Genomic DNA, 251,587 nt, shown 5'->3' with positions numbered 1-251,587 from the left:
TATATAAACACATCTTGCAAAATATAATTTGTGTCAAAGTTTGGCTGGTTAGGACGACCCTGTTAGCCCCTTCTGAATAAAAAGGCCTGTTTCTCCATTTACAGCCATTCAAAAATAACTGTTTTTTTTTTCCTTAGTAAGTGTTTTACCAGTAACAGCTACATTTTGCATGGCTCTTCAAAGAGTGAAATGTGTGGTTTTTTTTTTTTTTTTTCACATCTGCTCTCTTTGACATTACTTGGGATAGTTGCAAGTAAAAGCTCTTAGTTTTTGCAAAGTGTTATTTTAGTATTACTTATAGACTAATTGTACTAATAGTCTTTATACTTCTGTAAAATCAATGGACTTCAATTGGCGTGAAACACTCAAAAAACACTCAAGATGTGCAATTATTATGTTAGTATCACTGCAGATTACTCTTAATTTTCTCTAGATTTAACACGTTTTTCTTTCTATTTGTCTGTGAATTCAAATCTGCTATGTTAAACACTCTGGATAGAATCCTACACTGTCAGTCATTGGTGATATTCAAAGATTGGAAAGTGGTTTACAGTGACGGTGTTGAAACCTGATCTTGTGGGTGCCATCCAGGGGTGTTTTATAGTCTTTTATTTGCCTCTGGCATGATGCTTTAACATGCCGTTGAACTCAAATCATCAACACCCCCCTCCTGTTCCTCGCTCTTTTCTACATCTCCACTGGGTCCATTGTCCTCTGACAGCACAATTGCTACGCTGCCACCGGCTGTGTGTTCAAATGGAAATAGACTGAATTAATATTGTTTCTTATGAGTGCTGAAGAATTCCACACCTTTACTGCCTCACAATGACAAACAGGAATATACTTAGTGCAAAAAATGTGCTGTAGCATTGCAGGTTAGAATATGCTCATATGTTTGACTATGGCTCTTGAAATGTCCAGAAACAATTCTCTACGCAACTATGTTAATGCAAATTTTGATCCTTGATCAGTATAAAATCAGTAGGGTTAGTACAGTTAGTAGGGCATGATAGAGATACTTTTACTGGATTGGAAAAGTTGTAAATAGGGGTGTAATGAATCAAAGTTAGTTTTTACCATTTTAGAGTGAAAGTTTATCATTTGCACATTTTCAGGTCTTGTCATTTTACATTAAAGCATAAGAAGAGGTACATCATTATATAGATGTACATCATTGTATTGGATATATTGCTGACCGTCCACTTGCCTTTTTCTTTTACATACAGTACTGTTCAGAAGTTTGGGGAAAATAATTTATTTATTATCAAGGCTGCAATTATTTAGCAAAGTAAAATAATAATACAGTAATACAGTAAATTACAGTAAAATCAGTAATATTGTAAAACAATATTTTAAATATATTTATTTCTAATTTAAAGAAATAAAACAAATAATTGTATAGAATTATAATTTTAAATAATAATAGTAAAGTTTTTTTTTCATATATTTTAAAATGTATAATTAATTATTTTAAGGGCTTAAGGGCTTAATTTTCAGCAGTTATTATTCCAGTCTTCAGTGTTGATTTGCTGCTCAAGATTAGCTTTTTTTTTCCTCATTTATTGTCAGTATTGAAATCAGATGTGCTGCTTATTATTTTTCCGGATCTTGTAATATATATATTTTTTTCAGATTATTTGAAAGTTCAAAATCTTTTCACTCCATACTTATATTATAGTTACAAACAAAAAACTCTTCAGCCAACTATTGAATAGGCCATCTTTACAATGCAGAAGAAAACCATATCTAAAAAGGGGCACATTTCTAAAGCGTCATTTACACCGGAATCACATGTGCAAAACAAAGTAGCATGTGCTTGAAATAAAATAAGCATTGATCGGCAAAATTAATAGTAAAATATATCTGACTGAACAGCAAAGTTTGTTTATGACTTGTCAGAAATCCCAAAAGAAACAACAGTTACTGAATTCAAATTGTAGAAGAAAGGGCTAGATTTTAATGCACAACTTCCATGCGTGACGTCACTTCTCTTGGGTGAGGGAACCTCAGAGATTTGCAGTACACTGGTGGTTCTGACAGATTTTCGAACATAGCAATGTGTGAAATCAAGCTTGCGTAGCTAGAAGCGTTCACACTCTCTTACTTACACAGGGTAGGCTTGGAGCCTAAGGAACTGAGGAGCCATTGTCCCATGTTGATCTATTTTTTGTACGTGCTCACTCTGTCTTTCTGGGTTTAGCTGTGGCTCAGAGACTGCTTGATGGAAGGTGTGCAGCGGTGGTTTGTGGCGACAGTGAGAAGTCGGCACTGGTTATTTATGTTGGCCGGTGCAGGCATTTCAAGAGGCGTCCCCAAGGCCAGAGACAGACAGAGCGAGCCGACTCCAGCCCCTCTCCGTATGGAAGAGCAGCTGTATTATTCAGCTCCCACAAAGTGAAGTGCAGCCCCTCCTTTCTGACTGCTCACTGGCAGAGTTTGTTTTTAATCACTGCAATCTGCGGCCACTTCTTCCCTGGCTCCCCTGATGGGTAATAGAATGTAATGGTGGGCTGATTCTAGGCTTGGCGTGGCTAGCAACATTTTTTGAGATTTAGCTCGCTCAGCCATGTTGGCTTCCACATTTATAGCCTGTTTCTTTTGTGATTTCACTCCTTCACTTTCTTATTTTCTGTGGCAAAGATCTGCTTAAACCAGCATGAGTTTCCAGGCTGGTGTAGTTTGCTGGTTAGTCCTGCAGAACTAGCACAGTGCAGCTGGTTATGGTGTCCAACACATTTTAGCGACGTTTTGCTTCTGTAATCAAAGATATTTCCAACAAATCAGGATATTCAGTGATTTGACACTGTATCCATAAGGAATTGATTCATTAGTTTTTGAGGAATTTATTCATAAGGCAGTGATTTATCCATACGGTATTTTTTGATTGTAAATGGTGTGCATTACATGTCAGAATATGGCAGGGCTTTTCATGTGTTGTGTGTTATTTAAAATTGAATTTAGAATTTTTGTATTGTTCTAAATTTAGATTGATTTTGAATTGAATTTGATGCATTATTTTATATATACATACTCAATTAAGGAAGGCTGCCTCGTAGACATTGTTTTTTTTTTTTTTTTTAGTTTTTTCAAGTTTGGACTGATAGCTGATTGTTTTTATCACTAATATTTATGGCACGAAAATGTTTCGTTCATAGTTTAAATAAAATAACTTCAGTGTATAACCAGTGTTATTTTAGTATTATTTTAAACATTTTTTTTAGCTTTTTAGCTTTTTTTCATTTTAATTTTAGTTTAAGTTTGTAATTTTAGTATGTTTTTGTTATATTAATATATTGTATATAATTTTTAAATATATCTATTTAACTTTTTATGTTTTTTTTCATTTTCAATTTAGTAATTTGTCTTTTTTTTTTTCTTTAGGCTGTTTCTTTTTTATTGATTTAGCAAACAATGAGGAATTTCTATTTGAAATTGTATTTACCGGTAAGGATTTAGAAATTCATATAATTTCAGTCATTGTGATTTTAAGACAAACTTTGCATGAGGACTTTAAATAGTTTTTACGTTCTTAAAAGTTTTTACATAATTTTTAAAAGCATTTAATTTTCAAAATGGCCTATAGAAATGTGCCCTTTATTTATATGTATTTCTTTATGTTTAGTCATTTCTAAACCACAGTGGAAGAACAATTTATTTCCCACCTTAATTTTTATGAACTGTAATTTGGTAAATTCAACTTTCTTTCATTCCAAGTCAACTTGTGGTGCTGCCAATTAAATTTAAAACCAACATTAAATATGAAAGTTGCATTTTTATATACAGTGGTATGCAACAGTTTGGGAATCTGTGAAAATGTGAATAATAAAAAAAAGAGAGGTCATACTAAATGCATGTTATTTGTTTTATTTAGTACTGTCCTTAGTAAGATATTTTACATAAAATATATTTTCATATAGTCCACAACACAGAAAAAAAAATTAGTGAAATTATTAAAATAACCCCATTCAAAAGTTTTGGAACACTTGGTTCTTAATACTGTGTGCTGTTGGAAGATCCATGACTGGATTTCTGTTTTGTGATGGTTGTACATGAGTCCCTTGTCTGTTCTGAACAGTTAAACTGAGAACTGTTCTTCTGCAGATTCTTCAGTTTTCCAGCGTCTTTGCATATTTAAACCCTTTCCAGCAGTGACTGTATGATTTTGAGATGCATCTTTTCACACTGAGGACAACTGAGGGACTCAAACACAACTATTAAAAATGGTTCAAGCATTCACTGATGCTCCAGAAGGAAATAAGATGCATTATGAGCTGGGGGTGAAAACTTTTGAAATTTGAAGATCAAGGTAAATTGTACTTAATTTGTGTTCCGGCAAACATACAAGTATCTTCTGTTGCTTACAAAGGGCAGAACTAAAAAAAAGATATTTCACAAAATAAGAAAAAATTGGACATCTTCATTGTGTTCAAAAGTTTTCACCCCCCAACTCTTAATGCATCTTGTTTCCTTCTGGAGCATCAGTGAATGTTTGAACCTTTTTTTAATAGTTGTGTGAGAGAACTTTTGAATGGGGTTATTTTATAATTTTAGCTTTGTGTGTGTGTGTGTGTGTGTGTGTGTGTGTGTGTTTGTTGTGGACTAAATGTAGACATCTTTTATGTACAATATCTTACTCAGGACAGTACTAAATAAAAAATAACATGCATTTAGTATGATCTCTCTTATTTCGTTAAAAATATTAACATTTTCACAGATTCTGCAAGGGGTGCCCAAACTTTCGCATCATGCCACTGTAAAACATGGCAGACCTGACTAGCGAGCTTCCTACGAACGAAACATATTTAAAAAAAATTTGGCTTAAAGTGAATGTGATCATCTGACACCATGTTTTTAAACATGGAGCCAAAAATTGCTGTAGGAAATTGTTTTACAGGTCTGTTGTGCACCACTGCTGCTTTTTTTATTATCAGGTTAACATAAAGTATGCAAAGAGCTCACGACCTCCTGTACTCCAGCCCTAATAGCACGTGTATCTTTTCTTCCTCTAATTAAAATCATATTCTGCAGGATGGGCTCTTTCCATCAGCGTAGACCTCAAGGTCGGTATGGCAGGGGTCAAAACGGCCCCTGGAGGAGCCACATTTCCTGCGATTGGCTGAAAGCATGCGTCCTTCCATTGTTTTCCCTGCCCAGGTTTTCTCCTGAATGCTAGATTTTAGAGGCCTTTGTGTCACTTCACAGTATCTGAAACAATGCTCTCTGCAAGAGGAAGATTATGACAGATGACTGTTCAGAACTCACGGCTCACCGCAGAGATAGGAGCCACTTAGATCACAGATTCACGCAGAAGCTTCCGTGCTGCAACCTGAGGGACTTCTCCAAAAACAAATGGCGTTTCTCTCACGACAAATTTACTTACAATCACCGCAGACTTCTCGCAATGATTTCTCGCCAGAGAGCGGCGTTGAGTGAGAAATGGATGTGGACTGTGAATGCGATGGGTGTGTGCTCTCTTTGTTGTCTTTAGAGTGTCTAGGGACATTACTTCCAGTTTCTGCTGCTGAGGCCTGGGGCTGAAAGAGGGATTACAGGATATACCCAGAGCTAGCTGATTTTGTGTTTCGTTACCACAGTCTTTTTACATCCCTTTTGTCTTCCTTTGTTCTGTTGATACATTTGTTTCTACGCACACGCAGTTAAGGAGGGCTTCCAATTGGATAGTGTGCTCGTGTCAAGTTTGGATTGATAGCGGATTATATTTCCACGTATATAATAGTTTACGTGCTTCCCTCGCGCACCACACCGTGACAGTTATGTGCACTACATTATTAATCTGTTCTGTTGTCTTTATTATTTAATGAATGTTTGCATAAATCTGCAACGAAAATGTTTTTATTGCAAGCATTGTATATGTTGATATATTTCAGCAACAAATTGGAGTAGAAATATACGGAATATAAAAAAATTATACACATTACATGCTTATATACAACTTTTATTTAAATACTGATTATCAAAGAATATTTTTATTTCAGTTTTAGTAATTTTTGTACTAATCTATTTCAATTTATTACGTTTCAACATGTTCAAGGCAATATTTCTAGTTTGAAGTTTTTCATCTAATTTGATTTTAATTGTTTTAGTCTATTTTAGAGTAGTTTAGTTTTAGCAAAAAAGTTGCTTTAGGAGTTTTGAATGGCCTAAGGCTGAAGCTGAAGAAATTTAATTCCATTAAATTTCATTATGTTCCAAAAAAAAAAAAAAAAAAAAAGTTTTTTTATGTTACACATGTCAGTGAATTCTAATTATACATTCAACAAGCAATGAATTTGTGTATCCCATAAGTCAGAGTAAGATGAGGCTCACTTGTGTCACACCTGTTACTTTAATAAGAGGTGACACAATGTGCCATCCTGCAGCTCTGTGAAATGTAGATCAAACCGCAGCGCCTGTGATTTGTGAGGCGGCTGGTGGTAAACGGCAGCTCCCCGCGGTCAGATGTGATAGAGGGAAGTGCTGCGGTGCTGGTGCATTAAAGAGGCGTGACCAGGAATGGTCAAGGCGCCTCACCGGGACGATTCCACAAAATCATCAACAAGATTTACTGTGGTGTTTGCTTAATGTTTGTAGAATATAAACTGACAGGCTATCATGTCTTTTAGTGAATTCCTTAATCAAACAGAAATCGTGTTGGTAAAGTAAGTTATTAAAATAGCTGCTCAAATATTACTCTACCGTGTGGGAAGAATGGGTGTCTAAACAGAGCAGGAGCTAGTTTTGCACTATTAATGCCTTTTGTTGTTGTACCAGGTAGACTTAGGGAGGAATTTGCTAAGAATGAATGCCATGCACCCGCTGATTGTGTCATTTACTCAGGCCCATGCCATTCCAACCCAGTTATGTTTTCTTTTCTTCAATGAAAAACAAAATGATTAAGCAAAATCTCCAAACTAGTGATGCACTGAAATTTCATCAAACAAAAATCATTGTCATTTTAGCATTTATATGTCATTTTGATTTTGTCATTTTTGTTAGCTTTTGTCTTTTTAAATATATATACAAAAAAAAAAAAAAAAAAAATATATATATATATATATATATATATATATATATATTATTTTTTTTAATTTTTTTTTAAAGGGGGGGTGAAATGCTATTTCATGCATACTGAGTTTTTTACACTGTTAGAGAGTTTCAGCGTTTTAGTGATAAAATCAATTTCAGTGCATCTGTCCCACACAAGAAAAGTAAAATCATGTTTTTACCACCTCAGTAAAGCAGCGCTATAAAATTAGTTCATACAACGTGTGCTGAAGTCTTCTGAAGCCATATGATAGCTTAGCGATCAGTGGACTGAAATATGTCAGAACTACTGTACATATGGTAAATAAATGATGACTGCTCATCAAATCCCAACCCTGGATAAGTCTTCAGCTTATTGTACATTTGCAAACTTAAGGTTCATTATGGATATAGGCACTGACAGCTCATCGTTATATGTCAGAATAGCTCTCCATTACGGCAGGGTGGTTTCATGACTTCTGACATCTCATACACGACTGTGGCGCTGCATGCATGTACACATGATTTGCATGCTTGTATTGTGAGTATTTCTCTATGCATTCATTCGCTCCATTTGCTTCAATCAGACTACAGCTGACCTCAGGTTCTCATGAATACATGATTGATGGCTTCTCACATCACCCATGCATTGTATGCAAAAGTGATGCGCTTGATAGACCTCTGGAGAACCTGCCACAGAATTCAGTTTATACAGCAGTTTTTTTTTTTTTTTTTTTTTCTTACCTGAACATTGTGAAACCAGTTATGGTATGGTCTGACTAGTTTAGTAAGGTCTACTAGTTTTTCTGTACTTATTAGTAATTTAGAGGCCAGATTTCTTTTATAGATTATCTAATGACAGTGTTATGCTTGGTTTCAGGTTGCTTTGGCAATTTTTTCAAAAGTGGTAAAGACCTAATTTTACTTTCCCTTTGTGGAACATTATGCACGGAAATTGATTTTTATTACTGAAACTGTGAAACTGAAAAAACGTTTTAATTTAGTCGAATTCCCAAAACAAAACAATAAAGTTAATTTAATAATAAATGATGTTAACAAATGTGTTTAATAATCAGCAATTTAAGTAAAAACAGAGTTTTATATTTTATTATGTTTCTTTTCCAGTTTATTGTTGAAATTTAAACTTATATACAGTGGCTGTGATAAAATAAATATTTATTTATATTAATAAAGTTAATATAATACAAATGAATAATATAGTGCGTATAGCTGAAATTAAATAAAATAATTAGATAAAAATTTACATTTTATCTTGACAATTTACTGGTTTCAGGTTGCTTTGGCTTAAAAGTGTCTGTTAATAAATAATAAATGTAAATGTAAATTTTAAAAACCCAGGGTGCAAACTGGAAAAAATGACATGCCGTCATTGATATAATCTCAAATTGTAATTATTATTTTTCTTAAATAATTTGTTACAGTAAAATATTACAACTGTAATTTTGCTTGATATTATTGTTAGTTATTTTATTTAATATAATAACAACAATGTTTTTATTATTAATAACAATTATTTTATTGCACAGTTTTTACACTGAAATATAACAACTGTAATTATTTTTATATATTTTTATATATACAGGCACACTTTAAAAATAAATGTTCTAAAAATAAATCAGACATTTTTACATTTTACATTGGAATCACAATACAAAGAAGCTTGAAGAACAAGCTGTTCTTTTTAGGTTTACTATAAGTTTACAGAAATAAACAGAAGCTAAATGGATGAAAAAAAAATAGCATTTTATTGAGGATGTAACCATAAAAGCAATATACTGTTTGAGTGTTTTTATTCCCTGTAGAAATACTACTTTCACAAAACGTTAGTACATTCATTATGTAAGATGTCTATACATTCTTTAAGAAACATACTTGAAAGAAAACGTGTAGTTTTAGAGGTAGCCTACTCTTCACCTATATAATGTTGATGTAATTGGGTTTGTGGAAATGTAATGATAAGAAATCAATCAGTTTCATTTAACTCCCAATCATAACGTGAGATAAAGTCGACTGGGACATCGTGCGTTCACAGATTATTGATTTCCCATCTTTTTGTAAGATCATCTTCTCTGCCGCATTCTGACAGCTGAGCGAATGCTTCACTAAAAGGTTTCTTACGGTGAGCTGCGGATCACTTTATCGACATCCGTGAGGGATGACCCGGTCTGCTTGCACAATACCCGCGCGTTGTGATTCATTTAAACAAAATTTCAACTTGGGACATGATCCTTTATGGACCATTGAGAATGTGACGCATGTCAGCTGAATTAATTTCCCTTTGAAAAGCGGCTGTCATTACCGCCCCATTGGCCAGGTCCTGCTCCCATCGTGCCCAGGGCGCCCTGTCAGCTTGTTCAAGCTGGGAGAAGAGGTTAAACAGGCATTTCCGATGAGCTGACTACTCGATCGGTCCTCCCGTTAATGGGCATTCACAGGACACGAGTCAATGTCACTCAACATTAGCACACTCAGATGCGTTCAGATATGGCACTCAGGGGCTAATTGATTATCATCCAGCAAGCTATTAAAAAGATATTTTCCCTGCTGTGACGCTGTGGCTTTAAGCAAATGGAGCGCAGTGTGTTTAAAGCAGTGTTTGATTGTTTTATTGTGGTGCAGTCAGCCCACAGGCCACTGTTGGTGAGTATCAAAGTAAAAGCAACCACACGTCTATGACTTAACTGCAATTTCCAGTGCCTTGGATATGTTTAGTGTGGCAGTTTTGTAACAAGCTACTTTGTCCAGCAATTAGAGGTGTAGCATGACTAATCATCAATTATCAAATGTGATAAACTGATACATTTCTCTCTCATTTGTAGGTTGGGTGCCATTCAGGCTGGAATTTGAATTTGGGGAATTGAATTTGAGTTAATGTTGCCCACAGAATACAGAATAGAATTTTGTTTAAATTTAATTTCAGGAAGTCAGATTTGAATTTTGCTTTGAAATCTAAGAGCATACGAATATTACATAATGCATCTATGAATATCAAGCAACTTAGAGGTGCTAATTAAATTGTAAAGAGTGGTTCATTTTGGTTGATTGGTGTGTTTGAATAAATTAATTCATGTAAACATTTAAAATAAAACCGTTTAAAAGTAAAGATTCACCAGTTAATCAGTTGTTTTATATCTATCTATCTATCTATCTATCTATCTATCTATCTATCTATATATATATATATATATATATATATATATAGACACACACGCACACACACCCACACACACACACACACACACACACACATATAATAAACACATTTTACCATCTTTTAAAATATTTTACACACACACATTATTTGTTTTTATTGTTACAAATATTGTTATATATAATATTTTATATATGTTTTATTATAATGCTAATTTTATAATATTCATATTGGACTAATCTTGAAAAAAGTAAATCCAACTTTTAAAACGTATACTTAAAGAAGGGGGGGGGGTGAAATGCTCATTTTCACTCAATCTCCTGTTAATCTTGAGTACCTATAGAGTAGTACTGCATCCTTCATATCTCCAAAAAGTCTTTAGTTTTATTATTTTATAAGAGAAAAATAGCCTGTGCCGATTTTTTTCAGAAAAACACGAGACGCTGGAGGCGTGACGTGTGGGCGGAGCTAAAGAATCACGAGCGCGAGTAGGCTTTTGCGTTGAGAGCGTTTGGAAGTTGTGACATTACCTTGAGGAAAAAAACATCATCCAAAACAAACCATGGCTAACAGTCAGATTCAGCCGTTTATTTATGATCCAGAATCAGATCCAGAGGCTGATATTTAACAAGAGCAGCAGCAGCAACGACTACAGCAGGACGTCTCTATGTGGTATGTATTGAAACTGTATATATTTGCTTAGCGGTTTTGGAAAATGACTAAGTTCCACTTTATGTCGTCTTTTTTTTTTCTTTAAAGGTGTACAAGGTTTACTTGATGTGCTTACGCGCCGATAGCTAAGTTAACAACACAGAGATATTTGAAGCAGTTTTACTCACCGCCTGCGGTTCCAACACACAATCGTGACCCTTTTTCGTTGGGACTGCATTATCCTTAAGAAATAAACGATGTGCAAATCCGGCGTCAAACTGGGCCTTGTTTGTAAAACAAGCATCTTCGAAATGCAGAGAACAAACACTTGCACAACTCCATCGATGCTCTATAAAAATAAACTCCGTCCACTGGTCCCTTAATGTTTTTTTTTTTTTTGGTAATCTGCAGGGTTGTCTTGCCCTCGCAACCAAAAACACACTTGTGATATTTTGCTCTCTCGCTCTGATCAGTGAATGTCTCTGCTCTGCTCTATGGGAGCGTGCGCTCTTCCGGCAGAAGTGCCCTTAGGACCCATATAAGGAAATTCCGCTCCATCTAACGTCACACAGACCCATACTCGAAAAAAACTTACCGAAACTTGTGACAAACTCCTTCAAACGTACAACTTAATTTTGAAACTTTGTCCATGTTTATCATGGGAATCCAGCTCTTTAACAGTGTAAAAAACTCAGTATGCATGAAATAGCATTTCACCGCCCCCCCCCCCCCCCCATTTAATTTATTAAAATAGCACAAACATTTAAATAAATTAAAGAGTATACATAGTATTTCACACATACACACACAATATTAGTTAAAAGTGTGCATGTTATTTAGAGATGAGCTTACATATTCATTCACGGAAAGAGCTGTCGACACAGCACACACCTGCAACCTTTAAATCAAGAGTGCATGCCCAGGGGCAACGTCGAGATTCAGATTTCAGCGTGGAGTGACAGAGAGATAAAAAGCTTTTGGAAACAGTCTTTTGAAAGGGGACTGCACGGCACCATCAGCAGAAAAAAACAGCAACAGGAGGGCATGGAAATGATGGCTGTGTCCCTCTCCCACGCACATGATTGAGCCGCTGGACCTAAATGCACTCTAAAAATACACTCAGCACTAAATGACTTCTCAGATTGCACTTGAGGAGGATTCCTGCACCTTTTGGTGGACTGGATCTCTGTTTTTAGGGAGGGTGGTGTGAGGATATTGCATGTGTAGTTGTTTAATGGCTCAAAGATCTGATCTGAAACCAGCTTTAATCATTTACAAACTGAATAGGAAAAACAATGGAACTGGTTTCAGATCCGCAGTAAAAATGGCTTTAATCAACACCTGCTGTTCCAGCATGCTGTCTCTGAGCTTTTGGGTGAGTGTGGTTAAGACCTGCAATCTAGTAATGTGAATATTCCTGCATGTCTCAGTGCCTCCATTAGTCATAATGAGGTTCAGCCACTGCTGCTAATGACAGCCTGTTTCAAAGTGCAGTACAGCACACTGGCGTTTGAGAGGCTTCTGTGCTTTCTAATTGATAGATTTTTCTGAGTTTACAAATTTATTTGCCTCTAATTTTGTGTATGTGGGTGGGTGGATGGGTTAAAGCATGTCTGTGTCATTTACCTTATCATTAATTCGGCCTCAAATATTCAGCAGTTAATCACATTGATAATGTTCCTCAGATTTTATGCAATGGATTTTCAAAAATGTCTATCTATCGTACTATCTATCGTACTATCTATCTATTTATCTATCGTACTATCCTACTATCGTTCTATCTATCTATCATACTATCTATCTATCGTACTATCTATCGTACTATCTAACGTACTATCTATCGTACTATCTATCGTACTATCTATCATACTATCTATCGTACTATCTATCGTACTGTCTATCGTACTGTCTATCGTACTATCTATCGTACTATCTATCGTACTATCTATCGTACTATCTATCGTACTGTCTATCGTACTATCTATCGTACTATCTATCGTACTATCTATCGTACTATCTATCGTACTGTCTATCGTACTATCTATCGTACTATCTATCGTACTATCTATCGTACTATCTATCATACTATCTATCGTACTATCTATCGTACTATCTATCATACTATCTATCGTACTATCTATCGTACTATCTATCATACTATCTATCGTACTATCTATCGTACTATCTATCGTAATGTCTATCGTACTATCTATCATACTATCTATTGTACTATCTATCGTACTATCTATCGTACTATCTATCATACTATCGCACTATCTATCTATCTATCGTACTATCTATCGTACTATCTATCTTTCCATCTATCTATCTATCTATCTATCTATCTGTTGTACTATCTATCTATCGTACTATCGTACTATCTATCGTACTATCGTACTATCTGTCCTATTATCACTAATCTATATAATGTATCTTTGTATAGTACTTTTTATCGCAGTTAGTATCATACTATCTGTCATTCTATCTATCGATCATTGATTCTGTCTATTTATCGTTCCCTTATTCTCACGCTTGTTCTGTCTATCTATCATTCTAGCTGTCTATCAGTTTCTGCTATTCTGTATTGTCCTGTCTGTCTTTCTATCCTTCTGTCAGTCTATCATATCTATCTATCTACATTTCTGTCTCTCTATTTGTCTATTTATAATTCTGTCTATCATTCTATCCATCCTTCTATCTGTCACTCTACCAGTCAACCTATCTAACGTTCTATCTGTCTAGTGCTCTATCTGTTGTTCTATCTATTTCTATCATTCTGTCTTTCTATCTAACGTTCTATCTGTCTAGTGCTCTATCTGTTCTGTTTCTATCATTGTCTTTCTATCTAAAGTTCTATCTGTCTAATGCTCTATCTGTTGTTCTATCTGTTTCTATCATTCTGTCTTTCTATCTAACGTTCTATCTGTCTAGTGCTTTATCTGTTGTTCTATCTGTTTCTATCATTCTGTCTTTCTATCTAACGTTCTATCTGTTGTTCTATCTGTTTCTATCATTCTGTCTTTCTATCTAACGTTCTATCTGTTGTTCTATCTGTTTCTATCATTCTGTCTTTCTATCTAACGTTCTATCTGTCTAGTGCTCTATCTGTTGTTCTATCTTTGTGTCTACCTATAGTTGTTACTATTTATCTATCAAATGAAACCTAGTTTATCCTCATCTTGACACTCCATTGACACATCTTGATTGTGTGTAATCTTCATAAAGCAGTCCGGTCCATGAATGCTGTAGCAGAACCTTTACTGACTGACACATTTCTGCAGATTCAATTCGATTCAATTCAAGTTTATTTGTAAAGCGCTTTTTACAATACAAATCGTTACAAAGTAACTTTACAGAAAATTATGTTTCTACAATAATTAGTAGTAGCTTATGGTGGTGACTGTCAGTTTGTGCACGTATGACAGGATTTGTAGAAAAAGTCGTAGTCAGCCAGATGATGAACATTATTAATATTATTAATAATTAATAATGATTATATGATGCAGTCACACTTGTAGCAATATTTGTTAGTTCTGTTTGTTGATTCAGGGTTAGCATCATCTGAGGTCCTCTGAGGGTCAGCATCATCTCTTCTCAGGTGTTCTGGATCCAGACTGGAGCTTGTGGGATGTAAATCCCGTGGCAAAAACATAGAAACAAATAGAGACATCATTAGCATAGCTGCTGATCCAACAAAGTCAAATTAATTAGTTTAACCCAAGCTAAAGAATAAGAATGCACATTTGATCAGGTACAACTATACTTACAATTTAAGATACATTATTCATATGCTTAGCGTAAGAGCTGTGTTTTGCATGCATATACCATCATGTCGCATAGCTCTAGCTAACATTAGAGGACTTCATTGAAATACAGTGCAGCAGTGTATCGCCCCATTGTGCCAGATGTATTATAATTCCCTACACTGATGTCAGAGAACAGCCCAAACGTGCTGTCCTCCTACCATGCAAATTGTAGGCTATATTTACAGGTTATGTGATCCACCCTTCTTTTCTCTCCTCCATCTCTTTGTCTCCCTTTCTCTTCCTCTGGCGTGCTGTAATAATGATGTAAGACTCTGTCTCTCTCTCTCTCTCAAGCTCAGTTCTTCCCAGCTGTTCCAAATGACTGCATTACAAGCAATACATTTCTCTGTTCCTCACACACATCACATCAGGCACAGTAATTACGAACGAGAAACGAGACTGGAACGAATGTTTCAGAAACGTTCCCAGTATTCGATTGTTTTGAACAAAACCCCCTCAGCAGCGGCCGCTGATAACAAACAAGTAGCAGCTCGAATGGATGGAGATGTTTCCTTTACAGTCAATGCATTATTCATTACAGAGACTATTTTTCATTCATAAAATTTCAGTGCGAGGAAACCCTACTGCCTTTCTCTGCTCACTACTTGACATGCAGAGCTTTTCCACTGCCACAGCATCTTTTTTACATATGTTTACACTGTGGCTGTTCAACAGCATGACAGCATTTACATGCTGATTCCAGAACGTCCTGAGCCAGACGAATAACAAAAAAAATGTTCTTATACGTTTTATAGAACAAGAATATCTATCTATCAGATCTATCTTGTTTGTATTATTTAGTATTATTATTTCTGATGGTGAGAATATCTTATTTGCACTAATAAAGCCAGGTTTTACTACAGTATTGGTTTATCTCGGTTGGCTTGTTGTGACTTTAGAGTCGATGATAAGCTTGTTTCTCTGTCAGGGGTTTGTATGATGTCAGGGTCTTTAGCGGGTTCTTTATGTGCTTGCGGTCCTGTGGGCCGCGTCTGCTAGCTGCGTAGGTAATGAAAATTGAAGCGGACCTGTGAAGAGGTGGATTATTGCTGGGATTTTCTCTGCGATTCTCGCAGGAGGAGACACAGATGCTCTCTGACTGCTGAGATAGCAGCTGACCTCAGCTCCGCACGCTCGCGGATGACGTGTCGGACAAAATCCTCTCCCAGCAAGTCAGTGTAGTTCATCTTCCATGTTTTACGATTTTATTTCAACCTGAAAATATTTATGCTGAAACCAGTTAGACTTTTATTTTATTTTTTTGGGGGGGGGGTTAAACTACCATCCCCTAGCAATATAGAATTTCAGGTTTCGTTCTAAGTAAGTAAGTGACGTGACATTCAGCCAAGTATGGTGACCCATACTCACAGTTTGCGCTCTGCATTTAACCCATCCAAAGTGAACACACACACACACACACTGTGAACACACACACACACACACCCAGAACAGTGGGCAGCCATTTATGCTGCGGCGCCCGGGGAGCAGTTGGGGTTTCGGTGCTGTGCTCAAGGGAACTTAAGTCACGGTATTGCCGGCCCAAGACTCGAACCCACAACCCTAGGATTAGGAGTCAAACTCTCTAACCACTAGGCCATGACTTCCCCTGTAGAGTATGTATGTTTTATGTAAGTAGAGTATGTTTTAGAAGAACGCTTTTCAGAATTTCTAATGTAACATTCACTTTATAATTCAGTTTTGCTTATTTGTAATTGTTTGTGGAATTTACTAGCAGTTTCTGAGTGAAAATTGTTTATACAGCACATCTTTGGGAAAAATAAGTTACAGTAATGTATGATATTTTTAAAAGCCATGAAACATTTATGAGCATTTTTCCCTAGACTGGATTATTATAGTCAATTAAAACTGAAATTAAAATGAAAACAAATAAAAATGGCATTACTTGAAATTAAATAAATTTTACATTTAAATTTAAATTCAATTTTAAATTAAAAACGTAACTTAAAAATTTGGTCACGCTTTATTGTAGGGTCCAATTCTCACTATTAACTAACCATTAACTATGAATTTTGCCTCAATTAACTCCTTATTGTCACAGTGTCTGGGTTGTTGTTCCCCGGGGTTCCACTAGATGTCCTCCTTCTCACGGTGCCTGTCCCAGATCACTTCCTGTTCCCTTATATGGTCACCTTCCTCCTTGTTACCTGATTGATTGTTCACCCCACCTGTCTCCTGTTTCCCAATTATCCTTCTGTGTATAAATACCCAGTCTGTCTTAGTCTATGTCACGGAGTCCTTGTCTGATGTCTTTGTGTTTCAGGTCCATCAGTCTTGCTTTGTCTTACCCTATGTGTCTCATTCTCTCGTTCCACCAGACTTCCTCTACCTTTCCGTTCTTCCGAGTTCCCCGTTTCATCCGGTTCCCTTTTTGTTTGATTTGTCTCTCATGACTGTTTATTTTGTATTTACCCCTCTGTTTAAATAAAACCCTTACCTGCATTTGGATCTACCCTCTCTTTGTGTTTTTCCCCAATACCTATCGTGACAGAAGGACTCCGTCATGCCTAGATCCAGCGGTGTGGGATTTCGAATCGGTTCCCCAGCCACCATGGAGGAACGGAGGGGGAGATACCAGAACTTAATCACCCTTCATCAAGAGGGAAGTGAGGTGGGTGGCCTGGCGCAATTGTTTTGGACTATGGCAGTCGGGCTAGGTTACAATGATGCAGCACTAAAGGATTTATTTAATAATTGCCTGGATGATCCTTTACCTTCATGGGAGATGAAGGGGTTAGAGATACTGGACTTTTGGGGGTTTACCAATTACCTGCACCATCGTGCCCAGTGGGATGCAACAACCACACCAGAGTGTCCAGACAAGGCTGCCAGCTCAGCTCCACAGCACAAGATGGCCGCCAACCCAGCCCCACAACCCAAGATGGCCACCAGCCCAGCCCCACAGCCCAAGATGGCCGCCATCCTAGCGTCACAGCCCAAGATGGCCACCAGCCCAGCACCACAGCACAAGATGGCCGACTCAACGCCACCGACTCCCCATCGTAGAGGGCGGAGGAGGAGACAGGCAGCTGCTGTTCCCGAGGCGGAGCCCGAGGCAGTTCCCGAGGCGGTGCCCGAGGCTGTTCCCGAGGCGGTGCCCGATGCAGTTCCCGAGGCGGAGCCCGATGCAGTTCCCGAGGCGGAGCCCGATGCTGTTCCCGAGGCGGTGCCCGATGCTGTTTCCGAGGCGGTGCCCGATGCAGTTCCCGAGGCGGAGCCCGATGCAGTTCCCGAGGCGGTGCCCGATGCTGTTTCCGAGGCGGTGCCCGATGCAGTTCCCGAGGCGGAGCCCGATGCAGTTCCCGAGGCGGTGCCCGATGCAGTTCCCGAGGCGAAGCCCGATGCAGTTCCCGATGCAGTTCCCGAGGCGGTGCCCGATGCTGTTTCCGAGGCGGTGCCCTATGCAGTTCCCGAGGCGGAGCCCGATGCAGTTCCCGAGGCGGTGCTCGATGCAGTTCCCGAGGCGGTGCTCGATGCAGTTCCCGAGGCGGTGCCCGATGCAGTTTCCGAGGCGGTGCCCGATACAGTTCCCGAGGCGGTGCCCGATGCTGTTCCCGAGGCGGAGCCCGATGCTGTTCCCGAGGCGGAGCCCGATGCAGTTCCCGAGGCGGTGCCCGATGCTGTTCCCGAGGCCGAGGCCGAGGCAGTTCCCGAGGCGGAGCCCGATGCAGTTCCCGAGGCGGAGCCCGATGCAGTTCCCGAGGCGAAGCCCGATGCAGTTCCCGATGCTGTTTCCGAGGCGGTGCCCGATGCAGTTCCCGAGGCGGAGCCCGATGCAGTTCCCGAGGCGGTGCCCGATGCAGTTCCCGAGGCGGTGCCCGATACTGTTTCCGAGGCGGTGCCCGATGCAGTTCCCGAGGCGGTGCCCGATGCAGTTCCCGAGGCGAAGCCTGATGCAGTTCCCGATGCAGTTCCCGAGGCGGAGCCCGATGCTGTTCCCGAGGCGGAGCCCGATGCAGTTCCCGAGGCGGAGCCCGATGCAGTTCCCGAGGCGGTGCCCGATGCAGTTCCCGAGGCGGTGCCCGATACTGTTTCCGAGGCGGTGCCCGATGCAGTTCCCGAGGCGGTGCCCGATGCAGTTCCCGAGGCGAAGCCCGATGCAGTTCCCGATGCAGTTCCCGAGGCGGTGCCCGATGCTGTTTCCGAGGCGGTGCCCTATGCAGTTCCCGAGGCGGAGCCCGATGCAGTTCCCGAGGCGGTGCTCGATGCAGTTCCCGAGGCGGTGCTCGATGCAGTTCCCGAGGCGGTGCCCGATGCAGTTCCCGAGGCGGTGCCCGATGCAGTTCCCGAGGCGGTGCCCGAGGCGGAGCCCGATGCTGTTCCCGAGGCGGAGCCCGATGCAGTTCCCGAGGCGGTGCCCGATGCAGTTCCCGAGGCGGTGCCCGAGGCGGAGCCCGATGCAGTTCCCGAGGCGGTGCCCGATGCAGTTCCCGAGGCGGTGCCCGAGGCGGAGCCCGATGCTGTTCCCGAGGCGGAGCCCGATGCTGTTCCCGAGGCGGTGCCCGATGCTGTTCCCGAGGCGGTGCCCGATGCTGTTTCCGAGGCGGTGCCCGATGCAGTTCCCGAGGCGGAGCCCGATGCAGTTCCCGAGGCGGAGCCCGATGCAGTTCCCGAGGCGGTGCCCGATGCAGTTCCCGAGGCGGTGCCCGATGCAGTTCCCGAGGCGGAGCCCGATGCAGTTCCCGAGGCGGTGCCCGATGCTGTTCCCGAGGCCGAGGCCGAGGCAGTTCCCGAGGCGGAGCCCGATGCAGTTCCCGAGGCGAAGCCCGATGCAGTTCCCGAGGCGAAGCCCGATGCAGTTCCCGATGCTGTTTCCGAGGCGGTGCCCGATGCAGTTCCCGAGGCGGAGCCCGATGCAGTTCCCGAGGCGGTGCCCGATGCAGTTCCCGAGGCGGTGCCCGATACTGTTTCCGAGGCGGTGCCCGATGCAGTTCCCGAGGCGGTGCCCGATGCAGTTCCCGAGGCGAAGCCCGATGCAGTTCCCGATGCAGTTCCCGAGGCGGTGCCCGATGCTGTTTCCGAGGCGGTGCCCGATGCAGTTCCCGAGGCGGTGCTCGATGCAGTTCCCGAGGCGGTGCTCGATGCAGTTCCCGAGGCGGTGCTCGATGCAGTTCCCGAGGCGGTGCCCGATGCAGTTCCCGAGGCGGTGCCCGATGCAGTTCCCGAGGCGGTGCCCGAGGCGGAGCCCGGTGCTGTTCCCGAGGCGGAGCCCGATGCAGTTCCCGAGGCGGTGCCCGATGCAGTTCCCGAGGCGGTGCCCGAGGCGGAGCCCGATGCAGTTCCCGAGGCGGTGCCCGATGCAGTTCCCGAGGCGGTGCCCGATGCAGTTCCCGAGGCGGAGCCCGATGCAGTTCCCGAGGCGGTGCCCGATGCAGTTCCCGAGGCGGTGCCCGATGCAGTTCCCGAGGCGGTGCCCGATGCAGTTCCCGAGGCGGAGCCCGATGCTGTTTCCGAGGCGGAGCCCGATGCAGTTCCCGAGGCGGAGCCCGATGCAGTTCCCGAGGCGGAGCCCGATGCAGTTCCCGAGGCGGAGCCCGATGCAGTTCCCGAGGCGGAGCCCGATGCAGTTCCCGAGGCGGAGCCCGATGCAGTTCCCGAGGCGGTGCCCGATGCTGTTTCCGAGGCGGTGCCCGATGCAGTTCCCGAGGCGGTGCCCGATGCAGTTCCCGAGGCGAAGCCCGATGCAGTTCCCGATGCAGTTCCCGAGGCGGTGCCCGATGCTGTTTCCGAGGCGGAGCCCGATGCAGTTCCCGAGGCGGTGCTCGATGCATTTCCCGAGGCGGTGCCCGATGCAGTTCCCGAGGCGGTGCCCGATGCAGTTCCCGAGGCGGAGCCCGATGCTGTTCCCGAGGCGGAGCCCGATGCAGTTCCCGAGGCCAAGGTCGTTCCCGAGGCGGTGCCCGATGCAGTTCCCGAGGCGGAGCCCGATGCAGTTCCCGAGGCGGTGCCCGATGCTGTTCCCGAGGCGGTGCCCGAGGTTGTTCCCGAGGCGGTGTCCGTTACAGTTCCCGAGGCGGTGACCACAAGGCCGTGGTGGTCTTCGGCTCCGCCCTGGGAGACTCTGGCGGTGACCACGAGGACGTGGTGGTCATCCGCTCCGCCCTGGGGGACTCTGGCGGTGACCACGAGGACGTGGTGGTCGTCCGCTCCACCCTGGGGGACTCTGGTGATGACCATGAGGACGTGGTGGTCTTCTGCTCCGACCTGGTGGACTCCGGCCTCGACCACAGAGACGTGGTGGTCTTCCGCTCCGCCCTGGAGGGCTCTGGCCTTGACCACACGGCTGTGGTGGTCATCTGCTCCATCCTAGTGGACGCCTCAACATGTCCTTCATGGACTTATGTGTTGTGTTTTTTGAGTTCTGTTTCTGTCTGTTCTCTTTAGTTTAGTCTGGCCCTCCGTCCCTCCCCCTGTACCTCCTCCGGTCCTCCTCCCTCCTGATCTCCCGGTTTTATGTATCATTTCTGGTGTTTGTCCCCCATGTGTTCCTTTTCTGGCCCTCCGTCCCTCCCCCTGAGCCTCCACCTGTCCGCCTCCCTCCTGGTCTCTGTGTCATGTTTTGTCTTTAAGCGTCTGGTAGCCGCTCCGTAGAGGGGGGGTACTGTCACAGTGTCTGGGTTGTTGTTCCCCGGGGTTCCACTAGATGTCCTCCTTCTCACGGTGCCTGTCCCAGATCACTTCCTGTTCCCTTATATGGTCACCTTCCTCCTTGTTACCTGATTGATTGTTCACCCCACCTGTCTCCTGTTTCCCAATTATCCTTCTGTGTATAAATACCCAGTCTGTCTTAGTCTATGTCACGGAGTCCTTGTCTGATGTCTTTGTGTTTCAGGTCCATCAGTCTTGCTTTGTCTTACCCTATGTGTCTCATTCTCTCGTTCCACCAGACTTCCTCTACCTTTCCGTTCTTCCGAGTTCCCCGTTTCATCCGGTTCCCTTTTTGTTTGATTTGTCTCTCATGACTGTTTATTTTGTATTTACCCCTCTGTTTAAATAAAACCCTTACCTGCATTTGGATCTACCCTCTCTTTGTGTTTTTCCCCAATACCTATCGTGACACTTATTTGCTGCTTATTATAGTTTATAAGGTAGTTGTTAAGTTTAGGGTATTGGGTAGAATTATGGATGTCATGCATTATATGTACTTTATAAGCACTAATAAACAGCCAATATATTAATAATAGACATGCTAATAAGCAACTACTTATTAGTGTGAAATGGTCCCTATACTAAAATGTTAATAAAAAAAAAAAAAAAAAAAAAAAAATTATATTAAGGAAATATTTCATTTAGTTGCCAATTTTTTATTACATTTAAATTGATGTACTAAAATAACTAAAACCGAAATAAAAATGAATTGTCTAATTATGTCAAGAATGCACAACATAAGACTAAAATTTTAAAAGAAACATGGAAAAATAAGTATAGATTTTGTTGTGTAAAATGAAACTAGATATATATTAAGAAAGATTTTATTTTTTTGAAGACCACCATCCATTTGAATTACTCCAGAGGCAGTCTGTGACCCGGTTTAAATGAATGGCAGCATCTGGAGACTGATCAGCAGCTCTTATCTTTAGATGGCAGTGACCCTGTGCTGCTTCTGTGTGATGGTCCTCATCCTTAACACTCTGTGTTAGCATGCAGCCAGGAACAAACACTCAACACCGCTGCCTGCCTTTACAACAGACTGGACACTTCCAGTAACTCTCCACTTAGTTATGACAGCCTGTCATGTGATTTCAGATTGCACTATGTCTTTCTCGTCTCTTGCTGTCTGTCCCTGCCTTCATCGACCCATCTCTCATTCTGTCTCTCTTTCTCTCTCACTTTCATCTGGTTCGTTTTGACCTGATTACGCTGATTAAGTGCAGTGAGTGTCTGGAGGTTCGCTGTTAGAATAGGAATTTAACGATTCCGATTTCACTTAATTTATTTACTCTATTTTAGTACTTGGAAGACATTCTTCTCAATAATTGGACCTAACTAACAGGGATATACCAATATCAATATAAAATGAATATTTTCATGTTATGGCTAATGGAGATTACATAGCTCCTAAAGGGACATGAAAAAAAAGAGATCAAAGGATAAATAATACTTAAATTCTTTTTGAATGTGTTCCCTCCTGCATATGTTTTGTGTTCCCCTGGGAAACTATTACTTTGTAAAACTTTTGACTACTTTGTCAGCAAAAGCAAAGTTTTTCAGCAGAATGCACAAAGAATGCAAAAGCATTGCAATCAAATTTTTCATCACTGTGTGGGCTATCTATCTATCTATCTATCTATCTATCTATCTATCTATCTATCTACTGATCACAAAATTTTGACAACCAAATCATTGACTTTAGTATGAAAAAAAAAAAACATACGCATACAAACAAGTGGAGTGTGGGTGAATGATGGCAGAATTTGTATTTTTTGCACGAACTGTCCCTTTAATACAACTCTGATGAATTGAGTCATAAGACTTCATTAGAGAAACCAGTGACTCATGAGTCTTTTTGTACATTTCATTATAAAGAACCGAGTCATTTTTCACAATCAAACATGCTGTTCATACTGCATTTAACAAGATGGCAAGTGATCTAATTATTATCTTTAAGCTCACAAAAATCATTAGAACATAAAAATAGTTGACTTCCACTGACACACTGGCTCTGATTGATGTCTTTGGCTCTCCTGGTTTTGTTCCATTACAGTTTCTGCTCTTCACGCTCAACACTTTGGAGACTGATTGGACATCCTCCATGCTTAATGGATGTCCATTCATACAAGGTGTTTCCATGAACGGCCTTTCGGAAGAATCCCATCAGGAAAATCCAAAACAAGGCACATTGTGTGGCGGCCCCTTGTGGCTGGTGTAATTTGAACGGACAGCGTAGTGAATGAGGTCCATTCTGCCATAGCCGCTTTCATTTGACCGTGATGAATGGTGCTCTGTGCCACAGGAGAGCGGTCACTCACACTGAGGATCACGGCTGGCCGGCAGAGGGATTTTCGTGCCGTTACAGGTTATTAATCGGCGGGTCGCTTCCCTCTGGTGCTTCTTGCCAGAGATGGAGGACTTGACATGGCCAGAGGTGCCATGCTGGAGGAGGGTATCACAGTCTGGGAGCTGGGCCTTCACATTCAGCCCAGAACAAAAGGCTTTGTTGTGATAGATTGGCAGAGCTTTTCTCTACGCCTCTGCCTCCACAGGCCTCTTCTGCCCTTTTCTTTAGTAATGCTCTTGTTAGTGCACTAGAGTTTCCTGACCGCTGGTTTCATTTCTGGTTGTGGAAAAAAGCTGTCACTGTTAGGCAGGAGCACGGCGCTACTTAAGAGTGATGCATTTCATGTCTTCTTGTGCTTTTTCGAGGTGATATATGTGGTTTTTTATGTGTTTTTTTTTTTTTAAGCTCTAATCTGACTTGTGACTGGCTTTATGCTTCTTAGTTACACTACACTGTAAAAAATAATTCAGTGGCTTAGTAAATTTCACAAAAATAAAGAGCTATATTTACTTAATAAAATCTTTTGAAATCATTTAAGTGATATTTTAAGTGGGTCAGGTTAAAAATAATAATTAAAAATCCAACAAATAATTTCTCTAAAATTTACATATATTATTTAAGTTTATGTAATGAAAATAAATAAGTATTTAACTAACTAATTATATTTTTAATATACCCTCAATATTTCTGGTCAATTCTAATAGAAATATTTGATAATTATTTACTTGTACTGATCTGTTTTAGAAACTAAAATTATTAAGTATTTCCTACCAATTTTCCTAAATAAAGTTCCAGCTTAATAAATGACGGTTTAAATAAATTGAGTAAATTTCGCGGCTAAAGTGATCACGTGTGCAGCTCCGCAGGAAAAAAAAATCTGCTTTCCTCAGCAGAGACGTCGACTAGCCATACTCCTCACAACTCCTGGTAAGTAACGTTAGTCAGCTAATTCTACTTACGTTTGTAACACTTTATTATAAAGTTAATAATTATTAAGCATTTCCTAACAATTGTCTTTGTATTTTACGTCATCTTCAACAAGTTTCGTAGCTTAATCGAAGTCACCTGAAGGACGGCTTTCCTGAGTTTCCTCAGCAATGGCAAGACCCGCACTCCTCTCATATCGTGGTACGTTTTGTAATTTAGCCAGCTAAAACTAAATATGTTTGTGATGTTTAATTCAGAAGTTAATTATTAAGGATTTCCTAACAATTGTGTTTGTATTTTGCGTCATCTTAAGAAGTTTAACGAGTTTCGCGGCTCAAGCAAGAGGCACCTGTCACTGAAGGACTGCTTTTCTCAGCAACGACGTGAACAGCATTACTCGAATTTCCTGTAAGTAGTCATTTTATAACGATGTATATTTGCAATACTTTATTCAAAAGTTGATTAAACATTGACCGTGTGTACGTGTACATAACAGTGTAGTTTTCTAAGTTAGTTAGTGGGGCAGCGATATGTATGTTAGGTTTTTTTTTTTTGTTTGTTTTTTGGAGTGGATTAACTTTCGTACTAACGTTATTTGGATCACCGTTTATTTCAACCGCGTGAGTGTACCGTGGTCCAGCAACTATAACTATACATGCCCAATGGAAAACGATTTTGTACAGGTTCCCCTTTGGGGTCAGTGGCTTGTCAAAAGGGAACACATCATTTATGAACTTTCAAATGACATTCTGTCTTGTAAAAAGCTGTCACGTTGTTGTAAAACCTCATAATTACTACATGAACTCAAGTATGAGCTCATAAATAACCACTACAAATACGCCATGCAAAAGTATTTAAAATGGCGTGGACATAACATAGACTGGTGCGTTTTAATCAGCTCCCACTATAGGGAGTCAGCCAGTTTAAGGCCTGCTCCGTTGTAAAATCATTCTAGTGCACTGAAACCTAGATCACATACAATATCGGTCAAAAGTTTGAAAACAGTAAGCTTTTTAATGTTTATAAAATAAGTTTCTTAAGCTCATTAAGCTTGCATTTATTTAAAAAAAAAAAAAAAAATGCAGAAAAAACAACCGTCTATTATCCCCCCCTACCCTCTATCGCTATTTGGCTGGAAATTTTTTTTAGGGTTACTCGCCAGACTGATATAACATTTATACACCACACACACACACACACACACACACACACACACATATATATAATATATATATATATATATACACACACATACATACATACATACATACATTAAAGCCGAATTTTCATTCCATTACTCCAGTCACCGCAGCTGTTTCAAAACAAATCCAGACCTAGTGGGTATTGAAGGACAGCGGAGGCTGGGGGAGGGGTACATTGTTTTAATTTTAATTAAAGTAATATTTTTGTTCCCTGAAACAGATCAGTTTAATTTTGCATCCTTAAATAGTTTGATAGAAATTTCACAAATATATTATGTGTATTATAAATAAACAATTTGTTAGTCAAATACTAAATTGTTTTAGTGGAAAAAAAAGATAAAATATAACTGTACATTTTAGATAAAATTAACTGTTGTATTTTTAGTCAATTATTATATGTTTACATTTATGCATTTGGCAGAAGCTTTTATCCAAAGCAACTACATTGCATTTCAAGGTACACATTTACAATCGTATAATATTCAGAGATTTTATTAAGTTCATAAAGTTAAATATTATTGTAATATTTACTAAGCCACAGAATTATTTAGAGGGTTAAGGGTTAATGCAATGCATTTTTTTTTTTTTCAAGTAGTGCAATTAAACAAGCTTTTTTGTTTCAAAACCATTAGTCATTTTACTTAAATATTAAACATGTTTATAAAGAAATTGGTTGAAATAATGCGGACCTCAATAAAAGCCTATAGCATTGATTTAAAGCATAGAAGCTCGCAGTTGGTCTCTTTTCATTTTTCTTTTAGGTTTATTGTTAAAAATAAATGTCCCTATGTAGAAAATTAACCTGTCCTCTTGTTAAGAAGAATGCTGTTAATTTTTGCAACTCCTCCCCCTAGTAAACTTTGTTTGAGATTTTACCTATCATACGGTCCAACAGAATGTTTGCTTCTTCAGGTGCTATTTGTTTTGTGTATTTGTCGCTTTCTTGTAACATTCAGGTTTGAATGTTAGCTCTAACCAGTTATCTTTAAAATTTGCCTGTAGGGTTCAGCTGATCTACCCGTCTTCGTACACGCAGAGTTGGCAGAGGAGGTCATAAAAATCTACATCCTTCGGGACAATGATGGGGCAGTCAGCGACGTAGGAGTTGTGATTGAGGGCATCACTGTCCTCCGCAGTCTTGGGAATCTCAGCAGAGCCTGCTGCTATCTTTTGGGAGTCACGATGCATTGGATTTGAGATATCCCAAGACCCACAAATACATGTCCTTCTCAAAAAATTAGCTTATTGTGATAAAGTTCATTATTTTCCATAATGTAATGATAAAAATTAAACTTTCATATATTTTAGATTCATTGCAAACCAACTGAAATATTTCAGGTCTTTTATTGTTTTAATACTGATGATTTTGGCATACAGCTCATGAAAACCCCAAATTCTCAAAACATTAGCATATTTCATCCGACCAATAAAATAAAAGTGTTTTTAATACAAAAAAAAAGTCAACCTTTAAATAATTATGTTCAGTTATGCACTCAATACTTTGGGAATCCGTTTGCAGAAATGACTGCTTCAATGCGGCGTGGCATGGAGGCAATCAGCCTGTGGCACTGCTGAGGTGTTATGGAGGCCCAGGATGCTTCGATAGCAGCCTTAAGCTCATCCAGAGTGTTGGGTCTTGCGTCTCTCAACTTTCTCTTCACAATATCCCACAGATTCTCTATGGGGTTCAGGTCAGGAGAGTTGGCAGGCCAATTGAGCACAGTAATACCATGGTCAGTAAACCATTTACCAGTGGTTTTGGCACTGTGAGCAGGTGCCAGGTCGCTGAAAAACGAAATCTTCATCTACATAAAGCTTTTCAGCAGATTGAAGCATGAAGTGCTCCAAAATCTCCTGATAGCTAGCTGCATTGACCCTGTCCTTGATAAAACACAGTGGACCAACACCAGCAGCTGACATGGCACCCCAGACCATCACTGACTGTGGGTACTTGACACTGGACTTCAGGCATTTTGGCATTTCCTTCTCCCCAGTCTTCCTCCAGACTCTGGCACCTTGATTTCCGAATGACATCCAAAATTTGCTTTCATCCGAAAAAAGTACTTTGGACCACTGAGCAACAGTCCAGTGCTGCTTCTCTGTAGCCCATTTCCTGCACACGCCTGTGCACGGTGGCTCTGGATGTTTCTACTCCAGACTCAGTCCACTGCTTCCGCAGGTCCCCCAAGGTCTGGAATCGGTCCTTCTCCACAATCTTCCTCTTCCGTCCAGTCACCTCTTCTTGTTGTGCAGCGTTTTTTGCCACACTTTTTCCTTCCCACAGACTTCCCACTGAGGTGCCTTGATACAGCACTCTGGGAACAGCCTATTCGTTCAGAAATTTCTTTCTGTGTCTTACCCTCTCGCTTGACGGTGTCAATGATGGCCTTCTCAGGTTGGCAGTCTTACCCATGATTGCGGTTTTGAGTAATGAACCAGGCTGGGAGTTTTTAAAAGCCTCAGGAATCTTTTGCAGGTGTTTAGAGTTAATTAGTTGATTCAGATGATTAGGTTAATAGCTCGTTTAGAGAACCTTTTCATGATATACTCATTTTTTGAGATAGGAATTTTGGGTTTTAATGAGCTGTATGCCAAAATCAACACTATTAAAACAATAAAAGACCTGAAATATTTCAGTTGTTGTGCAATGAATCAAAAATATCTGAAAGTTTAATTTTTATCAATACATTATGGAAAATAATGAACTTTTATCATAATATACAAATTTTTTGAGAAAGACCTGTACTCACTTGAGTTGTTCCAAATACTGTTTCTTGAGCTGGATCCTCCAAAACTCTCTGTTAATGTTCAGAGGTTAAAAAATTATCTTCTTGCACAGTAGTGGTTCATGATCATCCCACAGAATGGGTATTCCTGATGGAAGTGTTTCTGTTATTGGATTAATTCTGTTGAAGGGATAGTTCACTCAAAAAGATGATGTTGTCATAATTTACTCTCCCTCAATTTGTCCCAAACCTGTACGAGTTTCTTTCTTCTGTTGAACACAAAAGATATTTTAAGTGAAGTGACGTGACATTCAGCCAAGTATTAAAGAGTGTTGGTTAACGCATTTAAAGGTTGCCATTGACTTTGCATAGTAGCCTTTTTTTTTTTTTTTTTTTCCTACCATGGAAGTCAATGGCAACTTTCAACTGTCTGTTAAACAACATTCATTAAAATATCTTTTGTGTTCAACAGAAGAAAGAAACTCGTACAGGTTTGGGACAACTTGAGGGCGAGTACATTATGACAACATCATCTTTTTGGGTGAACTGTCCCTTTAATATTGATGTAAGTGTTGTTGTTTTTTTATGGTTTAATGAATGGTAATGAGTGTGACTGCAAATGGCTGGTATGCACCAGGAACAAAGTAAGATGTCATTTCTCTTACGGCTATCATATTTTACATGTAATCTACTTGAATACTAAGATGGATGAAATGTTTCATAAGGTTTTATCATTTCCCTTATGGCTGCTTTACAGTTTTTAATTTTTGCAATCTACTGGAATATTAAAATGGATAAAATGTTTCAAAGGTTGATTTTAGACTTTGTCTGATGTTTAATTGATAAATAAATGTTTAATAAAAAATGTGTTTCTTTCTTTATTTGGTTTTATTATATTAATTGTAAAGGGTAAATGGTGTAAAAAAAAAAAAGTGAATGCAACATTTTGATCATTTATAGTCCAATATTAAGTTAAATTCACTTTTACATGTAGTAAACATAGCACATTTGTTTGGTTAAATTTCATCCAATATATCAATTATATCTACTCAATATTTTTTGTTTATTTTACATAGAATTACAGTTGTGGTGTTTTATAATTTTGATTATATCTAATTAATTTTATTTCTCATATAAAGTTATTCAGTTATTCAGATTTACTTAAATTTTTTTACTTACAATTACTCAATTTAAACCGTATATTTCATTGATTTCACAGCTTTAAAATTTACTCAATTTTTTTGAGTGTAAAAATGTTTCACCAAAAAAATTGAGTAAATAATAGTTAAACTTTTTACAGTGTACTGTTATTTTATTTATTAATTTGTTAAGAAATTCCTTGCCAATTTGAAGAAAATTTAATTTTGCAACGACACATTAAACTGATTAAAAGGGACTGTAAAGACTCGAAATTTTTAATATATTAAATAAATATATTCATATTTAAATATATTATAATAATTATTTTTGGATGTAAAAATCACAATATGACTGTTTTTAGTTTTGACTTTGTATTTATGATCAAATAAAGGAATTTAATAATAGTTTCATAAATATTTATCTGATGTTTTCTACTCTGTTACTGAACACAGGGAATGGAAGCATTTTCATTTAAACATTTTTTTAACTCCCAATATATTTTACCAAATCTTTTGATATCAGACTTTATTTGATCAGTATCAGTCAATATTGTATATTTAATTGTTTATGCCCTTTTTTACATTTATATTAGGTTTATTGTACATCATTTTGTTTAAAATTAAACATTCCCTTTTAGCAATTAAAATTATTGGTTTTTAATGTTTAAATTATTTAGTCAATTTAAGAACGTCGAAAGGGATAGTTCACCCAAAAATGAAAGATCTGTCATTAATTACTCACCCTAATGTCATTCAAAACCCGTAAAACCTTCGTTCATCTTAAGAACACAAATGTTCAGTAATGTTTTTTTATTAAATCTGTGATGTCTCTGAACCTTCATAGACAGCAGGGGTTCAACTGTGAGTTTACAAAGAAGCAAAAATAATTTTTGCGCTTAAAGAAAACAAAGATAACAATTTATTCAACAATTCTTCTCCCCGAGTTACCGTCTTCCGCTATTTTGTAGCGTACCCTATAATCAGCGAAATCAGTGTTGTTTACGTTCAGCATGTGCATGCTTTCTGCTGAACGTTAACAACGCTGATTACGTTCTGGAGTACTCTCCAAAATGGTGGAAGATGGTAGAAGAAGATTACGGTCTTATGGGTTTGGAACGACATGAGCGTGAGTAATTAATTTTTGGGTGAACTATCACTTTAATAAGTCAGAACTATGAATATTTAACACTATCTCACGACCAATTCGTACGTATTTTACGTGGTAGCTAATTGGTACGAAATCCTTTGACCTCACTCATACAATTTTGTAAGATTTGTTTAGTGATGGGTAAGTTTAGGGGCGGGGTTAGGTGTAGGTCATTCTACAAATTCATACAATTTGTGCAACTCGTAAAATATGTGTGATTCAGCAAAAATCGTATGCATTTGTACGAGTGAGGTCGTACGAATTCGTCACATTATAGCCACCTCGTAAAATATGTACGAATTGCCGTGAGATCTGTCTGGGATATTAATGCATCACTTATTTTATTTTTAAGACCAGTAGTAGTGTCATAAAATTTTAAATGTATTTTCAGGAAACCTGTCTGAAAACATTATTTTTGCAAAGGCATTTTTTGAAGCAGAATTTGCAGATTTAATATTAAGTAGGCAACCTTTATTATGTAGCAGAATATTTGACAGCAGTCATCTTTTTAATTTAAACATGATTTATTTTCTCCCTCACTTGGTTTGCTGAGCAGCTTTCTGAGTGTTTTCGCTCGTGGATCTAAGGCCTGCAGTGGCTGTGAGCGTGGAGCCGAGCGGAGAGGTTTGAGACTGAAGAATGTGGGTCATGTTTAAGTCGACTCGTGCGCTGAACCCCATCTTCCCATGAAGTCTTTATGCAATCCATCTGTGGCTGTCAGAACAAACCCGAGTGTTTTGTTTGTCTCCGTGCTGCCACAAATTACTCTCCGTGCTCCCTCGGGGAGCCTCCATTAAACCTGGCTCTGAGATTTTACACAAAGCCAATTTGTCTCAGTGTTTTAAAGTCCTGAATATCACCGTCGCACAGCACCTCCGCTTTGTGTGAGAAACTAATCTGAGTTGAGTGGATCTTATCGGCCTCCTTTCTTCTTGCTTCCTCTCTCTCTCTCTCTGGTTGATATGAGAGTGATCCTCTGGAGTGCAGTTGTGCCGTGTAAGCAGAGAGCTGTGTGTTCTGTGTGTGGTGTTTCACTGTGCAGCACTGTGGGGTATTGCACTTCATGCACAATCAGTTTTTTTTTTTTTTTGCACATTTATTCAACTCTGTATGGTATACAGCATTGCTATATGGCAAAGTATTATTTTCCTCACTTTCTCCCCATAACACACTATAACTTTACAAACTGCTCCTTAATGTCCAAGAATACATTAATATAACCAATAATTTGCTGTGGCTAAGTGACCTTTGTTTTTTTGTTTTTTTTTTTTTGTTTTTGTTTTTTTATAGATGAAATGTTGGTAACACTTTAGAATAAGGTTCCATTAGTTAATGTTAGTTAACTACTTTCGTTAACATGAACTAAGCAAGAACAATCCTTCTACAGCATTTATAAGTCTTAGTTCATGTTAATTTCAACATTTACTAATGCATTATTTAAATCAAAGGTTGTGCTTGTTAACATTAGTTAATGCACTGTGAATTACCATGAACTAGCAATGAATAACTGTATTTTCATTAACTAACATTAACGAAGATGAATAAATACAGTAATAAATGTATTATTCATTGTTTGTTCATGTTAATTAATACATTAACTAACATTAACTAATGGAACCTTATTCTAAAGTGTTACCGAAATGTTTTGTTAAACAACATTGCTATGTTTATTCAGCATCGTGATTTTTTTTTTTATCTTTTAAGTTGATTAGATGTTGTTGTTACAAAACAGTTTTTAACAGCTTTTCAGAAAATTGAGAAAGATGAATTATGGAAGAATTGTGAATTTTGCCATATGACAATGCTGTACCACAATGGAAAACCTGCTGTGCTGCCATATGGATGTTATGCATACAATGGATTATTTTCAGACAAAATGAACGTGTGTGTGTGTGTGTGCGTGTGCGCGTGCGCGCGCGTGTCTGTGTGTTTTAATAATTTAGAAAATCTATTTTTCATTTTATAGTGGTGGTTTGACATAATTGTGTCCTCAGATTTTTTTTTTTTTTTTTTTTTAGTTGAGAAGTCAACTAAAAACTATGTTTTGACTGCAGGACAATTTCCTGACATTTTTAAATATATCAAAATATATAATATTCATATTCATATTTTAGGCCGTTTTAAATATATTTTCTATTAGAATGCAGTTATATGCCGCTAAAATTATGAGGGCAAAAAAAAAATATCTCACAAAAATGAGAGTTTGCCTATTTTCAACCAGCCTTGTTTTGTAACAATGTAGTAGTAGTAGTAGTAGTAGTATACATACATGAACAATGTGAATTAACTGTTTCCCTGCCCCAGGAAATTTCTGAAAACTACAAGTTTTCTGCCAAAGTTTTTGTATTTTTTTGGCCACAGCTCTTTTTCTCTGTTTTTGTCTGGAAAAAAAGTCAGAATTGCTTGATTTAAAATAAACTCAGAATTGTAGGATAAAAAAAATACCCCACACTGACGCTTTTATTCAGTGGGGAAATGGGCTTCCATAGTTTTCTCTAGTCGATTCTGTAATACTGTAATTAAAAACATTTCTACTGCTTAAACAGACAATTTTATTAAAACCTCATCGTGCCAGTGATGAATTACCCCTTTAATTTATCCACCTGTGTCTGATCCTGTGGTAGTGATCTGAAGAGACTGTGGACAGCAGGGGGTAGAGTTCACTGCTTCCCTCTGGAGCTCCATGTTAATGGAGGCTGCCTGGAATAGATGCCAAGGAATGAATGTCGAATGCAATGGGTTTTCAGACCCTGGCCAGTATCCCAGAGTTTAGACAGTTGTGCTCCACTTGTCCAGTCTCAACCTCAGACGGCATGGCCATGTTCGATGTGAATTGCCCTTAAAATGGCAAGAGCTTCCTCAAAATGTCCAATCTGATCAGCTAGATTTATGCAGTTTCTGGGAGTCAATACACAGGTTTTTATCAGTCCTTTGGGAAACCGTCATGTTTACAAGTTCCCAGGCAGTGAACGCTTCCAGGGAAGAACAACTAGAATTTGCCAGAGTCTATGGCATCAAACCTCTTGACTCAAAGATTAGTTTGAGACACTTAGTAGAATGTAAATAAGGGTCTTGAGTGCAGCTTTGGCAGTGTTTGGATGGAATATTGGCCATTTACTGAATACTGCACAGTAGATACTGTTTACTGCCATCAGTTATTAAAAATAAAAGTGAAAGGAGTTTTTTCTTGGTAAATTCTTGCAATACAATATGCTACATTATTGTCACGTGATCTTTTCACATTGCCTGCACATGGCAATCCAGATGGAAGATTTAATGGTTTGTGTTATTTGTTATATTAAACATAAATGCATTAATATATTAATATATACTAGCAATCAAAAGTTTGGAGAGATAAATAAAACTTGTATTTATTTATTTAAATGTCCTGGATTTGACACTAGTCAAATAATAAGTCAAAAAAAAAAAAAAGAGGTGAGGTCACGGCTGGAAGTGGAAGGCCAAACGTCGCATTGTGGGATGCATTGTGCAAAGTGTGTTTTGTTGTATAAAATTTTCATTTTCTTTGCACAATTGTTCATGCTAGTAGTGTATCAAGACTATGAAAATTTAACAAATTTCTTCTCTCTATTGTCTGATTCTTTATTGGCCTTAGAGGCCTTGTAAAACAAAGTGAAACTATGGTTGATTATTAACTCTTTTGTGGACGTTCCTGACCAGAATCCTGTGCAGTGTGGATCTGTCTTTATGCGTTGCCAGTCTCAAGCTGAGGCTGTGGATTTGCACTCTAATTTATTTAGTCTCCCTCCATTCCATTTCTCCTTCTTGCAAAGCAAAGGCCCTTCCCTAACAAGACTGTGCTATGGGAAAGTGGTCGGTCAGCAGCTGGAGGCCGAGATGTCACGGCGGCTGAGCCCAGCTGGAACATCTGTCCCCTGCATTGGAGCTTCTCTGTCAGGGGACGGTTCTGCCTCTGTGTCACATTCAACCCCCTTCAGGGAGGAGAAAAGACCCTCTGTCCCACGGGGGGAAAGAGATGCAGCTCAGTCTTAAGTGTGAGGCGTCTTTATTCTCACGTTCTCTCTCCACCGCTCTCTCTCTCTCTCTCTCTCTCTTTGCCGCAGTTCTCAGCTGGATTTAATTTGGGAGCAGATAGCAGTTTTGTCACGTATAGCGCTCTGTGGTCATCTGTAGTGTTGCTGTGGTTTCCACAGGGCTGAAGCCCATTGAGATGATCTTTGTGCTGCTGTGGGGTGTGCAAAAGAATAGCATTGCTCCATCTGTCGTCACGGTGTTGAATTGTGTGCAGATTCCACAGCGTCGCTTGAGAGATTTGCTGTCGGTTAATGGACTTCTTTTGCTTAAGGAAACACTGTCAGGGTATTTGTGTACCCTTCAGGGGCCTTTTACTTTTATTGCTGCTTTAAAGTTATGTTTCAGCTCAACTTCCTCTAAACATTTGTCTTTTTTATTGTATTTTGGGGCCTTTTGCTTCTTCTTTACTGTAAAGCAGCAGAGAAAAGACGAGAAATTATGGGATAGAATGAGAGAGGGGGAATAGGATGAGGACAGGACTGTCATTATTCTTGAGTTAACCCCTTCAGGCCTTACCAGTGTCATTAGTTTTGTTTTGCAGTAATGACCGGCTAGCTATAGATTATTTCTTACATAAATCAAATGCCAGTGATCCTCAGTATGCCTCAGTTCAGTACTATAATTAAACTGGTTTTGTCTTTTTCAAATTTTCAATGGTTATTCATATTGCTGTTGTAGTCATTTATATAAAATATTAATGAAATATTAAAATATATATATTTTAACATTTATAAGTAATATTTTAATGTAATGATGTAGTGGGTATATAAATACATAATTTATTATGTATTATTACATTTATATATTAACCCTTTTTTCATGTCGCAGTGATGAGAATGACATTCTTTTTAAAATTATTGATGATTAGGGCTAAAACAAGTTTAGCCTAATAATCCTGAAAATGTTAAGGTTATTGCTAGAATTTAAATGTATTTTATTTGATTTAAATGGAAATTTTAATTTTAATTTTAATTAATCCCTTTTTCATGTCACAGTAATGAGAATTGGGGGTTAAAATGTGTCCCGAGTGTAATGTTGTACTGCTTATTTATTACTACATATTAATTAATTAATCAATCAATCAATCATTAATTAATAATTAATTCAGTAGCACTTTATTTTACAGTCCTGTTCCTCATGTACATACTATGTACTTATAATAGTAACTACAATAACTATGTAATAACTAGGTACTTACCCTGAACCTACCCCTAAACCTAACCCTACCCCATGTAGTTACCTTGTGTTACCAGAACTTTCTTAGATAAATACACTGTAAGTACACTATAAGTACATGTTAGTACACGTACTGTAAAATAAAGTGCAACTATTAATTCATTTATTCATTCAGTCCATTTTAACTAATGATTCTAGAAAGAAGTGAAATAAAGGTCCCATGACATGGATCATTTCCTTATCTTTAAATGCTTTTTAATGTTCTCTTAGGTGTACTTATATTGTTAGTATGGTTTTTAAATGTAAATTTTAGAAATAAAAAGCATTTTTAGATCCTGATATTAGCCCTCTGGCTTGAATGCTCAGTTTGAAGGGGCGTGTCTGCTGTGAGACGCTGAGTAAACCACAACTGTTGTGATTGGCTGACATCGTTGCATTTTTTTTTTTTACTATTACAGCTGTCGAGATTAACGAATCGTGGAAGTGTGGATTATATAAAAAAAAATTCTATCTTTTCCACATGAAAGGCTGCAGTGATGAGCATTGAGTAGACACAGCCTGTTTATCGCGTCTCGTCATTATTGCAACACGTTTTCTCTCACAAAATGCTTTCACCACAGCTAACAGCAAACACATGAATACAGTAAGAGCTCCGTTGTGCAGCATAACAGCATCATTCATTGTAACGGCAGTTTGGGCAAGTGTGCAGATATACTCGTGATGTGTAACAGCTCTGGAAAAAAGCGAGCGTTCTTTGATCGCTCTCTGTAGTTAAATCACAATTTAAATAACAGATTTGTTTCATGCTACTAAGAGAAGTGAAGTTGATCGTTTAGTCACTGGCTTGATTCACTGATGCATAAACAGTATTAAACGATTTAGAAAGAAAGACTGTGTGAACTTGAATGATTAGCTACACATCAGAAATCACTGATCACAGATTAGGCATTAATGAACACTGTTACTCACTGTTTGTGCCGGTGCTGTCGAATTAATATCATAAAAGTCTGTTTGTAACACCTGTGCTGACATTGCGACTGAATTATATGTAAATATTTGGGCGGGCAAAGCAGAGAAAGGGGAGGTAACAATTCTCGTTGCAACGTCACAACGAGGAGATTCAAGATCAGCACGTTTGAGTTTCCATTTTCTCAAAGGCAGAGAAAGATAGAAAAATCTCGATTTACACCGATTCAAATTTCTAGAAACTTGCGGACCATATACAGGCTAGGGGAACTCATATTAATGTTAAAAAACCTCAGAAAGTGAAATTTTCATGTCATAGGACCTTTAATGTAAATACAGGTGCTGGTCATATAATTAGAATATCATCAAAAAGTTGATTTATTTCACTAATTCCATTAAAAAAGTGAAACTTGTATATTATATTCATTAATTACACACAGATTTATATATTTCAAATGTTTATTTATTTTAATTTTGATGATTATAACTGACAACTAAGGAAAATCCTAAATTCAGTATCTCAGAAAATTAAAATATTACTTTAGACCAATACAAAGAAAGGATTTTTAGAAATTTTGGGCAACTGAAAAGTATGAAGTCAAGACAAGTCACCTTTATTTATATAGCGTTTTAAACTAAATACATTGCGTCAAAGCAAGTGAATAACATTAATTAGGAAAACAGTGTGTCAATAATGTAAAATGACAGTTAAATGCAGTTCATCATTGAATCCAGTGATGTCATCATCTCAGTTCAGGTAAATAGTGTCTGTGCATTTATTTGCAATCAAGTCAACGATATCGCTTTAAATGAAGTGACCCCAACTAAGCAAGCCAGAGGCGACAGCGGCAAGGAACCGAAACTCCATCGGTGACAGAATGGAGAAAAAACCTTGGGAGAAACCAGGCTCAGTTGGGGGGCCAGCTCTCCTCAGACCAGACTAATCCATCAGTTCAATTCCAGGCTGCAGCAAAGTCAGTCCCGGGTTTCGCCAAAATCTCCCACTCTTTTGGGGGAAGTCGTGGCCTAGTGGTTAGAGAGTTTGACTCCTATCCCTAGGGCTGTGGGTTTGAATCTCAGGCCGGCAATACCACGCCTTAGGTGCTCTTGAGCAAGGCACTGAACCGTCACTTTCACTTTTCACTTTCAGATTGTGCAGAAGAATCATCTGTTTCCTGTGTTTTTTTCCCGGTGGTTGCCTGAGACAAGGTCTTTACAGGAGATCTGTATCTGGGGCTCTAGTTGTCCTTGTCTCCGCTGTCTTTCAGGGATATAGAGGTCCTTTCTGGGTGCTTATCCACCATCTGGTCTGGATACGTACTGGATCCGGGTGACTGCAGTGACCCTCTGATCTGGATACAGACTGGATCTGGTGGCTACAGTGACCTCGGAATAAGAGAGAAACAGACTAATATTAGCGTAGATGCCATTCTTCTAATGATGTAGCAAGTACATCGGGTGTTATGGGAAGTGTTCCTGGTTCCGGTTTACATAATTAATGCAGCCTAAAAATCCTTTAATGGATTTGGATATTAGAAGCACATTAGTGTGTTATTTGTAAGCCAGGTTAAAGAGAAGGGTCTTTAATCTAGATTTAAACTGCAAGAGTGTGTCTGCCTCCCGAACAATGTTAGGTAGGTTATTCTAGAGTTTGCCAAATCCTGTTGGAAAATGAAATCTGCATCTATATAAATTTTATCAGCAGCAGGGAGCATGTAGTGCTCTAAAACTTCCTGGCATACGGTTGCATTGACCTTGGACCTCAGAAAACACAGTGGCCAACACCAACATGACATGGCTGCAAAACCATCACTGACTGGGGAAACTTTACACTGGACCTCAAGCAACGTGGATTGTGTGCCTCTTTTCCTCCAGACTATGGGACCCTGATTTCCAAAGGAAATGCAAAATTTACTTTCATCAGAGAACATAACTTTGGACAACTCAGCAGCAGTCCAGTCCTTTTTGAAGCAAGACTCTTCTGACACTGTCTGTTGTTCAAGAGTGGCTTGACACAAGGAATGTGTGTAGTGGTTCCTGACTCCAGCTGCAGTCCACTCTTTATGAATCTCCCCCACATTTTTGAATGGGTTTTGTTTTACAATCATCTCCAGGGTGTGGTTATCCCTATTGCTTGTACACTTTTTTTTTACAGTTTTAGATCTGGAAAGTGTGACTCTTTATTATCCATTTCAAATGCCTCTGAGGACTCTCCAGGGACGTAGATGCTGAATCCTGCCATGTTTCACAAGCGCTTGTGTCCTTGAGGGCTCATCATTTCAGAAAAGTTTAAAGAAGCTCGTCTGCAGAAAAAATTATCTAGAAAATATTTAATTTGTATTAAGTTGACAGCATATTATTAGATATGAGTAGAGTTGTGTATAATAAAAGAGAAAGAGCCCTAAAAGGAATAGTTCTCCCAAAAGTAAAAATATTTGCTGAATATTGACTTGACTATGTTTTTTCATCAGAACAGATTTGGAGAAATTCACCATCATATCACTTGCTCACCAATGGATCCTCTGCAGTGAATGGGTGCCATCAGAATGAGAGTCCAAACAGCTGATAAAAACATCATAATAATCCACAAGACTCCAGTCTATCAACTGATGTTGTATGAAGTGAAAAGCTGCATGTTTGTAAGAACCAAACCTCTTTGTTCTATGACCAGAGAGAAAGAAAAAATCTTGAATATTTGGTTGCCTTGCCAGTGCTAGCATGCTCAATTTTATTCTTCTTCTTGTATATTTATTGTTCATTTGACGACAGCCATTTAAAATTCATTAGATAAATCCCATGCTTATGGGTCCACTGCTTGAATGGCCTCTCTTGAAGATGAGCCTCTAATAAGAGGCCTTCTTTAATCCCTCACACCCAACGTTCAGCTTCTTGAGGCCATGAGAGCTTTAAACTAATGTTACACATCACAGAGGTTGATAGATTGGTCTGCAAGGCTCCCGCTCAAATCAAATATGACCCTGACTCATTTAGACTGACTCCAATTATGAATGGAGTGAATTAATTCACTGATACTTTGCCTAATGAAATGTGATTCATATGGCTGTTTTAAGGCAGCGATGGGACATAAATCAATGGCTCATCCACCCGATTGACTGTTTGTAAATCGGGCTGTGACCTCCCACTCGTGTTTGGAATTTGCTGGAGCTTTCCGCCATATTCCGTCATAAAATATGGATGTTCTTCCACACTCCAGTATGTGATTTACAGAGCTCTTCTCTGCATGAACACACACCTTTGCAGTCAAACAGAGCTTAAGGTAAAGTAGGACATCTTTCCAAGCCTCTATAACAGTTAGATTTTGAAAATGGATGCAGTTTGGAAGTTGAGCGTGCTTTGAAAGTGCTGTTCTTGAAAAAGCTCATAGCTGTGTGTGTGTGTGTGTTTACTGTAACAGATGTTTGAGCTTTAATACAGCATCATTAGTGTCATTACAAAAAGCATGCCATATAAAGATGCTTAAGTTTTTAATGCAACATAATTTCCATAGATTTGTACAACTTCTGGATAGGGGCCTTGGGAAATAAGTATACGCTTCTGCTTCTCAGCAAGGACCATGTGTGTGTATTTGAGACAAACCAGCCCACTGAAAGAAGTGCACCCCAAGGAAGCCAGTGCTGATTGCATGATTGTATTCAGAATCCTTCCTTGCTGCAACTGAGTCCCTCCCTTAAGCTCCTCTCTTTCCCTCCACCAGATGATCCAAATTAAATGTTGACTCTCCATCTCTCCTTGAAGACAGTGCAGTGGAAACACATCTCTGCACTGTTAAATGTGAAGGCAGCTGGTTATTTTGGAACACAGATGTCACAATGGCGGCAAAATGTGTCCTTGATTTCTATTTTTCATTTAGGTCAATTAGTCAGTTTATTATGGCATTTATTATGTTTTTACTGTATTTCTGATCAAATAAATACAGCCTTTGTGCGCATGAAATATTTCTTTCACAAATCTTACCAACTCCAAACTTTCAAACCACCTTTTCTTCACTTGAATTGTGAATGAAGATTTATATGGCACCTCATCAGTGGAAAAACTAAAATAAAAAAGGTACACCTGCATTTGCCAAAATGCAAAAGTAATTAAATGATTTCATTATGAGTGTCTTGCATCTAATAATCCCAAAACCATAATCTGAGCTATTTTATCCAAATTAATTTTACATCTCTACTGTATGCCAACAACCATCTCTTGTTTCTATTTTTATTCCTCCTAAGGAGCAGACAGGCAGCAGCACACTCCCTGTGTTTTTCTCTGGGGGTTTTCAAGGCTGTAAGTGAGAAGAACACTCTAATGAAGATAGCCAAAACAAGACCAAGCACAGCCCTCTTGGGTCTGAAGTCTTATCACATTTACACTGACGTCTTACAGAATGCAAGTAACCAAAATCTCAGCTTTATTCATTGTTTATAGCCAACAAGATCTTATCTTACCAACGTTTCTGAGGTTTCTTCTCTCTCAAGCCAGTTTTCGATCTGGAAAGTGTGACTCTTTATTATCCGTCTCAAATGTCTCCGAGGACTCTCCCGGGACGTAGACGCTGAATCCTGCCATGTTTCACAAGCGCTCGTGTCCTTGAGGGCTCTTCATTTCAGTAAAGTTTAATGAAGTCTTTACAGTCACAGGGAATAAGCTGTCGCTCGTTTGCTCTCAAGTTCAGCAGAAAATATTATCTGGAAAATATTTAATTTGTATTAAATTGACAGCATATTTTTTCTACCTATGAGTAGAGTAATATATAAACCTGAAGAGAAAGAGCCCTAAAAGGATTAGTTCTCCCAAAAGTAAAAAAAAAAAATTGCTGAAAAATGTCTCACCCTCAGGCCATTCAAGATGTAAGTGATTTAGTTTTTTTCATCAGAACAGATTTGGAGAAATGTTCCTTCATATCCCTTGCTCACCAGTGGATCCTCTGCAGTGAATGGACAAGGTGACTTTTTCACTGGAGAAAGCAGTATTTTGAATAGAGTATTTGTGTTTTAACTAGAAGCAATGGTTTGAAGTTAAAAACGTCCTAATGATGGATTTCTTAAACACAGATTTTGGATTGCTTACAGTACTGGATTATTATGATGTTTTATATCAGCTTTTTGGATTCTCAGTTTGAGAGCATCCATTCACTGCAGAGGATTCATTGGTGAACTAATGATGTAATGATACATTTCTCCAAATCTGTTCCAATGAAAAAACCTAAATCACATCTTGAATGGTCAGAGGGTGAAGAAATGTTTAGCAAATGTTAATTTTGGCGTGAACTGTTCCTTTCATACAGTTCAAACAGGTGGTGAGGGGAAACTCCTTAAAACGATACAACAAATACTTGAATGTGTTCTTTTTTTCCCCCCACGTATATTAAAGACCAAGTCTGTCAAAAAAAAAAAAAAACATACCTGTTTCCTTCCAGTCTTAAAAAGGCATGATAATATATGAAAAAAAAATTGACTTTGTTTACTTTACACGTTTTATTCTCTGTTGCGCTTCTACATTTTAGCATTTAAAGCTATACATTAGATTCAAGGATTCAAAGATTCAAGTCTTACATTTCATGCATTCCCTGTTAATCAAACCCATGACCTTGTATCTATCATCATGTTGTAGCAAGAATGGCTCTACAGAATTTCAATGGCATTTTTCTGCTTTACGCTCATCTGAATGACCGTAAACTCAAAACAAACTGGTTAGTCACTTGACATGTTATTCAACTGCTTTACTTAGGCAGTTTTTTTCTGCTTTCAGGCATGAATGCGTCGGCTAGCTGAAATCAGTTAGCCTATATCTGTTTAAACATAGATGCTAAGTACGTTTGTCCTCAGTCCCAAAACATGAACATGATCTCAATGATCTGTTTCAATTTCTGCATTGTTTCTTCGTGGTCGTTACCTTATCTCTTTCCAGTCCTCCTTTGCTGAAATCTGCCATTATTGATCATGAGTGCTTCCATAATGAGCAATTGGTAAAATTGGTAAAAAACAGGGCTATATTCAGCTTCCTATTTTGCAAATTCAATGCTTTACACATATACCAAAGTGATGTTAAGTCTTCAAATTATCGTCATTATGTGATGAATTAATCTATAAATGATTTTTTTATTGATTTGAATTGAATTTGGTTTGTATATTGTGATGAGTTTTGTTCATCAAACAAAAAAAAGTTCTGGATTTGTATAGTGCATTTTTTAGTGCAGAATGCAGATCTTCTGCTCTCTGTGTCCTCTGTACTGTCTGTTCTTTTCCAAACAAGTGAAAAGGCCCCTTGAAGGCTCATGCAATCTTGCATTTCCCTTTTCATTTTTCTGAGAGAGCGCCGTAACCACAGTCTTGTCTAGTGAATGAATTGACATGAAATAAATATGGAAGCTTTTAAACTGCAATCTCTCTGAAAGGCTGTAGACTTTAAGATCACATTACAGCTTGTGAAAAAGAGCCATGCTCTTTGCAAAGCTCACACATAATAGTGGATTCATTATGGTGATTCCAGCGCTGGGGGAGATAATGAAGAACATGACACAGGTTTATCACTTGACAAGATGATAAAAGCTGGTGCGTAATAAGAGCCAGGATGAAAACTGCCTCGCTCAATCAACTGAGTACAAGTGCTTTTTTATTCAACTATGGCCATTTGGATTTTTGAATGAAACTCGCTTAAAGGCATAGTTCACCTAAAAAATATAATTTCCTCACTCTTATTTCTTGTGACAGAAAAAAAAAAGCTAAATATTTCAGTTGTTTTGCCCTGTAACAAAGTCCAGTATAGAAATAAATCCATGCAAAACATTGCTCATAAACAATCATAATACTTAATTCTAATTTTGTGGTGGAAATGGCGATTTTGAAACAAAATGACAAACTCCTTTGTATTGATGAGGCTGATTTTATCGCTAGCATTTATTTATCCTAAATATATACATTTACATAATATTTTCACTATTTTTTCTCCGGAATTTCACAAAACTGTAAACATATAAATGCCATTTATTTATAACTTTATACCAATATATATATATATATATATATATATATATATATATATATATATATATTTAATTTCTTATCTATCACTGTTGTTTCCTGGTAAACAGGTACACAGCTTTTGAAAAACCTTTATTGATTGCAAAACTGTTGTGGAAACATAATGTAATTATAATATAATAACATTATATAATATAATTTATGTAAAATACTAAAAAGGTTTACCTTTATTTCCATTTTTGTTTACATCTTCGCTTTAAAAATGTCTATATTTAAGACTTTCTGTATGATTTTGACAAGAGTAAGTTCTAAATAGTATCAAAACTCAAGACAATGTGGAAGAAAAAAAGGAAAAACAATAATAAAGGCATTTTAAGACAAGTTGTACATAAAAGCACCAATAAAAAGAGTGGGAGTCACCAAACAGACCTTTAGACAATACAGCATGAGTGTAATGCAGCATCGTTACTGCTAAAAGACCTTCATGAAATGTAATCACCTACTCTTGTGTAATTTACCAGGTGTTTCAATTATGCATCCCTGCCTTTCTGATGGAGTCTGGCAGATCCAGCGCGAGTCTCTTTTAAGGAAAGGAGCTGCTGTGACCCAAAGATGCTATAAAAAGTGAAGTGCTTTCATGGAGGAAAATAGAGATGTCAGCATCATGCGGTGAAATGAACAATGTGCTTGATACGTTTTTTTTTTTTTAGACAAGTAGACCTCATTCATTTCACCAATTATTTCTTTTGTTCATTTCACATGCTGTTGTTGTGATGGGGAGTCAGCCATTAACCGGGCTCGTCGAGGTGTGAGTGTCTGACTGCATCCATTTGGTGTTGGAGGAAGACGGTAAGCCTGAAGATATCTTCTGTCAGCTCTTGCTTTGGAGCAGAGAGAGATTTCCCACAGCGACTGGTCGCATGAAATATTAATAAAGAGGAAGTGGACTGGATCGCAGACACTAAAGTGAGAATTAATTCTGGAGGGCTGAAAAACTAGATCTCGCTGAGATGTCTGTCTGTTCTGAAAATCAGATGAGAGATCTGGTCACCATGGCCTCCAAAGCATCAGATCAAACTGGGTTTCTTTAAAAATAAACAATTGCCAAATTAGCACGGATATTGATTTCAAATGAATGAATGAGATCAGCTTTACTGTCCCCGAAGGGAAACCGTCTTGTATTCATGCCACACACAATTACTTTTTTGTTCAGTCATTGTGTGTCAGTAAGTGAACAATAATACCACATAAATCATCTCACAGTAGACCTATAATAAAAAATATAACTATAAAATAACATGTTCCTCTTTTTTTTGCTCAAAGTGTAGTGATCTGCTTACATAGACATCATTACTTACTATTATAGTTGCTTTCCAGAAAGGAGGGACAATTAAAATTCTTGGCCACAGCTTTGCATATGTGCTTTGTGAAGAAAGAAACTTCCTTAATACACCGTGACAATACCTGTAAAAAAAAAAAAAACTATTAAAAAAGAATTGGTGGACAAAACAGGAAGTGGCAACTCGAAATCTACTTCATTCAGTACTTAAAAATAAAAGTGCTTCAAAATGTACTTCAAGCGATGCCATAGAAAAACCACAAAGAACCATTAGGTCGAAGGTTCTTTAAAGAACCATCTCTTTCTTACTTTTTAATAATCTGAGGAATCTTCTTTTGCCACAAGGAACCTTTTGAGAAACAGAAAGGTTCTTCAGATGTTAAAGGTTCTTTATGGAACCATTTAGACAAAAAGGTTCTTCTATGGCATCGTGAAGCACCTTTATTTTTGAGAGTGTACTTGAAAGAATTAATCAGATGTTTTAGTGTTGTTTCAAAAATTGACTGTAGAGTAAAATGGCATTACCTTAGCAACATACTATGACCAAACTCTTGAAAAAAAAAAAGTAACTGTGGAGTTGCTCTGCAGAATTCAGTCATTTTGATAGGAATCTAGGCAAACTGGAATTTCGCGTAAGGGCAAAACATTTCATCAAGCAGATTTTGCATTGTTTTTTTTTTTATGCAAATATGCTGTGATAACCAACAGAATGCTATTTTTGTCTTGAATGTGACTTCTTGTGTGAGAGGCATGCTATTTACAGTGGAAAATGTCTTTTTTTAATCTAGTATGAGATTATGATGTTGCTAATAGAAAGTAGTTGTCTATGGCTGCTCACTAGTTTATAAACCAGAACCAGAGGCATATGATATCGGTCTCCTTTGCAAAACATCTTTATTTCCAACAATTTGCCACTAATGTGTGGTTAATTTGCGGCAGCAATGTTTGCCAAATGTTTTCTGAAGGGATTTGGCACAACTCTCTAGTTTTGCAAGGGAAGTCATTTGTAAAGAGTTATTTATTAGTGTAATTTAATCGATTTAAATATTAGATAAAAATAATAATAATAATAATACTAAATAAAGGCCTGAATCTTTAACTGAAACACATAAAATGTTACTCTGTAGAATTTGATATTACTGTAGCACCAAGGTCATGGGTTCAATTTACACGGACATGCAGACTAATACATTGAATATCCTCATATAAGTACAACATCTGCCAAATTAATGTAATTTAGTGGGGTTTTTTTGTTGATGTTGTTGTTTGTTTGTTTGTTTGTTTGTTTGTTTGTTTTAGATATTATGATTTGTCCTCATATTACAGTGTGGTTAAGTTGCTCAGCAAAATTGCCAGATGCGCTTTAAATGTATGATGCTCAGAAATATTGTTTCATATCGGTATGATATTTCATTTTAGTTATGATGTTGCCACAGAAGGCAGTTGCCTATGAGTGTTCACTAGCTTTTAAACCACAGACAGAGAGACTTAAGATATTGCTTTTATTTGCAAAACCTCAAAAACATATTATTTGCAACAATTTGCCATGTGTGGTTAATTTGCGGCAGCAAACGTTTTCTGAATGGATTTGGCGAAACATTATTTTTATGTGTGTTTTTGAATATTTTTGTATAAAAAATGAAAGGCCTGAATTAATCACTGAAGCACATGAAGACATTATTCAATAGCTTAACTGTACAGCCTTTCATTGGACTCTAAAGGTCATGATATCGATTCCCAGGGACACGCTGATACTGATAAACTGTAAATCATAATGTGTATAAAGCATCTAAAATGAATTAATGTTATTTAATGAGTTTGTTTTCTATTTTCCAGTGATACTGTCTCCCGCTCTGTCTGCTTCAGAATAAATATTTTATAAGATGGGAAAATATTCTTCTGCATGTGAAATCCCTTTGAAAGCCTCAACGGCACCAAAGTAATGTGCTTTTACACCCAGTAATGTATTTGGCTTGAGAAACAATGAGTGCATTATACGGCGTGCCCCTGGAAAGGGGAAAGTGTGCTGGCTGTTGCGTGTGTCCGGTGTCCGGTGTGGCACACAGGCACAGTCCTAGCCTGCAGCAGACCAGCATGCCGAGTAAAGCTGCTTTCACACTCAATCCTTCATGTCCGAATTGGAACATACAATTCATATAGTATAAGTTACTGTAGTGTCCAAAAGTCTGTCTTTTTCTATCTGAAGTTATATCATAAAATATATTCTCTCTGTTTGTATGTCTATCTGTCTGTCTATCGTTCTCATACACATATATAAAAGACATATTTAAAATTCTGCACCTTATCTACAAAACATATGATTCTGCAAGGAAAATGATCTTGAGAGATGTGTTCTGTGGTTTTCAATAGTGGATAATTCATCCAACTGTTCATTGTTCCTGTGCAACAGCATAATTGATAAACTATTCAGCTGAAAGGTGTGCTAAATTCCCCTGTTTCTGGCGTGAACATGGTGTGCAAAACATGTGCCAGGAGCTTTTCATCGACACCCTTCTCACTTTCTCTGTCTCTCCTACACACACACACACACACACACACAGTGACTCTGGGTCCTCTCTGGTACCTCTGGCATTCAGAATGTGTCCTGCCCTCCTGTGGCGCTCAGAGCGGAGAACTTTTTTCCATCCTCTCTGTTTACTATTAACCTCTTTTTCATCAAATTTTGATTTGTTCTAGACATGAATCTCCATTTTGAGACTCCATAAATGCATTTTTTTAAATAAAAAATACAGTAAAAACAACACATTTGTGAAAATATTATGACAGTTTAAAATAAATGTTTTCTGTTTGATTGTATTTTGAAATTTAAGTTATTCCTGTGATTGCAAAGCTGAATTTTCAGCATCCATTACTCTAGTTTTCTTTGCCATATGATCTTTCAGAAATCATTCTAATATGCTGATTTGATGTACAGTAAGCATTCTTCAGTGCTTAAAATGAACTGTAATCTTCTGTAACATTCTAAATATCTTTGCTTTATCTTTGATCAATTTATTGCATCCTTGAAATAAAGTATGAAGTACAAAAAAAAAAAAAAAAAAAAAATATATATATATATATATATATATATAATATATATATATATATATATATTTATTATGTAATGGTCTAATTCATCTTGATACTTGTTGGTTTGTCTCTCAGAATATATTTTTTTAAAAAGGTGCAATATGAGATAACATTAGCATGATATCACTGAAAGCTAATGTCCCAACCTCCCTGCAATCGCCGTGCAAAGCCACGCCCCCTGAACGCATTTATGCTCACAGACCAGAATACCATGGATGAGACTTTCACCAGTATAACAAAAAATGTCTCTGAAGACAATCACCTATTGCACCTTTAAATTCACACTGGTGAAAATGAATGGGGAAAAAATACTTTCGGATCCAAAGCTGCTAAAAACAATTCCCCTTGTATAACAATAAAACGTCAAACCCGCTTGTAATTATGTTGTCTACTTGCTTTAATATTTTTCTTATTCGATTTTTTTATGAGACACAATTGGTGTGCAAAGAGCAATTTCTCCAGGCTGTTTAAAGCTCATCTCATTTATTTCAGGCCAGGTGGCTGTCACTGTGCACATTCTGCTTTGAATGCATTATGACAGCCTACAGCGAGCTGTTTAATACTCGATACCTAGTTTAAAGCTTACCTCAGGTTACACAGATCACACTACCCCGGGGCAATGCACTTCACTTAAAGATACATTACAATGTGCTGTCGCTTGACAATGAGCATTAAGCTGGAAGTGTCTGTCTTTGTCCTTGTCTCAACGCTGGCAGAATCAGGATTCTGTTTACTGGCCTGTTTTTAGCATGGATTAAGCAAGCAAGTCATATCATATTTATCATAATTATGCTTGTAAACTATCTATCTATCATTTTATCATTTGTTCTATCTGTCAGTCTATCTATCTATTGTTATATCTTTCTACTGTTTGTTCTATTTATCCATATAGCTGGTTGAAGTGGGTATTTTTGGCAGAAAAACACATAGCAATACCACATAGCAAGGCTTAAATTTCTTTCAAACGTAATATCTCCTTAAACTATTACATTTTTTAAGGCTTATAACCTTCAAATGTCAAACTAATCTCGAAACTTCTAGGCTAGGTTTTGTCATCCCAGTATTCTAAGTCTGTTTTGACAGACCTTTCTAGTTTTTAATACAAATAACATCCTGTCAGTGCTGTTATGATGGCGGATAGCTCGAATGAATAATTTGAAATCAAATGTGAAGTGTATCTAATGCATCTCAAATTATTCTAGTGTAAGTTAATATCTCACAGTTAATTTTTTTTTTTTTTTGGCATCCATATCTCCCTCTCTCAGCACAATTATCAGATATGGAAGTGAGTGAAACCTGATCAGTGTAATTAGGAGCGTATGCTCCAGAGAGAACCTGCACTGTGTATGATTATTCCAAGCTCACTACATGCGCTGCAACAATTAGTTCCTGCCCTGAACATTAGCCGACAACATACTGTTTGCGTTTAGCAGCTGTAGTGAGAGCTGATGTTTGAAAGAGATGTCATCCTGCATTACAGCCTCAGGCTTGTTTCCTCATAAGGGGCTGGATGATAGAGATGCACAAAAATGCACAATGTGCACGGTGTGTGCATGTCAGTGGTTCCGGGTGTTGCACATTTGTATGAAAAATGTTCAGTTCTGACAAACAGCTGCAAACAAGCTTTGTTGAAAAAAAATCATTAAATGAATATTTCATCCAAAAATGAATAGTCAGCTGGTCATTGTCACAAAATACACCCTGATAGCTGATCAATACATAACTCTTTAATTGTCCTTTTTAATACAGTAGTTATAGGTCCTCAAATATATTGAGATTTTTCAGAGAATCTTCATGCAAGTTGAACACACACACACACTTTCTATCCTATTTTAATAAAGGCAAAATGGCAAAAAAAAAAAAAAATTATCAAACAAGCTGCTGTCCTTACTAAGGATTCATCGAGGTATTTGCTCAATCGATTTTATTTTAAAAGATTGATTCATTTAGGGGATGAAAAATGTAATCATTTTTAAAAACAAGTCACTGAATCATTCACTCAACCTATTTGTTCAACCACTGATTCATTCAGGAACATACTGCATTAATAACAATGTACTGCATTCATAAGTTCATACGACTTTACGCTGTAGAAATACAAATAGAAGACAATGAACGCAGCTCTGAAAAGGGGCGGATAAAAGTATAATCAATCATGAAGGAAAATAAAAGCATTAGTTGGAACTAAATGAAAGTAAATACTATTTTTAGAGTGAACTATATGTTTAGCAGGATTTTTTAATCATTATTTTGTCTTTTTTTGTGGAGAACACTGATTGGCTGTTGTTTCTTTAGCTCAGATTTCCTGGATTGTGGTGGTCCTTCATACTGAATTGAATTTCCAAGTTTACATCTTCAGGATATCGAGTGCATAATTTTTAAATCCATGTATATCAAAGCCTTATTTTGCAGTAACATGGTTAAATCAAAATTATATGCTTTCCAAGAACTTCAGATTACACCAAAGTTCCGTTGTTTATGACAGGCGTTCCAAGCAGTTTCAGTGAGAAAACAGTGTTTTTTAAAAGCTCCTCAGCCTTTATGTCAGCTCATCAGACAGAATCATCTATCAGCCTGTGTCGTCATAAGTGGATTAAACATTCTGTTCTGAGCCATTAACGCTATTATTCAAAACTAATGAAATCTATAGCCAGATTACTGTAATGCTTCTGAATTTACTGACATGAAATAAACCTCCTGTCACATCCGCTCAGAGCCGGGAAGCTAACGCGGCAGCCCTGTCTGTCATCTTAATTATGCTGATGGATAGTAATGCACTTTGAAGGTGGTTGGTGTGTCGGTTAAGACTAAGATTGCTCCCTCCAATTAATCTGTGGTTATTTATGGAGATGATATTGATGAGGATGCTTATAGCGAGTACACGACAAAGCTAAAATTACCTCTGTCACGGATAATTACAAGCCGGACACTTTAACAGTTTGTGAAGTTCCACTTGGTGCAAGCTGAAAATCCAAGTGATTTCATTTTAACCTTTAAAATATGATGCTGGATAACTATCACTTTTTTATTGTCAACAGAAGTACCAATTTCATCACAGCTAAGCTCCACCACATTTAGTGTTGCTAACACTCAATGTTCAATGGTTCAAACAGTTTCGCTTTACTTTGTGTGTGAAAATGTCAAAAAAAAATGGTTCACTCTCTTCTTATTCTATTTGTTGATTTATTTTCACGCACACAAGCATATGTTTTGGTGCTGGAGGGACCTCGGGTGACCCTTCATAAACAGACCTGCATTCTTCAACACCCTGCTCTTTCTCATGTGTCAGGGTTTGGAATGACGGGACCCCCATCGACCTGCTCCTGATGGTTCGCGATGACCTCTGAGTCATGGATACAGACTGAATTCTTTCCGCTCAAACCTGTTGCTCAGCATTGCACAATCATGGACAAAAACCAGTAACGTTCATCAGGCCTTCAGAAAGGCACTCAAGGGGCCTGTTAATTGCCAGAGGCTGGAGATCAGGGCCTTTCACTGATGAAGACCGAGCGTAGTTCATGGTCAAACGACACTAACATGCGCTTTTCCTTCTATTTGACGAGATTAAAGAAATAGTTCATCCAACACTGAAAATTTGCTGAATTTTATGCACCCTCGAGCCATTGAAGATGTAAAGGTTGTTTCTTCAGCGGAACAGATTTTGGATTACATCACTTGCTCACCAATGGATCCTCTGCAGTGAATGGGTGCCGTCAGAATGAGAGTCCAAACAGCTGAAAAAACACAATTATCCAGTCTCCAGTGACATCAATTAATGTGAAGTGAAAAGCTGCTTGATCATAAGAAACAAATCCCTCATTAAGGTACTTAACGCTCACCAGAGCCGTCACTTCTGGCTAAAATATAATCCATATTCAGTAATCCATCATAACGCTTCCTCCAGTAAAAAAGTCCGTCCCTAGTTGTCCTCCCACATCAAAATTCACCAGCATATTTGTTAGATATGTTTTCGCTCTTGTAAGCTGGAAGCAATGGTTTAAATTTAAAACGTTTTTCTTGCAAACACGCAGCTTTTCTTTCCGAAGGACATTAATTGGTGGACTCTCATTCTGACGGCACCCATTCACTGCAGAGGATCCACTGCTGAGGTGTACTGTTAATGCTAAATTTCTTCAAATCTATTCAGATGAAACTCATCTACATCTTAGATGAGAATATTTTCAGAGAATATTTTCAGCACAGTTTAATTTTTTTGGTGAACTCTCCATTTAAAGGTGTTTTTTTTTTTTTTTTTTTTTTTTTTTTTTAATGACAGAAGCCTTTGTGCTAGTCAGGCCAGTAACTGTTATAAAAAAAAATCCAGTGAAAATGAGTTTGGAACAAAATGAGGGTCAGGAAACAATGAAAGAATTTTCATTTTGGGATAAACTATTCTCTTAACTATTGTAAAATGATGCAAAACGTGTCTCATAACATTGAATTTACTACATTTCTCTGTCTTTGAATCTCCCTGAGCGTACATTCTGTATTTGGCAGCAACATAATGGGCCATTTTAATTATTTATGATGAATTTAACATTGTGTTCAGTGTCATAAGCAATATAGGTTTCAGCCGAGTGTGTGTTGTTGGATTAAAGCAGCACTATCATCTTTTGACAGGCAGGGCTGTGCTGCCTGAACAGACATGAATAGGCATTTATATCTGTATGAAAAAGCTAACTGCATCTGAACACATAATGCAGATAAGAGAAGTCTCATGGGCTTAACCGCAAAGACGATACTCCCTCCAGAAAAACCTTTGCAGGATGACACCACAAATTGTGTTAAATCATGTTTAATGAAAAGGTACCTCCGCAAGGCAGTCAAGTTAGATTACATAATTACAGGAAACTAGGGCATCAGCCCGGCAGCCGCGACACACACGGCATACACCAGGAGACAAACACCTCAGGGGATGAAAGGCCCACAAAACAAACAATCATTTATCATCCTTTCTCAATATTGCCTTACTCCTCTCGCCTTTGCAGTTTTCATTAATAATCAACATGAAGTCAAAACTGACACTATATACTGTATTAATAGTGTCTTATGGTGCATAATTTGTCGGTTTTAAAAAAGCAGTTAGAATCTTTCATCGAAATGCAGTTGCCTCAGGCTCCGCAACAACTTTTCTTTGGTGGATAACACCAAGAAGACTTGCACTTTACAGCCCTGGCTGTATTAATGTCCACATCAATTCCCACCTTACAATTTTTCTAGTTATTTCTGTTTCAGACAGAAATAAACTTAAGAAGTCCTCTTGTCTGAATCAGGGGAGAAATATGCACAGATCAAGTGAAAACATTCCTAAAACTTACAACCTTTTTTTTTTTTACTGGTAGGAAACGGTTTATGCAGTCGTATTTTAGCCAGATGTAATTGTTTAACATTTAAACACTTTAATAATAGCTTTCTTTCTTACAAATACACAACTTTTCACCTTACAAGAGGTTAACTGATGGACTGGAGGTAAGTGGATAGCTTGTGGATTACTGAGATGTTTTTATCAGCTGTTAGGACTATCATTCTGACGGCACCCATTCACTTCAGAGGTTCCACTGGTGAGTGATGTAATGCTAAATTTCTCCAAATCTCTTCTAGTGAAGAAACAAACTCATCTACATCTTTGATGAACTTGTTTCTTGATATTGTGCTGGACCTGCTAGTTAGAATGGGATAAATTGAGCTCTTATTGCTCAATGCTCCCATCAGGTTTTCCTCAGCTTGATAATATATTCTTTTCGTGGGTGCTCTTTGAGAGTTGTGAATGTTTCTACTGCCTCTAGGTCTTTGAATGAACAGTTTTCACAAAAGTGAAAATCATAAACTGAATTCATACAACCCAAGCCATGAGACGCGCTGGGTAAACAGATGTTCAATAAACCAGGTAGCATTTTATTGTCATGTACTGCAGATATCATGTGAAAAATGTTTCCTGAATTTAATTAAAATGTCTGCTAAATGTTGGTCTGTTCCTCCCAAAGTTTCACCTCCTACTGCGTCACTTTATCACATCCCATGTTCGTTTAGAAAGAAGAGAAGCGCTGCGGTTGCCCACAGAGTAGGTAGAGGTAGACTTCTAAATAAGCATTGCTATTCAGTTCAGATAGCAGCTGCATCCCCTCTGGTCCAATTGGCCACTATTCAATTTATAAAACACAAGGTTGCAGGGGTTACAAAAATTGTCAGATCTCCCGCTTCTCAAACACAGTCTTGTCAGATGTAAATGACAGACCAGCATTAGATGTCTGCCTCCCAGCGCTATGCATCCAGCAGCACCCCTTTCAGACACTGTGATGTTTAATGGAGTGTAGAACATCTCAACAGGTCAGTAAAAAAAAAAAAAAAAAAAAAACAACACTGTGAACTAAATCTTGGACTGTGTCTACTCTCACATAGAGAAATATAGATATGGTTTATTGACTAAATGACAAGTTGTCTGCTTATTTTTGTGGATATTATGGTCTGCTAGTGGATGCTTACACTGTTAAAAAAAGTCCTGTAAAAAATTGGTAAATGACTTGCAGCTACGGCTGCCAAATTAAACTGTAAAATGAAAGTAAAATATCATAATTAATACAAGGAAAAATATGTAAAATGTATAATGTGTGTATATATATATATATATATATATATATATATATATATATGTATAATTAAAATGTCTGTAAAATTATTGTTTTTGCTATTTATTTAAATAAAGTTATTTTACTTTAATTTAACGGTTTTTGTTTGTCAGCCATAGCTGGAAGTTGTTGTTTTTTGTTTGTTTGTTTGTTTTGTTTTTTGTTGTTTTTTTACAGTGTATATTGGCTGTAACCGCAACGTTTTTTTTTACGTGCATTTCATGGAATGAGAGGGGGCATGAGCCAAAAAAGTTTATTTGTGTAGCACATTAAATTAGTTTAGGCTTAATGTTTATAATATATGTTGTTAATAATGAATGACATAATTTATGGTTGTTTTATATTTATAATTTCATTTCTGTTCTGTTTTGAATACTGTTAAATTTAAGGATGTATTTTGGAGTAAAGAGAATTAAAATGCATGTTTATAGTAAATAGAACGTTTGTCTTATTTACTGGTATTTTACAGTATTTCTGAATGAAAACATTAAATTTGATTAATACACTGATGTGACCTACACAGTCTTATTCTAATTTGTAACTTTTTTTTTTAATTTTGGTGAATAGGGGGCTTTGGAGTAAAAAATAAATAAATAAATAAAAATTGCTTACATTTCATTTTGTGTGTGTTTGTGTGAAAAGTTTATACACATTAGTGAAACGTTACTTTTGAATGTTCTCTGAATCTTCTGAAACAAGTAGTAATATTTGTAAAAATGTTAAGATAAATGATTTGGGGGAAAACGTTCCATGAACAATGTGTAAGGTTTTTGTAATAATCTTTGAGAACGTTAAAGACCACATAACTCAACCAACATTCTATTAGCGTTACTGTAAAGAACTTTAAGAACATTGCCAGAATATTTGCCAAAGTTCTGAAAACGTTAACTAGCTGGGAGATTCACATGAATTTGTACAATCTCATTTAGTACAATCTGGTTGCGCCCTATGGTTATGTTCAGCAGTGGACTTTACTTTTCTTCTAAACATTTTAAGTGTTCGTACAAAACATATCTTACGAATTCATACGAAACTGCAAACCTCATAAAATAGTTGTTTTCTCACAAGATTGGTTTAGATGTGACTCAGTGTGTGTGTTTATTTATTTATTTATTTTTTCTCAGCAATGCAATTTTGACCTGGTGTTATTTATAGTCAAGTGAATATGATAAATAATATTATATATAATTAAATCTAATAAAAGCATAGTCTCAACTAACTGCTGAACAGCAAACGCCAGCAAAAATAGTGAAAAATGCTTCAATGCACTTTGAAATGTACTTAGTAGCAAGTACAGATTCTTTCACAGACACGTCTTAGAAAACATATTGGAGAAAGTACTTTTGTGAGCAAAAATCAAAGACTATGATGGATCCGGCTCTCTCAATCCAGAGGCGAGGTGTACTTTTCATGAAACACCAAGAGCATGTCGATCAGTTTCTCTGTTGGCTCTGGGAACCCCAGAGAACAGTTCACTGGGATGAAAACCAACAATCACATTGTGTATCATACCATTTATTTACTTTGAGAGCTCATCTCTCCCAAAGGCTCGCCGTGGCTCTGTTCCAAAACTTACCAAGCTGCCTTGCAATCTACTCGCTACATAGACAGCAGCCATTTGAGGGAACATCCTGACTTAAATGAATCCTTGGAGAGCTTTGGAGAGGAGAGTTAACACACAGGGAGCTCGGCTAAAATTGATTTCAACAGAGTCTGACAAGTTAACGATGCAACACTTATTAAACAGAAGAACACACCACATAAGTAAAATAGCTGAATGTTTTTTTAAACCACTTTCAGATGATTCATACATATCAATTTAAAAAAATTGACACTTAAAACTGGTCTTGTCATCATTTACAAACGGTTTATGGTAGGCAGCGACTTCCATAATATTTTTTACATGCTATGGAAGTCTTATATATATATGCTTATATATTCTTATTTTGTGCTCAACAGCAGAAAGAAGCTCACACTGGTTAGAAACAACTTGTGAGTAAATGACAGAAGTATTATTTGGGGTGAACTATCCCCTTTTATCTAACAGCACTATCCAGTCCACAATCAAACATTTTTTACTTTGAATGATTTTTTTCCCACTCTGTGGTTCTTAACATTAGGCATCTTAGAAGGCTGGATGATTACTGTTGAAACAGTCTTTGTGTCTAACACACAATGGTTATAGCACACAAGCTTTTACAGACTCTTCATGACATTCTTTAGCTTTTTTCCTTTTACCACGGTATCCTCTTGTTGTTCTTCCTGTCTCCTGTTGTGAAACCAGTGCGAGTCGTCTTTGATTTCACATTCAAACATATAAAACTCTGAGCTGTGATAACCTGCACTCGAAACAATATTGTGTCTCATAACATCATGCAGGACCGTGATAATGGCTTGAACTCATGTCAGCTAAAACCTATTAGTCACACTTAATGGAACAGAAAGGAGATAAAAACAGGCTAATCATTTATTCATATCCTCCCTGGACAATGTGAAAATATCAAACCTCTTTTTTTTTTCTTTTTTTTTTGTGATATTGAATTTGGAAATGATCTAACATGTGTTTGCAGTGCTATGAAAACATTTCTGCAAACATCCTGTGGATATTTGTTCTGGGTCACATGCTGTGACTTCAACTATTGTGTGGTGTACTGTAAACTGTGAAGTCACTGGTGGATTGGCATAGAATATAGGATCTGTTAAGACTGTGTCATCACAATGCTGCATTTATTTGGTCAAAAACACAGTGAAAACTGTAAAAATAATTGTGAAATATTTAAATTAACTGTTTCCCAATTTAATATATTTTAATATGTAATTAATTCCTGTGATGGCAAAACTTAATTTCCAGCAGCCATTACTCCAGTCTTCAGTGTCATACTGTATGATTCTGCTGTTCTTCAGAAAAATCCTTCAGGTCCCACAAATTCGTTGGTTTGCAGCATTTTTGTGTATTTGAACCCTTTCCAATAATGACTGTAAGATTTTGAGATCTATCTTTTCACATTGAGGACAACGGAGGGACTCATATGCAACTATTACAGAAGGTTCAAATGCTCACAGATGTTCCAGAAGGAAAAACGTTACGTTAAGAGCCTTTACCTTTGAACAGAATAGAGATGTGTTTTCTTATTTTGCCTAAATATCTTCTTTCTTTCCATTTAGTACTGTCCTTTATAGGCTACAAAAGATAGTTACATGTTTCTAAGAAGACAAAATAAGTTAAAATTACCCTGCTCTACAAATACAAAAGTTTTCACACCCCTGTCTAGTCTTAGGCCACTAGTATTTTCACCAACAAAAAATGTTTTTAAGTCAATTATTTTCATCTTTTGCTCTAGTGTGTCAATAAGAAATATCGGGTTACATTATTTTTGCTATTAATTGTAAAAATCCAGCGAGATTTTTGTTTGCACAAATGGTCTTGTGCCCCAGCCAGTGCTCCACACAGAGATCTGATCTCATCATCATCATCATCCAGCAAAAGATAAATATTTCTATAAAATAATGTGTGGAAATGTAAACTGATATTTCCTATTGACACAGCAAAAGATAGAAATAACTGACTTAAAACCATTTTTTTTGTTGGTGAAAATATAGTGGCCTAAGACTTGCACAGTACTGTACTGTATGTCAGGCTCAGAGATCCGCTCTTTATGCAGGAACATTAAAGGATTTATTATGCTGTTTGTTTATCCTGTAGTTCATGTTCAGCAACTCTGAAGGATATAAAGGATGTCTCAAGTCTTCACAGCAGCAGCAGCAGCAGCACGTTAATAGTAAAATGAAAATCAAAGTGAGGCTGTCTGTTCAGGGTCAGGGTCAGTAACAGGACACCCATTTCTTGTCTATTTCAGGTGATTTGGATCTTGTCTTGATGTTTGGAGATGTTTGAAATAAAAATGTCTAATTGAAAGCTTAAGATTTAAAGGAAAAATGATGTGTACACTTCTGTGTATTTACCAGAGAAAACATTTCATTACCTTTTACCATCACACCACTTAACATTTAAAGTTGTAACAGAAACATAAAAAAACCAAAAACAAACTGAACCAACATGAATACAAAGATGAGATTTCTAAGAGCTTAATTAAACTAGATTTAGCTCTGTAGAGCCATATCAGGTATTCTGAACATTTGAGTACTGTCATTTTAATATTTAATTGGTTTAATAAATCGTGTGCTCTAATTTTGAATGTACTGTGTGGAGTAGAGTCAATGAATTGTTTTAGGTACCAGTAGATGGCAGTGCTGTCTTTTGAATCTGAGATGCAATTAATTTATATGGACAGAAGGGAAAAACACTTCTCCTAACTGTAGTTTTAACTCACCTTATATAATGAAAATGATAAATAGAACATTCAAAAGAGCAGCATTTCTTTGCAATGTTATTTTGTAACATTAAAGTCCTTTACTGTCACTTTTTATCAATTTAATGCATCCTTGCTAAATAAAAAAATAATAAAATAAAAATCTTACTGACCCCAAACGTATGAACAATTGTTTATATTTAATACTTACAATAATATAATTATTTTTGTCTTTACAATAAATCTTAAATTAAGCATATTTGCATGATATATATTTTTTTCAAAGATGCAAAATGTTGTTAAATAAAACTGTTATCTGGAAACATGGTTTTAGTTTATTTAAATGGAAGCAAGATCACCTAACCGATGTAAACAGTTTAAATAAAATGGTTTAATTGATATTTATTTATTGATATTTGATTGATACTTACATATTTACATATCTGTTACATGCTGTGCATTTTTTCTTTAATAAGATTTTTTTCTTTAATAAGATCATTTTTTTATTATAAAATTATTGAAGTAAGTTCCACAAGAAAATACCATTTCAGTCTTTCTCCTTCCAAATGTCATGCCTAATTCAATCTGTAATTTGACATTTCTTTGTACTTATTTAAAATTTACTAGCTATTTCTGAGTGAAAAAAAACAGCAAGTTTTTCAGCATATTACCCTTTACCTCTTTGTTATGTCATACTGTAAATCATTTTAAGCTTCATAATTGTTTTACTGTAAACATTCAAGAAAAAAAGGTGACAACTAGCCTCTACTACTACACCCTCCCACACACTATTGTGAAAAGCTCTGCTCCTGAAAGAGAAGGAGATGTCTTGAGTAGCCTAATATTTCATGTCCCTTGACATTCATGCTTTTGCAGACTAACTGTTTTGAGAGAGTCAGAGGTGGAAAGAACAGCAACAGCAGGGAGGCAGTTCATGTCACTTCACAACGGATGTGTCGTTTCAGTTAAAGAAAATGTCACATAAGCTCTTAAACAAACACAGGGAAAATAAACCCCCTTCGGGATGGAATAATGTTTAAACTAAATCACTGTCTTAACCTTTACTAAAAAGGGCTGGATGGGTTACGAATGCTTCACATGAAGTTATTAAAAGCTCATGAAGATCTTTTCTTTGTCATCATACTGTAGATAAATACAACTTATGTAGTGCATCAAAAACATGGTTTAAAAGCAAGTGTAGATATTTTTTTAAACCGCAAGATGTTCATGACTCATGCAGTACATGACAAGGCAGAATTTATCAGAATGATGCTTCTAAGAAAGCATGCAGCCAGAGCCAGAGACTACAGGTGATGTAAATAAACGTGGATTTGTACAGTGGACCAAATGCAATCCTTGACATGATAACTGTAAAGAATTATATAGAGCCTAATAAATATGGACATTGTGTCATGGTCTGTAATTAAACTATGATCTCTTATAATCCCTTATGGACATAAAGCATCCAATCTGTTTTGTTCAAGGGAATATTTCATGAGCCTCAATGATGAGAGAGAATGTTAAGCAGGTTATTGATGCTTATGGGTTTAAGCTTTAGATGCATTTTTGAATTCGCAACAGATAACAATACATTCATGTTGTAGTTGTACTTCAAAAAAGAAACATGATTATTTAAATCATTAAACCCCATTCATCATAATCTGAGGGTTCAATGTGAATAAAGTTAATGATTAACTTTTTTGTCCCCTATAAGAAACAAGTTTTTAATGATAAAATATTATATTATTAAATACATTATATATTGTGTCTTTTTAATGATCTATTTTTATAAAGGTGTAGAAATGTTAAATTAAATTGGTTAAATTAGTCAATAAATACATACATAAATTTTCTATAAGAACCTATTCTTACTTTATTGTATCATGCCAAACATTTTAGACAGCATATTTTAAACTCTCCCATAATAAATGGATGCAATTTAAACAAATAAATAAATTTTATTTGGCATATGTTATTTTGTAGTGATAATGTGAAGATCAGAATTGTTTTTCATTAAAATATTTGTCTTTCATGATCTGATTGTAGTTGTGTTAGGCATCAAATAATTGTATTATTATTATTATTATTTTATATATATTTTTGCTGTGATTGACAACAACAAGACAACACCTTAAAATAAAAGGCAAAGCTATGATTAGATCTTTATTGTAAGGTATGTGATAAATGAATTAAGACAGATGAAGTTACAGTGCCACTTATTGAAGAATATGACATTTACACCTGGGACACGAGAAAAAAAAATCTTAACATTAATAATTCATTTTCACTTATTTTGCCTCGGCGTAGACATTAGCCTCAATACATTAATATAATGTAAAGTAATATCAAGACATCTGTTTCCTGTCGCAGAGTTGTTGTTGTTTTTTTCCCTTAGTGATAATCATCCAGCATATGTTCAGTAATGCAGATCTACTGCTGAGGTGAAAGCGCGTTGAGCTCCTCCACGGAGCCTCGCGGGCACCCGTAGCATCACTTCCGGAAGACGGCGGGAAAGATGGCGGCCGAGTCAAACGAGTCCGAAATGGCATTGAATATGAGTTCTACATCCAGAGAAGAGGTAGGAAAATCATTATTCTACCTGCGGTAAAACACGAATATGTATGTTTTCCACGGCGGTGTAGTTTAAAGCGGGTCGATTTTGTGTTAAGTTGTGTTTACGGGGGTGGGCCTGCACACATGGAGCAGATGGCGCTGCTTTAGTGTGCGCGTGAGATCAGTTGTGTGTAATATTGATATAAGCACTGACAAAAAACTATAATAAACCCTTTTTTTTCTTTCATACAAGTGTTTTATGGGTCCCTTGATTCTCTAAAGTGAAAATCTGTTTCCTAGACAAGTTATCAAAGGGACAAGACTAAAAAAAAAATAAGACAACAACGTGATCGAATCACAAAATCAAATCAATGTCAACGTTAAACGTTTTCTGACTTTTTAAGAAAATGTTAGGCATCATATAACGTGGTTATTTATTAAGTAGGCCTATTTTTTTCATATTATATGTGGAAACCCCTTTGAAAACATTCAGATTACAAGCATAAACCACAATAGAAGGTGTAGTTCAGTAGTTGAAATCATTGTTCTCTCCTTGTGGCCAATTATTGTTTACATATTGATTACAAATCATATCGCACTTTGAGAAGAACCATTTATACCTTTCTGTTTTCCTGAGAAATTCTCCAAGCAGTGTTTCATTTACGTACTTGAGGGTTCATGTCATTTCAAAGCCTTATGACCTTAAAGCTCACTGTTTTCCTGTGAATAATAACAGACAAACTGAATTTTCAGAGTCTGATGAACAAACTACCGAATGCCCTTAATGAGGCTACGTTTATTTTATCATTATTACAATAAAAGCAGTAATATTGTGAAAAAAATTACAATTTAAAATAAAATGCTTCTTTTAGAATGAATTTTAAAATGCAATTTATCCTTATGATGGCAGGGCTGAATTTTCAATGTCACCTGATCTTTTAGAAATCATTCATGGATCCAGAAACATTTCTCATCATCATTAATATTGTAGTTGTGCTGCATAGTATGTTTGTGGAAAGCACGAAAAAAAAAAAAAACATTTATTTGAAATAAATCTTTTGTAAGGTTTTAAATATCTTGCTGTCCGTTTTGATCAATTTATTTTTAATTATTTGTTAATGTTTCCACATTATTTATTAATGTGTCCTTCCTTAATGAAGAGAATTACAAATATCTTAAAAAAATGAAATGGATGTAAACCTAGACTGTAAACCATGATTGTTTATTATACTAAAATGACTCGAAACCGTAAATGAAATGTAATTTAACAAATTTGATGAAACCTCAAAACCCTTAAGAACATGTTTGTCTCTCTTGACTTGTTTGGGACATGCTCATTTCTGTTTTGTCACATTATTTTTGTTAAATTTGACGTTACAGGTAATCCCAGCTAATATGGTGTAAACCAAAGGTGTCCAGTCCCATTTCTGGAGTAGGACCCAAATGAGATCTGTTTTATTTGTTCACTAAACTTGTCATTATTATTACCCCACACCCATTTTCTTTCTTTTTAGGATCCATTTTAATGGTTTAAATGTAAAAAAAAAAAAAAAAAAACGTTTATTTAACGGAGTTCATAAAACCTCAAAAGTTTAATAATGTATTGCCATTATTAATAGAGCCCTATGAAATGTTTTATTTTTTCCAACAAATGGCCTCGTTCTATCAGAGTTTAGCTCCAGCCCCAGTTAAACACACCTAAACCAGCTAATCAAGGTCTTCCGGGCCAAGACATACTTTCATGCAGGTGTGCTGGAAGAACTGAGCACCCCTGGTATTACCCAGGATCCAGCTGTTCATTATTAGCTGTATTTTTCTTTTTTAAATGAATGCTGCTCTGTTACTCTCTTTGTTGACATTGAAAGAAACTCCATTCTTTTCGGTTTAGGCTATGTAAAGTGCTGATATGGCTCTCGCTTCCCTCTTTTACTTGTTCTCCTTTTTTGTCGTCGACCAGGCACTGTGTTTCTGAATGATTTCTTCCCCAAGTGCTCAGCGTTCTCAGTGTGTGTATGACTCTGAAATCCCAGCCTATCTGCTGAATGGCAGATCCGTGTTTGAAAGACCAGTTTCCCATAAGCTTGCAGAAATCACTTGAGTCACCCACAGCGTACGGCCAGGGGTCAGGCTCAATGGGGACAGATAGGATGTTGAGAGCGAGAATGTTTCTTATACAGAGGAAAGCAAGCTCATGGCTATTCTTTGAGTGTCCCGCATCCGTCTGCGGCCAATGCTGAAACAGCACGGAGAGTTTTGCATTACCGACACCCCAGAAAACACGCATCTGCTTCCTGCCCGTCCTGCTGAAACAGCAAATTGAGTTTTGATTGAAAGTGTGGCAGTGGCAGGTGTATGTGGCATATTCAGTGAAATTGAATTTGGAGAGTGATGTTTTACTGCAGCTCCAGATGTTAGTTCACTGATAGCTCCTCTGCTGTCTGATGGTTTCACACTGCTGCTTGTAATTGAAGTTTACTTCCCTACTCCAGTATACTGCATTACTGTCTGTAGTGTTTTGCATCTTCAGCATCTCTGATAACAGCCATTTTCAGGCTTCGTCATATTCCCACACAAATGAGCTTTTTTTTTTTTTTTTTTTTTTTTTTTATGACTGCAATGCGACCAACTATCAAAAATGCAGTAAAAACTGCAGGTATGATTCAGCAAAAAAAAAGAAAATGGACATTTTGTTGTTCCAATTCTGAATAAATTTCTTCTGTTCAAAAGAAGATATTTTGAAGAATATGGGTAACCAACACAGTTTCTGGTTCGCGTTGACATTCCATAGTGGTTTTTTATTTATTTTTTGTTCATAGGCATACTATGGAAATCAGTGGGGACCAGAAACTTCTAACTCCTCTAATATTTAAAGTCTATTTTGTTAATTCTTTGGGTTAACTGTCACCTTTAAGTCATAAGGCCTTTCTCCTCATCGCCTCTCAATATTATGGTTAAAAAATGTACTTACAATTTTAAAAACTTTTAATTAAGGCAACATGTCACATTTTTATTTGAGTTTAAGGTCTTCATCTACTGTTTTATTTAATTTGATTTCAGCTTTATCAGTAGAATAATTGTTTGTGCAATAATTGTAAATTTTCTTCTTAAATAGAAATGGAAATCCATTCCAAAATGTTTTTCCAGTAGCTCAAACCTCATTCAAAGGTGGTCTTTAGAGACCCTCGAATCAAAATCCTGTCACAGGAGACATTTGACATGCATGTTCAGTGCTTCCCACACATAGACTTCACTTGGGCGGGCTGTGGTGGATATTTCACAAAGACAGGGCTCGACAGTGCAGGGCTTCAGTCACAAATAAAAATAGATGTGCGGATAAAGCAAAATCCCTAATTTTTTTTATTAATTTTTATTCTATGTCTTTAAATCTCTTAAAAACATGAAATGGTAAAACAAACGTCTTAATGATAATTTTAAGTTGTCTTATATTTTGATGATGAAAAAACATAAATTGTGATACAGCAAATCGATTATGAAAAATGATTTTATTAAAAAAAGAGCGCTGCATGTTGCAGTGTCACAAGACGGAGCTGTTGCGCGTTTAACAGGCTCAACACTCATACACTTAGACCTACTGTACTTGTGCTTTGTTGCACTACTGTGCTCTTACTCTGTGTCCTCTCTCTGCCTTCCAGCCTCCCAGCCCAGGAGAAATGCAGCAGCGGGAGAGAAAGGCCAGCACAAGTTCATCTGAGGATGGAGACAGTGATGGTGAGGACAGCAGGAGGGTTGTTGGTAAGTTTGTCCTTTTGATTTTTTTTTTTTTATTATTTCTTTTTTTTTATTTTATTGCATTTTAACTGTAGTCACATAAAATTGTGAATAATCTTAAATCACATTTTGCTATTGATTGTTACAGGGAAAGTTCACCCCAAAATGTACTTTATTTTATAATTTGGAACACAAAAGATATTTAAAAAAATTATATCTTTAATAACAAAATCTTTTTTGTGTGTGTGTGTATATATATATATATATATATATATATATATGTATATATATATATATATATATATATATATATGTATATGTTACTTTTTTTTTTACATTTTTGTTTTGGTAATTTTAGTATTAAAACTTATTTTGTAATTTAATTTGTTTTTATTGTCCTATTCCATTATTAATACAATTACCCATTAATTAAATATCCCATTTAATAATTAAAAGAATAATTGTTTCCACACAAAAAAAGTAAGGAATGATAGAGAGTGAGTAAATTATGAAAATGTTATTTTTTTTAGGTGAACTGTTCCTTTAAATAGTAATGCCACTGGCCTTATATCCTCTGAAAATAATTCTGCTCCGGTAGAACAAACTGTACATACAATGGGCAGAAAACGGTTGCCTCAGCACTAAACTGGCACATGAGCCTGCTTGTTTCCTCACAGCTGAGACCTACTTCCAACCTATCCTCAGTCAGCACAAGGACGAACAGAGTGACAGAGCAATGCTTCACTGTAGATGCACCTGTTGTGGGCGAACACACAGTTTGTGTAGCTAGCACGTTTCAATTGACATGAGAAATTACCTCAAATACAAAAGGTTTTTTTCTAACAACTATGAGGAATAAAATCTTTGGTCAAACTGTAAAATTAGGACTCATTGTGTTTCTTTTTTTAGTTATTGCCATTTTCAGCAACTGCAGTTGAATCTGATTTGAAATGCCTTTAATATGAAAGGTTTTCAGTCATTAGTTTTTCAGATTTAGTCTCAAAGGAAATAGTTGTATTTTTCCATGTGTAGTGTGAATAAATCAAATGTAATCTTGAGGGTCTTAGATGCAACTCTTCCATTAATAGTACTGCTAGTATGTCCCTCAGGTGGCTCCTAAATCTTGTACGCCAATGTCAAGTCAGTCATCAGTGTTTTTCCATAGAGGTCTGTATCTCAAGGCTCATCTGCATCCGGCCTCAGTATAGTGATGCGGAGACGTATAACCTTGCATCTCATGCCTGTTTATCTGATCTATTGCTCCCTGGTCTCTAGAGCTCGTCACCAGCAGTCTCACTTCAGTAGCTCTCATAGTCTGTGTTATCATCCATAAAATGCTTTCAATCATCCCTTCTGCTGAGCTGCTGCAAATCCAAAATCAGACCCAGTGAGAACAGCACAAGGATACTTGAACACACTTGGGTGATTTTATTTTATTTTTTTCATATTTTTATGATTTGCCCTACAAAACCCAGGGGCATATCTCACCTGTTGTTGAGTGTGCAATTAGAATATGTATTTCAGTACAGCGCATTTAACATTTGGCACGAAATTGAGGCACAGCTCGACCCTGGTCTGTTCTTTTGTTCAGCATTATATTGGAAAACAGAAGAATATTTGGCATTGAAGGACTCCTCTGAGGTTATGATACCATTTCATGTCTCTGTAGAGTGTGTGTAGTGGGACTATGTCATGTCTGATTTATTTTCTTTTTTTAAGTTGTTTTGTATTTTCAGTAGAAAAAGCAGTTTTTCGGGGAGACCACAGAGTTACAGCATCTCGCATTTCAACCTTATGTTGTGATATGTCAAAAATCATGGTTGTAAAGGCATTTGTTACAAATTCAAATAAATGCTTTTCTTTTGAGCTTTCTATTCATTAAAGAATCTTTACAAATATTTCCAACCAAAAAGAAAGCAGCACAATGGTTTTTGACATTAAAACGTTTAAGCATCAAATCAAAATATTAGATTTCTGAAGGATCATGTGACACTGAAGACATGAGTAATAATGCTGCAAATTCAAGTTCAATTTTTTTTTAATAATATTTCACAATATTGCTGTTTATGCTGTATAATTGGTCAAATAAATGCATTCTTGGTGAACATAAGAGGCTGCTTTCAAATGCACTAAAAATTTTACTGACCATAAAGTTTTGAATTGTTTTAGTTTAATTTTATTTTGTTTCACTAATGTATTTGTTTCTGGTATTCTAATTTAAATGTTTTGTTTCCAACCATATTTATACACAGCTGTAGCATTATAATGTAACAATAATAATAACAATAATTATTATTATTATATTTTGTTTTTGAAATATTTTTATTTATTTTTTTCAAGGAAAATTCCACTTATGTGGCACCATGAAGAAAACAAAAACTCTAGACTCTTTGAAGTATTTAACATTTTTATAAGAGGAATTTAGGTTTTTACTCTTTGATTTGATTCAAATGCATATCACTTACCTTCATTTTTAGATTTTTACTTGCATACCATCTCAAGACACCTGCCAGCTGGTTTAAGTTGCTTGCCAAAGCCAATTTTTCTGTCTCGTTTGGTGTGTGGCAATTGTTAATTTTAAGCCCTGGCTGTGTTCATTCCTCAAAGTCTTTCTGAAATGTCAGGATCACTGTTGAAGCTTGACATTAAGAGTGAAGCTGTCACAGAGATTGAGCTCCATATCTGGAAATGAGACCAGCTGTCTTGGAGCCACTTCACATCACGACTGCAGCCATTATATATTTCAAGATCATTTAACAAGAATCATCCTTTCATGCATTTTTAAAGCGCTGCGCTGTTGTGTGCGTGTTGCGATAAGTCATTCTTGTAAATGCCTTCGAAGAAAGAGTGCAAACTGCATTGATAAAGGCTTCAGTGTTTTTGTTCTCTTTATTTGGTGGCTGTGTTTGAAGTGACAAAAGGATCCACAGGAAAACAGCAGGTGTTGAGTCGCAGGCCCAGTCGCAAGCTTAGCAGAATGATCTGCTCTTTATGATTATTTCATGGGCTTTTATGCTCCCTGGCATCGATTCAGCGCTCAGTTATTGAGCTTTGGCTTCTGTTGTTGTGAAATGTCACTTCAGGTTTGCAAGAATCCTACATTAAATCATTCTCCCAGAAGCGATTTATTTTAAATAGAATTTTGAAATGCATATCAGGATTTGACTCCAAGCCGGGGTGGTATGATGGCTTGTGCACAGTGTAACTAAAACTGAATACTTGAAATACTCCATAAAATAATAATTGGTTGACTGCTGTTACTGAGAGTCCAGTGTTTGTATTCAAGAATTGTGTTCTTCTCTGTATCATGCTTTTAAGAGGATGTAGTCTCGTTTTCTGCAAACATCATCTTTGTTTGTTCATCACTATGTTTTTGAATGATTGCAGCTGTCTTAAAACCAAGTCTTAATTAAGACTTAATGCTTTTTCTTTTTTTTTTTTCAGATGGCCAACGTAACCCTGCTGCAGGTAGACCTGAGGGTTCAGCTCAACCTGAGGATGCTGGCTCCAAAGATGGGAGTCCACGGGCGGGCAGCCCTGGGGTGAGAGCATCGTCCAGGCCCGGGCACAATCAAGAGTCCAGCGGCTCAGACAGTGACAGCAGTGAAGACGACAGTGATGACGGTGTTATGCACAGGATGAAGAGCAGTGTCACGCATATCAAGGTGAGTTACAGTCATACATAGTGGAGGGTGATATGACCAAAGATTTATATCATAGTATTTTTCAAAATTATACCGGTTTCGTGGTATATGACGGTATTTTTTCTTTTTCATGCATGACCGGGTGTAAACAACATTTTCTACTGATTGAGAGAGAAAATAGACTACTGCAGTAGATTGACTTGTAGAATGCCTATTTTATACTGTCATGATGAGGGAATATTGTAGAAAAATTCCATCCTAAATAGTGACGAAACATAATACATGTTAACTTGGAGTCACTCATTTATAATTGCAACATCGTCTGATAGAATCGACATGCATGTTGAGCCGCTATGTGGTGGTTTTGGCGATATTATTATTTTTGTCTCATACAGCACACTGCCTGCGTCTGAGTAAAAAAAACAAAAAAAAACACGACAAACAAAAAGTGCGTAATATTAACAGATGACCTATGCTCATATTTATAATTCCAAACAGTCAGTAACAGGACTCATTTATTGATGAGTCTGCTGAGGTACGGACAGCTGAAAGTGATGCTGCTCACTGCACAGAACAGAACTGAATCAAAGCTACAGTTTATCCAAAAAAGTCGCTAGGTTTGTCAGTGTATGTATTCTATGGAAAATGAGCTGCTAAAAGCATCTGAGGGTTGCTAAATCCAGCGCTGAAGTCATGCTCGTGTTTGTGTCACGTCTCGGTGGATATTTGTGGCGGTCAGTGTATATTGTGGATGAGTTCTTCTGTGTCGTCACGTTCTCCTGCTTCTACAGCTTCAGTTTCAGAACTTTCACCAATAGTAACACATATAGCCGTGTCCTCGCAACAGTGAAAAGAGACCCCTCTCAGACGCGTTCCGAACATTATTTAAACGGCACTAGTATTGGGGTATTTTAAAAATGGATATCATGAGAAAAATAAACGCTGGTGTTCGTTATGAACCGGTATGCCGCCCAGCACTAATCAAACAGCATTTTTATTATGTCAAAGGGTGGATGGTTCCGTTTGTAGATTCCAGATGTGCTGGTTATTTTTTTTTGGCTATTATACATTATAATACATATTACACATTAAGAGTAATTAACAGTCATTTCAAGTAATGTGTACGAAACATAGCTGCATCTCAACTGAATTACGTTATTTACTTGTTTATAGGGAATTAACAAGTACTAAATCAGTTTGTTTAATAAATAATAATTTATTGACCATTAAATAAAAATTCCTAGTTTTTATAAGCCTTAAACACTGCCATCCATTAAAATATAAGTGTGTGAATCAGATATGCCATTGCAGTTTACTATTAATGTTGCACTGTTGCCATGTATAAAGAAATCACTATTAAAGTCATATAACCTATAAGTAGTTGACACAAATCCAGAGCTTGACTTATTGGTGCAACTACTATGCTTGGCTAATGTGATTGTGTTTGTTTTAGCGTGCCTCTGAAGATGAGAGCAAAAACCGACAAAGAAGCTCCTCATCTGATAGGTAAGTCTGTTATTAATCTCAATAAAAACAATTTTAAAAAGCCACTTCAAATTCAGACCTTTATTTAAACTGGTTCCATTTGTCTCCATTTTAGGGATGAAAAGAAGTCACAGTCAAGATCCCGCTCCAGATCCCGCTCTAGATCTCGTTCTCCTCAAGAACGTTATGGAAGAGGTCGTAGGTGAGGGAATGTGTTTATGTTCTAGACAAATATGCTGTTGCCGTTTTCGTCCTGATGTAATAAATTGCACCTTTCAGTTCTAATGTTTTCTTTGTTCTTCGTTGTCCTCGCATCAGGTCCAGGGAGCGCGAGCGAGATCGAGGCCGCTATGATGACCGGGATCGTTATGAAAGGCGCTCCAGCAGAGAGAGGGATTGGGAACACAGGAGGAGGGGAAGGTCAGCATCCCCAGCCAAAAATGATAAATCTCCCACTGAGGAGCCTCCAGTAAAGAAGAGGAAGGAAGCGCTGGACCCCATCCTTACCCGCACTGGTGGGGCCTACATCCCACCGGCCAAACTGAGAATGATGCAGGCTCAGATCACTGACAAGAGCAGGTTGGTTTCACTACATTTTGTATCTATATATTTTTTATAGGGTTAATCATGGTGTACTGTTGTTGTTTGATATAAAGTTTATTTACCTTAGGCTATATATTTATGATATTACACTTTGAAAATCCATCAATGGGTTTTGAGCTTTCAAGAAAAAAAGGGAATTAATAAGAAGTTGGGCAACATACTGAATATTGACAATATTTCTGTGATTAAATCTAAGTGTAGAATTTATCATAATAAAATATTTTTTGTAAAATTAATATACACTATTGTTCAAAGGTTTTGATGCCAGTAAGATTGTTATAAAACATAATTTTACAATAAAAAATTTTTACAATAAGACATTACAATAATAAATAATCTATTTCCATATACTTTCTCATAATACAACAGTTGTGCTGTATTTTTGTGGAATCCATGATAATCCATGTTTTATTTTAAATAGAAATGTGTGACTTTTGTAGCACTGCTCTTCTTGAGTAAAATTCAAAAGAACAACAAAATAATGTACACTACTGTTTTGTTGTTCTTTTGATGCCTACATATTTATGGAAAAATCTGACATTATATCAGACTTTATCCAACTTTATTTCTTCTAATCTAATTGTCTTCAAATTACTATTGTTTAATGATCAGCCATTTAAGCCATAAATAATATAAATGTAAAAATACAAAAATGGTGAAAACTGCCAAAAGACCTAAACATTGAGAAATATAATTTTTAGTTTTATTGCCCAGTTCTAATAACGAGTGATCATCAGATAAGAAAGATGATCTTTGTTGATCCATCTCGAATCGGATTGATTTTGAAGTATTCTCAGATATTGTGATAAGAATAGATTGGGATTTATTGATGGTGGGAAACGCATCCACGTTAATTTAATGAAGGGGTCGATAAAATTTCCTCATGTGGCAGAATGGAGGTCACCAGCCAGGAAATATAGAGGTGTCCCTTAGGGTTGTGGGATACCTGTAGCAGAAGGAGTGGAGCTCTGGTCTGTGCTTGAGGCCAGACACTGGAAGATAGGTGATCGAGACAGTGCATCAGAGATCAGTCTCAAGAGCTTAGTTGTTGGGGAAAAATAGCAGTTCTCTAAGGAGCTGAGCACGACTTCAAAACTCCTTATCATCAGCATTTTCCAGGCTGTTTCATGCTGAAGTACAGACTGAGAAGCAGACGGCATTGAAGGTTTTTTCCTGCTATTACAGTTGTGCCAAATATGACCTTTAAAATGGTCTATTACTGGGCACTAACGACAAATGTTTCAAGATCACTGTGGTGTTAACAGGCTGAAAGTGTCTGCTTTAACAGATTTGTGTAGATGGTTTTTCATCCATTCTTTTCTTTTTCATTCCACAGTTTGGAGTATCAGAGGATGAGCTGGGAAGCCCTGAAGAAGTCCATCAATGGTCTGATCAACAAAGTAAACGTTTCCAACATCGCCAACATTATTCAAGAGCTGCTGCAGGAGAATATAGTGAGGGGCAGGTAAAGACCACAGCTCTTGTGTTTGACTCCGAAACAGAAATAGCTTTGTTGCCAGGTATGTTTACCAGGAATTTGTTTTGGTGACAGACTACTGACTCTATGGACATGTTCTAAGCTCAGGGCTGTTGAAAGGGAATGGCGTAAATCAAAACATCTTACTGACATCTAATGTACTCTCTGTCACTGCCTAAAGGACATAGTATCATAATACTATTAATTGCTCTATTCTTTTTCAATTCTATGTTTTATATTTATTTTTATATAAGAAAAAACCTTGTTAAGCTAACTGAGACTTGTTATAGCTCTTGCTTTTCATTGCTCTTTTGTTGTTTTTTGATTGCTTCCATTGTCATTGTCCATGCTTTGGATAAGGCATCATTTGCAAAATGACAATCGACAAACCGACACATTTTTTCAAGAATCTTTAATGAACAGAAAAACCCCCAGCATTTTTTTAAATTGAAATTTTTGTGACATTTTAAATGTTTATTGTCAGTTTTAATGCATTTAAGGGATTCTTGCTGAAAAAAAAATTAAAACAACTTTTCCCAAAAAAAATTGTAACTGACCCCAGATGTATGGTAGTGTATACACCAAGTTCCATTGAAATCAGTTGTGAAGTTGAGTCTTCAAATGATATTTGCATGATGCAGGTTGTTACCCATGTAAATGTAAACCAGTCACTTATGAGGTTTCATTTCAGTTAGGATGCTTCCTGTGTAGACAGGAAACCGTAAGTTTGACTAACTGTTTTTGGTCCTCGTGTGTCTCTCTCCAGGGGTCTTCTGGCCAGGTCGACACTTCAGGCTCAGGCTGCCTCTCCCATCTTCACCCATGTGTACGCTGCAGTGGTAGCCATCATCAACTCCAAGTTCCCTCAGATCGGAGAACTTATTCTAAAGAGACTTATCCTCAATTTCCGGAAAGGTTACAGGAGGAATGATAAAGTAAGTCTTAAGGAAGCTGGGTACTAAAAGGAGCACCGATTTAAATAACATTCTAACATTTTTTTTTTTCTGTCTTTTCAGCAACAATGTCTCACAGCATCCAAGTTCGTGGGTCATCTCATCAACCAGAATGTGGTATGTCCTTCTTGTCCTTTTAAAAGATTTTTGTCTATAAACCACAGCTTAGTGTAGTGCTTAACTGCATTAACTGCATTTCTTTGTCTCAAGGCTCATGAAGTCCTGTGTCTAGAGATGTTAACTCTGCTGTTGGAAAGACCCACTGATGACAGTGTAGAAGTGGCCATCAGCTTTCTAAAAGACTGTGGTCTCAAACTGACAGAGGTCTCCCCTCGAGGCATCAACGGTACATTACTTTCTATTTTATTTTATTTACTTATTTTGTTATTGAATGGATGATTTTATCTTGTGTTATGTCTACATTGTCATATTTTTCAGCTATCTTTGAACGCCTGAGGAACATCTTGCATGAATCAGAGATAGATAAGCGTGTACAGTACATGATTGAGGTGATGTTTGCCATCAGGAAGGATGGGTTTAAGGACCACCCTATTATCCCAGATGGGCTTGACCTAGTGGAAGAAGAGGACCAGTTCACACACATGCTTCCTCTGGAGGACGATTACAACACAGAGGACATCTTAAGTATGATCAGCTGCACTTCTTTAAGCCATTTTAGAGTGTTAAACCTTTTACCTTTCTCCATATTAGAAATTGTCATGGGCAGATGACTGATTTTAGATTTCAGTAAAAATTGATTGGAGATCTCCGTGAGTACAGGTCTGATAATTTAATAAACTCATATTCTATGTGGTCTCTCTTGCCAAATATTACCTCCTTTTATTTAATATTTAAATAAAGCACTTATGTGAAAGTTCTATAATCTTTTTTAGTAACCGCTGATTTGAGATTCCAGTAAACTACTGACTTAGGATATCATTCAACAACAGATTTAATATTTCAGGAATTAGAATTTCAGTTACTACCATTTTGCTACCAAGTTGGGTCTGTAGGACTTTTTCATTATTTTGAAAAGTCTCTTGCACCAAGTCTGCATTAATAATAATAATAATACATCTTATTTGTAATGTGCCTTTCTCAAACTCCAATCCATTTTTTTTTGTCAGAAATGAAGTAAAAAAAAAAAAAAAAAATTATATTGTAAATAGTGCTTTGTATTTGAATGTATAAAATGAAATTTACTCCTGTGATGACAAAATGATTTCAGCAACTTCATTCTTCCATGAAGATGTCACATGATCAATCCTTCAAGACATATTTCTTTTCTTCTCATTAATATTTGAAAGTTATACTGTTAATATTTTTGTGGATACATTCTCTTTCGAACCAAAAGTATTTTCTTTCAAAGAAAATTCTATTGACCACAAGCTTTCAAATGGTCATGTAGGTTTAATTCATAAATGTATCAGTCATGATGAAACGCATGCTTCAAGTTTCTAATTTCCACTGTCTTGTTTAAAACGGTCCGGTTTTCATCATTGTTCCTGAAGGTGTTGAGCGAGTACGATTCAGTACCTCACTCACCTAACCTGCCAGACCTCAATTTCTCATGTTTAGCAGCTAATTACCTTGATACGATCATAATGGATGACTTCCTTCTCTCTAAAGCCACCCACGAGGGAACCCATGCTCTCAAACCAGAGGCTGCAGTCCTTGCTCTGCCTGTGTGTAATTGAGAGTTTTGCTCTCTCAGTTCTCATATTTAGCTTCTGTCTGTACTGGTGTTTGCGGATATGCATCTTTACTGAGGCTTCTGAGACAAAGTGTGCTAATTGAAAATCCATACAAGTGGCCCTTTGGGGAGCATGAATAGCCATTATCACATTAAGCTCTTTTTATGTATTATGGCTAATACACAGCAAATTCTTCTTTATGGGTAATTGCCTCTGATTACATCTCGTTGGCACTGACTTAATTGCTGCGTAACGTGTAATTGCAAACGAATGTCTGCTTTACATCAACAATATTCCTTTTGCAGATGTCTTCAAGTTGGATCCCAACTTCCTGGAGAACGAGGAGAAGTACAAAGCAATTAAACGGGGTGAGTTAATGACTCTTTTATATATTTTTTATTTTTTTTACGCATTCTACGTTCTCATTATTGCCTGTTAAAAGAGATGCCCTCTGATGCACTGTCTCTGCTAGCGCATTTGAATTTTAATTGTGTACTAATTGTACAACGGACTGGAGGCAACCATATGGTACAGGAAGCTGAAATGGTGGCCCTTGATTGCAACAATTGGAGATGCTTGTTCTCTGATGCGAAGATGATTACTTCATTTATGGCTTGAGAAGCAAAGCTAATGGAATCGTTCAGCAGTGGAAAAAGTGAGAGAACATAGTTGTGACCTAAGATGCCAACGGGAGAACTGGGCAAAGATGAGAGAGTGTTTGTGTGTTACGCTTGTCACTTTTTCCTAAAGTCAAATCCAAATGAATCCCAAGTAGGGTGAGATTTTAATTCATCGGTACAGTTCTTTAGGATAATGTAGCTCATCGTTCCCTCCACTTTTCCAGGCTCTCCACTACAAACATATATTGAAAGAAAAAATGGAAATAAAATGAGCCATAAACCAAATTACAATTAAAATAAAAACATGGTGATGACTATCATCATGAAGTCTGGTCCACTTCACAACTTTTTATGGCCTAGAACCATTCAGTTAGATTGGAAGGACAAGGATATCACTGTTATATATACTGTTTTTTATATATTAGGGGTGTAATGGTTCAAAAAATTCAAGGTCAGATACGACACATTTTCTATTGGCAGTGGGGTTATAATTGCTTAATTCGCAGTGTTGGAAATATTTCTGTTTTAAATTATGAAGGTGAGCCAATGTATATCACATAAGCAACATGCAAACTTTGCGCAAGAGTTATGCCACTCAACTGTAACTGTAATTTTTATTATTATTTATGATTAATAAAAGCTTTTTTTCATACCTCAGAAATTCTTGACGAAGGAAGCAGTGATTCTGGTGATGACGCTGGTGGCAGTGGAGATGACGAAGATGATGATGATGATGAAGGTGAAGAGGAGGCAGCTGGAGAAGGTATTTGAAATATTTATCAAGCGTCACATGCTCTACCATATACTTATAGAAAAATAGGCACAATTGTATTAATATTCAGTGTTATGATGTGGCTTGGTGGCGCTATACTTCATGTTCTTATTCGAGCACTTATGTGTTTGGGGACAATGCTTTGCATTAGTTTCCCTAGATAATCCTGCTCCTATGGTCTCTTGGGTCTTGAGCTGAGGAGAAACTGCATAAAACACTATGTCTGTCAGGAGACTACCTGTTCCAGACTGTAGCACATTGTGTTTCAGACATTAAAGGGATCATCACTTTTTTTCCCCTCTGAGGTGCAGTAACAATGTTTCTTGAACTTAAAACCATTTAAATCCAGAAACACACTCTGCAGAAGAATGCAAATGCTTGGCCAGTCCTACACAAGCATGTGGTCCTATTGAACATTTGCGTTGCTACGCTAGTAACAAACCTCAACAGGCTAATAGGTGATGGTTACTTTCTGATGTCTTTTTTATCTGCTGTATGTCTGTAGACATGCTCAGCACGATTGGCTTGAAATTGTTTCTCTGTCAGTCAGTTTTTATCTTCTTTTTTTTCACTTTAATTTAAAAGTTATTTTGTTGTGTTATACTTTTTGACAATAATATTGTCTATACAATATTTATTGACTTAACAATTTATTTTATCCAAATAAATTAAATTAGAAATTTTGGCAGCTAGATACATTTTTATATATATATTTTATTATTTCAGTCAACTTTTATTCGAAGTAAAAAAAAAAATTGTATGCCTTTGGTTTTATTTTTAGTTCATTTAACAATGACACTGAAATAAATAGTTATTTTTATATATACATTTGTTTTATTAAAGTATTGTAAAATTGTGTCTATTTCTGTAAAATGTTCCTTTATTCCAAAAGATCAAAGAAGTTGATTTGTTCATTATATGCCGGATGTCTCGTTGATTACAATGTGAAGGTTCAAGAGCTCCTTGTCATTGAGTGCAGACAGTGTAAGCTGTGTGTCTCTCTGCTATTCTTTCGTTCCGTTCCTGTGATCAGATGAGCTTAGCTATGTTAATTGCTTCATCAGAGAAGGCTGTGAGCCTGTGAATTAAAATAACTCCGCAAAGAACAAGTGCTATTGACCTCTGGAGGGAGACATATCATATGACAAACTTCAGCCAGTCTCTGTCTTTACTTTATTTTAGAACAAGAGAAAGTCACCATCTTCGACCAGACAGAGGTGAACTTGGTAGCGTTCCGTCGAACGATTTACCTCGCCATCCAGTCAAGGTGAGTGTGTGCATCATGTGATCTAATGGTTCCGTGTCGTCTTTCGTGCTTCCATCAGCAGAAAGGGAGCAGCTCTAAAAGCCACCAGAAATAGGCTGTGCAAAAGCTTCTTTTGGCTGGAATTGAAAGACAACCTACTTTTGAGATCCCATGTGTAGAGATGAGGCTGTTTTTTCTTGTTTTTGAACCCAAGCTCCTGAAGCCCCTGAGGGCCGCAGCATGCAGATTGAATTAATAACTTTTCAGATTAGTTGTTTTTAATTGAATTTCGCCGGCACGGTGCAGCAGAAGTACCATCACGGATCAGAAATCGCTGTGGTGAAGGACTCCAAAATGAGTTCTCCTTTAATATCAATGAAAAATGTTTAAACAACAATTCTGTGGCTGGAGAAAGGCAGCATAAGTCTATTTCCCTTGCCATCACAGAACCCTTTCTCAGTATGACTGTCCTCCTCATGCACATGGAGTTTTACAGCTTTTTAATGATATTTAATGCATATTGATATTTGGGCTGTTGGAGCATGTTTTCATGAGAGAATTTTTGTTTTTAATTGTCAACATTTAATGTTAGGTCGTTTAGGAATTTCTTTTGAATTTAAGGATAGTCAACATTCGAGTTATAGGGTCTGTAACTGAATTGTTTTTTCCATAATTTTTTTTTGTGCACTAGGTTGCTTTAAATGTTTTATTTTTTGTTTTTTTTAATAAATATGCCTGTTTTTTTTTCCAGTTTTGTTAAGTACATAAAGGGTTGAAGGGTTAGTTCCCCCCAAAAAGTAAATTCTGTCATTAATTACTCTCCTTCATGTTACACACCTGCAAGCCCTGTATTCATCTTCAGAACACAAGATATTTTTTATGAAATCTGAGAGCTTTCTGATCCTGTATTTTTTTTTTTTTTTTTACTAAAACATTGAATTAATTTACAGAAACATTGTTTAACAATTAACATGCGTCTTATGAACAATTTACATTGTACATTTTTAAGTATGATCCAAAACAATTGTTAAATCAGAGTACAGTCTATCACGTGGACTGTTTCAGCTGAACTGAACTTACAAACTTAACATGATTGCCATTTTTTCTACTGAGGTTTAAATCAGAGGTGCTACAACATCTGACTTCACACTTTCTCATAATGGTGAGACTTGAGAGCGGGGGAATGTTTGCTAAATTGCTTAATGAGGCTTAAGGAATCTTAATGATTAAATAAAAATGCTTTAAAATAATCATAAAGTAACAAAATTGTGTATCACCTTCAAAACTACTGTGAATCTAGCATGAATATTCATGCATTCCTAGCAGGCACCGAGTCACACTCTACTCTGTGTGTGTGTGTGTGTGTGTGTGTGTGTGGACTCAGAAGCTTCCTCACAGCTCCCTGTTCCACTTCTGTTGCCTGAAGCTTTAAAAAAAAGCCTCTATTGTGGAGAATGTTTGAAAGCACTAAATCTATGAGCGCCTCGGGGCTGCCGAGCACTCGCAACTTAAAGATGCAGCGGAGGATGATTCTGTATCTAGAACTTAGAGCAGTCAGGAGCAGGCTTTGGATGTGCTCTAGCTTCATTTAACCTCTTTTTGTTTAAGTGCATGAACTCTGTATATGATCACAGCTATATGAAACACGTCTAACATGACACACAGCTTCCAATGAGGCTTCTTTCAATACAATCATCTGCTGTGTGACAAGCTTTTAAATATTTCACTACCTAGGAGTCATCTGACTGACTTAATGTCTTTAAACTCTCCTGCTGGCAGCTTGATTCACCTTTTAAAACTAACCTGGTTTATCGCAGCGCTCCACTGCAGCTCAGCGAGGGGTCGGCTGGTGCTGCAGTCTCTCTGTTAACTGGCCTGAGTGCAAAGCTTAAAGAGAGAGGCACTACAAAGATTCTCACTCTGCCTTTCTACGAACTGCCTTTAAGGCCAGGATGAAACTGATTTTGCCAACAAATCCTCCACCCAGAGGCGAGGCTGGTGTATGGACAGGAAAAGTTTGACCCAGTAGGAAATTAGATTAGCCCCTGCTATTCTTCTGTTGAAATCAAGTGCATTGTGGGGTTTTCCTTCCTTTTTATATAGAGAAGAAAGAAAATGATGAGAAGAGAGGGGAAAACAGTGTCTGTAAGTTGGTAAATTTTGATGTTGCCACGTTATAATCTGGCTGACCAGTGAAACTGGCACTTTTGTTCACGTGCCTTATGCTGCTGAAATTGCAATAAAACACTACGTGGTGGTACTCAAGCACAAAATGGTCTTGCCGAGCACATTTGAATATCTAACAATGAAGAGGAATTAAGTAGACTGCCAAAAGGAAAATGTTATTTATTGCTGTGATGCAAAGCTGAATTTTCTGTATCATTACTCCAGTCTTCAGTGTCACACGGTCCTTCAGAAATCATTCTATGCTGATTTGCTGCTAAAAAAATATTAACTATAATGTTATAAATGATTGTGCTGTTCCTTTTTTTTTTTAAGCAGTGTTATTTATTATGGATTTTTTTCAATAAAATTTAAAAGAGCAGAATTGTTTTAAAATATAATTATGTAACATTACAAATTAATTTTTTGTCACTTTCAACTCATTACATTTTTGAAAATAAAAATCTCCCTGAGCTCAAACTTTTGAACAAACATGACCAGGAATGTTTATTAAAATGTCAAATGGAGTGGGAATGGGGGCTGATTTAGGGGTGCACAGTATACAGTGACTGTACAGCTGTGTGTTGATGTAGATAGGGACTGGGTTGACTGACAGTCATGTGAAGTTGTCCTTGTGGCTGTGCAGCATGGGAGCTGTAGTGTCAAGTCTAGCAATCATATCCCTCTCTTTTTAGCTGCCCCTGCCCTTTGAAGTGGTCATGGCACAGCATTCAAACATTAAAGAAGTAGAGCAGAGTGAACTTTATTTAGCACAGGGATTCAAGTTTGGTCCGATTTGACCAGGTTTCAACTCCGTAAACTAAACCATTAATCTGAGTTTGTTTCTCAGACTGTGTTGGTTTGTGTGCAGGAGAGATTAGTATCTGTAGGCATCACATGACTGTGTTTATCAGCAGTGTGTGAAACTAACTGATAGATGCAGAATTCTGACAGAAATGTCTGAAAGAGATGCCAGACTAATGACCACAGCTTTAGTTTACTTTGCACTGGTAAAGATTAGAAAGACTTGTCCAACCAAACCCTATTTAATTTGAATGCCAGTATTAAAGGGATACTCCACCCCAAAATGAAAATTTAGTCATTAATTACTTTACCCCACAATTTAAGATATTTTGGATGAACATTGGGAGGGTCCCATGGACTGCCAAGTAAATAACACTGTCAAGGTCCAGAAAAGCATTGTCAGAATAGTCCATCTGCCATCAGTGGTTCAACCATAACATTATGAAGTGACGGGAATACTTTTTGTACACAAATAATGACTTTATTCAACAGTTTCTTTGTCAACAGTCTCCTCTGTCACTCCATATCACTGTATGTTGCATATACTCTTCTGTGTCAGCTGCACCACAAGTATGTGCTGTTTCTACGTGTATTTATGCTTTGATTTGAAAGAAAACAGTGCATCCTTGTGGTGCGGCTGATACAGAAGAGCATACGCAGCATGAGGTGATATGGAGAGACACAGAGGAGACTGTTGACAAAAGAATTGTTGAATTGATGCACAGAACAAGGACTCAATGTCTTTTGACCTCTCTATGACCCTGGCCACTGTACTGCAACTCCGTTTCAGGGTGTTACTGATCTTTCTATAGCCTAGGCCATCTTTGTGGAGAGCAACAATTCTAATTCTTAAATCCAGAGTTCTTTGCCGTGAGGTGCCATGTTGAGAATCCAGTGGTCTGTATGAGAGAATAGTACTCAAAGCACCAAATCTTAACTGCTCTAATGCAAGATACACAAATTTGTATGGTCCTGTCAAGCAGGCAAAAACCTGAACATGATGAATAGGACATACGACTTTGTTGCCAGCTATTTTGACAATGGCTGAATATTAAGTTATTTTTAGAGGATAGTAAATCTATACTGCTATACAAGCAATACATTGACTATACATTGATCCAAGTTTAATTTCTATAGTATTGTTCCTTGAGAAGATATACTAAAATGGTTGCTGAAAGGTGAGGGGTGTACAAACTTTCATGTGATACTGTAGACTGCAGATTCACAGCTCAGCTATAATATAATGTCTTCATCCATACTGCTACAGATCCAACAGCTTTACAGTAAACATTGGCTCAAAATGTGTCCCAGTAGGCTTTAGAGCAAGAAAATCTTGGTCTGACCTTAAATGAAGCACTTAAGAGCCAATACAATCCCTGGACAGTCAAAAGGGTCGTCCTGCTTAAGATAGAAAGCTTCATTTCTCCTTCGAGCGGACATATTTTGTAATATCTTTTGGGGATTAGGACTGTATTATTATTCTGATCATGGTCTTCCCCTTGTTAACCTTCAACAGATGATGCCCTCTGGTGTTGTGATAGTTTTGCTTAATTTGGATGCAGTCTAGTTCATATTTAATGCTTATTGCATTTGATTTATTATGTGCTGCAGTTGTATGTAATGTATTAAAACTGAATGCACATTGTGGGATCTGGTTAAATGTGTTATTTTATTAGCACATGAGATGCAGAAGGTGACGTTTTCATGTTTTATTTTCACAGCTTGGACTTCGAAGAATGTGCCCACAAGTTGATAAAAATGGATTTCCCCGAGAGCCAGACGGTATGTACATAAACGCTGCTGTTCAGTCTAAAATCCTGCAGATCTGCGTTGCTTTCCATGTCCCTGCACACAGCTGTTTATCGGAAGCTTTTAACTTCATCTAAATATTTGTTTTCAGTCTCAGAGGTAATTTGTGCTTTTGTGGTCACTTGGGAAGCATTTGTCATCTTAATATCTTTGTTTTTCACTTACACAGTTGGGATAAATGGCTGTTTTGGCTAATGGCAACTGGGTGTTCCCTCCTGTTTAACTGATCAAATGTCTTTCTCCAGAAATTACCCGTTTCTGATTGTCACCCTGCTGTTTCATAAAACGTGAATTCAGTGCCAGCAGCTCATCAGTTTGATGGAAATTTCAGTATTTGTCAGCACCTGAGCTGTGCTTTGTGAATCTGCTGCTACAGCGCTGGAATAGGGTTGGACAAAATATTGAATATTTGCTAAATCTCTTTGCAATTTTAACTATAATGAGTGGAGACTTTAAGATGAATTTAACAATCCCTTTTCTCTTCACAATGAGAATTTTTTACAACTATAATTAGAATTATTTATTTTGTATTTGAAACATTTAAAAAGAAAAATGGTTACATTTTTAGTTGATTAAGGGTCCGTTTACGCAGAACAAATTTTTCCACTCCACTTGCACTACTTATCCATTGTTTTTCTATATAAACTCAATAGACAGACATATTCGAGTTTTGCGTTCAGATCTCGTCTCTTTTGCAGTGTCACGTGCAAGTTTAGCTTTAGTGAAAATGTATTAACTTTATTTGTTTCTTTACTAATATTGTGAATCTAATTGGCTGCAATGAAACAAAATGATTCCTATGTTTAAAAAAAATTAGTTTTAGAACAAATTCATAAATATTAACTATGTATCATATGTCATCAAATTGCTGAAGTATGGCGGTAGATGTTCTTGGCTATATTGCTCAGTCCTTCTCTGAACACATTGGTTTTCTTGGCTCTTAGCCTTTTAATCAGTCTGTTTGACCTTTTAATGGGGAGATGTGGCTGATAACTGGATTCGATCCCCTGAGTCTCCTCTGCCTTCTTATTCCAAATATGGACTGTCTTGTTTAGCTTGTGCTGTACAGATAAATCTGTATGTTTTCCCCGGAGCATATATGTAATGTCAACAAAATGCATGGTTGGGATTATCATGTTTTTTTACCCTTTTGAAATGACTTCCGCTAAGTCAAACTGTATCAAATAAGATGGGATTGTAAAAATGTCCCAAAATAGAATAAAGCCCCCTCACCCTCACCAGCGCATCTGCTGCTTTTGGCCATTTGAGAAAAGAGCCAGTGAGGTGCACAAGATGGAAACATTGTGTTTGCAGGCCTGAGGGAGATTGTGTAACAGGGGTAGCATCCTACAAATGTCGTCTTTATCGCGTCGCTCCAGCCCTCTGCACAGGCTCAGGAGGGGGAGAGACATCTACTCACTCCCCACCATACAAGCATATGTCAGCTGTGCTGTGGGGGTGACATCATTACAGCCCACTATCAGCTCCAAATAAATCTTGGCAATAAGGATTTTTTAATTTTATTTTCTGTTGTTGCCAGTAGTTCAATTTTGCACGTCTCTTGCCAATAATTTAAGTCGACATCAAACATGCATATTTACACGTCAGATTTTTTTTATCTTATTTTTTTCAAATTTTTATGATTTATTTGGAAAAATCTGAATCAGTGGTGTCAATCGATTTAAAATAAATGAACTAATTACACATTTTTCTGAAATTGTGATTAATCCCACCTAACGTTAAAAAAATAAAATATACATTGATATTGTAATAATTCCACATTAAATCTTCAAATTAATGTAAAAACAACATACAGTATATTATTTTATATCTGTTTAATGGCATCTTTTTTTATGATTGAAGGCCAGTATCACTGATAACAATATTACTGATGTCTCTATGAAATGGTTTTCCCCCTAATATTTTACTGTTGATTATAGCCATTCAACATTACAGTATAATTGAGAGCTATCGATTTTGAGTGAACTTAAAACAATCTTCACATAAACCCATTATAATATGTCATATTTATCAGAAATATACAGAAATTGATCAAACACTAAATTCTAAATTAAATATAGATGAATACTTATAACAATATTAGTTATTGATTTATTTTCTCTCTCTCTCTCTCTCTTTGATGAACGGATATCACAGCAGCTGGTTATTATTAGGTTTTTATGACTGCTATTTCTTTAAGAGCTGCCGCTGCTGACCATGACGTGGATCTGCCACGCTTTATACTTTCTCTTAACCTTTTAACCTTTTTTACCTTAACCCTCGTAAAGACGTTCTGCGACTGAATAAGTGCACTTCTTGCAAGGGGAAAAATGACAGAAACAGCAGTTGTGAGTGGGGTGGCCAACCCTAGCTCCGCCCCCCGTTAATTACGTTAAATATTTATGCGTTAAACTGAAAAAAAAGAATCACCTGCAGCAATTTTGACAGCACTAATATTACAATATTTACTTATATGTTATGGTTTATTAATATTAATTTTACAGGTGTGAGTGAACATAAACCAACAATTTTTAGCTAACTAAAATTAACAAAGATAAATATTAAATACTGTAACAGATGTTTTACTCTTCATAATGCAGCTCTTAAGTGATTTAAATCATGAAATAAATACATGTGTAAATGATTACCTCATTGCAAAGAAGTGCTTGTGTTTGCCAGTTTGTTAGCAGTGGGATGTACTCAAATCTGTCTCTGGAGCCAGAACTGGCAGAACATGGCTCAGTCCTTTGTCATCATATTCACACACACACACACACACACACACACACACACACACACACACACACCTGAGCCTGCCTCACACCCCCAAGTGACTGTGCAACATGAGGAAACACGTTGACTACTCTGGTTTCCTTAACATCAATGTTTGATAAATAAGTTATTATTGGAACTAGACATCTGAAACTGGAAATCTGAAAGTTTGGCTTGGGTTTCATTCAGCCAATTAAGTGTACACTTATACAGGCATCTCAATGACATTAACATGTAACGTAACAGAAAACTAATAAATTTTTGTTAGCATCATCTGGGGTCCTCTGAGGGTCAGCATCATCTCTTCTCAGGTGTTCTGGATCCAGACTGGAGCTTGTTTAAATCCTAGTTACCACGGGATGTAAATCCCGTGGCGAAACATAGAAACAAAATACATTCATTTTCATTAAATTCACTAGTCAATAAAACCCTTTAAACACTCAGTTTGCCTAACATTCATAGCTGTAATTTCAAGTTGAACATTTATGGTGAGAGAACTTTTCTATTTTAGGAAAATCCCTCTGGATGAGGTCATTCACTTTCACATGTTTTAAAGATGTCTATAAAAAGGTGGAATGTAGCTTTAAATTCCATACAGCTGCTACTGATTGGCAGGTGTCTCCGTTAGGGTGGAGCTTGTTTATAGTCTGCAAGAAGTCCACCCCATGTTTGGTTTCCAGTTTCCACACAAGATGTTGACAAGAGCTTTACAGGGCTGAAGATCTACTGAACTCCCATCATTACCAAGGTCCTACATGTCCTTGCCCCTTTTGCGTTTAACTATTTTATTACATTTTAATGTTTTAAATAGTAATTTATCCCTGTGATGCAAAGCTGAATTACTGTAGTCTTCAGTGTCACATGATCTTTCAGAAATCATTGTTATATTCTGAATATGTGCTCAAACTTTAAATCATCTGTGTTGAAAACTATATAAAACCATGGAACATTTCTTTGAACACAAAACTAAAAAGAACAGCATTTTGAAATAAAAATTGTAACATTGTTAAGGGCTTTACTGTCACTTTTAAATAATTTAATGTAAAAGGGAACAGTAGTGCATCAGTAGGTCAGCCACTAACTTCTAGTGGAAGAAAAAACTTGGGATGTGAAAACTAGGAAGCCTCATTTTCATTCATGTCACATTAAATATTCTGTCTGCACTGAGGTCCATGAAGCTGAGATGATTCTCTCTTATTCAGCCTTCAGTTTAAAGAGATTATTTCACACTTCACCCTCAGAAAAGTGAAGGCCAACCCTTGGCGTCTGAAAATATAAATGGTTTAACTTGCTGTGTTGATGTTTACATTGAAATGTCGAGGGCAGAATGTATTGCAAACATCACAGCCAATCTAATCGTTTGCTTCAGAGGAGGATTGTAAAATGTTTCATAGTGCAAACTTTCGACAAGGTTCGAGTGAAAATTAGCAAAGGCAACGAAAATTGATACTGAGCAGCCGCTGTCTGGCAGTGAAGTTGATGGTGTGATTATTAGTCTTGTGAGCAATAAACACATCAGAAGTGCAGAATGAATCATGGGACTTCACAGATGGCCTGTTCATTATTGAGCTACATTTCTGCCTCGGCCACATGGTGTACAAACGTATGGATTGAGTGCATCAGAATGAATCACAACTACATTAAGTTAGCGGAGAGATAATTCAGCTGCATGAGACGCTAATCCAATAATGATTAATTTCACAAAGAGCTTCTGCTGCCATTGTGTTTGTTTACGGAGTGAGAATGCATGAAGTGCAGAGAGGGATATGGATGACCGTTCAGAATTTTGTTTATTTGGTGTCTCTTTTTTTTTTTTGTATTTATGACTAGATTTTCTCTGTGGCCTGTTTTCATTTAGGATAATTGCCTCAAATTATTTTTTGTTTAGTTTTTTTTCTTTAATCGGAACAATAAGGAGTCAGAAGAAACTGGATCTTGTAATTGGATGACAGGATATTGCTGTGTGTTTGCTAGGGTGTTGTAAGTGGTTACTTTTCTTGAAGTTTCTGTGATATATTACACATTTTTTTCAGTTTTTGTCTCGCCATTGAAAATACTAAGATATGTCACTGATTGAACTAGCTATTGCAGTCCAAATAAAAAAACAATTGGACAGGGTTTTTTCCCACCTGGCTCCTCCTCCTCAGACTTGATGCACACACCGGTTGCCAGATTGCTGACACCAACAGGAACGAACACACTTAACGATGAATGAAATTAAATGTGCTATGTTTTCAGCCAACTGGCAACCCAGGGCGCCAAAATACAATTGGGTAAACTGTTAATTGTAAAAAAAAATAAAAAAATAAAAAAACTGACATTCCGGCCCAGAACGCACATTTTCAAAGGAGAATAACTGACTGTTACATTGTTTTTAGATAAACAAGTATGTTAATTTGGCATATTTCTTAAATATCTGCAAACATATTATGGTATTTTACTATTATTCCAAAACCAGTGAAATTACACTAAATAGTAACAAAGATTTTGTTTGTTATTAAAAGTTAATACCATTCTATCTTTTTTCAGTGTTGAATCAACATGGTACCGGTGTGCCTGTGCTTTTGACATCTTTATAAAATCTCATGTAATATTTATTCTGTATGTGCGGAGTATATTTCACACCCCATACAGGGGTAATGGAAAATACATTTCTCCTGCACTGTGCTCTTCACCTGAGCTTTCACTCCTCCAGCTTGTTTTTGATCTTCAGCCTGACTTTTTCTGCCAGTCCCACAGGTAGATGCATAAGACTCAGGCTGCACTCATTTACGCAAAAATAAAAAGGTTATGTTGCTGAGCCCTGTGTGCTTTGCCAATGCTGTTGTGCATCTGACCGAGTTCACTCAATGTCCCGTGTGCCCGTGATTCAGTCAGGCTGGTTTATTTGTGAGGTTTCAGCTTGTAATTTTTTGATACTGGGGTTTTAGCAAAAGAAGTGATAAGTTTTTCCCAATTTTGTAATTTTTTTTTTGCTCTCAATATAGAAGTTTTATTGTATTGTGGATATACTGGAGGTAAGTGGTTATTGATTGTCTGGGTTTCAGACCTTTTGTTGTTTGATCGATTTGACAGCTCTGCCAATTTCTTTTCAGAGGAAATGAAATGGTCTGAGATGGTTAGGTTTCTTTAAATGGTTAAAATCCTTCATTTGTTTCTTTGTTCTTTGTGCTGCTGCTTTAATAAAAGCTAATTGCATTTCGCCATTACTTTTCCATCAGTCTTTGCAGAGCAGATGGTCGGTCATCTGTGGCAACAGTCTTGCTGTGCACGATTACAGATTTCACATCACGGATGCTCTCCTGCGCTCTCTTCCTCTCATATCTCTCTTCAAAAATTACTTGTCTGTCCTGAGGGAAACCCTTCTATCAGCTTCATGTCAATCACAATCTGTCCATCATTCTCTGGTTTCTCTAGATATAATGTATCCTCGGTCAAAACAGAGGGGATAGGGGTGAGATGTTGCACCTACGGTGCTTTTCCACTGCATGGTACTAGAGGTCGGCCGATATATCGGGCCGATATTTGTCATTTTTTAATATATCGGCATCGGCCGATATCCGTGTTTAGTAGCGCCGATTTAAAGTCAGGCACGTCGGCGGGCAGCCCCGTGTTATTGGCGCGGTGGAAAGTGCTGCTGCAGCCACTGCATGTGAAGCTTTTGGAAGATTCTAAAAACAGACCTGCTAGATAAAGGTAGTCAGAGAATTTCACTCTGTAAATGGGGTGGAGAAGTTGGCAGCTCTTACAAACACTGCAGCGTGATTGAGTGCTCCGTTACTCCGCCCCGCTCACAGACAGCACCGCGCTCGGAGAGACAGCTGTCCTGGAGCTGCCCAGAATGGTGAATCACATGTGTTCGGAAGCATGGTTTGATCCAGACAATAACCAGGTTTCCATCCAACTCATTTGTATTTAGGGATGTCAATATTTGATAATTTCCATGATCGATCGTCGATCATGCATGCAAATCAAGGGGAAAACTCCAAGATATCGGCCCTAAAAATCGGCAGCACATATCGGCCATCGGCTGACCCTGACCTCTAAACATCGGCATCGGCATCGGCTATAGAAAAACCCATATCGGTCGATCTCTACATGGTACAGCTCGGTACAATTCACTTTTGGGGGGTTTTCCACTAGGTACTTCACCTGGTATTTTTTTTTTTTTTTTTTTTGTACCACCTGGGTCAAGATTCCAAGTGAACCATACCGTTATCAAAATGTGACGTGTAAACTCTGCTGATCACGGATTGGCTGCAGAAAATTGTTGCTACCTGCGTCACTGAACTTGTGACCAGTGTTGCAAGTCGTCAGTTTTCCTGCATAATTGGGCTACTTTAACACTTTTGCCATGGATTTAAGCGACCCCAAAAACTTGATATTTAGCCCCTAAAATGCTAATTTTACCAGGGGATCCCCCTCTAAACATGATTGGGCTAGTTTTGAGTAGCAATTGGGCGGGCTTTGTTGTGTAAACCTGGCAACTCTGCTTGTGACACAAAGCTTGCTGTGTTTGTAGTATCAACACAAAGGGCCACCGTGGGATTCCGGCTGAAGAGGTTTACCTGACACCTTCCTTGACAGAATCTCTAAAGCTCCACTATGGTTTGAGCTTAAGGCAATGGGGATGATGCTAATGAGCGAATCAGAGAGTGATTCACCAATGCCAAAATATGGATTTGTGCTCCAGCGTGGCGCTATTAGAGCAGTTTACATGAGGAGTTGGTATTAAATGATTCAAAAAATCATAGTAGGGTTTAGGAATGTCCCGATCAGATCCACGACATCGGAATCGTGCAGATACTGGCCCAGAACACGAGATCGATACCGATCCAACACCAACCATGGAAAAATCTAGCTTAAACCATCGCCTAAATGCTTGAATATGAGCATTTCCCTTGCTGCAAAGCGCACAGCCTGTCACATGATAACAGTAGTAGCCAATTATAGTCACATGAGTATGAGATGGCTAACTTACAGAATAGCCATGTCAGTGGTGTGGAAGTATTTTAACCGTAAAGAGGAAAAAAGTCCAACGGTTGAATGAGCCGTTTCCATTTGAGCCCCCCTGCCCCTCCGATGCTAAAGTGCCCTTGCGGTACGGTCTGCCCTCGCTCTGTGATTTCTTCTGAGGGAAGGGGGTGTGCGACATGAATATTTTTTTATAGTGGACGATAAAAATGTCTCCACGATCTGCTTTTGAAGAAAGCCCTGCTGTTCATTTAAATGTTTTATTTGTGTGCTGTTCTAACACTCAAAAGCGTGCACATAAAAAACTAAAAAACGCTTCAAACTGCACCTGATTACTGAACTAAGTTATGTTTTGTGTTAATACTGTCAAAAAACACAAGGTTTATGTATAGCCTAAGTTGGTTATATCTAAAATGAAAGTAAACAACTGAAATTAACAGATGCATGTCTGTATATTAGATGCGTGCAGGTTTTAAAGAGACAATAGGCTACATGCTGTCGACTAATTTGTCATTGTTTATTCACTCACATGTTGTGACAAACCTACAATATATTAATTTATTTTCTTGTGCTGCACACAAAGGAGATATTTTGAAGAAGGCGGAAAACCAAACAGTTGCTGGTCCACATTAACTTTGATAGTAGGGGGAAAAAATACGCTGGAAGTCACTGTGAACCAGCAACTGTTTGGTTTTCCACCTTCTTCAAAATAGTTTGTTTAGCAGAAGAAAACTCGTTCAGGTTTAAAACTATTTTTGTGTGGGTACATGAAGATATAAAAAACAAAACACTAACCTATTTTAATTTTGGGTTAATTATTCCTTTCATGTTAATAAAACACCAAACACAGAAAAAATCACTCAATACTCTTGACTGAAAAACTAAAAAAACAAAACAGTTGCTTTAATAGGATCAATGTATATCGGGTTTTATTTTTACTTGTTCATTACATTATTTGAATGCTCCTGCTAAATACTATTGTACCTGCAAAACAATCATGATAACAAAATCATATTTCTAAAAAAGATTTTTGTCATTTTTGCCATATCGCCCACGCGAACAAACAAGGATTTCTTCTGAAACTGGAAAGCTGTACTGATGGCTGTATAGCTAATATCTGAGATGTGTTGGTCTCAGAAATAAAGGCAATGCATCCTTGTTTTCAAATAATATCAACTGTCCAAAGTTTAGACTGTCCAAAGTTTTAAAAGAGATGAATACTTTTATTCAGCAAGGATTAATCAAATGTGAAAGTAAAGACTTGCATCACAGGTCAAATATTATGCATTATAAATCTTTTTAAAATTGTGATGATAAATGTTTCTTGAGCACAGAGCACCTATAATTATTTCTGAAAGATTGTGACACTGAAAACTGCAGTAATGGGAGCGGAAAATTCATCTTTGCATTACAGGAATAAATTACAATTCAAAATATTTAAATAGAAAACAGTTATTTAAAATGGGAATAATATTTCATAATATTAGTGTAATTAAAATATTACCCTGGGCTTTTGAATGGTATATATAATTTATAGTAAAAAACTAAAGTATTTAAAATGCATTTATAAGGATAATTCATAATCAGGATAATTAGGCTCTTTATATATGGACAATGCAGATTTCTTAATATTAAGCCTAAAATCTGTTTTAATGTCACTATTGGTTAGAATTGTATAATCTTTGAATATTATTGGTCTTTAAATGCCAGATATTCCAAATGTACCTGAAGTATGCTTGCAATAGATCCACTCAAATATTCTTTAGTATATATTTGGTGGACTTTAGCACTGCTTCCGCACAACTGAAATGGATATATATATCAGGGTGTTAATATGAGAGACTGGTGCCCGTAGGGCTGAAGCACCTTTCTGCTCGCTCTCCATCTCAAACTGTCCTGTGATCAGAACACTTTACCATCACACCTGGCTCATGTGGCTCGCTGCCTGCAGGCACCTGTTAAAAGAGTCAGAACCGATCTCATCAGGTCTCAGTACTTCATCTGCCTGGACACTCTGCTTTTTGATATCCTTCTGTTGAAAGTGTTTTAGACCTTCTTAAGTTTTCCGCTTCGACTCTAATTTGGTGCCAGCCTGCAGCCTGTCAGGGTTTCATTTGTAAGTTAATCACAAGCATACCATTCCTCATAATCCTGAGCTCCCTGATGAATAAATGTGGGGCTGAAATCAGTAGGCTTGTGGAGAAGTGTGGCAGCTCTTGTATCTGTGCAGCAGGATGAGATGTTACACCAAAAGCGAAGGGCAGCATTGATTTCCAGCCAGCCAGCCAGCCGCAGGTGTGAAGTGGGAAGAGTTATATGGCTGTTTGGAGTGGCTAACTCTTCCTGTTTCCTATGACGGGAGGAAAGTTTTTTTTATTTCCTTCAGTATCTCATGATTCTTCATAAATCATTATAATATGTTGAATTGATGCTCAAAAAATAAAAGATCAATGAAGGAAATTTCTTACTATTTGTGGAAACGATGATACTTTTTTTTCTAGATTCTTTGAAGAATCAAAAAAAAAATATAATATATATATATATGTATATACGTGTGTTATATATATATATATATATATATATATATATATACACGTGTATATATATATATATATATATATATATATATATATATATATATATATATATATATATATATATATATATATATATTACTTTCTATTGGCATTCTAACGTGACTTCTGATCAGTTTAATGCATTCTTGCTGAATAAAACTATCAATTTCTTTAAAAATGCATATATACATATATACATGCACTTGTTAGAAACCAGATTACTTTAATTCACCTGCATGTTTTTTCATACCCGTATGGAATTGTAAAAATGTAAATAATGTCCTGGCAACTCTTTTGAATATAATGAATGTAAATGAGGATTAAGAAACCAAAAATACAACAAAAGCAACGTAAGAGTAGTCTGTATGACTCATGCACTGTTTTTGCAAGGCTTCTGAACCTGATGGCTTTGTGTTATCTTTTCATTAAGTAGTTTTTTTTTTCTATTTTACAAAAACATCTTAATGATTAATCTATATCTTAAGTGCTTAGTGCTTCATGTGCCTGGACTGATATCCAGTGCACTTGAGCAAAGAGCCTTGAGAGTTCACCAGAACAGTTTTTAGATCTTCTCATCTAATGCATTCAGGTTTAATTTGTTAAATTGATCTTGAGGCTGTCTGTCGCTCTGTCTGTCTCAGAATCCAAGGCTCCTTGGTAAAGATGTGAGGTTATGAGATCAATAGGCATTAGTGGAGAAGTGCTGGGAATGGATGATCAGCCCCACACTTTTCCTTGATGTTTCTTTTAAAGTGCTGTGCCATGATGCTCAGTCTGTGTTTGAGATTTTAATTTATTTTTTTCATGTGCATTTGTTTCTCCACAGAAAGAGCTGTGCAACATGATCCTGGACTGTTGTGCCCAGCAAAGAACATACGAGAAGTTCTTTGGTCTCCTAGCTGGGGTGAGCGTGTCTTCCACTTTTTAAATTACTGTATTTTGCTTTATTCAGACTTTTTTAAATGTCAGATTTTTTTTAATCGGATTATAATTTTTAAAATGTATATTGATATTTTGGACTTTTTTTTTTACATTTATTATTGTTTATTATTTATATTTTTTGTATTTGTTTAGTTTGCATATTAATTTCATTATAAGATTAAATGTTTTAGATCTCTTTTTTTATATATATATATTTTACTAAGTAAATTTTGTATTTATTATTCATTATTTTATTTATCTTTTTTATGTTATCAGAATATTATATATTCATTTACTTTTGTTTAAATAAATTATTCATGGTTTATAAAATTATTTGATTAAAGTATTTATAGATTGCAACATGACACAAGGCGGCATTATTTTTTCCCTCTAGATTTATGATTATTTAAAGAGACAAGCTCCTTGTCTGCACTATTTGTGCAAGATCACAACAGTTGTGTTTGCTTCTTCATCTGATGTTTTCACCTATATGTAGAGGTTTTGCCTGCTGAAGAAAGAATATATGGAGAGTTTTGAAGCCATCTTCCAGGAGCAGTATGAAACCATCCACCGGCTTGAAACCAACAAATTGCGTAACGTTTCTCGAATGTTTGCTCATCTCCTCTACACAGACTCCATTCCATGGAGTGTGAGTAACTTTTATTACTACTTTCTTTATGTTCAGCACATCAGCATTTAGACATGGCTAATAAACGAATGCATCCCGCAAGCTGTAATTACATTTTAGACAACAATCAATATGGCCAGACACATTATTGGTTTCCTGATGTAGTAAAATAGTGTTGTTATTTTTTGCTCTTTCTCTCAGGTCCTTGAATGCGTTAGAATGAGTGAAGACACAACTACGTCCTCCAGTCGAATCTTTGTGAAGATTTTGTTCCAGGAACTTTGTGCTTATATGGGTTTGCCAAAACTGAATGAGAGACTGAAGGACATGTAAGTGCTTTCCTTTGTGTTTGCATTGAATACAGTTAATCAATAATTAATTAATGGACCGTATGGTTTGTTCATTCATCAGGACTCTTCAGTCTTTCTTCGAGGGTCTTTTCCCACGTGACAACCCAAGGAACACGAGATTTGCCATTAATTTCTTCACATCAATTGGCCTCGGAGGACTTACGTACGTACCTGTGAAATCTCTTCTTTTGGGACGGCTCCTATTATTGAGAATAAATGCTTACTGAATTTTTTTTTTTTTTTTTCAGGGATGAGTTAAGAGAACATCTAAAGAATGCTCCTAAGATGATCATGACCCAGAATCAGGAAGTGGAGTCAACGGATTCTTCCTCCTCTTCCTCAGACTCCTCCTCTTCAGATTCCTCATCTGACAGCGACAGCAGTGACAGTGACTCGGATTCGTCCAGCGACTCAGACTCCTCCTCCAGCAGTGACAGCTCCTCAGGTAGAGAAACCATCTGAATTATCAGGAATCAGATCCAGAGTAGATTAAACTAGTTAAATGTTTCTTTAGAATGAAGAATTTTTTTTAGTTCTGTCGTATTGTGGTATGAAAATATTACAGGACTTTTCTGTGAATGTGGAAAGAATGAATCATTCTTAAAGGGTTAGTTCGCCCAAAAATGAAAATTATGTCATTAATAACACACCCTTATGCTGTTCCAAACATCTAAGACCTCCTTTTATCTTCGGAACAAAGTTTAAGATATTTTAGATTTAGTCCCAGAGCTCTCAGTCCGTTGGAATTTTTTGAAGCATCGAAAATACATTTTGGTCCAAAAATAGCAAAAACTACGACTTCATTCAGCATTGTCTTCTCTTCTGTGTCTGTGTGAGAGAGAGTTCAAATCAAAGCAGTCTGGATATCCGGTTCGCGAACGAATCATTCAGTTCACCAAATCGAACTGAATAGTTTTAAATGGTTCGCATCTCTAATATGCATTAATCCACAAATGACTTAAGATGTTAACTTTTTTTAAACGTGGCTGACACTCCCTCTGAGTTCAAACAAACCAATATCCCGGAGGAATGCACGCACTCAAACCGTACACTGACTGAACTGTGAACATTTTTGGGTGAACTAACCCTTTAAATGGTTGGGGTGATTTTGTTAAGGAGCATAAAAAGTCTGCATAGAAATAAAATAAAAAATAATTGTTTTGGTTTGAAAACTCTCCTTTTAATGTTGAACTATTGAAGAAAGACTTGAATAATGCTGGTATAGACACTTGGGGCTTCACTTTTATATGAACCAGCCCAAACCTCTTTCAATAACCATAAAGTGAATAATAAATATATAAAAAAAAAAATATATAACTTTATAGCGCACTGTAAAATGATAATATTAACATTCACATATTAATTTCTTCAACCATCAAGCGTGTATATCCTTTGAAACACAGCACTGTGTTCATTTACACGCAAGCAGCTCATAATACGATGTTTCAGTTGCAATGAAACCAACCGTTTATATCTTGGATTTAAATTACATCCTTCACTCTCACCCTAAGCAATGTTGTGATATGGATTTTATTTTGTTACATCATGCAGCCCTACTTTATTCCCAACTTGAACATTACTTTAATCTGCTCATTGTTTTGTTGACATAACCAAAACTAAATGTCCCATTTTTATGGTTTAGATTGAATGGAAAGATTTGGATTGTTGATGTTACATTGTGTCTGTGTTGTAGACTAAACTGTTGTTGAACAAGAGCACAGAGGCAAGCCTGCGTTCCATCATAACTTTAAAACCTCATTAAGTCTGAAAGAAAGTGTGGCCATTGGCCCTTTGCCTAATTATTAATGCCATTCATGTCTGGACTTGACGTGAGATCTGTTTTGTGTTTGTGTTTGTTTTTCTTCCATAATTATTCTGCTTGTTATGGAGTGTTTTCCCCCTCCCTTCCTGAGCTCTGATCACTCATCGGCCTGCACTTCAGGATGGAGTGTCCACTTTGGAGATCTCATCACATAAATTCTTAAATTTGGCCAAAACTTGCTTTCAAATTCTGTGGTCAAGAATTTACTTTGAGTTTCAGCTATTTAGGATCTCTGTAATAATTTTATCTATTATTTTGCTCTCTAAAAATAAAGTTTCCAGGCCTGGAAACAACAATTAATTTTATTTAGGCTTTTTTTGTTTTACTAAATTTTCAAATATTTGTTTTTATGAGTAGTCTATATAACATGAAAATCATAGATTGATTGATCAACATGGCAAAACCTTGTTTTGTTTAATAGATTGAAGTTCCAGGGCAGAAATATCTCCATCCCAGCCAGAAATTGCTCATAAATAGCTTGTTTTGAATTACGGCGTGATGACAAACACCGTTATAAACACTTCCCCTCCCAATCTGTATGCAAATAGACACTTTCTGTGGTTTCAGCACTGTGTAAAAAGTGATTATAATTAGATTTGAGAACAGGCAGATTCTGACAGGAGTCTGTGAGCCGCAGCCATTCAAGTGCAGTAATTTGTTCTCAAGGCTGTTAATGAAGTTACATTTTTAGAAGAGATGTGATGTCAGCCCTCTCATCTCCTCTGCTACCGTTTAATGATTGTTAATTGATGTTTATCGCTGCTTTTCAAGGAAGACCTACTTCCTGTTCTCTAGCAGTTTCCTCATACGTGTGTATGTGCAGACATATTTGACACTGCTAATTTTTTTTATAGGTGTAAAGAAGTTAGTGGATTGATCCTACTGGGCTCAGTGAAATAGGCCAGATTGAGTGATGTAGGTTCAGCAGATCTCACATAAAATGACTCTGAGTTGATCAGTTAAAGATGTCTCTATTCAGGAATATATAGGCCTATCACAATTTTAAGTGAGTGATCACAAAAGTGGCGTCGGATATGGTAGAATAAATAAAAAAAAATATTGCTTTTGGTTACATTGCAACTTAAAGGCCAGTGTATAAATGTAAAGTTGGAATTACATATGGAAGAATATGTGAGAAAAGATCTGTTTATTGTTACATCATAACTTTAAGGCTAGTGCGTAAATGCAAAAGTGGAATCAGACTTGGTAAAGATATAGTAATGGTATGAAAAACCCTTAAGATAACGTAGAAAGGAAAAAAAAACACATCTTAAGCGTGCAGAATAACATAAGTGGACTTTGAACGATTAATTGCCACTTTGAACGATTACGTAATTGTGGCATCCGTAATTGTAATCGCGATTTGAAATTTGATTAATTGTGCAGCCCTAGTGTGTAATCACAAACGTGTAATCAGATATGGAAGAAAATGTCTGTTGCTATTTAAGATGTATCGCAACTTTTAAGACTAGTGTGAAATCGCGAAAGTGGAATTAGAAATGGAAAATATTGAGGAAAAGATCTGTCACTAATACATTTTCATCTCAACAAGTCAAGACTGGAGAGTAGATTAACTTCAGTGGACTAAAACTTGAAAAAGTCTGTATTGACGTCTTTCTGCGGTTGAAATAAAATACTCTCTGATGTTCAATCTTTTTTTTTTATTCTTTAAATAGTTACGAAAAAACGGTTCACCTGTGCTGCTTAGACTATTAAGGCAATATACCACAAAATGGTATTGAATTCCTTAAAATTTGAAAGCTGAGACCTTGTTTCATTCCTAAAGTAACCTGCTCTGTCTTGTCTGTTGGGGTGTTGTTAGTTTCCTCTTTGCCCCATGATGTATTTTTTATTACGTGAGAATGTGTAGAGTGAGAACGGCATGGCTTGTCGGACGTAGCAACAGTAACTAAGGTGGGCAGGTTTTTGCAAAGGGGTGATTGCCATGCCAGCTTGCTACTATAAACAAAAGCCTCACCTCTGGGGTCTTCTGATTGGAACAAACATTGATGAGTACTGCTGCATGTAAAAGTTGAATTTTGTTTAACTTGACACAGCGTTTTATGCAAGCGGCACTCATGTGCAAGACACCGAAAAAGTGCATGATGTGAGCGCATTGGTTATACATGTCTAGTGTATGTTTACATAGAAAACCAATATAAAACTAGTGCATTAGAATGGAAAGATGAGTTCTTTGTGAATGGCTTCTAAGGTATAATTGCAAAGTTCAATCAGAACCAGAATTATGTTTGGTTCCTCCAAATACATACAAAATTCTTCTTTTTCTTCACAGACTCAGACTCGAGGCGTAAGAAGGCCTCGAGCAAGAAGAAGGACAAGAACAAGGAAAAGAAGAGGTCCAGCAAGTCAGCAAACCAGCGATCTCCTCTGGAGGAGCGTCCCAGCAAGAGACATGAGAACCGGCGGCAAGACGACAGCAACGAAGACCGCCGCGGATCCGACAAGCACCAGAGAGATTCTCGCCGCCAGGGACACGAGGACGAATCGCCCCCTGCTCGACAGCGTGGAGAACCTGAGCGCGGGAGAGGACATAAAGAGCAGCAACTCGCTCCGGAGCACGAAGACCGACAGCCAGATTCACGCAAGCATAAGGACGACGGCAAAAACTCCCGAGCGGACAAGGACAAAGATAGACGCAGAAGCAGAGAGAAGGAGCCTCCGAGACGGAGCCGGGACAGGTCAAAGTCACGAGAGAGGAGCCGCAAAGACACCGACTCCAGGGGCTCGTACAAGAACGGCTTGGAGAGGGTGGATAAAGAGAACAGGCATTCTGACCGATACAAAGAGTCCAGGAGAAAAGACGAGAGGAGCAGGGATAGCTCACCGAGGAGACACAGATAGCCGCCTGAAGGAAGACGGAATAAGATCATGATATCGTACCGTTCCTCGTTCACTGTGGTTTTCACCCTTGTGCTTTTGCTTAGCTTCTGTGTTGTTATACAGTAAAACATAATGATTTTTGAGCAGTTGTTGAAAGGACTCATTGGAAATGTACCGTGATGCGGTGTGAGGTGATATTGAAACTATTTTCGCGGTTAAACAAAGCTGTGTTCATATTGTCGGGGACATTTTGTATTTTATGTATACTTGCCCAAAAAGTATCTTTGCTGTTGTTTTGGAAGTAATTGGGAAAAGCAAGATTAAAGATGACATTTGCTATAAATCTAAAAGGTTTACTGTGATTATTAAAGCCGCAGTTGATTCAAACTAGTTAGGGATATATTAAAGATGTGTTGTGATGATTTTGCTAGCAATATAAAATATATAAACTTCCGTTCAAAAGTTTGGAGGTGGGGAGGGGGGCATCTTTAAACAAATATGGTATTTCCAAGGTTGATTTTTTTTTGTCAGTTTTCATGAATTGATTCAAAATTTGCAGAATGACTTGGAAATGTTTATTGAAATAGAATATTGCTTTTAAATATTTATATATTATTTGGCAATTTAATGATGGTGTTCAAGAATATCAAGATTATTTTTATGTTTTACCTAGCCCTAGCTGATTTTCATTTTACAGATAAAATGACAAATGAAAAATCGGGGTTTTATGTTTCGATAGCTTTTCTCTCTCGGTTCATAGCTCATGTCAGTGTTAGAGCTTAATCAAGTAACATTTCTGTGGAACACAATCTGTTCAGTGTTGCGCCTCGTAATGCACCACATGTGAATTCTGTCACATCTCATTTCAGATGCACTGAAAATTCATTGCAGTGTTTCAAACAACACGTGGGCATTAGACGAGAAGCTACTCTGCTTTCACTGATTTCGGCTGTGCTGCCTTATAGGATTCACATCTTCCGTGACCTTCAGGGGTAACTGAGCCTAGACTAGCCTGATATAGAGCCAGCCCTTTTCATTGTAGCCGATGTTAATGGGTTGCAGGACAAGCCCATTGGGATTGTAAAGCAACGAAATGCATATGAATGAAAGTCATCAATAGAGAGCTGCCAGTCATTTCATAGAGGAAGGATCCCAGGATTGCTGTATGATACAAAAACGATTTCAGGTTACTTTTGCTTTTACCCATATACACTGTATATATATTTACACCCTCATTATAACTAATTACTTTCTTGTTTATACTCTTAAAATTATTTTTTATCATCAGTTTCTGCATGAGATAGGCTCTTGACCGTATCAGAGTTTACAAGAGAAGTGGAAGAGTGCTCTGGAGGGAAAAGCTTGCCTGTTTCATTATCAGTGGAGCAGTAGATAGGCCGGTTATTTCCAACTCCTTCGACACCACACTGTCAGAGTCACTTCTGGAAAAGCTCCTTCTTCGTCACCAGCATCTCTGCAGGAATTTTACACTTTGGTATCACAAGACATTTTGTAAGCAGACCCCTTCCATTCACAGCTAACTGCCAGTTTGCACACCTGACTCAAGATTCACTTTGCTCCATGTGGTCTTTATTGCAGAACATTTGGTTTTTGTGCATAGATGCATCTGATCTTCTTCTAGTTTAAGTCACGAGATAGACTTGACACCAACATCCAATGTACTTAAGATTCATGCATCCATGTCTATTAATGGAATAGTTCACTCAAAAACCCTCAGGCCATCTAAGATGTACAGTAGATGAGTTTCTGCTTTATTGGTGTAACAGATAAAGAACAGATCAATTTAGCATTATTTCACCTGCTCACTTGCTGGATCCTCTGCATTGAATGGATGCCGTCAGAATAAGAGTCCAAACAGTTGATAAAAACATCACAATAATCCACGACTCCAGTCCATCTGTCCAGAAGCTTTTAAACTTCTAACCACTGCTTCAGGCTAATATGCGAGTCCTGTCTATAATATTTTCTCTAGTTAGTCATCTTGTCTGCATCAGGAGATCAATATGTCCAGTTCAAGCACTATTTACAAGTAAAACAGTCCAAGAGAGTTCTGAACAAATATGTTGGCTAAAAGTTAAAACCTCTTGATGGATTTGTTTCTTACAAACACAGCTTTTCCCTTCACAGGTTGGTAACTGATAGACTGGAGTGGTGTGGATTATTGTGATGTTTTTATCAGCTGTTTGGACTCTCATTCTGATGGCACCCATTCACTCCAGAGGATCCATTGGTCCATGTCGAATTTCTCCAAATCTTTTGAAAACCCGAACCTAATCTACATATTTGATGGCCCGAGGGTGAGTAAATTGACAGCAATTTTCATTCTTGGCTGATCTATTCCTTTAATGTCTGTGCATGCACATTTTTATTTAGGATTATTAATGGAAAAAATAGTTTGCACCTATCACTCTCATCTACCCCCTGCTGCTACAGACATCCCGCTGAAAAATGTGGCCCGAGTATTTCATATTCATGCTGTCAGTGTGAGAATGGGCAGTACTGGACAGAAAATATCTCTATGAAGGAAAGCTCTGCCCACCGTCACCACAAGAAGTGAATGAACGAGTGCAGTGTGGGTGCTTCCTCATACCGTTTTTAAATTCTAAAATATTTTTTTTTGTAGATCACTATTTCTCTATACATTCTGTCAGACCATCTCGCCACAGCAGACACCTCAAACTTCGTTCAAACCTTGTTTACTGAAGTCCAACTTGACTCAGATCCCCTTAAAGAATGAGAGCCATTGGTTTCATTAGAGAATGAGTTTCAGATGTTCAGAAATGGTTCCTCTGTCCAGATCTTTCCATCCTGTAACATGGAGCAACATTTTGATAAATTCTTATTTTAAATCAGAATTTTCATATATCACGCCCAGGACCATTGCTTAAATTCATGTAACCAGGACAAGTGTTATGGATGGGCCCATGATAACATTACCAATTGTCCTTCCGTAGAAAGAGAGAGAGGGAGAAATCAGTTCACAAAATGTGTAGTGTATTTATTCTTTTTAAGACTTTAGTTGTATGCTATTTGTTATTTTCTTTGATCACTTTATATTACACTTTGTTTGGATGGTATTAAATCGTAAAGGCATAGCAACATTCCAATATAAAGTGTTTTTTTTTTTTTTTTTTTTTTTTAAGTATTGCCATACAAGTGCAAAATGATTGCTTCCCATATTAAGAGGAATGCAGTGTAGCCTACAGACAGTGAAAGTAGGGCATACAGTATGTGCTATCGGGTAGCGCTGCCCCTGAGTTCTTGGGATGAGCATACATGACGATTTCTAAAAAAAAAATACGAATTCTGTATAAATACTATGGCGAAGTTTTAGTTTATGTATATTACTCACCCCGTGCTGACCTCGTGTGCCTGCCATCCAATAGCGAAGGACCACTTCGTATATATTAATGACACCACGCAGACGTTCTAGTTAACCCTCCAATGGCGAAATATTAGTGGTGAATATTAATTAGTTTAGGCTGACGTTGTTTAGTAACCTGCCAATGGCGAAGGCTTGTGTCATGAATAATACTCCAGCAGCCATCGCCGTAGTAGGATTCGTGTAGACTCGAGTCTGGACGCGCGCGTCGCCTCACAGTCCGTGTGCGCCGTGCAACCTGCAACACAGAGTGACGCCAAGTCTGTTCAACTTTACCGGCAAACACCGGCTGTTCAGGTAAGTGAACCTCAGGAGAATTCCTATGCTCAATATTAAAGCTGCTTTTGACAGTTTTAATATTGACCACCGCTCAGTCTACCACAACTTCATTTTAGTGAGAGAAAGACAGCAACTTGAAGCATCAAGCCAGTATTTGATATCCCATCTCCTGTGTGTGATTTATTTATGTTTTAGATAGAAATCTCGTCTTTCTCCAACGTTTTTGGAGTCTCTGGGTAACCAGAGCGCATATTTCATAAACGACTTTGGCAAACACTTTCACCTTAACGTTACCTGTTCGTGCCGCTTTCTAATTCAGCATCAACGCAGTTGTCAATCAAGACGTCACAGGCGTTGTATCTCATCTGACGCGCTGGTTACTGCAAGGAATCAAACTAAGAAGTTTACGCTGGTAGCGAATAATGTTTTGAGACAGTTTCTCTGTATAACATCTATACCTGTATATGTTGTTTATAAGATTTAAAGGGCAAGTTAACTTATAAAACAAAAGACTGTCATGATTTACTCCTCATCATACATTTGAAAATTAATTTTCTTTTGTTGAAGGATATAACGTTACTTTAATGTTATCCATATGACTCGTGTTCTATGTTCCAGGTTTTCGTAAGAAATTATAGTCTCCTGGAGAAACATTTTAAGTTGTTATTCACTGATAATGTTGAATTGCTTCCTTGTCATTTGAGAAGTAGCTACAATTTCCGATTAATGAATAAATGATTCGTTTGAATCGGATCTTCTCAATGAATCGCCTATTGATAAATCCAATGTACTGTAAAGGATTCGTCCACGAATCAAACTGATCCGCATCTTTTATTGTTTGAGAAAAACATTTAGTTAATTATAAAAAATACAAAAATATTATTAATAAATATTAATAAACAATATTTATAAATTTATTATTAAATATATGATATTTTGTCAGTATATATCCATTAGTTTGGTGTTGTTCAGCATCAGACATCCTCATTCCTGTATATTAACTACAGCTGTTTTAATGTATTTTTGTGTTGGGCAAATAGAAGATGCGAATAAGGATAGTGACAGAAATGGAAATGCATGTACGCCAGTTATTCTGGATTGAGCGTCTTTCACAGTTTGATGGCATGTTTTTGCATTTGTCCTTGGACTAAATAATCCTCTCATATTTGTAATTCTACAGTAGGCCGCATAATATATTCAAACTAAAGGTCTTTATGCTGACTTTAAGCTCTGGTCTTTGTGTGTTCAAACAACATTTGTTCATTTATTTATTTAAATAGCTGAAAATATATTAGAAATGCCCTAAATGAACAGCTGAATATGATGCATGCTCGTTAGAAAGTCTTTTATTCATGCATTATTTAAACAAAATTAGCTTAGATTAATGCAGCCAGAGGCTTTGAAAATGTGACCTTTTATGTCAGTTTCTGTGTGGGGTTGTTGCGTGCTCTCTCCCTCTTTCTTACTCTTTCTTTCTGTGTAATGTGAACATAAGGCAGAAGGTGTGGCTTCTCACATATTCTCCCTGAAGTGTGGTCTACCTGTACATAATTAATAGAGCACTTAAGTGCTTTCCTCATCAAGACTAATTTGTTCAGCAGTGTTGCATCATGCCAAAACCTCTTTACATAAACACGTTAGTCCACCTTTGTTCTATGCATTCTGAAGATAAATGTACCAACAGTGACAATAAGTAAGTGTTTGCAGGCACAGAATAGAACAGTGCACATGCTTATTTTCCCCCTTCCTTCCCTGCTTCTTTCCTTCTCCATTTCATTTTCCCCCCACATCCTATCATCTTGGAGGAGTTTCTAGAGCATTTAATATGTCTGAAATATTGTATTCTGGAACTCTGATCTATGCATTTTTTTGAAAGTAAAGAGATCTGTCTAATTCAACTTTGAGATTGTACCACAGCTCTGCACAAAATTGTAACCCAGAGCTCTCAAATGTTCACAGGGCTGTTATTATACCTGCTGTCTCCTTTAGAAATATAGGAGCTGGTGATGTGCACTTGCTTGCTCAATAAGTGAGGAGTAGTACTTGTAGAGAGAACAATCAATGAGTTCCCTTTCTGCACGGCAGCGTTACAGCATCTCTTTGCTGCTGTTTAATATCTGTGTTAATCACAGATCCAGAGAGAAAATACAGTATTTAACCTCCTCACCTCCACTAATGGTTAAACAAGGTTTGCAAGAACATCTTGCCAATTTCAATGATATCTTCAAATGAAACACCGCAGCCCTTTGGTTTTATTCAAGGTCAATAAGAATATCTCAACAATGTCACAGATTTCCTTAAAGGTGAAGTGTGTCAGTTCTGCGCCACTAGAAACACTACATAGAATTGGGGAAAAAATAAGGTTTGTTTTCAAGCAGTTTTCCCGAATGCTCCTTCTGTCTGTCATTGGTTGGTTTAATATGATGTTACTTCCTACACTGTCATCTATTTAAAAAGGAAAGTTGATTCTCTGGAGATTTTGGTGATGGCATGAGATTTGTAATGTGTAACACAGGTTTTCAGCAGGAATTGAGCTTCCTGAAGAGGACTGAACAGCATGTGTCAACTTGTAGTGTGATTTGTGTCTGCAGCAGGGACGCAAACTTGTCACCTTTTGGTGAACTTTGCCGTTTTGAATCCAAAATAGGTCATTTGTGTGATTTGCTCAGATCTTATGAGTTTTTTAAATTAACTAAACTTGACCCTATTATTCATTTTATTGGGCATAATTCAAATTTCTTAAAATAAGTATTTGTTTTTCGTCCTATTTTATCTTCTACGATATATATATATATATATATATATATATACACACACACACATAGCCAGGAAACATTAAATTGATCAAAAATGACAGTAAAGATATTTATAATGTTACAAAAAAAATTACGTTTCAAATTAAATACTGTTCTTTTACATTTTTTATTCACAAAAAAGTTTCCACTGAAAGAAGCAGCACAATTGTTCTCAACACTGGTAATAATAAGAAATGTTTCTTCAACAGCAAACCAGCATATTAGAATAATCATGTGACAATGAAGACTAGAGTAATGACTGCTGAAAATTCAGCTTTGCATCACAGGAATAAATTACATTTTGGAAACATCTTTAAATGGTAAGGAGTTCTTTTAAAATGCAATAATATTTCAAAATATTACTGCATTACTGCAGTATGTTTTGATCACATAAATGCAGCCTTGGTTAGACTTCTTTCAAAAACAATTTTTTTTTTTTTTATTGAATATCCTGTTTTTTTTCTCTGAAATGCATCATATTATGTAGACAGAACAGGTTGCAAATGGCAACATGTTCTCATTAAGTGAATGACGTATAGGCCTAGTTAGCATGTTGTCATGATGTTCACTAGAAACCGAGTTGCAGAGCTCACCCACTTACAATTCCAGAAAACCTTTTCTTAATATTTCCCAAGTATTAGTTGCAGACCATACGTTGTGCATTATTTACAGTAAACTCGCATGGGCCATTCTCAGTAATTTGTTTCATACTCCACATGAATGTTATTGTTTGCACCGTTTTTTTTTCCTCCAGACACTGACTCTATTGTGGTTGGATATCTTTTCCGTGTGTTGCACAAAAGCCTGGCTGTCATGCCACCATAAAGGCTGCTTTTGTGGTATAGCTTGTCCCCCCTGCAGCTGTGAGATGCCTGTATAGGTGACTGGTAATTAGTCCCATTCTGTCTGCCGTGATTTATGGAGCTCCCCATCATGCGTGAAAGTGATCCACGAGCCGAAAAGGCAGACGTTCTGCACAAGTGAGCTAGTTATGATTTCATATTTTATATAAAATTATTTAGGTTAATCTAACTCAAACCATTAATCGGCTCCTTACATTTCAATATATTTATAGTGTATTTTTGTGGCCTTTTTTGGTTCCACTTTCTTACTACCATAATAGATGTCTCTTTATAAAGTCTTAAGGATGACCCAATGCTCCTTCTTAAGTTTTTTGAGACACATCTGACTCCACTGTTTGACATTATTCCATGAATCTGTCACATTTCTACTGTCACGTAGTACATGCCATCATCTCGCCGCACTCCAGTAATGGTTATTAACTTATGTCGGTATGTTGGTCTAATAGCCGTTTTTCATTGTAGCACGATACTAGTGAGAGTCTGTTACCAGCTAAATTATATAAAACCTCTTTTGCTGTTAAGGCCACGACTGCTGTGGAGTGACATGCAATTGTGACGTGACCTGAATTAGCATGTATATTACTGTCAATATACACACACGCATGTACGCATACCTTCGTTATTGTGTGCGTAGCTCCTTTGACCTTACATTTATTTTTACTGACGGAAAAGCCCAGGAGGGGCCTGCTGGGTATGGAATGGGGCAGAAATAAATTGCCTCCACATCTCCTGCATCTCTGCGGAGTTTAACGAATGATAACGTAGCTGGGAAACTAGGATATTGGGAAGGTCAGCTAGTTCTCGTAATTAGCAGGAGGGATGAAGATGGAAGGTGAAAGAGGGAGAGAGGAAATATTCCTCTTTGGAAGGGCGTAATGAATCACTCTTACTGTATCTTTTTTTTTTTTCTTTTCTGACAGGACTGGGGATATTTTGAGAGACTTATCAACTAATTGGGATGGCACAATTGGGAAGTCAACAACATAGTTCCAGAAGTAAATGTCTTGTTGATTTTCTCCATGTGTGCTCATCTTACTTTTAAAATTCATTAAGCTTCATTGATTCGTTATCCATTTTATTTAGTTCTTGCATTCAATAGTCAAATTCTGAGCTACTGCAGGGATCCCGTTGAGCTGATGCTAAGTTGGCCAGTTCCCACTTGTTAACACCCCAGTCTGTCACGTGCGTTTATATTTGTAATTTTAGCTGTGAGAAATCACACTGCAGCCGATGACAAGGGACGGATGCGATGGGTGCCGTGAGAGAAAGCAGCACAGGGACTGAGACTACATTACATTTCCCAAAGAGAAATACTGCACAACACGTATGTGAATTGACATGACAGATTTTACATGGCAGATGCATAACAGATCATTTCTATTGTGTCTTCAAAAGTCTTATGGATGCCGCAAAATATACAGTTATGTGTCTTGTCATGTGATAAAAAAAAAAAAAAAAAAGTGCAAGCGAGATGTTATGTGAGGACACTGATTGGATTGTGAACCGTGTAAAAGCCAGGTATTCAAGGAGATGCTGAAAAGTATTCATGGGGTTCATGATATCACCCAAAAATGAGAGTTGTTTTAGTTAAAGGGATTCTGTCCCTTTAACTAAAAATGAAAATGATGAAAAATCATTTACTCATCCTCATGTCATTTCAAACCTATATGAGTTGTTTTTTTTATGTTGGTGGTTCCATAGTATTTATTTCCATACTATGGAAGGCAATGGGAACCACCAACTGTGTGATTGCCAGCAATCTTCAAAATATATCTTCTTTTATGTTCAACAAGAAAGCAACTCATACAGGTTTGGAACAACATGCATAAATGATGACAGAATTTTTATTTTTGGGTGAACTATCCCTTTAAGATAATCCATTTAAATAAAACAGTGCAAGTTTTGTAATGAGATTTATTTGGTATCACATGCACCAATAAATTAGTTTCAAACATTGTTGACTGTATGATTTATGCGTGTGCTTTTTGTGGACTTATTGTCCCCATTTTTTCCCCTCTATCATAAAAATAAAAAAATATATATTGGAAAGTTCAAAACTAAAGGTAAAGGAGTCAGCAATTTCAAACAATCCCTCTGTGGAATCCAATTAGAATCTCTTCAGCAACAGACCTAAAACTGTTACTCTGCATCAGCAAAATGAGGTGCAGTTTATACTGTGGTGCACGCAGAAATCAATTAACACTCATAACCGAACCTCTTTGACTGACAGTAGCTGAATTTATTCAAACAGTTTATACCGCACTTAAACTCTTGAAGTCAGTGCTAATGATGTCAGTGCTTATGAAGTCGTCATCTTTTTATGTTTTCCCAATATCTAGGATGTAACCCTGATGTCAAAATAGCTTACATCAGTAGCTCCTACAGCCCTAGTCTGGAAGCGAGGACAGAGTGGCCAGAAACCGCTTTGAGCTTCATAACGGGTGACAAATGCTGAGTGCTACGGTTTGGCTGTGTTCTGATTCACAGGGTCCCTACACCGCATTCACTGCTCCTCACATGTCTGTTTAAATTCACTTCAACATATTAGTACAGTTTGAAATCAAATTTAGATTCTTTATCTTCTAACGTTTAAAATAGCAGTTTAGGTAAGTGCTGAGTCTGCATCCACTAATTCAGTTCAACTCTACTCCGTTTGTGTGCAGCCACTGCCTCTTAAAGCTCTTGGCTCAACTGGGCTTTCGCTGATCTTCTTTTGATTGGCTACTGGCACGAGGTGTCTGTCCTTACATAGACTTCTAGGTTCTTTAGATTTCCTGTCAATCAGCTGTGGTTAGTTGGATGGAACCTTCCTCCCACTGTTAAAACCAGGTCTGAGTAATGGACCTTAGAGAGGAACTGAACTGTAACAGCTGCCCCGACTGTAGTGGTTTATTTAACATTGCCTCAGGTTAAATGTAACCCTGCAAAAAATCTGATAAAAGCCCTTCTTCTGTATTTATATTTCAACATGTGCATTAATGATTTAAGTCATGAGTGTAGCTCATGTTGGAATATCACCGTGTACCAAATCCCAGATAATGGCATGCATGTAACTCAATCAGAGAAGATCCTGCACCAGACAGACTAGCTGCCTTGCTGCCAACACTCTTAAATATAAAGGTTCTTTATTGGAATCTGTCTGTGGTTATATGAAGACATCCATTTGACATCCCCATTGCACAAAATATTCTTTATAGTCGCCAAAGCTTCTTTACAGCATTATTTAGATAAAATATTCTTTACATTAAGAAAAAAAAGGGTTATTTTAAGGAAGGTTCCATACAAGGTTCTTTGGAGAACCCAAAATGGTTCTTCTATGGCAACACTGCAATAACCCACTTTTGGATTTTTTTATTTGTATTTTATTGTATTTTTATACGGTATATATTTTGTTCACATATATTTGTGTATATGGTCTATAATATTATATATTATGTCTGAATTAATCAATATATTTAGAATCAACATTTTTATGTGTCTTTTTATAAATCTTGTTTTAAAGCTTATAATGCATTGTAGGATTGCCTTCTCTGTGAAGAACAATTTTACAAATTTATTATCAGTGGCAGTCAAACATTAAAGATGGAGGGGGGATGTGGGGGGTTGAATCTTTTAAAATGTAATTAATTTAAAACTTTAGCAGTTTCATTTTTGACAATATATATATCCTGTTAAAATTAGAATGGAAGACAAATTGTTTAATATTCTTTAAATAATAAAGTTTTAATTATATTTGAAAATTCTGCTGTACAATAGAAATATATTTCCATTACAATTTCTTTAAGTTAAACCAAAAATGTATTTTATCAGGTTGTTGTGAAGTTGAGTTTCTGTGTTTATGCTATGACAATATTTTTGTCAAATAAAATTGTAATTGTTATAAAACTGAACTTTCAGTTAATGTGGAGATTCCTCATATATTGAGATGCAGACTCTGAAAACACCATGAGTATGTGCAGAAGACAAATCTGTGCTGCTCATTCACACTGAGACATGCAGAACATGCAGACTTCATATTCAATCTGTCTTTTTGTGCTTTTAACAATCATAGACCCTAGTCTGTATTAGAATTTAGTTTGTTGTATAAGCCTGCTTTTGATTTTCATTCAGTTTTTGTCACATTGCCTGTTATAGTGTCAATTCTATTTTTATAACTGATTCTGAGATTCTGTCCTCATTTTCCACATCAAATCCTAGCGCCTTAGACACATGCTGTCTTAGAATGAATCCAAATGAAGATATCTTACAAGGCAGCATAATCATGTTACGTGTGTGCCCATGATCCCTTAAAATGCTGCCTACGTAGTTTTTGGAAGAGCTTTTGGGTCTTTTTATTGGTCTGCACAGGTCGTATGTGTATGTGCCCCAGAAAATGTAAAAAAAAAAAAAGAGAAGATAACAGACCTAAAAGTTGGGTAAATATTGACATAATGTACTAGATTTAGAATATATGGATTGCGGATTAAAACAGGATCTAGACTTTAATCAAAGAGTGAGGAGTCATTTGTTAAATGTGATTTTGAGGAAAGAAGCAGCTTGCGGATCAGATGAGCCGAGGGACGGTTTGGCTCGGTGACAGATGGGAAACATTAGGGCTCCTCTAATCCTTTCAACATTGACACCAGAGTGTGAGAGAGGTAACTCATACCCACAGCGCCTGAAACCAATGCACAAAGCAGAAGACCTTACGCAGAATATCTCTTAAAGCTACCGATGGAGCAGAACTGCTGCATGGGTCAATAACCCGCTCTTTGAATAGAGAGCATTCAGTGCAGCTTTATACACACACTGGAGGTAGAATTATTGCTATTCTATCTAGGGGTCAAAGTTTGGGGGTTAACATGACCCAGTTAGCCCCTGCTGGAAGATGTTGTAATTGCACCATAAGGTGGCAAAAAGCATGTTCTTTGTTGAATGCCAATCAAAAGTTAGTCAGTCTGATAAATTTTTTTTTTTTTTTTTTTTTTTGCAAGCAGCACATAAATCGTCTTTTATATTATCACTCTTTTTTATTATTATAGCAGATGACTTACCAGTGCCTGACCCTTTTGGGGGCTGTTGAATGCCTTAGATATAGTTTTTAGGCTATATTCATATAGCTGTGCCTTCTGTCTGTCTTTCTGTCTGTCTGTCTCTCAGCCTATCTCTCTAGTATCTATGTCTGTCTGTTATTCTTTCTGTCTGTCTGTGTACCCTGTTGTCTATCTCTCTGCGGTTCTGCCTGTGTGTCTGTCATTCTGTCTGTTTTTCCATCATTCTTTGTCTGCCTGTCAATCGTTCATTTTGCTTTTGTTCTGTCTACCCGTCTGTCTTTTTGTCTGTCTGTAGTTCTGCCTGCCTGTCTTTGTCAGACTGTCTATAGTTCTGTCTGACATTCTTGTCACCCCGTCTTTCTATTGTTCTGTCTGAAGCACTTTGGGCAATAAAGTTGCATTTAAATGTGCTATATAAATAAATGAAGTTGACTGGACTCACTGGAGCACTTTTCTCTCACTGTCAGGTATTAGTGGATGTGATGTAAGAAGCTGCTGGTTAATCTTTCATAAATCGTCTCCTATAAAGGAAACCATTGCAATTGAGCCTACTTTACCACCCTTCCTGATTATATCTTAGCTCCTAGAGGGATTTTTCGACTGTAAGATATTTTATGAATACAAGTAAAGAATGAAATGCATTCAAATTATTACATTTATCATCAGCCGTGCTGATTTTACGTGGAGTCCCATGTTCACTCATTCTTGGAACATGAAGCTTAAAGATTATCTGTCCAGCGAGGATGCAAGTCATTTAGATTAAGAGTAATCTGATTGCATAGTAGGTACAAATTATTGCATAAAAGGCCAAACAAGTAGGGTAACAGCCGGCCTTTGTAAGCCCCATCTCTCAGATGATTGGTCAGTGATGGATTACTAACTCGTAGATAATTATGCAGCTAAATCCCAAATCCCGAATACACATCAGCTGTACGGACAAACATGGCCTTTTTTCGTGTACTGTTATGATATTGAAAATACTCTCAGCCCCTTTCTTCCTCTCCCTCTGTGTGGTATGATTGTAAATCGGTTATGACTGCTAATCCAGTGGCTTTTTCACTACACAAATATGAATGATATTGCACTATGCCTCATCCTATAATTAAATGCCCTATTCCTGACCCCCTAGTAAAATATTGGGAAAACAAAGTTGAGGGGATTTGGCCATGTATTATCTGAAAACAGAGAAAGCATTTATTTATTGCTAATTTTGCAACGTTGAGTAATTGTGTAATCAAATTGAGGGTCAAATTTGCCCCCTTTTTTCCCCACTTAGTTTTCTGTTTCTTTGTTTTTTCACTGTTTTTATTGCAAAATTGCTTTGTCTAAATCTGACTGATTCGCTAGTGAATCATTCAGACCAATTTGTGATTCAGTATGAATGATTAAATAAAATTGCAGTCTTGAATGATTGGCTCAGAAATTATGTCCATATGGAGAAGTATGGTAGAAAGAAAGCGAGACATGCTGGTGACCAATTTAGGATTTTTTTTCCCTGCTCGCATAGCATCTAATGAATTATTTTGAAGCAAAACATGAAAGCAGAAAAATAAATTTAATAATGTTAATTTCCATGACTTTTACCTCCTTCATGACTTTTCCAGGCTTGAAAAACAATTGACTGTTTTGTATTTGTGATGATGCAGGTGTGCTTATGCATCTTTCCTCCTTGCTTTACCCCCAGTTCTCCAACCCCAGTGACAGGAAGTGCCACTAATGCTAGGAACCGTCTCCTTGTGTGCTTTCAGAAAGGGTGGTTTTTCTTCAGGCTGAAGGGCAAAAGGAGACATTTCTCTCCTCCTTTGGCTCAGTGAGAGAGCTGACAGCCTGGTTCTGTCAGGCGATGAACTGTCAGGTAGAGTCTTTTCTCGTTTTTCTTGCTCATAGAGCATGTGGCTCTTATTCATCAGTAACAACGTCACGTTCTTCTCCTGTCTAAGCAGCCTGTGAGCTTCTGGGCTAAATACAATGACCTTGACCTATATCAGGCACTTTGGAAGAGCAGCCACACTACTATGCTCTGATCTGTGACCAAATAAACATGCGTAAGCTATTAGCGTATCGATTATATACTTTTTGCCTTACAGTGCTTTCATGGGCCCCAAACATTACATTTTTTATGCTTATTTACTCCAAAATGAATGACTAATTCAGCTCAAACAAAACCTACAGACTCCATTTAAGTTCAATTTATTTATAATTAATTCTTCAATGGGTGTTCACACTGAATAAGTCAAGTCTGCTTTGTCAATTCTTTCACATGTACGGTACATAAATACAGAGAATTGAAATTGCGTTACTCTCAGACCCTTGGTGTATACAGATAACACTACAGTAGAACATTAAATACAGAAAATAAAATATAAAGTACAACTATACAAATATACAAATAGGTCATGTAAAAAGAAAGCTAAGTAAAGCAGCACAAGGCACATGGCAGATAGTGTGCAAACCAGTAAAGTAAACTTTGCAGATATAATGATTATAATGCAAAGGAGCTTTTTCAGTCTGATCAAAGTGTCAAAAATCTCAGAGAGCAGTTCTTTATTTAAACTGACAGAAGAGGTAGTTGAATGAGGTCAGATATATGCTGAATGTGGTAGTGAGCAGACCAATGCTGTACAAAGTGTCTGGTGCAGGTCTCAGTGTGTTAGTGGGAGCTGGGGTGACTGAGGTTCAGAATTCAGTGGTGCATGGGGAAAAAGTATTTTGGGGGGGGGGGGGGGGGGGGGTCAAAGTCGGGAGTTCAGCTTCCGGACAGCCTGATGGATGAAGCTGTCCTCCAGTCTGCTGGTCCTGGCCTGAATAGTCTGTTCATGACCTGATATTTTTATTCATATCCAGAATGAGGTGATGTGAACAGTGAGCACTCAACACTCTCATGCAATTTAAGTTTCATTCAAACTTGAAGCCTGAGGTCGTCATGTAGTCTAAAACAGACTCATAGAAGTAATTACTTATGTCGTGCCAGGAAACCCCTAATATGGTTAAAACAAAATGGGAACAAGCTATTGCTGTATAAGCTGAATAAAACGCAGAAACATTTTGACTGATGAAGTGTGAAGACATTATTTTGACAATATGTTTTATGTGTGTTTTTAAAGTCACCTTCAGGTAATAAATAAAGTGTATAAGAATAATGCAGTGCTAATTGAAATAGCATTTATTACTGTAGAGAAACTATTCTGCTGCTAATTCACTTAGCTTTAATCCTGTGATAAAAAATAAAAAAGGGCTAAATGTGAAAATATATTGACCGTGTCACCACTGACTTTTTATTTCATCCATTTAACCAGAAATATGTTTCAAATTCAACTGTTTCCAGGATGATGTGCTAAAATTCGAACTTATGCCATCTTCCTTGCATCACTTCATCTGTCAGTCAACTGTGATATTGCAAAATTCTATATTTGACAAAGTACTGGTACTTTTGACATCCTCGGTGCAGAAAACCTGTGTTAATGGCTCAATAGTTGATTCTCATTCACAGAGAAAGACACATACTAAGTGTCATGACAATGGTCTACATTTTTTTTTGTTTGTTTGTTTTTTACTTTGCAAGCACAGCCATTTTCCTCTGCAAATGCAGATCTAATTTCTATATTAATACAGCACAGCTTTCAACTGTGTTTTCTCAGCTGCTTATATACCATTGCATTTTCGTCATCATCATCTTCTGTTCGTAATAGCTCAGCTATATTGACATTCATCAGCAGTCGACGGATGCTGTCATCAAGGTGATGCCCTGCCTTTGAAACACAACTCATCGGACACATATACCATTACACGTTTGGCAGAGGTGACCACAATTGCAAGGGCACGCATGCTCTCAGCAGCTCTCTGTAATGGTACACTCAGACTGTTTGCATGCTACAGCAGCGCACATGTGAATGCCGTAGGGACTTTAAGGGTGGAAATGTTTGTATCACTCTGCTCTGGTTTCGAGGTCTGAGGTGTGGTTGTTTTGTTGCTCTGGTGCTGGATGGGGATTCTGGTTTCAAGGGATTATAGCATCAATCTAGATTGGTGATGGTCCACAGGGCTGTTCATACTGGATGCATTTTTGCATTGAAACAAATGCTGTTCAACAGTGTTTTTATTCACATATAGTAGGTCTCTTGTTCCCATAATTTACATATATCTTATGCATATGAGGTGTAGGTTATATATAGGCTACCATTCAATAGATTTGAGTTGGTAAGATTTTTTTTTAAAGTCTCTTTTTACAAAGTTTCATTTATTTATTTATTTATTATTTATATATATATATATATATATATATATATATATATATATATATATGTATATATATATGTATGTGTGTGTGTGTGTGTGTATGTATGTATATATGTAGATTGTGTATTTGTATGTGTGTGTATGTATGCATATGTGTGTGTATGTTTGCTGTAGGCCAGTACACTTTGTCAGAGGTCAACCCGTTGGTTCATTCTCTGTGAAATAACTCCTGGAATTGAAGTGGGTTCTGTGTGGGTTTGTGAATGCAGCTACTGTGTGTGGAGAGCTGGCACACGGTGAGGTCTGCATAGGAAGCTGAACACGAGGTTTGGTTTGACAGAGAAAGATAAAAACGTTTAAAATACAGCTTTCAACAGATTATTTCAATTCATTTTCCCTTACCTAAAATCTGAATTCTAAGTTTTATCTATACATTCTCAGAAAATAAGGTACTAATATTTGTTTTCAAAGCACTGATATGCATCTTTAAAGTACCTCTTTGTACTATTTAGGATAGGAAAATAGTACAAATATGTGCCTTATGTACTTTAGAGTACCACTGCAGTGACAGATTTGTATCTTTTCTTTCTGAGCATGTAATAGTCTGTTTTTTTTTTTGTTTTTTTTTTAAGCAATTAAAAAATATGTGGTAATCATCTGTTGTAGTTTAATGCAACATACACTTTATGGACCGCATATGTGGCAAATGTCAGTGCACTTTTTAAATTCTAATTTATTTATTTTATTATTATTCTTAATTTTTTTTATGCTGTAAAGTTTGTAAATCACCCTTTTAATGGTGTCACTACTGGTTATGTGCTTTTAATTTACTCCAGGTAAGAATTAATTTCATGGCACATATATTGCATATCTTTCTGGTGTCCTTGCGCACATAATGTAGAAGTTACATGGCTTGTTTAAAAAAAACAAAAAAATGTATAGTGGCTTGAGAGCGGCTCTATCTGTAGACTTCCACATTTTTTTTGTTTTTACAAACTGAGTGTTGAATCAAAATCGTTTTCTATGATAATCGACAGAGTTCATACTTAAATCTAGAACATTCCCTGAACTTCAGAGTCCTTTAAACTGAATGTTGTCCTCAAATCAAGGTCATGAAATGGAATCATTCAAATCCCCCGTGTTTTCTCTTGAATTTCATTTGTACTTTCCCCTCGAACATTCTGAACGCATTTCTAGCTCCTCTGTTTTGAAGAGACAGTCTGTTGGTGTTGAGTCTAACCTTGCTCTGTTGCAAATGTTGAGAATGTCACACTTTCCCCATTCAGACTGCCTACTGAGAAAGTACCCACAAATGTTGTTGTTTTTCTTAGATGTGCCAGCTAAAACAAGAGAAGGGTTTACTCAAGTCTGGACTATTTAAGAGCATTCCTCTCAGAGGGTGAAATATGTGCATGACAAATGACAGGAAATGTACCTCCAAACCAGTAGCATCCTTTCCTCTTGTTTACTCTCTCTCCTTTAGATTTTATTATATGAATCAGCTGCAAATGTTGTTGTTTTTCCCAGACATGCCAGCTAAAGCAGGAGAACGAAGTCCAAATTAGTCAAATGCACCAGACACATTTTCAGACAGCCCAATGCGTCCATACTTAGTCACAGAATTGGAGAAAAACATGATTACATCGCTTTACCATCAAGCAGCTTGTGCCTGAGTTCCAGTATGTGACACAGCCATAAAATACATACTTTGGGCCACGATGGAGTCACAGTTGAGTGAGTTTCACAGTAAGTCTGCACTGAGAGGGTGAGATTACATGGAAATGGCATGTGTGATGGTGACACAGCTCATGCACCGCTTATAAAAACCGAGTTAGCAGCATGGTGCCAAAAGGCCATCTTGTGTGCCTCAGCCACTCAACTCACATAGTATTGGGAATGGAGAACCAGTTTGTAGTTTTTGAAGAAATGCAGTAACCACATTGATCTTAATTACGTTTTTTCACTGGTTTCTGCAGGTTAAATTTTTGGGCGAAAGGTGCCATGCTTTTGAGTTATTTTATTTAATAATTTATTAAAGTGCCCCTGTTATGCCTTTTCGAATATTACCTTTCATGCAGTCATTTAGCTGTATGTGAACATAAACCATCTGCAAAGTTGTGAAGCCGACAGTGCACGATAAATAATGTTATTGTCTATCAAAAAAAAGAGTCTGTTTGCAATCAAAATTTAATCTACCATTTCATCATCAGACTCAGGCTTGAATTGGTGAGGTCGATCGATATATTCTGTCATGGCAATGGGCATTTTTGTTTCCGACATGAACTGTAAGTGGTAGACCAATCCAGAGCCAAACTCTACGTAATAACACAGGACTGCACCATCTGACCAATCACAGCAGTGAGGGCTCATGGAAAGAAGGGGTTTAGAGAGACTGATTCTTTGAACTGCTTTGTACGAGTCATTTAGGAATAATTTTGAAAATATGTAAAATTAAATCAATTTTTTTTTTTTTTTAAACTAATGTGTTTTTTGACCTTGCATGCATGCAAGAGACTCATAAAACAATATTAGCAACTTTATAAATGGCATAACTTGGGCATTTTAAATTATTTGTTTAAAAACATTGATTCATTCTGACATAAAACTAGTTATTTGTATTTTTGAGTGAGTCATTGACTCATTAAGTCAGCCGATTGATTAAAAGCACTGATTCATTCAGAAACTAAACTAGTCATTGTCTTTATAAGTAAGCCATTGAGCCATTCATTCAGCTCATTCATTCAAAAACACCAAATTGTGAATAGTTAACCAGAATATTAAAGACAAAACTGTATAAATATAGTTTAAAATGCTTTTTTTTGTGAGGATATGCTGCTCAAGAGTTCTTTGATGAATAGAAAGTTCAAAAGACAGGATTCATCTTAAAAGATAATTTTTGTAACATTATACATTTCTTTACTAACACTTTTGATAAGTTTAATTCATTCTTTCTGATTAAAATAATGAATTTCTTTAAAGAGTCAAACAAAATCTTAACCCCAACCCCAAACGTTTAGATGTAATGTCTTTCTTGTTTGCAATATAAATCCTCTATTGATCTAACTCTCACAGCCTTCTTTTTTTATTTCTGTCTCTTTCACTCTATTTTCAAATCCCCTCTTCACTCTCTCTGTCCGACTCTTTCTTCATCAGCTTGTCTCTCCATAGATCTGTTTGATAATGAGTGGAAAATACAGTCAAGTCTCATCACCGTTATTTATAGTCCGTCTTAGAATGTGTGTGCTCATGTGCCTGAGACTGTCCATGCGATAAGCCCGTTTTATTTCTCATTGAAAATGTATTTTTTTCTTCAGTGATATGCTCTCTGTTTTATAGGTGTGGATTGCTGTTAAGTGAAAATCATTGAATACAGTATGTTTGCTAAGGCCTGTTGACTGACAGCTGATTTTAAACGTTCTCTGTACAGACGCAATTATTTTAATGTATTTCTTCGTGTCTGACTGTTTGCTTGAAATATTCAGTACCAAAATGGTGATATTTAATTGAACAGTACAACTGTTTTCATCATTGATAAATGTTACGCAATCACCATATCAGCATATTAGAATAATTTCTGAAGGATCATGTGACACTGAAGACCGGCGTAATGACTGCTTAAAATTTAGGCCATCACAGGAGTAAATGACAAACCTCTTATTTTAAATTGCAATAATATATCACAGTATCTTTGGTGCATTGTAATTTTAGAATTGACTAATAAAAGTTTGACAACCTTCCACCCACCCAAGCCAATATATGAGGCAAATTCCAATGCTTTTATTATTGTTACGAACCACAGGTCAAAATGTTCCTTCACTGTAAGTTAATTTGTAAGTGCAAACACAACTGACATTTTGTGTAGGAAATGAAAAAAATCTAGATTCTGCAGTTCTTTCATAACACCATCTTTCATTACGAAGCTTGTCGGAGAGGAGAAACCCAATAAGTTTGGTGAATTATAAAATTTCCCATTGCTCATGCTCCGTTTCCAATTAGAGAAGTTGAAAATACCGGTACCAAGTTATATATAAAAGCATCAGTAGCACGGTCTTTCATTAACACTTCTCTTTTTTTTTTGTCCAGAAACAGCCAATTATGAATTTTCTGCTTTATTGAGTTACTTATGTGAAGCTGAGATGGATAATTTTAGAGGAAATGTTCCTTCCCTCATAGTTAGTTTCTTCATGTGCTGAATCTGAGAGGTTACTCATCAGGAACGCAGGCTGTGTGTAACCGGCAGAGCAGGTGCAGTGATACCAAACCCCATTGTAAGCAGTTTTACCTCTTCTATTTCCACACACTTCAGCATTGTGAAAGACCCCTATCAACACAACTAATGCAGATCCGATGCTCTACTTAACGACTGTCTCTCTGTCTGTTCTGTCAGCTTTTGAGAGCCATCGTATATTTCTGTCTAACTCTAGCCAACATATGTCTGCTGAGCTCACGATTTCATCGGCACAAGAATTTTCTGTACAAAACTGCTTATAGTGGATTGGTATAAATGTCTCTATAATTTTCACGTGCCCTGGTCAAAGGCACATTGAGGACATCTGTGAACAGCTTTACAGTTGAGACTCCAGTCCTCACCTGACACTGCTGTAAGTTGCCGACCCTCCATTAACAGACCACTTCCTGTCCAGATGTTACGCATGTGCGTGCCAAGCCCTCCCTGTGTGTGACAGACGCACACTGAGTGGAAAACTTTCACATTCATTTAGTTTTTCTGTGTTTCTGCTAAGAGCTTCCAGTGAAAGGAATTAGCGTGGAATTAGGCTGCAGAAACACATCCACGGCCTTTCCATCTGTGAGATTTTAGCTGGGGGTTTCATAATGGGCCGTAGGTTTGAAATCGGCACGGATGACAGGGTGCGATACGAGTCTCTCTCAATCTTTACGATTCGTGGGAGAGCTTTGAAGTAATTTCTTACTTTTCTGATGTGCTTTCTAGCATTCGTACCATGTCCTAACCAGGTGCAGTGTGAAAAGCTAAAAATGTATTTGGTTATACTGAAGGGAAAATATATATTTGGTGTTTAATATGCAATAACTTGGAGTGGTATTTTTGACCTCTGAGTATTATCACTGAGTATTTTTAAATGATCAAACAATTTTAAAGCACGAATTTTATGTTGAAGTGTCCAAAAATGCAATTTGTTTTTAAATATTTTGATGTATCATTATGTAATAATAAATAATAAATTATGAAAATGCAATCTGCATTATGAAAATTTTCATTATTTTAAAATGTATTATTTTAATTCTTGTTCATTATTTGGATACAACTATGAGATACAACTATTTGAAAATCTGGAATCTGAGTGTGCAAAAAAAAAAAAAAAAAAAAAAAAGAGAAAATTGCCTTTATAATTGTCCAAATGAATTATAAGCAATGCATATTACCAATCAAAAATTAAGTTTTGATATATTAATGGTAGGAAATTTCTAGGTGTGCTCCGATCACGATCGGCCGATCGTTAATGCGCATCTCGTCAGTAAAGCCGGTTCTCTAATCAGCGTTTAATTCCATCAGGTGCGTGATTTCACATAGAGCAGCTATTACTACACAGAGCCATTGTTAACTGAGAAGATGCGCCAATAAACGCTGAAAATGAAGTGGATTTGCGCATCTTCTCTATTAACAACGGCTCTGTGTAGTAAAAGCTGCTCTATGTGAAATCACGCACCTGATGGAATTAACCGCTGATTAGAAAACCGGCTTTACTGATGAGATGCGCATTAACAATCGGCCGATCGTGATCGGAGCACCCCTAGAAATTTCCAAAATATCTTCATGGAACATGATCTTTACTTAATATCCTAATGATTTTTGGCATAAAAGAAAAATCTATAATTTTGGCCTATACAATGTATTTTTGGCGATTGTTAAAAATATACCCCAGCGACTTAAGACCAGGGTCCAGGGTCACATTTAAAATGCATGTTAAAACCAGATCTCTGTCTGTCTGTGGTTTCTTTTGCCTTTTTTTTTCTTTCTTTCATTCTTTTTTTTTTTTTTTTTTTTGCAATTAGAGATGAATTTCATAATTAGAAGTGATTGCTGATGAAAGTATACTATTGCTTATGCTTTTTTTTTTTTTTTAAGAAGTTGTGGCATTACTTTTTAAAGTTCCAGTGATGCATACTTTGGAAGTCTTCAATTATTTAAATAGTATTGAATAATTTACACAAGCGTGCTTCTATTGTTATTATGTTCGTGTTTTTTTTTTTTTTTTTTTTTACTTGTGCCATTACTTTTTAAGGTTCCAGTGACACAAAGACATACAGATTTCTATTCTTTAAAAAGTATTAAATACTGTAATCAATAAAATACCCTGCAAAAACTGAACATTTCTAATTGATTTTTTTGCTGTTTTAGACACTAGTGTTGTAACCGAGACAAGTGTGATATCCCAGGACATCCATTTTAGATATCTGAAGGATAGACTTTTTATCTGTAGCATTCAAAGAAAAAAGATGCTTCATATCCATCTTTTTTTATCTTCTCCCTCTCTCTCTCTGTCTCTCTCTATCACTGCCTGTGGTCTCTAGATGAACAGTGATTTTTAGTTACTGTTGCTATTTTTATTCGACTCCCACAACCTGGCATAGAACTCAATATCAGGGTAAAGCTGGTAATTAAGCCCAAACTGTTATAGAAGCTAAGGGTGCCAAAGCAATAACATTTACCTTCTGCGGCTCTTAAATATTGCCTGCAGTATATTCTTCAGCACCTGCCCACACAAAGGTCACCCATTCAAACTCTGTGCCAAGGGCCACAAACCATTATACTTCAGACATGTGTTTAGTGCTGATTCCTGATTCATTGTTGAACCACATACATACCTCTATTTGGAAATGATCTCTAAACAGAGTGTAGATAAACTCACTTTTTTTCATGGTTCCCTAAGATCCTTTCTCTCTCTTTTTTTAAGATTAGTATTTCTCTCATGTACATACTATGAGTGCAGTGCAATAAAACTAGATCACCCCCATTATAATCAGCAAAGCTGTCTAGACTGGGAGCACCAATTCTGTCGTATCATGTCACAAACAGAACCGCCTTCACTTAATAAATGGACTCTAGCTACTCTACATAGAAAGATACTGTGGGTACTGCTCTGTATGAGATGTAATCACATGATTATTCACATGACACAGCTGATTGGTGTCTCTTCATATCAGCAGACGATGAGCTTATTGCTCAGCATTCAAATATTCATCTAGTGCTTGCTGTAGCAATTGCAGCATGCTTCAGAATCCCCCACCTTCCCCAGCTCCACCTGTCTAGACCTGCTGCAGAGTGATTTCATATATGTTATATATAGGGGTTATTTCATATGTTATATATGCTGCAGCATGTCTGTGGATGCATTGGCAGTAGCAAGTCTCTGTACTTGCTCTGCCATGTATATTACCATGCTAAACTCTCTGACCTCTTTAGTAGCTTTAGTGAAGAACTGGATTTTTTTTCTCCTTTTTTTTTTTTTTGCATCAGGCATCTCCTTTTATTAGCGTTTGCTTGACTGGATTGACCTGTGAGCACCTGATTAACTTCCTGTTGTCTGACAGAATCTCAACATTGATTGCACATGTCATGCTTGAGTGCCCAGCTCTCCATCTTAAAGCTGAGGGAGGAGAAGCAGTTTGGGGAGGGAGTATGTTTCATTGATTCTAATATAAAAACAAGAGTTTCCTCAGCCGGCGGTCTCAGCTTTGCCCTCAGGCATCCGTCTGACATGACCACAGCTTGACATCTATCATATCGCATTTGTTTTAATGCAATAATCACCTGACCTTTAGGAGTTATATCTCTGGAGCGCAAGAGAAAGAGAAATAGAGGCAGGTTAATAGTATGTGGATGTGTTGGGAATGATTTGAGGGTACGAAATGTTCAAGAACGGATAACTACGAAGAATGTGGAATGAAATGAACGAGGTAATCAGTCAAAGCTCTGCCAAAATCACATTCAGCTTCCACATTCTGCATACTAATATAATGCATTTGCAATGAATGTTCTCACGCTATTTGAAACCCCTCAGTCTGTCGTATCTTGCATCAAAAAATTTGCATTTGCTCTGCTATCTGGCTTAATCAGTAAATGAAACCTTGAATTTTGATACACATTTAGACAATTTCATGCAATGGTGGACTTTATCATAGAACAATCAAGTGTTTTCCTAAGAAACAAAGCCTTTTGACCGGTTTTGAATTCTCCACTTCAGTCTGTTTTTCTCTGTACTGGAGTGCTGTAATGGATGTTTTGTGGAAATTCAGTATCCGGATCAAAGCACTCTTTATTTTGACTCTGTATTAAATGCATTTTCCGGAAAGACATTCAGAGAAAGGTCTGAGCAATGTTTGCACTTGTCACACAGTCAAACTGCTTCATAAATTTCAAAAGGCCACAGTGTTCCACTGATCAGTCACATTGATAACGTTTTATAGTTCTTGGGCTGCAGCTTTGATCTATGATCTGATTCAAGATTACTGCATTCATGGCCTCCCTATTATATATATTATATTGTTATTTAATAAACAATTAAAATACCAAATTATCTGTTGTCTGTTCAGTTCAGTTTTATCTGTTGTGTGATGCAGTACAGATTATTCAAAAGATTAAAGTAATAACTCACTAAATAATCACTCTTGTTGTTTTGTACGGGCGTGTGACAAACCATATGACACCAAATTTCATATCATATTTTATATAATTTTTTTTATATACAAATGCAAGCAGTTTTACAAAAATGTTCCTGTACAGTGGGTAATATCACTTGAGTCTGCAATATAGTGAAATAAAGTGACATGTTCAGCATAATATTCCCTTTAAATATTAAAGCTGTCTGTTGCATGTTGGATCATTTCCACCTAGTATTGTGTATATACACCAGAATTCTTCAACTAATCAAATTATTTTGATTTCCTAGATTTCCTAGTTTGATCTGTATTAGTTATTTCTTAACTAATTTCTATCAGTGGCCTATGGATTTTTTTTATTTATATAAAAAAAAAAATCAGAATTGTAAGATAAAAAGTGATTAAAAAAGATTTAAAAAAAACCCTATTTTTAAAATGCAGTACACTCTTAAAAATAAAGGTGCTTAAAAGGTTTTTCACAGCGATGCCATAAAGAACCATTTTTGGTCCCAAATACATAGAACCATTTAATAAAAGGTTCTTTATAGAACCATCTCTTACTACTTTTTTTAGAATCTGAAGAACATTATTTAACCACAAATAACTTTTTTTTGTGAAATGAAAAGTTTCTTCAATGTTAAAGGTTCTTTATGGAACCATTTAGACAAAAAAGTTATTCTATTGCCTCGTGAAGCACCTTTTTTTTTTTTTTTTTTTTTTTAAGTATATAAATTGAATATTGTGTAGAAAGTTTGAGTTCGAAGTGTTGAAGATGACCCTGGAGGAGAGTAGAGGACCCTGGCTGGTTGATTAGTTGAGCGCTAAATAAACAGATGTGTCTGAGATGAGAACTGAGCATCATAGGCGGATTACTTCCTCCAAACCCCAGGACACAAATCACACAACATATCTGGAAACCCTGCCTGCAAATACAGGTCACCAAAACCACTGCAGCTTCTCTCTCTTTTTTCTCACTGGCCTCATTTCCATCACAAAGTAGAGCAAAGCTCAAGCTTAAGTAATAGCAGGGATTTCGAGAAACAGATTCACAACATTGCAAGAAAGTGATTAACATCAGGGATTTTCACTTACAGTTTTTCTTTCTCTGAATACAATCGATCCTTGAGAAAGTGCTAAGGAATGGAGGAGAGCTGAATGGCGCGAGAGGCAGAGGAAGTTAGAGGAAGTTTATCTGCAGGGATTAGAGTGTGCAGCTGCCCACAGAGATTACTGAGACAGTGTCGGGAGGATTACTGGACAGAGACCCAAACACGGACTCCATGTGTGCAGCCTTTATACTTGCATCCATGTCTGGGTCGTTTAACCCTAAAATCAAAAGGAAGAAACAAGAAACGTTATTGCTCTTAAATGAAATGAATTTGTATTGTGAAATTGTTGTGGTAATTCAGTATATTTCCCCTGCAATTCTGCAATATGGTAAAAGTAAAATTAAATAATATATTTTAGGGGAAGTCGGACAAGGGGAAGTCGTGGCCTAATGGTTAGAGGGTTGGACTCCCAATCGAAGGGTTGTGAGTTCTAGTCTCGGGCCGGACGGAATTGTGGGTGGGGGGAGTGTGTGTACAGTTCTCTCTCCACCTTCAATACGACGACTTAGGTGCCCTTGAGCAAGGCATCGAACCCCCAACTGCTCCCCGGGCGCCGCAGCATAAATGGCTGCCCACTGCTCCGGGTGTGTGCTCACAGTGTGTGTGTGTGTATTCACTGCTCTGTGTGTGTGCATTTCGGATGGGTTAAATGCAGAGCACAAATTCTGAGTATGGGTCACCATACTTGGCTGAATGTCACTTCACATTATATATATAACACATGTATGCACTATATACAGTATGTACAATTTAGATTTTATATATTATTTCTTGTTGACTATGCATTTGAAAAATAGTTGCACATCTTGGTGTGCGTAATATTTGTACATCATAATATTGGTTTCATTGTCTTTTATTTATTAGGAGATTCCCCACTTTTATGTAAAGCGTGTTGAGTGCCCAGACTATATACATGTTTTATATAAAATAATTATAAATATATAAAATAATAATTATTTTACTGTTAATTACAATAATACTCAATAATATGCAACTAAGTTATAAGTCCAGACACAATTGTAATAGTAATAATAATAATAATAATAATAATAATGATGATAATAATAATAATAATGTCATCAAAATAATATCCAAATGCATTTTTTTTTTTTTGTAGGGGTTAATTGTAGACATGTTTTCATGAGATTCATTGGCTGAGCTTAGCAGCAGTCTGTCTCTTCTCACAGTCCTGTACACACGCATACGTGAGCACAGCGATGGATATTTCATCCCCAGCATGCCCTCAAAAGTGCAGCTGACTCAATTGGTATCTTTATGCTCCTTTATCCTTTATTATCCAGCCCAGGAAGCCTCCAGCCGTGGCATTAGTGCAGACTGGGTAGATCTGCAGTTTTTGCAATTTTCAGATTAAAGAGATCACCGTTTCCCAGAGCGCAACACTCCCCTTTTGCAGCTATCCATTACGCCGGCCATTCAATTGTAGTGCTGGAGAGGTCGAGGCTCGGGAGGGATGTTTTATGTAATTTATTCAGTCTTACAGACCCCAAGACACACACTAGCCGTTTTGGCATCTGCTGCCACTGACAGAAATAAGCCCTTTGTAGCTGCTCGTGCCCCCCGGGACGACTGTCTTCACGATGGTTGTGTAAGAACCGTGGTCATGAGGTATACGAGTCGGGTCTCTTACCAAAGGCAACAGATGGGCACAGGAGGTCAGTCCGTAGCTCTGTGCCCATTCCGTAAGTGAGGAATCTTGGCTTGAGGGTGCGGATGGGAGGAGTCAACCAATATCCAGCCACCCGTGTAGCCCACACAAGTGCTCCAGACATCCGCACTCACACACGTTTTAGGTTCTCTACCTTGGTGGTTTTAGGATGTAAACTCTCCCCACCTGGTTTTCGTAAAAGCTTTGTGTGGGGTGATGCAGAATTCAGAAGGTGAGTCATCACCAATCCTGGTTTTCATTAAACACTTTCTGCATTTCAGCCCCTCGTCTCTCTGTTGTCCCGCAGGTATGAAGACCCCCTTGAGCCCCACCCAGCTGATAGAAAATGGACAACTGTGCTTCGCCATCCAAGGCTGCATGGAGGTAAAGGATCCCAGCGACTCCAACATGCAGCTCCAGCAGGAGAAGAAGAAGCTGCTCTACTCGCTCTGTGAAGTCTGCAACATCCAGCTGCACTCGGCTGCGCAGGCTCAGGTCCACTACAATGGAAAGTCTCACCTCAAGAGGGTCAAACAGTTGAATAACGGAGAGCTGCCCACGGCGAGCGCCAGCTCGACTTCTACTCCTCTGCATTCTCTCAGCAGCAGCGGCAGCGGCAGTCAAGGTAAGACATCCATAACCCAGAGGAGAGAATCCTCTGATGCTTTGAGATGACGTGCTTTTTTTGTGCAGGCGTAAAGCGCTCTGATGGTAATGCGCCCTGAGTTAGCGTTTGACTCAGAGGGCCCGACTTGTCATTTCATGTGGCATTTTCAAAGAGTTGTTCTTATTAAAGCCATAGTTCACCCAGAAATGAATGTTCTGTCATCATTTCCTTACCCTCATGTCATTTCCAAATAAGTTTCCACTTTCTTTTGTGAAATTCAACAGGAGATTTTTTTTTTCTTTTTTTTTTAAGAATATCCTGGCAAGTTTTGGGGATGTCAAACTCCAAAAATGACAAAAGGCCATCATGAGCATAGTCTACTTCTACGTATTCACTCTTATTTCCAGTCTTCTTAAAGCCATAGCATTTGTTTGTGTAAGGAACAGACCAACATTTAAATCGTTATTCACTGAAAATTTGATTTCATGAGGTTTGTGAGCTAGTTACTTATTTTGAGTAAATATTGGTGCACTGCCCACTAGGCTATCTATCGGTGCAAACGAGTCAAATCTTTTTAATGAATCAGTTGATTCAGTTCAAAGAACAATCTTGGGTGTGTTTCGCATTCAACGGTGTGGTGTGGCAGTATGATAGATTGTTGAAGAAATCAATGATGTCTGCCAAATTTCTTAATTTAAAAACTTCTGCTAATTAGTTTGAGATTAAATTAATGTCAGATTATTGCTGTAATCAATGAAATGACATCTGAGGACTATTTTGTTGATTTAAAAACAATCAGTTTAAGTCTATGTCTTACTAACATGAAACTGTGCTTGTAAACACGGGTGGAGAGCGGAGTTTCCACAAAACAAGTTTGCAGTGCTGTTTGCAAATGTTTGTTGGAACTGGTTTCGGGATACACTGAATTGTTGTACTATGTCGGTAACAACAAAACTGTAGTTCGCTAACAATGCTTTTGGCAAACACCTCATAATAATTTGTTCTTGAGTTTGGATCACTAATTTGAACTTACTGGTGACAGAGGTTACAGTTGCAGCTTACTAAATGTATAAGTGAATAAAGCCTTTTTATTACAAGCTATTAAAATTTTGCAGCCTCACTCCTCATTACTTTCATTGTAGTGAAAACAGTGGCTAATGGTAACCCTATTTTACAGGGGGAAAAAAAAGTGCACACAGGTTTGGAATGACAAAAAATGATGCTGACAACCTTTCATTTCTGAGTAAGCTATTTCTTTAATTATTTTTAAATGCAAACAATCATATTAGGTGCCTTCTTTAGGCCACAGGGGTCTTGTTTTGTGGGGCTCAACCCACCTTTCTGTAGTATTTTTGTTGTGAGCCCTGGTTAATTTTTACCACAGGAAATAGCAGAAATGAGACATGTGCATCATCTTTGTAACCTCTTGGGTGTCTCTATGCTTCTCTCATGGGCCTTTGAGGATAACGTGTCTCTTTAACAGGCCTGTGGTGGTGCTGGCATGTGTTACTGGTGCGAATGGCAGCACCTGCACCTGCACCTGACCAGTAAGTGACAATTCATCAGTGTACTGTGTTCACAGTCTGGTTGGTGGGTGGAACAAAGCTATTTGCACTGTTGAGACTAAAGATGAACCATTCAGTTTATGAGTAGGAACCACATGTATGCCAGGTTACCTTTATGTTTAAACACACATGCTCTTGTTTTGCATGTTACCTGGGAAACTGTTTGGGTAGCACTGGTGGAAGATGGGCAGAGGAAGCGTGAGAAGTTGGTACTAGACTGGCAGATGAGACTGTGGCGACCCAGCTTTCACTAGATCGGTGGAAAAGTAGCATATAGCCTACAGACATTAGACAGACTGTGTTAGAGTCCATGGGAAAATTGTTGACTCTTTTGAAGGGGCGGCCAGAGCAAAATGGAAATTTTTATTCAGTTTGAAGAGCTTATTGCACTATTAGAAAGTCTACTATGTCATAGTGGATTTCATGACTTTATGAACGCTGGTAAAATAATCTGTGTGCTTTCCCTCATGAAGAATCCCAGAAAAGATTTTTCCCACCATGATGTAACTCTACTATTAAATGTAAAAATGTAAATGTCATAATGTCTGGCCATATGCACACAGACAGTTTGGGGAATTAAACAAATCTTTAAAAATGGCCTAAATGATCGTTCTGTTTGTCTACAGAAGTGTTCATTTTTGTACCTGTGATGGTTGCAGCTGTAAACTAGAAACATGAATGTTAATTTGAGGTTTAGAGGTCTGGCAGGGATTGAAATTTGTCTATATGGAATTATATTGATTTCCCAATATAAGTTCTTGTCATTGTTTACGTTGTCTGTCTCTATTAAATCTTATATTATGAATTATTATATACCATAATACCATATAAACTATTTTTTTATTACTATTTAATTTTGATTATTTAGATTTTTGGTTTTATTCCTGTTCTATATTGTTTGGACATGATCCTGAGGACCCCCATGAAAACGAGATGTTTCATCTCATGGGGTTGATCCTCTAATAAATAAACGTTTACAAATAAATAAATAAAAGTTTGAAAAAAAAAATATTTTATTGAGCAAGGATGCATCAAATTGATCAAAAGTGACAGTAAAGTACTGCATAATGTTACAAAATTATATTTTAAATAAAAGCTGTTCTTATTAACTTTCTATTCATCAAAAAAAATGTACCATGGTTCCTACAAAAATAGTAAGCAGCACAACTATTTAAAACTAAAATAAGTGCTCAACTATAACATAAGAGTTGCAGTTAAAGCTGGTGGTAGAACCAACTGGTGAGAAGTCTGATATTAAAATGTAGCAACTTGGATAGCTCTTTAATCCAAAGCTCTTCTATCCAAAATAGTGATGTCATTGCATTTGCAAGAAGTTATGTACAGACATCTTTAATATGCAGTTGTCACTTCCTGAACTTTTCCATAGTGAATTTGGTTATGAAATGCATTTTCCACTCTGGAAACTAACCAAGCTCAGTGTGAACAGAACAGGATTAAGCACTCAACAGAGGTGTGACAAGCATATTCACTTTTCATCTATAACGTGATGTAAGTGCATAGGGTGTAAGTGTGTCATCAAGTTTTACACACGTTTCTCAGACTATGTTTGGCTGGTGTTATGCGCGTCAGCCCACATGCACAGGTTGATGTGAGGGATATATATTTGTCATTATAATTTTTTTATTTTTAACTATATGAGTGTGTGAAAAGTAGAGGTGATGTTTGATCTGCCCCGCACAGCTGCTGCTCCTGCAGGGATGTCTGGGAGTGAAAGCTCACGTGTTTTCATCTTTCTCTCTCTGTGGGAGAGTCTCTGGTGCTCCATGGAGCTTCAGTAAACAGCAATAAGAGCTGCAGGGGCTGGTGCATTTGGGCAGTCATCTGTAAACACTTCAACTGCCATTTTAAAAGAATAGGTTTGCTAGGGCTAGGCCAAAGAGCCAAAGAAACTCAGGATTTTCAGATTTATGCAATATTTTTTGCAATTTTATGATATTTTCTATGTATTTGGGGGAACCCATAATTTTGTACCAAAACAATCATTGTCATGATACACATCATGTGTAGTGCTTTATTTTACAGCACCAAATATAAATTTTTTTTTATCACATGTGAATTCATTGTGAATATTTGAAATTCTAAACCTGTAATAAGAAATATATGCATACTGCTTATTAAATAATTTTTAAATAGTATGTTTTTCATAATGGCTAGTGCTGTCAGGCGATTAATCGCATCCAAAATAGAAGTTTTGGTTTACATAATATGTTCATGTGTACAATGTTTATTTGTTATGTGTATATATAAATATACACATTATAAATACATTCAGAATATATCCTGAAAATATGTGTATATACATTTATATATTTTTATTATTATTATTATCATTATATAAACACAACATATTTTTCTTAAATATATATTCATGTGTTTGTATTTATATATGCATAATAAATACACTCAGTACGCACTCATATATTATGTAAACAAAAACATTTATTTTGGATGTGATTAATCACGATTAGTCGTTTGACAGCACTAATAATAATAACATTAACACAGATGTCTTTGATGTGTTTGTAAAATGAATTACCATTCAGCTGAATCCATCGAGTGTTTGTGATTGAGTTGGACGGTGCCTCGCGCTGCAGGCGGTGTCAGTGGCTCTGAATCTTTAAGCAGGCTGCTCATTATTTGCTGTAGTCTGAGCCGGACATATGTAATTACAGCAGGGAGGATGTGTCCTGTTGACTGACAGCAGATCAGTTCTGCTCAGATCTCGCTCCTCACATCTGTGCGCTGACTTTGGATTATTGAGTCTTTTAGCCGACGTGGCACTTCATTGGCTTACAGTATACAGAGTACATTTCTGTAGTCCATGTGTGTGAAAGTGCATGTGTGTGTAACTGTAGGTCTACATGTGCAGCGCATTCTTGTTGTGGTCAGAGGAGTCGTGTCCACTAGATGGCAGCGCTATCATCTTAAAAAGAGACATTTTCGTTATTGATTTGTCCATTGCAGGGTGAAGATGGTAGTATATCATATATATATATATATATATATATATATATATTATGTAAGATTAATAATGTTTGTAAACCTCATTAAAAAAAAAGTCAGACTTTGAGGTCAAGTCTGGCAGACTCATATTTCCAATGTCTTGTTCCTTTCCACCTTTATGTCCTTTCCATTTATATTGATAAGGTGGCCAGAAAATGACTAATGACGTGAATAAGCCAGACAAATTCTCTCTTCCTGTTCTTTGAGTCATCATAGCTTACGCATGTCTGCTCTGATTCTGTCTGAAGAACCTCAGATTAAAACAAACATAAGCTACATTCACAGCTGAGTGTGGCGCAAATGTAATTTTTTCCCCCGTCATATGCGTCACAGATCTTTTTCTTTTTTTTTGGGGGGGGGGGGGGGGGTATATTGTTACCAGCAATAGTACTGAACACTGCTGCCAGACATAAAATGTGCAAAAATTATACCTTTAGGGTTACAGCGGCTTTTCACTGGGACACTACTATTAATGGAATAACTTTTTAAACAATTACTCTTTTTACCCTCTACAATTCTAAGTCTGTGTATAGTGCATTATTATTTCGTTTTCTGTTTTCTTATTAGTGTTATATTCTATCTCTGCTGTGTTATTCTTATGTATGTTTGCACTATGTCTGTACTTTCTTCTGCACTGGAAGCTTCTGTCTTCAAGTAAAATTCTTTGTGTGCGTGTAAACATACTTGGTAATAAAGCTCTTTCTGACTTCTGAAAAACTTTGTAGCCCTTTAGTACTTATAAAGTACTAGGACTCTTTTAGGGGTAAATAAGATTAAAAGATGCCCCTTTAAGTGCACGTCCCCAGTGACAAGGGGTTGTACTCCTAAAAAATAAAACTCTTGCACTTTATTTCTGAGATTGAATCTAACCTTTTTTACCTCTGATCTGGGTCGGTGTCATGCCTGGAAATAAATTGTAAATGCATCCTTTTGTTTTTTTGCATTGTGAACAATGAAGATATTCTGTTTCACTATGCAGTTTCAGTCAAACTTGACTTTCATCATAAATGCATGTATGATTTACCCTTGGCAGAAATCAAAATACTGAACTGACTAGTTTAATACTGTTTATTACAGAACTGTGCAAAACATACAGTATTTGCTATATAACATAAGATATTTGCACAGGAACAATAGAAGCTAAAATATTAGTACTGATGTATACATTTAAGATAAAGTTATTTTAATTGCATATAATGACAAAATATATTATAACATTAAATTATATAAAAATTGTTGAGAACTTTGATGAACGTAATGGTTTTGCATCTTCATATTATATTTGAAAAATTTGGGGACAGTAAGATTTGAAAGAAGCATCTTATATTTACCAAGACTGCATTTATTTGATAAAATTAAATAAAAATATTAGAATTTTTTTCCTTGCTTAAAGTATTTATTTAATTGAAAATTTTCTTTAAAAAAGTCACCCGTGTGAACAGCCAAGCTGAAATTGTGTGCATTTATGCCCATTTTAACTCAAAATCCTTCATAATTTGTAAGATTTGCAGAAAAATGCTGACAAATAAAGTCAAAGGGTGGCCTATTTTGAAATAAATTTTGTGTGAATGTGTTTAAAGTGTCCCATCTTTCCTGGTTCTGATTATTCTTCCATCCATTCTGCTGTTATTGAGGTCGTGTACGACTCCACAGAATGCATTATTCAAATTTTACCCTTTTTTACCTTCCGCCCTCATAATTAATCAACATGCGGTTTGATGCCAGCCTTCACTGCACATCAGCTTCACCGGCATTGCCTTCTTTTATTTGTTTACTTCTGCTGAAAGAGCCAGTGTGAGGTCTTTAATGTATGCGGGTCAGTTTAGGAACCAAACTGGTGAATGGTTTGGGCCACATTTAAAAGATAACGCGAACAACTTAAAAAAAAAAAAAATGTAAATGAGTTTTTTTGGAAATGAACTCATTAGTGAAACTGCTTGAATTATGCAGCATGTTGTTGAATAAATGTCATGAATCATTTGGCGAGTCGTCTGCCGTCTGGTGAAATGTGCTCGCCTCACAGTGATGTCGTCTCAGTTGATGAGTCATGACGTGTGCGTGAGGTACAGCCATCGCCGGAATCAAACTTTAATGGTTTCGGTTGAAAGATTTATATTATTTAGAGCAGCAGGGGTGTGAGGCAGCATTCTCACATGATGTCCTAAACGCAACCCTCATCTCAAGCTGGAAAAATTAGGCTCTCCGCGTGGAGCTGTGAGAGGATGTTGCCCCGTGGGCTTCCCTCATGACTATACTTCAAGCACAGACGCTGCCTTTACACCTGCCATTAACATGCATCTCATATCTGGATTACATTTATACCTTTAGAATCAAATACATCTCCAGTGTGATCAAGCAGAGTTCTGATCTTATTTACCAGCACAAAGTAAAAAAACTGTCTTCTTTTGAACCTTCTTTTTTACCTTTTTCTTTTTCTTAATTTTTCTTTTTTTTAATCTTCTTAACCACTTTCTTCTTTACCTTCTTCTTCACCCCTTCATCTTCTTAGCAAACCTTTTCTCCTTTTTGTTTTTCTTAACAACTTTCTTTTTTCTTTTTAACCACCTTCTTTTTCTTTACCTTCTGCCTAACCTCCTTGTTCTTCTTTTTAACCTTTTTTTACCTACTTAGTTTTAAGTCAAAAGTCTCCTCCTTCTTTACCTTCTCCTTCTTTACCTTCTTCTTCTTCACCTCTCACCTTCTTCTTCACCTCTTTCTTCTTTACCTTCTTCACGTCTCACCTCCTCCTTCTTCTTCACCTCCTCCTTCTTTACCTTTTTCAACTCTCACCTTCTTCTGCTTCTTCACCTCATTCTTTACCTCTCACCTTCTTCACCTCCTTCTTCACCTCCTTCTCCTTTACCTTCTTCACCTCTCACCTTCACCGTCTCCTTCTTTACCTTCTTCACCTCCTTCTTTACCTTCTTCAACTCTCATGATCCTTCTTCTCCTTTTTCACCTCTTTCTCCTTTACCTTCTTCACCTCTCACCTTCTTCTTCTTATTCACCTCCTTCTTCACCTCCTTCTCCTTCTTTACTTTTCTTCAACTCCTCCTCGTTCTTTACCTTCACCTCCTTCTTCACCTTCTCCTTTTTCTACTTCTTCACCTTCACATTCTTCTCCTTCTTAACAATTTAATTTTCTTTACCTCTTTACCTCTTTACCTTTCTTTTTCTTAACCCTTGATCTTACCACCCCCTCCTCCTCCTCCTTCTGATTCTTCATCTTCAGTATCTTCACCTTCTTAACTTTCTTCTAATTTACAAATTTCTTCTCCTTTCTTTCTTTCTTTTTCTTGAACTTCTTGTTGCTCTTTACCTCCTCCTCCTTCTGCTTCTTCTGCTTCTCCTCCTTTTTCTCCTTCTTTACGGTTTTCTTTTCTTAAACTTCTTCTCCATCTTAACATCCCCCTTCTTCACTTCCTCCTTATTCTCCTTCTTCGTCTTCTTTTTCTTCTCCTCTTCCTCCTCCTCCTCCTTATTGTTCTTCTTCAAATGTGGAATACCTCGCTGACGACATTTAAATTCATTTACCAGATTGCATTACATCTTAGGTGGGTTTTTACCTTGCGTTTAATGTGGTCAGGCACATTTGATTGTGAGCTACTGTATATCAGGTGTAGAGTAGGCAACATATGTGTTGTGATGGGATGGAGAAATAAAATGCCTCCTGTTGCAAAAAAAAAAAAAAAAACAACAACAAAAAAACCTTCTCCTGTTTAAGCAAGAGAAATTATGCAAATGTTCAGATCCAATTTTCCATGTGAGTGCAAATACTGCACGGACCATTTGCTATTCAAACGCCATCAAACGTGTTTCTGTCGAATAGACCGAGGGAGAGACAACCCACCCAACAGGCGTTTGATGAGTCTAGGACGGCCAGCGCACGCCTCCCAGCAGATGGCCTGTCCTTCCCGTAGGCCTGTTTTCCATGTGGGTGTACATTTGTCCCTGTGTCTGTGAACGAACTTGCCCCCCGCCCGTCCAGCTCCTTTAGATTAACCTTCAAAATATATCCTGGAGAGAAATTCTCTGGGTCACACACACAGTATGACAAGTCACTCATGGCTGCGATGTTGTTGGGAGCGTGCATGTGGCATGAATTTCTTGCTTTCTGTTTATTTATGTGCAGGGGGCACCTTATCTTCATTTGCCTCCCTGACCTGCTGCTCTGCATGGTAAAATAAGTAGCCTGGGATTAGTTTGGTGTGGGTTTTACTTTGAATATGCCGTGCCTTGTTCTTGAAAACAGCCTTTACTCTCCGTTTGAAGTTGAAAAATGGGCCCATATGTTTGGAGGTAAACAAGGGATATTTGAATTATTTTTCACTGTTGTTTATTTCTTTTTCTCATTCTTCCGATGCGTGAGCTCATCATTATGCTAAAAACATGTTTTGCAGAGAGATGCTGCTTTGCGTGACCACAAAGCTTCTAAACATCTAAAAGAACAGTTTCACAAAATGGGGCAAGAGTATGAGAGACCCCTTTTTGTGTATAACTTTGCAAGTTATGCAGGTTTCCACCAAAAACCAAGGGCCGGAAAAAAATGCTGACAAAAGTCTGGAAATCTGGAACCGTTAATAGCACTGGATAATGTTTTCAATGCCTAAAGCATTCAAAACAGCAGCTCAATGCCTAGACTGACATGATGAAACTAGATCAGTTCCATTATAATCAACCAAACTGTCTGCAGTGGCCAATGGGGACACATCAATAGACAGACACCTGGTTCCTGTTTTTTGTTATGCTGCACAGCTACTCCTGATGCTTCACTTGCATCCTTCCACTAAAATAAGAAAATCAGCTGGTCATTATCGCAAAATAAACCCAGACAGGGTGATCGGGTCTTCCTTTAAGGTGTTAATGTTTTGATAATGACCAGCTGACTGGAAATGTCTTACATATTATACAGCTCTTTGCCAAATAAATGAATGCACATGAAAAATTCATTTAAAGGATATCAGAGAGCAGAGCAGTGACATAGAATTATTTAATTAACATGTGAATTGATTCTGTGATATATATATATATATATATATATATATATATATATATATATATATATATATATATATATATATATATATATATATATATATATATATATATATATAATATTAAAGTTTTACATTTATTTATGCAATTTCTAGGAAATAACAGTAAAAAAATCACACATGATATATCCAATTATTCTTTGCTTGAGTACAGTGAATCATTGTTTCTTGTGGGGAGTCTATTGAGTGGTTAGCAACACGACTGGCTGTTTCAGTATTCCCGTCTGACTCCTGTCGCACAGAAAGCTCAAAGCTAGTGAGCTGGCCTGACCAGAGCACGGATACAGATGAGATGGAGAGGAACGTAAATGAGGAACACGGCAGGAGTCTACTCCAGAGGTGTGACATTTCATTAACAATGGATTTAAGCCTAATGGCTTTACCCTCGGCATTTCACCGGATGATTGCATGAATAATTTCCTCTCATGCTCCGGCAGATTTGTCTATGAGCAGTTGTTAGGTTGTTAGGCAGTTCATTGTTTAGTTTATGTGGAGCTCTTGAGCTGGAGGGTGTGCAGTTCCACTCTAAGGCCAGAAATATGCTCCATGGATGTGTGTTGGCACAAATTCTAAGAAAACGTTGCATGTATCTTCCACTGATAAAAAAAAGGCTCCTAATGCATTGAATTGCAGGAAGATCAATATATATATATATATATATGTGTGTGTGTGTATGTGTGTGTGTGTATATATATATAATAGGGGTGTAACGGTTCACAAAATTCACGGTTCGGTTCGATACGATACACTGATGTCACGGTTCGGTTCGGTTCGGTTCGATACGTTTTAGATACAGCAAAATGTAAAAACATCTCAACTTTTCAGAATGCCGCAAGCGCACCGCGGGTCATGTGACAAGAACCAACCAATCAGCTTCATCCTTTCCCGTAACAAGGTTGAGAGCTCAGCCAAGATGAAGGAACAGCTGATCATAGTTGTATATGGATTGCCATTTTGAAATAAATTTAGTAGCAGAGCTACTGCAAGCGATTTTTAGAGCAGGAAATCCATTTATCCTTCGCTGAAATTTCCGCGTCTCATGGAGAGAGCACGTCATTGTTGCTTAGCAAAGACAGACGCCTCATGAGCGAGCCCGAGCGCTTCTGCCCGAGCGCTCTCTTGCCATCACCATTATAGCTTAAAGGGAATCCAAAGTGCACCCAAACACCAGACCTGTTGGTTATTGGAGGATCTTCTAATTTCTAGTCTGTTAAACGCATTGGCTATTTTGCAACGAGCCTTCAGCGCGTACTGAGTGAGCGAGCGCCTGCTGAGTAGCCTAACATAAACATATAAGATGGTGTTTTTTTCTTCTTCGGGAGTGTCAGGGACGTTGCCTGTTACGTTGTTTGGGTTATTGGGCTACCTTGTTGAACGCATATCATTATATTTCTATCTCTCTCTCTTTTTTTTTTTTTTCCAAATATAATTAATTACTCCAACGAACCGTTCGGTATACATAATGCGTACCGCGTACCGAACCGAAAGCGTCGTACCGAACGGTTCAATACGAATACGCGTATCGTTACACCCCTAATATATAAATATATATGTGTATATATATGTGTGTGTGTGTGTGTGTGTGTGTGTGTGTACATTTCCTGATATATGGGAAAGGTTCAATAAAAATTGCTTTATGAAAATATTATATATATACTGTATGTATTTACCAGTGATGCGCGGGTTGATCCAAAATGAGCGGGTGCCTGCGGTCACCCGCGATTACGAGTCATCCAAAAATATTTTTAATGATATTCGGGTCGCAGTCAGTTGGGTTGTTAATTTATATAGTACTAGACACAATTTTGAAATACATAGGCCTACACTTTACTGGCTGAAAAACTGGCGCGAAGATGACACACAAGCTCAGTCTTAGTGGTGGAAATTTTGATTCTAAGAGATTCGTTCATTCGATCAGTGACCATTTTTTCATATTACACTAAAAACACGAAAAAGAGTGTCTTATGTGTTATGTCTCAAGTCAACGAACGTCTTCACTTGTGACAAAAACTGATTTGGATTTATTAAAATGTGGGCATAATCACATTCAATAAATAAAGTTTAAATAAGTTGTTCAGATGAACAAAGCAGGAGATTTTCTTACATAATTATTTTAATTGTTTGGTCAGATAGTTCATATATTATATATTCACATTCATAAATCGGGGATTAAACGTGGAGTTATGTTCTGTATGCTAAATATCAAAACAAGCGTATGTGCACAGTACAGCGCTTTGCGAGATTGAAATGCTAAATCGCAGACTCACCCGGTATACTCTAATTAATTAACTGCTCATTAATTAATTTCGTTCACAAATGACATGTACCAATTCAGTCATTTTATTCACGAACGAGATGTACGAAATCATGCAACTCATTCACGAATTACATGGGTACCAATTCAGTCATTTCGTTCATGAACGACAAGATCTCTCGATCTCGTTCAGACTCATGAAACAACAAATCACATGCTCAGTCACATGTCATACTTGAAGGCTGTTGGCTCAAGGTTCAGTAATTCACAATTCAACAATTCACAGATGCTGCTGTGGAGGGAGGAATTTCAGTGAACGAGAAGTAGATTCTCGGTCAGTAGATTACATGAACGAGAACGATTAAGAGAAAAGGTGAAGACTGGGGAGTGGAAGCTCTGCAAATACACAAATAGAAAGAGCAAAGTGTGGGAGACATTTACCAATATAATGAAAGATGATGACCAAAGTGCTGGCTTTATTATTGCCCAATGATGCTACGATGAGCATTTACTACTTAAAAAAAAAAATGTGGGTCAGGAAGGGGGTCGGGAACAATATTTTATTTATATTTTTTTGCGGTCCGGGTTAGTTGAAAACGTTGGTCGGGTGCGGGTTGTTTATACATTGTCCCACGCATCACTGTTATTTTATATATATATTTATTTAAACAATATCACAGGTTATTAAACATGTTTGTATGCAGGTGAGGACTAGCCATCGAACCGGGACAGTTTAATTATTATATAATTGCCTGGCAAATGTACTAAAGCAATTATTCCTTAATTCACCATTCGATAATAAATCACTAATAAATCATGGATTGGTTAGTGATGACTGCAATGCTAAGCTTTGGCTCATGTTTTTGTAAAGGAAAAATATGACCTTTGTTCAGTATTAGGATTTTTCTATAGAGATATTTTAATGATCTAGTTATTTAACTAATTTTGACATTTAGGCTGTTTAGAAAGTATAGTTTTGTTAAATATGGAGTAGCATGTGAGAGACTGAGAGATATCAGGACAAAATAAGGACTGAAAAATAAAACAGAAGCCTAAGGATTTAAACCTTTTTTTATATGATGGCCATACAAAAATAAATAAATAGGGTTGTCCGTGTTTTAGAATTTGTTGTGGGTTTATGGGATGGCCTGGATTAGCGTGAGATTTCCTGTCCTGAAATTTTGTCCCAGTCCATCCTTGTTTTTAAGTATATATGTACAGTAAATACTTATTGTGTGTTGTTTCTACTTATTAGTGTGTCACATCATTAGAATAGCATCATACTGCAAACATGACACAGTTTGGTACGTTCAGTACGAGGGTAATTGGTTATGTCACAATGTTTGAAATATTTCTATTTTATACCATGAAGGCGAGCCAATGGATATCACACACAAGCAATGTGCAAACTTTACGCAAGAGTTACGCAGGTTAATGTCTTAAAGAAAGTGAAAGCAAAAATGTTATCAGGCTCCTGAAACATAATGTTTTAAAACAGGTCTGTATAATGAATTATAGGTCATCACGTGCACTATTGCTGACAGCGCAATTGTCACAGCGACCATCACAGCCCTATTTATTTAATTAATTAATTAAGTGATGAAATATCAAAGTAGAACTGCAAGTTTGCAGTTTTAAGTTAGTTGTCCCTGATGTTTTAACTTAGGAGCACCATTTGTATGATCAACAGAGGTGTTTCCATTTCAGTTACAGTAGCATGCTGTCTTAGACGCACCAGTGTTCATCAGTGCAGTGCAATAGGTTTTGAAACAGAGCTTGTGTTTCATGTTCACCTAATATGTTTCGCATCACGTTGATATGTTCTGTGTAGCTTAAACTTGAACTGTGCTGTGTAGCTTAAATAAAGATCATTTTTACATCCATCTCATTCAGCCAACGGTCATCAGTGGAACATTGTCACTGTTCTGTAATTAACACACACAAACACACACACACACACAAACAGGTGATGCTAGCCTTTGGAAACGATGACTAGATGTAACAGTGATAGCTCAGTGTGACATTACTGGTGGCTTGTGTAGTCCAACCAGGACTCAAATATTCAGTTACCCGCAGTGTTAGTTTGTCGTTTGGCAGCTGCTTGAAGCTTTCTGAGCCGTGGGGTAACGGGGCTCATCCGGTGACAAACTCACACATTTATTTAAGCCAGCATGGCCGTTTACTCATGAGTGTCAGGTTGTGCAAGCCACTTCTCCATTCATTTTGTCACCTCCGATGGCAGGACCCATCCATCTGATTCTCTCTCTCAGCGTCCCGGGTCCTTACAGATCGCCAATCATTCTGATTTGTGACAAGCCCCTTCTGAGCGATGGGGTGTCATGAATGTGTAATTTGGTTTAGTACAGTCATCAGCAGAGCCCTGTCATTGCTCCTTAGATACTTTGAACAATGTGAAACTATTTCAGTGATATGAATTTTGTATTATTATTATTATTATTATTATTATTTAATTTTTTTTACTTTTTTATTTTAATTTTTTTGCTCAGATCTATTAAGTAATAAGTGTATATAACAGTTTTTTACTATAATTTTATTTTATTATTTGTTATTTTGTCTTTAGTATTCTTTTATTTAATTTAGATTTTTCATTTTATATTCCATATTTCAAAAGCGGAGTCAAATAAGTTGTTGGGAGTAATTAAAAAAAAAATGTGTGTGAGTGTATATGCATATGTTTTGCAAACATTTTTGCAATTTATTATGATGTTTAATCTTGTGGGCTTTCTGCGTGCAAGGAAATTATTTTATACCATTTTACCTGATGGCTATTTTGTTTTTGAAACTTTTACTTAAAGAGCCACACAGATGGGAAATCAAAAATTACCTGTATTACAGTGTATGAGGTAGCTGTCCATCTGTGTAAACAATGTGCAAAGTAATTAAACCAAAAAGTACACGATTTATAAAGTTATTGGCTTCTAAAGTAAGGAGTTGACTCTGAATCGCTGAAACGAGTCGTTATAGATTTCAAATCTTTTGCCCATCTCTATGTACGTCACTAGGAGCACTTTGCATAATAATCTACACCTACCGTGTTGAGAGAAACAAAACTCTGACCTGCCGCCCCCCACCCACACAGACGCTCTGGTTGGTGTGAGAGCATCATGTCGAGGAGACAGTGTGTTTTTAATTGTAAAGGCAAGTTTGTTTTATTTTCACTGCCAAAGAATGAAGATCAGAAGAACCAATGGCTAAAATTCATTTTTACCACAATACCAGAGCAGTACAACAAATCCCTTTTGTTGTGTTCACAACATTTCACTGATGACTGCTTTTCTAATCTCGGTGTATACAAGGCGGGATTTTCAAAGCGTTTGGCCATAAAAGAGGGTTCATTACCAACTTTATTTAGAACAACGAGCATCTCCGAACTCCGTGAATATTCAACGAAGAGACATGAGAGAGATATCTATAGAAAGCTTGGCATGTCTACTTTAAAACTAAACAAGTGCTGCCGAAAACAGATATTCTGTGATTAAACTAATCCATATGAAAACAACACGATGTCCGTTTTTCATGTCTCCCTTTGTTATATCTAATGTGATCACGCCCCCGTTATTCAGATTCAAACTGAAGCGCACGGCTTGAAAGTGAAAGTGACATGACATTCAGCCAAGTATGGTGACCCATACTAAGAATTTGTGCTTTTAAACCATCTGAAGTGCACACACACAGAGCAGTGAACACACACACACACACACTGTGAACACACACCCGGAGCAGTGGGCAGCCATTTATGCTGCGGCGCCCGGGGAGCAGTTGGGGGTTCGATGCCTTGCTCAAGGGCACCTAAGTCGTGGTATTGAAGGTGGAGAGAGAATTGTACATGCACTCCCCCACCCACAAATCCTGCCGGCCCGGGACTCAAACTCACAACCTTTAGATTGGGAGTCCGACTCAGAAGAAAAAGCAGCGAGACTGTTCAAGTTTTTTATTTTACTGTTTGCTTCGCGATGAGAGGAATAAGACATAATTCACCCCAAACAGATGCTAACCCATTGTTTACCGTGAAGTTGTGTGTGGAACAACCAATCAAACCTGACTATGTCAGTTGACCAATCAGAACACAGTATGCTACCGAAAGGTGGGGTTTAAGGAAACTGAATCTTTTGAACAGCTTTGCGCGAACCGTTTGGGGATCTCTGAGAATTGAGGTAATTTTAAAATGATATTTTGACAAAATGACAATGTTTTTTAACCTTGGATAGATTTAAACCTAATGTACAGGACTTATAAACAGTGATAGGAAACTTAGAATTTTCATCTTACTGGCTCTTTAAAGCATATGCTAACAACAAATATAAAGCTTACATTTCTTAGAACATGCCATTTACCTTTTAAACTAGATTTGACAAATATTTCATATTTTCGTCTTCTCTGATATTCTTATTTGTCACTGACAAGTTTAATCATTGCATTTACAAATAAGCAGTCATTTAGCGTCATCCATACTGCTGCTTCTGCTAGTCTATTGGAAGAAGAGAGATGGAAAATCGTGTGTTCCTGTCACTGAGCTATGACTTATGGTGCAAAATATGTGGTCTGTGCATTAAAATGAATGAGCATCAGTGACCCGCAGTAATTAGCTGGGCTGACACAGTTTTCCTCTCTCCCTCCTCCTCATGCAGATGGGTGTATGAATCTATGTGTGCGTTTGTGTGCCAGAGACTCAGGGATTCCACAGAGAGGGGAAATGAAGCAGTGTCTGAGGAGGTGCACTGATCTTAAAGACTATTGTCACACAAATGCTAAGACGCAAGGCTTAGCCGCTGTAGCGCTGCTCACAGCACTGTGCAATCTTTGGGATTCTCGCTTAAGGTTTTGATTTTGACTCGTCATTCGAAAAACAGTACTGTTTGTGAAAATGTGGACAAGCTTTCTCAACAGAGGTGAGCAGTCTTGTTTGCATTACAAATTGCTGTTTTTTGCATATTAACTGTCAATTGGAGAATAAAATAAATTCCCTGTTCTCTAATTAAGAATGACATTGTGGTCACATTTGCACCACTGTTTTTTGATAAAAAGTGTTTTGGGAATAGCCTTAATGATTTCTAGCAGCAGTACGCATAACAAAGACAAATTTGCAATGAGATCTTTCAAATATTTCAATTGTTTCAAATGGAGTTTTTGGGGTTATTTCTATTTCTCCTGAGACAAAGATCACAGTAACGTCATTTAGAGTTTAAGAAAACATTTCAAAAATGTCTGTGCTCACATTTGTCACCAAATTCTCCGATCTAAATTGAGAGATCTTAATATGTAGTCAAATATATATAAACAAACAAATAAAAGAGCTTTGTTATCTGTTCAGTTAGCGTGCATCAGAAATTGTCTGTATTTTTTCTGGAGTTTAGGAGAAACGTCTAAAAACAGAGTTGATATCTAAATGTTCTTGAGGCTCTGTGGTGGAGCGTTGCGGTAGCAGCGCAAAAGGTCATGGGTTCAATTCCCAGGGAACATACACACAAATAGCCTGAATGCACTGTTAGTCGCTTTAGATAAAAGCGTCTGCTAAATGCATAAATGTAAATGAAACCTAATCATAATTGAAGCATTACCTTTTATTATTATTTATTTTTGTTGTTGTTGTTTTTGTAATTTTGGTGTTTTATACATTCATATATTACATTATATTGTTTTTTTTACTTATTGATTTTTAGTTTTTATTTTATTCATTTAATTTATTTATTTAATATTATTTATATTGAATTATATATTAAGAAATGGAATCACCATAATTGTACTTCATGATATTCATGAAAAAAAAAAATAATAATAATAATAATAACTGATCAGTTGTTCAATCTGAAGTGAGAGATCTCAAAATGAACTCAAACATTTCTCAGTAAATTCTTCTTTCATTATTATTTCAAAAGGCTCCTATCAAAGGTGAGAGATCTCAACATGAACTCAAATATTTCTCAATAAATTCTTCCAAGACTCCATTTTCTGTGCCATCTTAATTTAGTTTACTGTACATCTACTTTTGTCTTTTTCTGAGGAGAATCAACTGAGAAAAAGTTGATACCTTAATTAAACCTTAACTTGTGTAACTGACATTGTAGCATGTGCATTCTGCTGTTGATTATTATTTTGGGAGTTTTAAATATTAGTAAATTATTATGGCGAGTCGAGTTTAATCTGACGCCGTGGATGCTTTCATTCGTAAATCATCTGCAGCCTTCAGGTCAGCGAGAGGAATACATGAGGGGAGGAGGCAGGAGTTTTCCATGTCTGTGTCTGCATCTGCGGGGCATAACACACACACTCTCCTGTGTGTGTGAGGCAATGGAGTGTGACAGAGGATTGGAGGATGCTGGGATCAGGTGAAATGAGAGAGAGAGAGAATTCAGCTTGTTTCGCTCAATATGGAGCAAAACGTGGATTTGAGGCAGATTATAGTGCGACTCGCTGCATGCAGATGAGGAGGTAATCTACAAGGAGAGGTGGATAATACCTGGAGGAAGATTTGATTTAGCATTGCCATCTCGGTGGCTTCTTTGAGACAATCACCTGAGCTGTGACTTTGACTAATCTTGTTGGAGCCACAGTATAATGCAGATAGATGTGAAAGACTGGTATTATTAGTAGTAGGTGTTCGTTGTTTGTTTGAATGGCACTGCATAAAATACATAGCTCGAAACTATTTGCTATTAACTATCCTGAACATAAACGTCAAAGACAGATGATGATGATGATGATGATGATGGTCAATATAATTCATTATTTATGTAATTGGTTGCTTGGACTGCATACAATGTGCACCATTCATTTTAAACGCTTCAAAAAAAAGAAAAAAAAATCAGTCACTAAAACATCTATAACATACTGCAAATTATTTGTGGTTTATATGTCATATGTTCAATTCCCCTGGTAATGCATAGTAAAATGGATACCAAGAAGTCACTTAAACTTCTTTAAAATGCATAACAAATATGCATAACGTAAACAAATGTGTTTAAAGATATGAGCAATGTAATGTAACGTACATTTGGCATTGAAACATCAAATATTTGTTCGTGCCAAGCAAGGATGGGCATTTTTGTATTTTCCACAAATGAATGAACCCCTGCTATACATCTGTGCTTTTTAATTGTTATTTTATTCACATCAAAGTCTTTGAATGTTGCAGTGAGTTTCAATATATTGTTTAAGAGTCTCAGGTCATGAGCATCACATTTTTTATGTTTCTGGTGTCTAGTTAAATCAAGTTCAACTTTTAAAAACATTCAGTTGTGCTTTGCCTTCTTCTTAAAGGATGAGTGCTACTGGCAGATAAGACCTCCGAAAATTGACTTTTTCTCACTGGGATTTAAGCAAAAAAGGTTATATATTGTATCTGTTATATAAAGATTGTATATCTGGTTCTATTGAAGAACCTGCTTCTGAATGTAAGTTGTAGGTTACACTTGTAGTAGTCAATCAGATTGTAGACTGATTATGTTGACATGCCGATGGCTGAAGCAAAATCAGGATGTTTTTCTAAAGGTTAGTTTATTGATATCACATTGAGTATCAAAGAAATAAGTTTTCCCTATCAGACTCTTGAACTCCACACAGCTCTTCTTGGGTTTTTCCAATGGTCTTTGAAGGCTTGAAATTGCATTTGATCCATGCTCTCTTTCTCCTGTTTACAGGCTCTTTTATTGCAATGGTCAGTTTATGGTTCACTGCCAGGATTGGCCATTTTCTGTTTTTAGCCCTGATGCGGTATCGAGACAGTCAAGGTGTCCGTGTGAGATAAAACAGCACAATGACACACCGGAGAGCAGACTAACCATCCGACCGAGACGCCAAGGGCATTACTGCATTAATTCAGTGGGATCACTGTCAGTGCTGGGAAATATACGATTCATTACTGCAATCGAAATTTCTTATAATGGCTTTTTATGCATTGTTTTGTGTTTATATGCGTGGATCTGTGTGTGCTTGTCTCCGAGAATCATTGTTGTGATGTGTGAGAGTGTTTTACAACCATCACGTGAGTGAGTGTGGCTGACAATGCACCTGAAGTTTACCTTCCTTGGCAGATCAATAAGCATTCGGCGTAAAGGAGCTGTATGTCAGCAGAGCCGCGGTGAGTCGGCCGGCTTTTAGAGCATGATTTTATTAGCTCCACTAATCGATTTCTCCCATCAGACCACACAGCTGCCGCAAAACAGATCTCTGCCTCTTATCCTCCGTAATCGCTTGGCACTCAGAGTCCTTTTTGTTTTTCCTCTTCAGAAGAACTCTGATCCCTGGCTGACTGAAGTGAGGACACTTTCTCGAGATGAAAATCCTGTCATTAATTACTTTTACCCTCATGTTGTTCCAATCCTCTGTTAGAAGACAAAAGGAGAGTCTTCTAAGGACATTTATGACCCTGGACCATAACATCAGTCATAAGGGACAAGTTTTTGAAATTGAGATTTATGCATCATCTGAAAGCTGAATAAATAAGCTTTTATTCAGCAGTTTCTGTTGTCAAAGCTCCAAAAAGTCTATAAAAGCAGGAATACTACTAATACAGTAAATGTAGCCTGCATGACTTGTGTGCTATATTCATAATCTTATGGAATACAATGAAAATGTGGTTCCCCCAGGACACGTTTGGGAGATAATTGCTCTTTTTAAAGGTTCATAGAGATTGGTTTTGACAGGACAGTGGCAGTTGTTTTTATCACTTTTTGCTGTTCCTTAACTTGTTTTCTGACTGGCTTGTGAATCTTCACAGAGAAAGGTACTCATGACCAATAGATATAGACTGTATTCTTGACTTAATCTGGAAGGGGAAAAAGAATATAAAACAAGTTGATAAAGATGACTTTCAGCTGCTTTGTGTGAAGCAAATTCAAAGGTTTTAGCTCTAAGCTTGGCAGTTTTTTTTCCCCATGACCTTTTCGCAGACTAATTCACACAATTTATTCCCCTATAATTGCTTCTTTTCATCTTATCAGCAGTCGTGAGAAGAAATATCATAAAAAGCACACTGGCCATGAGATAAAATATAAGTCAATAGCCATTAATGCTGCTATAGAAATTAGAAAATCTGTAGTAATTAAGTAGCACCATGAAAGCAGCGTTGCTTTAACCAATAACTGCTCACGTAAGAATGTTCCTTTTGATTTTTTACTTCAAGTTACTGTTTTCATTTATTTTCCCAGCAGCCTTCATCCACCTTTTCAGTTCCATTCAATGGGATTAGCCTCATCAGTTGAAGTCACTTCGTTTCACGTGTCCTCAATTTAAAAAATATGGTTTCTCCAGCATGTCGAATTGGTACAAGGCTCTTCTGTTTTCGCTGATTTTTGTTTGCCACACAGTCCTGCGAGGCCCCGGTCAGCGTGTATCTTGGTCTCTTCATCGGCAGCGTCTCAGGAGAAAACCATCTTTAATGTTGTTACTTCATCACCTTCAAGTTGTGCTGCAGCAATTAAGATTTAAGCGTCGATAGTGTGCAAACACAGATGCTGCATCAGTGTTAACCCTGCATTACTCTGCACGCAATCTCAGTCGTCTCAGATCACAGCTGATGTTAATTGATTTGGACATTCATACACATTCACCTTATCAGTGGAGTACCTTAGAGGCTGTTCCACCATTCATTATGAATGTGAACAAATATATTAGCGGTCACTTGATTATGAAGAATTTACAAATCTGTATTTGCTGACCAAATACATTTCTGGTTGTGTATATGAAAAAATAAATATGCCTACAGTCCATGCATTTGTGGTAACATCCCTGTAATGAATAGCTTTAAGTGACACATTGCATAAAATGTGCTAAAAGACACTGGTGTTCAATAAAATGTATTCACAACCTTGGATCATATTTGCTGAACGAAATCCAATAATAATAATAATAATAATAATAATAATAATAATAATAATAATAATAATAATAATACTAATAATAATAATTATTATTATTATTATTATTATTATTATTATTATTGTTATTTTTACTAATTTTGGAGTTCTGATTCCAAAAATAAAATGTCTTTTTTTCTCTAGCATAGTTTCTCACAAAATGTTTTGTAATAATTTAGCTTTCTACAAATTTTTGGTAGGTGAAGAAGTCTTAAAAGTATTATTTATTATGTTCCTGTAGCTCAAGTGGTAGAGCATTGCATTAGCAAGCGCAAGGTTGGGGGTTCGAATCCCAGGGAACACATGTTAGGAGAAAATTGTTAGCTTGAATGCAATGTAAGTTGCTTTGGGTAAAAGCGTCTGCTAAATGCATAAATATATATCAGAGTTAAAAAATAAAAACGCCAAGACATAATCGCTCTCTTCCCCTGAGCTGGGCTACCACTTCTTGTTCAAGATTCAAGAGCTTTATTGTCATATTTACTAGTACAATGACATTCTTATTTTGTTTACTCCTCTCGAGAACTTACAAGGACAATATAAAAAATATGTACAAATATAGAATATACAATAAAGTATAATAAAAATGTGAAAAGTAGCAATAAAGTGACCATTTTAAAGTGTCAAGTGATGATAAAGTGTCAGTGAAATGCATTTGCGTTATGAGTGTATGATGGTCCAGCAGGTAAAATGCAGTGTTTTTGGACAGGATGAATTTACCCTGATGATAAAGGTGGAAGTGGCAGTGGGTTTTGACTGTTTATCAGTCTAATGCCCTTGGGATATAAACTGTTCTGGAGTCTGGATGTTCTGGCCGCAGTGCCCCGGTACTGCTTGCCAGACTTCATTACGGTGAAGAAATTGTGGATGGGGTGAGTGGTGTCCTTGATGATGTTGCAAGCCCATTTGCAGATCCTTTTATTGTAGATGTCCAGCAGTGAGGGGAGATCTGTCCCTGTGATTTTCCTGGCCAGCATTATCACCCTTTGAAATGCCATTCTGTCATGTGTTGTGCTTTTGCCAAACCACACAACAATGCAGTGCACTCTCCACAGTGCATCTGTAGAAGTTATGGAGTATTTGTGAGTATTTGTGAAGTACCTGGAGTTGTGTGAAGTACCTTCCTGCTTCAAACGCTCCACCATCATCCCCATCCCAAAGAAACCCAAGATAACAGGACTTAACGACTACAGGCCTGTGGCTCTAACATCTGTCGTCATGAAGTCGTTTGAAAAACTGGTTCTGGGTTATCTGAAGGACATCACTGGACCCTTACTGGACCCCCTGCAGTTTGCTTACCGAGCAAACAGGTCTGTGGATGATGCAATCAACATAGGATTGCACTTCATCCTGCAACATCTGGACAAAACAGGGACTTATGTGAGGATCCTGTTTGTGGACTTTAGTTCGGCTTTCAACACCATCATCCCAACAACCCTCCAGACCAAACTGACCCAGCTCTCTGTTCCTAGCTCTATCTGTCGGTGGATCACCAGCTTTCTGACAGACAGGCAACAGTTAGTGAGACTGGGGAAATTCACATCAAACAGCTGCTCCACCAACACTGGCGCCCCTCAGGGATGTGTTCTCTCCCCTCTGCTCTTCTCCCTTTACACCAACGACTGCACCTCTAAAGACCCCTCTGTCAAGCTCCTGAAGTTTGCAGACGACACTACAGTCATTGGCCTCATCCAGGACGGTGATGAGTCTGCTTACAGACAGGAGGTAAAAGAGCTGGCTGTCTGGTGCAGTCTTAACAACCTGGAGCTGAACACGCTCAAAACAGTGGAGATGATCGTGGACTTTAGGAGAAACCCAGCTGCACTTTCCCCACTCACCATCATGAACAGCCCTGTGACTGCAGTGGAGTCATTCAGATTCCTGGGAACCACCATCTCTCAGGACCTGAAGTGGGACAATCACATTGACTCCATTGTAAAAAAGGCCCAACAAAGGTTGTATTTCCTTCGCCAGCTGAGGAAGTTTAACTTGCCACAGGAGCTGCTGAAACAGTTCTACTCAGCCGTCATTGAGTCTGTACTGTGTACTTCTATAACTGTCTGGTTTGGCTCAGCAACAAAATCGGACATCAGAAGACTACAGAGAACTGTTCGGACTGCTGAAAGGATTATTGGTGCTCCCCTGCCCACCCTTCAAGAACTGTATACATCCAGAGTGAGGAAAAGGGCTCATAAAATCACTCTGGATCCCTCACATCCAAGTCACCCCATTTTTGAACTTTTGCCATCTGGCCGGCGTCTCAGAGCCGCAAATACCAGAACAGCAAGGCACAAAAACAGTTTCTTCCCCCAGGCAATCTACCTCATGAACAGTTAAATGTCCCCCACTTATGCTTATGCAAACAAAATTGCAACATCCTTATATTTATTTGTTACCCCTCCATCCTAGTACATCCCTGCATCTTTTTCAATCCTATCCCATTATCATTTATAGCACAATTGTTTATACACTTATTTATTTGGCGACATTTTTTTTTTTTTTTTTTTTTTTTTTTTTTTTTTGTCTGTGTGTTGGTGTCCCTGTGTACTGGAAGCTTATGTCACTAAAACAAATTCCTTGTATGCGCAAACATACTTGGCAATAAAGCTCTTTCTGATTCTGATTTGTGGTGACATGCCAAACTTACTTATTCTCCTCAGGAAGTACATTCTTTGATTGGACTTACTTACTAGTTTCACTAGTGTTCTCTGTCCACTTGAAGTCCACACACCAAGGAACTTAAAGCTGCCCACTCTCTCAACCTCAGCATCTCTGATCAGTAGAATCTGGTTGACACACTCACTCCTCCTCATGGCCACAACCATCTCCTTTGACTGATGTTCGGAGTGAGATTCTAGTCTCACACCATGTGAGTAATTCAGACACTTTTTTTACGGTATGCGGTCGCATCATTGTTTGTAATAAGAGCGATGTCTGTGGTGTCATCTGCAACTTTTATGATGATGTTGTTAGGATGGGTAGCAACACAATCATGCGTGAAAAGAGTGTACAACATTGGGCTGAGTACACAGCCCTGAGGGATGCCTGTATTCATAATCATGGTGTTGGAGTAGTATTTTCCGAGGGGGACATGTTGAGGTCTACTGGTGAAGGAAGCTCCGTGTCCAGTTACAAAATGCAGAAGGCAGGCCCAGGTTATACAGCTTGTTTATGAGTTTATTTATTTGTTTTAATTTCATCCAATTTTTTATTTTTTTTATATATATGAATGATTCTGAAGACATCATTTTATGCTTAATCTTAATTTCAATGTTAAAATTATGGCAAGTGGCAGAAGAAAAGTTTTCTGCTACATCTAAACATCGAAAGAAAATAGCAGATTTTGTGAAAAAAAAAAAGCTTTTGTAAAGTTCTTTGACATTTAAATGGAGTATTTGAACACATTTTTACCACTACTTTGCAGATTGTAAGTTAAAACTTTAAATTACATTTTTTACCATTAAAAGTTAAACACTTAACAAAAACAATCATGAAACAATAAATAACAAATAAACCTACATATTTGAGTCATTAGGACATGTTTTCTCCCTTTTTTTCCCCAAACCGCATCAAAAAACTGTCTCCCTTTTTTGCAAAATGCAATATATCCTCTCAACCAATTCACTAGTAATGTCGACGCTTTGAATATACACATCCTAGTTTTCCTCATCTACTTTGTGATCAACAAACAAGGGCTGCATGATAAATCGCATGTGATTGCCATGTGCATCTCGTCAGTAAAGCCAGTTCTGTGATTAATAGTATCAGTAAATCTCCATCACGTGCTTTCAGATGGAAGTTATTCAGTGAAAGTCATGACAGTTGCCAAGTATGTTAACCCATACTCGGATTTGGTGCCATGCATTTAACCCATCCGAGTGCGTATACACACAACAGTGAGAAGTGAACACACCATGAACACAGTGCCTTGCTCAAGGGCATTTCAGTCATGGGTATTGAGGGTGGAAGAGAGCGCTGTTCATTCACTCCCTCCCACCTACAACTCCTGCCAGCACTGAGACTCAAACCGGCAACCTTCGGGTAACTAGTCCAAGTCTCTAACCATTAGGCCACAGCTGCCCCTAAAGATGCGTCCAGATGCATTTAATACACAGAGCCTTAGATGACTGACAACAAGCTACGCTATATCTCGTTCATTAGATAAATTACATTCAAATATGAATGAGATATTGCGTACCTTGTGAGTGTTAGTGTTTTTATTGATGCCATTTATGTTTTTGTTAATTTTGTTAACAATACAGCACAATTTTATAGTTAATGCTATAAAATTGATTGATAGCATTAACAAGATGACCTGTTGAATTCATTTTGAAAGCGATGACTGATGAATGTATTTTTAGTCCAGTGCCTGTATATAAGTATTGACCAAGTTCAGAGGCTGTCATATGTGGATCAACTTACCTAAAGATGCTATGTGAAGGTTTGAAACAGAAAATAGTGGTTTTCATCTTGCCATATTCTTGGTAAAGAAAGCACATTTTTACTGAAATTAATAAAAATTGATTAATTGCATTTTGGAACTTTTCATTTATTATTATTATTATTATTATTATCATCATTATTATTATGTTCCTTTTATCCTATTATATATTTTTATGTCTTTTGAATTCTGTATCAAATTAGGTAATAATAGTTCTTTTTTTTTTGCAAATCTGCAAAAGTTTACATTTTTTTTTCAAGATGCAGGCCTGTGCTTTATTCATTATATTCATGATAGGTTTGTAGTCCGTAGTTTGATTTTTTTTTTTTTTTTTTTGATTTTAGAACCAGTCCTATAATTCTGTATTTTTGAATAAAAGCAAATTTCTGCATGTAGTTTTGAAGACTAACGTAAATGGCTAAATGTGAGGATTTACCCAGAGTTCAATGAGCTTTGTCGGTGTGTATTAAAGCACTTAGAGCCACAGTGAGACTGGTTTCGTGCTATTAGAAGACTTCACAAACTGACATTACTCCGCAGCATGAATGTCTCTCTGCATTTTATTATAGGCATTATGGCTTCATCCTCACAACAAATGTATTTTCTTAGTCCCCGATAGTGAAATTATGGTGAGAAAACAGCTGGTGGCTCATTCACATGCACTTTGCCAAGCTTTTGTGTGGTTTTTCTCGTCAGTCAAATGAAACCTCCGCCATATGCAGGCCATTGCTGTCAGTTTTTGCTCTGCAAGATGACTGAATAGCTTGAGATGCCCTTGGATTAGAGAATCACATTTGATTCATGTCATTTCAAAGTCTGTGTTAACATGGTGTTCAGCTTGTGTCCTTTGTGAAGAGGCCACCATGACAGTGGGTGTGATGAATGAAATCCTTGGCGATGTTTCAAAGCTCCTCACGGTTGTGGAGTTTTGTGATGCCAGTATTCTTGAAACAATGCTTTAAAGAAAGTAAAAAACCTGATGTGTCAGATAAAACCTGCTTTGTAATCTCTCCTTGAATGCTATCATGATGTAAGAATGCACGAAACAAGTTCAAATCAGTAGCAAGGCCGAGAAATGCACTTTCTTATTATTTACAAACAGTATTTCAGTTGGTTTGAATGGGTGGTAACATCAGCTCATTCTGACTGTACCACATTGGCCCTTATATGACTTTAGCTCCGGTCGACACATTGTCCTGCTGTGTGACATGTGGTAATTTCAGTTCTTGTATGATTAGTATGTATTTTTCAGATTATTTGAGAGGGTACATAGAATATTTGTACTTTAAAAAAATTCATGTCACATCACATGATGATTGAACAAATGAAGGTCAAAATACATTATTATTATACATTTAATTTATTATTTTTTGTTTACTATTTAAAGAAATTAACACATATACCATCTATCCTTTCACATATTTTTCTTCCAGTCAATCTATCGATCTGCCTATTTTTATGTCTGTCTGTCTGCTAAATTACATTTGTGACTTTTTCCATATATGTCCAGAAGATATCTCTAACTTGTAGGGTTTTCAGTACGTGTTTTTTTTTTGTTTTTTTACTAATTAAGCTCCCAGCAATTGTCTGCGTCGCATTCACAAGTCCAAATGTGTGTTATGGTTTAGAAGAGTTAATTCTCTCTCATTTAGTGCACTGTTATGTAAGTCTCGTCTCACGTAACTCATTTCCCCCTCTATAGCATTGTTAAAGTGTGTTTTGGTGACGCTCTGCTTACCCCTGCAATCCTATTATGCTTAAAACCTTTGTTTAGACTCAACACTTTGAACTGAGATCGCAGTTAAATACCAAGTTAAACGGTTTGCACTATTGGACTAGTTAATCTTATAAATGTCAAACTTTAGTCATAATCCTCCAACTAAAGTTTTGTTAAGTTGAATATGTCATTGGTGCCGCAGCAGTGACTGCTCCTCTTGAAATCATTGTGAGAAATGAACCTCTTTTGTTAATGAGTTTCCTTCACTTTCATCCTCAAGAGACAGCGATAAAACTCAGATGCATAGAAAGGATATTCTTGTTCTTAAATTGGATGCATTCAATTTAAAAGGCTTCATTTCTGAAATAGACTTGAACAGCTGATAAGGCCTTCATTGTGGCGAGTTAATAAAGGATTTTGCTACCTGGCTAGCTGCTTTGAATAATGGGCAGCTCAGCTGTTAAGGATTGACAGCCTTTATCTTTATCTGATCACAGACACAATAGAGCAAGCCTATTCATAAAACTTATTGACACCTTTTTCTGTATGGAAGGATTTAGTCAATCAGAACATCATCAGCTAATCAGAAGCCATTTTCTTCAAGACAGCAACTATGTATATGTGTATGTATTAATAGACTGTCAGTAATATTTTCAAACTGCTCTATCTTCAGGATTTCTCGCAGCCATATTGCAAAAATGTATACAACTATTCATTTCTTTTCTGTCATAATTGTATACATGCATGCATGATGTTTTTCTACACTGCTATTATGAGCACTGCAGCTGGACTGTTTTATCATTTTCATAAAGTGAACATTTTAAGTGTCTTTTTTTCCCAGTGCGTTCTGAATATAAAAGGACTGGATAAAGAAAGAGAGGGTAATGTGTGTATAACCTGCAAAATTACTGTATGAAGGTCTGTTGAGTCCATCTCAATTCATATGAGATCTTGCATATTCTGCTCTCTTTGTTATTGCTTAGTAGGAATGGCCATCCAAAATGAGTTAAGCGCCATCTGAGCATCTAGAGACTCTGACTGTCAGCTGTGTCGACTTTGGGTTCCCTACGGTGCATTTGAATGTAGCCCGAGGTTGCAGTTCAATGAACAAGAGCTTGAGTTCTTCCAGAGTAATACCATTTTGCATGAGCTTTCTGCTTGACTGGCGGTCTTGCAAATGTAGATACATGACTTGTGAATAGTTTTCTTTGGAGGTCATATAAAACATCATCAACCTATACAGAAGGGTTACGCCCATTTAAACGTAGGAGTATGACTGGACTAACAGCACTCTTATTTTATTATTATTAAGGGATAGATCACCTGAAAAGAACACATTTGAAAAAAGTCAATTTTGGACACTAATGACTTTCATTGGCATTTTTCAAAATATCATCTTTTGTGTTCTGCAGAAGAAAGAAAATTACACGTTTGGAACTACACAAAGGTTAGTACATGTTGACTGAATTTGCATTTTGGAAAAACTTTCTTTTGGGGAAGATATCTTGGATAAATATGAACAAAATTCCAATGTTAAGCTAGTAATTTAAAAATACTGTTCTTTATTGCTTCACTACAGTAAACTTACAATAATGATTTTGGATATAGCTGGAAATTTCAATTTTACGCCACTTAATTGAGGGAAAAAGTTTCAATGCATCAACCACAAATAGCAATAGAGAGGCCAGAGTTCATTTAAACATGATTTCCTTTAAATCATGAACTGCAAGTATGTAAAATCTCTATAGTTTAATCTATAGTCTGAGGAACCAAATGAGCTTGGATTGCCATTGGTAGGCAATAGGTGCCTGTCCCCAAATCCGGTTTTAAATACTTTGGAAAAGCTGAGTGTTTTTTGAGAATAAGTGGTTGAGTCTCTGGAATGCTGGAGAGGTGTATAATAAATTCTTGGATGTAAATTCCAATCAAAGTCCACAAGAGAAAGCCAATAGTTGTGGTTTCCCTTGGAAACTCACTCCAAGGGTTATCTGGAATCAATTTTCCTAAAACGATGTTGTTCTGAGATGATGTCATGGTGAAAACCTGCAGCTGGACTCTATAGTTCAGAGAATTGTACCTTTTGGCTCTTGAACACATTTCCAAGCCTCATGTCAAACCTCATTTTCATCCTTCCAATAAGTGTTACACATGGATCAGGTTAGCTGGAGAATTGGGAGATGCTGATAGAAAAAGAAGACAAAAGCCCACCGAATCGGCACCTGTTTTCCATACCGTGCTGTTTGGTCTCCAGACTTTCTTCTGCGACTTGCTAGATTCAAGTGGGAAGTAATTATTGTGCCATTAGTCTAATGAACCCTCTTACTCTCTGGGGAACATGTCCATCGAACGTGATTGATTTCCTTTTTCTGAAGTGCTGAGACATAAACATTAATTCACTTAGCGTATGGTTATGCTTTTATGATGTACCATTAAATATCTTTCCATGATTTGCTGATATGTAGGAACAATAAAGCAAAGGAGTTGAGTCTAAAAGGGACAGTTTAGCCAAAAATGAAAGTATTGTCATAATTTCAGAGTTAAAATAGACTTTTATGATACATTTAAGAAAACCTTTTTGAATATGAGCATGTACAAATGTCAACCTTATGTGTTTCACTAAAGACAGAAACTCATACAGGTTTGGAACGATATGAGGGCGTAAACTATGACAAAATGTTCATTTTTAGCTGAAGCGTTCCTGTAATGAGTCTTACATTACTGCAGTTATATTCGGCATACTGCATATTTCCTGCAGCCCCCAGACTGTCATTTCTATTGCTCTTTAAATAACAGATACGCTCCATATGCAAGTCCTCTCTCAGAGCCACGTAGCAAGTCGGAGTTTGTCTGTGCACATATTTTCTTTCTCCGCATTGAGCATCAAAAGTAATTGCCTCTGTCTCACAGTTTGTCTTCTTTCGTGTCAATTTGATTTGACATGTCTTTAATGTTTAGGATTGTGTCTATGCGCATATCTCACGGAGACGTGAGTTTTCCAACTGTGGCAGGTTAGAGACATTTTAGATGAAAACTACAGGGTTTCACCAATAAAGATGCTCTCGAGCTGGTGTGAAAGAGTTTCGGGCCATTTGGCTAGACCAGTCATGCCAGTATGTTCTTACAGTCCAACAATCTTATGTTTGTTGATTATGTACATGTATTGGTATGACTTGCTTAGTTTAAACTTTTTTTTGTTGTTGTTTGTTTGTTTGGTCAGAATTACAGGAATTATTCACGATTGTCTTGTAAGCATTCATTTAAAATACATAAAATATGAAACATATAAATATTCTGTTGGCAGAAAGTCAAAAAGAGCCACCTAAAGTAGAATGCTCAACATATTTACAATGAAAAAAAGAGGAAATAAAAGGAGCCCCCAATATCTTCTTACAAAAATAATGGCAACATGATTTCCCTTATAATAAATAAATAAATAAATAAAAATTAAGGCAACTGAATACATTAACATAGAAAATGAAAGTGCTTTTTACTTGAAAGGTAAACAGCTCCCCATGCTTTATATAATGTATTTACTGGCAAGAAATTGGGATTATTATAATTATTTTTTTATTATTATTATTTTGGTTATTATGCCATTTAATTAAAAAAAAAAATTCTGTATGCATCACATCAGTTATCTTATTTGAAATTGTATTTATTTATTTATTCATATTGGTATTTATTGGTATGTATAAATTAGTACAGTTATTCTGGTCATAAAAATATATATCAATATAACTAGTAACTACAATATAATTCTTTTTATAATTGTATTTATTTTATTATTTTATTTTTATTTATTTTGTTTAAAATAAAAAGGTACCAAAAAATAAAATAAGCAAACAGAAAATGTTGCCCTAAACTAGGTTTACCAATGAAACATGAAAGCCATCAATTGCACTGGTAGAGACTCTGGGAAATCACATTGTCATCATTATTGTAAATTGATCTTGGGAGCTCCTTTTATTAGCTCTTTTCATGGGCTCCCTGTTCATTACAGGTTGCAATTTAGCCTTTATTGCTCTTCGGTCCTTAAAACTGGGAATTGCATGTAGTTTTATAAGAGGTCAGTGGAAGTCCTTTGTAGGTCGGCCCAGTGATTGTACTTCTAACTTCCAAAGGGGCCGACTCTTGTCTTCATTGCCAGACTAATTCATTCTGACGCAGAACTCATCTAATACTGAGAATATTTCACTAAGTGTCCCTTTAAGGATGTGATTTAGCAGTTGGAACATAGGAACAAAGAGGACACAAATGATGAAACCAAGAGGCATCAGGGCTTCTTCCTCTATAAAAAAAAAAAAACAGTAAACATGAACTTCTGTGAACCTGGCAGTGGTGACCATTACAGCACTCCAGCAGGGGTCCGGCATAAAAGTTGTAATGTGTTTGGAAGGAAAGAGAATCAGCATGAAGGACATCTCACTGGATGCTTCAGCAGACGGAAAGTCCAGATGGAAAACGACAGCTTGGCCTGTCCATTGTGCAATGAAGTACACCCAGTTCTTCACGAGCAGAAGGTAAATGCTTGACTTTGACTGGCCTCATATGCTCCTCCAGACTATGACTGGCCACATACGCTGCTCATTATCCATTCCTCATGCTCATGAGTGAAGATAAGCGTATGCAAATTCCCTTGAGAGTCGCAACCTCATTTCTGAAACTGGCATGGTGGAATAAGACATGGTTCTGCACTAAGGGAATCAGTGTGCCAGACTCTTCAAGGCATATTTGAGCCTTTATTTGGAAAAAAATCTTGATATGAAGGCCCTCTAATCTATTTTTGATGAGCTTCCTCTGATGGTGTAAAGCCGTCGTCCTCCCAACACTAGACGCAACTCTCCCTGAGAAGCCTCTGGGTAGCAGCTGGGTAGACTGACATTTTTGAGAGCCAATTATTGGATAAGTTAACTCTACAAGCATAATTAAAAGCAGTCAGATGGGTAAATTGTAGTGAGTTGAGCACCATTCACTCTTGAGGCATTTTAGTGGTGTAACAATCAGGGCCTGTAGCTACTGTTCTTCAGAGAATTTCCCAGCAGGCCTCTGGTGCGTAGCTACGCTGATGTAGCGAGGCGTTTAAATGTATTTGATATTCTTACTTCAAACGCTTCAAATGTATTAGAGCAGTGTGATTCAGTTTTCCACCATTGAAAGAATGTTCTGGGTGTAATACAAGGTAAGCTCTGTTTACTACCCAAATCATTTCTCATTCTTCAGTTTGTAAAAACAAACGGAAATTGTGTTGTATAGATATAGATATACACATACACAATATATTTCTTGAGCACCAAATGAGCATATCAGAATGATTCCTGAAGAATCATGTGATACTAAAGACTTGGATGAAATGGATGTTGAAAACTCAACATTGCAAGATCGTTCTTACGTCCCCCCACATCTCTACATCACTATGTGGGAAGATTTGCATAACACCGCCCAAATGTTCACGCAAAGAAAGAATGCGTAACTTTTATTCTCTCTGTTGCTGCCGCTGCCATGTCATGAAGTCGCTGTGTGAAACTACTTGTCTGACCTTGTTAAAGAGGACAAAACTAGAAATCAGTGGTTAAGTTGTATTTCAACACTGTTCCAGAACAGTCCAACCCAATATTCAGATGTGTGCTGCACATTTAATGGAGGATGAGGACTGTTTCCTGGACCTACAATGTAGCCTGCAATGCATCTGTGGCATAAAGGCTGTTTCTATTAAGTTGGGCAGTTCAAACATTACAAGGACAGTCTGGCACTTCTGACTCACAGCTTGTAAGTACATTATTTATATTTAAATAGTCTAGTGATGTCTGGATCACAGACAATTCTTTTCTATTTAACCGGAACTTCACAGTGAACCGGTCAAACCAGTTCACCAAATCGAACTGAATCATTTGAAATGGTTCGCATCTCCAGTTCGCACTAATCCACAAATTACTTAAATTATTCGGTTTGCCTTACACTCCCTCTGACGCAAAATAAACCAACATCCAGAGTTATTCAGTTACTCCTAAGAGTACATTGACTGAACTGCTAAAAGAGAACCGATGATGGGATGTGCACGAGCAGAGCAGCTGGACTGAGTCTCGTGCTGCTGGCCTGGGAGATGGCATATGTTAAGGGCCGTAACATTTCTGAACATGCTTGAGGCATTCAGCCAATCACAACGCGCTGGATAATTGGCCAATCTGAGCACATCTCCTCACCTTGCAAACTGAGCTTTGCAAAAATCGACGCGTTTCAGAAAGGCAGGGCATAGAGGAGAAACAACAATGTGCTTTATATGGAAAATAATGTGTTTTTTTTGTTTTGTTTTTAACTTAAACTGCATTACACCAAATACAAAAAATAATTTTCTTTTTAGCAGCATCATATGACCCCTTTAACTTTTATTGAACTCGAGGAATTCCCTTAACCTCATTCCTTAGATTTTGACATGACTGGTAGTATTCGATATGAATACAAATATACTTGGGATGAAGCAAGTCATTATTTTCAAAACATCACTAATAATTTAATGTGAAGCTCAGCATTGAGATTGGAATCTGTTAAAGGGGTCGTTTCATGACCTTGATCTTTTAAGATAAAAGAGTTAATTGTACTACCAAAACATACTGAAACTTTCAGACCTCAAAACTTTCTCCACAGTGAAAAAATATGTATGTCACCAGCTGTTATTATGTTATTAGGTACTTTACTTGAATAGGAAGTAGATACATAGATATAGGTATAGAGCAAAAAACTGACTGAAGTAAACCTATAGAAAATTTGTGTTAATATACTGACTGTGTTTAGCCCCTGCCATTTATTCATATATTTTGCAACTGAAGTTTAAAAGGATGCCTGATCATTTCATATCTGACCTTAACCTTTTGAGTGGCACAATCAATCACAAATTTTAGTGTAGATCTTTTCCCGTGTAATTCAGGCTTCGAAGAGGCGGTTTTTGAAGAAATCAGGTTGTTGGAACGAACCTGCTCTTTTGTGAGTGAACACAACAAGAGCTTAGAAGAGAGATTTTACAGTATCAGACAGCAACAGTGATTCTACAAATTGCCTTTTCTATTCTCATGCCCCGTGTTTCCACAGCCTGATTGGGATTGTATTTCGCCCCGGTCCCGGCATGAAGAAGTCACAGCAGGATTAAGCAGTTGTGCCGCACCTGACACGAGTGATCATTCCAGTCACCGTGGGGCTGCAGCTCAAATAGCGATGACAAACAACCAGTTCCCGGGCGGTAATTCAATCAGCACTCTACTGGCATGAGAAGGAACGCTCACAGCGAGATTGGCCCCCAGCCTTGATAAGGTCCTCCTTGGAAGTCCTAAAATAAAGACGTTTAAGGAGAAACAAAGGGTGTTGAAGGACTCTGCGAGCTTCAGGAGGGGCAAGAGAACAAGATGGTGAGAGATAAAGATAGCTAGGGAGTCAGGCCCAAGGGGAGGGCTGAAAGAAATTAAAGAGGACTGGGTTTGAGACAGAACAGGCAGTCCACATTCCAACTTGTTTTTGATGTCTAATGTGCAGAAGAATCCCGTTAGAGCCAGCGACAGCACCGAGTGATCCTGGGATTGGGCTCTCCCGCTGAGGTATGCAGTCCACACCGGAATTCATTAGTGAAATGCATCTAACATCTTTCATTTGGATTCTATTTAGCAGATTTTATATTGTCTTGTGAGCTTATTTGATTTACGATCTGGTAGAGATGCCCAGCCATGTTGAGTGAAATATTTGTGCCCCGGCTGCAGAGATTCCCAGTGTGCGACGTGTCCAAAAGCATGAAGATGGCAGGGAATAAATCTTCTAATTGGGAAAATGTGAGCTTCCAGAAGTGGAATCTTTGTAGTGGTTGTCATCCTGATCTAATACCCGGAGAGAAAACGATAAAATATTGTTTAATTTTGAACCGTGTGAAATCGGAAGGCCCAAAGGGTTTCCCATGTGTGTTCCAGACACGAGACATGTCAGACACCAGATCGCCTCTGATTTTGTTAGTTTGCATGATTTTTACCTTTGCTCTCTTCAGCTATTCTTTTAATGAGAACTATCTCAGACTCGATCTCAACCGCCCATAAAGTTGAAATGAAACCATTATTGCGTATATTTTTCTATATTTATTTGTTCTTGGATGAATTTGGTCAGAAATATATGACTTGATTTGACTTTTGATTGTAGACTTTTTCTCTTCGGAGAACATTTTGAGACATTGCTGAGATGCACTTGAGATTCCAAGGCTCTTTTCTCAAGAGAAAAAGATGCAAGAGACTTGAACAAAATTGCCATTGCTCTCCATTTAATCTGATTGCTTTGTAGGAGGAACACTGTAGTTAATACAAACTGTTATTTTCTCATTGGCTTAATCAGGCAAGATCTATTAGGTTCTTACAAGTGGAGTTAAGATTTATTCAATCTAGTTTTCCACCTTTTTATGTTATGATGCCATTATTCATCCCTTCTGTATATCTGATGCCTTTTCTGTGGAATAAAAAAGAAACATTTTGGAACATCTTCATACAGCTGTTTTCCATATAATCCTAAGTATTGTAAATAATGATATAATTTTAATTTTTGGGTGAATCGTCCCTTTTATTTTCATGTCAACTCATAAAAAGCTCAAAAACTGCATGCATTCGTCATCTCCTGCAGTTTCTGGGTTTGTCCTTGTCTGCTTATCTGGTGTCTGCTGGCTGCAACCCATCTTTTAGTCTATTAGCTTGCGCTGTGTGCCATCCTCTCAAGGCTCAATGCGCTCTGTACCTGATTTAACACTGATGTTCCTGTGACTCACTCAATCCCACCTCTTATCTTTGCTCTGCCCTTTACAGCATTAACAAATTGGAGATCTCGCCTACACATCTTAATCCATCTCATTAGCAAACTGTTGCCACAGGCTCTCTTTGTTTGTGTTGTACACCACCCACACTTTAAACATAGTCATCTAAAGGTCTGGCACCCTCGAGTCTAATGATATCTTAATGAAATACAGACACACTGTATGGCTTGTACAGCTGTACACTACATTTGATTCAGTATTCACTGGAGTTTTATGTGTAAACGTGCATTATATATTGAATGCTTTGTAAGTTTTTTTTATTTTTTATTATTTAATTTAATTTTATTCCTGAACTTCCTCTGCTCTTAAATACCTTTTAATCATTCAATGTTAAGGCTGCAGTCCGTAACTTTTTAGCAAGTACATAACCAGCCAGTGTTCAAAACTTACTTTAGCCCGATTCACAAAGTTTAGCTTATAATAATATTTTCTAATTTGAGTGGTGAGGGTAGGTTTTTGCGGGAAATTCAAGCATGGTACTGCGTCATTACGTCACGTCTGCACACATAAAGAAGTTGTCCCGTCTACTAGGCTATCGCATGTGAGCATCCTGCAGGTGGGCGATCGTTTAATTATAGCCTATTCCCACAGCAGCTGGAATAATTAAATGTCAAAAAATTATTTTGATGGCGGTTTGTAATCAAGAAAGATTATATGAAACACATGTGAATTAAATTAAATTATTTTCCAATTTTAAATGTGCTTCTGATTACAGATAGCCTGGGTTTACACAAGATGTGTATTTTAAAGACAACCCGTTCGATGGGAGCATAGTTTGCTTTTTGTGTTAAAGTAATTTCTTAATATGAAATTTGAATGATGTGGCAATTTAAAGATTATACTGTACTGAAATTGAAATCTACTTGCTAATACACACTGTACTCATAGTCACACAATGATAATAATTTGCAGGGTTTGACGTGATATGAGCTAATCGATTGTTAGATTAAATCACCATTGGTAGTGTGATTTATTGTAATGCTTTTTTCCTCTTTTGGTCAGAACAAAGCAAGGCAGACTTGTTACTTGTTCAGATGATAATATATGGTGAAATTTCTTATTTGGGTCATATATTCCAAGACGTGTGCTAGACTCTGTGATTACGAAGTACACTTTCTTTGTTTAATGGTGTTATATAAATAAAATTGACACTGACACTGTGCCGGTTTTGCGTGGGCATAAACTAAATGTAACAATTTAGTTTTATGGCTGCTGTTTCTCTTCATCGCATTAAAAATTATTCATCATGAGTGAGGAAGTTTCCAGGCACTTAGACACTTATTTATTTTGCCTGGCTAGCCTTTTTCAATTTCATTTCTAAGATGAACATTATTTTTTTTAAGCATATAGATCCATCTCCTGGCGAATGAAATATGGATATTATAAAACAGAATGTGGCCAACTGAAGCAATTGACTCCCTGTAAGAAGACACAAACCGTCTGGTACTCTGTGCCTTTTCTTCCGCACTCACTATTGTCCAGAGGAAAGATTATTTACAACTCTGAGGCCTGACAGTGTCCTTATAAAGGAAGCCTTTATTTACAGTGATTCCTAACCGTTCACACATGCTATATTATCATAGACAATGACAAAGGTACAAACAAGTGCTTAGGGCAGCAGTTCTCAAATTAATGTCTTTGACAGCACCAAGGTGAAATGGAGCAGTTTACGAAATGTCCCAAATGTCCCCTCAGTGCTCACAATCCTATACTTTGCCATGTTGAATGTTGGGTAATAGTCCCCCATAAAGTGCCCAACAGTGTTGGCTTGACAAAAGCAACAATAAATGAATTGTTCTTTTTTTGGAACACAAAGGTAGAATAATTTTACCAGAAGAATGTTTTGTCCAGGTAAAATGGGGTCCCAAACTAACAATTTTCAAAACATTTAATGTATATACATTTAAACTATTACAACTAAACACTATCAAAATAATTTTGTTCATTGAAATAAAGCAGAAATAAAATCCAATATAAATATTAGATCAGTTAGATCTAATTTTAGTTTAAGAAGTACAAATTAGGGATGCACGATATTGAGGAAAAATGACATTGCGATTATTTTTTCTTTTTCTGCGAAATATATTGCGATATGAAATCTAATCAAATTTTTTTTTACAAACAAAAAATTTGGGTGAGCACACTTACATTCTCATTTTAAATGATTTAAACATCAACACGAACTCTCTCGCGCTCTCTGCCCTGTCAAAACTTTCACTCGATGATGGTTAAGCTGTGCAATTAATCCGCAAATCACATTCGTCAAGGGCCAGGGAGCAGCTGGCCCGTACAGTTAATGAATAATGGATCAACTACGTCAGCCTACATCGCATATCCTACGATGTGACTATCGTGGATTCGTACATCACGGTATCGATGCTTCAACGACACATTGTGCAGCCCTAGTACAAATAATACTAAACTATAATGAAAATATAATGATAAAATGAAATGATTTAATAAAAAGTAAAAACGAATAAAAATAACAAAAGCACCTAACAAAAAAAAAAAGTGATGTGACATACAGCCAAGTATTTAACCCATCCAAAGTGCACACACACACCGTGAACACACACCCGGAGCAGTGGGCAGCCATTTTTGTTGCGGCGGCCATTAGGTCACGACTTCCCCAAAACATAAAACGTAAAAAATGCAGGGTTCATACCCAAGATTTCCCAAAGTAATCCAAAGATTGCCCCAAAAATATGGCAGAATTTTCATTTTTGAGTAAACTGTTTATTTTTGAGACCGAAGCAAACTTCACACTCTGCAACACTCCGATTTCAAGACTGCATTTTATTGTCAATGGAAAGAATCTTTGATATGCTTCATATATTTATAGTTCCCCCTTAGCTTTGCATGTTGTAAACAGAGAAAGGTTAAGAGTAGTTTTTGGCATGTAATGGAGGCTGTCTGTTAAGTGATCAGCGCTTGTAAGGCCTCTCTATCCAGCACTGTAACTAGAGAAGGAGACAAACTTTGTTGCTGAAATGCTGCAAACAGATGCTGCTGTCCCTGTCCCTGTAAATCACATCGCCACCTCCGGGAGGAGTGGAGGGTGAGGTAACCCTCATAACCTCCTATTCTCCGCTGGGACCGACTGGACACAGTAGTATATATCGTGATGATCATGACACTGGTGTTGGGAGAAGTGCAATCTGTTGTTCTCCGAAGAGGATTTCTGCTGAAAAAGAGAGGGAAATTGCTGCTGTGACAGGTCTGTCAGCTCATTGTAACTCTTATGGACTCTGCAACCTAATCTAAGACACTGAAATAATACTCCTGGTATGTTCGAGTGGACAGCGATTACGAGTTAACTTTCAGGGCAAATGTGTAGATCAAAAACAAGCCTGCGTGAAAGTTGGAGTGGCCAAATGTAATCTCATTTAGCCATTTTGTTCTCCACCCTTCCTCAGCTGCAACCCTTGCCTGTCTCTCCTTTGTAAGCCCTGGGATTTACATTCCGTGAACCGTTGTATTCATGTATGTGAGGTCTCACACTTATCGCGAGCCAGAAGGGTAACTTGATCCCAAGAGAATTCGGTTTAATTTCTTTCAAAATGTCCCCCAGGAAACTCGATACCAGATGAAGGGCTTTGAGACCTTAAAAAAGCCCGCTCACAGATGTGTCTCCCCCGGATTTGTACCTCCTCTTCACCTGTGTATTTATATATATATATATATATATATATATATATATATATATATATATATATATATATATTAGTGCTGTCAATCGATTAAAAAAAATTAACTAATTAATCGCACAATTTTTTAAAATTAATCGCGATTAATCGCAATTAAAAGAGTGAAACTTTTTGGATATGTAAATGTAAAATGTAAATAATTAATGTAAACTCAAGACAAAGAAACTATTTAAATTCAAAATATGATTGTTTATTGGAATTTTTGTTTACCTGTTAAACACAGATTTTCTCATGTAAACAACATACCTGCAATAAACCATCAATATCCTCCAAATTAACTGTTGGCTTGAAAGCCATATTTATTACAGAAATAAAAACACAGGCATGTAAGTACCATTTGAATTTCAAAACAATCAATGCCAATAAAAAACAAAAATGATTTCCATGTTGAATTCTAAGTGGACTGCAAAACAATTCCAAAGTATAGTCATTGCCAGTGCTTTAAGTGGGCCGGTACCGCACCGGTACTCAGTACCGCCACTTCCAAATATAGCTCTTGAGCATACCACCACCTCTCCGTGCGCCCAGAACGTGCTTTTAGCGAACCGGTACGCTCATTTGGACATTTGTTTTAATAGAGATTTTAATCTTTTTGCCGATTTTCAGAGCGCCCTTCACAATGCAAGCTTCCTAATTCATCCCACCCAGAGCAGAAACTACATTACCCATTAACCCTTAAGTTATACAAGTGAATAGCGCATGTGTCGCTTTTCTCACTGTTAAGTGTCAACAACTCAACGTGGCCGGAGAAGGTGTGTGAAACTCGTTGTGAGTTATACTAAAGCAAAATCTTGAGTATTTATTGTCTGATAAACATTAAAAACTGTCTGCGGAGGTTGAGTCGTCCTGCAGCCCCCGCTGGCTGTTCATTGGCTGCAGCATCTTTTTTCAAAGTTCTAAAAAAATACCGTAGACGGCAAGGCACAAATTTAGATATTCATTTATCTAATTAATCTATAGCCTATGCACAAAGACAATATGATCTTTTTGTCCCCTTTTTGTTTTAAAGCTTGATGAAGAGAGAGAGCGCAAGTTGCTGCAGCTGAGGAGGACAGTGATGCACGCGTACAGGAGTGATTGACAGTTCGCGGCACTGTGTACAAAAAATACTCCGCTACACAATTATTTCTTTATTTTCGTTTAAGCTTATTAACGTTAGCGTTACAGAAAGGTCTGATTTACGCACTGTTACAGTCATTGTTTTTTTTTTAAACAATGACATTTGAGTACATGATTTTAATGTTTCTTGTGGCAGACTGAAGAGTAATCCGGCAGAGTTTTATACTGAAACTTTCCGTCTAAAAGTCCTTCCTTGGTCTTATCCATATTTCTTTGCACGTTGAACACACATAGGCCACAACTGGAAATAAAAAAAACTGCAACCGCGTTAATTGCGTTATTTTTTTTTAACGCGTTAAATATTTCAAATTAATCGAATGCGTTAACGCGCTAATTTTGACAGCACTAATATATATATATATATATATATATATATATATATATATATATATATATATATACACACACACACACACATTCAGAGCTTCCTTTATGAAGTCATTGTGTGGTTGGTTGTTTTCTCTGAGAGCGGATCTGGTTTCGATAGCGCTCCTGGCGTATTTGCACATGCAGTGTCTGCAGAATCATATTAGGATTTCTCTGCAAATGCGGCACATTGCTGCAGCCCAGTCACGATTTAGTTTTGTTTTTATTGTAGGTGCTGTCGCTTATCTCGGTGGCTGACGTGTGATTCTGTTCAGAGGTTTCTGTTGTTTGGTTGTATTTCCTGGGTCTGTGCTTTGTCAAGGTTGCTGGTTTTCTTTTGGACACAGACGACAAGTAATCTGCCATAATACACTATGTGTCTTTAAAGGTTCTGATAACATGTATTTATAAACAACCAGCTGATTTGAGGTTTAAGTACATACTGATGTAAGATTTTAACAAACCACAGACTTTATATATTTAGAATTTTTTGCAGTATCATACATTTATATATTACAGGTTAAAAGTTTAGGGACAGTGTTTTTTAATTACATTTTTTAAAGAAATGAATACAAGTCCGCTATTTGATGTTAAAGAGCCAGTAAGATGAAAATTCTAAGCTTCCTATCACTGTTTATAAGTCCTGTACACTGTTTGTAAATCCATCCAAGGTTAAAAAACATTGTCATTTTGTCAAAATATCATTTTAAAATTACCTTAATTGTCAGAGATCCCCAAAAGGTTCGCACGTAGCTGTTCAAAAGATTCAGTTTCCTCAAACCCCACCTTTCGGTAGCATACTGTGTTCTAATGGTCAACTGACATAGTCAGGTTTGATTGGTTGTTCCACACACAACTTCACGGTAAACAATGCGTTAGCATCTTTTTGGGGTGAATTATGTCTTATTCCCCTCATCGCGAAGCAAACAGTAAAATAAAAAACTTGAACAGTCTCGCTGCTTTTTCTTCTGTGTGGGTGTATTCAAGCCGGGCGCTTCAGTTTGAATCTGAATAGCATTGGTCACATTAGATATAATGAAGGGAGACGTGAAAAACGGACATCGCATTGTTTTCATATGGATTACTTTATCACAGAATATCTGTTAGCAGCACTTGTTACACTTCATTTTAATGACGTGTTTGTACATGACGATCAGGGCAGACAGGCTGCAGACAGCACACATACTGATAAGACGCTCGGGAGAAAACAAACACATAACTTCATAATCATACTTCGCGTTGTGATTCGGAGATGCTCGTTGTTCTAAATAAAGTTGGCAATGAACCATCTTTTATGGCCAATCTCTTTGAAAATCCCGCCTTGTACTCACCGAGATTAGAAAAGCAGTCATCAGTGAAATGTTGTGAACACAACAAAAGGGATTTGTTGTACTGCTCTGGTATTGTGGTAAAAATGCATTTTTGCCATTGGTTCTTCTGATTTTCATTCTTTGGCAGTGAAAATAAAACAAACTTGCCTTTACAATTAAAAACACACTGTCTCCTCGACATGATGCTCTCACACCAACCAGAGCGTCTGTGTGGGTGGGGGGTGGGGGGCGGCAGGTCAGAGTTACGTTTCTCCCAAGAAGGTAGGCGGAGATTATTATGCAAAGTGTTCCTAGTGACATACATAGAGATGGGCAACAGATTTGAAATCTATACCGACTCGTTTCAGCGATTCAGAGTCGACTCCTTACTTTAGAAGCCAATAACTTTATAAATCGTGTACTTTTTGGTTTAATTACTTTGCACATTGTTTACACAGAGGACAGCTACATCATACACTGTAATAGAGGTAATTTTTGATTTCCCATCTGTGTGGCTCTTTAAATTGATATTAAAGTGACAGTGAAAACTTGTGAAATATAACGTTATTTCTAATGAATGTTGTGCTTTAAAGGGGTCATTTGATGTGATTTCAATATTTCATTTCTCTTTTTGGAGTGTTACAAGTTCTTGGTGTATGAAGAAGATCTGTAAAGTTGCAAAGACTAAAGTTTCTAATCCAAAGAGATATTCTTCAAAAAAGTTAAGAGTCAACCACACCAACCTTAAATGGATAATTCTTACGTGCCCCCATGTGTCTATGTTTCGATGTGGGAAGATTTGCATAACACCACCAAAATGTTCACGCAGAGAAAGAAGGCATAACTTTCATTCTCGCTGTTGCTGCCGCCACCATGTTGTGGAGACGCTGTGTGTTTCCTTGTGAAAGCAAAACTTACGAGGACACAAAGCAGTGGGTAAGTTGTATTTACAACATCATTCCAGAACAGTTCAACCCAAATATTCAGATGTGTGCAGTGCATTTTATGGAGGACTGTTTCCTGATCCTGTGAGAGTAGACTACAATGCTGGCTGCTCTGACTCACAGTCTGTTTCATATTTAAAGGATTTGCCACTGACGATTCAAACATGAGTTTTGAGCAATATAGAGTAGCACTTGTAGTTTGTAATTTCTCCAATCACAAATGCAGACATGGCGACACGATGCAATGCAACACGTAAAAAGACCGTATGAGTCAGCTGTTCTCAATTCCAGTCCTCGCACCTCCCTGCTCTGCACATTGTGTATGTTTTTCTTATCGCTTCAGACATTTGTTCTATTCGAATATAAGTGCCCTGCGAAGTAGACTTCACAAGATATTCAGCCATGATTCCAGTTTGAAGCGAATGTGTATGCTCCATTCAAAGTGCATTGAGACGTGAATTTAAAAAGTATATATTTTCAGAGGTATGTGATGTCACACTTGTCAGTCTGAAGACATTGCATACCACAAATCCATGGCAAATTTCACCTGCTCAGGGAGTAGGGAGCAATGAACACTTTGTAGGGACCATGCAAATTGGAACACAGTTCATGCAAGAAGCCCACTTCTAATGAGCTGATTATCCGAATCAAGTGTGTTAACAAAGAGACATGTAAAATATACAGAGCTGGGGGACGCAAGGACTGGAATTGAGAAACGCTGGTACTGTCATTTTAATCTGTAATTGTGTCCCCACTAGATGCAAAATATTCATCATTTATAATGGGTTTTTAATTTCTTTTTGTCTAGGCGCTCTGGGACACATGGCATCACAGTATAGTAAGGAGTGTTACATTTCCATCACACGCTTGAGGTATTCGGCCAATCACAATACACTGGATAGCTGGCCAATCAGAGCACAACTCGCTTTTCAAAATGATGAGCTTTGTAAAAATCAATGTGTTTCAGAAACTTTTTGAAACTTAAACCTTATAAACACATTTCATTACACAAAATAATGTTATTTTAAACAACATCATAAGGCCCCTTTAAAGACTATAATGTATAATTGTTAATGCATAACAATAAAAAATAAATATATATTAGAAAGAAGTCTGCACACTCACAAAAATCAAAGGTGAGATGAAAGCAATGCAGGCAATTTACAAAAAAAAAAAACAAGTAAAGGCAAATTTTTCAGTCACATGATGATGGTTTTCAATGCCAAGATGATAATTGATTTTGAGCGTACAGACTTATATTTTACTTTTTGGGAAACATTTTTGGTTTACGCACCTCAGTTGCACAAAAAATAGTAAGCTGCACTACTTTTTTTCAACATTAATAATAATCATTAGAAATGTATATATATTTTTACTGTATGTGGATTCACATTTCCTGTGAACAGGGATAATTAGTTAAAATGAAAATGTTCTGCTCTGACTGAATAAGCAAGTTCATTCAGTGGAGAATTCATTCTTGCATTGGTCACACTGTATGTTTGAGGACCTCTCAATAGACACGTGTGTTAATTTTAAGCCTTTTAATATCAAAAACTCATTCATATTAATAAGCTTTTATATATATATATATATATATATATATATATATATATATATATATATATATATATATATATATATATATATATATATATATATATATATATATATATACACACACACACACACACACACACACACACACACACACACACACACACACACACACACACACACACATACACAAACGCAATAGAAACTGATTTCTTTAGCTCTGCAAATTGGATATTTGTTTATTTATTAGTGCACCCCACACCTTACTTTCATAAATGACATTTTACTTAATATTTCCTCCAAATCTGAACTGGGGCCTGTATAGCACTCACTCAGCAACGCAGACTCTTTCAATATGATTTGAGTGACCAGTCTGTGTTCCAGCTTTCACGAAGTGAGCCTGGGGTTGCCCCTGATTTACGAGATCCAGATTCCTACGAGCTGAATCACAGCCAGGTGTGCGATTTCCAAAGCAGATCAGCCAAAACCCTGTCTGATCAGCTGCTCTGCTGATTTTACACAGCTTCTCGTGCCACATCCACAGCGCAGCGACCCAGATTTTCCCTTTTTCTCCACGCTCAGAGGGACTGTGGGAGCCGCATCTGCCGACTCCGTCTCTGGGTAGACTCTCTCTTTTCTCTCTCTCTCTCTCTCTCTCTCTCTCTCTCTCTCTCTCTCCGTTTCGTCTCAGCTGAGAGCAGCACGCGTTCAGAGTGTATTCCCTCTCTGTCAGCGCTGTACTGCACGGACTGCTCTTGCACGAGTGCTTCATCGCTGAGCTTGACCTGCACAAAAACCCTCACCAGCTACTCCTAAACGCAACCATGCTCTTAGGTGAGTACAGTTCAGGGCATCAATTCGTCTGCATGCTTCTTTTCTTGTGCATCACAGTGGTAAACATCTAAAAGAATGTGTCAGAATGGACCTGCCTTCAATCCCGATATGTAGTTGAAAGCGGCTTGTGATTTATTCTGTTTCGCTTTGCTGTTTGGAACTGAGCTTTGAAATACAACTGTGCTCTGGATTTATGTAAGAGATCCTGTCAGCACCATTGTTTTGTTTATGTGGGTTAACTTTGGACCGTTGCTTATACAGCGTGACACCTTAGACTGACATTAACTTCTCTAAACAGACCCACTGTTTCCTTATTGTACTAAGGACAATCGATAGTTCATTTAAAGACCAGACATTTGATATTCTAATACCTGGCTTACAGTAAGACCAGATGTGCCTATTAATAGTTTTGTCTTTCATTGCGGGCACTGAATCATCTCTCTTTTTTATTTTAAAGTCTTAATTTGTCTCGGTTGTTTTTCTGGCACACTTGGAGTTCTCCTCAGTTGTTTTCAATGCTGAACATATTTTATTGAAAATTTTCTCACGATATATTCACACCTACCCGCTCTGAATGCATGCTGATCGCCCTCCTAGCGCGACATTGCGGCGTACACGCTCAACCGCTGACGTGTGGGTGTTCGTGAGCAATCGGGCTCCTTCAAAAGCTCATTGATACCGGCACCATGGAACGGCTCTCTCAGGAGCGTCTCGTTCGATGAAGTACTAATGCAGTGTCACATTCCAGAGGAGTGCGACTTGGAATAATCAGGCATGTCTGTGGGGAGCGAAGGCTTGAAATTGCTGTTGATGGTCGCTGTGCGGCTGTCTGCCAGTCTCCCGAAGCCCCCCGCGGAGAAGACCTGGGGGCTCAGTCTTTTGCCAGAACTTTAGCAGCTTCGTTAAGCTTGCAGCTCCATTGCACTAATAGAGTGACTAAAAGACATGAGTTCAGTGCAAGCTCTTTTTTTCTATATATGTTTATCCAAATACTTTTTTACGCCCCATTTTAATGTGTAGAGACTGTAAGTAAGCCATTTATGGGGTGATTTGACCAAAAAGAGTAAACACTGTGGCTCTGTGGCTATATCAAAACATTGTGCTGTTTGTGTAAGTATCCCGACATAGCTTGGCATGAGTTTGGTGTGAGATGATCTGGTGGATTAGGGGAAAACTCTGTGTGCTCAGGGAAACCTGGGTGACTTTAGTGGCACAAAAAACACATATTTAATAGTTTGACTGCATTTGTGGTTTATTGTCATTGTAAATGTTTAAAAAAAGAAAATTTGAAAATATATATAAATGCATGCATGCATTTAATTGTTTATTTTTTCTTTGGTAATATTTATTTATTTATTATTGTTTTCTCTTTCACACAAGCGTGTCACGATTTTTTCACAGTGTGGAGGTGTAGTACATGACTTCTGATCTCATCAGTTGCTCGATACAGAATACTAAACGAAAACTGGTTTAGTTTTTCATCCCGGAATGTTGATCATCACCCACTGCTACCATTTTTAGAAGTATTTATGCCCACACAGATATATTCAAACATTTACGACATTTTGCATGCCCAGAATAATGTTTCAAAGCAGATTCTACATCATTTGATTTCAGAAAATAATGTCTCTCATTCAGGAGGCATTTGCATAATCAGGTTTCTTAAACTGGTATATGTGATTAAATATTTAAGCACTGTATTTGAGCATCATCCCCTGTGAGCAAAGGAGGTTTTGTTGATCTAGGGAGAAGCAAGAAGTGTGTGCGCTCGTGTGCTCTCTCTCTCTCTCTCAAACCGTTTCCTCTTTCTGTCAGACGAATCTGATAGTTGAGTGTTGAAAGAAGGAATGCTCTTTGGCTAGCCGTACTTGAGACAGAATAGACCATCTTAATTATGATTCATACTCTCCAGTCCTGTTGTGCCTGCTGTCCTTTTGGCCAGTTGTGCAATTGTTAAATGTTAAATACAGACTGAAATTACAATCATCATAAAATGCTGACTCACATGTGTGAAATAAGTCAAAATTATTTGATTAAATCTACAGTAATATTGTGAAATATTATTGCAATTTAGAACAACTGTTTTCTGCTTTAATATGTTTAAATTTCATTTATTCCTGTAGTGGCAAAGCTGAAATCTCAGCATCATTACTTGGAACTTGAAAAATCATAATTTTTGTTCCACATAATAGGTCATACAGGTTCAGAATGATATAAGGGTAAGTAAATGATAGTAAGTAAATATGCAACGACCAACTCTTTATTTCTGGGTGGACTGTCTCTTTTCCAAATCATTAAGGGAAATACATTTTCAGGTGCCAAATGTCTTGTGTTGCCATGGTAGACTGCACTGATATGCATGACAATTACCCTGGTCACAAGTTGTGGACCTGATCTCTCGTCTCTTATCTGTAATTAGAGTCGAAGCGCTCTTCCACGCTTCACTGCGAAGTAATCGTAATTGCAAACATTTGTTATAGCAAACAACTTTGTCAGCAGTAACAGTGATAAATCTACAGGCCTCTCTCATTGACCCTAGGTTAATACAGACGCCGTTTTGGTTTTAATTGATGGAAAAGTGTAACTCCTGCCCTGGAGGAAAAGTGCGGCGTGGCACGGCAAGGCAAGCATACATAGCGAATATGTCAGCCATAGCTTTGAGCAATGCAATAATCCCCTTGACAGGATTTGATTTGCATGCACTTCTATGCTTCTCACTGCACTGAATATTAATGCCCAATATTGTTTGATAAAGTAAAATCAGAGAATACATCGGGGAGAGAGAGAGAAGTCACTTGGAGCATCGGCCCACACGGCGCGGGAGGAAACCTACCGGGGCCGACGCAAGGAACATTTCTAACCAGCCCTGGGGGTTTTGGACCAAGTGCCAAGTTGATAACGCTCAGAGCTGGCTGTTAGCAGGCATTTGAGATTCTTTGACAAAAAAAACACCCGAAGCACATTACCAAGGGTGGCTGGAGGGGACGTTCAGTCTGTCTGTCTGTCTATGTGTCTGTCTGCTCAAGGGATGTTGTTACCAGAGGGAGCCAGGCTTGGAAACAAGCATTAGAGATGGAGTTTGGGCTCGAGCGTGACCAGAGGTTTTCCTGTTCCTGCTGTTCCTTAGTCTCCATGGAAACCACAGAGCTGAAACAACAAGTACTGCCGCTGGTAAAATCACTTTATGAAAGTAATTTGCACAGCAAGAGTGTTGCGTTTGGATACGAGCTCCAGCAAACCCACATGTACTCTTAATAGAGTGATATTTACGTTTCCGTTTTTGACCGTCCTTGTGTTAAATACGAAAACAGCCAACTTGGATACAGTGTTAATACGCCGATCCACATGAAATCATAATTATGTTTCGTTTGATCCTGGCCCGGCTAATGCTAATATACAGCAATCAGGTGAACATGCGCAGCCCTAATTGTATCGCTCTCACTTTACAGGAGGTTTGTTAATGTAGATCTGTTTCAGACGGGGAGTCTTGTCGCTCCGCTCGCTGAATGTGACAGGGTTTGTTCTTAGTGTGAATAATGAAACATGCTTCCAGAGTCGTGTGCGAGAGATCCCGCTTTAATGATCTTGTTATTGTTCTTTGCAGAACAGATGTTGGTGACTTAACGATTGTTTGCCTTTTATCATCTCCCACTTTTCCGAACATTACTATCCCATAAATCTCTGTGTTTGATTTGCGCTGCATCTATTAGCATTTTTGTAAGCTTTTAATTATCAGTGCTTCTTGCTAAGCCAGATATTACCGTGTGTTGTTCATACTTGGGGGTAGGTTCGAGTTTTTTCGGGTTTCAGTAACTTGTTCAGGATGGGATTATTCTATAATTATTTGCTGCAGTCAAGTAAGCCTTTAAATTTGTGTGTTTAGATCCTCTTTTGGTCAAATAAATGTCTTTGGGGTTTGAAGGTGTTGGTGCACCACATATCCACCTTGTTCCTGATGAGCCTACTGCATTTCGAATTATGGTTGGCACTTCCGGTTTGGGAAACTTTCATTCAAAAAGACTGAAACAATTCATTTGAAATCATGAGGTTCCCCTAGAAATATAGCTTATCCATCTGTTTGACTGAATGAGCTGATGATTTTTCTTCATGTTTTATTTTCAGACGTCATGAGAATAACGTAATGCTTGGTAATGGTATAACGTGACATGTTAAAACTAGTATATCAATGGCTAGAGCTCTGCATTCTTTTCCTCAGGATTGTTTTCTTTTTTCTCTTTGCATTGCGTTGTACTAGTATGAAAAAGGTCAACATATACTGCTGTCTTGTGGTCTGTTCTCCCGATTTAATTTACGATATAAACCATGAATAATTCACTGGAATGCATGAACAATCTCTTGTTTATCTCCTCAAATCTCTCAAGTGAATTTTTTTTTTCTTCATATATCATACATCATGAGCATTTTTATTAAGGCAGTTTGTTTTATAATACAGATGTATATTACTACAGTGTTATTTCACCCGCCCGTTTCTGCTGTGGAAAGAATCGCCCCTTAGGGGTTCACAGTGAATTTAGAAGAGCTAAGGGGAGTTTTTTGGCACCACGTGAAGCAGTGCTGAAGTCCAAAAACATCTTTTTAGTGCACTTAGACCATTTCAACAACCAACACTTCAACACCTTCACAACCACCCAGAAAACCCTATTGTCTACCTAACAACCACCTATAGAACACCACATAGCAACCACACAGAACACCCCGGTAACCATTTAGAACACCGTAGCAAATGTATTTACCCCCATTCAGAGCATCTTAGCAATCACATAGCAGAAAACCACTCACATTTTCTTTAGGAAGTGTAAATATTTAGTTTGACTTAACTCTAGCCTTTTCTACATCAGAGCTTTTAACAGTTTCGTGTGATATTGGGAGGACTGAAGTTTTTTTTTTTTTTTTTTTTTTTTGGTCTGTCTAGATGCAGTCTACAGAAAACGCCTAGGGAAACTAGTAATCATATTATTGACAAGCTGCCAACATGTCAGACATTCTCGGCTGAAGTGTTGTACCTGAATAACTGTACACAGTCTATTTTATCTCATTGCTTTCTTTTTCTTTCTTTCTTTCTTTCTTGCTACCATGAGTCCTTTCTTTCTTTCTTTCTTTCTTTCTTTCTTTCTTTCTTTCTTTCTTTCTTTCTTTCTTTCTTCTGGTGGTGGTTTTGATTTGGTATGCCCTGTTTTATTGCTCAGTGAAATGCAGACCTTGGGGCCGATGATATTGTTGGTATTTCTTTCATCCTGTTTTTCGCCAGCGTTACGTGTCTGATGCATGTCGCTCAGCGGGCCAAATGTTTCCTTTCCCATCCTCCCCAAAGTGGACACGGATTTAGCTGCGGTCCCATTGCTGTCACGTCTCAGTGCTGTGAGTTCACAGGTGCCCAGAAAGCAGGCGATGGATCTCTTGAATGTTCCCAGAGCATTGTCTCCCAGCCAGTATCCTCCCGAGAACCACTAATCCTTCTGTCAACATGAGAGTATATCTCCTCAAATGATCCATCTGCGGACACGCACATCTCCTGCACTTCATTCTGATGGTGAGGGTCTGACAGATGTGGATTTTGGCGGTGGGATGCATTGCATCTTCCGAGCATCTAAACACAAGAAGTAGGCTCCAGTTTTTGCCCTCTGATTCCACCCTCATCCTCCTCCATCTTGTTCCAGCTTTTATCTCTCTTTCCATCCGTCATCTCTTGCAGGTGGATAGAGTCAATCTCAGTGAGTCACTCCAGGGTACATATATAGAGTAAAATAAGAGTAAAAGATTCACCACCCACTATTCCACAGGGTGATTGAGAGAGTGAGAGTAACCTTTCTCAGTATAGCTGAAATGCATCTGCTCATTTGCACTTTCACTCGAGGACCTCGCTTCCATTTGCACGCTCATTTTAAGTTGGTATTTCCGCCTCCTCTCAGGAGAACAAACAACACAGTACTTCTAACACACCAATGCATGCTTACACTTGAGGACGGGGGCAAACTTTGCCATTGTCTCCCACAAAATGTGTTACGAAACAATCTGTAGTGATCTGGTTCATGTATATGTACTGCATTACTCAAAAGCCAGTATTTGAGATAAGTGAAGTGCACTAAACAGATGGTAGACAGAAGTGACCCTTTAAGAATGAGATGATGTGATTTGTAACATTATCTTTGTATTCATTCAGCTAGACCCAGATACTTTTTTGAAAGAAATTTGTGTTAACAGTGATTCTTACATTTTTCAGGATTCTTTGAAAATTATAATGTCCAACAAAAGCATTAAAATAAAAAAAGTTAACGGCGACTTTATCTCACAATTTAGACTTTATTTGTATTCAATCTGAGAAAAAACATACAAATGTGAGATATAAACTTACAATCGCAAGATGTGAACTCGGAATTCAGAAAAAAAAGTCTTAAATTAAAGAAAAAAGTCAGAATTTAGAAAAAAAATTCTCAGAATTCTGACTTTACGTCTTGCTTTTTTTCACCTTATACCATAGTTTTCGGACTATAAGTCACACCTGAGTATAAGTCGCATGAGTCCAAATATACGTCATGACGAGGAAAAAAACATATATAAGTCGCACCGGACTATAAGTCGCATTCATTTAGAACCAAAAAACCAAGAGAAAACATTACCGTCTACAGCCGCGAGAGGGCGCTCTATGTCTTCAGTGTAGACTACAGGAGCACTGAGCAGCATAGAGCGCCCTATCACGGCTGTAGATGGTAATGTTTTCTCTTGGTTCATGTCAAATTAATTTTGATAAATAAGTCGCACCTGACTATAAGTTGAAGGACCAGCCAAACTATGAAAAAAAGTGCGACTAATAGTCCGGAAAATACGGTAACATAAAAGGTAATTTTACTTTTATCTTACAGTTTTGAGTTTACAGCTCACAATTCCGACTTGCGAGTTTATATCTTACAATTCTGAGTAAATTTCACAAATCTCACTTCATATCTCACAATTCTGATTTGCAGGTAGAAGGAAGATTTATCCATTTTAGATTAATAAAAAAAAAATGATGAAAGCAATAGAGTCAGCAATAGAAAAATGATCAACAAATTAATCAAAATAATTATAAAAATAATCAGTGGTTACAACCTTAAAAGTTGATTGGAAAAAAATGTAATGGCCATTAATCGAGTTAACCCTGAGTTGCAATTTTGTAACTACCTATACATTTTTAAACACTTCAGTCTATCTCCAAACCCATGCATAGAGTATTTCCATGGAAAGACTGCGAGAAAAACAGTGCAGCGTGAGAATGCTCCGTTGTGACCTGTAGATGCTCTCATAATTCCAAGCTGTTTATTGCATCACCTGACAATTTCTGGCAATCGAATCATTCCCTGTAGCACAAGGACACACTGATTGTGAGGCATGATTTCATTTACCCCGTTGTCAGGAGATTTTTATTAGAAGCCACACCAACTTCGTTTTCACAAATTGTGTTTAAAGGCACAGACTGAGCCCGCTCTGTCTCGCTCTAAAGCGGACCTGAAGCACTGGCCGGTAAATCTGCATTTAAATTGAATTTAGGACATTATTAGATTTGCTTGAAATAGTGATGGCTTTGCATGCGTCGTCTACATGTGAATGTATCCACTGAAAAACACATTTGAGCAGCTGCATCATATTAACTAGTTTCATCCGACCGCGGTCACTATGCAGTCTAAAGAGGCTGTCTCATTATACTCGTGTCTAGCTGCGATGGACAGCCCTTTGTGTCATCTATACTGACGGAGAATGTGCCAGAATTATGCCTTCTGTTTTCTTTGCAGCACCACTCGTGATCTATGACTGACTTCATAAAGCCATGTAAGCTGTCTAATAGTTGGTCTATTTCAGTATCGTATCCATTTACACCAGACAGTCAGTCAATACTAAGTCCAGACTTATTAAATCCAAAAATATGTTTTGAAGTCAACATGAAATCAAAATTAATCCCCTCTGCTTTTTTTCTTTGTCACCCAATTGCAACTTGATCGCAAAATGAATTTATCTCACAAATCTAATTACACTTTCTCACCATGTGACTTTATTTATCTTTTTACTTGCAACTTTATAATACACAATTTAGAATTTTAACATTGTATGCTGCAATAATACTAATCTTTAAGGTCACATGATCCTTCAGAAATCATTCTAATATGCTGATTTGGTGCACAATATTTTTTTATTATTTTTATTAATGTTGAAAACAGTTGTGCTGCTTAGAAATCATAATATGTTTTTATTAGTGCTGTCAAAATTAGCGCGTTAACGCATTCGATTAATTTGAAATATTTAACGCGTTAAAATAAAATAACGCAATTAACGCGGTTGCAGTTTTTTTTATTTCCAGTTGTGGCCTATGTGTGTTCAACGTGCAAAGAAATATGGATAAGACCAAGGAAGGACTTTTAGACGGAAAGTTTCAGTATAAAACTCTGCCGGATTACTCTTCAGGCTGCCACAAGAAACATTACTCTTCATTCAGTCTGCCACAAGAAACAGCAACATTAAAATCATGAACTCAAATGTCATTGTTTAAAAAAAAAAACAAAAAAAACAATGACTGTAACAGTGCGGAAATCAGACCTTTCTGTAACGCTAACGTTAATAAGCTTAAACGAAATAATTGTGTAGCGGAGTATTTTTTGTACACAGTGCCGCGAACTGTCAATCACTCCTGTGCGCGTGCATCACTGTCCTCCTCACAGCTGCAGCAACTTGCGCTCTCTCTCTTCATCAAGCTTTAAAACAAAAAGGGGACAAAAATATCATATTGTCTTTGTGCATAGGCTATAGATTAATTAGATAAATACATATCTAAATTTGTGCCTGGCCGTCTACGGTATTTTTTTAGAACTTAGAAAAAAGATGCTGCATCCAATGAACAGCCAGCGGGGGCTGCAGGACGACTCAACCTCCGCAGTTTTTAATGTTTATCAGACAATAAATACTCAAGATTTTGCTTTAGTATAACTCACAACGAGTTTCACACACCTTCTCCGGCCACGTTGAGTTGTTGACACTTAACAGTGGGAAAAGCGACACATGCGCTATTCACTTGTATAACTTAAGGGTGAATGGGTAATGTAGTTTCTGCTCTGGGTGGGATGAATTAGGAAGCTCGCATTGTGAAGGGCGCTCTGAAAATCGGCAGTGCAGGTAAAAGATTAAAACCTCTATTAAAACAGATGTCCAAATGAGCGTACCGGTACGCTACAAGCACGTTCTGGGCGCACGGAGAGGTTGCGGTACGCTCAAGAGCTATATTTGGAAGTGGCGGTACTGAGAACCAGTGCATACCGGCCCACTTAAAGCCCTGGCAATGACTATACTTTGGAATTTTTTTCAGTCCACTTAGAATTCAACATGGAAATCATTTTTGTTTTTTATTGGCATTGATTGTTTTGAAATTCAAATGGTACTTACATGCCTGTGTTTTTATTTCTGTAATAAATATGGCTTTCAAGCCAACAGTTAATTTGGAGGATATTGATGGTTTATTGCAGGTATGTTGTTTACATGAGAAAATCTGTTACAAGTTAAACAAAAATTCCAATAAACAATCATATTTTGAATTGAAATATTTTGAATTTAAATTTAAATGTCTTGAGTTTACATTAATTATTTACATTTTACATTTACATATCCAAAAAGTTTCAGTCTTTTAATTGCGATTAATCGCGATTAATCGCGATTAATTTTTAAAAATTGTGCGATTAATTAGTTAATTTTTTTTAATCGATTGACAGCACTAGTTTTTATGGATACTTTGATAAAACAAAGGTCAAAAGAACAGCATTATTATATATTATAAATATAATTATCTTTTAACATTATTTCTGTCACTTTCGATCGATTTTAATGCATCCTTGCTGAATAAAAAGTATTAATTTCTTTAAAAAAAGTTTTTGAATCCGATAACTTTTGACCCCAAACATTTGAATGGGGGTGTATATGTTAAAATTGAGACAACGGTGACTTTAAATGTCACAGTGTGCCTTTTCTCAAATACCAAATCCCATCGTTCATCAGGTTATGGAAGTAAATGATTTGCAAATTGCATTTCATGTTGACATTAAAATGTGTGTGTGTGTGACCTACCCAGTAGCAGTTAGTGAACATGCTCTGAAACATTGAGCTCTGGTGTATATGCTTGAATCTGACTCCGTTTCCAGATCTATCCACTCTCCATGAAAGTGGCCAATGTTAGTGTGTGTCAGAGCTTCTCAATGATTCAAACCTTATAATTACCATATCCAATTATAATACAGAAGAGTCTTTTTGCATCAGTGAGCAGTTTTGCATTAAGTAAATAATTTAAGCAGGTTTTTAATGCAGTGCTCTAACACATATTCACTCTTAATCTAATTACTATGAAAGGGTGTTTTTAGACACGGAGTGTACTCGGTGCACCAGCTAGTTTGCAAACATGTAAACTTGGTGTGTGGGTGGTGGATCGAGAGCTGAATGCTGCCGTTATAATAGCATTGTGTTTATATGCTCTTATGGTTTAGTGCAGTACATTTCACATCATGATTTTTTTTTTTTCATGACTGTGCGTGGCTTTACATCAGATGAAGCTAATATCATTGACCTGCTGTCGTCTTACTAATGAATATCTTTGTGATGGAATGAAGTGACTTGCCCTTAGGAGTCAATTTTCCACTAATTACATGGATAATCCCTCTGGAGGAACCAAGGGTTAAGTGCTGTCCTCAAAAGCCTCACTAATGAATGAAAAGGATGGTATGTTAAGAATTTCTTCTGTTCTTGAGTCACCTGACTTGAACCTGAAACTTTGATGCTAGCTGATCCAAACTGAATGCTAATTAAAATAATTAAAATTTAAATATAATTATAATTAAAAAAAATGATAGGTCACATTTATTTACGGTTTATAGAATTTTATACAATACAATGCAGCTTTATAGGAATGAAAAAGAAATAATAGTGTGTGTATGTGTGTCTGTACATATATATGAAAAGGAAAACCGTTAAAAAAATGTATGCATTTACTTGATAACAGCTTTTGGGGACCTGAAAATGCAAACTTTCGAATGCGAAAACTATGAAAATAAGAATTTGTGAAAACTATGATGTCATGCAGATGCGTGTTCTGGGATGGATAACACTGTGCGTACAGACATTTTCAAGGATCCGTGCGAAAGGAAATCACTTTGACAACATTAACATTATGTGTACATGAAGAATGTAAAGGAAGACGTTTGCGTTTTTAGTGCATTGTTTTCATGCAAAATGTACCCTTAATCCACAGAAGACAACTTTTATCATCCAGTTCAATTTAGTTAAAAAAAATGTTTTGCATCCAATGATGTTAAAGGGATCCCTTTATGCTCTTTTACAAAGTCTTGATTTTGTTTTGGGGGTGTACGAGAACAGGCATACTAGGTTGTTCGAAGAACACACTATTTTTCACTTATTTTACATTATTACAACACCTCCGTCCCCAGTCTGGCATGAACAGCTTGAATAGTTCCAGTATCAAATGAAGGCCCACCTTCTGAAATACGAAACGTGCTGTGATTGGTTAGCTGGGCCAGTGTGTGTTGTGATTGGCAGCACTCTGTGCCTTGTCAGGAAATATCATGCCCCTTAGCATAGCCACCTGCTGCTAGCTTCAGTGTAAATATTGCATCAATATAAAATCAATTTGAGCGCGATTTAAACCTGGATTATTGTAACCACTCTAAATTTGTCTGCCTTGGGAAAGCTGGCGTGTCTCTGACATAGTAAAAGCACTCGTTGCCTTCTCTAGTGCAGCTCAACCAGGTCTCGTCCCATTCGTCAGTATTTGTAATATCACAAATCCTGGAAAATATGCATTGCAGTCCAAACAAGTCATTCGTTGTAGTTTTTGAAAAGTGATTTCTGTTAAATAAAATAGTTTTTAAAATAGTGGACTTTGATCTTTGTAACTTTGCAGATCTTTTTTATGCTCAAACAGGAACATTACAGACTAACTTAAGTTGAAATGGTGAAAAAGCATAATAGGACCCTTTTAATGCAGTTAAATTGATAATATTATTAATATTACATGAAGTGTTTTTAAACCCTAAGCAAGCAAGTCAAAGGTGACAGTGGCAGGGAAACTAAAGTCTGTCGAAGTTAGATTAAAAGTCAGAAATCGGGCTACATTGGTACTGGTACATGTCAATTACAAATTTTTGTTTTTTTGGGTGAGAATCAAACTGATATTTTAGCTGTGACTCCACATTGCTCTCCAATTTGAATCCAAATGTTGCATTCAATGAAAAACACCCAATTGCATAGAACCAGTGTGGCTTGTAATATAGTGCAGGAGTTATATGGACCTCTTGTGTATCTATGCTCTTTCACTGAAAAAAAACCCCCTTTGAAATTATGATGAATCATTTCGTAATTCCGTAACTGAAATAAAGTCATACATGAGATTGGATAAATGATGACAGGATTTTCATTTCTGTCTGAACTACTCCTTAAACAGCGGAAGCAAACCACCATTGAGTTTAATCGTGCACCTGCTCGTGGATATACTAAACACTGTAGATCACAGAGACAGTCTGCTGTTGGGCTGAATTACTCTCCTCTCCTCGGAGATCTCCTTTATACGAGCAGAATCAAATTCAGATATGTGTGTTCGTCTGCACTCTCAGAGAAAAGCTGCAGCATTGAATGTTCATCGTTTATGGCAACGATGAATAAGCCCATGTATGCCGGGCCTGATGTGTGTTCATTTAATCCCAAACACTTTCCTTTGTTGGCGTAGGAAATTGTCCTCAAACTGTCAGCATTGAGTGTTACTGCGATTCAGAGGGTTCTCCTCTTGTTTAATTCTGCAAGCTGCATCTCACCGCAGCTTTTCTTCAGTTTCCCGTTCAGTTGGTTTCTACGCTTCCAATAGTAACGGCCAGAAAAAATATGAAGTCATAACCACAGTATCTGTTTTCCCCTGTACAAAAGCTTACGAAACATTATCCCAGTCTAATAACGTACACCCTTTGGAAGGCCCTTTTTTAGGAATTAGCGATGAAATCATTCTCCGAGGGCCATTTAATAGGAAAAGTCACTCTCGGTTGGGTTTGGAAAGCCATCAAGGTTTGGGAGGGCTTAATTTGCTCAAAGTACTGGTCTTGCATGTTTTTCCAGCTAGATCTGAAAAGCTTCACCCCGACCCTCATTTACTGTACTCTACCATAATTGCATAAATTCAGCTGTTATTTTGTCTTGTGGACGTAAATATCAGGGCAGTGCTATGTGAGAACACAAATGCAATGTTTATGATCTCTGAAAACACCCCTGCTGTAGTGTTTACTGAAGTGCAAAGATGTGGTTTTCCATTGGAGCTTGGTTTAGATTAGGTTTCAAATGACATCTGAGCTGGTCCAGGTCCAATATGATTTCTCTTTGCCGCTCATTTGTTGCACCAGGTGGCTAGAGACCTGCAGGGTGCGAGCGAGCGACCACATCTCAAGATCTCCCTCGCTCGCTCTATCTCTCTTTCTCAGCTTGGTTTCTTGCTTCCAGTACAAGGATTAAACTGATTAAATCCCACCTGCCACAGAAGCACCCTCCCCTTGAGGAGACCCCCTTCCCCGAAACCTTCCTCACCTTTTCCATTCCCGCCTGGGAGAGATGGAGCGAAAACCTAGACCTGATGAACAGCCTGGACTCAGAGAACACACAGTATAGTGACTGAATCATTTCTTCCGAGTTGGATCTTTTCAGTGAGTCAGTTTGCAAAATAAACAGTAAGAATCATTCGGTCATGAATCATTCATATATCATGTTACTTTAATAGATAAAATTTAAAAAAAATAAATGATATTGGATATATGACCACATAAATGAATTACATTTTAAAATATATTGCAAAATATAATTTTTTTTACTATTATTTAACATTAATGCTGTTATATTGTATTTTCAAGATCAAAAGACTACTACTTTTAAAAAAAACGAAGCCTCAAACTTTTTAACTGCTGTGTAAACTAAACAATAAATTATTACAATTAAAATAAATGCACATCTCTTTGTTGTTTTTACACTTCAATAATTACAAACGGAAAACATTACAAAATTTTTTAATAAAATGTAATTTATGAAATTATATTGTAGTATTGCAAGTGCTGTGCTTGTTACAAAGCATGTTTTCATTAATATTTTTTGTTACATTAATAAATATTATTGATTTGTATTTATTGATGCGCAAAGCATAATTTTTTAGTTTTAATAATTCATGTATAGTGTACCTATTATTTATACTACCTGTCATGTATGTTGTTCAAAATACAGTAAAAACTACTATTGTAAAATATTATTATAATATAAAAAATGTTTTCTGTTGTAATATATTTTAATGTTTAATTCATTCATGTGATGGTTCTTTTATGTATTGAAAGTTAAAATAAAATAATTTAATGAATTCTTGCTGGATAGAATTATTTATTTCTTTTTAAAAAAATCATACCCAATCATGATCCCAAACTTTTTCACACAAAAAAATTAATAAATAAATAAAAACTTTCGAGTTATGTTTGGGTTCTAAATTTGTTTATTCCTGCAAGTTGAATCATTATCAAATTGAACTAATAAATATGAAATTGCTTTATTGGCTTTATTAGAACATTTTAGAACATGCTAGAATGTCATGGACCACTTGATGATGTAAATGAATCACTAAAAAAATGTTTGAATTTGTTTATTATAACAAACTGTTCAGTAGAAGCGATGTGCCGTGAGTCAGAATTCCCATCACTCGGGATGTTCATGTGTAGCTCTGACATATTTCACAAAGCTGTCCAGTAGTGGGAGAAAAAGACGCACAGAGTTCCCCAAACTTAGACTTTTGACTCCAAATGCTCTGCTTGATTCCATGCGTTGTTCCAAAGCGTTACAGTTCAGTCACTGTGATTAATGGAGAGTGAATTTTTGGCGGTTGTTGTTCTGTATGCACTGGATTAATTTTAGGAGTCTATTCAAGGACACGTATCCCCTGTATTGTGCTGCAGGCTTCTTTACGCTGTCACACTTCTCTGATTCATCAGAAGGCATTTGTATAGTATTTCTTGCATCATGCTTTGGAGGATATTTTGGATTTGGTTCAGTTAAAGGTAAGATATTCAAGATTTATGTGTGGAAACTGGAAAGTCTCTATTTGTGTGGTTTTCTTCACTTATTCTTATCTCCCAGAGTGCCCCTGTGAGATAAAGTGCATGTTGGCTAACCTTTGGGAAAAGAGCATCCTCACACAGTGTACCATTTGATTTGCCGTTGTCAAATTCAATCAGACGGAGAGACTCCGAATTGCGAAAGGGTGAAGGTGAGCCAAGGGGCTCTCGCCAGCTCTCGTTCCTGCTCTGCGGGAGGGTCCAACCTCTCACTAAATCAACACTGCAAATGTCATGGCGTCCCGTCCGACGAGGCAAAGTACAGATAAGCACTTCGGTCCTGACCTACCGTGGCTTAAAAGGATTTTAGACACTTAAGTCACACTTAAAACTGTACAGCTGTCAATGCTAACTAAACAGCCAAAAACTAACTTTCATGGCTGTTTGAATAATATAATTTTTTTGTATCATTTTGAAATAACTCTTAAAACTCACCAATGATAAAGACAGTAATATTGTGAGATACAGTATTATTACAATTTAAAAGAAGTCTTTTTTATTTATATATTTTAAAGGAGTGCATTCCTGTGGTGGCAAAGAAAAGTCTAATATTCTCATTTGCTGCTCAAGAAGCAATATTTTTCTTGTTATTGTCAATGTTAAAAATGGGTGTGCCACCTAATATTTTTTTGAAAGCTGTGATGCACAATTATTTAATCCTACAATAAAGAAATAAATAATCAGATTCAGCAAGGATGTCTTAAATTAATGGAAAGTGACAGTAAAGGTATTTGTAATGTTAAAAGTTCCTGTTCATTGAATGTTCTATTGATTAAAGAAAACATGTTTACCACAAAAGTTTTCAACATTAATCATAAGAATCATTAAATATTAATTGATAATAACCAAATCAGCATATTTGAATGATTTCTGAAGAATCGTGACACTGAAAACCGAAGTTCTGGCTGTTAAAAATTCAGCAGTTCAATCTCCGAAATAAATTACATTTTAAAATATATTCAAACTAAAAACAGTCATTTTAAATTGTAATAATATTTCGCAGTATTACTGTTTTTACTGTATTTTTTAAGAGACTTCTTTCAAAAGCATTTCAAGTCCTTAATATTCCACACATTTGACCAGCTGTGTATATTAACAAATTGACATTTTCAAAGCGTCTGACTAGTGGAAAGTGTGTCCAATGTAGGTTTAGTTTGAAAAGTGTGTTTGTGCAATCTTTTGATATTTTACTATGCATTGATATAAAAAAAAAAAATGTGTGTTGCTGAAGTGTCCAAATATTTTTTGGCCTCTGTATGTTGAAGTTGAATTAATGGCGCCGATGTCAAAGAGCAAATCTCTGAGAGACAAGTGCCGCTGCCAGCTTCTGCTCAGGCATTTCATTTCTCGAATCAGACTTGCAAGCACGTGGCTAGATGATGAAACCGAGTTGAAAGAGAAACTTGGGTCAAGGCTGATTTAAATATTATTTTATATCTTCTCGATTTCAGACTTCATTCTCTGCAAAAAAGCAGATGACTTTGAGTGCAAATGTGTCATTCTTGTCCACAGAAGATATTTTGACCGCTTCTGTGAGCTTGGATTGCAGACTCTTCAATCACTCTCAGTTAAATGGTAGTTATCCACCTAGACTGACCTTTGAACTCAGTTTCATCGCTGTACACCTTGTACCTTGGACTGGCTGCTTTTCCACAATCAGAAGTGGTCTGCGATGGTTTCTTTCTTTTGTGATTCTGCAACTCAAGGTCCGTCAAGCCAGATATAGTCTCACGCCCCCACGGCCCGCTCACAGTCTGCTCGCTGACTGTCTGATGCATATTGCAAACACAAAACGGAAAAAGCTACATGAAATCTCAAGGTATTCTGATAGTTAGGAATCAGGAGTCCGCCAGTCCACCTGGAAACAAAGATACAGTAAGCACTTTTAGTGAAGAAAGTGGATGTACATGAAACAGAAAGTATCTTTAAACTAATTTGTTTAGTTTTCCAATTTCTTTGTTCCAGTACTTTTTTCCCCATGATGATTTAAGATTGCTATATAAAATAAACCAACACTAAATGGCACATAATGTCTTGTCACTTTTCATAGACAGACATTTCTGTTGGGGCAGATTCTTGTCAGAATACATAATTGTTGCATATTTTCTCTTTGCACATGCAACAGATTTCCTTTTTACAGTAATATATATATATATAAATTGAAGGAAAGTTATCTGTTAGAAGACAATGTTTTGAAAGTGCAAAAATAGAGTACAAACTGCAATATTCTGAAATATAATTTTAACAAAATTAAATATTGTTTACTATTTTGATATATTTTAACATGTAATTAATTGCTGTGATGGTAAAGCTGAATTTTCAGAAGCTATGATTACAGTCTTCAGGGTCACATGATCCATTCATTTACTGATAAAGAAACGTTTCTTATCCATGTTGAAAACAGGTCAGAAGGCAGAAATTGATATGAAATGGAAATCTTTTGCTACTTTATAATAAATGCATCCTTGCTTTTAGAACAATGCTGTTGATAATCACAACCTCAAACGTCAAAATCTTCTCAAACCATCAATCATACAGCTTTGTTCACATATAACAGAAATACAGACGTTTTCCAGTCAGCAGCTAAATGACAAATTAGAATTTTAGAAAGAAAATATATACTATTACATTGCAAAACAATTCAAGAATATGTTTTGAAAATGAAGAAAAGGGTGTTTAAGGAACCTCAAGACTGTCTGCGGACACATTTTCAGCGTTGCTAACAAGCTAAAGTTAGACAGGATGCTAAAAACACTAGCGGGTCTTTGTGAGGTTGTTAAAAAAAACCCTGTTGTTTACCTGGCCGAGGTAGTTCAGCTTTGGATTATATGCTGCAGTTGATTCTAACCTTTCAGTTACCTTTACTAATGACATGCAGCTCGTAAGCTTCTGGTGGTGCAGCTGTTTTTGTTGTTGTTGTTTTAGCATCGTTAGGAGAAGCTAACCTTGGAAACAACAAAATGGTATGATCATTACAGTACCTGCTTTAACAACTGAATGCAGTACGTTGGAGTGCTTTGTGTGAGTTTATGGCTCTTTAGCCTTTTGGAGGCTGATTGGAGATTGTTTGGTGCTGTTTTTCCCTTTTAAGGGGTTAATTACTACAACAGAACCAGATGCAAAATAACCCATTTTTGTCTGTTTTTTTTTTTTTTACCTCCAAATAAAAACAACCTATGTTCAGATTGAATTATTATCAACATATGCAAACCAAATAGGCTTAAAAAGGTAAATGAAGAGTTTATTTTTACCCTCTCTGTTATCAGGGTCATTGCAACATGTTCTCTGGCTGTCACCAGCGTTTCCCAGGTAACAGTCATTACTTTCTCTGGATGCTGATGTGGTTGAAGAGATGGTGCTTTTGAATCTGTTTGAATGACACATACATTCAGAGCTCTGATAGACCTGACGACTGCTGCTCTAAGAGAAACAAATTGAATATCACATCAGAAGCTCACTGTCGATTCATGTTCGGAGTCTATAATCTTCTTGAACAGTATAAACTGAATGGATGTTTTTGTTTTTTAGAATCCAATGAGTTTTTGGACAGGTACTATGGCAATAGCATTATGGTAGTTATTCATTTCCATAGCTACATGGTATGATTCATATGTCTATTTATTGTGCTATCTCATTATTCCTTGGTTTGCTTTGAGTCATAATGTCGGTCTGTGTAATAAGTCTGGAATAAACTCAATTTTCAATCTGGAGAAGTTGACACTAGTTGCCAAAAGTTAAAGTCCTTCTGCATATTTGAGTTGACAGATTTCACTGAAAATTTTGTGAAGTTTATGATGGTCACAGATTTTGAATCTTTTTTTTTTTTTTTTTTTTTTTTTACTTCAGACTGTGATTCCATTCATTAATAGGATACCAAACAAGTTTTAAGCCAACTTTAGAGCACTTATTGATTTCATTACATATCTCCTTGTTGTGAGATGTTGAGATGCAAACAACTTTAAAATCTGTTATGATCCTCACTTTTTAATGTATGATGCCCAAATTTTCCTTGACTGTTTACAAAGTCAGTAAGTGTATGATGTCTAACGTTTTAAAATCTGATCAGATTTTAAAATGTTTGTATTTTATTCGAGGCTTTATTGGAGACAATTTTAAGGGTTGAGGATGGTTGACTCCGATGTTTTTGCAAGTTACAGTTAATGACTGTTTATGACTGTTAATGACAATTAATTCATTCAGTCAACTGATTTGTTCAAACACACTCATTCCTTTGAGAACAAAACACATGAATGTCTTTATAAGTTAATTGAATCATTCATTCAGCCAATTCACTCAAACATCCAGATTTATGCATGAAACAAATGTGAATGTCTTTATGGCTGCATCCAAAATCACATACTTCCCTGCTATATAGTAAACGAAAAACAGTATGTAACAAAAGTACTATGTCGGTATACAAAAAGTAGTACAGTATCCATAAATTACCCGTATAACTGACTTTTCCAGCAAGATTCTGAAATGTGTATACGATTCATTTTTCTAATACACTGGAAAGGATTTGTGAATGGTATAGAGTCAAAGAATCATTCACTCAAAAGATTCTTTCAGAACTCAGTTGTGGTTTGGAGCAAAGCAAGAATATTAATGTAAGCACAATATTGTGTCTGCAATTTATGTTACTAAAAAAATGCTCTCTTAAGTGCTCCGAATATTGAGAACAACAACATCACTTGCTCATGTTAAATGTTTTGTTTGAATCTCAAAAATATTGTTTATTTTAAACAATCTATTATGTTTGTGTGTGTATATATGGCAATATATGATACGGTAATTTTATCATTAACAGGATTTTACTGTAACGTTTTTACAGTGCACATCATAAATCACCGACTCTCGTGCTGCTGTTTTCTTCCAGTGCTCTTTCTGCTTCATAACACCTGATCTGGCCAAACACAGCTCTTTGGCTGCAGAGTGCACAATGAAGAACAGTAATTACTGCGGCCTCTTTCACACACACACTTTATCCTGTCATCGGTTTTAGTGATTGGCCCTGACCACAGACTTCAAACCACTGGCATGTCTGCCTTGCAACAGAGCTCCATGTCTCTCTGTAATGGTCTTCTAGTATTGTTCCCAGCAATTTAGGCTGGCGCTTGAAGTCGAGTATAAGTGTGGTAAAATAAATAGAGAGAAACAAAAGAAACTGTTAGGGAAATACATTCACATGCACGTCATCGATCACTTACCCCAGGGTTTAATGTTACATCCTAACCACCATGGCTGTTGACCATAGTTATGTGACTGTTGTCTTCATATGTCACAGTGACAGCATTTAAAATCGCATACTCTCTGAGCGCTATCATACACCTGGCGCAAGTGTTTTTGCTATAGTTTCAGCCCGACCCAAATATAATTGTCCTGTCCTGCGCCACTTTGTTTAAATAGCATTTGCATTTGCGCCCATTTCTTCGCCCATGGGTGTGCTAGTCTGAAAAAGAGGTGTGTTCAGGCGCATTGTTGGTGCGTTGCTATTTTGAGAAGCTGAAAATAGACTATACACCAACTCAAACCTGGACTGAAGTCTGCCGAAATGTTACTTCTTTGATATTTAAAGATCGCGTTAATAATATGCGCATATAGGAGGGTGAACAGCGTGCTTATTACAAGCAGCAGCACACAAACATTTTTAGAAATTAAAAATTAAATTCCACCATGTAAATAGCTATTTTGGATGCAGCCAATGACTTGTTACCTACTATTTTTTTGCATACTGTATAGTAAATAAAGTATGCAATTTTGGATGAATCCTGTGAATTCTGACATACTTTTCATATACCGTTTTTCACCTACTAGAAGGGAAGTATGTGATTTTTGCATGCAGCCTGTGAATTTGTACATACTACTCTTCACACACTGTTTTCACCTTCTGTATAGGGAAGTAGGCCGATGTGATTTTAGAGGCAGGCTGTTAATTCGGAGATACTTCTCTTTTCACCTTCTATATACTGGGGAAGTATGTATTTTGGATGCATAAAAGAGAATGTGTACTTGTTACTCTTCACATGCTATTTTTGCCTGTATAGTAGGGAAGTATGTGATTTTGGATTCCTTCCTATGAATTCTAACATAATTTTCCACATACTGTTTTTCCCCTTCTAGAAGGTAAGTACTGTATGTGATTTTGCATGCATCCTTTGAATTTGTGTATATATTACTCTTCACATACAATTTTCACCTACTTTATAGTACGTAACTATGCAGTTTAAGATGCAGAATGTGAATCTGTAAATACTACTCTTCACATACTATTTTTGCCTATTGTATAGTAGGGAAGTATGCGATTTAAGATGCAGCCTGTGAATTCAGACATATTTCTCCTTTTACATACCATTTTTCACCTACTATATAGTGTGGAAAGTATGCAGTTTTGGATTCAGAATGTGAATCTGTAAATACTCCTCTTCACATACAGTTTTTACCTACTATATAGTATTGAAATATGTGATTTTGGATGCAGCCTGTGTATTCGGAAAGTTTTCTTTTCACATACTGTATAGTATGGAAGTATGTGATTTTGGATGTAGCCTGTGAATCTGTACCTACAACTTGAATTACTATCTTTTATTGCAATGGCCAGATGTGCAACTCTCTTAAAATGAATAATTTTGGCAGAGAAAAATATTGGTAATGATTATAGTCTTGTTTTGAAGTAAAAAGGAATTGCTAGGAATATTTTCCTTTGCGATTAAACAATCCATGCATCAAAGCGGTTCAACTAATACAGTGAGTCAAAACCTAAATGATGAGGACAATCATTACCCATCTGAGTCTTTGCATCTCTGATGGTTTCATTAAGCTTTGAAATATGCAGCGTTTCGCCTCATCTGAACCATGAAAACGCAGTTGTTTTATTGAAACTGAATGTTCTGGTCGGGCCACAGAGCTTCAAATCACGGCTATGAATTTTGATGCCAGTCAGAGGGCCAAGTTCAGTTATTGCATGTGGTTCTCATTAAACTCAGCAAATGGGAATAAAATAGGTCTGTTTCAGCATTCGGATGTACAGGTGGTGAGGGAGAGACATCTGTCTAGTGATGGAGAGAGTGGGCATTTGTATTATACCGAAGTGGACTTGTTCTGGCTTATGCATTGCAATCATGGATGTTTTGGGAAAAAAAAGAACATGCGTTTACACAAATTAGAAGCGATTTTCTTGAAATGTTGACTCTGACAGTCTGAACGCAGTGCAACCATAAGTTTCCTTCATCTCCATAATCTGATTTATTTAACAGCCACAAATGCAGTTTTATATAACCAAATAATGCTTGTAAGGCAGCCACAAAACATACTACAAGACGCCTCATTGAGGGCATCTAGTCAGCCTTGATTTGTTGGGCGACATCTGAAAAGAAAGCCAAAAAAGCATTTCTCGTACACTGCCTTACTCCTTTTGCCATTTAGCTCACTCTGACAGGCATTGATTCCTTGTTAATTGTTCAGACTTTTCTTCAGACAGACCGGATGTCAAGAAAAAAGCACATTTGCATCTTGTTTTTTTTCTGCAAAGAGTACAAACGTGCCATGCTAGCTTATGATTAAAGCGGCATTAGTGGCATTATACCTCCCAGGGTGCTGTGCTGTAACTTTAGATGTTCCTGTATCCCCTGCCATGCTAAAAGCATGTTTTCTTTAGCATCGTTTTTTTAGGTGCATTACAAGGCTTTGTTAACCATTACACACAGAAGTTTAAGACTGAGATGACATTTTTGCTTTACTCAAGCTGATTATGTTTCACAGCTTGACCTCTGATTCGTGGAACGAAGGATCTTGGATCTCTTTTAATCGTGCAGAGAACTGAAAATGACCCTTTCCCTTTCGTCACATACATGATTAGATATCTCCATGGCGCATTACACAAGATCCTTCTTCATTACACATCCGATTGGAGCTGTCATTGTGTCATATAAATGGATGTGGTACTGCTCACGCTGATCAAAGCCCATTAGAGGCCAATTTATTCAGCAGTGTTTCACTAGCATTATGACTCGCTTCTATTATAGCGGAAGTATGCGATCCAGATCTCCAGTCAGAATGAATAACTGTGAGTAAATGAAAAGAGACTGTTACTGATTGAACAGAAGTAAAAATGATTTAAATGAACGAGCTTACTTGGGACAAATATGCATGTTAAATTGACAAGAAGTCATTTAGAAGACGCTTTTATTCAAACCCACGTACTATAGACTTGTCATTGTCACAATAATGAAAATTTAGAAACTCTCCAATGGGCTCAAACTATTAGTGTTCGAGCTAAGATCATTATCCTGTCACGCTACCCCGTTGTTACAAATAGTGCTCCACACATGAGGAGAAAGGACTCACAATATATTTAATTAGCATTTGGTGCACTTTTATTAGTCTTATGTACTTTCATAGTTTTTATTTTGAACTCTATATTACTTTTACGGAGACTTGTCATTATTCATTTACAGGTAATTTCTTTGGGCTTTCATTTTAATTAGTTTTTGTAATTTCTTTTTATTTGTGCTTGACATTTTTATATTATTTTGTTTTTACACACATGTATATATAGTATTAGTTTTAGTAATTTTAGCAATTTGGTTGATGACCAATTATTTTTACATTTACATTTTCTTTATATAACATTTTTTCAGCTTTATTTCAATTAATGAAATCAAATTTTAATCATTTTAGTTAACAAGAACAACACTGGTTTATTAGAGTATGCTTACACCAAACCAATGTATAAACGGATATAAAATATAAAAAATTTTATCAATACAATGATGTATTGAATGAAGTGAACATATTATAAAGTAAGCTTTTTTTTTATACTCGGCATTCTTTTAGATTTTTGCATCAAGCTTGTTGCAGTTAATTATGAGATTTGGTTCTCTGCAAATAATATACATGCCAATGATTTTTTATAGGGATAGTTCACCAAAAAATGAGGAAGAGTAAATGATGAAAATATCGTCATAGGTAAATTAACAAATTTGGAACATTGCATAGCATTGCATAGTCTTTCCTGATCTGTTTTTCACCGTCTGTCAACCTTTCTCTCTGTTCTGTCTCTGTTTGTGCCAGTCTTCCTCCCTAGAGTATTCAGCTTCTTTGGTCGATGATGTTGAGCTTCCTCTGATCATTGCCTGTTCTCTAACGCATCTTCTCTCGCTTTCCTCATCTGTGCATGAGTGGATGCAAGAAGGGATATTTTGTCCCTAAAGTTTTGTCTCTTGTGTCCTAACTCTCTCCCTCTTCTTTCCCTCCAGGAAGTTCCTGTCATAGCAACACACTCCCTGCATTGGTTCGGACTCCTTCTCTAATGATGCAGTCCGGTCTGGACATGAAGCCTTTCATGACCTTCCCAGTGGAGAGCTCCTCTCCAGTCGGCCTGTTCCCCAATTTCAATTCGGTAAGTAAGCCTGCTTTCATCTGTCTGCTCTTGGCTGTCTGCCTCTTTAATGTTGGCTTCGTTCCTGTGTGTGTTGACACTGATGGAATTAAAACCTTCACTGAAAATCATGGCATGTGGAGGGATAATGTTCTTTGTTAGGTGGATATCGTCCTTCACAAACTGCAGCGTGTGTGGTTGTTTGGAAGAGGGTCTGATAATTGCGTGCTAGCGGCTATTTAGAATGGCATACTACATTGGAGGCTCGCCCGAAAATGAGCCATGAGGTTAGCAGACAGCAGGGAAAAAACAAAGCTGAATGCAAATAACTAAATGCAACTAGCCATATAATCCTGCATAGTTAGGACAGCAAAAGAAACGGTTTTTCAATGTTTAAAAGATAATTAGAAATGTTGTGGCTTGCAGAAATCTATAGCCATGCCAAGTTAGGCAGGCTGTGCAACATGCCCTCATCAATAAGTATGGTAAAGAAATGTGTTTCTTTTTTTCAGAAATGAATTCTTTCTTTTTTTTTTTATCAAGGTCACATTAAATTGATCAAAAATGACACTAAAGACATTGGTAATGTTACAAAAGATAGATGCTAGTCTTTCTAACTTTCTTGAGCTGCAGATCAGCACATTTATTGATTTCTGAAGCATCATGTTACATTGAAAACTTGAGTAATGATACTGAAAATTCAGCTTTACATGTCAGGAATAAATTGTTTTAAAATACATTATTATAGACAACAATTATTTTAATTTGTAATAATAATTCACATTATTCCTGTTTTTACTGTGTTTTTGATCAAATAAATGTAGCCTTGTGGGTCACCTTAGAAAAACTTTTTAAAAAATTAACTTTTGAACTATTGTGTAAGTGTTCACTTGCAGCAAGGAAGTGGTTTTGCCAACCACAAGTTTTTTTTTTTTTTTTTTTCAGAATTATTGTAATTTTGTATATTGTTGGACCTAGTGGTTAAATGATTTTTTAAGTCACGGATCGGAGAGTTTTGGGGTTCAAGGGTTTATTGTTGCTTTCCATTTATCATTTAACATACCTTGTTCAATACCACAGCAAAAACTACTAGCCTAAGAAAGTAAAAAAAAAATATTAAAGACAAGTGGAAAGCTTGGGGGGAAAATAAGAGGAAATACACTAATTACAATAGATAAATACAACAGGATAAAGTTACAAATAAAATAAGGACTGCAGTATTCAGGTACAGAAATGTAATAATTAAGTGCAAAATAACACTGCATAGTGTTCACTGTATAAATGACATGTATATTAATCTTTGTCAAAGCTGTGTTATTGTTTGATTAGCTGTAATGACAGCATCGGGTATTTATAGGCTGCTGTCCCTTTAAGACCTGATGCACATGTCTAATGAAACACATCCAATTTCTTTCTTAAATTTACCACATTGATTGTCGAGATGAGTATTTTATCAGAATTTTATGGGTATGTGTCTGTTCAAACACAAGGAGATGCGAAAGCGTTATCTTGTTGGAATGGTTTAAATTCACTTGAGTCTGTAAACAAGTGCAAATGATAAACTTTAATTGGATTATGGTTAAATTTTCCATTAAATCCGCGGATCACATATGTGCCGAACCATGGGGCCTGGTCTGTACAGATCATGGATCAACTACGATCCATTCAACTCATAGTTTGGCCTATGCAGTTTATGGCAACATGAATACATTTCAATGCGAATTCAGTGTGATTTTTTTTTTTTTATATTTCAGCTTAATTATCTTCTGGATCAGCTGTTAGTATTTGTTTTGAACCTCCTTAATTAAACACTTTCCATTCCAAGCAGACCGTAGGCAAGATATTAAAAAAGGCATTGCCGACAAGTTGCTCATTTTTGCTCACCCTGTTCAACACGAGATGATGTTTCACTTTTTCTTTTCTGTGTTTTGTTCTCGTAGCCTTGATATTAAAACAGTAGCAATATCAGATGTTCAGTTTATTATATCCCAGTTAATGGCAGCAGTCCTAGTATGTTTCATTCTGAACGTCGCCTGTGTGCGTTTGAGGGAAAGTCTGCAGTCGTGTCGACCCCTCATGCATTGATTCCAGCCCCTGCCAACCCCCCAAATAAGAGGGAGCAAAATCGATTTGTGCTTTTATCTCCACACCCAGACCGCTGTGGTGATGGCAACGAAGGGAGACAGAGAGAGAGGCTGATGGGATCTGAAATAGAAAGAAAGTCAGTCTGAATGTGGGGCTTGTTTAACTGCCATGGTTTTATTGTGTGGCTCAAAACCTTTCTCCTTCTTTCTTTTCACTTACTCCCTCTGTTTCTTTCACTTTCTTGTCACTCTTCTCACTCTCCGCAATGCATCGTCCTGCTGTGACTCAAAGTGACTGTGCTCTCTTTAAAGCGGTTAGTAAAGGCCAAGCCTTGGGTCATTGTGAAACAAGGATGGTGTGCCATTCCAAATTAAATTACAAAGTCTTTTCAATTTCAATTCAATCATATATATATGTTGGTCTGAGTATTTCAAAAACTGCTGGTCTACTGGGATTTTCTAGGGTTTACAGAGAATGGTCCAAAAAAGAGAAAATGATTGGTACCAGTGAGTGGCAGTTGTGTGGACGAAAATGCCTTGTTGATGTCAGTGGTCAGAGGAGAATGGGCAGACTGTTTAGAGATGCTAGAAAGGCAACAGTAACTCGAATAACCACTTGTTACAACCAAGGTATGCAGAATACCATTTTGAACGCACAACACATTGAACCTTGAAGCAGATGGTCTACAGCAGCAGAAGGCTACAATTCGTACAGGCTCACCAAAACTGGACAATAGAAGATTGGAAAAACATTGCCTGGTCTGATGAGTTTCAATTTCTGCTATAACATTCAGATGATAGGGTCAGAATTTGTACATGAAAGCATGGAACCATCCTGCCTTGTCTCAACTGTTTAGGCTGGTGGTGGTGGTGGTGTAATGGTATAGGGCAGTGGTTCCCAAAGTAGGGGTCGCGACCCCACGGTCGCGAGATGATTTCGATATAGGCTTTATATATTTTTGTTTCAATTAATTTAACTCTTTCGCATCGCACGTACGATCACACCGGTGTGATCAGTCTAGGCTAGTCCCTGGAGTGTACGACCACACCGGTCAGTGCATGACGTGAAATTCAAATGTGCTCTCGCGAGTTGGCTGGCGCTGAGCCAGAGACAAGTGCGCTGAGAGCTGTCATCACAACTTTTCAGTGTTTTCAACCACATAATGTTTATTTTAGGTTTCAGACATATAAGTACTAGAAAAAACAATACATTTAGAGTTTGTAAAATACACACTGATGTCAAAGGAAGAGACAATAATAATCTTTTTCATTATAATTAGACACATTTTATTCATATCAGATACACATTGTGTAAGTAACTTTAAAGTTTACTCCATTATTCTCCCAGTTCACCAGCCACTTACTTTTATGTATTTCGGGAGAAGTGGATGAATTCACGTGTTGTAAATCCAACAGATCTGATTCTCTGAACTGCGTCTGCGGCACAAACTAAGATGGCGGCGCCCATCGCGCATACAGCTCAACTAACGCGATCGTTATAAAGGTGTTTAAACAACAAAACACTTCCACTTGCATATATTTGACAATCGGAATATCAGCTATTTCATGCCATATCTAACAAATTTGTTAATATTTTGAATAAAAAAGGAAAAATGACAAAAGCAGATCATTCATTCAGCTCTGTTGTTGCTGCGGTATGTCACGTGACAAGCAATGACGCGTCACCATGGAAAGCATAAAGTGACACATCTAGCGGATTAGCAGGAGTGTGTGTGTGCGTGTGTGTGCGCGTGTGTGCGCGTGTGTGTGCGCGCGCGCACGGGTGTGAGCAGCTCAGACTTACTCGACTGGTTCCTGATGGCAGAATAATGAACGAGTTCAACCCAACATAGCTGCACAGTTACTTTCCGAGAGAGAACAGGTGGATATCGAGCAGCTCATACAGAATTGTAACACTGAGTTTGCACGCAGAACAATAAAATATAACTTCGTGTGCTTTGAGACTGGGCATAAAATCGATTTGCTGTACTACATTTCACGCGACGAGAGGTGTTTTTTTTGGGGGGGGGGGGGGGTCGCGGGGCAGCATCGCATTTATCATGGGGTCGCGGGCTAAAAAGTTTGGGAACCCCTGGTATAGGGGATATTTTCTTGGCACACATTTTTGGCCCCTTAGTACCAACTGAGCATCGTTTAAACGCCACAGTCTATCTGAGTATTGTAGCTGACCATGTCCATCCCTTTATGACTACATTGTACCCATCTTCTGATGGCTACTTCCAGCAGGATAATGCACCATGTCACAAAGCTCAAATCATCACAGACTGGTTTCTTGGGTATGACAATGAGTTTACTTGACTCAAATGGCCTTCACAGTCACCAGATCTCAATCCAATAGAGCATCTCTGGTATGTTGTGGAATGGGAGATTTTGCATCATCTGCAGCTGACAAATCTGCATCAACTGTCTGATGCTATAATGTCAATATGGACCAAAATCTTGTTTGGTATATATGTCCATATGTTTCCAACACCTTGTTGAATCTATGCCACAGAAAATTAAGGCAGTTCCAACCCGGTTAGCGCAAGGTTGGCTCTGAATTCACGTACACACAGACCAAGGGTCACAGGAGGGGTGGGATGTTGATCAGTTTTGGCTTGCGATGGTTGTCATCATCGATCTCAACCAATGAAATATTTGGGTTGGCCTAAGACTAACCCACCGTCTTACGGAGCAAGATATCTCAAAAAACACATTCTGCCTTTTGCATGATGATAACAATATAATGCACACTAGGGATGAGAATCGTGAAGAATTCAACAATTTGGTCTTACCAAATATTAAAAACTACTAAGACTGTAGTAGAACTCACATGAATGCTCCAGATCAAATTATTTAGGCTAAGCATCAACATTAACAAACCACTGTTCACTGTTATTTTTAACAGAAAAGAGCTCGAAATCACGACTTCATAAGTGGGATAGGACCTTTTTACGATTAGCATGTGAAGACAGCAGAGAAGCGCTGTGGAGTGCATTGTTTTGTTAGCGTTTTGGTTTATTATTTTGAGTTGTTTGGGACACTGTAACACACAGCCTTCTCACAATTGCTTTACACATCTATCACTTTTGCCGCTCAGAAATATATATACATATATTTATATAGCGTGTGTTTGTGTGTGTGTGTGTGTGTGTGTGTATATATATATATATATATATATATATATATATATATATATATATATATTAGGGGTGCGTTATGCGGATCGTTAGGGGATCGTTATGCGCATCTCGTCAGTAAAGCAGCTGTTACTACACAGAGCCGTTGTTAATAGAGAAGATGCGCAAATCCACTTCATTTTCAGCGTTTTTTGGCACATTTTCTCAGTTAACAACGGCTCTGTGTAGTAACAGCTGCTCTATGTGAAATCACGCACCTGATGGAATTAACCGCTGATTAGAAAACCGGCTTTAATGATGAGATGCGCATTAAAGATCGGCCGATCGTGATCGGAGCACCCCTAATATATATATATATATATATATATATATATATACATACACGCACACCCACACACACACACAAAATAGAATTCAGTATATTCTGCTTCCTGTTCTTCAAATTTGATTTCAGCTTCCTTTGTGTGAATTTGATTCTTTTTACAGCTTAATTTTATTCTAATTGCAGTTAAAAGGAAGTAAATTCTTAAATCTCACAGATCTGTCTGCAGTTGACTGCACTGTTTTTACGGCCCAGCACCCAACGGATTGCACAAAAAATAAACAAATAAACACAGCAGAAGCTGTCATAATTACTGCTTGACTGTTGGTGCAAATCAAGAGGTTCTCTGGGCTGCAATCACACCACCGCAAAATTAGCGTAATTATACCGTCTCCCTGCAAGGCCATCAAATGAATTATTTTCTCCTAATGAAACTAATCACAGTAGTCTCTGTTGAGCTTTCCAGGAATGGCATAGGCTAATTATAGTTAGTGGTGCACATGATTTGCGGGTATTTTGGAGGTATAGCTTGATCAGCGCTGTTGTTTGTTTGTCCCTTATACTGAACTCACCTCTCCTACCTCTCTTGTCATGGTGACTCCCCTCCAATCAGCATCTATGCTCGGCTCATTTACTATGCAGTACATTTCCATGTGTCTTAATATCTTGAATAAAACATTTAACTTTGAAATCAGTTTTCTTCAGGACATCACTAAGTGAGAATTTCACCAGTTTGGTTTGAGAATATGCTGATTGAATTAAAATCATTTCTAACTAATAACCAAATTATAAGGTTTTGTCCTCAGTTACACTTCACATCCAGTCCGTCTTTGGTACTATCCCTTCACATAACAAAAGCCATCATCTTTCAGGAAGTGACATCATTTTGGAAGGGAAGGTAAACAACAGCACAAGCTTTAGTGATATCATCATTTTAAAAATTAAAAAATGTTGAAATGAACTTCAGTTGAATCCCTCACTTTTATCTGTAGAGTAAACAGTCAAATTTAAGTTTCTGGAAGTTTGGTATATCCTCTTTTAAATTACAGCATGAATATGATTATTGTTACGTTACTTTGAAAGTACTGCATAACAAGCATGACTCAATAGAGATTCAGAGGAAAGAGAACTGCCGTTGTGTCATAAAAACACGTTGTGCGTGTGTGTGCCCTGACATATGCCTCTCCTGGCACACTGTCAGAGCTCACTGTGTGTGGAACATCATGAGCAGGTGTCCTTATGTATAATTAGTGCTTCCTCCACTCCACATGCAGAGAAGCCTACAAGTCCTCCAAGCTGCTATTAACTAGCCCACCGTCTTACGGAGCACGATATCTCAAAAAACATATTCTACCTTCTGCATGATGATAACAATATAATGCACACTAGGGATGAGAATCGTGAAGAATTCAACAATTTGGTTCCACCAAATATTCAAAACTACACATTTTTTATTAATACTTTTACACATGAGGAGATAGTTAAAATTAATAAAAAGTGACATTTTTTTTCTCCTATATATATATATATATATATATATATAGATCTATTTTAATTATTTATTTATTTTTTTTATTTACTTTATATAATATTTATATAAATATATATTTGTTAATACAATTACAATTTCTAACAAATGCTTTTGAAGTACAACTTAATTATTTATATTTCAAGTTGGATAGTAACAACTTTCTGCATCTGTGACTCATTTATCATTTTTATATATATATATATTTTTTTCAGAACTGGCTGTGAAATTTTGTACACTTTCATGTGCTTATTATTATTATTATATATATTTTTTTATTGTTTTACATTGGTGGAAGAAAAATGTTAACCAAAACCGATTGAAACCTGACACTAATGAATACAAATCATAACAACAGTAAGTGGTATCCGGCTAATTTGTTTCATGATTTGTGAAATATATTGAATAAATCTCTGTGATGGAGGCAGTTGCGGCAGCATTGGATACTAGTCATCAGCGTGATTGTGTTTATGTGCTTGAGAGCACTGCGCCCGATCAGGGATCCCAGCCTGATTACAGCGAGCGCATAGTCACGGCTCTCTCTCTCTCTCTCTCTCTCTCTCTCTCTCTCTCTCTCTCTCTCTCTCTCTCTCTGTGACTGAAATCAATGCTGCCAGAGTCACAACAGACTGAGGCCAGTTTGTGCTCGACCAGGTGTTCTCAGCCATGAAGAGAAGCACCACATTATCCATCTGCTGTGCTTTCTGTGCTTCAGAGACGGTCTCTAGCCTTGGCAAGGTCACAGCTATCAACTCACTCCAAGATATTCTTGCTATTACAGAGCTACAGATATCATTGAGGGAGCTCGTAAATAGGTTCAGAGACAGCCAGAGAAAGAAAGAAAAAAGATTGTTGTATTGTGAGTGTTGTCCCTGAGAGATGCCACAGTGGACATTATCATGAACTCTATGCTTCTTGGGCTGTTTTCTCTTTCCATTTCACTAATGTCATGGCTTGGCAATGGATTTGATAAGATTTGCATGTTTATATCAATCAGTTAATCTGTTTTTTCTTTTTAATTTATTTGCTTCCTTGACTTTGCAGGTGATCTGTGTGAGCGCATTCTTTCTGAATGATATTACTTTTCAAATTTCATTTTTGTTTACTTTTTAATTACGTCGGAATGGAGGTGAATGGCAGGGAAGTGTAATTTATATTCATTTGACAGTGACAGAGCTCTTCACTTCCACTAAAGCTAATGTGATTAACAATGCCTGATTGACAGGTAAATCTGATGAGATGGAGCTCCACCCACAAAGCCTGACATCATCATCTGTGTTTGTATGGAGTGAAGAATCAGAACAGACTTAAACAGAGACATAAATATGAAAATCATATGCAAGATGTGGTGAATCATGAGTGATCGAATATACGAAAGCAAACTTTACATTTAAATTTGTGTATTTTTTAACTGGTTTAAAGATACATTGATAAAAAATAAATAAGATAGTCACGTTCATGTGATCTTGTGCACTGAGTGAAAAGAACAAATTTATACAACAGTATTCATTGTACAGTAAGTATGCATAAAAAGTTTTGTGAATTGGTTTAATTTTCACCATTTTTTAGAAGGAATTAGTAATTTATCATAAACATAGAATCCAAATATATGTATTTGTTTTTAAATTAAACAAACAGTACAGAATTTCTGGAGGGAAAATTATTGTTAAAATTGCAAGAAATTATAAAATCGTTAAAAGTCTTATGAATTCAATTGATTGGGCATCCGTTTCTATTATTAAAATGTAATTACAAAAATCATTCAACTTTGCGGGGGAAAGGAATTTCATAGGACAGTACAATAGCCATTTAGTGTACTGTTTACAATTTACAATTTATTGACATTTGCCATTTAAAAACTGATTGTCCATTTAATTTAAAATCACATTGTTGACATTTGAAATTCTAATCCCTGAGCAATGTCAGTACAAACTAATTAATATTCATGAGCTCATATTTTGCCATATAAGGACATTGCAACCCCTCCATCGTCAGTTTCCCCCTTCTGTCTAATTTATTCCAGCACCACAGGATGAGCTGGGTACCGTACGGCAGATTTTGAATACACATGCAGTGGAAGAGCACAACAACAGTCCCACCAGCTGTATCTTCCCCCCTGACCCCTCCATCTCCCGCAGTCATTATATCTTTAGCCTGTAACTTCCCTGCACTGATAGCTGTTGTGCTTGTTGTGGTGGGAGAGCGAGATTTTAATTACAGATTACCGCTGTTCAGCATCATGCACAACAGGTAGCATGTCAGAGAGCTGACCGACTGCAACTATGGACTTTGGGTTCTTTAAAAACAGGATGTTTGGGGGTGGTGGGGGGCGTTTTCTGTGCTGTGGTTTTGTAGAGTTGGTCGAGTGGTGAGGAACTGCATTAGTGACCTGCAGAGGTCATGAATGGATGGCTGCTAGTCTACTTTACTGTCCCCTAATCAAATAAAAAGGAAGGAACTCTTGTCCAAGGATAAAATGGCATCAGAAAAATGGCATCAACCAAGTCCGCTTAAAAAGGTGGTGGGTTCATATTTAGTCCAGTAGCTATCGGACTCAACAGAAGAGAACTGTCATTGATTACATAGTTTGCATATTTGTAGCATGATAACAAAAAGTGTAGTTTAGTGTGTGTAGTATTTTTTTTTTGTTTGTTTGTTTTGTTTTGTTTATAACAGGTCTTTTTACAGACTTGCTGATTTCCAGTGATTTAATTGCTGTCACCGTGAGCGGGGCTTGAGACGTCATTAAGCTAAACATCTAGCTGGGAAATGTGGAATTCAACACGTTTTAGTTAAATGAAGTCAAGGCTTTAGGTGTAATCCATCCATCTCAAAGGGTAACTGTCATAAATACTTAATGGACCAAGTTCATACAAACTCTTATCAGTAGTGAACAGAATTGGCTGTGTAGAGTTGACTCCTGTTTACCCAAGCTCATCGGTTATTCAGAGCTAATCAGCCTGAGATGCGAGGATCAGCAGGCAGGCAGGGTGACAGCGAGTGAGAGAGAGCGGGAAAGAGAGGTGTTGCTGTGAGAACAGACCTCCACTGCATCGCTACCGGAGCGCACGCCACACCGCGTCTCTGTCTGTCTCTGTCTCCGCTGGTGTCTCCTTCTCTTGTGATTCCACACAAAAGTGTGCTATGGACACTCTCCGTTTGCTCCAGGTAAAATATGCCAGGATTGTGTTTGAAGTTGAATACGCTGGGGGGGTTTCTGTCTGTCTATTAAGTGAGCTGTGAAATGCTTTCCTGCTTGGAGAGACGGCTGTAGTGAGGGTGTGAAATGGTTAAATGACTTGGAGGCAAACTCAGAAGTCCGCTCTCTCGTGCCAGGGTTTCATGCATGGCTTCGAGAAGTAGTGAAACACTGTGCGTAATCCTGTTGGACGCTGCACAGCACATATTTTAGAGCTTGTTAAATTTTGTCCGTTTATTTTCTTGTCTCGTTAAATTCTCAGATCCAGGAGCACAGATTTGGGACACCATATGAACGGAAACATGTCCCTACCACAGTTCGAAACTGCTGAACTGTCCTTATCATTATTGCTGCTGTAATTGTGTGTAATTTAAGCGTTACATGTTTGTGGCATATTTTTATTGGGTTAATTATTTTATCTATAAAAGCTGTTTAAACTTTCTATTCATCATACAATCCTGTAAAAACAAATATGCTTTACAAAAAAAAAGCAGCAAATCAGCACAATAGAATGATTTCTGAATGATCACGTGACAGTAATGGCTGCTAAAATTCAGGTTTCCATAACAGAAATAAATTACATTTTAAAATAAATTCAGAGTTCTTTTAACAGGCAATAATATTTAATATTGTGCTGTTTTTACAGTATTTTTGATCAAATAAATGAAGCCTAGGTGAGCAATAAGAGACTTTTTTTCAAAAATATTACAAATTCTGATAGCTTTGCTGATGATGTGGGGCTTGTCAATGAAATAAATGTTTTTTATTTAAATGTTATCAAATGAAGTTTTAGAGCCTTGCTGGATGGAAAATATCGCTCAGATCTGATGTACTGATGGTAATTCTATAGTGTTTTGGAACCTGACAGTTGTGGTAGTTATGAACTATAAATGAGATGTGTGAAGATTATTAAAAAACATTATTTTGTTAATTTTCAGCAAAAAATAAATAAATTAATAATATGGTTGGTATATAATAACAGACTGTCACTTTTAATCTCGTTTATGATTGACATTCACTCTGGCACAACTTGATGTTTACTTTTACATGTCTTATAATTGCTTTTAAGCTTTTAAACGAGAAAATGATTTTTTCAAATCATCAAAAAGAATCGGTTAGGATGTTTTTATTCCATGTTCAAAAGACAGAGGACAAATATGTTTTTATATAAAAAGAACAGAGTCTTGAAAATACTTTTTCTGTTGTTTAGATGAAAATATTCATTTGATTTGAAAACATGCTGGTGAATGTTAAAACCCAACCTACTCTGAGCTATTCCTGGATCACAGTAATAAAGTGTGTTTGTTGTGTCATTTTGCTGTCACATTACGAGCATTCAGAATTTAATTGGAGAAAATGAGGACATATTTGTAAAGGTTTATGAAAGGCTTTCGTTTGCTTGAATGAAGGATAACTAGCTGGCAGAACTTCAGAAGCTACAAGTGATCAAGTCCACAGAGCTGCTTGGATGCTCTCCTGTTCTGATGTGGCAGAGATCACATTTGCTTTCCTGTCTTCATCCTCCTTGGTTCAGTAATCAGACTATCTGTTTTTATCAGGTAGAGCCCAGGAGACCAGCAAGGCCGCCATTGATTCTCGCCATTAAACAGCTGTCTTGCCTGCAGCTTGGGATCCTTATTGCTCTCATTTCCACCCAGCGTTCAGGGTCGTAGAGACTGACTAATGCAGGGGACACTCTGCGTGTCTGATTCACACCTCACTAACTAACTCTCTTTTCTAATGCTGATTCCACACTTTACAAATGATACTTTTTGGTGCTTTCACCAATGCGACCTTATTGTGAGTACTAGCAGCAGCTGTGTCCCACTGCGACTAGGTAATGAGTCAGGACGAGAAGATGCCAGCTTTACTGTTTTATTCGTGTTTTTGTCACTCTGAATTTACAACCAAACCTTTGCGTGCACAGAACACAGGCGCTTGCATCCTGACGATATATTGCAAAAGAAGCAGCTGTTGAGCAGAGATGGAATCTTAACGCTAGTTTGCTAAATCAACGTGACTCGATACTTTGGCTCCAAATTAGAATCTTAGAGTTTGCGAAGAGGAATATTTTCTGCAAATTTTATGATACAAATCTCTATCACACTTTTTATTTCTACATTACTCAATAATCTTATTCTAGTAAATCAGGACTTGTTTACCTACCTTATTTAACCCAAAATAGTGCATATTAGTTCCTTAAAGGTACGTATTAGTACCTTAATAGTACATATGTGAGCCTGGACCACAAAACCAGTCATAGGTAGCAAGGGTATATTTGTAGCAATAGCCAGAAATATATTGTATGTGTCAAAATGATTGATTTTTCTTATAAGCCAAAAACTATATTACATAAAGATTATGTTCCATTAAGATATTTTGTAAATTTCCTACCGTAAATATATCAAAGTTTAATTTTTGATTGGTATTATATGCATTGTTTCATTTGGACAACTTTAAAGGTGATTTTCTCAATATTTAGAATTTATAACAAAAAATTGGCACCCTCAGATTGCAGATTTTCAAATAGTTGTATCCCAGTAACAACATTTTTAATAATATGAAATTGTCCTGAAATGGGCTTTTTATAACTAACCCAAAGCATATACCATACCTGTACCATACATGATTATGCTCACCAAGACTGCATTTATTTGATTTAAAATACAGTAAAAACAATAATATTGCAAAATATTATTACAATTTAACATAACTTTTGGCTGTTTTAATGTTTTCAAATGTAATTTATTCTTCTATTTTAATCAGTAATTGTTCAGTCTTCAGCGGAACATGATTTGTCAGAAATCATGCAGATTTACTGCTCATGAAACATTTCTTACTATTAGTTGTTTAATCATTTTTGCAATCTGCGATGGATGTTTTACAGGACTCTTTGTTGAATAGAAATTTGAAAAGAACAACATTTTATTTAAAAAAAAAAACAAATTTTTGATAACATTATAATGCTGTCACTTTTGATCAGTCTATTGCATCTTTTATGGATAATGGCATTTATTTGACTTTGAACATGTCAGGTTATTAGAAATGATTCATACAATTACGTGTGACCATAAACATAAAAAAGATGCTAAATTAACATCATTAATAGTAGTTCACATCTACAAATTAGACAAATTATCTTTGCGAACTGAAATTTTTTTTAGTGCACACTCACTTCAGAAAACCGCTTTCATACCAGCCAAACGATTCAAACTCTGACAACAAACAGACTCTGGTCCACACCAGAATCTCTAATGTGAAAGCACCCTCAAGTGTTCCTCTGCTCTTTGTCTTCCAGATGGACCCCGTCCAGAAAGCAGTAATCAACCACACATTTGGAGTCTCCATTCCTCCCAAGAAAAAGCAAGTTATTTCTTGCAACATCTGTCAGCTCCGCTTTAATTCAGATGTGAGTACAAAAAACTAACTTTTCTCTGGTTATTTGTGTGTTTATATGAGGACGTGTAAATGTTTGTCTTTGGTTTGTGCATGTGCCGCATCTCCTTCCAGTGTAAACTTTTCTCTTTAATATGGAAAGAGAAATGATCTTAGCCCTTTCTAGTTCTGTCTGTGTAAAAGTGGCTGTTATAGTGCTGTGTTTGGCTCTGCACGCTGATGGCTGATTAAAAGTAGCCCCAGTACAGCCGTTTAGGGTTCAAGTGGCAACGCTCTTCATTAATCATACAAAACAAGGTAAGTGTGCTAATGTATGGTGATTTTAACAGACGTGATGCTGCCAGTTCCCCCAGCCAGCTTTTAATGAACACTTCTCAGCCATTTTCGACAAGATGCATGTTGGATCATTTGAATGGTTTCATTAAATCGATTGTTATGTTTGCTGTTTTTCAGTGCTCTCTCATTCTCTTTCTTTACCTGTGTTGATTGCACTCCATAATACACACAGCAATTCAACACAGATATCACAGTACGCCTTCAAAATACATTTTTGATGTTGTTAGATGAATATACAAAATCTATGTTTTTATATACAATTGGGAATCAAAGATCATTTCTTATTCAGAACCATTTCATTTTTAGTAAATTTTTTTTTTTTTTTAATGGTTCCAAATTATTTATACAATGTTTGGTTGTATTAAATGTGCTTGATTGCTGGCTCATGAATCTTGCCCAATAGAGAGAAAAATGTGTACCATTTGGAATTGAATTGAGAATGCCTTTTAAATTCTAAGTCAGTTCTGAAATAGAATCCAATTTAAATTTGAATTCAAGGAAATGAATTGATCAATTGAAATTTAAAGCAATTCACTAAACTCGAATGATTGCTTGAAAAAGCCTTGTTTTAGTGATTTGAAAACAATAGAGCCTTGCAGATTTGTTGAATGTTATTCCAGTTTCACTTCCTGTGGGTTGTGATATTTTCAGTTTAACTCATAAATTTAAAAGGCAAGTGAATTCTCTTCATTCAGAATTTTTCAAAACCCTGGTTGTGAGCTTGCCGTTTAAATTGAATATGAAGGTGAAAGACGACATCAAAAGATGGCAATACATCTTTAATCGTGTACATTGAAACATTGTTATCGGTTTCGTGAATAATTTTTTTCAATGAAGGACTCTTTTTACTAGAGATTATTTTTGATGAATCATTAAAACAACTCACAATTCGCTCTTAAACCACTTTATTTAAATTGGTTGAGAGAGAGAGAGAATTGTCAGAGTGTGTATTTGTATATGCGTGTGTGTGTGTGTGTGGGTGTGGGTGTGTATATGTATATATATATATATATATATATATATATATATATATATATATACAGTACATACATGCATACAATGGTGGCCAAGAATAAAAAAAATAAAATATGTCATATTGTAGGTTCTTCAAAGTAGCCACCTTTTGCTTTGATTACTGCTTTGCACACTCTTGGCTTTCTCTTGATGAGCCTCAAGAGGTAGTCACCTGAAATGGTCTTCCAACAGTCTTGAAGGAGTTCCCCGAGAGATGCTTAGCACTTGTTGGCCCTTTTGCCTTCTGTCTGCGGTCCAGCTTACCCCTAAACCATCTCGATTGGGTTCAGGTCTGGTGACTGTGGAGGCCAGGTCATCTGGCGCAGCACCCCATCACTCTCCTTCTTGCTCAAATAGCACTTGATGCCTTCAGTGTGATTTTATATTTATAATGTATATGTATGTGTGTATATGTGTGTGTGTACTCAGCTGCTGTTTATGATTTTCTTACCTTTTTGTAATCTATAATAGATTTTCATGCATAATGTCCCAAATAAAATGTGGCATTGTTTACTCACTGGCAGAGCAGTAAAATCCCAGCGGTTGCATTAAACAGTACCGTTGTGTTTACGAGTGTGCATACAGGTGTGGGGCTCTGCACACAGTTCACTTGTGTTGTGTTGTTCTCTATTGGAGAGGGGTAATTACTTACTGTACTGCCATGTTGTTCCACTCTGTCTTGGCATTGATTAAGCCATTTAATTTAAGATGAATGGCACAGGGTGGTAATAAGCCCTGGCTGACAGAGGGCTCCCACTGCGAACGGTAATTGAGAAAAGGTTTCTCTCCGAGTGGAAAACAGACGCAAGAGCACCATTGTGCATCTGTTTTGTCTCCTCCAGGTCTTTTTCATCTTTTATCGTGACAAACAGGCAGGAATGCAGCACAAGAACCCAGGGAACCCCTTTGGACTTCTGAGCAAAGGCAGACGTGGTCCTGTTGTCTCAGTGGGGTGGCTGCTGGGTGTCCCAGCCGGCCTGTTGTTCCCTCCTGCGGTGCATAATTGTTTGATTGCTATCGAGTTTGAAACCGTTTTCCAACACAGCCAACGTGCTTCTGAATTGAAGTGACTGCTAGAGATTAACTAGAGATCTCAGCTTCCTGTTATCATCTTCCCCCCTCTCTCTCTCCCGCTCTCTCTCACTCCAAACAAGCACAATAAAGCGGAAAGTGAAATGACTGCCTTTCCTGGGATAATTTAAAACAGTTTCCTCCTGCAATCTCCCATTTGAACAATGCTTTAAAGATTAAGTGGCGTATCTGAGCTAGCGTGGGGCGAACAGAAGTGTCAACGGATGTTCCCCAGACCGCCGAGCTCTTTGATGCTAATTCTGGGTGCATGTGTTGCCACGTTGTGATCTTCACCGATAGAGCTGTCTCTCCTGCTCTCAGTGCTCCCTGGAGATGCTCATCTGCAGGCCCAGTCCAAAGCACATCTTGCTTAAGTGGAAGTGATGCTCTGGTTGGCGTGTCAGAACGAATCAGCCCACGTCCCGTGTTTACCTTCGTTCTGCGCAGGCCTGAAGATGCCGTGTTTGTCGAGAGCTTTGCCCTTACCATTTTACGTTCCAGGAGAAGGGAGATTCGCACTCGTTATTCACAGCCAAAATGGCTCGTATTCGTCTCACAGGTTTCTCATGAAGATTAGCCATTGCCCTCGGAAGCTACAAACTTTATTCGTGGTTTTATTAAAGCTCAAACGCCTCTTCATTTTGCCACAATCCTGCGATGTAATTTAATCCCATATTTAGTGCACGCTTTAGACTCACTTTTTTCATCCAATCCTGTTGCCAGAGGGGGAAAAAACATTGTGTAACCAAAGGTTGAGCACATCCTCGGCCAAGCTCTAATGAAGTTTTGAGGGAAGCGGTAGTTCCACTCAGTGCTCTTGTTTCCATAATGAGTCCAAGTGTGTCGCTGTGAAGTGTCTAATGGGCATTTTTGGTGAAAATACACCATAAAAAGATCAAATAAACACTGTTTGATATTCCTCCCTGTTTGTTCTGTGAAATATTCCCATAGTGGTGTAAAATAACAATGATGTTCAGATTCGTTTGGACTTTAAAAACACTGTCTGGTACATACATTTATGTTGTATATAAAACCTATTTAGGTAGTCCTTTACATCATTTATAGCATATTACTATTTTGCTTTAGTGTTGCTATGGTATTATATTTTAAAAAAGAATCTGCTATTTCTATTATTTCTGTTATGTAATATACTTATGTAATCTAATTTAAATGTGTGTAATTTATGTAATCAAATAACTTTTTTAATAAAAATCTGCATAGTGCATGCTTGTGCAAATCAGTGTTCTAATCAGTGGCTAAAATGTTCTGGTTCTGGATGTTTGGTGCAAATTATTAATTTTGAAATCAAATTTAAATGTAAAATCATTGCATCCAAGCTTCATTAAAACATCCTGAAAATAAAATGTATCATGGTGTCCACAAAAAAATATTTAGCTGCACATCTTTTTTCAATATTAATTATAATAAGAAAGGGTTTTCTGAAGGGTCATGTGACAATGAAGACTGGAGTAATGGATGCTGAAAATTCAGCTTCACAGGAATAAATGACATATTAAAATATGTTAAAATAGAAAACTGATATATGAAATTGTAATAAAACTTCACAATCTAACTGTTTAGCTGTAATTTAACATTTTTACTGTATCCTTGGTGAGCATGAGAGACTTTTAAATGGTCATGTAGCTGCTGTCACATAAAGTATTTTAACTCCTCATCATCAGTCTTCACGATTGTGACTTGCTGGTGAGCATCACCACTGCTGTTTGGCTAATGTGTATAAATGGACACACTCGCACACATTACATGTTTCCCAAGTCACTATAGATTAGCACTAATTAATGGCTCAGATCAATGTGTGTAAAAGCCAAACCTTAAATGCCATTTATGTCCATTATGTTTTAAAACTTTGCCATGCGCATAATTACAGCCTTTAACTGTTCAAACCCACCACGCAATTTGCTGACCCCGTGAGAGTTTATTGTTCAACTTCAGCCTCTGAAATGCCTCATATAAATGACCTTACCATTAATGTGTTCAGCGTTTTATTTTATATGCTTTCCACTAACTAAACATGCTCCCATTTTCTCTAGAATGCAACTTTTTGTAATGCCATAATTACACTTCAGGCAGGGCCTGCAGGCAGCTGACAGGTCTAGAAGTTGTTTTTGGTTTGATATGGTGTTTTTATTTAATATTTAACTCTGAAATCCTGGCTCTCTATTTAGCTGTTAAAATAAATTCTTGCAGATGTGGCCTGAATAAACTGCTAATGTGGGAAAAATTGATGCTGAATAATCAGCTTTTCACTCTTTTGCCTTTTACAAATTCACAGAAACGGTTTACACTGAAACCTTTTGTTTCCCGACAGCATTGTCTTTTTTCAGTTACATTACTTTGTGTGAGAGTTTTTTTTCACCTTTGCAAGGTGTGTGTTTTGAAGGTTGTGTGTTCTTTTGAAGACTGCTTTATGCCTGGCGTATGCTCTTAGATTTCCCTTATCTCCGGTAAATGAGCTGTTTTATCTCTTTTTGCACTCAGCGAAACAGAGAAGCCCCGGCCATTTCATTTGAAGTTACCTGATCTAAAGGTGTGTGTCCTGCTGTGATGTGACATTAGGTGAAGTGGTGGCTTCCCTCCAGACAGAGACCTAAAGCCCTTATGTGAGAACATGTCAATGTGGCAGATAACCAGCACATCTCATTAAAGCTTAGTGGTCTCTTATACATGCTGTGTCATTGCAGACGACACACACTCGCAACACGTGTTTCGTTGCTTGACTAATGTTACCCAGCAGCATAAGGAGATCCTAGTCTCAATTCTTTTTTTATGTTTACACCTGGTATTAAGATGGTGGACACTGCTAAATTTAAACAGACTCCTTCTTTGCACTGTAATCTGTGTATATATTTGTGTCCCATATTTGTATTATATGAATGACTTCTGAAGGATCATGTGACACTGAAGACTGCTGAAAATGTAGCTTCGCCATCACAGAAATAAATAACATTTTAAATTATTTTATATCTTATAATGTAATAATCTGCAAAATATTTTATCAAATGAATCCAGCTTTGGTGAGCATACAGTATGAGACTTTTGAACAGTAGTGTATTTATTTTTATTTTTATTTTATTTTTTTAAAGAGATGTTTAATGTAGTGCTGGGCAATAATTAATCACGATTAATCACTCCTGAAATAAACATAATTCTGTGTACATATAATATGTATGTACTGTGTAAATATATTTTTTAAAAATTATCTTATATATATATATATATATATATATATATATATATATATATATATATATATATATATATATATATATATATATATATATATATATATATATATATATATATATATATATAGTACACATGCATATAGAATATAAACAATAACTTTTATTTCTGGATGCGATTAATCACATCCAGCATTAGTTGTAATATATTATGTCTAGTCCCTCAGAATGTCTGCAGGATTATAGGGTTTTTCCACCTTCAAACCTCAATTTAAAACCATTCTAACAGTTGTACACAGCGATATTTCTTGGATGACTGCTCGTGATTGGATCACAGAGACGGCTCTTAATACCAGGTGTGTGCAGAGCTTACATGTGAGGAGATCCGAAAAAAGCTGGAAATAGGAATGTTTCACCGCATTGAGAGCTGCAGAAACTCTTGTGAACTTTTTGTAAGATTGTTACCATAATACTGGTACTAGGGTAAAATGCTCCAAATGTCTGGGTTTCCCTTTTGACATTTTCTATTACAGTATGTAAATGTGTTTGCGTCGCTTTGACAATTTTCTTCTGTGTTTTTAAAATGCCTAAAAGAATCAGTAATGGAATCGTTAGGTAATAGAAATCAGAATCATTGAAGTACTTGCAGTTCCCATCTCTAGTTAGAAAACACAGCGAGTTATTTTGTCTTTTTAAAAGTAGTTATTTGGAAGATGGATTAACAGTGGGGATTCAGAACAAGACATGTTCTGCTAAAAGTCTTCTGATGTATTGTGCTGCAAGTTGTTGTTGTTGTTTTTTAATGAAAATTAATATTATAAGCTAGACAAAAGCATTTTTACAGTATCTGCACTCTGAGATAATGCACTGAAGAATGGAAATTGGCTAACAATCAGACTTTTGGCAAGTGTTTTTTTTTTTCATCAAATTAAGTTTGTTATTGTGCTTAAAATAATTTTGACGGCTGAAGTGAAGGGAAAGAGTATGTCATAATTGCTGTATGACTTCATGCATTGAGGGAGTTTGTGAGCAGAGGTTTTGTGGCAGGGACCTGTGGCCTCAGAAAAACAACAGCAGTTGGTACTAATAATGCTTGTATTGCATAATTGACTGAATCATTTGAAATTGCCAGTGCCAGACCACATCTGTTGCATGCACAACTACAAGCACAACTACAAGCACATATATGTTTAAAAGTTGACCAGTAGCAGCAGCAAACCATTTCAGATATGACTATTTCCAAACAGGTTTTCCGGACTATACACCCATCTGCATTTGTTTGGAAAAACAGGTAGTCTTGCTACAAATATAGACATTTCTTCACACTAGTCTGTCCTGTATTTTAACATTGAGAAAAAGTATACGAGACAGTTTTATGTGACATATTGAAGTGGGATCAGAGGATAACACACACACACAAAAAAAAAACCTATGAGAAATAGAAAAAGCAAATACATTTCTGACAGTGATGCCCCATCTGAGGCCAGTCTGTTTATTGCATCAGCCAGCCTCTGAAAACCACAAAGACAAAGCATGTATGCATGAGAAAATAGGCTCTCTACAAGATACAAGATCAACTGTGTACTTTCATACAACAAGCTGTTACAATGTGTAGGTGTGTGTCTTTGACAGGTTTCTTGTACAATACATGAGCGCTGAACGGGAGGATACACAGACAGCTGTAGGGTAATGCACTGATATTGCTGGCAGCTCCTATTTGCAAATATCAGCAGAAAGGCTTACTGATGCTTATTGCATATGCAAGCCTTTTTTGTTTGCTCGTTCGTGTCATGCTTTGTTGCAAAGACATTTTGCAACATGGCTATTAATAAAGAGTGTATGTGGCTGACTATTCACTGAGGATTTCATATACTGTACGCTCATCGGGCCTTATTCATGAAACACGAACAGAAGGAATTTCGGTGGAAGAAGGTTGTTAAACTAAATTGCAGAATTGGTAGAGTTCATGCAAAACTAGAATTGTAAAATTGTCTGGCAAAACCTTCTTGAATACAAACTTTAATTAATCGTGATCATCTCTGTACACTGCCATGCAAACGTTTAGGTTTAGTAAGATGAAAAAGATAAAGTGACTTTTAATTGATACTTTTTAATAATAAATAATAAAACCACTTATATTTGACAAGGATACATTAAATATATCAAAAGTGACAGTAAACACATTTATAATGTTACAGATAATTTATTTTTGTATTTCTAAATATATTGTGGTTACCACATAAATATTAAGCAGAACTACTAGATTAAACATTATAATAAGAAATGTATAATAAGCTTATAATAAGAAATGATTCTTGAAAACCAAAATCAGCCAAGCCATCACAGGAATAAATTACATTTTAATACAAATAAATAGAAAAAAATAAGAGACTAGGAGGCTTCCTTCAAAAATATAATTATAAAAAAAAAAAAAAAAAAAAAAAAAAAAAACATGGAAAGTCTGTTTGAATTTGTATTTGTTTATTTGTTTATTTTTTATATTTAGGTTATATTTTCTTTTTTCTTTATTTTTTTAATCAACATTTTTTTAAATCAGTGGAGCTGATTTCCAAGTGTCAGTTCCAAACTGTTAACAACTGGAATTTTACATTTATTTGTGACTTTATCAGTGGAACACAAAAGAAAATATTTTGAAAAATGCCTATGTGTTTAATTTCCAATGTTGTTTGGACCCCAAAATTCTTTTGTGTTTTACAGAAGCATAGAGGTTTGGAGCGACATGAGGGTGAGCAAATGATGACAGAATTTTTTTCTGGTGGAACTTTCCCTTTAATGTTCGCGAAACATAAACAGGTTTGTAAATCTATTCTTAGTTTAAAACAATTTACAGAGAAACTTGTGCTGCTCGTGTTCCATGAATGAGACCCCATGATTGCTAGAACTACGCTGGAAGACACTTGATGTTTTGAAGCCTGAAATTACAGTCAGAGTGGGGATGTTTTTGTAAATATTAAAATGGACGCGTACACAGTTAGCTTGAGAGAAAGTCAATTTATAAATGTCAAGTGCATTTACGCCTGGTCACAGGAGATGCTTACATTTGCACAGTGCAGAGAAGACAAAACGCCCCGAGTCGTCAAATCATTCTCTCCTGTCACTGTCTGCAGCAGCGTCCCATGTGTCATTATGATTCCCATGTCTGTCACTTGAACAAGCAATCTGTGCAGTTGGTTCGACAGACATTACGCACCTCATTTTCGCTTGGACTGTCTCTCTCTTTCTTCTATCTTATCATATTTCATGTTTTTCCAGCTCTGGCTCAGATGGTTCAACACACATTCACAAGATCACTAGTGAACTGAACAGAAAAGAACTTTGACCCCTCTTTAATCACAGCACTTTTGCGACATGCTGTTAGCCGCATGCTTAGTTATAGGTATACTTTTGTCTGTCTGTTTGTGTGTTTGTTTTGATCAAATGTATATATGTATTAACTAGTGAAGTTAATATCTTTCTTTCAATAGAGGCACATCCAATACTGTTCTGAAATCAATCAATTATTAAATCCATGTCCCCCAAAAACAGGTTCAGTAATGGTGTGTTCAGATTTACAGCGATTGAACTGACTGTGAGCACCAGTGAATAGATAAATACATTTTGACAAAATCTTATTGCTTTAAATGTTTGTATCTCATTACTGAAGGACGGTAATTCATACAAAGCAGTGACGTTCCTGTTATTGCTATTTAAACACCTGAAATACCCCAAACTTTGAATAATCTGCAGTTAAAACATCTATGAGCAGTGCTGTCTGGCTTTTCCCGGCACTGTCAGAAATCCCTTAAACTTGCAGTTAGTGAACGTGACCGAGTATCAGCATTTAGAGAGAAAATCCATCTGCAGGTCTTTGGGGATTTTGTCACTTTTGATGTCATAAAAATGAGAAATTGAGCTCCTAATTCTTAGCAGCCAGATATTCAAAGGACCCTAATCCCTCATAAGCACTTTCTCTCTCCCGCTCCATCCCGCTCTGTTTAAGTGTGAAGTAGTCATTTTCCTTTAAATCTTCACTTGGAAGTTGAACTGAAGATATGAGTAAACCCTCCATTAATGGCTTCAATGAGTGCTGCCTATCGACGCCCATTTAGTTTTCCCCACTGACAATCAATTCCCTCCAAACAGACTGTGTCCAGCTCTGTTTCTTAGTGTCTTAAAATTCCAGTTACCTTGATTGGAACAGTGCCTGCTATTGAAAGCACGTTTGAGATGTGTGTGTATCTGTGTGTGTGTGTGATTGCCGTCCTTGATGGTAGATGCTAGTGTGAGAAATGAGCCTGATTGGATGGTTCATTTGTTCTCCTTTGTAGAGCCAAGCCGAGGCGCACTACAAAGGCAGTAAACATGCCAAGAAGCTCAAAGCACAGGAGTCCACGAAAAATAAGCAGAAAAGTGCAGCCGCCCAGGACAGCGGCGCTAAGACAATCACCACCACCACCACCACCACCACCACTTCCTCCTGCACTGCAGTCACTGCCAGCTGCTCTGACCAACCAGGTTAATAGCTTCTTTTGTTCTTGCTCCACATCACTGTCCCATCTTCTTTTCCTCTCCGTGTGTGTTTACTCCCATGCTTTTCTTCCCGCTGCTCTAACCCTGACCCCTGTTTTCGCTCCATCTATGTGCTTGTGTTTGTGTGTACTGAATGTAGTCGTATTTTTCCTTGTAAAAGCCCATTTAGGATGACCGGGGGCATCCGTCAAGCTCAAAAACTTGCTCGTTGCTCATATGCCGAGGTAAGGTGCAGCCCTGCTGCGGCTGTAAATCAGTCATATGCTTCATCATGCTAACAACAGATCACTTTTCCCACAGCTCTGTTTGCTCGTTTCATCATGACCCGCAGATTGAGTTTCCAGCACATGACATTTTGTCTGATTTTGTGTTGCTTTTAAATGTTTAATAATGGAAAACGCATACAGAACTGGAACAGGCGGTAAGAAGCGTTCTGGGATGTTGCTATTTTCTTTCTCCTTTTTTTTTTTCTCCCTGGCCTTTGATTTGACTGAATTAGATTTGTGTTCCATTTCAAAGAACATAATCATCTGATCTTTGCTTCACGCTGTGACCCACTCAATTTCAGGCCCTTGTGTCTGATTAAGAATCAAGACTGGGATGTACCAAGACACATGCCCTACGGGGTGCAAATCCGAGCCAGTGCATACTTTCCGAATTCGCTCGTTCTTTAGCTGGAGACAGATTTGGGTGCGCTTCATCTATTAGGCAGTGGTGGTCCTCATTGATATGCAGTGTATTTGTGCAAATCAGGCCAAATGAATGTCAGCCTGATTCACAGATGGCTTATGGGTCTTCACTGTCACAGTGTCGTTTTAGTGCGGCGTTGAGCTCGGCCCGAGACTCAGGAAGGGGGCTGCTGTTGCCATCTCTCCACGAACCCTGGCAATGCACAATGCAGTCAGATTTAGTTTACATGGGAAAACTTCAAGCACTTAATCATTACAATTGCTAGCTCCAGTGCTTTACATAAGAGCCTGCTTTATGTGATGTTTCTGGGGTTTTTTAAGATCCAAGAAATGTTTCGCACTCACTGATTTTCTCAGAAAGGTAAGAGCAAGGTCATTTCAACAAAGCGGTCACTGCTTGATCTTCGTCGAAACAACAAGTGCCAATTTTGATCACATTGGCTCTGTTCCAAAACCTAGGGAGCTTCCTTTGTAGGCTGTATTTTAGGGCATTACTGGCACATTATTGTTCCAATGCTTTTGTTCGCTAAATTCTAAATCAGAATGATATGCTACCAATTTGAATGGCAGTAAAGACATTGGTCAGGTTAAGGGACAGGGACAGATTTGGTGGTATGGGTAGGTTTAAGGGTGGGTTAAGCTGTAAGGGATGTAATTAAAGAAATTAATTACAGATGTTTATTACAGAATATTGCTATAACTAAATTACTAAAAAATATTAATGAATGTTTAATCTAATAAAAAATTGACTGTTTTACCTAATATATTGTATGTGTGAGCTGGCTAAGAAAGCAGTGGCCTATGTAGGCATTGAAAAAAAATTACTAGGTTTTGAAACAGGGCCTGTATTTCTTTCAGTTTTGAAAAGTTTTCAAAATAGTTGTACTTTATCTCTGATCTATTTTCTTATACAGCTAAAATAAGTTCTTTATGACTCACTGCAAAAATATTGAGAACAGGAACAAAGAGCCATATGTCTCTACATCTACCTACCACGCTTTGGAAGATTTGAAATATAAACTTAAACTTGGAGAGAGAGAAAAAAAAAATGCAAAAGAGCAGCAGTTTCAGTCTAGAGGTTCAGGTTGGTGTCAGTGGGTGCAATGTCACTGTACGGGGGAACATTAGACAGTTTTGGCTGCTTTGAGTCCTCCGGGAGAGAGAAAAAGCAGTGACATTCATATAAAGCAGCAGAGTATTCCCTCAGAGGGCTGTTAGAGAGTGGGTGAAGAGTACAGGCATCCAACATCAAGTGCTTGTAGAGCCTCCCGCGGCATGTGACGCTATGACAAGGGTGTAAGGATGGTGGGCGATCCAGGGGTCACGTCCTATCACAGGACCAGAGTAGGAGCCTGACCCAGTGGAACTCATCTGACATAGAATCTAGAGCACTTGCCTGCAGCAAAGGGCCTTATATCTAACCCAAACACACAAATAGGTAAAACAAATAAAAAATAGACAGGAAGGAGTTTAAATATATAAATAAAACGATTTGTAAAAGTAAAATAATAATTAATAATAATATTAATTATTATTATTATTATTATAACATGCTTTTAAACCCTCAAGCTTTTATTTTGTTGATATTAAGTTATTGTTGACTTTTTAATATGCTTATTATTGAGAAACTTAAAAAATCCATTAAATATGAAAAGAACATGGTGCATGTAGACTATAAAGCTGAAAAATGTGTGAAAATAATTTTTAAATATTAGTGCTGTCAAATTTGCTGTAACTATTACTTACATATGTGTGTACATATATGTGTGTGTATTTATATATACAAAGAAAAAACATTATGTAAATGCAGACTTTTGTTTTTGATGTGATTAATGGATTTGTCAGCACTATTATATATATATTATATTATATTTATATTATATATATATAGTTAAAATGTTTTGAAATAATAATAATAATAATAATAATTATTATTATTATTTCAAAACGTTTTAACTATATATATAATATAAATATAATATAATATATATATAATAGTGCTGACAAATCCATTTATTATTATTATTATTGATTAATCCATTTATTATTATTATTATATGCATTCACTAAGTCTAATTAATCCTTCAAGCTTTTATTTTGGTGAACTGGTGTAACACATTTGAGTTTCTGCTTATAATTGACTTTTTTTAATATGTTTTTTTATCCCCCCATAAAACCTAAAGACTCATAAAACCAAGGAAGAGTGTGCATATAGACTATATACGTTTCATTACATCTCAGCCTTTTCTGAATTATTAATCGCATTAAGCCATAAAATCTTTTCTCTTCAATTAAATGTGTAGCTTTAATTTCTTTATTGACATACACACTGTTCTTGCTTCTTCACCCAAGTCATAGAAACTAGAGCGCTTGCCTTGCAGCAGACGGCCTTATATCAAACCCTAACCCACAATACTGGAAAAGTATATAGACAGGAAAGAGATGAAAAATGTGCCAGTGCACAATACAACATGCTGATCCCTTCACCACTAACTGTCAGATTTGCTCTTTCCTTGTTTCTTTCTCTCTCTCTCTCTCATCTTCCCAGAGAAAAGCATAGAGCCGCTGGCTGCGCTCAATGTCCCTGCCTCCCCACAAGCCTTTGTGCCTGTTTGTGCTCCCGCTGCGCCTGCAGTGGCATTAGTGCCCAGCCCTTGCAAGACGGCACCCGCGCATGCCAGCCCCCCCACTGAGCCAACAGGACTCGCGGCGGCCCTGAAGAACACCTCCAAACCAGCAGCGCTGCCAACGGCCCCGTCAGAGCCCAGCGTGGAGTCCGAGGAGGAGAAAGCCAAGAAGCTCCTGTACTGTTCGCTCTGCAAAGTGGCTGTCAACTCCCTCTCACAGCTGGAGGCGCACAACACAGGTGTGGCCAACATCTGCCTCTGCATCGCAGGGTCTTTCCCACGGCTTTCTCTGCGTTATGCGTTCTTCTTTATCATAAATGTTTCAGTGAGTGACCCTCCGAGGCTTGGGAGTGTGGAAATGTACTTGGAGTTAAGACATAAATCAAACCCAGCGTAGCGACGTGAGGCTCATCATTGATAATGTATGAAGAACTGGAAAATGTAGACTGGGTTCCCACGGTCATGGGAAATCTGGAGATATTGTGGAATTTTAAAAAGGCAGTTTCTAAGCCTGGAAAAGTCATAGAAACTAATCAAATATTAAAAAGTCCTGGACATTTATGTAGCCGGTATGCATTTCTCAGCTTTAAAATATTTAATCTGCAAGAAATTGCCTTAGAAACATTATCCAGACACACCGAGGGGAATATGTTCAGATGTATGGGGCTGCAGTCAGACTAGTATTAATATATTAATTATATTTTTTATGCTTTTGATAATTCATTCACTATATGTCTTGATATTGCATATGTAAAAGCCAATCAGTTTCGGATGTAGCACAGTGCTCATTCAATAAATGCACAGCTAAACAAATGAGTTTTGAGTCTTGATTTAAAAGTGGCTAATGTTTTAGCACATCTGATCTCTTCTGGAAGCTGAGGTTTACAGCTGCGGGTGGCATAATAGCTAAAAGCGGGCTCCCCTTGATTTGTGGGAACCCTTGGTATTTCTACTCGATCCTAATGATCTGGAGATTAAGTGATTTATAAAGGAGTAGAAGTACTTTAAAATCAATCCTAAATGTAACTGGAAGCCAGTGTAAGGACCTGAGGACTGGTGTGATATGCTCAGATTTTCTGGTTCTAGTCAGAATCCTGGCAGCAGTGTTCTGGATGAGCTGCAGCTGTTTAATGGTCTTCTTGGGAAGAACGGTGAGGAGCCCATTACAATAGTCCATTTTGCTTGTGATAAAAGCATGAACGAGTTTTACTGGAAACAAAACATCTAATTCTTGCAATGTTTTTTAAATGACAGTATGCTGATTTATTTACTTCTTTGACATGACTACTGAAACTAAGGTCTGTCTCAAAAATCACACCAAGATTCTTGACTTGATTTTTAGTTGTTTGACCCCTAGAGTCAAGATTTATTATTTCACCTTGAGAACTTCATCTTTGTTTCCAAATATAATGGCTTCAGTTTTCTCTTTGTTTAAATGAAGAAAGTTCCGGCACATCCAACTATTAATTTCATCCATGCATTGGCAGAGGGAGTCAATGGGGCTGTAGTCATTTGGCGATAAGGCTAGGGAAATATGGGTATCATCAGCATGGCTGTGATAGGCAATTTGGCGCTTTCTCATTATGACTTTTTCCCAAAATAAAATCTTCCAGGCCCCCCAAACTTCAACACAATTCATGTAAACAAATCAAATTTACAGTAGCAACACTAATGCCTTTGTTGCATCTGAACTGTTTTTTGGACACTCAGCATCTCTTAATATTCTCATACTCGTAAAGAAAAAATATAATTAGTCTAATGAGTCTTTAGCAAACACAGTGGCCAATAACATGCCAATTAAACCATAATATTGATATTATTCCCACAACAAAATCACTGTGTACTAGTCCATTCCACAACTTTGTAAAAGCTGTAAAAATAAGAGCGTCGGCGACTGACATGATTCAAATATCCAGTGTTAGTTTGTATTGAATAAACAGGATTGTTTCTGTGAAGCCAGACAAAACATTCTACTCTGTCTGTTTCATCAGGTTCAAAGCACAAAACCATGCTGGAGGCGCGAAATGGAGCGGGTCCCATTAAAGCGTACCCCAGACCCGGGTCCAAACTCAAAGTTCAGGCCACACAACTGAACAAAGGCTCAGGCTTACAGAACAAGACGTTTCATTGTGAAATCTGTGATGTCCACGTCAACTCAGAAATCCAGCTCAAGCAGGTATTCAGTTCGGTTTGCATGCAATGATTCATTCAACATGAGCATTATTCATGCAGTTGACAACAAACGTAACGCGTACAGCGCTGAATAATGAAAGCACTATAAATAGTAATGTGATTCTGTGGCTTGATCGTACCAAATTTGCAAGTTGTACATCCTGTTATGCAGTTTAGGCTTTTAAATGTGTTTTTCTTCACAGCATATCTCCAGTAGGCGGCACAAGGACAGAGTGGCAGGCAAACCCACCAAACCCAAATACAGCCCTTACAACAAGCAGCAGCGGAGCTCCGGCTCTCTGGCAGTAATGCATTATTTGTGCTCTTTATAATCAAGTGCTTTCATCAAGTGTTTCTGGCATCTCAAGTGTCAGTACTGTGAGGAGATTGTTGCACACTTTCTAGGCTGACAAATGCCTCTTTTGGTTGTCATTTTTCAAGTTAAATGCAAAATATGTTGGGAACAACTTGCTGGTTGTAGAGCAGTTGGCCCTTCGCTAAGCTCCACCTACCTTGCTTCCTGTTGATATCTCAGACCAGTTTCAGAATGGATTCCATTTCTTTTTTTTCTTCTAAGTGTTCCCTATTCTCTGTTTGACATATTTGTGAATTATTTATATAAATCTTTTTTGAAACTATCCATAGACTTGCACTAGAAAAGACTTGTAATATTTTAATACTTTACACATGACAACAACAATTCTTCTTATTGTTGTTGTTTTTATCAGCAGTCTTAAAATATGTTAAAAATAAATAAATAAAAAGTAATAATTATACCATTAATAATAAAAAAATTATATTAATAAAAAATATTCAAATGTTAATTATAACACTAATATCAATTATAGCAACAATAATAAAATAATCATTATTATTTTTAAAGTATTAAACTAATTTTATTATTATTTTCACAAATCTGTAAGATATATTATAAAATAGAATCACTCAGTCTCAGTATTTAATTACATCTCAGGCTTTTGTGGTTTATTATTCGCTCTAGGCCATAAAATCAATTTCCTTTCAATTAATTGTGCAGCCCTAATTTGGTTATTGACAGAGACACTGTTCCTCCTCCTCGGCCAAAGTGACTGAGTGTTTTTCCTCTTTCCTCCAGGCCAAACTCGCCCTGCAGAACGACTTGGTGAAGCCCATTTCACCGGCTTTCCTCTCCACGACCTTCTGCCCCACCACAGTCCCGTCCATCTCCCTCCACCCTCGCCCCAACACCTCCATCTTCCAGACAGCCTCTCTTCCGCACTCATTTCTCCGTGCCGCTCCCGGACCGATCCGACCCACCACAGGCTCCATCTTGTTTGCGCCTTACTGAGCGTGCAGCCACACCGGAGCGGACGTTTCTCAACCTATGCCACGCTATGGCTGTATGCTTGAAACAGTGGTGTATTTATTAAAACTTTATCCTCAACTGTCCTCACCGTCACAAAACCCAGGAAGGATGTCGTCTTTGTGAGGGCTTTTGCATTTGAAACACTAAAAATAAACAAGAAAAAGTGTTGAACTGCTTCCTGAAAGACTTGAATTATCATGGTCTTCCTTTTCAACTCAACCAACCAACCAACTCCAGGCAAGCACATGTCTCGAGGCGCTGTCAGAAACCATCCCAAATCCTACCATGTTCAGTCAACGGCTTGATGTTGTCAGGGAGCCTGTGATGCAGTTTTTGGCCTGTGTGCTGTCTTGTATCGTGTTGTCAATAAGCTCAATCACCAGTACTTCAGTGGCGCCCACTCTTTCCCTTTTAACAGGAAACATAGCATTTCTCTTCTCCACATGTGTCCGGGTTCCTCTTCTCAGCATAGAAGCAGATTCAACTTGTTTTCATCACAAAACCAACTCTCTTTTGTGTATTAGGAAAACCGTGGGCTGTATTCATCTTTCCGAGATATCCTTATTTGTCACGAGACACAGCTCTCTGATGATGCAATAATGTACAGATCATTAAATATTGATATTCTCCATAGTGTATTTCATGTTTACCTAAAAGGTTGCAATACAAGTTGTATTTTAAGAGCTGAAGGAGGCACTAAGAGAACTAGATATGATATTTGGTACATTCTTTTTCGAGATCAAGAGAGAACGTTAACTGACCATTCTTTATTTGGCTGTGGAATATCATCATCCATAAACGTATGTATGTTTGAGAGTCTGTACATAAAGATACTACATTTTCAATAAAATAATATATTTAAATGATTTCTTCATGAATTTATACTGTATATTACTTTTCAGGAAAGGTTGTTGCTCATTATTAAATGTTTAGTGAATTGATCAGACGTCTTCATATTTATTTTCAGATGCTTTTTTTTTAATTGTCGTTTCTACTGTAATGTTTTCTTTGAGTTCATTTATTTGTGCAGGAGGTTTGTTTGATGGATTTGATTAAAAAAACAGTTCAGTGTTGTGTAATTTGATTATTAAATTTAATGTGTTTCCCCCAATAGTCCTTAGTCTTTCATGTGCATTCATCTCCTTGATGAATGAGTCATTCGAATCATGTTTGCTAATATAGATAACAAGATCATATCTCAGATCTGTTTGCACAATACAATTAATGGGAATGATGTACTGTAATCAACTTGATTCACCACATTCTTGATTTAAATATATATATATATATATATATATATATATATATATATATATATATATATATATATATATATATATATATATATATATATATATATGCAATTATATTCAATTATTCATGTATTTTTTACTTGTCAAGGATGTAATCTGTCAACATAGGCTTCAAAAGTCTAAAACCACTTGTGAAAATGTTGCTTTTTATTAATAATTTAATTTTTTTAATAAGCATTTTTTTTTTCAACAATCATTTTATCATCACAATTTAATACATAACAAATGTACTTGATTAGCAACCTAGTATAAGTGTATCTTAAATGTTTATTTTTCATTTTATATCAAAACATTATTTAAATCTCAGTGTATTATATTATTATGTTTTGCACCCCAGTGTGTATATATATTGTGATCATGTTTGTGTTGTAAATGTCACCGCCTCACTATTTCTCCCATATTGTGACTTCATTTGTCTGTGATTATGAATGCAATGACAACTGCAATAAGACGCCGATCAGGACGTCTGGCTGGTGATTGCTGATATAATGGGACTGCCCTTCACCTCTGCTTTTACTTTTCATTAGGATTGTGACAGTAATACTGACTGACAGATGTCCAGCAGCTTAGAGACGCACAATCCTTTCTGACATACACCCTTCAAACACTCAGAAGAGCCAATCACAAGCACAGGCCTGATTCTGGTTCACCCCCACTGACCTGTACCAGTGTCACCCTTGGCATCACTAAAATGATGCTGCTACATTCAATGTACAGTACTTTTAGAGAGGTAAGTCGGAGGTTATATTTCAGTTGACCAGGGGAAGAAATTAATCATAAATGTCACAGAAAGTGGTAAAAATCATCTCGAAATGTTATGATTCTGATGCTTCAGCACTGTAGTCAGCAGTAGCTGTCAGATTCAGGTGAGTATTGTTGAATATGGAGCTTTGAAGTTGTTTTGATGAAAAATGAGACTAAAATCAGCTCTAAAGAGCCAGAATTTGAATAGGACTTATACATAAAAAAACATAAACATTAACCAGTAAAGATCTGTATAGTCTAATAGAGACAAGCTAATTATAAATAGTGTATGAAATCAAATTCATTGTGAATTATTTAATGCTGCTTGGACCTATAAAGCCTGATTTAAGAAATAATAGTCAGGATTTTCTTTTTCAATGGAACAGTTTATCGAACTACAATATTACAAGGGGGAAAAAAAAGAGATTTACATTTTTGTATCAAATAATATCGTACATCAGGCTTTTATAGCTTATAGTGTGATATATATTCAAGGAGCAAAAAACACCTGTTTTATTCAGAGGCCTAAACTGAAAAATAAAAATAAAAAAGTGCAATTTGATGCAGTTGCTGATGTTTATATGGGCAAAAAGATGATATATTTAAATGAGATCTTTTTAGCAGTATAAGAGACTACTTACATAAAATGCATGTTAATATCTGGTTTATATCTCCCGATAATGTTTTAGTAAGATGCCATTTAAATGTTTAGTTTCATGATCCAAGCTCTGTAGTTTTTATTTTGGATACATAATGCAATACAATAAAATTATGATTGAGTGATGTACAACTAAACCTTCCACAAAAGCGTCATATGAGATACATTTTAAAATTAAAAAGGTAAGGATAGTGATACCTTGAAATATTATTAAAAAATATATTTTATACTTTATCCTTATCCTCATAGAAAACATAAAAAAGTACAAACTATCAATTAGTTGATTTTGATTATGATAATCAGCTATTTTTCCTCCAGTTAAATGATTCAAGTATTTGACACAAACACAGGCTGAAAACAAATATTCCCACATAAAAGCCCTGAAAATCAATTCTAGAGTGTAAATGTTGTTCATTGCAGTTGACTTTGTCAGTAATGTATTTGAGTTGTGTAACTTCAATGCCCCAAGAAAGTGCACATATGAATCCCAAGAGCAAAGGAGAATCATTTTGAGAAGAATGGGTTCTGTGTGGAGTGGATGATTGGTAAGCGCCCGTATCATCAATTCTACAATAGCTTTTTTTGTCTTTTCTTGTATGCTTTTCATATTTTTCTATCCTACAGGCAGAAAGGTAGTGCGGCTGCTGATGCAAAAAGAGGGTTTGCTGAAAGAATTGAAGATTTTCCAGACGTTTCATCCACAAAAGCATTCATCTACAGTACAGGCCTACATCCAAAAACATATTTGTTTGTTAGATAACGACAGAATGTACATGATGTTCTCCACTGACTCATACAGCGCTTTTGATGCGGCAGCCAGATCATTTTAAGTGCCCCAATTATTCGTGCCATTTTCTCATTTTCAAAATACTTAGAGAGCGTTTTGCATCAAAGTCTTAGGGTCTAGGTTGAGTTGCAACATTTTTGGTAAACCAGATTATTAAAGTGTAGATTGTGTTGGATGCCTGCATAGCTACACACACCGCTCTTGCATAGATTCTGTAATCAGCATAAAAAAAAAAGAACAAGAATTATTGTCAGAGGATATTGCTGCTACAGCGGCCCGGTCACTCCAACCTTATCCGAAAATACATAAAGAACTGCTGGCAGGGAAGTAATGTAATATGAAACATGACCACTAATGCTGGCTGATTGTAAATCCTTTTGAGTGACACTGGGGGTCTATTTGAGCAGCTAGTGTGTGTCCAGCTCATGCTTTGAGACTCGAGAATAAATCAGCTGTAGAGATCTTAACATGGACACAACATCGTGCCTTGGAGACTGAATCTGTTTTGTCACTCAGCTCGAGAGCAGCTAATCCTCACTGTTTGCTCAGCATATCATTAAAAAATGAAATCATTTGTCTTCAACAGGATCCGCCGAGCAAAGAATTACTCGCCATCTCCTGTGGCACTCTGACATATTTGGAAAATGTTGTTACTCAATGGTTGATCTTTCTTAGATCAGGAGGTCATTTATTGCATTTAAATATCATTTTTGTATCAAACAAGTCAATTACTGACATATATAAAGTATACAAAACTATAAAATGACTTTGCATGAATCCTTTTGTTCTTTAGAGAATCTTATGAGGAGACAGGAAAAAGAGTAGGCTACATGTAAATCGTGTGCACTATTTACTATTTCGTTCCCTCGATTTGTACATGATTTATAAATTGAGAGAACAAATGAGTAAATTGTGCGCACAATTTAGCAAATCAAGGGAACAAAATAGTAAATCGTGCACACAATTGAATTATTTTTTTCTAGAATGTCATGTGCTGGGTTCCGTAATTTGCAAACATGTACTGTAAAAAGAAAAATTATAATTGTAACCTGTAACAGTTTTACAGAATGAACCTAAATTTACAGTTAAACAGTATATTTCATTAATAAGAAAAGACAAATTATCAAAATTCATCATAAGTTATAATTTATAAACCCTAATTTATATAACTGAAAAGAAAAAAATAAGAAGAAACGGTGAAAAACCATCAAATGTGAGAACTTTTTCACTGTAAATTATAAGATGTTTCTTACTGTAAAATGACTCTGAGATGTACTTTTAGCTCTGATACAGTTTAAGAGTAAGGCAATACCATTAACCAATGAACAGGATTTGACTGTAGCAATTTTAAACTGGCAAAATCACTTTTTTAGATATTGCGTTTTATTATATTGTGCTCTTATCAAAGCAACTGTGAACACATGTTGAGACACATGCGAGAATACTGAGGGATTTTTCTCAGAAAAGTCATCTGTGGCCCTGTCCCAAATGGAACCCTACACCCTCACAATCTTCTTCTGAGTCCACACTTTGTGACATAATGCTGCTTTTATATAGTAACTCATTTCATACAAACAGTTCCTCTCTGCTACACAAGCACAGCCTACACAACTTGAAATTGCTTGTATTCAGCTTTTTTTCTGATAAGTACTCTCGAAATTCTTGTGTGCCAAAATGTTAACTAACTAAAGTACACTGACTGTAGAGCTGTTAGTGTAAATCAAGCTTATTGTCACTTACTGCAGTAAGACACTTTACCATTTTTACAAGGGCTCTTTACTTCTAAACATCAGTCAGCTCTGCTTCAGAGCACACCATAATAAATACTTCACAGCAATAAAGCTTAGAAAGATAGCAGTGCTTATCAAATGTATTTTGTTGGGGGCCTCATGTAAATCTAGTTTTCCAACGCTACAAACCAGTTATTGACCATTTCCATAACTTTTACCACAGCTATATGCGAAGTTAATATACATTCCCTATATAAATCAAGTCATCACTCATATGGCAAAATAAATGACCGCATTGGATTCTCAAAACAGTGATGCTTTAGTCTTTAATGTAATTAATTTTACTTTTGCAAAACTGATCGATACTAGTTTTTCTACATAAAATGACCAATAATCCAGTGCCAGCCTACAAAATTACATTACATTTCTTCTGAAAGTCCCAGCACACCGTCTATTTACAAGGATGAATTGATTTCATTCAGACTTGTTTGTGAATTTCCCATTTATTTTTGTAAATTAGATTTGTAAGATAAAATGTAATCTCGTGAGACTGCTGGAAACTGCAGAAACGTTGTCTGTAGTCATTAAGGCTTTAGTTTGCATTCTACATTAATAGATCAAAAGTGAAATGACTTGTCGTCTACATGCACAACAAAGATCATTTTTAAGGTAAGTCAGTTCTTGGCAATCATCAAAGGGTAGAGATTTGACACTCCAGTTTAGAGCCAATCAAGCTTCTTAACTGGGGCAAGCCTATAAAACATTAAACAGGCAGACAGCTACAAAAATGAGATTCGTTCTTTTAACTGGGCAGGATTTGACCCAGAAAGTGGTTTGGCTCATTTATCTGTACATTGACAGTACCTTAGGCTCATTTACATTTATCTGTAAAGCAGGGCTTCCTTTTATCAAAACTGGGATTGAACTAGAATGTGTTCGGCTATACACCTGCCATAATTAGTGTGATGATTTCTCTCTCTATTAATTTATAAATGGAGCATCTCTATCCTTTTATACTGTCTCTTATAGCAACAACAACAACAAAATTCTACCCAGAACATAGGGCACAATGTGCTTAAATCCATGTATGGACATTGCTTTCTGACATCGCAGTTATGTAATGAATTAATTTACTTTGCTATTAACCTGTTGATTCACAACTCATTGAAAACACACTCAAATGTGCTGTTGATGAGGTGATGAATAAGCCACATAATTGCTATTAATTATGGCCATTTGGAGTCGCCAGGATCCCCCAACAGACAGAGAGTGGAGTGCGCCCTCTGTTGACTTCATTTAGTCTGATGTGATTTGGGTGAGTGTTTCAAACTACCTTTACTGAGGTACTCAGTACTTTACTGAGAAACTTACAATAGGCTACTACACTAGATAGATAGATAGATAGATAGATAGATAGATAGATAGATAGATAGATAGATAGATAGATAGATAGATAGATAGATAGATAGATAGATAGATAGATAGATAGAGGATGGATGGATGGATGCATGGTAAAGTAACCTAAATGCAAAGATTTTTTTTTTTCTTTTTTTTACTAAATATTTTGCTTTAAAAATTGTATATTTATTTATGTATTGGCATACATGTTACAGTGATTTATTTTAGTGTATAAAGACTAAATTCTCTGTTTTTTGAAGATATGATCTTAAAAAAAGATAGGACCTAAAAATGAATGATACAAAAGCACCAGCACATCATGCATCCAAAAGAAGATGAGAACCAATTTAGCTGATGCCTAGGAAAACAGGAACAGCACTAATAGTGGCTGGACACACTGTCCTTGGAATGTGAGTTCCAGGAGAAACCCCTGTGTGGGCAACACAGATGCCCTGCCAGTCGGCTCTTGTCACACTGTCCCCAGGGGTGACAGGCAGTAATTACATATCAGCACAATTACTGTGCACTGCCCTGAGAACAACAGGCTGAGCCGGCCGTATCTTTGCATCTGCTCATTACCGCAGTAAAGCTCATTGTGTAATCCAGCAGCAACCGTCTCACTGGTGACTGCATATCATTTCCACTGCCATTCCACCCAACAGCTTTATTTGACTTACAGCTTTATCTCGCCAAATCATTGGAATTCAAGCCAACAAAGTGTAAAAATCAAATGCACCAGTGGCCAAACAACCTGTTCAAGGGCTTGAGACAAAGGTGATTTCTAAAATAGAACTGCTCAGTCATGACGGATATTTGTAGGTTGCCGTGAAACATCTCAGCTGAAGAGTCAAATATGTCCAGGCGTGACATATTTCCAAAGATATATATCTACGTTTGTTTGTGGTATAATGATGAAAAGAAAGATCTTTAGAACAGCAGTGAAGTTTTTAAAGGAGCCTATATATAAAAAGTGTCTGGACTGAAATGTATCCTTTTATTGAAATGGTGCTCTGTTGGGCCAACAGACATTTCGAAACATAGATTTACGGTGTACATTCACTTTTGCTGCACAGACCTTTCACTGGGAGATGCTATATTATATATATATATATATATATATATATATATATATATATATATATATATATATATATATATATATATATATATACACACACACACACACATACACACATGATTCGCGAACCTGCTCCAAATTCCCGAACTGACTCAAATGATTCACGCTCTGAACTCCCAAACTGACTTAAATGATTCGCGAACCCACTTTGAACTCCCGAACTGACTCAAATGATTCACGAACCCGCTACAAACTCCCGAACTGATTCAAATGATTCGCGATCCCGCTCCGAACTCCCGAACTGATTCAAATGATTTGCGATCCCCAAACTGACTCAAATGATTCGCGAACCCGCTTTGAAATCCCGAACTGACTCAAATGATTCGCGAACCCACTCCGAACTCTCAAATTGATTAAAATGATTTGCAAACCGTTAACTGTCTCTAGCGGCTGAGCATTGCGATGGATACATGCCGCGTGCCCTAAAGTGATGTCATTCCGTCATGTGCTCTTTTGATCGACAGCTGCTTGGATCCTATCTCCAGTGTGGCTATATTACTTTTTTATTAGAGCTCCATGTAGTATAGCAGTCTTAAATGCAATAACTAAAATAATTTATTTCCTAAATAACTTTTCTCGTCGGCTTACCAACAGTTTATACAATACAAGTTTATTTATATAGCACAAATAAACAGTTTAATACGTAAATGAAAATAATCAATTTATTTGTCTTACCTGTGTTATTTTTCACTTTCTTTTCTTCATGTTTTCCTTGGCATTCATTCTATAACATTCTAGTAGATCTCCTGGAATGCAAACATATTTTCTTCATTCATGCATAAACCTAATTGTAGCTATGTTCAATTATATTATTTTAAAGGCATCATGATTTTGATATTTAGCCTAAATGCTGAAAACAGACTCCTGATTTAATGACATTTTTCATTAAAGAAGTTACTCCTATTTTCTTTCTCCAGAAATGAAAATTATTAATTTAACATTAACTTTATTTTACAATGTATTCAAATCTATATAGTAAAAAAATAATAATATCAATCTGCAAATCAAAACAATAATTTTTTTTATTTTGCAATCTGTTATTATTACAGTTTATATTATATTTTATTATTATATTTATAAGAGAAAGATAGTCTGTAACGATTTTTCCCGGAAAAACACGAGGGCCTAGAGGCGTGACGTATGGGCGGAGCTAAAGAATCACGAGCGCCAGTAGGCTTTTGAGTTGAGAGCATGTGGAAGCTGTGACACAGACCCAGAGGCTGAAATTTAACAAGAGCAGCATCAGCAAATGCGTCTCTATGTGGTATGTACTGAAACTGTATATATTTGCTTAGCGGTTTTGGAAAATGACTAAGTTCCACTTTATGTCGTCTTTTTTTTTTTTTTTAAGCTGTACATGTGGAAAGTGCAGTTTGATGACAACATCGCATGTTGTTTACTTGATGTGCTCACGCGCCGATAGCTAAGTTCACAACACAGAGATATTTGAAGCAGTTTTACTCACCGCATGCGGTTCCAACACACGATCGTGACCCTTTTTCGTTGGGACTGCATTATCCTTAAGAAATAAACGATGTTCAAATCCGGTGTCAAACTGGGCCTTGTAAACAAGCATCTTCGAAATGCAGGGAACAAACACAAACACTTGCACAACTCCGTTGATGCTCTGTAAAAATAAACTCCATCCACTGGTCCCTTAATGCTGTTTCTCTTTTGGTAATCTGTGCAGGGTTGTCTTGCCCTGGCAACCAAAAACACACTTCTTTTGTGACTTTTCACGACGCTCTCGCTCTGATCAGTGAAATGTCTGTGCTGCTGAGCCTCGCTATACGGGAACGCGCGCTCTTCCAGCAGAAGTGCCTCAGGACCCATATAAGGAAATTCCGCTCCATCTAACGTCACACAGAGCCATACTCGAAAAAAACGTTCCGAAACTTGTGACAAACCGGAAGAGGTTTTTTTGGAACAGAAATACTCCTTCAAACGTACAACTTAATTTTTGAAACTTTGTCCATGTTTAGCATGGGAATCCAACTCTTTAACAGTGTAAAAAAACTCAGTATGCATGAAATAGCATTTCACCCCCCCTTTAAGTAATGTAACTGATTACATTTGATTACTTTTTGATTACTTTTCTAAATTTCTATTGTTTTCTAAATTGGTTATTTTGAATCATCTAAAGCAGGAAGGGTTAATGATACAGTGGCACTCAACACTGATTACTCTCAGATTTCAGAATCCTTCTTCACTTGAATTCAGATTGTAAAGTACAACCACCTCAATATAGGACTTTAGCAGCTCTTATTACTTTGCAATCTTTTTTTGGGGGGGGGGGGGGGGGGTTAAATAAAGATTTAAAATCATAACATATAGTTTAATAGCTATGATATGTTTTTGAAATCAAATCTTTGCATAGCTATGAGGAAACATTGGCATCTAACACTGCATTGGAAAAGTATTAAGTATTAAGTATTGGAATGGAAATGACAGATGAGGGACGAAACAGGGACGTTCACAAACTGTCTCAGACGAATGTCTTCCGAACGTCCGCCAGCGAATGTAAAAAAGCGGACCAAATCCAAATCCAAATCCGTGCAGAACGTCTGGGGGATGTCCCCTGTTTGTTGGGGAACTGACTCAAATGATTCGCGATCCCGCTCCGAACTCCCAAACTGACTCAAATGATTCGCGATCCCCAAACTGACTCAAATGATTCGCGATCCCGCTCCGAACTCACGAACTGACTCAAATGATTCGCGATCCCGCTCCGAACTCCCAAACTGACTCAAATGATTCGCGATCCGCAAACTGACTCAAATGATTCGCGATCCTGTTCCAAACTCTCAAACTGACTCAAATGATTCGCGATCCTGTTTCGAACTCTCAAACTGACTCAAATGATTCGCGAACCCACTCCGAACTCCCGAACTGATTCAAATGATCCTTGAACCCGCTCCGATCTCCCTAACTGATTCAAATGATTCGCGATCCCGCTCCGAACTCGCAAACTGGTTCAAATGATTCACGCTCCATACTCCGAACTCCCAAAATGACTCAAATGATTTGCAAACCCGCTATGAACTCCCAAACTGACTCAAATGAATCACGCTCTGAACTCCCAAACTGACTCAAATGATCCACAATCTGAAGTTCCCATCCAAATCAAATGACACCTCCAGCGCTACTATTGGCTTAGTTCTCTCTACGAAAAGTATGTTGGTAACAAATAAAATAACAATATTTCCATTCCGAACTGCTTTTCCACGTCAAAACATCCACGAACATAACCAGGTGAGCATCCACCAATCAGAACATACGAGAACTCTTTGACCACAGCTGCTGTGCATCTAAAGCTCTTGCAGCAGCTCAACACTGGTTTTCTCTGAGGTGGTCAGATCACATCAGATTGTGGTTAATCTTGCAGATCATGACTTATCTAGCTACTCTTCCTCTCCCTTCAGTTTGGTAATAAAAAGGTTCCTCATTTGATCTCCCACCTCTTCTTTGGGTTTTATTGTTCTGGGTCTGAATTTTGGCTCCTGGGGTCTCAAAAAAGAAACATTTTCAATCTCCAAGGTGAACGTTATGACAACACACTCTTGGAAAAAAGGGTTCATTGGGGTTCTATATATATGGGTTCCTTACCCAACTCCAAAGAACCTTTTATGCTAAAAAGGTTATATAATGACAATAATTAATTTTGTGATCATTCACATCAGGGGCATAGCCATCTTTTCAGAAGTGAGGGGGACAGAAATTACACACACACACACACACACACGCACACACACACACACACACACACACACACACACACACATATATATATATATATATATATATATATATATATATATATATCATTACGACATTTCTGTTATCTATATAGCCTAGTCAACAGTTTCTTAACTGTAAGATTTTTAATGTTTTGAAAAGAGTCTCTTCTGCTCACCAAGCCTGCCTTTATTTGATCCAAAGTACAGCAAAAGCAGTAATATTGTGAAATATATATACTATTTAAAATAACTGTTTTCTGTCTGAATATATTTTAAATGTAATGTATTCCTGTGATCAAAGGTGAATTTTCAGCATCATTCATCCAGTCTTCAGTGTCACATTATTCAGAAATCATTCTTAATATGCTGATTTGCTGATCATCAATATTTAAAATAGATGAGAACATTTTTTTCAGCATTCTTTGATGAACAGAAGGATCCACAGATCAGCATTTATGTGAAATAAAAAGCTTTTGCAACATTACATCATTCAAAAGCTTAGTCAGTATATGTTTTCATATCATCAAAAGACATAATTTTACAAGAGATTTCTATTTCAGATAAATGCTGTTCTTCTGAACTTTCTATTCATCAAAGAAACCTGAAAAAATTCTACTTAGCTGTTTTCAACATTATCATAATATGAGTTTTTAATTTTTTCATCTTCTTTTTCTTTTCTTTTTTTAGCAGCAAATCAGTATATCAAAATTATTTCTGAATGATTGTGTGACTGGCGTAATGATGCAAAAAAAAAAAAAAAATCAGCTTTGAATTCTCAATAAATTACATTTTGAAATATAATAGAAAACAGCTATTTTAAATAGGCTAGTAAACATATTTCAATATGTCACTGATTTACAGTACTTTGGATCAAATAAATGCAGGCTTGGTGAACAAAAGTGACTTCTTTAAATAAAATATATATATATATATATATATATATATATATATATATATATATATATATATATATATATATATATATATATATATATATATATATATATATATATATATATATATTCACACCAGCTCTTGAAAACCTCTATACGAACACTCTTCATCAGCAAAAAAAAAAAAAAAAAAAAAAAGAAAATCTGACTCCTGGTGTAGACAAAGTTGGAAAGATTCATTGACTCAAGTGACAAGCCAGAGAAGTTTCCATTAGTGACTCAATGAGCAAACAGAGACATCTAGTGGCATCTTTCTACGCCTTTATAAACCTCGATAATTAGGCTACTCTGAGCTAATATTATTACCATAGCAACTGAATCTATCCATGTTCTTCTATTTTTGGAACCCACACAACATAGGATGTGAGCCCACTTATCTTCATTTCCCTTTCATGCATCTTAAAGGGAATTTAGATGAGTCTGTCATCAGTCAAATCATGATATTTCTATCATATGCATTAGTTTGTATATTATGTTTATTATTAAAATTATGGGAGTGACACTGTAGTACTCAATGCACATTAGAACGTTTTCCATATAAACACAAAATCATTTTTAAAAATTCATACTACATTAACATTACATTAAAATAGCCTACATTATGTTTACAATCCACAACATCATGTTTTCATCTTGAGCCAAAATTGTTTTATAATAGATACATTTTTTACTACTGATTGCCAGTTATACTATAGATAGCTGAAGAACAGTATGTGGTTGTGATTGAAGGGAAACTCAGTGAACTCAATGAGACTTATAGCAGTCTAGTCTCCATAGTTGAATATGTATACACTTTGTTTTATTTAATTGTATTCACAGGTATGGCAATATACCAACACCAAATGTAAAAAAATAAATAAATAAATAATTGAGCAGAAAGTAAAAAAGAAACATAAATGTGCATAAATGTAGGCTTGTATAACAACTATGGACTGTGGGAAATAATGGGGTTTACACTGTGCAGTGAATGTTAGTTGATTTATTAGGAATGTCAATAAATGTCATACTTCAAAACAGAGAAAACAGAGTATTGGTTGCAGAAAATATATGAAATATGTCCAAAATATACAGTTCTTTAAATATAGGTGCTTCTCAATAAATTAGAATGTTGTGGAAAAGTTCATTTATTTCAGTAATTCAACTCAAATTGTGAAACTTGTGTATTAAATAAATTCTGTGCACACACACTGAAGTAGTTTAACTCTTTGGTTCTTTTCATTTTGATGATTTTGGCTCACATTTAACAAAAACCCACCAATTCATCTCAATAAATTAGAATACTTCATAAGTCCAATAACAAAAAATTTTTTTGTGAATTGTTGGCCTTCTGGAAAGTATGTTTATTTACTGCACATGTACTCAATACTTGGTAGGGGCTCCTTATGCTTTAGTTATAGCCTCAGTTCAGTGTGGCAAGGAGGTGATCAGTTTGTGGCACTGCTGAGGTGGTATGGAAGCCCAGGCTTCTTTGACAGTGGCCTTTAGCTCATCTGCATTATTTTGGTCTTGTTTCTCATTTTCCTCTGGACAATACCCCATAGATTCTCTTCAGGCCTGGTGAGTTTGCTGGCCAGTCAAGCACACCATCATCATGGTCATTTAACCAACTTTTGGTGCTTTCAGCAGTGTGGACAGGTGCCAAATCGTGCTGGAAAAGGAAATCAGCATCTTCAAAAAGCTGGTCAGCAGAAAGAAGCATGAAGTGCTCCAAAATGTCTTGGTAAATGTGTGCAGTGACTTTGGTTTACAAAAAACACAATGGACTTTACTAGAGTATTATTTTTTTCCACTTCCACTTTTACTTCAGTACATATTTTCGCTGAGTTTAATACTTTTACTCCGATATTTTTTTCATGTGCTCCATCGTTACTCGTTACAATTATAAAAATGTTTCGAATCATTACATTACAAACCACTGCCAGAACTGTAGATTCAGAAGCTGGCACATCATTGAGCGAATCAAGCGATTAAGAAGACTGCGCGTGTTGACTGAACTGCTGTGAAGAGAGAAATGAACACCGAGCCGAGCCAGATAATGACTCGTTCACGAGTCAAGAACCGGTTGCATCGGTTCTCGGATGACCAGTGACGTTAGTTCTTTCTGACAGTTCGATTCAATAAACCAGTTGAAGAAAACAGTTCACCGATTCTTTTGCGCTCGACGCAATGGCGTCATTGCCGTTGACTGCACCTGGGCTAATAACATTAACACAGAATTAGTTCAGAATCAATCACCAAAAGAATCAGTTCGTTTCAGACGCTCTATGTGTCGGTTTGCTTCACGCTAAATCACACATGTGCAGTATCATCGGCTCCTCGGTTCACGAATCGGACGCGTCTGACAGAAACGGTTCTTGACTCGTGAACGAGTCATTATCTGGCTCGGCTCGGTGTTCATCTTCAGTTCTCTCTTCACAGCAGTTCAGTCAGTGTACTGTTTGAGTCAATGATTTACTCCGGGTTATTGGTTTGTTTTAACTAAGGGAGAGTGTCAGACACATTAAACAAGTTCATCTCTGGATTAATGCGTATTGGAGACGCGAACCGTTTAAAACGATTCAGTTCGATTTGGTGAACTGTTTCAAAAAAAGATCCGGTTACATCGAATGATTCGTACGCGAACCGGATATCACAAACTGCTTTGTCTTAAAACAGACTCATAAGAGAAGACAATGCTGAATAAATTCATAGTTTTTGCTATTTTTGGACCAAAATGTATTTTCGATGCTTCAAAAAATTCTAAATGACCCTCTGATGTCTTACCGGTTTGAAACAACATGAGGGTAAGTTATTAATGACATAATTTTGCAAATTGGGCTAACTAACCCTAGTAACCGTTTTTTGTTTACAAGAAGTTACAGTCAAAGGAATTGTGATTGTCCTTTAGGTTAATCATTTGAAATAGTAAAAATAATATGTTCAAACTTTTGACTACTTTCTTTAATAGCTACATATCACAATACTTCTACTTTTACTTTCAGTACTTGAGTAGTAAATTTTAAAATAGACTACTTGCAATACTTAAGTACAAAATTTTTTGAATACTTTAGTACTTCTACTTAAGTGTGGTGCTTAAAGAGCACTTCAACTTCTACTCAAGTCACTTTTTTGATAGAGCACTTGTACTTTTACTCAAGTATGGGTCTCTAGTACTTTATACATCTCTGACTGCGGTCAAGCCAGCCGCCAAGTAGAAAAGCACGGTCAATCTAGCCGCCACGTTATTTCGAGGGTCGCGTATAAACTACGTATTACGGTAACACCGTCAGAGAACTGATCTGAATGGAGTGCTCTTCCAGCGAACGCTACTTTTTTCCCCCAACACACAGTCCGTTACTGTCTGCTGCTGAATACCAAAATAAAAACCCTCTAATACTCATATTACAAAATAAGAACAAATATGCTTGTTGCATCTCTACATTCGAAAAGCTATACAAATAAAAGTTCTAGAATGCACAGACAGAAAGTACAGTGTCAGCTGCATGCTGCTGCATCTACTTTAAAAAATCTATAAAAATTAAAGTTATAGATTGCACAGGCCACTTTCACCTCAGATTGAGAGTACACCTTGCCACGATGTCAGATGCATCGTTTCAGGACAGTCCGATGTGGAATTACAAAATAAGAGCCTCCCAAATCTCATAAATGGGATGCTGCATCTCTATTTTCAAAAATCTATAAAAATCTAAGTTATAGATTGCACAGGCCAGTTTCAACTCAGATTGAGAGTACGCCTTGCCACAATGTCAGCTGCATCGTTTCAGGACAGTCTGATGTGTAATTACAAAATAAAAGCCTCTCACATCTAAGAAAAAAAACTGCTGCATCTCTACTTTGAAAAATGTAAATTTAAAAAAGTTATAGATTGCACAGGCCAGTTTCAACTCAGATTGAGAGTACGCCTTGCCACAATGTCAGCTGCATCGTTTCAGGACGGTCTGATGTGGAATTACAAAATAAGAGCCTCCCAAATCTCATAAACAAGCTGCTTCATCTCTACTTTCAAAATTATATATTTAAAAACAGTTATGGATTGCACAGGAAACTTTCACCTCAGCTTGAGAGTACACCTTGCCACAATGTCAGCTGCATCGTTTCAGGACAGTCTGATGTGTAATTACAAGATAAGAGCCCCCCAAATATAATAAATGAGATGCTACATCTCTATATAAAAAAATCTATAAAAATTAAAGTTATACATTGCACAGGCCACTTTCACCTCAGGTTGAGAGTACACCTTACCACAATGTCAGATGCATCGTTTCAGGACGGTCTGATGTGAGATTACAACATAAGAGCCTCCCAAATCTCATAAATAGGATGCTGCATCTCTATATTCGAAAATCTATAAAAATCTAAGTTCTACATTGCACAGGCCACTTTCAACATAGATTGAGAGTACACCTTACCACAATGTCAGCTGCATCGTTTCAGGACAGTCTGATGTGTAATTACAAAATAAGAACCCCCCAAATATCATAAATGAGATTCTACATCTCTATATAAAAAAATCTATAAAAAGTAAAGTTATACATTGCACAGACCACTTTCACCTCAGACTGAGAGTACATCTTGCCACAATGTCAGATGCATCGTTTCAGGACGGTCTGATGTGAGATTACAACATAAGAGCCTCCCAAATCTCATAAATAGGATAGTGTATCTCTATATTCAAAAATCTATAAAAATCTAAGTTCTAGATTGCACAGGCCACTTTCACCTCAGATTGAGAGTACACCTTACCACAATGTCAGCTGCATCGTATATGGACGGTCTGATGTGGAATTACAAAATAAGAGCATCTCAAATCTCATAAATGAGATGCTGCATCTCTAAATTAGAAAATCTATAAAAAAATAAGTTATAGATTGCACAGGCCACTTTCACCTCAAATTGAGAGTACACCTTGCCACAATGTCAGCTGCATTGTTTCAGGACGGTCTGATGTGGAATTACAAAATAAGAGCCTCCCAAATCTCATAAATGGGATGCTGCATCTCTACATTGAAAAATCTTTAAAAATCTAAGTTATAGATTGCACAGGCCACTTTCACCTCAGATTGAGAGTACACCTTGCCACAATGTCAGCTGCATCGTTTCAGGACAATCTGATGTGTAATTACAAAATAAAAGCCTCCCAAATCTCATAAAAAAGCTGCTGCATCTCTACTTTCAAAAATCTATAAAAACAAAAGTTATAGATTGCACAGGCCACTTTCACCTCAGATTGAGAGTACACCTTGCCACAATGTCAGCTGCATCGTTTCAGGACAGTCTGATGTGTAATTACAAAATAAAAGCCTCCCAAATCTCATAAAAAAGCTGCTGCATCTCTACTTTGAAAAATGTAAATTTAAAAAAGTTATAGATTGCACAGGCCACTTTCACCTCAGATTGAGAGTACACCTTGCCACAATCTCAGCTGCATCGTTTCAGGACAGTCTGATGTGTAATTACAAAATAAAAGCCTCCCAAATCTCATAAAAAAGATGCTGCATCTCTACATTCAAAAATCTATAAAAACTAAAGTTATAGATTGCACAGACCACTTTCACCTCAGATTGAGAGTACACCTTGCCACAATGTCAGCTGCATCGTTTCAGGACAGTCTGATGTGGAATTACAAAATAAGAGCCTCACAAATCTCATAAATGGGATGCTGCATCTATTTTCAAAAATCTATAAACATCTAAGTTATAGATTGCACAGGCCACTTTCACCTCAGATTGAGAGTACACCTTGCCACAATGTCAGCTGCATCGTTTCAGGACAGTCTGATGTGTAATTACAAAATAAAAGCCTCCCACATCTAAAAAAAAAAACTGTTGCATCTCTACTTTCAAAAAAGTATATTAAAAAAAGTTATAGATTGCACAGGCCACTTTCACCTCTGATTGAGAGTACACCTTGCCACAATGTCAGATGCATCGTTTCAGGATGGTCTGATGTGAGATTACAACATAAGAGCCTCCCAAATCTCATAAATAGGATGCTGCATCTCTATATTCAAAAATCTATAAAAATCTAAGTTCTAGATTGCACAGGCCACTTGCACCTCAGATTGAGAGTACACATTGCCACAATGTCAGCTGCATCGTTTCAGGACGGTCTGATGTGTAATTACAAAATAAGAGCCTCTCAAATCTCATAAACAAGCTGCTTCAGCTCTACTTTCAAAATTATATATAAATAAAATGTATAGATTGCACAGGCCACTTTCACCTCAGATTGAGAGTACACCTTGTCACGATGTCAGATGCATTGTTTCAGGACAGTCTGATGTGGAATTACAAAATAAGAGCCTCACAAATCTCATAAATGGGATGCTGCATCTATTTTCAAAAATCTATAAACATCTAAGTTATAGATTGCACAGGCCACTTTCACCTCAGATTGAGAGTACACCTTGCCACAATGTCAGCTGCATCGTTTCAGGACAGTCTGATGTGTAATTACAAAATAAAGGCCTCCCACATCTAAAAAAAAAACTGTTGCATTTCTACTTTCAAAAATGTATATTAAAAAAAGTTATAGATTGCACAGGCCACTTTCACCTCAGATTGAGAGTACACCTTGCCACAATGTCAGATGCATCGTTTCAGGAAGGTCTGATGTGAGATTACAACATAAGAGCCTCCCAAATCTCATAAATAGGATGCTGCATCTCTATATTCAAAAATCTATAAAAATCTAAGTTCTAGATTGCACAGGCCACTTTCACCTCAGATTGAGAGTACACCTTGCCACGATGTCAGATGCATCGTTTCAGGACAGTCTGATGTGTAATTACAAAATAAAGGCCTCCCACATCTAAAAAAAAACTGTTGCATCTCTACTTTCAAAAATGTATATTAAAAAAAGTTATAGATTGCACAGGCCACTTTCACCTCTGATTGAGAGTACACCTTGCCACGATGTCAGATGCATCGTTTTAGGACAGTCTGATGTGGAATTACAAAATAAGAGCCTCCCACATCTCATAAATGGGATGTTGCATCTCTATATTCAAAAATCTATAAAAATCTAAGTTATAGATTGCACAGGCCACTTTCACCTCAGATTGAGAGTACACCTTGCCACAATGTCAGCTGCATCGTTTCAGGACAGTCTGATGTGTAATTACAAAATAAAAGCCTCCCAAATCTCATAAAAAAGCTGCTGCATCTCTACTTTCAAAAATCTATAAAAACAAAAGTTATAGATTGCACAGGCCACTTTCACCTCAGATTGTGAGTACAACTTGCCACAATGTCAGCTGCATTGTTTCAGGACAGTCTGATGTGTAAATACAAAATAAAAGCCTCCCAAATCTCATAAAAAAGCTGCTGCATCTCTACTTTGAAAAATGTCAATTTAAAAAAGTTATAGATTGCACAGGCCACTTTCACCTCAGATTGAGAGTACACCTTGCCACAATGTCAGCTGCATCGTTTCAGGACAGTCTGATGTGTAATTACAAAATAAAAGCCTCCCAAATCTCATAAAAAAGATGCTGCATCTCTACTTTCAAAAATCTATAAAAACTAAAGTTATAGATTGCACAGACCACTTTCACCTCAGATTGAGAGTACACCTTAGCACAATGTCAGCTGCATCGTTTCAGGACAGTCTGATGTGGAATTACAAAATAAAAGCCTCCCAAATCTCGTAAAAAACCTGCTGCATCTATACTTTGAAAAATGAAAATTTAAAAAAGTTATAGATTGCACAGGCCACTTTCACCTCAGATTGAGAGTACACCTTGCCACGATGTCAGATGCATCGTTTCAGGACAGTCTGATGTGTAATTACAAAATAAAGGCCTCCCACATCTAAAAAAAAACTGTTGCATCTCTACTTTCAAAAATGTATATTAAAAAAAGTTATAGATTGCACAGGCCACTTTCACCTCTGATTGAGAGTACACCTTGCCACGATGTCAGATGCATCGTTTTAGGACAGTCTGATGTGGAATTACAAAATAAGAGCCTCCCACATCTCATAAATGGGATGTTGCATCTCTATATTCAAAAATCTATAAAAATCTAAGTTATAGATTGCACAGGCCACTTTCACCTCAGATTGAGAGTACACCTTGCCACAATGTCAGCTGCATCGTTTCAGGACAGTCTGATGTGTAATTACAAAATAAAAGCCTCCCAAATCTCATAAAAAAGCTGCTGCATCTCTACTTTCAAAAATCTATAAAAACAAAAGTTATAGATTGCACAGGCCACTTTCACCTCAGATTGTGAGTACAACTTGCCACAATGTCAGCTGCATTGTTTCAGGACAGTCTGATGTGTAAATACAAAATAAAAGCCTCCCAAATCTCATAAAAAAGCTGCTGCATCTCTACTTTGAAAAATGTCAATTTAAAAAAGTTATAGATTGCACAGGCCACTTTCACCTCAGATTGAGAGTACACCTTGCCACAATGTCAGCTGCATCGTTTCAGGACAGTCTGATGTGTAATTACAAAATAAAAGCCTCCCAAATCTCATAAAAAAGATGCTGCATCTCTACTTTCAAAAATCTATAAAAACTAAAGTTATAGATTGCACAGACCACTTTCACCTCAGATTGAGAGTACACCTTAGCACAATGTCAGCTGCATCGTTTCAGGACAGTCTGATGTGGAATTACAAAATAAAAGCCTCCCAAATCTCGTAAAAAACCTGCTGCATCTATACTTTGAAAAATGAAAATTTAAAAAAGTTATAGATTGCACAGGCCACTTTCACCTCAGATTGAGAGTACACCTTGCCACAATGTCAGCTGCATCGTTCCAGGACGGTCTGATGTGGAATTACAAAATAAGAGCCCCCCAAATATAATAAATGAGATGCTACATCTCTATATAAAAAATCTATAAAAATTTAAGTTATACAATGCACAGGCCACTTTCACCTTAGATTGAGAGTACACCTTACCA

The 251,587-nt window shown here is 37.1% G+C and overlaps 2 protein-coding genes and 2 long non-coding RNA genes across 12 annotated transcripts in view; 3 read left to right on the top strand and 1 right to left on the bottom strand.

The window, feature by feature from the left end:
• The first annotated feature begins 24,160 nt into the window (after positions 1-24,160).
• Positions 24,161-27,012, top strand: LOC127965059 (uncharacterized). Its single transcript, XR_008155244.1, has 3 exons — positions 24,161-24,796; positions 24,909-25,003; positions 26,800-27,012. It is a non-coding gene; the product is annotated as an uncharacterized LOC127965059 (long non-coding RNA).
• A 34,767-nt stretch (positions 27,013-61,779) lies between these two features.
• cwc22 (CWC22 spliceosome associated protein homolog) lies at positions 61,780-100,144 on the top strand. The gene is made up of 21 exons (XM_052565715.1): positions 61,780-61,936; positions 65,565-65,664; positions 69,085-69,305; positions 70,738-70,790; positions 70,885-70,971; positions 71,088-71,348; positions 72,709-72,837; positions 73,616-73,784; positions 73,866-73,919; positions 74,013-74,148; positions 74,241-74,447; positions 75,802-75,864; positions 76,775-76,879; positions 78,071-78,155; positions 82,823-82,883; positions 94,059-94,136; positions 94,650-94,802; positions 94,983-95,110; positions 95,193-95,294; positions 95,380-95,576; positions 99,247-100,144. Exons 1-21 carry the CDS (start codon positions 61,874-61,876, stop codon positions 99,813-99,815), a joined length of 3,021 nt encoding a protein of 1,006 aa, XP_052421675.1. The 5' UTR covers positions 61,780-61,873; the 3' UTR covers positions 99,816-100,144.
• Positions 100,145-103,327: 3,183 nt separating this feature from the next.
• LOC127965381 (zinc finger protein 385B) lies at positions 103,328-231,081 on the top strand. Of its 7 annotated transcripts, none has more exons than XM_052566183.1 (11): positions 103,362-103,494; positions 113,852-114,022; positions 128,126-128,443; positions 199,438-199,580; positions 213,131-213,241; positions 221,571-221,666; positions 223,181-223,367; positions 226,620-226,937; positions 228,690-228,874; positions 229,074-229,175; positions 229,985-231,081. In XM_052566183.1, the coding sequence occupies exons 3-11, from the start codon at positions 128,128-128,130 to the stop codon at positions 230,195-230,197; spliced, it is 1,671 nt and encodes a 556-aa protein (XP_052422143.1). In that variant the 5' UTR covers positions 103,362-103,494; positions 113,852-114,022; positions 128,126-128,127; the 3' UTR covers positions 230,198-231,081. The 7 variants fall into 7 exon arrangements, with proteins under 7 accessions (XP_052422144.1, XP_052422143.1, XP_052422145.1 ...); XM_052566185.1 differs by having other exon boundaries at positions 103,378-103,494; positions 113,916-114,022; XM_052566184.1 differs by lacking the exon at positions 113,852-114,022 and having other exon boundaries at positions 103,328-103,494.
• A 16,513-nt stretch (positions 231,082-247,594) lies between these two features.
• The window catches only part of LOC127964493 (uncharacterized), a 4,226-nt gene continuing 233 nt past the window's right edge, over positions 247,595-251,587 (bottom strand). Inside the window, exons 2-6 of one of the 3 annotated variants that reach the window (XR_008155055.1) lie at positions 251,063-251,247; positions 250,747-250,895; positions 250,062-250,246; positions 249,079-249,894; positions 247,595-248,079 (exon numbers count right to left, since the gene is read on the bottom strand). This is a non-coding gene — a long non-coding RNA (uncharacterized LOC127964493). Of the gene's footprint in view, positions 248,080-249,078; positions 249,895-250,061; positions 250,247-250,728; positions 250,896-251,062; positions 251,248-251,587 lie in introns of all 3 variants that reach the window. The other 2 variants (XR_008155056.1, XR_008155057.1) reach the window with 2 other exon arrangements.

Source organism: Carassius gibelio, chromosome B9 (assembly GCF_023724105.1).
Source record: "Carassius gibelio isolate Cgi1373 ecotype wild population from Czech Republic chromosome B9, carGib1.2-hapl.c, whole genome shotgun sequence".
Lineage (NCBI taxonomy): Eukaryota > Metazoa > Chordata > Actinopteri > Cypriniformes > Cyprinidae > Carassius > Carassius gibelio.
This window is presented reverse-complemented; position numbering and strand designations above follow the sequence as displayed.

Coding starts and splice junctions, on each gene's coding strand:
- cwc22 (XM_052565715.1), top strand. CDS start 61,874: ATGGCGGCCGAGTCAAACGAGTCCGAAATGGCATTGAATATGAGTTCT. Junction 69,306..70,737: donor GCAGTGTCACGCATATCAAG/GTGAGTTACAGT, acceptor TGTTTGTTTTAG/CGTGCCTCTGAAGATGAGAG. Junction 94,803..94,982: donor CAGACTCCATTCCATGGAGT/GTGAGTAACTTT, acceptor TCTTTCTCTCAG/GTCCTTGAATGCGTTAGAAT.
- LOC127965381 (XM_052566182.1), top strand. Junction 128,444..199,437: donor CAGCGGCAGCGGCAGTCAAG/GTAAGACATCCA, acceptor CTTTCCCTCCAG/GAAGTTCCTGTCATAGCAAC. Junction 228,875..229,073: donor CAGAAATCCAGCTCAAGCAG/GTATTCAGTTCG, acceptor TTTTCTTCACAG/CATATCTCCAGTAGGCGGCA.